The following is a 205,497-nucleotide window of genomic DNA, read 5'->3' as shown; positions in this document are numbered from 1 at the left end:
CTGTGAGCTAGGCTGACACCACAGCACTCTTGCCTGGGTGACAGCGAGACTCTGTCTCAAAACAAAACAAAACAAAACAAACGAACAAAAAAATTATTTCTGTATACTTTCTTTTTTTTTTTTTTTTTGTTGAGACAGAGTCTCACTTTGTTGCCCAGGCTAGAGTGAGTGCTGTGGTGTCAGCTTAGCTCACAGCAACCTCAGACTCCTCGGCTTAAGCGATCCTACTGCCTCAGCCTCCCGAGTAGCTGGGACTACAGGCATGCGCCACCATGCCCGGCTAATTTTTTTTTTTCTATATAGATTTTTAGTTGTCTATATAATGTCTTTCTATTTTTAGTAGAGACGGGGTCTCGCTCAGGCTGGTCTCGAACTCTTGACCTTGAGCGATCCACCCGCCTCGGCCTCCCAAAGTGCTAGGATTACAGGCGTGAGCCACCGCGCCCGGCCTCTGTATACTTTCTTAATCTTTAAGAAGAAATTATAATCAACAAGGCAAAACTTTTGCTGCAAAAATATTGTATACTCTAGTAAAAGATTTTCTGAATCTTTGGACTACAAGGGTGGTGGTGTTGAAATTAGCAGAGATCACTCTGAACAGAACATGTTGTCTGTATGTGGTGAAACTAAACCAAGGCAATCAGTAAATGCTTTCCTTAAAACAAATGAACGAACAAACAAAGGCTAGATCTTAAAAGATTACAAGGATATCTCTACAAAGAGATATTAAATGAATTTTATTAAGAAGATGTCCTCAAAGTTATCGAATAAGGGGTGACCTTATTTGAAGATGAAGGACCCAGGGAAAAGTTAGAAGTTTGAAAGTTTGAAGTTAGTTTCGAGCTAGCTTTTTACCATTCCCCTCGCTCATATAAACTGAGAGAGAGCTTTTCCAGCAGGCAGAATTATTGGCTCTGGATGTCAAGATTGCACCTTTGACACACTTGCTTTCTTCAAGATCGTACTTTTCAAAAATATCAAGTAGTGTTACTCTCATTCTGACCCACCTACTCAGAGCGGGGCTGCCTGCAAGTCTGGCTGCTGCCTGGCCAATGCCCCTCCCCACACTGGGCTTTAAAAGGGGGAGGGAGGGGATTGCCAGGTCACAATAAGTCTCCTCTTCACCAGCCTGAAATCTGCTGACCCTGGAGAGGCTCACAATATTTGGTGGATCCACGGGCTCCGGGGAGTGAGAAACAGGGACAGAGAAGCAGACTTGCTCAGATCAAAAATGCACCTGTGAAAGAGCCGGGACTGCGGAGCAGGTTCACACACATGCACACACACACACACACGCACATGCACGCTCGCTCTCTCTCTCTCTCTCTCTCTCTCAAACACCGTTCAGCTGCCAGCAATAACGAATATGTTTGCACAGGCTGGCAGTTGTACACCTGACTTAAGTTCACAGAGCCGACTGTAGATAATTATCAAGGAAACGGTGCACACCCACTAGCTGGAGCCCTGCCAGGCTGGGTCCGTCACCCCATGGCCATCGGGAAGCCGTCAGAGGACGCAGTGAGCAGAGAGGAGGGTGGAGGGAGGCTGGAAAGTGAAGGGGAGGACAAGAAAGGACGGTTAATCAGAAACTAAAGCCAGCAACTAACAACAAAATACCAGTGCAGACGTAACATGGCGTGAAAGAAGCCAGACACAGAAGAATACATACCGAGTGATTCCATGCACGCCAAGTTCTAGAATAGGCAAAATTAACCTATGGTGACAGAAGTTAAAATTGTGGTTGCCTTTGGTTAGGGGTATTTTCTGGGAAGAGGGACTCTTCATGCATAATGAAAATGTTTCTATATCTTGATTGAGGTGGTGGTTACTCAGATGTATATATGTAAACATTCTTCTGGCTATTCACCTATGACTTTATGCTTTACTGTATATGTTATATTCAATAAAAATTAAAAAAAAAAAACCACTAGGAATCTGCAGTTGGGCGTGGAGGGGCGGAGAGCTATAAGCAAACTGACTGATGGTTTAAACTCCAGAAAAACTCAGGTACTTCTAAAGGTAAAGAAACAGATGAACCTGAAAATATAATTAGTTAGAAGTTGGCAGAAGGATAATAGTCCCACAGATCACCTGCCCAACCCCAGCCTAAGATTAAGGATTAACTCTTTGGAGAGCATGAAGACAGGACAGCTGGAAACAGGCAGATGAAGTGGGAGTCCAGGACTGAAATGTGAGCCACCACTCCAGACCTCTGTCCCCACTGGGCCCTGAGAATGCTGGCCGCCAGCCTTACACCTCTCCTGCCCCCACCACCTCCAGGCGAAAGAACAGGGATTCCCTTCCAGGGAGACTGATCAACATAAGGAGAAAGACAAAAACAAAACACACAACTACCAATACTGATAGATAACTGTTGTACCACAGACTTCCAGGTCCCTGCCTGACCAGCCCACGAGACTGTGCACACAGCTCCCAGGAATCATTTCAGTGCCTCGCGCTTAAAGCGAGCAAACAACTAGGAATCACCACACATTTGAAGAAATCCTCTAACATGACTGAAGACTAAAACTACAATGCAGGAGGCACAAGAAAACTTTTCACAAAACTGTAATTAACATCTTAACTGAGATAAAAAGATAATGTATCTATGCAACAGAAAGGGTGGGGATGCCAAAAAGCGGAACATTCAGAGAACAGAAAGAAGGCTTACACATTAAAAATGGTGGCAGAAATAAATAAAATTAATAGAAAAATTAGATGACACAGTTGAAAAAAAATCTCCCCTGGCCGGGTGCGGTGGCTCACACCTGTAATCCTAGCACTCTGGGAGGCCGAGGTGGGAGGATTGCTTGAGCTCAGGAGTTTGAGACCAGCCTGAGCAAGTGTGAGATCTCTTGTCTACTAAAAATAGAAAAATTAACTGGGCGCCGTGGCGCTCAGTTACTAGTTACCAGTACTAGGGAAGCTGAGGCAAGAGGATTGCTTGAGCCCAGGAGTTTGAGGTTGCAGTGAGCTATGATGATGGTGATGCCACTGAACTCTAGCCAAGGTGACAGAGTGAGACTTTGTCTCAAAACAAAACAAAACAAAACACCTCCCTAAAAAAGCAAACCTAGATTACAAAGAAATGGAAATAGAAGATTTAAGATAAGAAAAATTAGAGGATCATGCAGGAAGTCTAATATCTTCCTTTTGGGAGTTCTAGGAATGGATACGAGAGAAAAAACTAGAGAAAGTCATTAAAGAAATAATACAAGAAAATATTACAGAACCAGAAGAGTCTCCAGATTAAAAGGGTTTACTGAATACACAGAACACTCAGCAAACAAACAAACAAACAAAAAAGACCCTCACCAAGGCACATTTCTCATGAAATTTCAGAAACCTGGAAAGAAAAATACTTGGAAGAAAAAAAGATCACACACAAAAAACTGAAAGTCATAATGGGATTGAACTTATTAACAGGCGCACTGGACATTAGGAAACAGTGGAAAAATGTCTTGAAAATTCTGATAGAAAAGTATTTCCAACTTAGAGAGTTTTTTCCAGTCAAATTGTTAGTTGAAAGTGAGAGTTGAATATAGGCGTATACTGAAATGCAAGATCTCAATTTTTTTTTTTTAACCTTTCTCATGAGCCACTTGGAAGTTCAGTTTCTGAACTTCCAAGCACCCTGGATCGTGGCGGAACGTGTTCCAGCGCAGGCTCTGAGTCGGCAGGTGTGAGTGGGCCCAAGAGCCAGCATTTCCAACAAGCTCCCTGGCGACGCCAATGCTGCTGCTGCGTGGACACACTCGGAGGAGTAGGGTACTAGAGGACGTGTCTCCGCAAAACGAGAAAATAGGCCAACTCGGAGGATGAAACAGAATCCAGGAAATCAAGGATCCAACATAAAAGCAAGTTAATGTCCAGAGTGACGCTGAAGGGAAATCCCAGGACATTACCTAAAGGGAAACCAACCCAAAGTCGGACAGAAAGGAAGTACCAAAAGGAAGAAGAAGTTAAAGAGGAGAAAATAATGAAAGTGATGGTTACCTGATGGATGGAGAGGAGATTTATGCTTCTGGTGCAGAGTTTGAGGTCAAATTAGTGACAGTGACATGGAAAATTAAGCAAATGACAAAGTGAGGCATTTGTTGACTCCGAGGAAAACTAAACGTTAAGAATAAAAGTCATCATATCATACTACATAATCACAATAATATAAACAATAAATACTGACCAAAAATTATAATATAATAGTATTGGAGAGCTGAGGGAGGACAGGGTAAAAATCTTCCTCTTCCATAGTAGAAAGTCAATAAAAATCAAGAAATAATAGTATTAGCATGTTATTTAGAAATATGGAGATACATACCTAAAGAAACAACTAAAACAGTTCAAAGCAGTTGCTGCTGAGAGGGTAGAAGTGGTCCAGGGAACTAATGTTTTCTCATTATAAGCTTTGTAAGACTATTTGATTTTTTCAAAAAATAGCTACATAGATAACCTTAATCAAAAAAATTTTAAATTTAGAGAAAATTACTTGAAAACATGGATGTTTTGTCATTAACAGTAAATCACTTACAACACACATCACAACTACTTGCCACTAATTGCTTCAGGACCCACTGCTGCAAACCACAGCCCAGATGCAGTTCGTTCCTTCAGATGCTCGGTTCTAGGAGAGGCTACGTGGGCAGGAAATATTTGGAGTACGGCAATAGCAATTTCCAGAGGTGGTTACGAAACTCCCTGACATCCAAGAGGGCATTCAACAGGTTCCTGGATGATACCATTGTGTGCTTACTTTTTCCAAATGAGAAAATTTTCCATCTTAGATTTCCTATTTCAGTAAGTAATAGCAACATCCACCCAGTTGTCCAATGGAGTAGTTAGGATTTTGTCAGGTGCAAGTATGAGAAAGCAAACTCAAACTGGCTTAAGCAGAAAAGCAATTCATGGAGTCCCAAGAAGCCCATGGGGAAAGCCTACGTTTGAATCCTACCACTGTGCGACTTGGATGAGATACTTAAATTGCCTATAAAATGGGGCTAATAGTAGTATTGTTGTGAATGTGAAACAAGTTAACATTGTAAAGTACTTAGAATAGTGCCTGGTGCCTGCTAGCTGACACTTAACAAATAATAGCTATTGTTATTATAAGCTATTATTCAGGAATTACAACAAATCTGGAAGACAAATTTAAAAATTAATCCTGGACACATTGTATAATAGTGTAACTGCAGAACACCTAAAAATATCTATATCTATATCTACAGATAGATAGATATATAAAGACCTCAGGAAAAAGAGGTAAGTTACCTACAACGAATTGACGATTAGGCTAGAGCAGGCTTCTCAACAGTGGGAATAGAAATGAGAAGAAAGTAGAATATCTTCAAAACGCTAGGAGAAAAAAACCTGCCAAATGAGAATTTTACACCCAGCCAAACTATTATTTAAGACTGAGCATTAAAAGAAGAACTTATCAGATCAACAACAGACGGTTTACCACCACCAGATCTCACCAAGCACTTCTAGAGATTTACTCCAGGAGGAAGGAAATAGAACTCAGAACAAAGGATGAAATGCAAGAAGTATTGATGGGAAAACAAGTTATTAAACATACAGTAAACTGAAATATTGACTATACAAATAATAATCATAATGATGACTAATAGGGGGATGAAAATGAAAGAAGGAAGTAAAACACCAAGCAATACAGGTGAAATGGGAAGACATGATGGAGCTGAGCATGCAAAGGACCTGTCATTGTTATGAGCAGGGCAGAGAAATTGATTAAACTTTGTTAATTTAAGTAAATTGGTTAAAATTTAGAGGTACTTAAAAAGAGAATAAAATTAGAACATATAAATTCCAAAACAGTAAAGAGGGAGAGAGAAGAAAAGGAATCCAAAAGAATCCAAGAAAAAAAAACTTTGAAAAAAGAGTGAACAGAAAGCACAGAATAAGATAGTAGTGATAAATGCAAATATATCAATAATCACAATAAATGTTAATGGACTAAATCAATTAAAGCTACAAATTTAATTTTCTGTATGCTTGAAGTTTTTCATAATAAAAAATTTTGAAAAGCGGGATTGTCAATCTAGTGTTTTTTAAAACCCACCTATAGTTGTTTATAAGAGCACACTGAAAACATAAGTACACAAAAATATTGAAAATAAGAGGCTGGAAAAAGCTATATCAAACAAACACTGATTGTAAGAAAACTGGTATATCTATAGGTAAAGGAAACTCTAATGCAAAAGTCATTAGGAATAAAGAGAATTGTTATGTAAAGATAAAAGGAATACTTCACCAGGAAGATAGGACAGTTTTCTACTTGCATTTACTTAAATAACATAGCCTTGAAATGTTCTAAGCAAAACTTGACAAAATTACAAGGAGATTGACAAATCCATGATCACATCTCTCTCATCAGTGGATAAACAAAACATATAAAATGTTATCGAGAATACAGAAGATTTGAACAGCACGGTTAATATGCTTAATCTACTGGACATATATAGACCCCTACTGCCACAATATTTAGAGAATACACCTTCTGCTCAAGCACAATAAAACATTACAAACATTGATCACGAACAGGGTTTTATGGTAAGTCTCAAAAATCTGGAAAAGGGTAACAGACAGATAATATTCTTTGACCAAGATGCAAATAAGTTAGAAGTCAATCACACAAACATGCTTTACAAAATCTATGATTTGAGAATTATGAAACACATTTCTAAATGGAAACATAGAATAAACTTATTTTTTAAATGGACTTTATTTTTTAGAACAAAAAAATTATGAAGACGGTACAGAGTTCTTATATACCCTGTGCCCAGTTTTCCCTATTATTAACACCTTACCTTAGTGTGGTATATTTGTTACAATTAATTAACCAATATTGATACATTATAATTAACTAAATTCATCCTTTATTCAGATTTCTTTGGTTTTTACCTGATGTACTTTTTCCTTTCCAAGACTCCATCTAGGCTACAATATTCCATGCAGTAGTCACATCACCTTAGGCTCCTCTTGGCTGTGACAATTTCTCAGACTTCCTTGCTTTTGATGATCTTGACAGTTTTGAGGAGTACTGGTCAGGTGTTTTGTCAAATGTCCTTCGACGAGACTAGGGGTTACAGTTTTGGGGGGAGGAAGACCACAGAAGTGAAGGGCTGTCTTCCTCACGTCACATCAAGGGTACATACTATCAGTGTGCCTTATCCCTGTTGCTGCCGACCTGATCACCCGACTGAGGTAATGTTTGTCCATTTTCTCTGCTGTAAAGTGACTTCCCCCTTTCCCTTCCGTACTCTTTGAAGCAAGTTCCTATGTGGAGCTCACACGGAAGGGGTGGGGAATTACGTTCCACCTCCTTTGGGGGGGTGGTATCTACATAAATTATTTGGAATTATCCTGCATGAAAGATTTGTCTCTCCTCTCCCATTGATTTATTTATTCAATCATTTATTTATATTAGTGTGGACTCATGGATATTTATTTTATACATTGGCTTATAACCCACTGCTACTTCATTTATTTTGTTGCCCAAATTGTTCTAGCTCTGGCCAGTGGGGAGCTCCTGCAGGTGGCTTTCGTGTCCCTTTGGACACACACCTGTTGTTTTGCTTTTTGAGCCCTTCCTTACTTCCAGACACTACAAGATGCTTTAGGCTCATCTTGTATATATTCAGCCATTTCTCCAAGGAGCCCTGGTTTCTTACCGGAGGAGGGTATGAGAAACCAGGGTCTGGACACTGTATGTGCTCGGTGCTGCTGGGGTGTCATGGTTTCTAGGTTCTCTCGGCAGGCAGAGCCAGGCTACTTTATATGTATATATATTTCATGTATATGTAATATATCATATATGTATATATAAACCTGTGTACATGTGATATATGTATATATACACATATCTATAATTATTTTTATGTCTATATAAAAATAATATATACACATATCTATAATTATATACACATATCTATATACACATATCTATAATTATTTTTATATCTATCCATCAATACCTATACTAAACATGAGTTCTTACTGATGTCTCTGACTCTAATCCAGTTCCATATTGTTCATTCTAGCCATGCAAAAGTTTTTTTAAAAACTGAATTAGGGCTAAGGCCACATGGCCCTGAAGGCGCCCGATCTCCTCTGATCTGGGAAGCTAAGCAGGGTCCCGCCCGGTCAGGTCTTAATTTTTTTTTTTTTAAAAAAAAAAAAAAAAACTGAATTAGTAATCCAAAATCTAACAGCAACAAAAATAAACTCAAGACCCAGATTATTTTACAGGCAAGTCTTAACCAAGCATTTAAGGAATAGACATTTTCTCTCTTTCTTTCTTTCTTTTTTAGAGACAGGGTCTCGCTCTGTCACCCAGGCTGGAATGCAGTGGCGTGATCATCATAGCTCACTGCAGGTTGGAACTCCTGGGCTCAAGCAATCCTCCTGCCTCATCCTCCCAAGTAGCTGGGACTACAGGCACATGCTACCATGCATGGCTAAATTTTTTATTTTTTGTAGAGAGAGATCTCACTGTGTTGCAATACTCCCGCCTTGGCCTCCCAAAGTGCTGGGATTACAGGCATGAGCCACTGCACCTGGCCAATAGACACAATTTTAAATGTGTATTTGAAAGACATTAACAAAGACCTAAAAAATGGAAAAAATATGCTATGTTCTTTAGATATAAAAACTCCATATCTAAATATGTCAATTCTAGGCTAGGTGCAGTGGCTCATGCCTGATATTGTGTAGCACTTTGTGAGCCTGACAGACAGAGTGAGACCCGGTCTCTATAAAAAAAAAAATTCTTTTTAAATATATAAAATTCTTTTTTAATAAAATCCACCTTCCAAAGTTAAAAAAATAAGTCACAGACTAAGGGAAGATATTTGCAATATATTTGGCCAAAAACATGTTAGAATAAAAAGATAGATATTTCAATGTTTACAAATCAGTCAGAAACAGACAAAGCACTGAATAGAAAAATGGGCAGGATATATAAACAGGCATATTACAGAAGAGCAAACCAGAATAGACAAAAAACATACAAAAAAAAAAAATGTTCCATCTCAGCAGCATTCAGGGAAATGAAAATTAAATCCACAGTGAGATACTATTTCAAATACATCAGATTTGCAAAAACTAAAAATTCTTACAAGATTTCTAACTTTAAAATGGTGGAGTAAATTTAGCATTTTACCTTCTCTTGAAAATCATCCAAAAGCAACAGAAGAAAATAACAGAAACACAAACTCTACCTTTGATGGAACTCAAAAACATTTAAATCCCAATCCACGACGAATACATCTGGATTGCCAAACGCAATGAAGATCAAACGGGGGTGTGGAGGGAAGAGGGCCAAGGATGCTGCAACTTCTGAGCTCAGAGACAACCGCAGGGTGCATGTAGCAAGGGGAGAAACACACCCTGAATTGCAAAGCCCAAACAATGAATGAGGAGCATGGGCCGTGGCAGGAAGTTCCCTGGAACTGGTCTAGCTATAACAAATATAGGAGGCAGGGCTGATTGACAAATCCCAGAGACAAGTCCCTTGAACAAGGAGCCGAGTATTCCAACTGCTGCCTATCTCCTTTGGCTGAGAAGGAAACTCACACACACTACCCTGAAAGGGCAGCTCCTGCTGGGGCACGGGTAGCCCCGGTGTTTCCCTGAGACTTGCTTTCTCTAAATAGCTGGTGTCTGTATTAGGGCTCTCCAGAGAAGCAAATCCAATAGGACATGTATATCTGCAGAAAGAGATTTATTGTAAGGAATTGGCTTGTGTGGTTATGGAGGCTGGCAAGTCCAGACTCTGCAGTGTGGGCTGGCAGGCTGGAGCCCCGGGGAGCTAATAGTGGAGAGGAAGTCGAAAGGCAGTCAGCTGCAGAATTCCCTCTTGCCTGGGGAGGCTGCTCTTTTCCTTCTATTCAGGCCTTTGACTGATTGGGTGAGGGCCACCTACAGGATGGAGGGCAAACGTCACCAATTTAAATGTTAATCTCATCCCAAAACACCCTCCAAGTTGACACATAAAATCATCCATCACAGCGTCTTAAGTTTGGTTCCTTAGAAGCAGAGCCTGAGACAGGGATTTGGGTGCACTCGTTTTATAGGGGGATGCTCTCAGGAGACAGGGAGTGAGGGAGGCAGAGCAGGAAAAGTAGCTATACAAACACATGGTCTCAGCTTCAGTGCAGCCTCAGCCAGATCCCACGGGGACCTCTGCAGCACAAACTGCACCAGAGTTGGTCCCACTTTGGAGCAAGGGGCCTGGCCTTCTGTGTTCCTCTGTCTGTCGAGTATTGATTGCTGACTGCCTCAGAGTTGGGGGTGTGAGTGAGCACATAACCTCTCAAATGTGATGGCCAATTGCATGTGCTAACTTGGCTAGGCTTTGGTACCCAGTTGTTTGGTCAAACACTAGTCTAGATAGTGCTATGAAGGTATTTTGTAGATGTGACTAATTTACAATCAGTTGACTTTAAGTAGAGGATATACCCTCAGCAATGTGGGTGGGCCTCATTCAATTGGTTGAAGGCCTTAAGAGCAAAGACTGAGGTTTACTGAAGAAGGGATTCTGCCTCAAGACTGCAACTCTTGCTGGAGTTTCCAACCTGCCAGCCTGCACTGCAAACTTTAGACTTGTCAGAGCCCACAATTGCACAAGTCAATTCCTCTCTCTCTCTCTCTCTCCGTCTGTCTCGCTGTCTCACTGATTTTGTTTCTCTAAAGGACCCTGACTGGAACACCAGGTACAGGGGCTCTGGTTCAGCCCAGGGCAAATCTCTGGAGAAGGGGTTAGCTGTGAGCCACTAGCAACCAAGCCCTCAGCAGCCAGAGGCTGGGTGGCTCACTCATACCCGGCCTGGTAAAGGGAACCTGTGCAGGGCACCAAGGGCATGCACTGCGGCCCACCTCCCGAGCCACTCAGACCCGCCTGCCTCCCTCATTAAATTCACTCAGTCCGGGCACAGCTTGTCCAGGATTCTGATTGGTCACAGCGGTGGGAGCATTTACAAGGGAAGAGTTAGTGGAATGGCCACAGCACTCACAGGCACGATTGGTCCTATGTCTGTTGCTGATCCTCATCCTCTTCCCCTCGACGGAAGGGTACAGCGCAAGCAGCTTCCCCCCAGCGGCTAGGGGAGCTCCTGGGTGCCGCACCGCAGACTCATCGTCAGTCTTTGTGTCTGGCGGGTCAGACAGCAGCAGCGGCAGTAGCTGGGTCAGCCTTGGAGAGAGGGAGTCCGAGCTATCGGACTCATACATGACCTCCGTCTCTGTCACCACCGCCGCTCCCGTCAGGAGCCCACTGCACAAGCACGGGGTTGGCTGAGGACAGGGGCCGAGTGACCACTGCTGGACGTCTGGTTGTTTGGTCCTTCCTCTGTAAATGGTCCGCAATGTCATTAGCACAAACGTGCTCGCCCTGTGTGCCCACTCCCCAAAGCCCATCCCTAGACCCCTTGTGCCCATTCTCTCTCCTCCCAGTCTTCCGTCTCGCTCATCTGCCGCTGCCCTGCATCCGGGCACCCCGCTCGGGGTGCGTGACGCTGATATCCAGCGCTTGCTCCAGTCATCGAGCTGGCGCCCTGGCTCGGGGCTGCGCCAGAACTGACGAAGGGGCACCTTTTGTGTTTCATCTGCCCAGAAGGGGTGTCTATGCTTCTCTACCCCAGAGGGAGACTGGCTTTGAAAGTTGTTTTCCAGGGGGGTGCTTTACAAAATTCCTCACAAAGGCTCTGTGTGCTCTCCCATAGGGGACCAGATGAGAGGGTCTCACGGTGTCCGCTAAACTTTTTCTCATTTTAGTCAAAAAAAGCAAAATTCTGACTGACCAGAAACGGAAAGTATAACGGTCTGGGTCCAATCCCAGAGGAAGTCTGATGTACAGGGGAAGTTAAATATGAAGAATTATAAACTATGATTTTAAAAAGTAACTCTAAGATATAACGAAACTCCATATGGTACCCTAGGGCTGAGGCAGAGTACCTGGGGAAGGACAGTCTTGGAAAGGGCTCAGCCCCGGGTGGCCCCCGGACAGCAGAGAGGCCTGCCGCTGCAGCCGGTGCAGGCGCTCAGCAGCCGGTGGTGTGCGGCTCGGCCGGGCCCGGGAGGCCGGGCAGGGCCCTGCAGAGCACAGGGTCCCGTGGAGCTCTCCGGAGGAGTCCAGGCCACGTCGCAGTGTGGGTGGGGAGCAGCCTTCACCAAGGAGCACTGGGTGGGGACGCAGTGGGGGTCCAAAGGCAGGGGCCCTGTAGACTGCTGGGGGTGGGGGTGGGCTCTGGTTTCCCTCTTGAGAGGCTTGTGCCCCTACTGAGCAGCTTGACATCCTGCTCACGTTAAGGGAGAGCTACTCAAAGGGACGCCTGGTTTCTCGCGGCGCATAAATACAGAAGGCACGTTAGGCCCCGAGAGGCATTCAATCCATAACAAACAGGGCATCCGGGCCTTTCCAGGCCCCACAGCTCTCTCCCTGTCACCATCACTCTCTTAGTCTCAGGCCAACCTGCGGAACGGTCTTTTGGTTTTCTCTATCTGATGAGTCACATATTTACATGTTTCTACCCGCTGAAGAGACTCCCGGCCATGCCGTCCTCCCCACGCCCACCCCGCTGCTCTGCAGCCCTAGGACTGCCCTTGTAAAGGTCCTTCCTTGTCTCCATTCTTTTCGACGCCTCCACCCCTCCTTCATCATCCACCTTTGTCACCCACACACACACCCTTGATCACGAGTGCCCCCGAGTTCTGGCTGGCCTGTCTTGTTGAATCCGGACTCTCCTAGGAGACTTGCAAGGCCTCGTTGTTTGGTCCTCCCTGCGCAGCCCAGCGCCTCCTGCTGCCCCCACAGCCAGGGTAACCTCCTCTGCTCATGCCCCCTTGAGGCCCACCGCTTTCCCACCCCTTGTTCCTGCTCTGCCCTCACCCTGAAGGCCTTTTCTCTGTTGTCTGACTCATTTGTGACCAGATTAGACCCCTTCCTTCGTGAATCTTCTTCTTGTGCAGGAGGCTCCTGCCCTTCCTCCTCTGTCTCTTCACACCGCAGCCAGCACCAGGCAGTGCAGCCCCTCAGCAACTCGTTCTGTTCTGAGCACTGAGTGTCCTCCCAGAAAAACTGTTGAACGTCTTGACTATTGCCCAGGCTAAGCCCTGCTGCCCCATCCCAGGACCTCGGCGTGGGGGCAGCCCTGAGGACTGATGTCTTTTTGATGGGAGGGCTGCTCAGCTGTGCTGCAGATTGGGCAGAATGGGCCGAATGACAGGCCAGGCCTGGTGTTGGTGACTAACAACCTGCTAGGCCTCCCTGCCCCAGTCCTGAGCTTGAGCTCTGCCAGCTGGCTCTGGGCCTGGCCCTGGAAGGGTGCGCAGGCAGCAGGAAGTACCTTGTGCAATCCACACCTGACAATTGCAGAGTCACGGTCCTCACCCAGATCAGGGTGGGGCTGGTGGGGCCTCAGGGGGTCAGGAGCCTGGGTGTAACAGCAGCCAATCAGGTCAGGGCGAGACAGACGAACAGACACACACACACATACACACACACACACCAAGTATCGTCCCTAAGGCTCAGCCTGGCCCACTTTGGAAGTTGAAAGGAGGAAGGGGGTCCCGTCAGCCCCATAGCTGGCTTTATTGAAAATTCCCCAAATGCAAAGTCTTTTGTTGTAGTTGCTGTTATTTAACTTGGGCCCCTTCTAACTTTCTCCACACACATACCCAAAACACAGTGCATACATACTAAAAAGAAAGTGCTCAAAGACACGGGATGTCATGGTGGCTAATTGCTTGGGTGTTGGAATAAAAAACAAAAACCCTGTGTTCAAGACAGCTTTGTCACTTTTGACCTTAGTTTTCTTAGGTAAATAACAATTCTGAGCCTCAGTCTCTACATCTATAAAATGTGAATAATAATATTAGCTCCTTTGTGGAATTGTGAGGGTAAAGGAAAATATATATGTAAACGTTTGGCACAAAATAAGCGTTCAGTAGAGGATATACGACGGCTGTCTGGAAAGTATCCAGCCGCACAACTGTTCTCCATATATTAACAATGGCCGGATACTTTCCAGACAGCCCTTTTTATACTAATATTATTACAAAGAAAAGTTTGTGATAAAATAGGGGACACAGACAGAAAACCCAAAACAAATGCAGAAGAGACAGAAAGAAATGGGAAACATTGACGACCCTGTGGCAACCATGGGAATGTCTAGACCTCCTTCAACAGGGCCTGCAGCGGGCCATAGGTTGGTGACTGCCCCTGCGGCTACTCCCTGGAACTGCCACTGAGCTCTCGCTCCTGCTGAGGCCACACCCCCTGGGAACTACTCCCAGCCAAGGACAGAGTACAGTGGGGTCCCAATGCTGACCCATTCCTGTGGGACCTAGGACTCAGAGCTCTAACGGGCAACCTTGGCTCCAGGTCTCCCCATCAGCCAGTCTGGAATTTTCCTAGAACTGAGCTGAGTCGGAGGCCCTTCCTTCCTCCTTCCCTCTCTCCTTTCACAGGTAACCAAATGGCACTCCAAGCTCAAGGCTCTCCTGCTCCTCCTGCTCCTTTCTCTTTCTCATCCACAGTTGTTTCAATAAATCTCTTGCACAAACATCCTATCTCAGCCTCTTTAGAGCACCTGAACTAACACAGGCTCCATCCCTAACACCAGGCTTCCTTAGGGGGAGGGTCCTGAGAGGACCTGTCCCAAATTCCTGCTGGTGCCACCTGGGCAAGGGCAGCCACAGTCTCATGTTGACATGAAATTCTTTGATCATGGGCCTTGAATGGGAAATAGGAAGTGAGTGTCCTCAGGACTTGCTGTGATGACAGATGTCCCACATTCCACTCTGTTCCTGAAGTCCGTCTCAGGCCAAGAAATCCCTGCCTCTTCCTGCCCCCAGTTCTGTCTGACACCTCTGGCCTGCACTTCGAATTTATTCTGCTTGGGCATAAAAATAATTAGTGTGAATGTTTTGTTTGGTTGGACCAGTATTCTCTTCCACACAGGCGTTGGCTCCTCCGAAGCCACAGATGCAGGGAGAGCTTTCGGTGGGTTGTGGCTCCCTCGGCAGTGAGACCAGCTGCAGAGGTGGCCCAGGCCTGGGAGCACTGGGAAACTGCAGCCTAGGGAGGGCTGTGGCTGTGTCCAGCTGCGGATTGGGTTAAATCCACAGCCCTTGGAGGGACAGAGTGTGGCCCTCCTGGTCCTGGGGACTCTGGGGCAGACCTGGGTCTCTGAAGGCTTCCCTCTGCCCCTAACTCCAGGGCCCAGTGCATCAGGGGGTCCTCAAGGTCTGCAGCATGGCGCTGTGGTCACACAGACGTAACAAGTGGTCAAGTCTTTCCCCTTGGACATCATGTAGGACAAAGAACAGGGCAAGGAAAAGTGAAAAAATTTTAATTGGTTGCCCTGGACACCTGCCTTGGGGGAAGAGAAAGTTAGAAACAGGTTGCAGAAGGCTCCCACTCATTGGGTAAGATGAGGTCTCAAGGCTGGGGACAAGCTGGCCTTCATGTGTAGAACTAGAAATACCCGGGGATTGGTGCCCCACTGAGAATCCAAAGGGGCATTGCTGTTTATCTCCTTACCCCAGGAATCATAGGAGCGATCATCAGTTCTGTGCTTCTTCACGGTCAGCCACTGAGCCTCGACCTCTTGCCCATGCTTGCTTCACTGTGCTCACTTGGCGACACACAATCCATGACTTTCGATCCGTGACCATGGGCCTCAGTGGGTCCTTGTGGTGCCCAGCAGGTCTGGTACAGGTCCCTAGTCCAGACCCTCTCCCGTGCTCTGAAATGACTCAGTCATGCTTTCTCTTCTATCCACAAACCTCCAAAACCTCCTCCAAACTGGTGACCACTCTCAGCTGATGACCTGGATTCCTATTCACTGAGAAATAGAAGCAATTAGAAAAGGCCTTTGTCCAGCGCCCAGCCTCAGCCACCTGTACCCGGCTGTGTGCCTGGCCTTCCCTCCTGGAACTGTGGGTGAATCATCCACCTCCTGCCCATTCCCTGGTCCACTAAGTCCCATCCTGTGTCCCCTACTAAAGGACATTGGTTCAGAAATCTCTCTCCTGCTGCGTCAGCTCTTCTTCTGCTGCTGGCTCATAGCCATCAGTGACTAGCATGCAGTAACTCTTTATTCTCAAAGCAAAACTTTCTTGCTCCCCACATATCCCACCCTTTAAGCTAGTTCCCCATTTCTTTACAGCTTAGCTCCTCGAAAGATGTATCTATATCATCACCAATTCCTCTCCTCCCATTCTCTCCTGAGCCAATCTGGTTTCCCCCGTACCACCCCACCAAGCTCTTGCCAAGGTCCCCAGTGAGCCCACATTGCTAAACTCAATGGTCAGTTCTCAGCCCTCACCTTACGCGACTGCTTGGCAGCATGCGATCCAGCTGAGGCCACTCTCCTCCTTGGGATGCTTTCTCCCCTGCTTCCTGCACCCACACTAACCTGGTGTTCCTCCTGCCTCACTGCCACCCCTTCTTAGTCACCTTTGCTGCTTCCTCCTCATCTTCCTGACCTCCCAAGGTTGGAGTGCCCCATGACGCAGTTCTTAGACTTCTTTTCCTCTCTGTCTATACTCACTCCCTTAATGATCTCCCCCAGTCTCCTGGTTTTAAACACTGTGTGTACACTGGTGAGTCCCGTATTTCTATCTCTAGCCCAGACCTGCTCAACTCCGGATTCATAGAGCTGTGTCATGTTGTAGAGCTCTTCCTCCTGGGGACACGACCTCTCTTTCAATCAAGGGACTCTAGGTCCAGGAACTGGAATGTATACATGAAATATCATATTCATATATATAAATTATATACAACAATATGTTAAATATATATATATAACATCTAGGGCAATTATACCTTCTTTTCTCAGTACTGTCTGCTCATCTATTCTTGTTCATTTTTCTATCAGGTCTTTGGTCTTTCTTTCTTGAATTTTAAGAGTTCTTTATTTAGTGGGATGATTAGCCCTTTTCCCATGAAATAGATGGCAAAAACTTCTCCAAGTTTGTTGCTTGTCTTTTGACTTTGCTGATGGCGTTTTTACCATGTTGACAGCATTTAAAATTTTAATTTATCAATTTATTGATATTAATATTGAAATTTTAAATTTATCAATCTTTCCACGTTACATCTGTGTTTTGAATTATAGTTAGAACGCCCATCCCAAACCCCCGTGTTTATTTTCAGTATCTGTATGGCTTCATTTTGTACATCTAGATCTGTGATTCACTTGGAGTTTTGTTGTCTGTTGTGTGTTTGATAGACTTTATTTTTTAGAGCAGTTTTAGGTTCACATCAAAATTCCTGTTGAGTTCCTGGGAGTTCCTGTTGCTCTACTTCTTCACCAGCATAAAGTATGGAGATTTTCCATCACCCCCATCCCCACACATGCACAGCCTCCCCCAGTATCAACATCCCCCACCAGAGTGCTATGTTAGTTACCATCAATGAACTTATATCCACATATCATTCTCACCCAGATCCCACCGTCTACGTTAGGGTTCATTCTTGGTATTGGACATTTTGTGGATTTGGCCAAATATAGAATGACATGTGTCCACCGTTACAGTATCATGTAGAGTAGTTTCACTGCCCCAAAACTCCTCTGTGTTCTGCCTGTTCATCCCTTCCTCCCCCTTCACCCCCAGCAACCAGTGATCTTTTTACTGTCTCCATAGCTTTGCCTTTCCCAGACTGGCGTATCGTTGCAATCATACTGCATATACTCTGTTCAGACTGGCTTCTCTCACTGAGTAGTACACATTTAAATTTCCTCTGTGTATTTTCATGGCTTGATAGCTTATTTGTTTTTAGCTCTGAATAATATTCTGTTTCTGGATGCACCACAGTTTATTTATCCATTCACCTACTGAAGGACATCTTGGTTTCTTCCAAGGTCTGGCAGTTATGAATAAAGCTGCCATGAACATCGATGTGCAGTTTTTATAACTCTTTTGGGTAAATATCCAAAAACTAAACATAAGAGTATGTTTAGTTTTGTAGGAAGCCTCCAGACTTCCATCCAAAGTGTCTGTGCCATCGTGCCTTCCCTCCAGCAATGAACGAGGGTTCCTGTTGCTCCACTTCTTCACCAGCATTTGGTGTTGTCAATGTTCCGCATTCTAATCATTCTGATAGGCGTGTAGTGGTGTCTAGTTGTTCTTTTAATTTGCATTGCCCCAGTGCCATGATGTGGAGCATTTTTTCAAATGCTTACTTGCCATCTGCATTTCTTCTTTTTCGTTTTTTTAGAGACAAGGTCTCACTCTCCCGTCCAGGCTAGAGTGCAGTAGTGTCATCATAACTCACTGCAGCCTCAAACTCCTGGGCTCAAGTGATCTTCCAGCCTCAGTCTCCCAAGTAGCTGGGACTACAGGTGCATACCACCATGCCTGGCTAATTTTCCTATTTTTTGTACAGACAGGATCTCACCATGTTGTCCAGGCTGGTCTCGAACTCCTGGCCTCAAGTGATCCTCCCACCTTAGTCTCCCAAAGTGCTGGGAATACAGGCAAGAGCCACTGTGCCTGGCCTGTATTTCTTCTTGGTGAGGTGTCTGTTAAGGTCTTTGGCCCATATTTTAACTGGGTTGTTTGGTTTTTTTATTGTTGAATTTTAAGAGTACTTTGTATATTTTGCATAACAGTCCTTTATCAGACATGTCTTTTGCAAGTATTTTCTTCCAGTCTGATGTAGAAACAACACAAGTATCCACTGACAGATGAATGGATAAAAAAATGTGGAATGTTCACATAATGGAATATTATTCAGCCTTAAAATGAAAGGAAATTCTGCCATTTGCAACAATATGAATGAACCGGGAGGACATTATGCCAAATAAAATAAGCCAATCACAGAAGGACAAATACTGCATGATTCCACTTATATGAGATATTTATAATAGTCAGACTCATAGAAGCAGAGACTACAATAGTGGTGTCCAAGGTCTGGACGTGGGGGAAATGGAGAATTGGTGTTCAATGGGCATAAAGTTTCGGTTTTGTTAGATTAATAAGTTCTGGAGAGCTGCTGTACAACATAGTATCATAGCTAGCAATACAGTATTGTGCACTTCAGAATTTTTTTAGAGGGCAGATCTCATGTTAAGTGTTGTTACTACAAAAACAAAACAAAACGAAAATAAAATATCAAAGGGACACTGGGACTCTTTGGTAAGTGTTGAATATGTCTATTACCTTGACGGTGGTGATGGCATTACAGGTGTTTGCCCATGTCCAAACTCATCAAACATTGCACATTAAATATCTGCAGTTCTTTGTATATCCATTATACATCAATAAAGCAATTTTTCAACAAAGAAAAGAACCAAGCATAAATGGTCTAAGCTTCTGCCTTAAGAAACTAGACAAAGAGCAAAGTAAACTCAAAGTAGAAGGAAATCATAAATAACAAAATTCATTTAAATAAAAAATGGGCAAATAATACAAAAGATCAAGAGCAAAATGTAGCTCTTTTTGAATATTAATAAAACTGAGAAATCTCTTCACTAAACTGATCAAGCAGAGAGAAAATATTAATACAAGTGAACAATATCAGGAATGAAAGGCAACATCATTCTACATCTTAAAATGAGGGACTTGACCTAGGTAGCCTCTTGAAGTCCCTCCCAGCTCCAACTCAGCCTTCTCCCTGGCTCCCTGCATCTCTGTTCCCACTCACACTGAGCCCACTAGGAAGGACCCCCCAGTGGCCTCTCCACCAGCTCTGCCAGGGCCACTCACTGGGATTGAAATGAAGGAAGCCAGTACTGGAGGCTCCAGTATGACTGCGACTTAGGTCCTCTGCAAGAAGAGCAGCCTGAGCAGATTGCTGACCCTCCCTGGTTGGTAAACTAGGACCAGCTGGTAGTAAGGAGGTCTGGGGTTGAGGGTATCAGAGAAAAGGGGCAGAAGTGCAGACAGAGCCGAAAGCTCTGCACTTCCATGCATCGGATCACCCAGCAAGCAGGTTCCAGAATAGTCCTGGATGCCCAGCCTGCTCCCTAGCTGCTCTCTTGCCCATCCACCTCACTCCTACAGCCTTGGGCTCCTCCAGCCCATAGTAGGGCACTTACACCTGCTAATGGATGAAGTCTTCAATGACAGCTAGAAACATTAGGACTTGAGGCTGACACAGGCTGTGGTGGCAAGTCCCTGGCCATAAGAGCCCTCAATGAAAGGGGATCTCTGGCCCTGGAGCCCCAAACTGCCTCTCCTTCCCAATTCCCTAGGGTCAGCTGGTCCCCACAGGAAGACTTTTCTGAGAGCTCCAGTCTGGAGCTGCTTGTGTAGACCCAACTCAGGGTCAGATTCCTGGGTTCAAGGCTCAGGGAGCCAGATTCAGTCTGGGAATGAGACAAGAAGCCCAGGATAGTGACCCTGGTCACATGTAGACTCCCTCTGTCACCAGAATATGGGACACCAGGGGAGACTTGAGAAGGCAGCCTGCCAGCAGCAGTCCTTGCTCAGAGGAAGGCACAGATCACGAGTGGGTAACAAAGGAGCCTCTAGGCCTGGGTCAACAGGCCTTCTACTGAGTGTGAAACCCTGAAGGTGCATCTGGGGAGCCTCTTGCCAGCGTGGTGAGGGCAGGGAAGGGGGTTTGTGCAAAGGATGTAGCCTCATAGCTGTTGGTCATAGCAGGCAATCCAAGAATGTTATGGCTGAGGATGGCCAGGTGGTTCCTTAGGCCTGTACTTCCCAGCTCTTTTCCTGTTATAGCAGTCCTAGAAAGTGATGACATTGGTGTGGCATGCCAGGGTACACAGACAAGTCTGCAGGTAGCTGGAAGAGAATGGCCAAGAGGGTTCCTGTCTTAGTCTGGGCTGTCATAACAGAATACCACAGGCTGGGCAATTTAGAACAGAAATTTATTTCTCACAATTCTGGAGGCTTGGAAGTTAAAGATCAAGGCACTGGCAGGTTGTGCGATGATGGCTGCTGTCTGCTTCCCAGATGGCACCCTGTGGCTTTATACTCCGGAGGGGAGGAACACTGTGTCCTCACATGGCAGAAGGGAGGGAAGGGGTGAACTAAGCCCTTTTAAAAGATCACTAATCCCGTTCATAAGGGCTTGACCCTCATGACCTAATCACTTCCCAAAGGCCCATCTCTTAATATTGTTGAATTGGGAATTAAGTTTCAACATGAATTTTGGAGGGGATACCACCATTCAAAACCTAGCAGCTCCTAACAGCCCAGGCCCTTCCAGCCACCTTGAGGGCTGGGGAGCTTTGTCTCCCATTCAGGAATATCCTAGTACAGCAGCCAGTGGCTGGGAAGCCCTGCTCTAGGCCACAGGCCCCTTCTGCCCTGGCTCCAGCTGCACTCCAAACCCAGCTCTTGACAAAGATGCCGGCCTGCTCCCTGGGTGGTGGCAGTAACAATCACACTGGGATGGGACCTTGAATCTTCCAACCTCAGCAAGGCAGGGATCTATGGAGACATTTGGGACTCCACCCCCTGGGTGGCTCCTACACTGAGAGCTTTTTCCTCATCTCTTTAGGCCAGTCAGCACCACCCCTGCCACAGCTCACAAAAGAAAAGAAAGCACAGGCGTGTACACATGAGGACACACAGAAGTGGAACACCTCCTCCCAGCTAGAAGGTGACAAAGGGAGAGGAGGCAGATCCATGGGACAGACAAGGAGTGAGTCCTATGAAACATCTCGGAAGGTCAGGTCCTCCCCCGGCCTAGGGGAGTGTTGAGACCACAGGCCTGATTACCCTGGCAGCGTAACCTCCCCTCCCCAAGTGTGGCAGCCACAAGCCCAGTTCTGAGCCGAGCTGCTCGGCAGAATGCACCTGGCAGGGAGGGGGGAGTGATGAGGACTGAGTCATTTAGCACCAGCCAAGAGGCTACTCCTTTTTGGCAGCTTAGAGCAATCAGTGCCCTGTGCCAAATAATAACCATGATGTACTGAAAAGTCCCAGTGTGCCAGCCACTACGCTCAGCACGTTCCACACCTCAGCTCCTTTCACCCTCACAGCAACCTGTGGGCAGGCCTCCGAGAGCCTTCGAGAGGCCTGGCAGCTCTCAGCTTAAGAGGCTCCTTATTCTTGTATGTGTTCACTCTCAGATCAACTGGTGCAGTGGAAGAGTGAACGTCAGTCCAGATTGATGGTGCACTTGGGGATTAAGAAAACACATAAGTAATCAAACAACTCAAATACCGGTAGAATAAAATTTGTAAAACAATACCTAAAATGTCTTCATTATTTTAGATGTATTATATAATAATTTAACCTAAATTATTTCTTTAAAAACTTCAGAAAATTTACTGTGTCATTTAAAATAGTTAATTTAAAAAAAAATGTTGACAGGGGTCTTGCTCTGTCCTCTGTGTTGTTTATCTTGAAACCAGGACTTCTCCTTTGTAATATTCTACTTACTCCCTGTCTTAGTCCATTTGTGTTGCTATAAAGGAATACCTGAGGCTGGGTAGTTTATGAAGAAAGGAGGTTTACTTGGCTCACATTCTGTGGGCTGTCTGCATGAGAAGCGTGGCGCCAGCACCTGCTTCTGTTTCAGGTGAGGGCTCAGGCTGCTTCCGCTCCCAGCAGAAGGCAGAGGGGAGCTGGCATGTGCAGAGATCACATGGTGGGAGAGGAAGGGGGGGACTGGGGGAGGGAGTGCCAGGCTCTTTTTAACTCCAGCTCTGGTGGAAACTAACAGAATGAGAACTCACCCCCACCCAGGAAGGGCATTAGTCCATTCATGGGGGACCCACCCCCGTGACACAAACACCACCCATTAGGCTCCACCTCCAACCTTTGGGATCAGATTTCAACATGAGATTTGGAGGGGAAGAACATCCAAAGGATAGCACCCTCTACACACCATACCCATCATATTAATAATGAAAAAGATATAAACATAGGTTAATAGATTCATAACCCGTGATTCAAAACAAAAAAGGGAAATTTTCATAAGTCAGAAACTCAGAGGCAGCCCTAAACGAAGGAGGTAAACAAGCAGCCTTGGCGGGACGCATGGGCTGCCACTCTGTCAGGTGCCCTCCACACCACAGCTGCCACCTATTCAGTACCCAGAGGCTGCAGGGTCACTTCGAGGCTGTGACAGTCCCACAGTGACACAGCTTCAGCCTCCTCCCTGGGTCCCACACTGCCACCTGCAGGCCATCATTGCCACTGCATGGCCAGTGACTGGTGGCCAGGAGCCATCACAGCCCAGGGCATGCACAGAACTCTTTCACAGCTGAGATTACAACCACCAATCTCGAAATATATAAAGAAGGCAGAGTCCATGAAAGAGAGGCAACAAAGAACCTACCTCAAGGAAATCATTCATAGAACAATAAGAAAAATGACTTAAAATACATATATTAACATCATCAGATTTAAAAGAGTGAAGCCTATTTGTGCAATGAAAACAGGTAGTTTTGGAAAAGATTGTATTAGAGAACTTAAAATGGAAAATGTGATGGTAAAGTTAAACCAAAAAACCCCAGAAGACAAATCGAGGAGCAGACTGGACACAGGTGAAGATTGTATTCATGAACTGGATAATTATGCCAAGAAAAACTTCACCATGCAGCACAATGAAAAGCTGGAATGTGTAAAGAGAAAGTTTAGGTCTACAGAGCATTGATTCAGATATTTCTATATCTGTTTAATACAGATTCCAGAAAGAGAGAATGAAGAGCAGTTTTGATAAAATTGGCAGATAATTTCTTAGAGCTTCAAAAAGACATGAATCTAGAAAGTGAAAAAGCTTGCTGATATTTAAGTTATATTTTAGAAAAATCATAATTAAACTTTTGAAAATCAAAGTCCTAAAAATTAGGGAAAGACAAATTACCTACAATGGAATGAGAATCTACCGACATCAGACTGCCCATCAGCAACACCAGATGCACGAAGGCACTAATACCTGAGTAAATGTAAGTTTGAACCAAGAATTCCATACTCATCCAGACTGTGATTCATAAGTCACAGGGCAAGAAAAGACAACTCCAGACTTATAAGACTCAGACTTTGCCATCCACAGTCCCTCATTAGAGCAAATAAATCAACAAAATGTTGTAAAGTGCAAATAAAAGTTTCTATGTTGAAGTTTTTATTTTTTTATTTTATTTTATTTTTTTTGAGACAGAGTCTCACTCTGTTGCCCGGGCTAGAGTGAGTGCCGTGGCGTCAGCCTAGCTCACAGCAACCTCAAACTCCTGGGCTCAAGCGATCCTCCTGCCTCAGCCTCCCGAGTAGCTGGGACTACAGGCATGCACCACTATGCCTGGCTAATTTTTTCTATATATATTTTTAGCTGTCCATATAATTTCTTTCTATTTTTAGTAGAGATGGGGTCTCGCTCTTGCTCAGGCTGGTCTCGAACTCCTGAGCTCAAACGATCCGCCCACCTCGGCCTCCCAGAGTGCTAGGATTACAGGTGTGAGCCACCGCGCCCGGCCTATGTTGAAGTTTTTAATACGCTGGAAATAAAGTTCCAGGTGGCTGGGGTGGGTGGGGAGCCGTGTGCAGGGCAGGAGTGTAGGGAACTGAGAGTGCACTGAGATGCTTTTCTCATTGGGGAGAGAAAATAGAGACTGACTTTTAAAATGGATTTTTTAAAAATAAATGTTTAAGTATTAAGAGCTTAATGAAAGCTAAAAACTGGAAATAACCCAAATTCCTATCAGTAGGGGAATGAATAAACAAATTGTGGTATAACCACATAATTCCTACCCAGTAATAAGAAGGAATGAACACAACATGGATGAATCCCAAAGGCGTTCTGTTGAATGGGAGAAGCCAGACACACAAGAGTATATTCTACATAATTCAATCATGTGGGACTCTGGAAAAGACAAGTCTAGCCTGTAGTGACAGAAAGCAGACCGGTGGTCACCTGGGACCAGGGGTGGGGAAATGGGCTGGGATGGAACACAAGGTAACTCTCTAGGGTGATGGAAATGTTCCATATCTTGATTGTGGTGGTATTTACAGGTATGTGTAAAGTTGTCACAATTCATTGAACTCTACACTTATACACTTATGTGCATGCTATCACATGTAAATTGCATGTCAATGACATTGTCAAGAGGAACCACCAGAATACTAGAAGCAGAATGCAGAGCCTTTGACGCAGCAGACAGGGAGAGTGGAAGAGCCTTGAATCAGAAAGCAGGAAAGGGGAGAGGGGAGAGAAAAGGCACGGTTCAGCATAAAACAAGTGTGTCTCAAGACTCAGGACTGCCTTTGAAATTTCTCCAGAGGACGATTTGTTTGAAACCAAAGGATGGCAAGGTCGGTGGGGAGGTAGTGGTGGGGAGAAAAGGGACTGGAGGGAGTGCAGCTTTTCCTGGTACTCAAGAGGGAACTGGAAATCTACACGCCTTCAGGGGCCTTGAGGTACCCCCAGAAAATCCAGGCAGTGTTTAGGGAGCCCAGGAGAGTGTGGGAGGAAGAGGAAGGCAGAGGCACTGGAGGGCCAGAGGGAGGTAGGACGAGAGGAGGCTTCAGTGGTACCAACTTGAATCAGCTGAAACGCAGGCGAAGGACCACATGGGCCTCGCTGCAGAAGCCTCAGTTTCCACGGTCCAGAGGGGCCGAGTGGGGGAGGTGGATGAGGAACATGCCCTGCCTTTTGAAAAGGTCCAAATGGGTTAAGAACCACTGGAGTAGCGTGTTGCACACCTTTTCATGGTTGGTGGGTGATAAGCCATCTCTTAGAATGTGGGTTCCCATTCATTTATTGGTCAAATATTTACAGAGCACCTAGGTACTCTAGGCACTGGGGATACAGCAGTGAACAACAAAAAAGAGACAAAAATCCCTGCTCTTGGGGGCTGACAGTTCCCGGGCCAGAGTCAGCCTGATGCCATAGGGACAGTGAAGGCTGAAGATTCTAAGCTGTGAATTCTGTGAAGTTCTAAGAACTCTGTGAACTCTGAGTTTCGAGTTCCAAGAACTCTGTGCAGTTCTAAGTTGTGAACTCTATGAAAGTTCAAGTAAGTTACTGATGATGGCAGGCACAGCAGTGGTGACAACACTGTCCACAGCAGGAGCTCAGGGGCCAGCCTAGGGCTGCTCCCCCCAGTAGACCTCTCACTGCTGAGCCAAGAGGCAAAGGCGGTGGACTGCAAGGGCAGCAGTGACGAAGAGGCAGGAGAGAACCAAGCCGCCCCAGCCCATGCCACCAAAGCACTGGCTGTCCGGCCCTCACAGCTCGCGTCAGCTGGAGGGCCAGGGTCCCAGGCCAGGCTCCAGCCACCCTCCTCACAGCTGGGAGCACGAACTAGGGTCTTCTCAGAATCAGGACTGGTGAGGCCCCCTGGCATGTGTGTCCCCGATTGAAAGAGGAACTGTGACTTTGGTCTCGGCATGTTTGTATGTGAGAGGGAAGAGCAGGCCATGCAGCCAGATAGGGCACTCGGGGCTCAGGGGCAGAAGCAGCCAGAGCTCAGGCGTGTGAGGCCGCCTGGCCACTGCAGGGCCCAGTGGCTGCACACCGGGGTGGTGGGGTGAGGACGCTGCAGAGGCGAAGGCCAGATGGAGAGGGCCTGGTCAGAGCAGATCTCCTCGCACAAATCTTAAATCTGCCCACACAGGGAGGCTCTAGATATCTGGAGGGTCCCAGGCGGGTCAGGGGAAATACAAAAAGGTAGAGGAAAACAGAGACTGGCTCAGACCGTGGGCTGCATCTGTGAAAGAGGCGGGAACCCAGGCAGGCTACCTGCACCCACCCTCAGCCCTGCCCCGTCCCGCCCGGCTGCCCTCCCTGGGAACTGCCACACCCCACCCACAGGCGCACATCCACTCTGTGCCTCTAGGCACACCCATTTAGCTCCTGGGGACAGCGAAGCTATATTTGCATGAGGGGGCAGCTGTGCGTGTGACCAGAGGTTGTGGCCCAGATTTAAAGAGCGAGCACAGGTAACCCGCAGTGGGGAACTCACAGGGAGACGAGCACCCCCACCAGCCGGAGCCCAGCAGGCTCTGGGAGGCTGGGCAGAGAAGGCGGAGCTGAGAGGAGGGGCAAGGGAGGCCAGGAGGCGAGGGAGGGTCAGAGGCAGGACGATGGAGTTAGCGACAGACTGGCAACCCACCCACGGGGCCTCTCGGCCTTCCTGGTAGCAGCCTCCAGGAGCTCGGGTGGGGTCCCCGTGTCAGGAGGGCGGCGGCACCTCAGCCTGCAGCCCCTGCTCTGGAGAGCGTCAAGGAGCTGGGCCCTCTGAGGTCTGTGTTTGGGGTGGGCCCTGCGGCTAGACTGCTGCCCGATTCTGCCCACACCCGCTGCACAATGAGCACTGCTCTCTTCTGCCCTACCTCCCCAGGAGCCCCTGCCGAGAGGTTCTGCCCATTTTCCCCCAGACATGCAGGTGCAATTCTACAAGCACTTTCCAGGGCCTGGGGGCCCTGGAGGCAGGTCCTAGAGACAGGGGAACAGAGCCCCATAAAGCGCCCCCATTCCTCCTCGACCGTCCTGGCCAGAGCCCAGCTCTCTCCTCTCTGTCACAGTCCTCCTCTGCTGGGGTCAGCCCCCAGCCCTCTCCCCAGCCTGCCGCCGGTCCAGAGCCAGCTGGAGGGCGCGCCTCACAGTCTCCACGTTGTTCAGAACGTTGTACCGACTCAGGGCCACCAGCCGATCAAAGTCCCGGGGCTCATAGGTGAAGTTCATCATGCCGTAGGGGGTCTCTGGCCCGTTGACAACAAAGTCCCCAAAGGCCCTCTCCTCAGCTGTTTGCCGCTCCACACCTGTGGGTGGGCAAGCAGAAGAGGGGCCAGGCTGGGGCACTCTGTGGAACTGGCTGGCACAGCCCAGAAGCCTTGTTGCCCCAGGACATCTGGCTGGCTCCGTGTGGGCCTCGTTTGGACCCACATCGCAGCTCTCAGCCCCTCAGGAGGAGAAGGCCCAGTGTGAATGCTGAGGTCCAGGAAGCAGTGGGCAGCGCACCCCCCCGGGTGGCCTGCTTTGGCACACTGTCCTGGACTGCAGGGGATTCACTGCAAGAACAGCATCCCATCACCACCCCAGGGCTTCCCCTTACCTGGGGCCAGGTGTGTTCGAAAGGTACGGTTGACAAGGGGAAAGTGCAGCACAATGGGCGAGCAGGGGTCATCGGCCTTGGCAAACAGATAGCACTCACGGGGCTCCTCCAAGTCCCCAGGACCCACCTCTATCCGAGGGAAGGGGATTCCCCGGTCCTGGCAGTACTTCTCTGTCTTCTGTAAGACCTGGGCAGGGAGGCAAGCGTCTGACCCTGCCTCCCTCCACCTGGCCCTGTCCCCCACCTGGACGCACACAGACCCAGCCTTCAAGGCCAGCGCTGCCTCTGACCAGCTGAGTGACTTCAGGCAGGTGATATCACCTTTCTGAGTCAGATTCTTCCTGTGTCAAATAAAAATGGGGATAACTACCCAGTGGGGCTGTTGTGAAGATTAGCAATAATCAATAATCAATCTAGGCCGGGCGCGGTGGCTCACGCCTGTAATCCTAGCACTCTGGGAGGCCGAGGTGGGCGGATTGTTTGAGCTCAGGAGTTCGAGACCAGCCTGAGCAAGAGCGAGACCCCATCTCTACTAAAAATAGAAAGAAATTATATGGACAGCTAAAAAAAAATATATATATATATAGAAAAAATTAGCCGGGCATGGTGGTGCATGCCTGTAGTCCCAGCTACTCGGGAGGCTGAGACAGGAGGATCGCTTGAGCTCAGGAGTTTGAGGTTGCTGTGAGCTAGGCTGATGCCACGGCACTCACTCTAGCCTGGGCAACAGAGTGAGACTCTGTCTCAAAAAAAAAAAAAAAAAAAAAAATCAATCTAGGGCTCACCGTAACTCCCGTGGCCTTCCCTGCTCCAACCCCTCTCCGCTCGGTCAGGGGCTGATTTCTTTTTCACGAGGTCGACACTCAGTGACTACAGAAGGTCAGTGTCAGATGAGGGAGGCTTCATCAGTCCTCCACTCCCGTGCTCTCACAGGACCCAGGAGGACAGGGAGGGGCCAGGGAGGAAGGGCTGCTCCAGCAAACGACCAGAACCACAGCTGACGGCAGCACCTGTCCACTGGCCTACAGAGCTTGAGGAAGTTGCTGCTAGAGTCTCTCTGAGGGGACCCTCATGGCTCTGTTGTTACCAGAGTAACAGAAGGACAGCAGACCCAGGCCCGGCCTCGAACAGGGAATTCTATCATGGAGGGGCAGGATCTGGAACAAGGGGTCTCTTGCAGACAAGGTTAGAAGACTCCTGAGGACGCTCTGTGGCCTCTTCTTCCTGTCTCACTCTCCCATAATCTCTGCAGTTCTGCCCCTCCAGCCGGGAAGGCGCCCCGGCCACACACACAGTAGAACCCAGGCTGTCCGTGAAGGGTGATCCCTACGTGCCCAGCCAGGCCCCTCCGCAGAGCCCTCTCTTCCTCCTTCCTCCTCCCCCTCCTCCTCCTCCCTCCCTCCCTGCCCCTCTCCAGCCCCCCCACCCGGCCTCCCTACCTCACCTCAAAAGGGGCATCCAGGGAGTAGTCAAAGCACAGAATGAGGTCCACCGCTCTCTGGGGCACCAGAGCCAGCGGGAACGGAGAATTGATGGCGAAGCCTCCGTCCACCAGGCACAGGCAGTCCCGCATGGGGGTGAGCTGGTTGGGGAAGGCGTCCGGGTGTGTGTCTGCGGGGTGCGTGTGCGCGCACAGGGACAGATGCGCTTGCTCTTGCCAGCTGCCCCCTTCTCTTCGTATCTTCATTCGTGTTCTCTCTGAGTTCTCTCTCCCTCCCTCCCTCCCTGACAGCCTCGGGGTCTCCCACCCCAGCCCCTCAGCCCTGCCTTCCACCTTCCAGCACAGTAATCAGAGACCTCCCACGTCAGCCCCCGGGCAGCAGGAGACCACAGCTCCGTGCCCTAGACCAAAGCCAGCGCTGGCCCCAGAAAGCCAAGCCACAGGCAGGAAGGGGGACCTCACCCACCCCCGTCCAGTGCAGAACCCACCTTTCCAGGCCACAAACTCCCTGCCAGCCACATAGTCCTTGTGCAGGCAGAGGCCCTGGGTGAAGTTAAAGCTCTGGGCAGAAGTCAAGCGGGAGGTAAATATGTCCAGCACGGCCTGGGAGAAGGGGCCCTGGGGGCTGAAGAGCCTCGTATGTAGTCGCGTGGGGTCACGCAGCTGGAGCTCCTGGCAGTCATCTAGGCAGGCGTGGGGACAGTAGAACATAGTAAGGAGTGGTGTCCTCCTTTGTCCAGTGACATCCCAGCTCAGGCCCCTCGCCTACACGTGAGCCCTCCCCACATCCCCTTCCTCCCCGACATACCTCCCAGCCTCTGACCACTGCTTCACAGGATCCCTTTCACAGGACTTTTTTTGTATCCCCATATTTTGAAAGTTGCCTATGACATTGCATTTATTAATAATTTATCTCTTACCCTTTTGAAAATAAAGTAATGTATACAGCTTCCAATCAGAATTTCATTTATCAAATGCTAACTAAGCAGCTACTATGTGCCCAGCACTGTGCTAGGATGAGGATGCAAAGGTGAATAGGGCCTGGGCCTGGCCCTCCAGGCTCATGGCTTGCTTGCGGGGAGTGTCACATAAAGAGACAAATCATAACAATGCCCCAAGGGATGGACAACAATGAGGATGTGCACGTGGTCCCAGGGGACGTGGTGGTAAGACCCTCAATCAGCCTGGAGGGATGGAGTCAAAAAGAGAATCCATTAGACAAAAAACACCTGAGCTGACTCATAAAAGCAGAGCACAGGTTACCCTTGGGGGACAGGTGGGAAAGGTGTTCTGTGCAGCAGGGCTCTCGTGGGTCATTTAAGGACCAGGCAGAAGGGGAGCCACTGCAGGGTGTGAACAGAGTGGCAACCACACACCCCGTGCTCCTGGGCTGAGCGGAGCTAACTGGAGCCCAAGCAGAGAACTCAGAGGTGTGTTCTTATCACACTTCTGGGCATCCAGAGACCCAGAGCTGGAAGTCATTTCCTCAGGACTTCCCTGAATCCAGTGGGACAGACAAGTCCTTCGCCGTCCCCTCTCTCATTCTTCATGCCTCTGCCAGGGCCCTACTGCTGGAGAGCAGTGTGGGAGGGGTCGGGGTCGCTACCCTCACCTGTGACGTTTACACTGCGTTTGTACCCCTCCAGGAAGCCGAGGCTGGAGCCCGCAGTCTTCAGGAAGATCTCATCCAGGCTGGCTGCGAAGGCACTGCCCCATACTCCTAAGGAGACAGACAGGACCCCACCCCTGTCAGGGCCTGGCCGGCGTACCTGTCTGTCCCCAGCCCTCCAACTGAGACTCACCCTGCAGGTAGCAAATCCGGGGCTCAGGCCGCAGCTGCAGCAGCCGTCCCATGAAGAACTCCGAGCCGAAGAGCTCAGTGGGAACATAAGCCCCGTACTTGGGAAAGCCGACCTCGTAGGGGGTGAACTCACACCACTCTGGGGGCCCAAATGAAGGGAAAGTCACCAGGGTCTCCCACCAGGACCTTTGTGCCCAAGCTGGAACCAGCCTCGCCAAGAACAGGCGGCAGCAACCCCATTGCTCTCCAGGGCCCCTGTGTGTGGCGCCCCCCACTTGTACTCTGCTAGCCCTGGCCTCTCGCAGCCTCCCACTGCCACCTCCACTAGCTCCTTCCCTCGTCCCCCCACCTAGGCACCTGCAAAGTCTTCCCCACTGATGTTGGTGCGGACGTTGACGGCGGCATAGATGGGGTATGGGTTCTGACCCTGGCTGACCGCCTCCTGCTGGTCAGACAGCTTGGCGGGGTTTTCCTGGGCAGGAGAGAAGGGAGGCAGCTTGGCCTCATCCCCGTGGTCCGAGACCAGCACCTGGCGGGGTGTGGCATGCCCCCAAGAGAGACCTTGTGTCGGCAAGGCCAGCGCTGTGAAGACAAGCTATGCCCCGTTATCACACAACAGATCTTCCTCCCTCTAGGCCCAGGGAGTGTCGCGTAAGAGGGAGGTGCATGAGATTGTAAGGGCAAGTTTGAGGCATACAATGGCCTTAACAAAATACTTATGATTATATAACTAATTGCTATAAGTCTGTAACTAAAACTAAGACTATAGTAGCGTAATACTTATAGATAAAATTAATTTTATAACTTTGTTTTTGGCATTTGGTTTTCAACTATGTTGCTTAAAAGATTTTAAAGAGTTAACGAGTACCTGTCCACTCCCATTCCCACCTGGCCCAAAATGTTCAACTGGCTGCTAGCTTTTACGGCTCTAAACCTCTCCTCAGCCATAGGGGTCCAAGAACTTGTTCTGTAAAATTTGGATTCAGTCAAAAGGCTGTGCTCAAGGATCCAGAAGGCCACATGTGGCCCCAAGGCCGCAGGTTCCCAGCCCCGGTAGATGGACCTGGGGCAAACAGCTCTCCCACCCCATCAGTAACGAGACAGAATGAAGTCTGGCCATTGCTACTAACTCTGGCATATCTCGGCCAAAAGGGGGACACTGTGAACTAAAAATAAGACCCTATGTCCTCTGCTAACTGAATGGACCCCCCTCGGCCAAGGGGAGCCCAGAAACACCTTAAAACTGAGTTCCCAGCCATCATGGGACGGGAGAGACGTACAGCACAATTACAAATGCATTATTTCCCTTCATAAATATTCATACTCCTCCTATAGCTTGTTTAATATGTATATTTGACCGCCCTGCTCCTTACAATCTCCTTTTGTCTGTCTTTGAATCACGTGTGCCTGGCTTCTGGCCAGGGCTCTGCCTTCCAGCATGTAGGAATGGCTGCCAGGCTACCACCCTTTATAAGAAATAAAGCTCTGGTTTTTCCAAAGTATAACCCTTGTTAATCTTTTTAGTTAACAGAAGCCAGAAAGGTGACATGATGTCAGCCCACCCTGGTGTCTCACCCTTTCCCCCCAGGAGAGCCCAGACTTCAGGAAAAGGTGTCAGCACAGACCTTAGCCCGAGGGATAAGGCAGAAACAGCTGGAGTGGGCGAGGACGGGAGCAGTGGAGAGGAGACACGTGTTTACTTCTTGCTCTTCTCTTACCTCCTGATACAGGAAATACTCCACGAGGAGGCCCCAGAAGTCGACGAGGGACACGCTGTGGCCGCTGCGCTCCCGGACCCCCAGTTCCTGAGTGTAGTATTGTAGCTGCTCTGTGGACATTGCCCCCAGCTTACTGCTGCAGACCCGAGCCTGGGCACGCTCAATGGGGCCCTGCAAGGCCACCTGGGACCAGGCCGGGTCCTTGTAGAGTGTGGAGATGCACCTGGGAATGGAGGGTGTGCCTTGAGTTAGGGACAGGGCGCACGGCAGGCGGGGGAGGGATGCAGGAGTCTGTGAGTGACTCCCCCACCCCCTGTTGCCCTGTATCCTCACTCAGAAGGGCCCTGGGGACTCAGCCTCTTCCTGCCCTCCCATTCTCCCTGGAGGCAGGATCCTACCCTCCCTCAGGGACTCCATCAGATCACATGTCACACCATTGCCCCTTCAGGGCTCTCCTTTACTCTGCGCCCTGCCCCATCTCACTTACCAGGTAGACCCAGACACACCGCTCAGGTAGGTCACAGCATCCAGGAGGCCGAGTTCCTGCAGCCCTGCCAGGCTGCCGTACAGGGAAGACATGGCTCGGGTTCCGCCCCCGGAACCCAACACAGCCACCACAGGCACCTGCAGAGTAAAAATGCTAACTACCACCACTGTCGTTTCTACACTATTGCTTATACACGGCAGGCTTTATCCTAAGAGCCTTGCCTGTATTATCTCATTGGATCCTCACAGCAACCCAATGAAATCCCCATTTTCCCAATGAGGAAACTGAGGCACAGAAAGGTTAAATGATGTGCCCAAGATCATACAGTGTAATGAGCTATCAAGCCCAAGCAGTATGGCTCCAGAGATGTCTCTTAACCATTGTAATAGCAGGAAGGTATGTACCTGGAAGATATATTTGATTCACCCAAAATAGCTAAAGCAGGTTTCTCAACCTTGGCACTACTGATATTTTGGACCAGATAATTCTTTGTTGTGGTGCTGTCCTGTGGGTCGTAAGATGTTTACTAGCAACCCTGGCTTTTGCCCAGTGGCTGCCAGTTGCATCCCTCTACATCTTCCCCACCCCATAGTGACAGTAAAACATTTCTAGACATTGCCAAGTGTCCCTGGGGTGGGGGGAATGAAATTGCCCCCAGCTGAGAGCCACTGAGCCAAAGTGACAAAGACCAGCAAGCAGCCTGGGCCTGCCCCCAGACACCAGAGGTGTGCAAACGCCAAGGTCCTCTTCAGGATCAGAGGTGCCCAGGGGGACCACATTCGAAGCTTTTGGGCTACTCAACATTTCCACAAAGATTTGGCTCGTTCTACCCCAGACTTTCGCTTTCTGTCCCTAACCACTTTTCTCTTTCTGTCTTGAGAAAATGCTCCCTGGCCACTGCTCACCAAGGGCACTGTTGCTTCTGAGTGCCGAATGAGACAGAGCAGATCTCTGGCACAGAGTGGGCATGCTACTGGCTGAACGGACCATCTAAGCTTGCTCGGCTTGTCAGCGCTGGGCAGGGGCTCCGTCTCCTGGGCACATCCGCAGCCAGGAGGAAGCCACCAGCCTGATCCACCACAGGTCTCTCTCTCAGCACTCCTCTCCCCTGCCTCCCAGCCACAGGCTGACTTCTCCATGCCCAGATCCCATGGACCTTCCACCTCCAAATCCCTTTGACTACTGTTACGGACTCAGTTGTGCCTCCCCACCCCCCAATTCATATACTGAAGCCCTTTCCCCAAAGTGGCTAGTTGTAAATAGGGCCTATAAGGGGGTAATAAAGGTGAAATGAGGTCATAAGGGTGGGGCCCTAATCCAATAGGACTGGTGTCCTTACAAGAGGAAGAGACACCAGACAGCTGGCTCTCTCTCCACACATGCACAGAGGAAAGGCCATGTGAGGACACAGAAGGCTCCATCAAGAAGAGAAGAGGCGGCCGGGTGCAGTGGCTCACGCCTGTAATCCTAGCACTCTGGGAGGCTGAGGTAGGAGGATTGCTTGACGTTCAAGACCAGCCTGAGCAAGAACGAGACCCCATCTCTACTAAAAATAGAAAAATGAGCCAGGCGTGGTGGTGTGCACCTGTAGTCCCAGCTACTCAGGAGGCTCAGGTAGGAAGATCCCTGGAGCCCAGGCGTTTGAGGTTGCTGTGAGCTAGGCTGATGTCACAGCACTCTAGCCTGGGCAACAGAGCAAGACTCTGTCTCCAAAAAAAAAAAAAAAAAGAAGCGAGGCCCCATCAGAAACCAACCCTGATGGATGGAACCTTGATTTTGGACTTCCAGCCTCTAGAACTATGAGAAAGTAAATGTTTAAGCCACCAAGTCTGTGGTATTCTGTGACGACAGCCTGAGCAGACTAAGACGACTTCCACCCTTGGCCAGGGCTGCTCAGCCCTCGTTCCATACAAAGTCCTGACTCTCCTGATTGCACTCATCAGCTCAGGCCAACAGACCAGCTCCCTGCTTCCTATGCTCCCATGCTTCCACCGGGCTTCCTGTCACCTCTTGGCCACACTAGTCCTTTCAAGGGAAGAGTGACCTTGAAGACAAGATGGAGCTCCTCCTCCATTCCATACCTGGCCAATGTCCGGAGCCTCACTTAATCCGAGCACCTGCTGCAGGGCCTTGGACACGATCTGCTTCCTCTTGTCCAGAAACTCCTGTTCCCCGTCACTGAGGTCAAAGCCAAGGTGCAGGTCCAGGTCCCCAGAGCTGCCTCAAGTGGAGCAGGGGCAGGGTACTGGGTGACTGTCCCGTGGAGGAGAGCCTAGGCCCAGCCCGTGTTTCACAGGAGCAGGCCCACACTCTGAGGAAACCCTCAGAAACACCCCAAGGGACTTCCTACCAGCACCAAACTGGGAAGGGGAAGGTGCCACCCCCACGGCCCGAGCCTCGTGGGCAGGAGAGCAGAGCATGCTGGGGTATTTCCCCACGTTTGCAGCCTGGCCCCAAGAGGCCTTCCGCCTGAAGTTCCACCTCACCTCATTTCCACCTTCACACTCAGAGCCACCTCCTGGCCCTAAAAGAGACGGCAAGCCCATCCCTGAGCACGCTGAGCGGGGTGCAGGGAAATGGCCTCCCCCCTGCAGCCCCATTGCTCGGGTAACTCTGGCCCAGTGTGGATGTCATGGCTGAACTCCACACTGGCCTGATCTGCTCTGTCTCTCAGGCCCTTCCCCTGGGCCCCTCTTGGTGGTCAAGAGCACCCTCCAGCACCCAGGCAAGGCCTTACCTCCCCCAGGGCCACGGAGCACTGCTCCTCCTGGCCTATGGGCAGGGAGGAGAGCGGGATGCCCCCCTTGCCCAGCTTGCTGCTCTGAGTCTCCAGCTCTGCATTCAGGCCACCCTGGGAGGAGAAAACACCCAAGGAGCTCTCTGGCGTGGAAGAGCAATGTGCCTCCAGGGTGGCTCTGGAACGCTCCTCTGGCTGAGCCGATTCTATGACCCCGGCCTTTGCCCGTGGTTCACTCACCTGCAGAGTCGTGAGCTTCTCCCCCAGCTCCACATCTAGCCTGGAGCTCAGCACCGGGTTCACGTGGAAGGTAAAGGTGGGCAGGAGGCCTGGCTCCACGGGAGGCTGCAGGGGCAAGAGCTGTGGCTTCTCATAGGCCCCGGGCACTGCCAGCTGGAGCTGCCTAGAGCCTGAGAACAGAGGGCCCGGGTGAGGGCCCAGGTGAGGGTGAGTGTGGGTTCGTGCATGTGCGGCTCATGATGGCAACACCCAAGCAGCAAAACTCTGCTCTTCTCTGCCCCTGGGAAATGCCAACTCTTATCCCCCTGCTCACTCTCAGCCACTCTGATCATGGGAAACACATCATGAAGGACTCCTGGGGTCATATAACCTGTCCTGGTCAGAACTGGGACCCCGGAGGAGGGTGGGAAATACACAGATGCCTAGGGAAGGGAGAAAGGCAGGGAACAGGGAGGAAGAGGGCCCCTGCCCAGAGCCCACGGGGCTGGTGGTTTTGACATTATTATATTAACTATATAATGTATAATCATATAAATTTATATATCCATTATTATATTAATTACCAGTTTTCAACTGGTGGTTTCCCTCATCTCCTACCTCCATTTAGGCTCTGTGTTCATTGCCTTGGAGGAGGTTTGTGGCCAGAGAGAAAACAGAAATAGGCTGCAAGTCGCTCTGGCCTTTGTTTCCAAAAGCGTTAAGACCTTGGGAGAAGGGAAGGGACTCACAGAGGAGGGCGAAGGAAGAATGGGATTCGTGGGTACAGAGAGGACGTCCATCCTGGGGAAGACAGAGGGCCAGCTGGGCCAGAGGATGAGGCCCAGGCCAGGAGGGTGAAGGCTGGGCCCGTGGGCCAAGGAGCGTCCTGCCCTGCTTCCCAGCAGCTTTCTGGGGAGGAGGCCAGACCCCAGAGAGAAATGGCTATGCATGACAGCCAGGCAGAGGGGACCACAGGCAGCCTCACATGAGTCCCTGCCCCCAAATACGACATGGAAGCAACAGAAACCCTAAGGGTGCGAGGACGGCAGATACCAGAGGAGCAGAGGTCCAGATGGGGTCCCACCCCCCACAGCAGCTCCTTGCTCTAGATGAGACCCAGGGACTTGTCATAACCCTGAGGCAGGAGGGACTTAGGGAAAATCAGGAAAGTGACATTTCATTCACACCAAGGTTTGTGGACTGAGATGGAAACGTGCCGTTTGTAAGAAGAAACGACAGAATCTTTGGTTAAGAGAATGGGCCCCGGAGTGTCACAGACCTGGGTTTGATCCTGGCTCTACTACTTATTGGCTGTGTGACCTTAAGCAAGGTTCTTCTTTGAGCCTTGATCTTGTGAATTGAAAGAGAATAATGATTGCACTACCTTACGGGGTTATGAGGGTTACAAGATAATATGTATGTAAAATGCTTAGCACAGTGCCTGACTCAGAGTAAGTGCTCGATATTACCTGGGCGGGACTCAGACTGTCAGCACTGGGAGGGATCTTAGCTGTCGCACAGCTTCCACTGCAATCCCACATCTGGACCCCTCCTCCCCTCCATGGGGGGCTGCCCTCTGTGGCACTCTGCATTGATGGCCCAGTTCTTCATGTCCCCAGTGTTCTCACTCTTTGCCCTGTGACCCCTCCCACTAACGAGGCTGACTATATTCCCAGCCTTCCAACTTGGAGTTCAACCACGGGACCTGTTTTGGCCAATAACATGTTAGTTAGTGGCCAGGATGTGGCCAAAGGCTTGACAAGCACTTGCTCAATTGGGCTTGCTCTCTGCGCCTCTGCTGGTGCCTTGAGAACATGCCCATGCTAGTCTGCTGGTCCCAGCAGGAGGATGAGAGACACACACAACAGAGCCAGGCCACTCCTGCCAAGCCTGGCCTTGATGGGCCAAGCCCCAGCTGACCACCAGATCTGTGAGCTAAATAAACGTTTCTTAAATGCCATCAAGATTTTGCGGGATTTGTTGCAGAGCAATAGTTGCACCAATACAACCTCTATGCTTGAACACTTCCAGGGACAGGAAATTCACTACCTCTGGGGACAGTCCATGCCATCCTTGGTCAGCTTCGAGCAGTGCAAAATTTAGGAACTTCCTGCCCTAGACTCACCTCCTTGACATCAGCAGCCCCAAGTCTAGGAGTGAAGGCAAGACCCAAGGCCACTGACCAGACTCACCATACTCTCGATGCAGGGTCGTCCCATCTCCCCAGAGGGTACCCTGGACTTTCAGACAGGGGTGAGCCTGCAGAAAACAGAGGCCTGTGGGAGCCAGACAGCCCACAGGGCCCTCCACAGGGCCCCAACCACCACCAAGGGAGGGAGGAGTATCTGGGGCAAGGTCCAGAAAACAGCCATCCCAGGGTCTTGTGGGTAGGAGTCTTCTGTAGCAGGCCCCCAGGTCATACCAGCCCCTAGGACGCAGGGAAGTGGGCCCTGGTAGGGAAAGGGGAGGAGGTGAGGGGTCCTGATAGCATCTCCTCAGGCAGTCCCTGCAGCCAGGACCCCAGGTGAGTAACATGCTGTGCACAGGTAGGAAGGCTGGTCCTGGCTGTCCACCCAAGTGCCAGGCAGCTTCTTGTCCCTCTCTGGAGATGCCTCCCTAGCACATCTCCCCTCTGAGGAGGGGCTGAGGGTCCTTCAGAGGCACATGGGCATGACAGGCTCAGTCACGGACTCCTCGCAGCCCCCCGGCCAGGGACAGCCCCAAGCTGGCCTTCCCTACTCACCACCAGGACCCCATTGGTGATGACTTCAGACGCAGGCACCTGGCTGCAAAGGATGAGGGGCTCATGGGACATCTGGCCCCCTTCGGGTGGCTGTTGCAATAATAATGTGACCAAAGCAGCTGGAAGAGCCTGGGGAGCGTGGCGGGGGTTGGGGCGGGTGGACCTGTTGTCCAACATGCAAACGGAGGTCGAGACCAGGCCATTCCCTCTCAGACCAGGCCTGCAAGGCCACAGTGGGACGTGGTGACTGGCAGCCGGGAGCTCCCATGACTCAAATCTCTGAGTCTCAGAGTAAATAGGGGGGCAGTGGCTCTGCCTGGGCTCACCTCTGCTCCAGAACGAATTCCACCTGCAGCTCTTGTGAATCCTGCATGGAGGGAGCAGGGAGCACTGATTTTTAAAAGGCTCAGAAAGCCTCCAGGACTGTCCCTGCCCCCATCCCTGCTCGGCTCCAGGGACTGGAAGGGGATATTGTCATTGTGGCTTGTCAAGGACACAGGAGGGGCAGTGGCACCTCTGCACAGAGCCTCATTCACTCCAAAATGTGTGCTGGTCGCTGTTCTAGACACCGAGGGTTCGGTGGTGGCTGAGGCAGACAACATGCTGCCCTCAAGGAGCTCACACTTCGGTTTCCTGCGAGGACGAAGTACTGGCGGGAAACCTTGACAGGGTCAGAGCTGCGGGATGGAGGCCTGTCCTGTACTTCCCAGAGCCCCCTCGTGGGGGCCGTGTGCCAGACTCTCTGCCAGCACTGGTGGGCTCACCGGGTGGTCAAGCGGGAAGGTGTGTCTGTGGGGTTGGCCACACTTGAGGCTCCTCAGGTCAAACAGGAGCAGGGAGAGCAGGTCGCTGCGCAAGACATCCTTGTCATAGAGGGTGAGCTCCAGGACGTTCTGGGAACAAGGCAGGCAGGAGGTCGGGGCTGAGGCAGGGCAGGAGGGCAGAACCTGGGAAGCTCCCCTCCCTCCCCGGCCCCTCCCCTGCTGGCTTCACCTTCACAGCGCCATGGACCTGGTAGTGGAAGGTCTCGTTCCACTCAGGGTCACTGCAGTTGGCCACTGTTCTTGTCTGAGCAGGGCTGGGGGACGCCGTGGGCAGCCACAGTTGCACGTAGCAGTCGGCTTTGGACACTGCAGGTATGACAGGGGCGGGCGGTGGGGGGGAGGGCCTCAGTCTCAAGCTCTTATTGCTGGAAAGGTTTCCTGGAGGAGGCTGGGGCGGATGGGAGGGAGCAGAGCGGGGAGAAGAGGCTGCCCACGTGGCGTGGTGGGAGAGTTTTGATGTCCGTGACTCCATTTTAACCAGTTACACCTCCCAGTCAACTGAACAGAAATCCTGCAGCAGCCAGTTGGAAAGATCATGTGGCCACACAGACTAGTGAGTAATTCATGGATATTACCTGCTTTGTGCAATAAAATTCCCCCCCTTCGTGAGCGTTGGCATGGAAAGCTCCCGGAGAGCAGGTATTCACCTGCAGGGACAGCCGGCCACACACTTCACCTGGGGAGGCACTTCCTAGACTCAGGGAGGAGTCCGGGGTCTGCACAGCTCCTGCCTGCCCGCCCCTCACAGTGCTGCCTCCCTCACAGGGCCAGCGCCAGCCCCCACACACGCTCACTCTCACGCACACGCTTATGCTCCCTTCAGGCCAGCCCCGGCTGAGCTCTGAGGAGGCCCCAGGGAAAGGAAGTAGAGGAGGAGTGGAGATGGGGTCACTCACACAGGTCTGTGCGCCGGATATTTCTGGCCCTCAGCACCTTCACCTGGAGGTCATAGTATGGGTGGGTTTCCCGCTGAAACAACAGAACTCCAGGACTCAGTTCCATGGAGCCAGCGTGGGGCCTGGTCCCCTCCCTCCAGTGGCTCCCAGCTCAGAGTTCCCCATCGTGGAGCAGCAGCTTGGCACAGGGTCACTGATGTCGCTGTGTGGGGACCAGGGAGACCTTGCCAGGGCTCAGGTGTTGGGAGTTCAGCACCTTGGTGGTGACCCCGGAATCCATCAGGCCTGGGTTCAAATCTAAGCTCCAGCAGGGACTACCTGAACTGTGGTGATCATGCACCACAAACTTGCAGCGCCCCTCAGGCCACTGGGCCCCCATTGTGGCTTGGGAGCTGCAGTGACAGCTGGAGTAATGTGTTTGAGGAGATTAAATATTAAAAGAGAAAGCTGTGACCCACCCCACCCACTAGCTCCCTGACAAAGCCTAGAAGACCGCCCAGGAGGCAGTGGGCAGGTGAGCAGAAGCCAAGAGTCACCCGGCCTATACTGGTCTGATGAGTCGCTGAGGAGATCGCAGCCGGGCTCAGGAGAGATAACATCAAGGTGCAACTTCCTAGCAGTGAAACTATTCCTCACAATCCCAACAGGCTCCTTATTCCTTCTCCCTACAGTGGCTTCTACAGTCAAACTAGAGCATTCTTGGCAAAAACCACCCAACCAGACAAGTGGCACACGACCTTGCCCTCCATTTCCTAATTGGAGGGGATTATTTTCAAGAGCCAAGGTCTCGGCCAATCTCTCTAAGTTCTTCCCGGTCATCTGCAAGAAATAGGTAGCCCCAAATCAAACCCCAGTGCTCGGGCTGGCTTTGGTCCTCACAGGGGACTGCAGCTCCCAGGACTCCTCCAGCCCACTTTCCCAGGTAAGATCAGGTACGTTACCCGCTGCCACTGAGGACCCCTCTTCTCTCTCTTCCACAACAGCACTGCCCCCAGGAGAGGCAGCCCCTTGCTGGCCACCCACCTTGGCCAGAGTGCCCAGAGCATGGCCAGGCAGCCAGGCCCAGCAAGGAGCCGTGCCTGCTTTCTAGAGCCGCCCTGCTCTCTGGCTGCACGCGCTGCTAGCTCAGGTCTGACAGGTAGCACTGGGGTGGGGAGGGTGGAGCTGCCTGCTCTCCTGACGACTCAGCGCTGAGTGGCCCCGTTGGAGCTGGAGGTGGGGTTTGACATGCTCTAGGAAGTGGCTGGAGCCAAATTTTCTCAGGCAGGAGGCAGTTCAGTCCCTCTCCAAGACTCTTGGAGTCTCTGGTTAGCACCCTGGTTCCCAAACCTACCCCCTGGTTATCACTGGGCTGCTTGTGAAAAATAGAGGCCTGAACCTCATCCTCTCGAGTCTGAGTGCATGTGGGCAAAACCCAAGTGTTCGCACTTCCAATGAGCCCTCTGACACAACCGGCCCAGGGAACGTTAGCTGGGCAGCGCTGTCCGAGGACTAGTCTCCAGCTGTCAAAAAGCCTAAACCAACCACTCACTCTTCAAGTCCCACCCTCCCCACAGCTCTTAAGTAGAAGGCAGCATGGGAATCTTTGGTTTAGTGTTCCATCTGGACTCAAAAATCGTTCGTTAGGTTTATCCAAGGTGGGGACCCGAAAAGTATGTATAGGACATAATGTGGTTAATGCAAAACTTAGGCTTGTAAAACAATAGCCGTACGAGTCTGGGGAGTCCCTGGACTTTGTAGATCTGACAGACAGCCGCAGCCAGCATTCCTTCCCCCTCCCTCCCTGATGGAGAGGAAGTTTACCCCTCCCTAGCGCTCCTGATAAGGACGCCGCCAGAGCAGAAGGATGGATGCGACTGGGGCAAAGGGGTCGTAGGAGTTGTTTGTTTGAAGAATTTACTACAAACAGCCGTTCTGCCCACCATCCTCTGCTGCATGTAGCAGGAAACAATTCTTCACCTGCCAGTTTGGCCCAGAAACAAAGAGCTGAACAGGGCAGGTGGAAGGGGGTCAGCTATCCCCGTTTATAAAAACCCTCACTAAACCCCCTTCTGTGCTGACTCTCTTTTCAGACTCAGCCCACCCGCACCCGGGTGAATACACCAGCCAAGTTGCTCTCACATAGCCTGTGTGTGAAATGTGTCCTTTGGGTCATTCATTCACCCTTTTAGTTCTCATCTCTCTTGGCCTTCCTCGTTTACTCCCCGAACACTGAGAGCCTGCCGCGTGCCAGACCTGTACCAGCCCGAGAATGCAAAGTGAGGAGGGCCCGTCCACCTCCTGAAGAATTCACAGCCTCGTGACTCCCTGCGGCTTCTGCCCACGCCTCTCCCTGGGTCATGTACAGAGCACACCACACAGTGTCCAGGTACAGAGGGGAATTTGGTCAGGTGGCATAAATAAGGACAGACAAAAAACAAGGCCGTCAGGCCTTACCAGAGAAAGGCTTTAGAGACACCTCTTCTGACCATTGTAGATTTCAGACTGCAGATGTTTGTGATGTCCCCTTCTCTGCAGATCACAACCATCTAGATGGCTGAGACAGCACATTCTCCAGTAAGAGGAAGGATCTCTGGGGCAGTGAACTGCGGGAGATAGATTTCTGTCCCTCTACCAACATTCAGTCATCTCCATACTCTTCCCAAAGCCTAGCGTCACAGGCTGAAAAAACATCCAAAAAGAGGTAATTCAACTCCAGAATGAACCAACTGGGCAAGTTCAGACCAGTAAGTCCCAGAACAAAATGGAATGTGACTGCCCGTGGCCAGGCCCCAAGGGAGGGCCTGTTTCTGCTTAATTTGTCTGTGAAGCCAAAACCTGGACTGGGGTCTCAGAAATGGGAGTCCAGCCGCCTTGGTTATCTCTGTGAATGTGTGCAGGGGACCCGTGGATCCACATCAGAGGAGCAGGAGGGCAGAGAGCTGGCTGGTGGCAGAGCCAGGCCTGTGGTCTGGGCTCCTGACTAATGTGAGTGCTTTCTAGGCTGTACCACACTCTCTCTCTGGGAGTCCTCTGCCTCATGCCTCAACAAAGTCATGAGTCTTAGTTCCAGATGTTTTCATTCCCAGAAAACTCAGGATGACCACAGACAGCTCAAGAGGGGACAATACAGAAGGACCTTGCCTTTTTGGAGCTGGCTAAAGTGGACCAACACTTCCCCACTTCTCAGAGACCCCTGGTGTTTCCTCCCAGTCATCACGAGCTGCAGGAGAGGCCCAAGGCCCTACCACTGAAGGGGCAACACTCGTATCCTCTAGAGCCCCAGTGTGTTCAGCAGGCCTTTGTGATGGAAATGCTCTGCATCTGTGCTATCAAAACATCAGCCATTAGCCACACTCGCTGTACTGGGTGGCACACGTCAAGACATGTAACATCCACCCTACAGAGAACAACAACAAAAAAACACAAGACACATGTAACAGAAGTGCTCTACTGACATTTTTTCTTAGTTACTGATTGGCTTATTCTTCTAATTCTTAGTTAAGTTGCTATCCTTTCATTGTTATTTTCCTCAAACTCCATAGAAAGAGGGGAAAAAAGAGACCCAGAAAGGCTTGATTTCTTGCTTTATTGGGCTTATCATGAGGAGTGGTTAAGAGAACTCCATCTGTCCTTATTAGAGGGCTTTCGTCTCCGGCCTTCTCTAGACCTCTGTGGAGGGAGAGTCTAGGGAAGGAAGAATGGAGTGTGGGGAACGGGGTGTGAATGTGTACCCGACGGGAAGAAAACACATATTCCTTACGCTATTGCTTCAACATAGTTCGTGAGAAGACACAGCCGGCCAGGAAGGCGGGGATTGTGTGGCGCGTGAGTTCCTGCCGTGCAGTGGAGCGTGGGCCTGGTGCTTCCCTGATGCTCCCAGGGGAAGTGCAGTCCCAGCTGGCGCAGATGTGGCCACAGGCAGTACTGCTTCTTGTGGGTATGGCCAGTCGGAACGGTGGCTTTTCTGTCTCCACACACTGGTCCATGGAACTCTTGTGAAGTGCTGCCCGGCCCCGCAAACCCGAGCACAGTCCTCCACGTCTGTGAATGGTACTGACGGCACTCACTCTTCAGACCCCCACAGACAGCGCGCCTGGGGGAGCTCAGTCTACTTACCAACAGCAAGTCGGCCTGTAACACAGCACGGCGCCGCAGTTCATAAATGACAAGGCATGTCAAGGACGGGCCACAAAAACTGTCAGTGTTGGTCACCATTACCCACCCTCACTCCCACTGAAGACACTGGGGCCACAAGAGTTGGAGCCTGCAATGAACCCAGGGAGGACGGGATGCAGGACCACGCTCCTCATGTGGCCCCGGCCTGTAGTGCTAGCAACTCTAGCCTGTGCACCTCTGGCAGGGTCCCCTGCAGTGTTTGACAGATGTGGCGTTGAGTTATTTTATAAACCCGTGTGCCGCTGCTCCTGCCCTCCCGCGTTCTCTCTGCTGTCTCTGAGCACCTCGCAAGCACACCTGGCATCACATCTTGCCAGTTCTTGCTCTGCTCTATCTCTGCGTGTAGCAGGGATCCAACTTCCTACGCTATCCCAGCGTAATCCTTCAAACCCTGCAAAACAAAGCTGGGGAACGATGCCTATAAAGCTGTAAGGCAAGTGAATAGAAACTGGCTGCAAAAAGAGAAAGGTGCCCAAAGCACAAAGAACTCCACTCGCAAAGACTGAACCAACTCGCCCAAGCGGCCGGTGAGTGAAGCAGAGCAGGTGCCCTGCGGGGCATGTGCCCAGGGGACCACATCCCCTGTGCAGTGCCGGCCCATCCTCAGGAGCTATGGTCACACTCTGCCCGAGGGCAGGTCCACAGGCCCTTTTCTAGGCAGAGGATGGCACTCCCTGGGCATCCAGACGTGGAGTGTGAGGAGGATCTATTTACAACACACCTGGCAATCAACTAGCAATGGATTCCTGGGAACTGAGACTTCCTCTTGCTTATGACTTTACCTTGTTTACACACTGGCTATTCCTGGAGTCATGGAAGTGGGAGAGAAAGCCCGGATGGGGCAGCGAGGGGAACATAAATGGTGAGAAAGAAAGAAGACTGGAAACTAACGGGGCGAGCAGGGAGGCTACTGAGAGCCATGGGGCATGGCTGCTGTGGAGACACAACTGGCCCCACACAGAAAATGAGCCCTTCCGTCTATGCGGCCAGAGTAGCTCAAGTGCTGTCCTCTCATAGCACTCTCCAGTCAGCCATACCGAGGGGTCCTTGTGAAGTCGTGCACTTATCTTAACAGAAAAACCCTCAATAAACAACCCTGTGGTTACAAACACTTGAGACAAGTTTCCTCATTCTGGTGACTGGTGTGCAAAGACAAGATGGCGCACCTCCTCTTGCCTAAGTAGGTACTGAATTCTCTGGAATTGCCCACAACATAATGGTATAAGGTATTACTAATCTCTTTTTCTATTAAAAAGCTGGTAATGCCAGACCACGAGTCTAATTAATTCAGAGATGTTCCAGGGTGCAAGATAGCCGGTAGTGTCCAAATGAGGAGACATCTGGTGGTGGCAGCCCACAATTCTAAGGCCAGGTGCTCCTTCACCTCTCCAAGAGAGCCACGCTGTCCATCTGCTGAATCCCTGGGATGCTGGGCTCAGGTGTCAGCTGGGTTTACCTCTTTAGAACAGAAGTAGTGCACGACCACTCCATTGGGGTATCTTGCAAATGCACTGCAGAGAAGGAAAATGGCGTGGGAGTGAGGACTAACTCTAAGAGACCACTTCTCTGGTAGTGGCCCCTTTCTTCAGAGGGGAGCTATCCCAGAAGCAGCCCACCCAAACCTCAAAGAACAGCTTGCCCTGTGGTCTCTGGATTTCTGTAGCCACCATCTCTGTGAAATAACCAAACAGAGGATAGGTGCATATAGTCAGAATGCATGAGGATATTTCTTATTAAGAAGACACTGCAAAACACGTGGCAGATGGGCAGTACGCCAGCCCACGGCTCAGCACTGGCTCACTGAGGGCCGACAAGCTCAGCAGATGTCAGCCAGTTCGGTCCTCCAAAGGAAAGGATTCTTCCAGTCATATGAGAAAAAGAACAAACTGTTCTCCCGTGGAGGAAAGGGAACTGACCACAGTATATGTGGTCTTAGCACAGTGTGAGGCTGGCTCAGGATTCTACTCAAGTCATGAGGTAGCAGCTTGAAAGATCTTTTTCTTCTTTGAGAGGCTCATCCTTAAAAAATAAAGACTTTCTGCTCACGTACATCTTTTACACACCCACTAGCTACATCATAATTTCTAGCTGCCAGAGGGGAGGGGAACAGCTTTATGGGCAAGAATGCAACAGCCCCATGCCATACATTTCAGGTCTTTACCTTCTTCTCCAAGCCACCACCACCAGACAGCATGGACTGCTCGCTGAAGGCTCAAGAACTGGAAGTGGTCAGGACAGCCAGCAGCTGTGCTTTCCTCCCGGATAAAGGGCAGAAATCCTTCCTGAGCATTCCCCAACCCAGTGAACCCCCCATCAGAGCCCAGATACAGCTCCGGTGACGAGGAGGCTCACCTGTTCCCAATCTTCTTCTTGCACACCATGCACACTTTCTCCTCTGTGATGATGCACTTCACCTGCTGGTGTAAAATCCGCTCTTCCTGGACCTGAAAGAATAGGGAGATGGGGGCAGAAGTTCCCTCACTTGGTACATAGAAACAGAAGGCAGCAGCCAGCACTGTTTCCTCTCTCAGACTTCACAGATCCCCCCTGAAACACTGGCAACTAAATGGCAAGTTGGCTACTGGACCAGCTTGTGCCACGCTGTACAGGAACAGAAGGCTCCGCCTTGGTTGGAATGGAACATGTGGACACTGTCTCACACTGAAAAATAAAAGCACGCCCCAGAGTTTGGAAGGCCCATACCCTCAGGAACTCTGCATGGAGAAGGTTCTTGAGCACTTGATTAAACCGTTTCTTTTGTGCATTTTCCTCTAAGACCTTTTCCAGAAAGATGCGTATGTCGTTGATCTGAGTGTTTGCTGGCAGAAGGTTGAGGGCCTAGGGACAGAAATAGAGACAGGCTAAGGTGAAAGAGGAGATTGAGGAAATATCTGAAGCCACAGAGCTCTCAGGCCCTAGTCCCTTTCTGCATCCCTGTTCTCATTCGGTGCTCCCCGTAAATGCCCTCCACCTCCCGGGGAAGAAACCCTGACCTTGGTGGTGTCCAGTTTGCTGTGGTGCAGCTCGAGGACCTGCAGGGCGGCCTGGAGGTTGGCCTGTGGCTCCAGCAGTTCCAGCTTGATGGGCCCCAGGCAGTGAATGCTGGGGGGTGACAGGTACATCCGAAGCAGGGACAGATACACCTGTCTCATACAGATAAGAGTCACGCACGTCAGGCTGGTAACAACCCTCCCAGAAGCCCCAGTACTGAGCATGCCTAAAGATTAGAAGGGTAGTCTATAGTATCAGCTGTCAAAGAGCATTAAAACTCATCATTTTCACCTTTTAAAATTGTAGTAAAGTCAAATAGCCAACTGAAGATGTTAATTAAGGATTGTTTTTTCCCTGAGTGAAAAGACCAAATGCGTTGTGTTTGTTTAACATCATATCATGTGTCAAATGCTAACACTGCAAAGTAACTCAAAAAATTCCTCATGTCCTTTGGCTGTGAAAGCTGAAACCCAGTCTACATTTTGGAAGGTGGGGATTAACCCAAGGTGAAATGCTACATTTCCTACTGGGAACAGTACCACAGGGTTTTTAAACCTCAGCAATCAGCACTCTTAACATTTGGGGCTGGGCTGGATAGTTCTTTTTCTTTTCTTTTCTTTTTTTTTTTTTTTTTTCCAGACAGGGTCTTCCTCTGTTGCCCTGGCTGGAGTGCAGTGGTACAATCATAGCTCACTGCAACTTTGAACTCCTGGGCTCAAGCCATGCTCCCACCTCACCCTCTCAAGTAGCTGGACTACAGGTGTGCTACCACACCTGGCTAATTTTCTTGTAGAGACAGGGTCTTGCTATGTTGCCTAGGCTGGTCTCGAACTTCTGGCAGCAAGCAATTCTTTCACTTTCGCCTCCCAAAGTGCTGGGACTGCAAGTGTGAGCCACTGTACCTGGCCTGGGATGGATAATTCTTCCTTGCTGGGGCTGACCTGTGCATTGTTTAGCAGCATCTCTATCCCCTAGATCCTAGCAGCACCCCCTCCCCTCAGTCATGACAACCAAAAATGTCTCCAGACACTGACAAACCAATGTGTATTCTAGATTTAGTATATCACAGCCACCAGATGTTCCTCCTCAATAGGCTGACCATATAGTTTATTATACAAATCAAAACTCTTGAGAGTCACGGGACAGGAGTGCTATTAATCATCACAGGGACAACACATGTAAGCCAGAACTATACCAAGCAAACCAGGCGAATGGTCGCTCTGCCTCTCCCTCAACACACACATGCAAAATCAATCAGCACCATGACCCATGTTCTCTCTTATTTTGCAATTCACACCAGTGCCACCCATGGCCAAATCAGATGGGGTGAGGTATGTGAAGGGGCAGGGAAAGGCACACGTGCTCCCTGGGTTGGAGCCACTACTCACATCTTTGTTGCCATCTTTATTTTGGTCATAGTGTTTGTGGCAGTACCTGCAAGAGAGAAAGTGGTAAGAGCATGGGAAGGGGGGGCCACATCTGATGAGAAGTGACGAGCAGGCCATCCATGAGCAGCCTAAGGACAGCCAAAACCAGGGGCTGGGACAGGAGGCAATTCTTACTCCTGCAGCAGAATGTGGGGAGATGGCCTTCTTAGCCCCTCATCTCTCAGGGGGCCTGCTCTTAGACTCCTTGGGAGGTGGGATGACAGGGCCAACTTACTCCTCAGCCATCCTCGTATCCTTCAGGATGTGGACATAAATGAAGAGAGCTTGTTCATGTTTCCCCATGCGTCCCAACAGGAGAGCTCGTTCTTCTAAGAGGCCTAGGACAAAAAAGGACACAAGTAACCACCACCGCCACTATGCAAGCACAAGGTCGGGGACTAAAGAATGGACACTTGGGCAATATAAAATGGAAGAAAATATTATTTTTATTAACTGGGGGTTTTTCAAAGAGAAAATTATTAAAATTTTAAAAAGGGAGGAGGAAGCTAAGTAATGGGCACTTTATTCCATCTTTTGTTATAATCATTACAAACTGGGTAAGAACACTCATTCAACTGCCAAGTACATAATAAGCTAAGTGCTTCAGGGAAGGTGAACACTTGGTCTCAGCTCTCCTGGAGCTTATACATCAGACAAATTATGCCACAGTACAAAAGCTGCTCAACAGTGAACTTGGCCAAGAACATGTTCTAAAGCAATAAACAGGCTGCAGCCCGGCTATCAATTATCATGCAGTTCATACATAGAAAAGAGATTTCTCTCAGTTACGATACAAAAGTGAGTCTTCAGAGGGGACAAAACAGGAGCACTGACCTGAAACACCCCATTCTTCCCAGGCCCAACTCTGTGGAGGGTCGGGGGACTAGCAAAGGGGAAGATCAGTTTTTGCATTACCCTCAGCTGAAGTGGCTTTGGCCCCAAGACAGACACTCACCATCAAAAGGGAAATCACAGATGAGCCGGCCTGGATCATAGTAGCTGGAAATCTCCAAGAAGGTAAGGAGCTTTTGCCGGTATTCTCCCAGCTCACCCTCTTCCTCTCCAGCAGGGACTGGAGTTTTGCCTTTAAGGGAAACCAAACTCAACATGAGAAGATGCTGTGGGGCAGGAATGTGGGGTCGTCAAGCAAAATGAGGGGGATGGGGTTCAATGATGTCCCCACATGACCATAAAGGGTCACCAAGGTGGCGTCCAGGTGGACTTACTTTTAGTTCGTGGTCTCTACATGGCCCCAAAACATCAGCTTAAGGTTAAAAAAACAAGCTGAATAGAGAAATACTATGGTAGGAAAACCTGTTTCTTATCAGCACAGCTGTCATCTTGTAGACAAATCTCTTCCTTTTGCCCTCCTCCAGGAATGACGCAATCACTCAGAGATGCCTGCACCCAGATAAGAACTCCTGGGTCTCATGCGCCAGGCCTGGGTCACTTAGCTCCCCTGGGTCCTCTAAGGAACTTTCCACCCACCTGGGCAGGGAATAGTGAGGCCTGCTTCCCCCCACCCCACAGGGCACCAGTCTGTGCTTGCCTCTAAGGCCTGGGCCAACCGGCTTCCAGTGAAAACTGGTACCTGCGGGGAAGGACTGGAGATACTCCTTCATCAGGCCTTGCACCTTCTCACAGTACAGCTGGATCAGGCAGTTGTGGAACCGGGAGCCCGTCTCCTCCCACACGTGGATGATGTGTTCCTGAGGCAAGACGTAGGTCTTTGTCATTGGCGCCCTCCACGTATGACCTGGTCTCCGACAGTTTCTCTCACATTTTTTAAGGCCCAACAGGTCCCATCCAGATTATTCCCTAATCAAGCTGCAGAGATTACCAAGGGATAGCTCTTCCAAAACCATGAAGAAATTTCACAATAATGTCAGAAATTGTTTGCTCAATTTTGAGTCTAAACTCCTTTTATTGGCCGGGCGTGGTGGCTCACGCCTGTAATCCTAGCACTCTGGGAGGCCGAGGCGGGTGGATTGCTCAAGGTCAGGAGTTCGAGACCAGCCTGAGCAAGAGTGAGACCCCGTCTCTACTAAAAATAGAAAGAAATTATATGGACAACCAAAAATATATATAGAAAAAATTAGCCGGGCATGGTGGCACATGCCTGTAGTCCCAGCTACTCGGGAGGCTGAGGCAGGAGGATTGCTTAAGCCCAGGAGTTTGAGGTTGCTGTGAGCTAGGCTGACGCCACGGCACTCACTCTAGCCTGGGCAACAGAGCGAGACTCTGTCTCAAAAAAAAAAAAAACTCCTTTTATTAATCTTGTCCCATGATCCTTCAAACTCTCACATCAGCCCATGTAATTAAGGACAAAAGTTTGCATTCTGGTACTTAAAACCTATTGATTATCCTGTGGTCACAGTTGAGTTTGGTTGTACAAATGTGGCTTTGAAATTTGTTTCTAAAATATCATTCTTTTATCGCTCTGTACTTTATCTAGATGTAGAAAGTATCATCAAAAGTAACATTTCCAGCTTGGTCTACCGGGATCCCTTTCTTCAGAGGAAGTTGAAGTATCCTTTTCCTTACATCCTACCAGTACCCAAGTGACACAAACCCCAAATCTGAACAGTCCAATAACTGAACCACAAAGTCCTGGATCCTGGCTTTAAAGCTTTTTAGTGCAGACCAAAGACTATCTTACCAGATAAGGAACAGCCAGACTCTTGAAATTCTCTATTAAGAAGCCGAGCACTCGATCACGTGGCAGAGATTCCACCTCTGGGAGATCTTCAGTAAATATCTGTCAAAACAAACCTGAGTTCCAGAGGCAGAACCATCTGGCTGCAATTCTGCCAAACACACATGCAGGCAAGTGTGGGATCAGACAGACAGATGTTTGGAGGGGGAAGGGCATACAAGAAGGCATCTGGAGGTAGTTAGGGTGTCACAGACTAGGCTGCAGGCCTCCGACGCCTGTGCAAGGCTCTTTCTACCAAGCATGTTGATGTCCCACACTTCCCCGCCCACCCTTTCAAACAGCCAAGCAACTGCATAAACCCATCCTCCTCTCATCCACTGCTGTCCCAGATGCAATCAGGACCAACTATGGTACCAGATAAATCCAAGGGACTCCCGTGACCCACCTTCAGGCCATCTTCTGGGAAGTCTCTCAGCACCCACACTGAGTAGGAAAAAATCAAATGCAGGTTTTCTGTGCCTACAGGGAAAAGTAGGATTTGTCAGCAGTTGAAGCCTGGCACTGGGAAGGCAGTGGCCTGGTGGCCCCAGAATTCATTTTCCAGACAAGGCAGCTCTGCTCAAGCCCTGCCACTCAGGGCTGCTTGGCCCTACTGGGCTGGCTCTAGACCAAGGGGCTGTCATGGTTCGACCACTGAGGGACATTTATGCCAACTGGAGGAATGAAGCTGACTCACCACAAGGGATGGAGGGGAGTGACCAGCTAGAATCAGAACCAGAGAAAGACCAGGTCCACTTGAACAGGAGCCCTTTCAAGGCTGCACTTACCCAGATGTTGTAGGTACTGCACTGTCCTCTCGTGGCCTTTCAGAGGGGAGTTTGCTTTTTTGGACTGGTCCACCAGCACCTGCAGAGCTGGCCACAAAGCCCGAGAACAAGGTCATGAGCCCTTCCCCAGAGAAGATTCATCTCACCTCAGCAAGTTCCCCCTAACAACATACTGGATACCCTCCCAGATCCAAGAACTGTGCCCCCACCTCAGTCACCTTTCTCGTGGAGCCCTTTCTTCTCATATAGGATTATCAGCTCACTGTACTTGTGGGCCTTCTTCAGCACATGCTCGCTCTCCTCGATGTGGCAATGATTGTTCTCCAGGCGCAGCAAGGGGGCCACCAGGGCCACATTTGTCTGCAGGGGGAGCAGGACTTCAGTGGGAACTGCTTCCTGAGGTGCCCCACCCCTCGCCAGCCCAGGCCTGCTCTAGGCTGAAAGGTCAGGGATATAACACAAGCAAGAGAAAGCAACCAGCCCTTTTTCTGGATGGCAGGTAGTTGCTTTTAGAGCATTTATACCATTTTGCATAATGTGTTTTAATGTTCTGGGGGGCAAAGAAGGGGATATCTTCTTAGGGGAAACAATATCCCTGTTAACCTTTTAGCCCTAGCCCCAATCTGACCAGAGAAGAGCCCACTGCACAATTTTGGACCAATATTTTGCCTTATCCTCTTAATTCCAAGAGACTCACAGGTATCAGGCAGACTAGGTGGCTCCCAGCACCATAGATCTCATGCTTACTAGCGGCAGGTCCCCAGGTGTAGAGCTCCCTTTCAATCTCCCACAGTTTCAGGGCAAGGGAGGCCTGTGGGCACTCAAGGGCTCAGGTAACTCACATGGAGGTAGCACTTGAGCAGGGTAGTGTCAATGATTTGCAGCAGCTTCTTCTTGGATTTGATGGTGGGAGTGCCTTCCATGAGCGGGGAGGTGCTAGACTGGTGATCAGAGTCATTCAGCTTCTTTACCAGTTGACTTCGTTTCTGCAAAGGTCCAAAATACGGGGTCAAGGCCAGGACCAAGTTTTCCTTTGTCACTTGAGCTACTGGGTAACTCTGAATACTTCCAAATCAGCTCATCCCTATCAATCCTGGTTTCACATTAGCATTCAATTTTTATCAGAGATCAAAATTGATGACTGCCAGACTGCTACAGACACAACAATAACAACGTTTATTTATTGAGGCACTGTGCCAGGCACTTTCTAAAACCTGTAACAAATGCAGGTATTATTATCCCCATTTTACAGGCGAAGAATACAAAACACAGATATTAGGTAGTTCCTAAGTGGCAGAAGCAGGGTTCAAACTGAGGTCTGATTCCAAAGCCCATGTTTTAATTTTTTAAAAATCAACATTACTAAGGTATAATTTACATACAATAAAATGTACCCTTTTTAAGTGTACTGCTAGATGCATGTTGATAGATCTACACATGCATGTAACCACCACCTCAATGAAGAAACAGAACATTTCTATCACCCCAGAATGTCCTCTCAATTTTCTTCCCAACCCCACCCAGCCCCCACCCACTGATCTGCTTTCCACCATTGGAAATTCATGTCTGTCTAGTCTGGAACTTCACGTAAGTGGAATCATCTAGCGTGTATTCTGGTGTGTCTGGCAAATCCCAGACACCTTGCTCTGCCACCTCTCTGGTACAATACCAGTGTCAGTTAACTTCACACGTTCCCAGAGTCAGGGAAGAAGGCCAGGGAAGAATGCCTGCTCACCTTCCTAAAGCTAAGACACTGGCAATGGAGGGCCTTTCATAATGCCACAGGCTTTGGGACATGTTATACCCAGGAATCTTTTTTCACTTGGCACGGGGCTGAGAAGTATGCAGGCAGACGCAAGTTTGCATCCTTGTAAGATACCTGCCACATCTGGCTACCAATGTCAAGAAGTCCCAAGGCTACCTGTGTCTGATCAGATTTGTGGGTACCCACTGACCCAGAAGCTGGGAGGAGAAAGCAGCATTACACTTTTTCCAGCAACACTTCTCAGTGCCTACCCAGAGACCCCTTACAAATGTCTGCAGAGCACTAAGAGGAAAAAATATTAATGTCTCTGACTCTGAATGGGTACGCAGGAAATAAACAACAGCCTTCTGTGTCTGAAGTTTGGGGTTAAGAGGCTTTAACGCAGATGTTAGTCTTAGTGTTGACTTTAAAATTTTACTTATTTATTCATAATCATTAAACTGGAAAAATTTTAAGTCTAAATACCTCCCAAAAACATGTTATAGAAGAATATTTATTGACAAGGAAGGACTTTCCCAATATACGGCTAAATTTTTAAAAAGTAAGCTATAAAACAGAATAGTTTGATATCCATTGTTTACAATAAATAAACCACTAAATAAACAAAAGCTAATTCATAAGTAGATATAAAAGTGTAGAAGGACGACACTAAAACATTATTTATTCTCTAATGATAGAGTTTTCAGTGATTCATATTTCTGCTTTGTATTTTTCTGTGTTTTCTGCATTTTTCCCCAAATTATGTATGTTACAAAAAGTTTGTTTTAAAAAAACTTATTCTCTTTTATTAACTGCAATTTACCCTTTTTAGTTCTTATAAGTTTACTAGGAATTGAGTGTGTTTCTTAGTATTAGGATTTGGCAAAAAACAGCTCAATGGTTCTGTTAAGTTGGAAGCAGCAGAAAGAAACTGCCCCACGCAGACTTTCCATAGTGCCCAGGCATAGAATGAATGGCTTTGCATTACAGAACGCCCTCTGTTCCTGGCCACAGAGAAACAAGTATTCGAACTCCCAGGTAAATTCTTCCGTATCCCTCTGTTTTTACCTACCTGTGTCAGGTAGTCAATCAGAGCTAAGTGAGCCTTCTCCAGTTCAGGCCCCGAGAGCACAGGCAACGGGTTCGGATACTGCAACTGCTTCCTGTAGTCTGTGGGCAGCAGGTCGGGGTACAGGCCCATCACATGGGTGGGATCTACATGGAAGGTAAACATGATTCCTCTGGAAAGGAGCCCAGTAATTTAAAGATAAAACAAAACAAGACTGTTACTATAGCAAAGTAAGTTCTGGGCTGATTTTTTAAAAGGAATGACTCTAAGGTCACAAAAATTCAATAAGCTATACACTTATGATTTGAGCATTTTTTATATATGTATTTTACTAAAATGTTACAAAAATGCTATGGCTTTATATTCTAAGATATAGACACATACACAAAATTAGAACTGAATATTTATCAAGTTTCTTAAAGTAGAGGATAAAAAATTTCCAAGGAAAAGGTGATGATATTGAAGTGGAAAAGATCAAAAGAATTAAAAATTAAAAACTGATACGTCAAAAAAGGAATATTGCTAAAAAAAACTCAGACAACAGTCTAGACAATATATTTGTAGTACATATGTTAAGAAACTAGTATGTTGATTATATAAAAACAAATTCACACAAATTGGTAATAAAATATAAGATTTCACTTGATAAATGGGCAAAAGACAAGAACAATTGACAATAGAAAAATATAAATAAGTGGGAAAATGTTCTGCTACATTAAGAATCAAAATGGTACGCATTAAAAATGTCGAAGAGGTGACTTTGTTTTAACTTCTTAGAATTTATTATATTCTTACAGATGCAGACGTTTGTAGTAGCAAAATGCTCTAAGTGGCCAACATATTCCCCTACCCCACCACTGGGGATTGGTTAAATAATTTATAGTGCATCTATACTGTGGAACACTGTGTTGTTTATGGTCAACTGGCACTTAGCATCTAGTTCTACCCCTTTCTATGTTCTTTCCTACCTACAGGGCCTATAAAACTGAAAACTACTTTTCTCAAACTCCCTTGCATTCAGGGTTCTGGGTGAAAATCTGGTTCTACCAACGAGAAGCACTGTGTGAGCTGTGGAAACTGGAAGTGAAGTGGAAGCCTCCCTCTTCATACTGAGCGGCCAGCTCATCAGTGTTTGCAGCCAGCCTCAGCATTCCAGTGTCTAGTTATTAATACCAGCTCTGTCATTATCTAAAGGCACTTGCCCCAATGCACAGCCAGTGACCAGTCACCAGCTCGGAGGGAACTGAGGCTGCTGCGGGCTGGGGCAGGTGAAGCAGCAGCAACTTGCTGACCTCAGGGTCATAGCCATGTGCCCACGATCAGTGTCCAGTAGCAGACCCCTGTCTTTTGCTCCTTCAAGGCATCCAACGATTTGTGTGTGTGGTAAAATATACACAATCGTTATCATTTTAACCATTTGTAAGTATACAATTCAGTGACATTAAATACATTCATACTGTCGTGCAGCCATCACTACCTACTATCCATCTCCAGAGCTTTTTCGTCATTCCAAACTGAAATTCTATACCCAATAATAAACAATCACTCCCCATTCTCCCTCCAGCCCAGCCCCTGGGAACCTCTATCCTGCTCGTGCTCTATGAATTTGCTTACTCTAGGGACTTCATATAAGTGGAATCATACAGTATTTTACCTTCTATGTCTGGCTTATTTCACTCAGCACAACGTCTTTAAGTTTCATCCATGTTGTAGCATATATCAAAATTTCATTCCTCGTAATGTCTGAATAATAATCCACTGTAGTACATACCATAAGAGGTAACATTTTTATATCCATTCAATTAAGAAAAAAGTTATTTTTATATGATATTACCCGGTGGTTGCAATATTGTGAAAGCGAATTACTCCTACATTGCTAAGGCAATGAATATTGCTATCTCAGTAAGGAAAAAAGTATTCAGACCCACTATTCATACTTCTAGGAATTTATCCTGAGAAAATAATCCAAAAGATTTGGGAGAAAAAAAACCCACAATGTGTATGAAGAGGTATATAAAGCATTATTTGTAACAATGCAATTTTGGAAATAATGTAGAATTCCTTCAAAGGCAGAATAAAGTATGTTTAATTCAACTGATAAGAGTATTAGGAAATCATCACAAGTTATAATTTTGAAGCACACAGAGCAACATGGAAAAATCTTATAATAATTTTAAGTAACAAAAGCTATAAAAGCATGATCATAATTATATTAAAATATATACATGTAGAAAAAGTTTGGATGAGGAAAAGACAAAATGAGAGGTAAAGTTGGATCTAGGTTTTTAAAGTTTTTTTCTTCACATTTTTACAAACTTTTCATAATAACATTATTTTCATTTTTTTTAAAAAGTCAGAGTGGGGCAAAGGCAGGCCATGTTCCTTCTATAATGCACGTGAGCTCTCCGAAAGCTGACCAGAGGACAGATGCCTTGTCTGAACCTTCTAGGACATACACTATCCCAAAGCCACCCATGCCTGGCCACATATTTCTGCCCAGCCAGGAAGACCCCATTGCTCAGGATCAGAGCGTCATGACAATCTCAAAAACACTCACAAGAAGGGGCAAAGGGACAAGACACCTGGCAGTTCCACATGGGAGCCGCAGAAAGCAGACCGTCTGAGGGAAGACAGCTGCTGGGAATGCTAAGTGAACTCGTGGCCTTCCCTAAGGCCTCATCTGACTTCTGATACAAAGATCCCTGTCTATAAATGTGGATCCAATTCCATTGTTCTGCTTAAAACCTTGTGATGTCACCTGAGGCCTACCAAAGTCTAAGCTCCTCCCTGGCATTCAAGGTCTTTTGAAATCTGGCCCCAACACATCTTTCTAGCGTGATCTATCACACACCATTAAACATCACACTGAGTTCTGGTTCCCAGGTCCTCAGCCATGGGATGTCAGTTCCCTGCCTCCCTCCCAACTCCACTTTTCCTTCTCATCCTTCGGGACCCAGTTCACCTCCTGTCTCCCTTACTCTTGGGCAGACTTGCTCACTCGCTTCACTATGCCCCTGGAGAACTTTTTTACACTGATCCCAGTGTTTCACTGAGTGATTTAACGTGCAAGCTCTCTGTGCACCTATAACATCTGTTATTTATCCCTGAAGCCCAGCAAGAAAAGCAGAGCTGGCATTGACAATGGCTATCTGATTTGCCTTTGGGGCAGTATGTTCTAAGTCCAGATTATGCCAAGCATTGAAACCCTAGTACAATATAGACATGTATTAATAATTAACAAAGAAATGATATCCGTCATGCAGAACAAACGATACAAATCAACTGTACTCTAGCCACACTGATCTGGCTGTTTCCTGAACATACCAGGCACTTCTTCCCACCTCACCGCACTTGCACTAGCTGCTCCCTCTGTCTGGAATGCTCTTTCACAGATGTCTGCACGGCTCATTGATTGTCTCCTTCAGGTTGTAACTGAAATGCCCCCTTCTCAGAGATGCCTTCCCTAACCATTGCATCTTAAATTATAATCCTGGTCCCTGCCTTCACTACTCTTTATCCCCTTCCCCTGCTTTGTTTTTCTTAGCACTTACCACTTCTTTTTTTTATTTATTTATTTATTTATTTTTTTTGAGACAGAGTCTCACTCTGTTGCCCGGGCTACAGTGAGTACCATGGCTTCAGCCTAGCTCACAGCAACCTCAAACTCCTGGGCTCAAGCGATCCTCCTGCCTCAGCCTCCCGAGTAGCTGGGACTACAGGCATGCACCACCATGCCCGGCTAATTTTTTGTATATATATATTTTAGTTGTCCATATAATTTCTTTCTATTTTTAGTAGAGACGGGGGTCTCACTCTTGCTCAGGCTGGTCTCGAACTCCTGACCTCGAGCGATCCACCCGCCTCGGCCTCCCAGAGTGCTAGGATTACAGGCGTGAGCCACCGCGCCCGGCCTACCACTTCTTGACATATTATAATTTTGCTTATTTATTTTGTTGTCTGCCCCACCCCCATCAAAATATAAGTCCCGGGACTTGGTATGTAGAATCACCTTCAGCACATGTAAAAGCTTCATAAATATTTGTTGAGTTAAAGAATAAATAAGTAAATAATGGGTATAGTATTTGAACAAATTCAACAGTCCAGGGGTTGATTTCAAGATCTAAATATGGGTTTCAGGAAATGTAAGGACTATCTCACTCACATTCTCACCATTCTACACCACCCACACTGGACCACCACACCCCAAACTCCCAGCGCCTCGATGCAGTGAGTCTTCTCATCACCCCCTCCTGCAAATACCTGTAGCACTCACCTTGCTGCCTTGCATTAGAACTTTTTATGTCCAAGTTGTAGGTTGCCACAGAGAAGTAACTCTAAGTAATGCTTCTGAAACATTTTTAGGATCTTAGACACCTTAGAGAATTTGATGAAAGGTTTTGATCCTCTCTCCAGAAAAACTCATATATGAACAAGATTTTACAGTGAGTCTAGGGTGGCACACAGACTTACTAAAACCTACTTTCAGGCTCTATGTCCCTCGGGTTCACTTAATAAAATTAACATATATTGAGAGGAGACAGAGCTTCCTGACTCACAAGAAGCAGAAATATAACTGTGGCAGTTACACCCCCAGGAAGGGCCTTTCTGTAGGCCACTGAAAAGGGAGGGGCAGCAAACAAACCCAGAAACCTGGGACCAGTCCCGTCCTGCACTAGGGGGAAAAGGCGGACCGGTCTTGGTAGACAGATACCACATTTCAGCCATTTGACACTATTCTCTACAGCAGGGCCCCCCTTGGGCTCAGATGAAATGTGCCCCTATACGACTTCCTTTTTGCTCTAATTCTGTGCTTACAAAGCAGTCTTCTGACTTGGCATTCCAGATACACCCTGTTCTGCTGAGTTATTTTAATGTGAATTAGCTCATACATAGTTGGTATGTAGATGATGTCAGTATTAGGCAAAAGTTGTGTTGGTTTGTGTGTGTGTTTTTCCCAGCTTGTTAATGTTTTGAAGTGGCCAGGGGCAAGCTTCCTCACAATTAAAGAGAAAGCCTTATCTATACATGAAGGCCTAAAGAAAAGTGCGGAAAATCCTACAGAAATGCCCTCCTTTAATGCAAGCAGTGGCTGTTCAGTAGCTTCAAGAACCACTATACTCGGGCTGGCTGTGGTGGCTCATGCCTATAATGCTAGCACTCTGGGAGGCCAAGGCGGGAGGATCACTTGAGGTCAGGAGTTTGAAACCAACGTGAGCAAGAGTGAGACCTGTCTGTACTAAAAAAAAAAAAAAAAATTAGCCAGGTAACTAAAAATAGAAAAAATTAGCCAGGTGCAGTGGTGTGCACCTGTAATCCCAGCTACTGGGGAGGCTAAGGCAGGAGGATTGCTTGAGCCCAGGAGTTTGAGGTTGCTGTGAGCTAGGCTGATGCCACGGCACTCAGCCTGGGCAACAGAGAGAGACTCAGTTTCAAAAAAGCAACAACAAAAAAGAACCACTATATTTTCTATCAAGTTAAGCCCTCTGAAGAAGCTGAGAGTACAAATGAAGCAAAGATGTTTCCCCCATATTAATTTTTTTTGTCTCATAAAGAAGTCTATACCCAAGATCAGATTTTTTATTTTGATAAAACTGGTTTCTAATAGAAGCAAATGTCCTCAAAGATCTGCATCTCAGAGGAAAAAGCATAGCCCCAGGGTTTATGACTGCAAAGAGCTATCATGCTGGGTACCAACATCAGTGGAAATTTAATTTTAGTAGAATTGCTATTGTTTTTATTAATGCTCTGCTTACACAGTCTCATAGGCTTTAAGTAGTTTGCTCCAATCTTATTCTGTCCTTAAGCCCTGTTACTTTTCATGAGCATTTGTTATAGGACGTAAGGTTTTACAGGACCACATATAAAGCATAATGGCAAAAATTCCTGTACCTCAGAATATAGAAAAAGGGGCGTCCTGGGTGCCATATATGAATATTCTTGTTAATGGAAAGGGATCTAGTATCCCTCCTGTAAATAAGTAAAGGGATACTCATGGAATTTTGGTCAGGGTCAGCCTGTCACCAGTGGTCTGATGATCTCTGGGTGTGCTATAAATATCTACCTCTGGATCTGAGGACCAGACCTTCTGGACCAGAAGTCAGTTAACAGAGGGCCACCTAAAAGTCCAGTCAACAGCCAGCTGCCCCCTAGACAACACTGCCATCAGCACACATCTCTTGCCCCTGGAAAGGATCCCTACTACACTGCTCTTTGAAAGTAGAATTCCTACCTGATTATTATTGCTTGAGGCCCAGCACAGTGTACTGCCTAAGAGCTCAGTACATATTTGGGCAATAGACAAAAGGCAGTAGCTGCATTGGGATTGACTTTAGAGCTTTAAGATTGGGGTTCAAATATTGTTGGTACATGCAAAAAGGGTCAAGTTACTACAGCAGTTCTATCTTACTATTCCAGTGTCTTCCCACAGAACTGGTGGTACACTGAAAACAATGCCCCAGTTACGTTTATTGGGAGTAAAGATGGCAGGCATTTATCCATTTCAGGCTGTCCAGCACTCATCTCCCTTCTTATCAGAACCTAATTCCTTTTGGCAAGCTCCTTCTTCCAGACTACGTGTAGTACTGGTGTAAGGATAGCTCCAGGCACCTACCTTGGCCTTCAGAAGCAAATGGGGCCAAACCTCTTTTCCCACTCCTGTTAGTCAAATCCCCTTGATCTCGAAAAAGTCATGCAAGGATGACAAGTAATGTGGCACACACCAACATGTACCCCATCCTACGTGTTCCTCTTATGTAACATGTCACTTCTCTATCAAGAGGTGAAGTCTGTATTTCTTTGCCTTGAACCTGGTAGGACCCTTGTAAATCAACAGAATACAGCAGAAATGACAGTCACAAAAGGCACTAAAGCTTCCACCTAGGTCTCTTAGATTGTTCCTTCTGAGAAGAGCCAGCTGCTATGCACAAGGACACTTAAGTAGCTCTGTGGAGACACCCACTTGGATAAGAACTGAGAGGCCCCCTGTCCCCCAGCCAGCACCAACTTGTCAGCTATGAGAGTGACCCTGCTTGGAAGTAGATCCTCTAGCCCAGTCAAGACTGCAGCTGATGGCAGCCCAGCTGACATAAAACTGCAACTGCATGAGAGACCTGAAACAAGAACCCAGCTGAACCCTTCCCAAACTCCTGACCAGCATGTACTAAGAGAGATGGATGATCATTTGTTACTTTAAGCTGTTAAGTGTTGAGGTGATTTGTTATACAGCAGTAGATAGCTAATACATTGGTAGGGGGTAATTTTATTAGGGATGTAATAGCAGGGGAGGTGATAGTGGCAATAGCTAAGGAGGTGGCTATGCCAGCGCAGGACTGCCCAGTCTGTCCTGGCTACAAATGGATTACTGTCTGGAATCCTGTTTCCAGGCTGGAGGGCCTTTAGAGCTCCCTTCTTCACACCTATTCCTGAGCCTGGTCTCCCATCAATTTTATGGGTCCCTCCAACTGCCATCACCCTAATATTCCAATAAACCCTGATTAATATATTCAGATTCTGCTTTAATTATCTAGAATTAGTCTCTATTGCTCACAATTAAGAACCTTAACTGAAACAGGCAGTTACCACAGTTGAATATTGGCTAAGGTTGAGTGAGAGCAGAAAAAAGGCAAAGCAATAAAGAGGAAAAAAGAGTAGATGATAATATAATATAGAGTCAAACCAAGTATATATAGGTTGATCCAAATTAAGCAAAAATGGAAGCTACAGAAATGAAAAGTTTAATAATAATAAGAGCAAACCCTTACATGGCACTTGTTAAGTGCCACATGTTCTAAGCACTTCATCTGATATTCTCAGCAACACGATAAGGAAGTAGTATTACTATTATCCCTTTCTGCAGAGGAGAAAGTGGAAGCACACAGAGGCCCAGTAACTCTGCTTGAGCTTGGGTGGTCTGACTTCAGGGTACCTGCTCCTCCCCACTGTGCTCTCACGTCTAGAGAGGTTTCGGGACGCTAAGGAAAGGAAGGGCTTCGCAGTACTGCCTGTATTGGCTCTCAAAAATGACCTGTGGTTGAATCCAGGGACTTTTATCCAGAACAGCATTCAATAAATACTAGCTGATCAAGTGCCCACTTGAATTGAATGACCTGTTACCTTTCTCTGATGGTGAAGGCAAATCACCCTGGAAAACTGGAAGTCTGTATTTATGGGAGAGACCAGATTCCTAAGATTAGGACTATAAATAAATACGTAACCATTGTAGCCACCCACAGGATCTTGCTAGGTGTAAGGATGAATTTGGCTAAGCATAGACTTTCCCCATTCTCAGAAGTCTAGTATCATTTCTCCCTATCCTTTCCAGGCTCCTTCCTCCATTAGCTCCTTACCCCAAGGCCACACCCTTGTTACCTGTGCCGAGCTTAGCAAAGACCTGCATGGACTCATCAAAACGTTTCTGGCAAAAGAGGTTGAAGGCGTACAAGTTCTTGATGTGATGAATTTGTTGCTGCTTTTCACTGTCAGAGTCATCTTTCATTTCCTAATAAGAGAGGAGAATAGGTAAGAGTTTAGTCACTCAACACATATTTATTCAGTATATTCTAAGTGTCAGACAAGATCCTGGGAACCACAGACTCCAAAGTGCACAAGACAGCCACATGGTGTCCGCCCTCGCAGACTGCCCTTACAATCTAACTGTTGGTAAGACTGCTAAGTAACTATGCAATTAAAATACAAGAGGGTCTCTAAGAAATGCCTAACCAGTACTCCCGGAAACTGTCATGGTCATGAAAAACAAGGGAAGACAAAGAAGGCCAGGGGACACTAAGGACACACAACAACTAAATGCGATGTGATTTCTGGATTTGATCCTGGAACAGAAAAAAAGGGCATTAATGGAAAAAAAGGGCCAAATCTGAATAGTATAGAGTTTAGCTTAAAAACAAAAAATCAAAACAAAATAGGGTAAATGTGATGACAGAGCATGTGGGAGGGATCCCCAATTCAGTCGGAGTGGGGGGTCTGGGATGGGTTCTAAAAGGGACCTAAATTGAGAGGTAAAGGATGAGTTGGGCTGGGTGCAGTGGCTCACGCCTGTAATCCTAGCACTCTGGGAGGCCAAGGTGGTAGGATTGCTTGAGGTCAGGAGTTCATCAGCAAGAGCGAGACCCCATCTCTACTAAAAATAGAAAAAAAAAAAATCAGCCAGTCAACTAAAAATAGAAACAAAAAAAATTAGCCAGGCATGGTGGCTTGTGCCTGTAGTCCCAGCTACTCGGGAGGCTGAGGCAGGAGGATTGCTTGAGTCCAGGAGTTTGAGGTTGCTGTGAGCTAGGCTGACGCCACGGCACTCACTCTAGCCCGGGCAACAAACTGAGACTGTCTCAAAAAAAAAAAAAAAAAAAAAAGGATGAGTTGGAGTTAGCCACTCACACAAGGCTGGGCAGGTGACAGAAGGGAAAGGAGAAGGAGTGTGTGCTCTGCAGCAAATGGACAGCACATGAGCAAGGCCCAAAACAACAGAAAGAGAACACAGTGTGCACAAGGAATGAAGGACATTCGGTGTAGCCGGCACAGTTGGGAAAGGTCCTATTCCTAGTAAAGGCTAAATAAGCTATTACTTATTAATTTCTTCCTTCAAAACATCTCTCAATTTCCCCCCTTCCTTTCCTTTCCTATTGCCACCACATTAGTCTGGGCCATCGTAAGCATGTGGTCTCTATACCTGGTCTCAGCTCTTCTGCTTGGTACTTCAAAGGCTTTCAAAACACAGAAAGCCCCAGCCTCCTTACCTAGCTGATTTCCAGACATTTAAGCCACACCTTCTACTCCAGTCAGGCTGGGCTCCAAATGTTCTAGAAACATGCCACACTTGTTTCCACTACTGTAACTTCCTCTCAATCTTCAACACTTCCTGTTTCCTGCTCTTGATTTTAATCTTTACTTACCCTTAAAGGGTCAATGCAAGTGTTTAATCTTAGGATGCCTTTTCCAGCCCACAGTGAACTGTCCCTCTCTGACACTTAGCATCACGTTTTGTCAATGCCAAAGTTTAGTATGTAATTGTCCTTTGAAAGTTCCATGGATGTTCTCTTATCATTTCAGTAAAAGATAGGTTCCTCAAGGACTGAGATGATATCAACCAACCTTCTTGTCATAAAAAAGAGCAAATATTAAGTACGAGCCTAGAAAAGAGAAGGAAAAATGGAAACCCACTTCCATCTCCTCTACCAAAGATTAAACAAACAACCTATAGCAGGTAGGTCACTGAAAAGACCGTGAGACCTTCCTGTTAAGAATAGACACTAAAAACGTATATGCTGCATATCCTTTTATAAAGTTCAAAAACCAAATACGCCAGGTGTAGTGGCTCATGCCTGTTATCCCAGCACTTTCGGAGGCCACAGTGGGAGGATCACTTGAAGCCAGGAATTTGAGACAAGCCTGATCAACAGAGTGAGACCCTGTCTCTACAAAATTTTTTTTTAATTAGCCAGGCATGGTGGCAGGCACCTGTAGTCCCAGCTACTCGGGAGGCTGAGGCAGGAAAATTTCGAGCCCAGGAATTCAAGGTTGCAGTGAGCTATGACTGTGCCACTGCATTCTAGCCTGGGTGACAAAGAGAGAGCCTGTCTCATAAAAACAAACAAAAAAGGAAACACATTATAAATATATTAAATATATATGTAAAAGATGAAACAAATATTTTTAAGGACATGATAAACATAAAACTTAGGATAATGATTATATCTGGAGGGGAGGCAGAAGGATGGGATAGGAAGGAGTATAGAGTTTATAAGTTATTGTTCTTGGGTAGGATGCTTAGTTCATGGATGTTCATTATATTATTTTTAAAAACAGAAATGGAAATAAAGTAAAATAATACAGGATAATGTACAAGTAGAAAAAAATTAGTAAGATATTGAAATTAAATGCCCTGAAAAAGTAATCATCTTTATGAGATATTAACCATGTCTATCAAGACTGGATTTCTGTTTTAAGTCCAGAACTTACACAACCAAAGTAAATGTTCCTCTTCAAAAGTAGCCACCATGGGTGACTAAAAACATATTAATTCCTCAAAAATGTCGCCATTGCCTTCCTTTCAGAAATAGTTTACAGGATAATCTAGAAATTCAGTTTTACTACTATTAGCTTCCTAAAAGTCTCTTCTTCAAAGTAGTACTGTCTGGTTTAATAACTGGGTTAGGCCAGTTTGGCTGTTTTCTAAAATCAAATCCACCCCTACAGATGAAAATAATCATCAGTGAGGATGTTTAAAAGCATAAGAGACAGACTCTGAAATGGTTTTTGGCAATGGGAGCATCACTGGAATAAGAACATGGTCGCTGCTTTACCATGAACTGTGCCCTGTGCAAATATTAAAGTAGAACGACGATCATAAATATGACTGCAGCCTGGTTGAAGGCAACGACTTGAGATGGCTTCGCAATATCTAAAGATGGTCTACTTATCCAGATTGTGGAAAGGAATTTTGAGGAGTCCTCTAGTTGTTGCATTCAACTAGACTGTAAAATCACATTTATGATTGTTACTATAATGTTTGCATTGTCTTTAAATTATCAAGACCATACAGTATCATATTATTTTATTCTCCCATTCATTCTATAAGGTAGTATTATTATAATTGGCATTCATCCTGCATTTGACAGATAAGCAAAGTGAAAAAGCAAAATCACTTAGCATTACATAGATATTTTATAGTAGAGTCAGACCTTGAATCTAAGCCCTCTGACTTTTAGCCCTGTGCTTACTCTACTAGTCCAAACTAAATATGAACATCTAAACCAAATCACCTACTTTTGAAAACAATGAGGAAGGCAGACTATATCCACATCTCAGCAACAAGACTTACTGCCAGCTGCAGAGCCAATTCGAACTGCTTGTCCTGGAGAAGCTGTTGGATTTGGGTTGCCATGGGAACAGGAATGAGTCTCCAAACAAAATGATTGCTGGCCACATAGATAATGTTTGATCTGGAGGCAGAAGAAAGAATATTAGCAAAAGAGCACAGGCTTTATGATGACACAGGTGACTTTAAAGCTTTGGGATAATACAGCAGCCACAGTAGAGAAAGAAATTCCTTACCCTCCTGAGGTAATGAAACGGGGCCTTTGCAGTTCGATGCTCTGGACCAACAGCCTCGGCTCAAACGTTCGGATCTCCACATATCGAGGCAACACTGCGATGATGTAGGGAGGCTGGTGCTCTGTGAGAGAGAGAACATGTTGAGCTGTTGAGTCTGGATTAAGGCTTTGGGCTTATGGAGTGTCTCAGTTGCCCATTCTGAGCTGCACTTCAACGGATCTCCAAAAAGTCCACTAGTCAAATATCAAGCCAGAATCTTACACTGTGATACAGAGAGGAAACAAATTGCTTTTCCTGAATGATGCTAAGAAAAATATCTTGCACAGAAAAGATGCATCAGCTTTGATGAGAGGGATCTGATCCCACTCTTACCATTTCACCCAAAATGGCAGATGAAAGCTTCACTTGCTCTTTTCTTATCAGCCACAAAGCCAGGCCAGCTGCAGCTGTCCCTAACAATGCATCAGTGGGAGAACCAGGTTACAGAACCTCATAGAACCTCTTCTTTCATTCTCTTACAAAGGGCAAAAGGAAGGCAAATTCTTTGCTCCTTAAAATTATTCTAAGGCAAAGTTCCACATTTCTAGCCAATGTTGATCCTGCTTGAGATTTTCACAGGGAAAAGACACAAAGCTCCACTCGATGGCTGTTATAGTTGAGTGTTTTTGTTCCCTCCAAACTCACGCATTGGAAACTTAATCCCTAAAGCAAATGTGTTGAGAAATGGGGCTGATGGGAGGTGTTTAGGTCATGAGGCTTCACCCCCATAAATGGATTAACACTGCTATGAATAGGGCTTGTGGGAGTGGGTTCTCCCTTTTCTGCCATATGAGGACACAGAGTTCATCCCTCTCTTGTCCTTCTGTCTTCCACCACGTGAGGATGCAGCAAGAAGGCCCTTACCAGATACCAGATACTAGTGCCATGATCTGGGACTTTCCAGTCTCCAGAACTGTAAGGAAATAAATTCCTATTCTTTACAAATTATCCAATCTGTGGTATTCTGTTATAGTTATACAAATGGCTTAATGGTACACAGAGAAGATAGCTGGATGGAATTCTCAGCGTAGCTGTTTTCTACTTGATATTTGCTGTAAGTCTTACAACTGTTTTCATCTATTTTACACATCTTAAATCATTTTCCTTCAACTATCCATGATCCAAAATTTACCCTGTTGATCCAGTGTAATTCTTGGGTTGCACTCTTTATCTTTTAAAAATGTTTATCATATCCACTCTTTCCTTCCTGTATTTTTTGATTGGCATGTAACAATCCAAAGCTTACAAAGCTGGATGAAGCACAATAATTCCAGCAAAAGTACTAAAGAAGTCAGTATATAAGCAGAAGAGCTGACAAAACTATAAAATTCTTGCAAGGAAAGGACTGTATGGGAGGTTGTATGGTGAAGGAGATTTAACATAAATGGAGAGAATTTAGAAAATAAGCAACATAAAGCATACCTTTTAAAATACAAAAGCTCAGAATAAGACTGAATAAGATCTACTTCATTTTACAATGAACTTTATTTTTTTAAATAAATTTATTGCTTGTATACAACATTAAGCATAATTTCACCAACTTAAAAATAATAGAAATGTTTTTAATGACTATATTTCATGTTATATCAAGAATTAGTAGGCCAGACATGGTGGCTCACGCCTGTAATCCTAGCACTTTGGGAGGCCGAAGTGGGAGGATCACTTGAGGTCAGGAGTTTGAGACCAGTCTGGGCAAGAGACCCCATCTCTACAAAAAAATAGAAAAATTAGCTATGTGTAGTGGCATGCATCTATAGTCCCAGCTACTTGGGAGGCTGAGGCAGGAGGATCGTTTGAACCCAGGAAGTGTGAGGTTGCAGTGAGCTATGATGACACCACTGCACGCTATCCCAGGCAACAGAACAAGACCTTGTCTCCAAAAATAAGAAAGGAAAAAAAAAAAAGAATTAGTAAAAAATCACAATCAATGAGATATCACCCTATATGCATTACGATGGCTACTATTAAAAAAACAGAAAATAACAAGTGCTGATGAGAATATGAAAAAATCAGAACCCTTGTGCATAGTTGGTGGGAATGTAAAATGGTGTGGCTGCTATGGAAAACAGTACGGTAGTTCCTCAGAAAATTAAAAATAGAATTACTGTATGACCCAGCAATCCCTCCCATTTCTGAGTACATATTCAAGAGAATTGAAAGCAGGATCTCAAAGAGATATCTGCATACCCATGTTCATAGCAGCATTATTCACCGTAGCCAAAAGGTGAAAGCAACTCAAGTGCCCATGGACAGATAAACAGATAAACAAAATATCATGTATACATTCACCAGAATATTATTCAGCCTTAGAAAGGAAGGAAATGCCATCAAATGCTACAACCTGGATGAACCTAGAGGATGATATGCTAAATGAAATAAGGCTGTCACAAAAAGACAAATACTATATGAGTCCATTTATATGCACTATCTAGAAATAGTCAAATTCATAGAAGCAGAAAGTAGAATGGTGGTTGCCAGGAGTTAGAGAGAAGGGGAACTGAGAGACTGTTTAATTGTTACAGAGTTTCAGTTTTGCAAGATGAAAAAGTTCTAAAGATTTTTTGCATAACAATGTAAATATACTTAACACTACTTAACTGTACACTTAAAAATGTTTAAGGTGGCAAATTTTATGTTATGTGGTTTTTGTCATATTTAAAAATAAAATTTTTTAAAATGTAAAAAAAAATTAGTAAAAAGCAAACCACTAGAGGGCATAATTATCATATAGAAATTTAACCTCAAATAATATATTCATAAAAATAGTTTTAGTATGGCTAACCTATGAATTTATATTCCTAACTATCCATTTTCTGATAAAAAGTTTTTTCTATTTTATTTGAAATTTATACTCTAAGTGAATAGTACAGTAATATATCAAAGCAGAAAGGAACTCAGAAATCGGTAACCTGAGGCCTAAGTTATATTTCCATCATTTTGAATGCTAGTAATATTATTATGCTGATATTTTTCATCTTACCAAAAAAAAAAAAAAAAACAAAAAATTAAAAGCATGTTGTCTTATGTTAGATTTTTTTTCTTTTCATTTCATGCTGGCCTAATTTTGAAAAATTAGTATAATTTTCTTTAGTGCTAACTTATATAAATATGTAAAATGTCTTTCTCCTTTTTAAATCTGGCCCACTGAAATGAGTTCTAATTTAATTTTAAAAATATTCTATAACAGAAATATTTCTGTTGTCTTATCTCATCATTTTTTTGTCTCCCCAACTTTTTATAATAGAGATGGTCTGGATCTCTTTATACCTTCAAAACTTGACAAAATGGCTGGTATACAGCAGACATATAATAAGTGGCTGACAAGGATAATGATTCACTTATTCAGCAAGCATTTCCTAAGAGGCTCTGATGTTTCAGGCACTGTAGTATGCAGTAAGGATTCAAAGAGGATCAAGACATGAGTCCAGACCTCATGGAGCTCCTACAGGAGCAGAGGAGACACACTACTCACTGCATCCCATATGACAGGCTGCCATGACAGAGAGCCCTGAAAGAGTTACGGAAGCACCCAGGGGAAGTCACTAATCTGCCTGTGGGCCAGAGGAGACCTCACAGAGGAAGTACCTCAAAATGTGCTTCAGTATATTAAGGCACAGACATGTTAGGTAGACAGTGAAGGATTCTGGGACTCCTAGGGACAAAAGTGGATGCCACTGTGGTTCACCCCCACAAATGGGCTTTCAGAGAGGCTCATGGGAGATCCACATTCATAGTAAGACTCAGGTCATATAACTCCCATCTGTCCAATCAAAGTGGTTCCATGGTGACATCTGAGCCACGATGGAGGTCCCCATCTGGATGCTGTAAAACAGGACCCAGACCATAACCAAGCTGTCTTTTTGCTACGACAATGGGTTCGGTTGTCATCTGTGGCGATGTATCTCACTCTGTAAACCTTTATCTTGCTCATGCTCTATAATCCTGTCTTTCTCTCCTCAATAAACCTCATTTTCATGCTTGCCTTACTTTGGTGTGTCTGGTCATTCTTGGCAATGAGTGCACCAAGAACTGACATTTCAGACTGTGATCCGACAGAAACAGTTTTGGGAAGCACTGCTGAAGGCCCCAGGCACTAACAAAGGTTTTAAAACAAGAACTCTCATGCTGGGGAATAAAAAACACACTTCTAGAATATTTACATGCATCTTCATCTCATCTATCAAGGTCCCTTAGAACATCACGAAGCCTCTCGTAAAGCTCTTAAGTCCCCCAAACTTGTTGATATACATAATTTCAGGCCTTCTAAAATACTGACCTTTTGATTTATCTTCTTTCTGGTCTATTTATCTCTAACCACCACCAGAACAACCACCCTAGAACACAATGCTTTTAGCAAGACATTCTACCATTTAGGAACCTACTGGCCTCTCAGACCTTCTCATGGACCTCTAGTAACTGGCCCTACCTTATTCCTCCATAATTCAGACCACCTGTTTTAGCCAGCTCAGTGTCTGTAATGCCCTCTTACAAATCAGCATGACTTCTGATTTCCACTCATTTCTCAAACTCCTCTCTGCCTCGAATGAGTGGAAACTTTTTATCAAGCCAGATCCCAAACTCCCTGCCTGACCCAGTCGAATCTTATCTATGTAATGAAACTACTTCCTGACTAACTAAACAATGAAATTCCCTTTCTGTGAGCTACTGAATTTTAACTCATTCAGCGTAACACCTTAGGCAGTGCCTTGTTTTGTCTATTTATCCATGATGTAATCTAATCCTCATCTCTAGAGATAGGGGTCCTTAGAGACAGAGAGCATGTCTGTGTGCTCCACTCCGTTTTAATAATGTTCACTCTTCTGACTGAAAAAGAAATGCTATAAGGGTGGTCATACGCTTCCAGGTAATACCACTGCAGAGAGTTGGGAGCAAGAGGCAGACGTAGGATGGAAACACCTAAACTGTAGGACAGAGATTGACACCTACATGTTGTTTGTGTCTCTAAGCTACAAACACAATAGCAACAATAACCACATTGAAAACCTTTCAACATGGAATTACTCGTACTAGAGGAATAAATAAGGAATTTCCATTAATCTCTAAATGTAGTCTATTCAGCAGAAGACAAATAAAACCCTTAAGAAGAAGGTGGAAGAAAAGGAACTAAGAAGTAAAAATAGCAGTAGATAATCACTTACTGAAACGTACATTTCTGTTTACATTTTTCCCCCCTGAAGTAAAACTCAGCTTCTTGTAAAAACTAGACTGTCCCATTTTTAATGACCTTAAACCATCCTCTACTTCTAAGAAGGGGAACTGCGAGTGAATGACACAACATAAGCCAGTCTGCTAAAGCTATGCGTGGGACTCCATTCTGCAGGGATGGCACACAACCTCAGCTCAAAGCGGGAAACAGCAGCTACTGTTGGTCTCACCCATGGCCACTGGTATGTCTGTCCAGTTCAGGGCACATTTCTGTGTGCAGGTCCCCTCCTCGTTGAGCACCACGGTGAGATCATCCTGGCCCACAGCTACTTTTCCATCTGCCAGAGGTGCAACTAAGGGCTCCAGCTGTTTTCCTGTTGGAAAGAGCTCTTTGATGGACCCCTTTCCATCCACCTACAGGAAGACACAAAGTGAGTCACCCAGCATTCCCCAGCCAGAGGCACGAACACAGCCTGGAAAAATCCACATAAAACCCCAAACCTAGAGAAGCCAGTAATATTCCTTGTTTGACATAAGGAAATACAGAGTTCGTTATAACAAACTTTGTTATCACAATATAAAACTAGTTCTCTTTTTTTCTAACACAGAAACAAGCATCTAGCCTGGCAATTGACAATGCCATGTGCTGGCACGAATGCAGAGCAACTGGAACTTCCATCCACTGCTGGTGGGTACACAAAGCGGTGAGAGGCTATTTTGTTTGTTGGTTTCTTATGAAGTTAAATACACACTTACCATATGACCCATAAATCCCGTTTCTAGGCACTTGCCCAAGGGAAATGAAAACTTATGTTTACACAAACACCTGTCTGTAAATGTTTATAGCAGCTTTATTCATAATTGCTAAAAATTGGAAACAACTTTATCCTTCAATTGATGAATGGATAAACAACCTGTGGTACAACCATACCACCGAACACTACTCAGCCACAAAAAAGAGTAAACTATTGTCACACACAAGGACACAGATGACTCTCAAATGCATTATGCTAAGTGAGCATTATGCTTAGGAGCCAGACTCAAAAGGTATATATGATTCCATTTATAAGATATAAGGAAAAGGCAAAATTATAAAAGATGAAGCATAGATCAGTGGTTATCAGAGTTTTAGAAGTAGGACGAGGGGCTGACTTCAAAGGGGCAGTCTGAGGGAATTTTGGGGGTGAATAGAACTGTTGTGAATCTTGATTGTGGTATTAGTTACACAATTCTAGGCATCAGTCAAAACACAGAATTGTATACTGAAAAGAATGGATTTTATTGTATGTAAGTAAATGAATACTTTCTGAATAGCCTGGTCCTAAAGCAACATTTCCCACCCCTGAGGTGATGGCGGCATCCAAGGCAGTGAGAGAATCGAGCACGCACTCCACCTTTCGGCTCAGACGCCCCTCTCCCTGCACACCTCCCTCAGCACCTATATGCCTAGATGCTATGAACATTTACTCAGTTGCACAAAAGTGACTCCTCCAGCAGTTTGTAACTCTGATACTGATAAAAGTAGGATATTCCAACAATAAAAATATGGAACAAATATATTAATAACCATGAAGAGCCCACCCAGTGGGGGCTATGGAGACAGGCTTCTACAATTGCCAAGTCTGAATTAGGAGAGGGGTGTGAAGCTACAAGATTTAGATTATTCTATGAAATGAATGATAGATCAATCTTTTCTACATATTGTATGCATATTGGAGGAAAAAAAATGTCATGGATATTTACCAATTATATTAAGAGAAAAAGCAGGCTACAAAACAACATGTATTATATGATATTTTCGTAAACAGGGTGGAAGCCCATATACCCAAAGGCTAATGGTGATTATTTCTGAATGGGGGGGATTATGGATGATTTGTACTTCCTTTATTTCATTATTTGTATTTTCTTCTTTTCTATAATAAACACATGTGGTCTTTGAAATTTAAAAAAAGTGAAAATAATTTTAAAAACAAATATGCTAAAAGATTGGGGGGTGGGGGCAAGAAACTCAAAGTCTTAAAAATAACTAAGTTAACACTAAAATTATTTATAATTCCTGAGCACTGAAGCCTTAGGATAACAGTCCATGATAATGCCACTGCATAGAGGTATAATTAAATACACACCGTTGATAACTATTATGTAGAGAATTGAGAGTTGACTCTGCCTGCTTTAAGTTACATAGACACCTTACTTATAGACAATGCAGACAGCATGAAAAATAACTAAGCATACAAAGAAACAACAAACCCCATTATGTCAAAAGCTCTACTTAACTTGGTCTCTTGACCTGTGGCTCAGAAGCACACAATCTTCTGCCCAAGATAAACTCATAATCATTTTCCCTAAGGTAAACTGATGGTATTTGCAAAATAATAAAATTTTACCCTTATTAGGTAGTAGTCTCTCTTGAAACCCACACAGATAGAATTTTCACACCATGCCATGGACTTGGGCACATCTGGTACACTAAAATCCCCCTGAAGAAAGAGAGCAAGAGTTCAATTGTAAAGACATTAAACTAAAAATCATGACCTTCCTGTTATTCCACCTCCATTCTGCAAAATAACCCTCACCCTCATCTGAGAACAATTCTCCAAGTACAAGGTCAGGAAAGCACCCTTAATAAAAATATAAGTCACCCACGAACTGAACAAAGTACGTTTGGAAAAGGTGAAAACCCACTTTGAAATAAACCAATCTGTAGAGATGTAGAATTATATTACAGGTAGGCATAAGCAAGCTCTCATGTACTTTATACCAGAGTATTCATCTGGGGACAACTGTAAGACTGAGGTTCTGAATGTCACTAGGACTGAACAGAAAGTCTCTCCAGCTGTGGGCCAACCGTAGCAGCAGCTCCCACCCAACCCATTACCAAGTAACAGTGGACCTTACCTGCAATTCATGAAATTCCCTGTCCTTCCAGAAATAGAGCTGCAGCTTCTTTTTCACTGCCACACACATCCGCAACACCTCCTCACCAGTCTCTGTGTGCTGGGAAAAGACACCCAAAGGAAATGAGGATGCCCATACAATAACTCTCCATTACTGAGTATCAACGAGATTAGAGATTTTCTACCTTGAAATGGCAACTAATCTGAAAATCCCCTATAACACAGTCATGCTGCCAGAAAAGCTAAGCAGAAGAATAGCACTGTCTCCAAGATATACTCATAAACAACTGGCTGAGGAACACTTCCTCCCGAAGTGCTGCCAGCCAAAGACCCCAGCACCAGTGGGACATTCACAATTCAGAGAGGAAGATCCTAGGGCAGACCTGCCCCTACATGACTGCTTCTTCCTTTTTTTCCTTAAATGATTATCACTCATGGCTGCCAACACATGCTGGGTCAGGGATCAGCATGTACCAGTGACAGCAGGCCAACTTTCAATCCTTTAAAGTGGAAGGGAAAAGAAAATTCCTAAGCATAAAACAATACACTGTCAATGTAGAGCATAAATAAAAAGTGATCACAGTCGAGTAGAGGGGAAAGGCAGCTACTGAAGAATGTAAGGATGATGAATCGGCAATAACAAGGAGAGATGTCTTTTCTGAACAATGAAAACTCCCTAATGACAAAGACCACAGTGATCTGTTTAGAACAAGAGTCAATCTGATGTCCTACAATTATGTTCATGATATTGTTACAGTCTGGCTTTCCTACTAATGATTTGTCCATGATAAGTGTTTTTATCCTTTGTTAACTGCCTCCTGCCATCAGCACCAGGCTCTCATTAACTCATATGCAGGGAACGCAAATGCTTCAACTTCATGCCACATACCGACGGGGAAATTTCTCTAACACAATCAAATATGCTCTTTGGAGTCTCAGCTGGGTTTGGATCCCATCCATGCCATTCTTCCCATCTAATGGTCGGAATGATGTAGGAAAGACTGTACTGATTAAAGTATAAAGCCAAATTTCATCTTGCATCCGCTTACCTGGAGGTCACATGTGAACAGTGATGCTCCCTTTGCCTTTGAAACTGTAGTGATTTGTTGAAATGTCAATAGGTCATGGACATAAATGTTATTTTCTGTTTGGGAAGAGGTAAAACGTTATTATAAATGACCACGATTTTAGCATAGCCACCTTCAAGGCAAAAAAGTGACATCTAGAAGAAGCAAATGGCAGATATTGGTGGAAGCTGTACCTTCAGTTTTACTAACAATGATTCATTCTGGGCTATTACCAGTATAAAACATTTAAGAGGTCACCTGGTCTTCTAAACTTGGATATTTTGTTCCTTAAAAATTTGGGTTGGCCGGGCGCGGTGGCTCACGCCTGTAATCCTAGCACTCTGGGAGGCCGAGGTGGGCGGATCGTTTGAGCTCAGGAGTTCGAGACCAGCCTGAGCAAGAGCGAGACCCCACCTCTACTAAAAATAGAAAGAAATTATATGGACAGCTAAAAATATATATAGAAAAAATTAGCCGGGCATGGTGGCGCATGCCTGTAGTCCCAGCTACTTGGGAGGCTGAGACAGGAGGATGGCTTGAGCTCAGGAGTTTGAGGTTGCTGTGAGCTAGGCTGATGCCACGGCACTCACTCTAGCCTGGGCAACAGAGTGAGACTCTGTCTCAAAAAAAAAAAAAAAAATTTGGGTTGATGAGTAAAAGAGATCTTTCACGTTCAAAGCACTCTTATACTCTGTCATTTTCAAGTCTGGAAATTTGTGATGTAGTATTTGTACAAGAAGTGGCTTTCAAAGCTACATACATTAGTAGGCTCCAATTAGGAAAAGGAAATCCTCTGTGGATTTTGTACAAACCCATGGCAAGGATTTCTTTTCTAGCAAAGCAAGCAAAATAATAATTTTACCTGGACCTCATATCTAGTTTTACTCAGTAAGGTCTAGTTATGTTAAATGTTTATCTGTGAATGTAGGAACTAAGTTTAAAATGATTCCACTATTTGCACCTGGAGCTGAACAGCACAGAGTATGAGGCCAGCTTCTAGTCTTCTGCTTGTCAAGAAAAGGCCTCATTGGCTGCCTTCCATGAAATCTTGATTTTTCCAAAAAGGTCCTAAACAGTCTTGCCCTGATCTATCTCTTCCCCGCTATCTTGACACTCTCTACCAAATATCCTTAGTCTGTCCACAATGAACTACTTGCCACATCTCAGGGCTTTTGGTCAAGTTGTTCCCTCTGTCTATAATACTCTGCCTACCTCTCTTCCTGTCGAAATTCTAATCCAGTAGACAATACAGTCCCTCCCATTACTAAGATCTCACAACACTTCTGATAACTTTCTACTGTAACTTACCACACTGTATTATGATTACTTTCTACCATTTTGGTCTTCATAATCAGAAGTATCAAAGATAGCAACCATGTCTCATTGAACTTGGTATCCCCAACATCTAGTCCAGGCTTTGCACAAAATAGGGCTCAATAAATATTTGATTGATTATTGAATGAATGAATGAGGTGAGACTCCTTGGAGAGCAGAGTTCAAGTTTATGGGGGATGCTGTTGCCTTTAGTACCCATGTACCCTGCTGTATCTGGTTTGGAACATGTCAGTTTATTGTTAAGTAACTACTATCAAATTAACCATGAAAGGGTTAAAGTTTGTATTTTCTGACACACGAATCACAAATGCAACCCCTTTTCTTACCTAACAAGCTGACCAGAATCTTAAACTGGGAAACCACATGGATCTGGAAGATAGCAAATCATTAGACCTAATTAAACATTTCTGGCAAGGTTTAATACATGCTCATTTAACAACAGTACTAAAAAGGGACCAAAGAGCCCAGTAACGGGGATCTGACTTATTTTTATGTGCAATCACAATTTCTGCTTGTGAAAGAGGATCTCAGGCACATGATATATGGGCAGAGATCCCTGTGTAAGTGGAAGGACAGACAGAAGAGGATTCAAAGAGTTAATAAATAACATTACCAAAGTTCAAGCTTTGATAGTCTCATGTAAGTTAAATATTGTTGTATGACTGCCATCGCTGCCTACCTGCTGAATCTTTTTGGAGAAGTTCTTATTGGATTTCTCTAGTGTCACTTCAAACCTGTTGCAACCTATGGAAAAGAAATAAACACTGGCAGTTCCAAACACAGGGATACCTATAAAAATAATTACACCAAAAATATACTGCTCCATACTGCTACCCTACATAAATCTTTAAAACTTTCTAGAAGACTAGAAGTCAGAGATCTAAAATAGACAGCTGTCTTTACTGAGCATAGTAAGATGTTTTCAACTCCGATTTTAGAAATGAGGGTTTCATGCACCTTAACTTGGCATCAGCAGAAAAGATCACACAAAGTTCACCAAGTTTACTGAAGCTACAAGGTACTTCTGAGTCTGAGGACCTTATTTTACAAAATAAGTACCTTGCCAAAGTGTTTCACAAGAAAGAGTATAAAAAGGAACAGTCAAATATAAGAGCCCACGCAATGAAACCCAGCCCAAAGCATCCTTAGGTCTAGGCCAACTAATTCCCAGCAGCTACCCTATGTCCTGTATTATGGGGACAGAGCAAACACTCAACCCCATCTCCAGAGCTAAGCAATTTAATGCATCTACACTTACTGCCACTTTCAGGTGATGCTACATCTGCTGGCATTGTTACAGAAAAGGGGAAGAAAGTTACATACCATAAAAACATGAGGATTCAGCCCTGCTGGGTTTGACAAAAATATTCAGTCTCAAACGACACCAAAGAGTCAAAAAGAGAATAATTATCACAATAATAATAGCAACTATCATTAAGCAATAACTAGGTGCCAGGTTCTGGGTTAAAAAAATTTATATGTTTATTTTCTGTAACCCCACAACTACTCCCAAGAAGTAGGTATTACTGTTCCAAGTTCATATTTGAGCAGTCTGATGGGTCAAGCGGTTAGGGAGCAGCCAGTGAGAGACAGAGCCTAGAAGCAAACTCAGGCCTGACTCTAACGCCTGTGCTCCGAGCCTGCACTCTGCCACCTGCCCTCTACTCCATGGAGGCGATGCTCACGCTGCTGACCTGGGATGTTCCCCACAGCTAGCTGTGCCCTTGCCCCCAGAAGTTGGTGGAGACTCTTTGAGGCAGTCACAACCACCCATTCCACTAAACCCGCTCCTACTTCCTCCATGTGTCCCTCAGCAGAGGAGATGAAGATGGGGCCCTAAAATTGCAGGGAGCTTCAGAAACATGCATGGTATTTTGCTGTTACACCAGAAAAAGAAAAAAAATTCACTCATGTCATGCTTGGGAAAGAGTTCTGTATTTGAAAAGGGTCTTAGTATTACGTTCAATAATTCTCTTTATATGCAGAATTCCATGAGGGAGAGATTCTCAAACTTTTTTGTCTCAGGATCCCTTGATAATCTTAAAAATTACTGAGGACCCCAAAGAACTTTCATGTGGGTTATATCTATGAATGTTTACCACATTAGAAATTAAAATTGAGAAATTTTTAAAATATGTATTTATTAACTCATTTAAAACAGTAATAAGGGCCAAGTGCGGTGGCTCACGCCTGTAATCCTAGCACTCTGGGAGGCCAAGGCAGGTGGATCATTTGAGCTCAGGAGTTCGAGACCAGCCTGAGCAAGAGCGAGACCCTTCTCTACTAAAAATAGAAAGAAATTATATGGACAACTAAAAATATATACAGAAAAAAATTAGCTGGGCATGGTGGCGCATGCCTGTAGTCCCAGCTACTCGGGACGGTGAGGCAGAAGGATCACTTGAGCCCAGGAGTTTGAGGTTGCTGTGAGCTAGGCTGACGCCACGGCACTCTAGCCTGGGCAACAGAGTGAGACTCTGCCTCAAAAAAAAAATAAATAAATAAAACAGTAATAAGCCTGTTACCTGTTAGCATAAATAATATTTTAACAAAAGATACTTATTTTTACATAACAAAAAATATGCATTGTATCACATTTTTGCACACCTCTTTAATGTCTAGCTTAATAGAAAATAGCTGGACTCTTACATCCACTTCTGCATTTAATTTGCTTTGATAATTTGTTTTGGTTGAAGTATATGACAAAAATCTGTCCTCACATGGAATACAGTTGAAAAGGGAGAAGTACTTTGATAGCTTTTTCAGGTAATTGTAGATCTCCTTCTTTGACATATACGAAATCTTGACAAAAGCAATCTCTTGTAATGTGAAATCTCCAACCTACCAATGAACTTTTCACATTCTATTCATTAAAATCCATTGGTCTATCTTACACTTAGAATGGATCTTTTTCTCATGCGTGATTTAAAAACTTCATGCACTGGTCATCTGGAAAATATTTTGGTTCACTAAAATCTGAGTTATGCAGATTTTCCAAACATTGGCACATTTCATTACAAAATATTTTAAAAGTCACACTCATTATTATCCCCCTTAATCTCATCTGAAAAAAAAATTTTTGAGTATTGAAAAGCTGTCAAACTCATGGGATGGACACAAGTTTTCCACAATTCTAATTTTCTCTTGAAAGCTCTAACTTTATCATTCACAACAAATACTGCCAATTGTTTTCCTTAAAGTAATAGACTCCCTTTGTCTCTTTTTTTAAAAAATTCTGCCAAATATCCAAATGGTCTGAAAAACTATAGCCCGCCAGTCATTCTTTCAAGCAAAAATGATACTCCATGAAAAAAAAGTGGCCAGTTCAGCTCATAACTCAAACAATTGCACAAGTACAAGTACTTTTCCCCGAGAGTCATCAGACTTCTTACCTTGCCACACAGGAGTACTTTATCTGTAATTCCCATTACATCACAAGAGATTATTAAAATGATCCATTACCAAAAGTCAAAATAAAATAAAAATAATAATTTTTATTGCCTCACCAAGTACTATTCTTAAGTGAAACTAGCTTTGAAAAAAAAAAAAAAACTGTCCAGGCTTGGTGGCTCACACCTATAATCCCAGCAAATCCCAAAGAGGCTGAGGAGGGGAGATCACTTGAGGCCACAAGTTTGAAGTGGCAGTAAGCTATGATTGTATGATCACATCACTGCACTCTAGCCTGGGCAACATAGTAAGATCCCATCTCTACAAAAAAATAAGAAAATATTAGCGGGGCATGGTGGCATGTGCCTATAGTCCCAGCTACTCAGGAGGCTGAGGCAAGAGGATCTCCTGAGCCCAGGAGCTCGAGGCTGCAGTGAGCTATGATCAGGCCACTGCACTTCAGCCTGGGCAACGGAGCAAGATTCCGTCTCTTAAAAACAAAAACAAACAAAAAAACCCACTGTGAGTGCATAGTGAGAATAGTACAATGACTACCAGTACAGTTTGGGATTTCTGTTTTAATTTGATTCATGGTCAGGGGCCAACATTTTTAATTACCATCCCATTGTAAATGTCAATATAGTGAAAAAATCAAATAATGTTTTAGTGTTTCTGTTAACTTATTAATAGTTTTGTCCTTGTTTGTGGGGCCTCTGAAAGGATCTTGGGAACTCCCAGGGGTCTGGAGACCACACTTTGAGAACCACTGTTCTAGCTAGGGTAACAGTACCACTGAAACAAGCCTATAGTTGATAAGGCCTTCAATGTGAACTAATCTAACAGCTCTGTTCAAGGTAAGAGTAGAATGAGATGTTTTTTGAACTCAAGGGAGATGGCTCAGATCAGAACCTAGGACCACAGACCCAGTCTTTCCTTGACATGCTGTTACCCTTTCCCTTTCCTCAGAAAGCCAGTCTACCCACAGCCCTATCTAGGTCTGGAATATTTCAAATCTAGAAACCAAATTGGCCCTTCAGAGCTGATCACAGAGGACCAGGTCTATTTCTGGTCCACATCAAGTTAGAGCTGGGCCAGAACTGTTCACTAAGAGTACAGGGAGAAGTGGCATTTCTTAAAGTGATGTTTCAAATCTGAGTTTGATTTCCTAATTGTCCGAGGTAGGTTAGTACTGCTATTTTTACCTACGGGGAAATTGAGGCCCAAAAAGATGAACTAACCTGTCAAAGGTTACATCGTAAATGATCACAGGGTAAGAAATAGTTACTACCAGGGTTACAAGATTAACACTAATATTACAACTTTGAATGTACATTGTCCTGGGTAGCTGGGACTACAGGCGTGCATCACCATGCCTGGCTAATTTTTTAATTTTTTGTAGAGACGAGGTCTCACTATGATGGTCAGGCTGGTCTTAAAACTCCTGGCCTCAAGCAATCCTCTAAGCTTGGCCTCCCAAAGTGCTAGGATTACAAGTGTGAGCCAATACACCTGGCCCAAAAAGATCTTTTAAATCAATTGTTCCTAACTTTTTTCCCCTACTATCATACCATCTATACAGCAATCTTATACCCATCAGAAATATTTCTTATTACTGATACACAATCCCTCAAAAAAGTGAAGAGGGAAGAATATTCAGCTCTACCTCCCAGATGGGGGTAGAGGAATATAGTTTGAGGGGAAAAAAAAACAAACCCTGGAGATTCTCACATGCTTCTTCCCATTTTCCCACTGTGCTCCCTCCAATCCCCAATCACTCTTTTTGGTCCAGAACTACTGATTTCACGGTTGCATAGTAGTCAACTACCAAAACTTTTTTTTTTTTTCCCACGAGCAATAAACCATCTCTTTCTCAGTTCTGGGAAGTTTGCCACTTACCAACGTCCTTCCGAATCCTATAGAGGAGAAGATGTCCTTGTTTGGTTCCCACCAGAAGCCATTCCTCTGGAAAAGAAAAGAGCTGTGAGAAAGGTCCATCAGCCTTCATAAAACCTTATTTCTTTAGCTGGGGCTTGTAATCAGAAATCACAGTGTCAAGAAAATGAGTTGCTTTTGCTAGGTGTTTTGCAAAGCTAAAGAATATTTATATTCAAGAAATGTTTGAGAATCAACCAATCAAAAAAATATTTACTAAACAATTACTAGGCTAGACATAGCAGAGGATAAAAATGTCCCCAGTTTAATTGTTCCAAAATTAAACTAACCAAAAAGATAGAAGAGCTTTTTATTTTTAAGGTAAAAAGATTATGATTTTTATTTTGTATTATTTATATCTTTTTACTAAGATATACTTTTTTAGGTAAGCTAAAAATGATGGATATTTATAAAATCATAAAATGAATAATGCAAACATGAAACTGAGCATCCAACCTCAGAAATATTAGGTTACTAAGTATGACATGTCCCATTTCCTTAAGTACTAAGTTTGACAGTTGACATCTCTGACGTTTCACTTTGACACTTATTTTGTTTTTATTGTGAAGGTACATCCTCTCAGTCTTTCAAACACATGTTTTGGCTTGTGGTTATCTTTCACATTGTTTTTTACAGTAATTTTTGTGAAACCATGGGAAAGTCAAAAATTCATGTTATAGTAATAGCTAAGAGGCATTCTTTGAAGGTTTAATGATTTTAATTTAGGGAAAATAAACACCATGGTGTAATAAGCTTACAGAATTCCTTATCTCAAGAGATGGTCTAGCAGATAATAACAGTGTTGATAAGAATGTGAAGAAACTAGAACCCCATACATTGCTGGCAAGAATGTAAAATGGTGCAGCCACTTTGGAAAACAGTCTGGCAGTTCCTCAAAAGGCTAAACATGACCTAGCAATTCCACTCCTGGGTATATACTCATGGGAACTGAAAATATATGTCCACACAAAACTTGTACACAAATGTTCATAGCAGCATTATTTGTAATAGGTAAAAGGTGAACACAACCCAAACATCCACCAACTGGTGAGTGGATAAACAAAATATGGCACATCCATACAATGGAATATTAGCCAGTCTTTAAGGGGAATGCTACATGCTACAACATGGATGAACCTGAGAACACTGTATCAACTGAGAGAAGCCAGACACAAAGGCTCCATGATTCCATTTATATGAAATGTCCAGAATAGGCAAATCCACAGAGAAGAAAGATTAGTGGTTGCCTGGGGCTGGTGGGCTCAGAGAAATGGGAAGTGAATACAAATGGGTACTGGGTTTCTTTTGAGGGTGATGAAAATATTCTAAAATTGATTGTGGTAATAGTTGTGTAACTCTGTGAATGTACTAAAACCCACTGAATTGTACACTTTAAATGGGCAAATTGCATGATATATGAATTACATCTCAATAAAACTCTTACCGAGAAAAAAACCCATACAGTCTAGGCCAGTAGTTCTTAAACTTTTATGTGTATCAGAATCATCTGAGGGTTTGTTACAATACTGGGCCCTGCCCCTAAGCACTGATCTAGGCTAAAAATAAAGAGGTTCAGAAAGGGTTTAAATAATTACCCTGACAGATCCATATTACACCATTTAGGGAAGATAAGCATGTACAGATATTTCCTCAGCTTTTTGATAACATAAAGGTCACTCATTCCTTTCATAAACTTTCTTGGTTCGTGATCCTCTCTAAAATAAAATAATGGATGATGGTACAAATAGATAACCTTTATTAAGTAAGCGTTGTGTTTTAGGAAATGCTAAGCATATATCATATGTTATTTCACTAATCCTCACAACTGTCCTTTGAAGTAAGTTCTTTTTTTAAATCCCCATTTTAGAGATGAGGAAGTAGAGGCCTAGGGGATATATAACTTGTCCACAGTCACACATGTGGTAAGTGGCAGAGTAGGAATTCCAACCCCAATCTGTCTGACCCCTAACCACATACTGTGGTGCACTTGACAAGGCGTCCCATGTCAGAAGAATGAGTGTCAGCCAGAGGTTGTCTGAAAGGCAGTAGTTAACATTTATAAAAACAGATCAGGGGCCGGGCGCGGTGGCTCACGCCTGTAATCCTAGCACTCTGGGAGGCCGAGGCGGGTGGATCGCTCAAGGTCAGGAGTTCGAGACCAGCCTGAGCAACAGCGAGACCCCGTCTCTACTAAAAATAGAAAAAAAATTATATGGACAACTAAAAATATATATATAGAAAAATTAGCCGGGCATAGTGGTGCATGCCTGTAGTCCCAGCTACTCGGGAGGCTGAGGCAGGAGGATCGCTTGAGCCCAGGAGTTTGAGGTTGCTGTGAGCTAGGCTGATGCCACGGCACTCACTCTAGCCTGGGCAACAAAGTGAGACTCTGTCTCAAAAAAAAAAAAAAAAAAAAAACAGATCAGGATCCACAGTTCTCCAGGATGATGCTCTCAGTTGTCCAGAAAAAGACAGTGATTCTATTTTCTTTTGTGTCTTAAAGGAAAGGCAAGACACAGAAAGTAAGACATGGTGTGCTCTTAATGACATTAAGTTGAAATCAGAAATAACACTAGCTCTAATGGAATGCTGGAGAAGTATGCAAGAGCAGAATATGGAAAACAATTTCAGTTTGTAATGTCTGCTTTATAAAAGATATTATGTTTAGAACTCTGTTATAGATATCACAATATTGGGCAATTTGGCAATACTAAAGTTGATTTTTAGGATATCCACTGATATTTCAGATATAAATAAAATGAAGTGGAAATTTTTTTTAAATTCAGTCATAACATACATAAAAATCTATAACCAATAGGCCAACATAACATTCACCAGCTTCCCCATCCCTCTCCCTCCACTCTGCCCCTCAAACCCCTGCCAGGTCCTGTTTTTCTTTGTCTCTTTCAATACCCTCAGCTTCCTTCAGAGTCTGCCGAGGTCTATCAATTTTACCTCTAAAAGTACCTCGAGACAGCCCCCTCCCTCAGTCTTTCCAGGGACTCCTGTGACAGCTTCAACTGGTCTCACTGCATGCCTTCTTTCATGTTCACTGTCAGTTATTTTAGAACAGATCCCTGATGCTGTCACACTGGGGCTTAGACAGCCCTATGAAGCTGCACTACCAAAATATGAAGCCTAACTCCTAAACATGACATTTAAGAGTCTATTTTCCATTTTGATTAAATGTTTATTTGCCAGATTTTTAGAAATCAAACGTCTACTGATCATGAAAGGGAATCAGATAAAGTTCACTGAAATTTAATTGAAATTTTATTTGACCCTTCTGAAGTTTTCATTTGGAGGTGCTGAGGAGAAATGCACTTATAGATGCAAAGTATTTGTTAACAACTTTCTTTTAAATATTAAAAGCACCACAGACATATTTATTCCTAATCCTCAAACTTGTAAGGACAAACAGTGCGTGATCCAGATCTGCTAACAGCACAGAGCCTTGAAAAGGCTTGATTTGGTTATGGAAGCCAGTGGGGGCTTAGGTAGCCAGAGGACCTGACCACTCTCTAGGACATGTCGCTGTGTAACATAGCTGTTCACACACAACACAAAGAACAAGCCTGCAGAACAGGCATAGCATGGGGTGGACAGTGCCTTCTGAGACCTAATACAGTACTGCATGACAGAGAGTGGAACACACTACACAAACAGGCAACACACACATAAACAAAGCACAGTCAGCCCTCAAAAACTCCTGATGGTCTAATCCTGAGCCACAAGGTTAGACTTGACCCCTCCTAGGAAGTGAGTAAGGCTGGGTCCTATTGCTCATAATTATCTTAGTGAAGCTCCATCCAAAAGTGCAACACAGTCCAACCTCATGTAATAAACAATTTCATTCCTGGCCCAATGCTGGCCACTGCAGGCAACACAGAGATGAATGAATAAGGTAGTGGTCACCTCCCTTTTTGGGTCAAATGGGAAGGAACAGTGTTTCTCAAAGCATAATCCCTCATTAGCTGCATTAGAATCACCTGGACTTACTAAAAATGGACATTCTTGGGCCCTGCATGCAGAGATTCTGCTTCAATGATTCCAGGGTAGTACCCTGAAATCTGCATTTAAATTTTAATTTTATGAAATATTTACATAATTTCAAAGCTAAAACTATGAGAAGTCTAGCTTCCATCATTGTCCATTCTACCAAGTTCTCTCCTTTCTGCTATAGGTATCATTTTAGTAATTTTTGGTTTATCCTTCCATTGTTCCTTTGGAAAATATACTATGTATATACACACATACCAATATACACATACACATGAAGTCTGCATTTTTTACAGGCTCTGAACATACACTGAAGTTTGGGATTCACGCTCTAGAATGAGATATGACTTACTGAACATACGACCTTGGAAAAATTCCTTAAATTCTCTAAGCCCCAGGTTCTTCCTCTGTAAAATGAAGTTGTTATTATTTCATAAACACCTATAACAGATTAGTACTCAATAAATGGAGCTGTTATTATTCATTTATTATTATTCATTAATTAAATAAATATTTAATGAATAGCCAGGAACTGTTCTGGGCACTGGAGATAAAGCAATCTACAAAACAAAGTTCCTGTCCTGAGGCAACTTATATCCTAATGTGGAGTGAGAGAGATAACAATAATTAAATATATAAAATAATAGTAGGTGGTGATCCACAACTAGAAGAAAGATAAGGCTAAGAAAACAGCACATTGGTGGATGCGGCAATCTCTTTGATATAGGATAGTTAGGAAAAGTCTTGCTGATTTAGGTGACATTTCAACAGAGAACTGAATGAAATGAGAAATGAGCCATATGTAGTAGCGTGAGAAAGTGTCAGGCAGAAGACACACGAAGTGGCAAGGCCCTGAGGTAGGTATGTGCTTTGCACATTCACAAAACAAGGGAGACTGTGTGACCAGTACCAGAAAGGATTAAGGTATAAGCACGTAAAAGATAAAGTCAAGAAAGTAACCAGGGCCTGATCATGTCAGGTGTTGCCAGCCATGGTAAGGACTTTGGAACTTATTCTAGTTGCGGTGTGATACCACTGCATGGTTTTGAACAGAGGAGAGATGTGATCAGATTTAGGTTCTCAAAGGTTCATCCTACCTCTGTGTAGATAAAAAAACTAAAAATGGCACAAAGGCAAACACAGGGTGATCAGTCAGAAGACTATCACAGTAATGCATATGAGAAATGATAGTGCCTTCATCAAGAGCTATAGTAGTAGAGATGGAGAGAAATGACTGGATTTCAGATTTATTCTGCAGGTGGAGCAGACAAGATTCGCTGATGGATTGGATGTAGTGTAAAAGAGAATGAGAGAAGTCAAGAATGATTCCAAGGTTTTACCCTTAGTCAAAGAGGTAAACAGAAATGCCATTTGCTGAGATGTGGGATACAGAGAGGACAGGTATGTTTGAGGGGAATGGAATTAAGAATTGTTTTGGCCATGCTACTAGACATCCAAATGAAGATGCTGAAAGGCAGCAGGATTATACAACTTTGGAGTTTAGGAAGAAATCATCATTATCAGTGTTCTCCTCGTTTCTATTTCCCAGGAGATAGAATATGGTGTCTCTAAGACACCTTCCAGCTCAAATATTATTTGGCTCTGTGGGATCTGGTTCCTGAAGTTACCTGGACAAACTTTCCATCTAAGGACACGATGTAGATAAAGAGGATAATGACTAGAAACAGCAATAATTATTGCTGCTAAAGTCTGGAAATAAAGTACTTTTGAGGCAGGAGGCAGTAAATGGCCTCTTATAGGCCAATATCTACCACAGCATCCTGGGAAGCAAAAAGCATTTCTCCTGTTTGATGGGTGATCAAGGCAAGCCAAAAGCTACCTACCACTTCAAAACTGTGTTTCTGAAAAGCACCGGTACAAGGAAACTTTACTGTGACAAAGTGGAGTTTATGAGAGAGTCTAAGAGAAATACGTACTAACGTTTCCATAGAGGGTGAGAGTCAAGGATTCTGACAAGTCTAGTCCAGTGTGACAACAGCTGCATTCATCCTTTCAGAAGCATATGTCCTTAGCTGACTTAGGTACTCCTCCTCCGTGTTGCAATAATAGGCAGCATATGTCTCTAGTATCATTTTATCTTGTATCATTATCTGTTCATATGTCTTTGTCCCCAAGTGTGTGTTCCAGGAGCACAGGCACTGTCTCTTATTCATCCTTGTATTCCTGGCCCTAGCAGAGAGAATAGCCTGTGTAGGTACCTAATACATATTTGATGAAGCAATAGGAGAATGAATCCCTCTGTGCAGAGTGTCAGGTCTTTTACTGTTTTAATTTCCTTTTTTTTTTTTCCTACTTAATTTTTACTTAGAGCATTTAATGACAGGAAATGGAGGTTTTCTTGAGATGTCTGGAGGAGGTAGGATTCTCTCCTTAACCCAAAGGACTAGGACAGCTTACTGTGGAGGTATGATTTTAAAGAGGCCCAGAGCTGCTAAAGGAGAAGGGGTGCACATGAACATGAAGATTTGTAGTGAAAGAACCCTACTGAAGAGGCCACGAGGAACTCTGCAAGGATGACACTTGCATGTGGCACTGTGAACACATGATGCATAGGATGCCACCCACCACCAAGATTCCATGAGGCCCATCATGGGTACCTAGTTCAGCATACAATCTGATTAAGAGTTCTGAGCTACTTTTTTACGGTCCTTGCTTCTAGGGCCTAAACACTGACAGGAAAGATTCAAATTATTTTCTTGGTTTTTAGGGGCTGCTGTCAGACCAACCACTCATGGGTAAAAGCCCAGTGTTCATAGTTAAGAGTCAAGGATAGCTTCTGAAACTTTCATTTGTATTCCAGACCACACAAGAGATACCTGACCCTGCTTTCTGTGCTAGTCAATCCCAAAAGGATTATGCAAGTTTTCATAGGTTAGGTTTCATGACAGTCTTCTATCTACAGAGTTAGTTAACTTGGTCACTTTGGATATAAGGTATTCACTCACTTGGTTAGATTAAGAGGCTAGTAACTATGTGAGCTACTTTACAGGAATGAGAAGTGAACAATGAGTGATCACGAAGGGGCGAGGGGAGCATATAGTGTTAACTTACTCAGTGCCCAATAACCAGTGTAGTCTTTCATCTAGAAAACAACATAATCATCTGGACAAGTTCAGGCTCCTGGCAGGCGGCTCCTGGTAGGCTGAGAACCTCCCACTGCTTTGCCCCTCTAAACTGAAGACTTACTGGGTATCGAAATGGGCCAAAGCTGAGCACAATTAAAAGGAAAACTCAACCTCCAACTCTGCACAGAGCGCAAGAGCAGATGGAACATCCCTAAAATGACTGGATCTCTGCTGTTCGTCCAAGCAGCCCCGCAGATATCGCTGTCTATAGCCGGTAGTCATCTCTCTGCCCTTCCTCATCCCAGGCCTCTCCCGGGCAGCATCTGACCGAAACCCACACAACCTGACGCCTGTCGACTTCCCCAGCCTCGCGAAAAATCCGAGTTGCTCCGACGCTGACCCCGCATCGGTCCCGTGGCCCCTCGGCTCACCCCAGGCAGCCAGACAGTCGATCTGCAGAGGCAGCTTTTCTAGGATTGGCACTGGCTCGAAAGCGTCGTGCATGGCGGCGAGGAAAAAGTCGCCGCCGCCGTCTCGCCCCAAGTGTGCCGGGCCAGGGTAGGGTCCGGAAAAAGGCTGGAGAAAGAGTAGACCAAGATCCAACCAGGAACCCCAGCTACAGGCCCTTCAGCGATCCAGCCAATCGTCAACACCGGACTTCCTGCTCATTAAGCCCGCCTCTTCCGCAGCCGCAGTCCCGCCCCTTCCGCCCGATGCACTGTCAAGGAATTTACTAGTCCTTGGGTTCTCAGGACCCAGAACTACTCCCTCCGAAGTAGCCACAGGCTTAACAAGAAAGAAAAAAGCTCTTAATGTTAGAACTGTGTTAGGCAGTGAGCGTGGTGGTTAAGAATTCGGGCTTTGGCGTCAGACCTGAGATGGAGAGCTGTCATTTAGGAAATGAACTGTGTTTAGGAAATTTAATCTTTAGAGGACTTACTTTCCTAATCTGCAAAATGATTTTAGAGTAAATACCTATGACCTAGTCTCGTAAGCACTTAGCAACACCTGACACAGTCTAAGCACTCAATAAATACTAGTTTTAGTATTACCATTATATCCCAACTTGTTCAAGTACCTTACCTTTACACTTCAAAGTTGTTCTGGGCAGTGGTTGTAAAAGTGTGGTCCTAGACCGGCATCAGCAGCACCTGTGAACTTGTTAGAAATGTAAAGTTTGAGGCCTCACCCTAACTCTGCTGAACCAGAAATTCTAGAGGGGAACAGTAATCTATGTTTTAATAACCCCCAAAATGAGTCCATGTACTTAGAAGCTTCAGAACCACAATTGGAAGCTAGGGTTTCTCAACTGTAACACTACTGACATTTAGGGCAGGATAATTGTTTGGGGGAAGGGGGTTATTCTGTGCAGTGTAGGATGTTTAAAAGCATCCCTAACCTCCACCTACCAGATGCCATTAGCACCTTCTCTCCAGAGATATAACCAACAATGTCTTACTTTGCCAAATGTTCCCTGGGAAGCAAAATCACCCTGACTGAAAGAACCATTGTTTGAGGCCAATGCTTCTCAAATTTAATGTGCATACGAATCACCTGGAGATATTGTTAAAATGCAGATATTGATTCAGTAGGACCAGAATAAAGGCCCTCAATTGAGCATTTCTAACAAGCTCTCAGGTGTTGCTGATGTTACTGGTCCCTGGACATTTAGGCAGCAAGAGTTGATTCACTAACTCTTGGAAGCCAGTAAAATATATCTTTTTAAATTGATGGTCACATTCCTACCAATTCAACTCTCCGAAGCTGTGTCTTACATCCTAATTAATATTCCTTTTAGGAAGGTATGTGTCATGGCTCCTTCCTCCGATGGGTCCTGTCCTATCTGAGGTTACCTTAGTATTCCCCCTGGAAACTTACGAAACAACAAAATTAAGTTTGAGCTGCAAAAACAATCCCTATCTGGTAACTTCCCCCTAAGAAGGTAAGTCATAAAGTTAAGCAATAGGGATTAAAGCGAAAATGTAAAAGAAAAGGGTGAGTCTATGAAATGAAGTCAAAAAACTGTCCTGGTCACTTTATGTTTATACAATGGCAGTTTCTTCATATGTAAACTGAACTAGGGATACTTGTCCCATCTTTACCAAACACTGTTCTGATAATCAAATGGAAGTATATTTTCAAGGATTTAGAAACACAAAAATCACCAAACAAATCTTGTGTTATGGCTGATTTTCACCATAGAAGCTGATTACCTTCCTAAAAATTTAGAACTACCAACTGCTATGCTGGAAGGCGGCCTTTTAGTTCCAGGCCCAAGACCAAAATAAATAATATAAACTCTAAGGTTAACAGGTCAATGTGAAACTATAAATTCCTTCTGAACCTGTCCTAAGAAATGACACACTATATCCAATCTCAGTAACACAGTAAGCCATTTAAGTAGAATTACTAACCCTCAGGCTATAGAATTTGTACTGTACCTTCCTGCTTAACACAATCGTTTTTTTTCCCCTAGTCTCAAATAAACATCAGACCAGCCTCATAAAGTATTTGACCAACTATGCTTCTGCATTATAACTATTATCCATCTAACTTTTCGTCTTTAGCAGCAGCACAGGACAACATCATCAGCCTTTTTTGCTGACGAATTAGCGTAAGAATAGAGTCAGTTCTTCATATTGTTCCTTAGAGATACTGCCTAGGTGACTTTTTAAAAAATCACTACAATAAAGAGCTATAAAGAAACTACTTAAATGTTAACTCTTTCACTAGCTTATGAGTGAGTGAATATTGTGGCCATGTGGTCATTGATTTCAACAGAAAATATGACAATCTAGAATAAAAGCTGTGGAAAGAAAATTTTTACAAGGGAGTCTGGGAGAAAGAAGGGTCTTTAGAGAAAGTTTGAAAAAATGAGAAAAATATATTAATTTTGTTAAAATTTTTTATATTAAAAAGTGGCATGAACTTTTTACATAGAACAAAAATCTTGGGAAGGCAAAATTGAATAAAACCATTAAAACAGAAATATTGTGTTTCAAATGAATCCCATCACCTTGTGATGTCCCTTATAAACAGTCTCTAAACCAACACCAGATATTAGAACAGTCAATCCTAAAGAAAGAGCAGCAGTCCAGGGCCTCCACACTACTTCATGCAAGAATAACTGTTTAAATTAAGCCAGCAGCACCTGTTTCCTTTATATAAACTCCCTCTTCTGAAGCATTACAGTCCCTCTAGCAGGGTGCTCAATCACAGCACTTCGATGGAGGAGCTCTCTGCATCTAGTGCAACACCCAGTGAATGGCATGAAGGCAAACAAAGCATTGCCTAGGACTCCACAATGCCACCTTTGGAGGCTTACAAAACAGTAGTTAAAAGTTTCGGAGTGTGCACCACATTGCCAGCAATGGGATGTGTCACAATAGCAGATGTCAAAAGAGTTAAGCTAATATTTCTCTTTAAAGTACATCTGAAATAGAAAAATCTTTAATATACACCATTTGTAAACAAAATTGCACTTGATTTTGCTCTTTTAAATGATCTGCATCACACTGTAACAGTTTCTTTTGTTTTCTTTTAATCATTAATAGAACCATGGCTCCTTAACTCAGAAGAGCCCTTTTTTCTCAAAACTACCTCTGCAAGATGTAACCTTGACTTCCCAGGAAAATGAAAGATAACAAACAATTTCCCCCATCACCTATGTAACTCCCTAAATAAATAAAAATTGCAGGCAGTTGCTCCTGGAGATTACATATTATGGTGTTGATGACACGGTCCTTTAGAAGATGTTAAACTTTTTAGTTTGACAGATTAAACAACTGATATTATAGAAATTTCAGGAACAACACACATAAGTTGCATAAACATCCATGTCAGGGTTCGGGAGGGAAAAGGGCATCAATGTTGTAAATAAGAAGCTTGTAGATTTTTCTCATCTTATGAATTTGTTTTCAATAAGATGTTCTCCTCATTCTGACACCTCTTGCCAACTCCAATGCCCAAAGATCAAGGAACAGATCAGGATGTCATTGCCTCCTTTAATCCTACGGAGCAGTGTAGAAGACTGACACAGAAGCTGATCTCTTCCCTGATATTAGCCATCTTCGACTGCAAATCTTCCCATTCTTTACTCCATTTTGGATCTTTCAAAGTGTGTGATCATTCGCTCCTAGGGAGAAAAAAGGTTTATTCTAAGTATATGAGTTTAAAATGGTCTACATTCCAAATATCTTCCACAGAGACTATCCAAACACACATTTTCCACAAGTACTTGTTTATGTTAATTAAATGTTTAGAGCAATGGTTCCTAAACATCTATGAAGATTTTGAAACATACAGTTGCGGAGGATACAACATCAACATACAAATATCAGCTGCATTTCTATACATTAACGATTATCCAAAAAGGGAATTAAGAAAATAAACCTATTTATAATACCATCAAAAAGAATAAAATACTTAGGAATAAACCTACCAAGAAGGTAAAAGACTTATACACTGAAAACTACAAACACTAATGAAAGAAATTAAAGCAGACACAAATAAATAGAAAGATATCCTATGTTCATGGATTGGAAACTTAGTATCATTAAAATGTCTATACTATCCAAAGCAATCTATAGATTCAATGTAATCCCTGTCAAAACCCCAATGGCAGTTTTTACAGAACTAGAAAAAATCAGGCCAGGCACAGTGGCTCATGCCTGTAATCCTAGCACTCTGGGAGGCCGAGGTGAGAGGATCACTCGAGGTCAGGAGTTTGAGACCAGCCTGAGCAAGAGCAAGACCCCTGTCTCTACTAAAAAATAGAAAGAAATTATCTTGCCAACTAAAAAAATGAGCCGGGCATGGTGGTACATGCCTGTGGTGCATGCCTGTAGTCCCAGCTACTCGGGAGGCTGAAGCAGGAGGATCGCTTAAACCCAGGAGTTTGAGGTTGCTGTGGGCTAGGCTGACACCATGGCACTGTAGCCTGGGCAACAGAAACTGTGTCTCAAAAAAATAAATAAATAAATAAAAGAAAGAAAGAAATAGAAAAAATCCTAAAATTCATATGGAAACCAAAAAGGACACCAATAGCCAATACAATCTTGAGTAAAAAAATAAAGCTGGAGCAACTTCCTGACTTCAAAATATATTACATGGCTATGGTAGTTAAAACAGCATAGTACTGGCATAAAAACATAGACCAATGGAACAAAATAGAGTCCAGAAATAAACCTTCATATATATAGTCAACTGGTCTTACAAAATAGGAAAAGGAAACCTTAATAAATGGTGTTGGAAAAACTGGATATACACACAAAAGAATGAAACTGGACTCTAATTTTCCACATACACAAAAACTCAAAATGGATTAAAGACTTAAACATCAGATCTGAAACTGCAAAACTCCTAGAAGAAAACATGAGCTTCTTGATATTGGTGTTGGCAATAATTTCTTGGACATGACACCAAAACCACAAGCAACAATAAAATTGACCAATGGGACTATGTCAAACTAAAAACCTTCTGCACAGCAAAGGAAATAATCAACAGAATGAAAGGTGACTCACAGAATTGGAATATCTGCAAACCATGTACAGTCATGCATTGCTTAATGACAGAGATACATCCTGAGGTATGTGTCATTTCATCACTGTGTGAGTAGTATAGAGTATACTCACACAAACCTAGATAGTATAGCCTACTATACACCTAGATTATATGGTGTAGTGTGTTGCTCCTAGGCTACAAACCTGTATAGCACTTTATTGTACTAAATACTATAGCAAACTATAACACAATGGTAAGTATTTGTGTATCTAAACATAGAAAAGGTAGAGTAAAAATAGAGTATTCTAATCTTATGGAACCACTGTCATACATGTGGTCCGTCATAGACCAAATGTCATTATGTGGCACATGAAATGTGGTGTCACTGTATCTGATGAGGAGTTAGTATCCAAAATATATAAGGAACTCCTACAACTCAATAGCAAAATACAACTAGCCCAATTAGAAAATTGGCAAAGGACTTGAAATTTCCTCAAAAAATTAAAAATAGGCCAGGCGCGGTGGCTCACGCCTGTAATCCTAGCTCTCTGGGAGGCCGAGGTGGGCGGATCGTTTGAGCTCAGGAGTTCGAGACCAGCCTGAGCAAGAGCGAGACCCCATCTCTACTAAAAATAGAAAGAAATTATATGGACAGCTAAAAATATATACAGAAAAAATTAGCCGGGCATGGTGGTGCATGCCTGTAGTCCCAGCTACTCGGGAGGCTGAGACAGGAGGATCACTTGAGCCCAGGAGTTTGAGGTTGCTGTGAGCTAGGCTGACGCCACGGCACTCACTCTAGCCTGGGCAACAGAGTGAGACTCTGTCTCAAAAAAAAAAAAAAAAAAAAAAAAATTAAAAATAGAACTATCACATGATCCAGCAATCCCACTTCTAGGTATATACTCAAAAGAAATGAAGCAAAGTCTCAAGATCCAATTTCCACTGCAGCATTATTCACAATAACCAAGACACAGAAATAACCCAAGTGTCCATGAAGGGATAGATAAAGAAAATGTGGTATATACATACAATGGAATACTATTCAGCTTGAAAAAGGAAAGAACTTCTGACATGTGCCACAACTTGGATGAACGAACCTTGAAGACATTATGTTAAGTGAAATAAGTGAGTCACAAAAGGATCACAGAAGCAAAAAGCAGAATGGTGGATGCCAGGGGTTGGAGGACGGGGTAAGGAGGAGCTGCTATTCAAGGGGTATACAATTTCAGTTAAATAAGATGAAAAGTTCTAGAGATCTGCTGTACGACATTGTACTGATACTTAACAATGCTGTAATGTACACTAAAAGGATTGTTAAGAGGGTAGAGCTCATTGTAATGTTTTCTTACCTGCCCCCACAGCCTTGACATTTATTATGTATACCTGCAAAGTCTTGCATAGTTTTTCAAAGAGGAAAATATAAACAGATGGTTGAACTCCGTACCAACAAAAGTACTATAGTAAACCTGTGTTCCCATGAATGGCACAATCAGGTTTCACTTAATCAGCCCTCTCTGGTAGGAATATAGCATGACTGCAGAACTGAAGGGAAGCCATAAAGGCAAACAATTAGCAGAGAAAGACTCCAAGAGAGAGATCTGGGAACTGCAGAATACACCACAGAGAGCAAAGTCTTATCTGAATGGTAGAGTTCTCAATTACTGCAATGCATAGAACAGCTAAGGAATTTGACACTGTATATCCTGCATCACACAGCAGGTAAATGGGAAATGAACAAAAGCATTTTTAGCAGCCAAATCGACACAGTGAGTCAGAATCAGAGAAGATGCTCCCAAAAGGTTTTCTGAAATGAAGAGACTGAAGAATAATCTAGGGCCGGGTGCAGTGGCTCACACCTATAATCCTAGCACTCTGGGAGGCCGAGGTGGGAGGATCACTCGAGGTCAGGAGTTCGAGACCAGCCTGAGCAAGAGCGAGACCCTGTCTCTACCAAAAATAGAAAGAAATTAGCCAAAACAACTAAAAATGGAAAAACTAGCCAGGCATGGTGGCGCATGCCTGTAGTCCTAGCTACCCCGGAGGCTGAGGCAGGAGGATTGCTTGAGCCCAGGAGTTTGAGGTTGCTGTGAGCTAGGCTGACGCCACGGCACTCTAGCCTGGGCAACAGAGTAAGATTGTCTCAAAAAAAAAAAAAAAAAGAATAATCTAATATTCAATTCAGAACATGTCTACAACTAGTTTCCATGAACCCAGGACACAATTCTAACATAAGACTTCAGGTGAAGCCGTCTAGGTGAACTATATGGAGGCAAATTAAAAAATTAAAAACCAACATAAATATTAGAGGTACTAATTATAATCCTTATCATCTGAAGAAGGTTGTGAGACAGATAATATTAAATAGTAATTTATTTTATATTTTGTTTTGGTCTATTACATTCCTTTCTGAATATTTTTCCCTATTATTTTTGGCAAGATTAGATTAGAGTTAAATTTGCATTTCTTAAAAGACAAAGGAACTAGACAGTAGAGAGTATGGTATTTGCTGCCCAATTTAAACAAAAACATTCTCAAGTCTGATCATATAACTGTGGAAAAGAAAAGGGGGACATATATAGGCACATGTAAAGAAAAGAAACATTCTTAAATGTTTAAGCTATCAGGTCATTAAATATAAAATGTCCGATTTCGAATCAAAAATTTAGTTTATTATATCTCAAACAAGAAGCAATACAATTAATCAAAGTACATGCCTAAACTAGCAAAACAGTTTTGCCATCTTAACAGTAGCTTGTTTATGACAGCAGTGAAGAAGCCTGGAGAGCAAGTGATGATGAAATCATGAAAGGTGTTTTCCACAGCTTGTTGAGAATGGAATATTTTTTCCTTGCAAGAAGTGATCCAAAGCCTGGAAGAAGTGGGAGTCAGTTGGTGCAAGGTCTGGTGAATACAATGGATGACAGAGTTTCCAAGTCCAGCTTCTATTATTTGAGCAGTGTTGTTTTTTGCGACATGTGGTCTTGTAAGAAGATTAACCTGTCTCTACTGACCAATCTCGGCTGCTTAATTGCAAGCATCCTCATCATTTCATCCAATTGGTTGCAGAAGACATCTGTTGTAATCGACTGACCAGGTTTCATGAAGCTATAGTGGACAATACCAGTGCTGGACCACCAAACAGACACCATTAGCTTTTTCTGATGAATATTCGGTCTTAGACTGTATTTCAGTACTTTATCCAACCACTGTGCTGAATGCTTGTGATTGTCAAAAAGAATCCGTTTTTCATCACATGTAACAATACAGTGTAGACACGGTTCCCCTTTATGTTGTGACAGCAAAAAGGGCAAACTTCGAGACGATTTCTCTTCAGATGCTCATTTAATTTATGCAGTATCCATCTACCCAGCTTCTTTACCTTGTTGATTTGTTTCAAATGGTGCAATATTGCTGCTAATTCACACGTAGGTTGAGATGGATTCGCTTCCACTACAGCTTTCAGCTCATTATCCACCTTGGTCTCAGGTTGCCCACATGGCTCATTTTCAAGATTAAAATCACCAGAACGGAACTTCTCAAACCACCGACATACTGTATGTTCATTAGCTACATCTTTCCCAAACACGTCATTGATATTTCAAGCTGTCTGTGCTGCAGTGGATCCATGACAGAACTCATATTTGAAAATAACATGTATTTTTGACTTATCCATGGTTTCACAAAAATTGCTCTAAAAAAAAACTGAAAGATAATCATAAGCCAAAATGTGCCTTTGGAAGAGTGAGGATGTACCTTCACAATAAAAATAAATAAATAAATGCCAAAGTGAAATGTCAGAGATATCAACTGTCAAACTTAGTACTTAAGGGAATCGGACATTCCATACTTAATAACCTAAATATATCACTATTTCCATTCTTGTCCTTTTCAACTATTCCAACCATAGTTGTTTAGGCCATTACTGAGTCAAATAAATTGAATCTCAGTGAACAGAAGACTCATGACTTCTTATGAAGTCATCAGATCCACAGTTTATGCACATGATTTGATTACTAACCTCATCTGAATCCAGGAGGGCTGGTAGTGCTCTGTTGAGAGAGAAATATTAAATTGAAAAATGTAAAACAAAGCAATAAAAAGACAGTAGGACACGGCATAGTGGCTCATGCCTATAATCCCAGCACTTTAGAAGGCTGAGGCAAAGCCTAGGAGAGTTTGAGGCTGCAGTGAGCTATGATCATGCCACTATACTCCAGGCTGGGTGACAGAGTGAGATGCTGTCTCAAAAAAAAAAGACAGTAAGATAATGAATACAATTTAAAGTTTCTTTTTATTATAATTATCTAAGATTTGTATTTATTAATGGCCTTTCAGGACAAAAAAAGGCAAATACAATAAACAACAGAGTATCAGAGTTACAGGAACTGTATAGAAAAAACAAAACATGCTCTACAATGTGATAGGACCAATGTTTTATTAAAATTATGGCCCTGGAAAGGAACTAAAAAATTTGAAAAGGATTATTCCATTGATTTTAGGAAGATCTACTATACAGTTAAATCTTTCTAAGCAGAAATATCATCTGAATGAATCATCCCAATTATTTTTGTTTGTATATTACTCCTAATTTTTAAGTCATTTTTCAACATCTTATATTCTCATTAGTATGCTGTTCAGCACACTCATTTAAAATAATAAACAAAGTACTACTAACTTTAAAATGGAATCCTAGTGGATTCAATAAGAGGTTTCAAAAACTTACACATCTGTCACTGAAGAAGGAACATTCTCTTCTACCCATTTCAAATCATCTTCCTGCTGGGAACATACAAATATCAGTTATTACTAAAATGAACTACATAATGTATCTCAAATAAGAACCATAAGGTCTTAAAATCTTTAGTCTTTTGTAACTCTAAAGTAGTACATTCACATAACAAATGAGACTCTTGAAAGAAAAGTCAAATAATTTTCTAAAAAACTTTAAAAAATACCTTTGACCAACATCTCCCCAATTTCCCCCAGCCCCTTGTAACCACCACTCTACCCTCTGCTTCTATGAGTTCAACTTTTCTGGATCCTACATATAAGTGTGATCACGTAGTATTTGTCTTTATGTGCCTGGCTTATTTCACCTAACATGTCTTCCAGGTTCATTCCTGTTGTCACAAATGACAGGATTTCCTTCTTTTTGAAGACTAAATAGTTAGTATTCCATTGTGTATATGTACCACATTTTCTTTATCCATACATCTGTTGATAAACATTTAGGTTGATTCCTTATCTTGGCTATTGTGAATACTACACAATGAACATGGGAATGTAGATAGCTCTTTGACATACTGATTTCATTTACTTTAGATATTAACATATACCCAGTAGTAGGATTGCTGGACCATATGGTAGTTTTGTTTTTTTTGAGGAATCTCCATAATGTTTTCCGTAACGGCTGTACTAACTTACATTCCCACCAACAGCGTACAATGGTTCCCTTTTCTCTACATCCTTGGCAATACTTGTTATATCTTTTTTCTTTTTGATAATAGCCATTTTAATGTGGGTTAGATATCTCATTATGGTTTCAATTTGCATTTCCTTGATGATTAGTAGTGATGAGCATATTTTCACATGCCTATTGGCCATTTGTAGGTCTTTTTTAAAGAAATATCTATTCAGGTCCTTTGCTCATTTTTTAATGGGGTTATTTGTTTTCTTCCTATTGAGTTGTGATCCTTATATAAATTGGATATTAACCCTTTATCAAATGTATGGTTTCACATGTTATCTCCCATTCTGTAGGCTGTCTTTTCACTCTGCTGTTTCCTTTAATATGCAGAAAGAAGCTTTTTAGTTTGATGTAATCTCATTTCTCTATTTTTGCTTTGTTGCCTATACTTTTGGGGTCATATCCAAAATATCATTGTCCAGCCCAATGTCATAGGGCTTTTTCCCTATTTTCTTCTAGTAGCTTTATAGTTTCAGGTCCTACATCCATTTCGAGCCTTTAATCCATTTTGAGCTGATTTTTATACATGATGTGAGACAGGGGTCTAATTTTATTCTTTTGCATGAGGATATCCAGTGCTCTCAACATTGTTTATTGAAATTATGGTCCTGTCCCCATTGTGTTCTTGGCACCTCTATCAAAACTCAGTTGACCATAAATGTGTGGATTTATCTTTGGGCTTTCTATTCTGTTCCACTGGTCTATGTATCTGTTTTTACATCAGCATTATGCTGTTTGATTACTATGGCTCTGCAGTGTATTTTGAAGTCAAGTAGCATGATGCTTTAAAGCTTTGTTCTTTTTTGCTCATGATTACTTTGGCTATTCAAGGTCTTTTGTAGTTCTGTATAAATTTTAGGATTTTTTTTTTTTCTATTTCTGTGAAAAATATCAGAAGAATTTTGATAGAGATGCCACTGAATCTGTAGATCACTTTAGGTAGTATGGGCACTTTAACAATATTAATTCTTCCAATCTATAAACAAAGGATATCATTTCATTTATTTGTATATTCAATTTCTTTCATCGGTGCTTTATAGTTTTCACTATACAAGTCTTTCAGCTCCTTGGCTAAGTTTACTCCTAAGTATTTTATTTTTGTGTACCTATGACAAATGGGACTATCTTCTTGATTTAACTTTTGAATAGTTCATTGTCAGTGCATAGAAATGCTAATAACTTTTGTATGCTGATTTTATATCCTTTAATTTTACTGAATTTGTTTATTAGTTCTAACAGTTTTTTGGTAGGGTTTTTAGGGTCTCCTGTGTCTAAGATCATGTTGTCTGCAACAGGGACAATTTAACTTCTTCCTTTTCAATGTGGACGGCTTTATTTCTTTCTCTTGCTTAACTGCTCTGGCTATGACCAAATAGTTTAGTTTTTAAAACTATACAGCAGAAATAGAAAATGATGTCCTATAGCCTTAAATGTCCTCACAGTGGTCTAATACCTAGCGTTTGCATCATGCAGGCTTTGTTCCTTAAAGTTGAGATAAATTCTAAAGCCTGTTACTGTCGAGTGAATGCCCAGTTCTAATAAAACAATCTCCTGAATGAAAAAAATCTTGGTCTTTACAAAAAAAAAAAAAGTTATTAATGAGTCCATGAGTTCATTGATGAAAAACATTACATACAATAATCAGACTGGTCTGGTACTTCTTTTACAGTATTGTAGCAAACCACCCAGTTAAAGATTACTAGATCTTAGGCTCACTTGCTATCTGTTTTTAACATGTAAATGTAATATATATTAAAGGATTTATAAAGCAAGCTTAATCATAATACATGTACAAAAATCATTAAGGCCTGTATATAACTGTTGAGTTCCACCAACGACTGGAGGATAAGACAAAGACCAAAAAGGAAAGGAAAAGAAGTCATACTTACTGCTTTGTTTCCTTTACTATTTCCATTGGGTTCTTGTTTGGTACTTCTCATTTTCATTCCTTCTGTATAATAAAAAATTTAGATTGGTTAGCTATGTCAATAGACCAGCAATGCTGAAAAAATTGATTCAAAGCTTTATTTCAAGCTTAATGACACTTGTGAATTATAAAACAGATGTTTCTCCATTTCTACATTTATACTGGGAAGATCAAACCTAAATTTTCAGCTCACTTCTAGCATGTAAATTGGACATTTACTGCATAATTATTTACTGGAATTTAGCATGCCTTCGTCTTAAGATTCACACCCTTATTTTCTCTTAACCCTGACTTTACCCCATAACAAATTAAGGAACAATACAGTTATAAAATAATAAACTGTGTATTTATATTAAAAAATTATTTAAAGCACAAATAAAAGGTGAATTTTGTCACTACCAAAGCTTTCCTTCAGCATAGGTTCCTTTTGTTCATCCTCCTCTTCCTCAGACAATGGTGAAAAGGCAAACCTGATAGAACAATGGTAGAACATAAGGAAAAAATTGGCAAACTACAAAAACCAATAATTCATAAAATCAGTTTAAGGAATAATAAAGTAACTTTTCCTGTTTGGAAAGCTTATCTTAACTGCTTACATTAGCAAGGGAGAAGAAGCAGGACCATATCATATTTATGAGCTACATGCTACCTGTGACCTTGGATAAGTTACTCTCTATACCCTCAGTTTCCTCATCTGCAAACGAGGGGATAATAGAACACTACTCATAGGGGTGGTTTGTGAAAAGTAAATAAATCATTACAAATAAAGTGCTTAGAACAATCCTGATACGTTTAGTAAGCATTCAGTAAATGTTCATTTATAAGGATATATCACACAGAGTTAAGTAAATTCTCATCTAATTTAAGATCTCAGCCTTCAAATTAGGAGGTAAGAGAAAGGAAGCCTAATCTTATGTGTTGCAGGTAATTTAAAATCTCAGTTTTCATTAGCCAGACATGGTAGTCCTAGCTACTCGTGAGGCTGAAGAAGGAGGATCACTTGAGCCCAGGAGTTGGAGGCTGCAGTGAGCTATGATTGCGCCACTGCACTCCAGCCTAGGCAACAGAACGAGACCACGTCCCTAAATGAGATGAAGGCCTGATCTCTGGCTCTGGTATATCTCAGATGCCTTTCCTTCACAACTTCCAAGAGACTCAGCACAGCAGCTGCCAGACAGGTAATTCCTACAATGCTTTTGCTTTGACCTCATACTATACTTTCCATTTTTATTATTACCTACTATTTTCATTCTACCTTGTTTTTAAATTGCCCTTTCATGATAAAAATTCTTAATAAGCTAGAACTAGTAGGGAACATCTGTAACTTGTTAAAGGGTACCTAACAAAATTCCATGGTAAATATCATAGCTAATGGTATTTGAGAAGCATTTAAAGTCAGAATAAAATGAAGAGGCCCACTCTCATTGCCTCTATTTAGTATTATACAGGAGGGCCTGGCCAACATAATAATACAAGAATCAGAAATGAAGCAGAAGATTTGGCAAGAAAGAAACAACATTGTGATTACTTTAGACAAAAATGTATATGATAAGGTATTAGCCTGACTGCCAGGAGGGGTTGGAAACTAAAGGTCAGCCATGCAGATAGTATGTGATTGAGCTCCAATAAAAACTCTGGACCCCTAAGGCTCAGGTGAGTTTCCCTGGTTGACAATACTCTGTGTGCATATTGTCACATATTTGGCTGGGTGGAGGTAACACTCTCCTTTAAAAACCTTGAGTGCTGAGTGTCTAATGGGCCTTCCTGGATAGAAACAATGTACATGTGTCACTGCATTTTTGTTGCTGGGGAAAGCAGTATACTTCATGTACTTACTCAGAAGAGGGAAAGAACATAAGGAAAGAAAATACAGATTTCCCCAGACTCTACCTGTGCTTTTTCCCTTTGCTGATATCATTGTTTTGTTGTAATAAATCTTTTTTTTTTTTTTTTTTTTTTGAGACAGAGTCTCACTCTGTTGTTCTGGCTAGAGTGCCATGGTGCCAGCCTAACTCACAGCAACCTCAAACTCCTGGGCTCAAGCGATCCTTCTGTCTCAGCCTCCCGAGTAGCTAGGACTACAGCCATGCGCCACCATGCCTGGCTAATTTTTTCTACATATTTTTAGTTGTCCAGCTAATTTCTTTCTATTTTTAGTAGAGACAGGGTCTCGCTCTTGCTCAGCCTGGTCTCGAACTCCTGAGCTCAAACGATTCTCTTGCCTCGGCCTCCCAGAGTGCTAGGATTACAGGCATGAGCCACTTCCCCCGGCCCTGTTTTAATAAATCTTAGCTGTAAGTACAACTACATGCTGAGTCCCACGCATCCTACTAGCAAATCACTAAACAGATGAGTGGTCCTGAGGATCCTGGAGGACCTCAAACTAGAAACAGCCCAAATGCCCACTAATAGGGGAGTAAGTTAATTTAACTATACCATGTATGTACCATGTAATATTATGCCATCCACGAAAATGAATGAGTTCAATTTAAACTAGATACCTTGGAAGGCATTTTCACAACGTACTGTTATGAGAGTCAAGGAAGATTTCATATTTGAACAGGGAATAAAATGTGGAAAGATACACCATATTAGGCAGTTAACAAAGAAGTCATGAGGAATGGGCAATGTTTTAAAACAAAAGGGAGAAAAAGGAAGAAGGAAGGTAATGTAAAGATTTTTTAAATGACTGAGGAAGGGAAATTTTTTTAAATACAGTTATCAAGTAACCAGTAATTAACAGACAGTTCCCCAGAATGTCTAGGATCTTTCTGAACAGTATGATTTCAGATCATACTGTTCCTTTATTTTGTCGTGTTTTTCCTCTGTTGAGTTTTTTTTTTTTTTGATGAACATATATTAAGTGCATAATGAAAAGACAACAAGGCTATTTTCATGGAGTAAAAGGATGTCCCTATTTTCTTTCCCAATCCTTCATTGGTATGTCTGATTATAGTTATACCACCTTTCTCTTTTCCTTTTTTGGTAGTGTGGTTAAATATAAGCTCTTAAGTATCTAAATGCAAGGGAGGAGGAAAAAAGGGAAACAAAGCATGGATATTCACAAAAAGATGGGCAGTTCTTAAATAATTAAGATTTGCTTACAGTTGGGCAAATCAAACTCACATGTGAATTTTTAATTTCAAAGTCACATAAGTTTTCATTTTATCCTTTCTATTATTACAAAGTGAGCTGAGCTGCTGACTACAGAAATTTTTCTTTCCTCTGGACACTAGACAGGAGACTCTCATTACAAGTGACACAATATATCTACCTCCTTTATTTACTATATAAATATCTACAGGCATACTTTATTTTATCATGCTTCACTTTACTGAGGTTCGAAGATGCTGCAATTTTTACAAACTGAAGGTCTGTGGCAGCCCTGCACCAAACAGGTGTTATCAGTGCCATGTTTCCAATAGCATGTGGTCGCTTTGTGTCTCTGTGTGAGCAATTTGTAGCAATAAAGTATTGAATTAAGGAATGACATACATTTTTAAAAAAAAATAATACTGCACACTTACCAGACTACAGTACAGTGTAAACATAACTTATATGCACTGAGAAACCAAAAAATTTGTGTGACTCACTTTACTATAATATTCACTCTTATTGTGATGGTCGGGAACTGAACCCACAATATATCTCCAACATATGACTATATATTATTAGAAAATGTCAAAGTTGAAAGGGACTTCACATTACTTGATTTAACTCCTCCTCATTATTTGGAAAGGAAATTAGGAACAGAGAGGTGAAAAGAGGCAGCATGCCAAAAATCACAAAGCAAGTTAAGAGGAGAGCTGAGATAGGAATCCAATTCTTCTGATTCCAGGACCAGTGTTCCTTCCACTATTATGACATAGCCCTGACACTGTCCCCACTGTACCATCCCTAATTACTGACATGCCCTTCAATGGTTAGCAAAGTAAATAAGAAAAGTCCAGGAACCTCTGGTTGTTTGCAGACGGTCGCCAGAGAACCATAATGACAAAGAGGATCATGGAGAACAGCAACCGCCAAATGGCATCATCCACCCACAGCTCCCGCCAGTCCTACAGTAAGGGGAAAGTACAACATTCGTATATATTATCTTAACCCTTTGTTCACAAAGCCCTTGGCACAGAACAAGAATCACGTATTCATTCATTCAAGGTATATCTACTAATAGCCTGCTATGTGCTCGGTACTTTGCTAAGTGCTGGGGAAACAAAGTTAATGAATGTAGTTTCTTCCTTTGTAGGAACAAAGGCACCACTATTGCTAAAGAAAAGGCACCACTGAATAGAGTATTTATCAAAGCTTCATCATAGTTAAGAATCTTTAAGGAAAGGTTTTATACAGGGAAGAGAAAATAACGCCAAGTTGTTGTATTTTATAATTTTCATTTATTCATTTTTACCAAAATAGAGCCTTGGTGGCCTCCAAAGAAATCCTACTGGCCACAGTCTTTGAGCTCAGATCTTAAGGACAAGGCTTCTACTCAGATTATTATTATTACTAATATTATTATTACTATTCACACATATGGTACTTAATGTTTAGTACTGTGGACTTCTTATTCCAGATTTTTAGTTAAAGCAAGACCATGACAGACTATGATTATCACTAACAAAATTCTCTCCCAATATTTGGATATATAGTCATAAAACAAAAAGCAACTACCATACCATACCAGCTATCATACCAAGCACCATGATAGTACAAGAATACTTAGGAGGAGGGAAGTATTACAACCCTAAGAGTGGAGCACTAGCCCTAATTTCTTATCAGGTGCATATATAAGAACCATACCATTGTCATCAACATCATTATCTGTATATAAGACACTATACTATTTATAAATGTATGTGCTATATTATAACTCACCGACTGACACGTCACTATCCTGAACTTCATGGTTGTCCAGATGATAAATACAATAGATGCTAACAGTAAATGAAAAATCTGGTCAGGGTATGAATGCTAGTTTACATCCCCAATTATATTCCCCACTTCTGATTAAGTGGAATTCCACATACCCCAATCCCCCATACATCATCATTTTCTGTCAGATGTTTTAACAAATGTATTACTGAACACCTACTATCAGCAAAGCTCATGATACATACTCTTGTCAATCCTTTCTGTACTTAAAGAATAGTTTTGTAATAATTTTATTTACCATCTGGCTACTTCAGTAACCCTCAGAATTAAAACAGAAGGTATTGGAAATATGGCTTTTTCCAACATTATCAACATAATTTTTTCCTTCTTTTACCTTTAGTATGGTGTTAATTTTTCTTTGGCTGGTCAGATAAAAAATGGTTGATAAAATGACTACAACACAAACAGAAGAGCTGGTTCCAATAATAGATCAGACCTCACTATTCTATGCTTGGTACAAGGACAAAGAGGTAGGCACGTTAGCCTAGTCTGGCTACCATCCACCTAATGTCTCTATTTCCCATATGCTTAGTGACATATGGAAAAAATACTTGCAATGTACCCTCATCTACAATTCTATAGCTGTTTAATATAACAAATAAGCGTGGGGTAATGTCTTCTAAAAGGAATCTAAATGCTATTTGGCACTCAAGCTAGCTTACCTCAAGAAAAAGAATGCCTCAGAAAAAGAATGGAGACAAAAAAGGAATACACTAAGAGCTGAAATTACACGAGGTTGATTTTTCAGCTGTTATACATAAAATAATTGGTTCTTAACTTTTTTAAAACCATAGATCCTTCTGAGAATTTGACAAAAGCTAAGAACCCTTTTCCCAAGTGAAATGCACAAAACTTTCTATGCCCACCCATGCCCTCTCAGGTTAAGAATCTGTTCTAAACGGATCACATTTAAACTGCAGGAAGAAAGTCCTAGACTTACCTGCCACTGCCAAGATAAGCGTGTTGGTGAAATGTCGGTATAACGAGAGTTTTACAATGTTCCTCCGAAGTTTTAACAGCTTCATTGTTTGAGTCAGGCTTATAAATATGTGTTTGCAGGTCAAGGAATTCAACATTCAGAAAAAACAGTAAGCTAGTAAATTAATCCTCAGATTTCTTTTAGGATCTCAGATCATACTAATAAAGTTATATGGATCTCAGAGGCTTTGTAGCTTTCTTATTCTCACTCAATCTCACAAACACCCCAAGATTAATAAGAAAGCCATCATTTTCAAAGAGACATTGAAGAGAAGACAGAACCAGGATAAAATAAGATTGCACAAAATAAAAGAAAAAGAGGAAAAATATAAAAAAGAGAAATAAAGACAGGAAAGGCTTTCTAGAGAAACAAAAAAGATGAAAAAATAGACAAAAGTAGAAGAGGAAATGAAAATGAGTAACAGGCAAGGGACAAAGAGTTAACATCATCTTCTCTCTTCCTTTAAGGTGGGTAGTTATGTTTTCATCTGTCCCAGCTAATCCAGTCTAGGGTCACAATTATACTCATGCTTACAACCTCCCAGAGTTCTACGCTACAGAGTTCCCCTTGTGCTTACAACCTCCCAAAGTTCTACGCTACAGAGTTCCCCTTGTGCCATCTTAAAGAACCTGCCATCAGCTGCCTGCACTACCATGAATTAAGAGGACCCTATGATGGGCTGAGAATCCCAGGCAGTTTGGTTCCAAAAGCAATGACTCTCCATTTTCATTATTCCCAAGTAGAAATTGCCAGAGAAACATAGGAGGGGAAGTGATGACTACTAAATACAACATCTATTCTCATGTCCCACTTTCGGCATAAGGAGCAGATATAAAAATAAGGGGGTTGGTACTTGCTCTGCCCTTTGACAGAGCCTTACTTGTCACCTAGTCACTGGGTTATCTTATTGCATATCCAATCCCACCTCCCTCTCTATTCCTCCCAATACCCACAGAGGTTCACAAAATACACTTGGAAAGATGCTGATACAGAAAATTTTGGGCCATTTGGACCCAGGAAATTTTAACTTCAAACTCTTTTGCTATGTGGCAGTCCACACAAATTCACAAAACTACAATTTTGTTCACATTCAGCTTTTTGCAGTCTATCAAGTCAGTAATACTGCACAATTGCAAATAGGACCAAATAGATAAAAACCAAAACAAATTCAAAATAGCCCCCAAAAGATAAAGTCCAAAAACTTGAATCCTTCACCCAACAGGCCAAGTCCCTAATAGATAAATGTTTAATTTTAAAGAACAGAAGAAACAGATTACTGAAATAGAAACTTGTCTGTTATCTGCTGGTTGATAATCATTCTTCCTTTTGCCTATAATGAATCGATATTTATTCTGAATGGTGGAAGTCTTCAGACAATTTCAAGTCAGCTTTGGAATGAGGGAACAAAACATTCACCCTGTTAAAGGTTAAAACCTACTAAACCTACACAGAGTTTCGGAAGAGTCAAACCACTGTATGTAGTTCCTGAAACCACATTTTAAGGATGAAAATCTTTTCATACGTTTCAAAGCACTTAATAATTGCTAGAGGCTAAAAGAAAGAGCAGGACAAGAGTAGCCAGTGATTCTAATACTGTGATTAGGTACACAAATAACAAGTGCAAGATCAAGGTGAAATGCTCATTTAAAAGAAAAAAGCCAGAAGTGTTTATCTTGTGCTCAGTCCACAGTCACCAATTTATGATGTGATTTAAAAACAAAACAAACAAAAAAAAAAACACAAATAAAACTGCTTACCTGACCTCTCAGGTTGTTAAGACTTAACATACACTATTCCCCAGACTAAGGAGTAATCAACAAAACTAAAAAAAAAAAAAAAAAAAAAAAAAAAACAAAAAACCTCTTTGCAGAAAGATCAGTAGAAACCCATCTCCAAGGGGAAAAAATGGACTGTCATCAAACAAGCCAACGAGAAGGATATCCACCAGCACAGGGCAGTGTCTAGGAAAGCCAAGGGGATAAAGGCCAAGGAAGCGAGATCAGTCTGGGCCTGCAGACAAAGAAAAAGAGGTGGTGAAAAACAGATGTCTAGAGAGGCACAGAGAAGAAACCAGCACACAATTCTGCATTTATGTAATAATCTGGAATGGTTTTGCATTTGAACTGAAAGAAAATAAAAAGAACACTTGACAACACCTAATCATTCTTCCCTTCTTACAAACCATCACATAGATTATACAGCTAAAAGCATTTCACATAAATTATCAATTACAATCTCAATACAATGACACATGCTGCTAACTACCATAAAGGTAACCACCATAGAGTTCTTAGTATTCAAAAATACATGTTATGAAGTGACCACATCAAAAAAAGTTCTAGTGTTTATAAGCCTCCATCTCATCCTACCATTTCCTATTATTGTGATTTTGGCTACAAGCCTAAAAAGGTTCCTCTCATATTTTGAGAAAATTACTGCATCATATACTAAGAATTATTGATATCCAGGATTATAATATAATGAAAGAGTTCAACCAAAACAAAATGTAAGGCAATTATCTGTCTGAAAAACTATGTTCCTTGTTTCCACAATTTTATATATAAGATGCTTTTTATATAGCCCTAATTACCCAATCACCAGTGCATTATTAAAAGGATATCCATAAAATAAAACAGGCATCAATTGCTGAGAGGACCAGGTTTACTGTCAGAGCCAAGGAATAAGAAAAATACTACAGCAGCAGCAGAAGAAAGAAAATGAAATTGACAGAGGGTTAAAGTTGCTAAGTCTATGGAAATTACATACAGAGGATAGTGTGATTTGAAAAACAAACTTGCATCTACAGAGGGTTTATTTAAGGGGCAATTTATTGCAAAACTTACTGAGTCCAGATTTCTTGAGGGCAAGGCAAAATTTATAGCATTTAGCACCTTGAATCTAATAGGTTATTAAAGAGTCTGATTTTTAAATAAATAAGAAAATTAATTGGAATGGCCTAGGGAGGCCTACTTCACATTAATACAGATATAACATAAATTTCTTTATCACTTACATCTCAGTATTTTCAGTTCCCTTCCCTGGCAAAGGGAATAATTATGCAATACTCAAGAATGGTATAAAAATTATTATAGTAAGTTGCATTTTAAGGAAGTCTTTGAAACTCAAGTGTTGGTCAAGCAAAGAGCACTGTTAAGATTAGATTAACCAGTAAGTACATGACTCCAATGTTTGCCACTTATACAAGAATGAGACTCCACTGCTTGGGAGAAGGAATAAATAATTATCAGTCTGGGGATGGATGGAAGAGCATTCATTCTGGGTCACACATTAAATTTATAAAACTCTGATACATTAAAAAGAAAAAAATGAACTATACATTCATTCTGAAAATCAGAACCCAAAGGTGACTTAGAGCAAACAGTAAAGAAGTCCACAGACATTTCTAATTCACACTCTCAAGATAGAAACAATAGAACTAACTGACCACAAAAATTCACATTAAGCAGTACTGACCCCTGTAACTCTGAGGACCCCTTCCATGCCAGAGAACAAAAGATAGAGGGCTCCTGCTACCACAACTTTGTGAAGCGTGACTCCAAGGCGTGGCCTAAAGAGGAAGCAAAAAGATAGTTGAGTATAAATATGACAAACCCCAATTCAAGCTAGGTAACAGGAGTTCATGTTAATTATTACAGGGCAACAATTTAAAGTGATAAACAGTATTGTTTATCACACCTGATTCACCTGAGAGGGAAAAACTCATAAGAACATATGGCCTTAAAATAAGATGAATACTAGAACTTAAGATCTGGCCCCTGGTTACTGCATTTTTAAAAACTTTTTATTGCACAGAATTTTGAAACATATTAAAAAATAGTATAATAAACTCACCCAGTCCCAACAACCATCAACCTATGGCTAATTCTTCCCCATGCATATCCCATCCTCTTCCCATCCTTTCATATTATTTGAAGCAAATCCTAAACAGCATATTTTTACATGTATACGTTTCAGTATGTGTCTTTAATAGATGAGGACTTTTCTTTACATTTCAATGGCTACCAAATGGACTTAAAAAAATAACTACAATATATCATTAAATAATCTAAGAATTTAATATAATCAAATATCCTATTGTAGTTTATTGAATAAACAATATATTTGTAGGCTCAAAACCCAACAAAATATGAAAAGTCTTTTGAGCAACCTCTGTTTGAAAGAAGAAAAGCCTCAGATCCTTGATATTTAAAATCCTGAAGTAGAATCTACATTTTAACAAAATGCCTAGGTGATTCCTTACTGTAGTATACCTTGAGATGCACTGCCTTAAATCATGTCTGCCTAAGCCTTACCAATATTTGTTCTTATATTTTTTGTCATACACCAGGAAAAGCTCCATATAAGCAGGGAATTCTAGAATGCTTCCTGGCATACAGAAGGCACTCAAATATTTATTAAATAAATTTTAAGAATTAAAACCTGTCATTCTTCTAATCCCATTTAAAGCAAAACTCCTTTAAATGAGTAAATAAATTTAAAACATTAGCACCCCCACCACTTAATCCCACTTACAGCAAAACTCCCTGAAATAACTGTCTATACCTGGCTAACTCCATTCCCCTCCTCCTATTCCCTCTTAAACTCTCTCCAATAGGGCTTTTGCCCTTACCACTTCACCAAAACTGTTCTTGTTATGGTACTAAGACCTTCCAAGTAGCCAAACCAATGGTAAATTTTCAATCCTGTTATTTGACCTATCACGATCATTTGACCATTTAATCACTCCCTCCTTGAAACACAGTCTTCAGTTAGCCTCCCGACTCGCTGGTCGTCATTCCTTTATTTCCTCTGCTAACTCTACTCTGTTTCACAGACTTCTAAATAATAATCAAAAGGGTCCAGTCCTTGGACCTCTTCTCTGTATATACTCACTTCCTTGGTGATCACATCCAGTCTCATGACTTAATAACATCTACATCTTGAAGATTCCCAAACTTTTATCTCTGCCCCAAACTCTCCCCCTTTGTTTCCCCCACTTGGATATCCAGCTGACTCCTAATGTTGCCCCCACTCCATCATCATTCTTAAACTCAGTGGAAATATCATTGATATCATGAAATATCAATTCCATCCTGCCACTTGATCTGACCAAAACAATTGGCATCATTCTTGATTCCTCTTCTCTCTCACATTACACATCTGATCCATCAACAAATTCTACTGGTTCTAGTTCTACCTTCAGAACATATACAGAATCTGACCTCATCTCAGCATCTCTTCCCCTAGGGAGACATATAGCTCCTTCACCTCCTTGATGTGTTTGTTTAAATGTCACTAAGTGAACTGAAGCCTTCTTTCATCACCCTATTTTCAACTGCAAGCTCCAGCTCCTACCTAGCACTAGCACTCCCTGTCCCCTTTCCCTGAATTATCTACTCCACCATTGCAATTCTCTGACATATTGGATATTTTACTCACTTGTTTAAATTTTGTCTTTGTCCCTTCCCTCCACAAATGTAAACTCCAAGTCTTTTATAAACTTGCTTTATCCCCAGAGCATAGAACAATGCCTAGAAGAATGCCTATAGAAGACACTCATGCTGTTCCCATAAAAAATCTGATTTGCAAAAATATTTTAGAAGAACAAAGCTGTTATAAATTTACTTGATCCTCAGTTTGGTGTTTCAATATCATTTTTTACATTGCAGGTTTTCCTGCAGATATTCCTTATAAGAAGTGAGATGAAATACTAATATTTTACCAACATTTACAATGCTATAAAACTTCAGATATATTTTCTTATTTCAGAATTATTTCTTTTATCAACTATTTCAGAACTACCACATTAGGAACCTTCAATACTGTTTCATTTTAATTTGCTCTTCCACAAAAGAAGTAAATACTTACTTGACTATGCCATAACCCAGACTGACTATTATGACCAGCGTTCGAGCCAGTGAGCGTTTCACTGCTGAAAGCAGCTCTGCAAGGATCAAGGCACCTTGGACTTGAGAAAGAAGACAGGGAGAAGAAAGGAAGAAATGACATAATTATCTAGGTAAGGCAACAGGCATGATTCCAGTTCCAGAATGTAGATCTCTAATACTCTCCAGAATAAGCATTGATATTAGTCCTACTAAAATAGAATAACTCTTTTGCAATTTTTATAAATATACAAGGTGATGTCACTTGCAATCTTACTCATGGGTATGTATGGCAATAGAGGTGTGCTCAACTCAGTTTCCTCCCCCCTCCACTCCCAACTTCACTAAAACCATGACAGAATACCTCACCCTACCTATATGGACAGTTTGTAGCAGCAAGGAAATTCTACCCACTCCCCCCCCCACCATGTTCAAAAACTATGAAATATAGCTACACAAAAGTACGAAGCACACACATGTAGGAACATATAGTTTTCAATTCATTTTTACATCTATTTTCAAGACTTTTCAAAGACCAGCAAAAGATCTAATTAGCATAGCTTGCAACAATTATTACCAGTCAAATAGTCTGATAAAAGATCACAAAAAAACTTCAGCATAAAACAATTTATTACCAGTTCACCTTACTAAACCATAAACGCCTTCCTATTTTCTTGATATTACTAATATCAATTCTTAGATGCACTTTACCCCACATTTTAACATCTTTGAATTCGAGGTGTGTCTTACAATCAATGCTATCTTACAATTAAATTGGCATTGTTTACCTTCTTTCTTAGATGTATAATGGTGACTTAGAAATCAATGGCAATTGAGATTTGGTGATGGTAATAATCGTTCCCAATATGGTCTATAATTGTAACTTTTGTGAGGATATTTCAGTAAAATTACTCATACCACTGAACCCATAAATTATGAGATTAAAAATAAAAGTCACAATCATACTGATTCTGCTTAAGTTAGTCTAATAATTAAGTAATTGGAAAGTTAGACCAGTTTAATGACTGCTGAACTTAGGAAAATTTCCACACATCTCACCTGCCAATCACTCAAATTGATAAACATTTTTTGGTTACCTACCAGATTCTCCTTTGTACCGAATATTCTGAAATTCTGCATAGAAGACAGCCTTCTCAAGCATTCCCAGGAAGATGACAGCACCAATCCAAAACTGAATTCTCAGGAGATCTCTCCAGTAGCAGGCAGACCATGCCAGCCACAGAACACCAAACAGGACATATACTATACACATCACCATAAAAAACTGTCATCAAATTGAATAAGAGATAAAAAGAAGAATTAGGGCCAAGAGTCAAGTATCTAGATTTAGAATCAATACATAGTTTTAACAAACTATAAAAATATACATATTCTACCTTCTATTTAAAAATATTTATTTCTTTGGAGTTTAATACTAACAGGAAAGAATTATCTCCTCTTGAGCACAGGAAGATGATGTAAGAATTTCTCAAGAGTGACTGTTCTCCTGTATTAAAAGAGCTTTCTCAGTTCATAATCTAAGTTATATAAATGAAGACAACACTGAGCAGGAAAAAAGGCATAACTGGGTGAGGATACATCTAGAGGCAAGAAAACACGACAAAATGAGAAAACTAGTAAAGGGGAAGGAAAAAGAGAATAATGACGAACAAAGGAAGTCTGAAAATAGATTAAGGATATTCTCAGACACAGGTACATGCACACATACTCAGGCGCACACAATGAAGAGGAGGAAGTTTCATCATGTGGTTACTTTAAGTGGGATCAGAAACAACAAGGTTGTAGTAAGAAGTGCCCTGCTATGGACCCTACAGAGAATGAGATGTGAGACAATCTTTGAAGGACTTCCCAAGTCTAAAATTCACAGATTATCGACTCCTTCATTTTACAAATAAGAAAATAAGGCATACAAGGGTACACCGACCCTCCCAAAGTCTCAATCTAGTAAGAAATAAATCCAGAATTATAGGCAACATTTTCTGAACAATGTAGGTACAAATCTTTGAAAAAAGAATATTGCCACAAAACGGGCAATCTTTCAAGCTAAACTCATTCAGAGCTGAGGGTAAAGAATAAAAGGTCACTTACAATCATCAAGGGATAGTCTTCAAGTGTGAGGTATTCATATGGACCCTTCACTTCAACAGTCACTGTAAAACATAGTCCTCAGAATTAATTTAATGTATACAGAAATTAAACTAAAACATTGCCTAATGTTCAATAAAATTAATGAAAAGTTCACTGGATCATTTACTTTTAACCACTTCAATCTGGTGCATATTACATTGGTACAGCACTTTGAAATTCATTAAGTGTTCTCATAGTTCATGCTGTGTCCTGCACAGGCTTCCACCGCTCTGTTCCAGTCTGAAGTGGGAAAGCCCTTTTGTTCCCATTCTTACATTCCTTAAAGACTAGACTGGATGATATTTCCTCCATAAATCCTTTCTGGCTGCCCATTTGGAACTACTCATCATGTACTCTAAATTCCAAACACACTTCATATACACTTGTTCTTACAACACATCACTAATATGTTTTACAGGACTTCCTTTCTTCATTTTACCACCTTCTGTATTTTCTCTCCTTCCTTACCTATAGTTTCTTAATGCTTTATTATTTTTCTACCAACTACAATTTTATGTGATCTTGCCACATTAATGCATCATTTTCAGAAGAAGGTATAAAAAAACAGGAATTCATATTAACTCACACAAATGATGCACAGGGTTGCATTTATTTTTGCCTGATAAAATAAGGTGGGAAACAATACAGTTTCCCAATCATGTACCCTAGATCCTCACTCCAAACTGAAAATACCTCAGAAGTTCAGATGGAAGCAAAGCACCATCCCATAAACATAGAACTGAACTTTCCCAAAACTTGCTAGTAAACATTTTTTCCAAAAACTTTGTTAATAACTACAAAGTGTTTAATGAAGCAGAAAAAGTGATAGTAACAGCATGAATCTGAAAGACATATCTGCCTCACTGAAGCAAACCTACTATTTTAAGATGGTCTGTAACTGAAAAACTATTTTAAGATTGACTATTTTAAGACTAATTGACAATGAGCTGGATAAATTCTAAATATGATTAATAAATAAAACTCTGATTTATTTGAGAAGTAATCATCTCCGTAGACAGATTAATAGTAGGTTTCAAAGCAAAAGATAGGGACCACAGCCAGATTTGATGCAAGAAGAGGATGAAGTGGAGTGGAGAAGGGCTTCCCTTCCATCCTTTTCAAAGAAAGAAGGTTGAAAATAAACACTGGCAACTACTCTTTGAGACTACTACCCATTAGAAAGTCATGGGCCTAAAGAAACAGGCGAATACCCACACATTATGGGGTCCAGAAATCGTGCCAGGCCACCCTCTGGTTGCCTAGATCTGCTACACCTCCATATCAGTATAAGGCATAAGACCCATTTTTAGATTGGGAGTGAAGGATTCAATACAAGAATCATAAAAAACAAAAGTTTAAAATTAAGTCAAATGAAAGAAATAATAAAGATAAAGTAGATGTTAATGAAACAGACAAAGAAATAGTTAGGAAAATTAACCTAACCAAAAGCTGGTTCATTGGGATGAAAATACAATAAAATAAAATTCTAGAAAGATTTAACAAATTAAAAAGAGAAGATGCAAAGGCAATATTAAGGATTTTCAAAGGCCACAGATTCAGTAGATTTTCTAAAGAAACATCATTAATAACTATCAATAAATCTGAAATCTTAAATAAAATGGACAATTTCTCAAAAGGCCAAATAAAAAAAACCATTGATTCATGGGAAAACAGAAAAACTAAAACCAGTTATTACTGTAAAACAAAATAAATCAGTTGATTAAAATCTCCCTGGGGGGAAAAAAGAACATTAGGTTGAAACAGTGTTACAGATGAGTTCTACCAGACACTCAAGAAATGGATAATGCCACCCTTACAAAAACTGTTCCAGAGAATTTAAAAATAGGTGACATTCTCCAATTCATTGTATGAGGAGACTAGCATAACTTGGATGCCAAAACCAGTGAAAGACAGTATGAGAAAAGAAAATTATAGGCCTATCTTACTTTGAACATAGATAACAAACTTAAAAAAATACTAGCAAATAGAATCCAATAATGTGTATGAAAGTGTGTATGTGTTTGTGTGCATTTGTATGTCAAGACCAAGTAGTGGTATCCCAAAAATTCAAGAATGGTTTTAACATTAAAGACCAGTTTTTCCCTTCCTTGAGTATTTGACACACACAAAAAAAGAAAACAAAGAAGACCAGTTAATATAATGTTCCACAATAACATACCAAATGAGAAAGCCCATATGATCATTTTAACCAATATAATTGAACCCTTTAAAAAAACTGAGTATTCCCTTCTAAATACAAAAAAAAAAAAAAAAAAAAAGGAAACTACTCTTAGCAATCTAGAAATAGAGAGGAATATCCTTAACCAAATAAAGCATATTTTGAGGCCAGGTGTGGTGTGTTAGCTCACACCTGTAATCCCAGGACTTTGGGAGGCCAAGGTGGGAGGATTACTTGAGGGCAGGAGTTTGAGACCAGCCTGAGCAAAAGTGAGACCCCGTCTCTACAAAAAATAGAAAAATTATCTGGGCATGGTGGCACGCACCCAAGGTCCCAGCTAGTTGGGAGGCTGAGGCAGGAGGATCGCTTGAACTCAGGAATTTGAGGTTGCAGTGAGCTATGATGATGTCACTGAACTCTAGCCCAGGTGACAGAGACCTTGTCTCAAAAAAAAAAAAAAAAAAAATAGGGAGAGAAAAGAATAAAAAAAAGAAAAAAAGAATATTTGGAAAAATTTATAGTAAACATCATACTTAATGGTGAAATGTACCAATACTGCCAGAGAAGTCAGGAGCAAGATAAAGATGGCTGCCATCATTGTTTCTACTCAATATTCTACTTGAGAAACCAGGGTATGTAAGGAAACTACACAGTAGAAAGAAGAAACAAAAAAGGAAACCACAGGAAATAAGACCAGTTAGGGAGTTATTGCAAAATTCCAGGTAAAAGATGAACTGGGAAGCAACAATAGAAAGGAAAAAACTTAAAAAAAAATTCTTGAGACATTAAAAATTACCAATGTTAATTAATTTAAAATTTTCTGAGATCTGGTTTGGTGCCCAAGTTTTCACAATTCTAGTTCAGAATACTGAAAGCATGATACTAATTAAAAATTTAAAATACATGAGGATAAAATGAAGGAAAATGAAACCTAATAAGAAATCATATGTGAAGTGCCCACGACTGTGCCTAGTAATATTAGGTGCAGAAAAATGTTAATTTCCCCCTATTTCCCCATTTTACAACATTCTTAATGAATTACTCCCTCACTTAAAGCAATTTTATACTACCTAACACCACGTATGACATAACTAGATAAAAACACAAATGTTAAAAAGAAATGAATTGAACTTACTGGTAAAAAGATTACTTAGTGAATTTTCTTTTGATGATTCCTTTGAAGATGAAATGCCAACATGTACAATAAAAATGTATGGTGCATCTTGCCAAGTTTGCAATGGTTCATGCATCGCCTAGAGAGGGGAAAAAGGCATCAGACTTTCAAATCTTAAGAACTGAAAGCACAAGTTAATAATACAATATGAAAATTTTGCTCCAGAATGTGTCCAGAAACATGGTAGAGTCCTTTACTTTCATTCATTAAAACAGTAGACACAACAAGCAAGCCTGGAGTGCATAAAATAAAGTAGGCTAGATTATGAATTACTAAAAGTATCTATACCTTTAACATTTTTTTTTTTTTTTGAGACAGAGTCTCACTTTGTTGCCCAGGCTAGAGTGAGTGCCCTGGCGTCAGCCTAGCTCACAGCAACCTCAAACTCCTGGGCTCAAGCGATCCTCCTGCCTCAGCCTCTCGAGTAGCTGGGACTACAGGCATGCGCCACCAGGCCCGGCTAATTTTTCTATATATATATTTTTAGTTGTCCATATAATTTCTTTCTATTTTTAGTAGAGACGGGGTCTCGCTGTTGCTCAGGCTGGTCTCGAACTCCTGACCTTGACCGATCCACCCGCCTCGGCCTCCCAGAGTGCTAAGATTACAGGCGTGAGCCACCGCGCCCGGCCTAACATTTCTTTATGAGGAAAACCTCAACAAGAATCACTAAGTTAAATCTCTGTTTAAGCCACATTTGGATACTAGGTTATGTTTTACACAGATATCACTACAGGCTAAGGAATTTAAACTGAGGATTATTTAAATCAACTAAAAAAACTATGATGATGTCAATAAACATGAATTATAAACACCAATTCCTGAATCTAATTCCCTTTGTTGAACACCCTTCACAAGACTATGAGAATATCTGCTGACATGGTTTCACATTTATATAAAAAATTTAACCTTGGGCTAGTTTACATGGAAAGCAAGAGTCACTGCCCCCCAAAGTCAAGGAAGACAAGTTAACAGCCTCCAAGCCCTTGACCAGTAACTCTTGCTTTCTACATAGATTAAACTTCACAAACCCAAGACTAAGATACAAAGATAAAGATGTACATAGAAAATGATTGGCTGCTTCTTCCTTATGTGTGAAAGAAGGTACTGCTACCTAGAATTGCAATTTTTACCATCTGGTCTTAGAAGGAGAAACTTGTATCCAGAGATCTCTGAGTAAGCTTCATTGATCTCGGAAACTGCTCAAAGTGGGTAACAGATTTTACACATTTGGGCATTTTCCTGTGTAGCCACAACTTTTCTCAAATGGTTAAAATGTCTTACAAACCCAAGATAAGGTTAATAGTTCAGAAATTATATTCCACAATAAAAATTCAATGTGTCAAACAGATTAAATGATTCTTCAGCTATACATTTACTAGGTTATCTTAGTAACGTAACAGCATAAATGTCATGCTAACTCATAACAGTGATTTATCTCTGCCTAATAGTCTCTCTCTGACAAGACTCAGGGGCAGTCTGTGAGAAAACTTTACAGTTTTGAAGGTATGAGTATCACATCTTATTAACTGTAATTACTGAACCTTTCCTGAACTTGCTTGCTCATTAACCAATAAAACATTGGTGTAATAAACTGCTCTGTTACCAATTTTAAATATCTTAAAACCAACTCTTACAAATTCCAAAAGGGACTGATTTCCACATTCCAGGATTGATAAAGTTTACATTTAACTCTGGAATGTAGCAATTCTGATCCTGTAAAAATAACATTTATATGCCAGGCACGATATTCAGCATTTATATGTTCTTTAATCCTCCTTTTTAAACTGAGGTAAATTTCACATAATATAATATTCACAATTTTAATGTGCATAATTCAGCAGCATGTGGTACACTGCACAATGATGTACAAACACTGCCTCTCTATCTAGTTCCAAACATTTTCATCATTCCAAAAGGAGACCTTGTACTCATTAAGCAGTAACTCCCCATTTGTCCTTCCCGCCACCACTTGCCACTACTCATCTACTTCCTGTTTCCATTTTAAGTCTATTCACGGACATTTCATATAAATGAACCATAAACACATGGCCTTCTGTGTCTTTCACTTAATGTTTTCAAGGTTCATCCATGCTGTTGCATGTATCAGCACCTCATTCATTTTTACAAATGAATGATAATATATTTTATGGACATACAACATTGTTTATTCATTCTTGCTTAGAGTTTGAGCTTTGTGAGCTTCTCAGTCTTTTTGAAATTAATGCTTTTTATCAAATTTGGAGAGTTTTTGGCCACTATTTCCTCAAACATTCTTTGCATCTCTCTCTTCTCCCTCCGGAATTCCTACTATGTGCACATTGATATACTTGGTGGTGTCCCATAGGTCTCTCGGGCTCTGTTCATTTGTCTTCATCCTTTTTATCATTTTTATCTCTATGTTTTCCTGGTTTTCTTTAGTTCTTAACTCTTGCTTTTCTTAGTTTTTTTATCATCTTATAATTTCTTCCTTTTTTTTTTAGAGACTGGGTCTTGCTATGTTGCCCAGGCTGAACTCCAATTCCTGAGCTCAAGTGATCCTCCTGGCTCAGCCTCCCAAGTAGCTGGGACTACAGGTGTGTGCCACAACATCTGGTTTTTTAAGCTCTTTGAGCATATTTAAGACAGTTCATTTAAAGTCTTTGCCTCGTAAGTAATACTCAGGCTTCCTCAGAGGCACTTTCTATTTTTTTTTAATCCTGTAAATGTGCCATACTTTCTTGTTTCTTTGTACATCTCATAATTTTTGTTGAAAACTAGTAAACATTCTGAATAATATAATGTAGCAGTTCTGGAAACCAGAATCTGCCCTCTACCTGTTAGCTGCTGGTATGGGTTGCTGCTGTTTCATTTGTTTAGTGACTTTTCTAAACTATTTTTGTAAAGTCTGCTACTGGAGTCTGTGTTCCTTTAGCTTAGTGGTCAGCTAGTGTTTGGACAAAGATCTTCTTAAACACTAGGAGGCAAAAAAGAAAAAAATTGCCCTCCCAGTCTTTGCAGATGGGGCAATGCATCAACACTTAGCTGGGCCAATTAAAGCCCTTCCTTAGTCTTCACTTTCTGCTTGTGCAGAGCCTGAAGATCAGCCAACGTGAAAGCTTAGGATCATTTAAGGTCTTTTCAGAGCACGTGTCCAGTCCTAAGAATGCACATGGCTTTCTCAATCCTCCAGCACACACAGGAGCTTTTAAAAGCCCTTTTCCTCCCACATTGGTCCTTTCTATACCTTTTCCTTCCCAGGCTTTACAGTCCATCTATTGCTTGTCCCCACTGTTATTCCTTTCCCTATACAGCTAATACTTCTTCCTGTAAATGCTCTGACAAACACAACCCAGGAAGCCACCACAGCCCTAGAACACTCCCAAGTCAGGCAAAACAAAGGCAAGTCCTTGCACAGGTCCTTCGGGGAGCTGCCAGACAGGTCAAAACACACAACCACCAATCCTTAAGAATAAGGTTCATATTAGTCCCTCTGGCATTAGCAATCTGCATGAGGACTGCTGGCTGCCATCTTCCTGCCTCTGAACTAGGAAAGATGGGATGGTAAATAGACAATTTAAAACACCAATGCACTTTCTTAATACAATGCAGCAGGTTCTTCAGTAAAATCTTCCTTGTTATTTTAAGTGTCTGAGAGCTTACTAGTTGCTTTTGTGGAGGCAAAAGAGACCTGGACTTCCCTACTCCACAATTCTTGGTGATGTCACTCCTAATAGCTCCATTTTACCATCCAAGAAACTGACACTCAAGAAAATAACTAATTTTTCTAAGGGAAGTTTTAAGTTGTAGAGTTGGACTTTGAAATCTAGAACATCTAACCCCAGAGCCTGTGTTCTTAACTACCACCTTGACTACTAATTATTTCCTCCTCCTTAACAAAAACAGTCTTGATAATGCCTCAAAATTATAAATCTTCTTCAACACAAATTTCCTAATTCCATCAGTAAGATAAGATAGTTAAAGCTGCATGTGGTAATCTAGTTATTGACACTTTCAACGGTTACAAAACTAAACATATTCTTACCATATAATCCAGCAATCATGCTGCTTGGTGTTCACCCAAAGGAAATGAAAACTTACATCCACATAAAAACCTGCACACAAATGTCTACAGCAGCTATATTCATAATTGCTATAACTTGAAACAACGAAGATGTCCTTCAGTAGGGGAATGTAGACTGATATATCCAGACATTGGAGTATTAGTACTAAAAAGAAATGAGCCATCTAGCCACCAGAAGACACGGAGGAACCTTAAGTGCAAATTACTAAGTAAAAGAAGCCAATCTGAAAAGGCTACATACTTGTCTAATTCCCACTATATGATGCTCTGGAAAGGGCAAAACTATAGAGACAGTAAGATGATCAGTGATTACTAGAAGTTTAGGGGAAAGAGAGAGATGAACAGGCAGAGAACAGAAGAGTTTTTAGCGCACTGAAACTATTCTGTATAGTATAATGGTGGAAATGTCATTAAACATTTGTCAGCTGGGCGCAGTGGCTCACGCCTGTAATCCTAGCACTCCTCGGAGGCCAAGGCGGGAGGATCGTTTGAGCTCAGGAGTTTGAGACCAGCCTGAGCAAGATCCCATCGCTACTAAAAACAGAAAAATTAGCTGGGTGTGGTGACACATGCCTATAGTCCCAGCTTCTTGGGAGGCTGAGGCAGGAGGATCACTTCAGCCCAAGAGTTTGAGGTTGCTGTGAGCTAGGCTAACACCAGGGCGCTCTAGCCTGAGGAACAGAGCAAGACTCTTATCTCAAAAAAAAAAAGGTATACATTTGTCAAAACCCATGAATGAACCCTAATGTAAACTATGTACTTTGGTTGATAATGATGTGCCAATGTGGGTTCACCAATGGTAACAAGTGTACCACGGTGATGCAGTTTGTTAATGATGGGATAGGCTGAGTGTACAGGTGTACAGGGGTATGGGGAAACTCTTTGTACTTAATTTTGTTGTGAACCTAAAACTGCTCTAAAAAATAATTTATAGACTTGGCAAAAACTATAATGGTGAACGTATCACATTACTACTTACATCAAACAAAAAAAGAGCTAATCAAAATATTAAAGTTTTCTTTTACCAATCTTTTCTTAGGGGAAGGAACAGAGAGAGGACCTTTCCTCTACAAACATCTGTGTTTTATCAGAGCTTTAATAAAAAAGAGTGGAGGTACTTAACTACTGAGTGTCCTTAAATAAGATTATAAGGTATTTGCCTTGGGCCCAATTTTCAGGAAGAAAGATCAAAGGACTTCTTTTGACTATACACTGACTAAGTATTTCTTGTTTTGTTGTCTGTTTTCTATTTCAGAATATTATGTGGGTACAAACACTTTGGTTACATATATTGCCCTTGCACTGCCCAAGTCAAAGTTACAAGCAAGCCCAACCCCCAGACATCACGCACTATACCCATTAGGTGTGAATTTACCCATCCGTTCCTCCCTCCTCCCACCTGCCAACGCCCTATGAATGTTACATGTTACTTCCATATGTGCACATAAGTGTTGATCAATTAGTACCAATTTAATGGTGAGTGCATGTGGCACTTATTTTTCCATTCTTATGATACTTCACTTAGAAGAATGGGCTCCAACTCCATCCAGGATAGTACAAGGGGTATTAGTTCATCTTTTTTATGGCCGAGTAGTACTCCATGGTATACGTACACCACATTTTATTAATCCACTCATGTATTGATGGACACTTGGGTTGTTTCCACATCTTTCCAATTGTGAATGGTGCTGCTATGAACACCCAAGTGCAGATGTCTTTTCTCTAGAATGTCTTTTTTTCCTTTGGGTAAATACCCAGTAGTAGAATTGCTAGTGAAAATCTGGAAACAACCCAATGTACACCAATTGGGAGTTAATTATAAAAAATTATGATACATGGAATATTAGGCGACCATGAAAAAAGTAGTGTTCAATGTATGAATTTGTTAGTGAAAAGAAAATATTATACAGTGGTATAAATAACATGATCTCATTTTGGTTAATATGCATGTGCCCTGTGAAAGCACACCAAACTGCTAAAACTACTAGAAATCAAAATTACAAAGAATTTTTACTTTAAGTTATAGAATGAAAAATTTTTACCAATATAGAAATCTTTTGAAATCAGAAATAAGGATTCAAAAACAAATGTACCTACAAGAATATTCATCACAACACGGTTTAAAATCACAAGATAAGGAAACTCATAAATGTTCAAGAACAGAGAATTTAACAAATTGCAAAGCATTCATATAATAAGACACTAAAAAAAAAAAAACAGGTTTGGAGGTCCCTAAAAGACCAATCGCCAGAGCTGTCTGGCAGATTGCTGAAAAGCTCCATTCTCAGAGTTTGTCTTTATCTGACCTGACTCAGAAATCACTCGGTGTCAACAACCCTGTACTCACAGCATTTGTCAAAAACACTCAGCAGATCACAGCTGCCTGAGTCAACATTAACAACTGGAACTAACAAAAGGCTGACCAAAAACTTAAAAGGAAAAACTGGAGAATGAGATATCTATAGGAACTTTGAAAAGCTCCAAATATTACCGGAAATCTAGAAGGCCACAAGTATGTGCAGGGCTATGTACACATGCCCAGAGCTGTGCACAGGCCCAGAAGAGATCTGAGACGGCCCTAATCATTCACCTCTGGCTGATCATAAGGCTCTGTGCAAGACGGAAGTAAAGGTTAAGTCAGAGTGGCAAACTGTGAAAGAGTCCAAACACAAAACCATGTATTGTATGACTCCAGTTACATAAAACGTCCAGATTAGGAAAATCCATAGAGACAGAAAGGTTAGTGATTTCCAGAGGCTATGGGAAGGGAGAAATGGGGAGTTACTGATAATGAGCATTGGGTTACTTTTTGGGGTGATGAAGAGTTTCTGGGATTAGATAGTGGTTGGTGGTTACACAACTTGTGAATATATTAGAAACCACTAATTGGTATGCTTTAAAAAAGTAAATTTTGTGATATGCATATTATATCTTAATAAAGTTGTTATGAGATTAAAAACTTTAACCAGCTTTGTAAAAACCATGACCCAACATGGATAACTTATTTCCTCTATATTTTTAACTACTAAAGTTTTGAAGAATTAGTTTTTATGAATTAGAAAGTGAACTAAGCATCCATATAATGTGTACTTATGAAAATGTAAGGCATATTTATTTAGTAAGGCATATTTATAGATTTGATCTTATTTCAATTTTCCAAACTCTCTTCCAATTGTATTCAATCACAGATAATTTCAAATGGAATTTAAGGTTTTTAATAAGTTTCCACCTATTTACAAGTATTTATGGGAGGGAACAATAGCAATTTAAGTTTATTTAGAAAACAGAGAAAACACAAAGAAAATAAAAATCACTCATGATAACATCCAGAGACAACTATTTTTAACATTTTGATGTATAGCTTCCAGTCCTAACTTTGTTTTAAATGTTAGCATACCGAAAGAACAATTCAAAGATACATGAACATAAGAAAACTAAGATATATGTTCAATGTCCCAAATTCCCAAATATACTTACAGTTTTGTCTCCAATAAAGGTAAGATTTGTTCCATTCTCCTTAGCCTTTAAACATTAAAAAAAAGAAAATTCAGAACTTTTTTTTTAACCTCTAGCACTCCTCCAGCTGCCTCCTCCACTGACTACCCAAGCGCAGTGCTCCCTCCTCAGAGATACAGCTCCCAAGCTGCCAGAATTTTTACTTTACTCTCAGAAATATATAAGAAAAACAATTACCTCCTGTTTTTCTCCTAAAAGAGGCAGTCGATGCACAAAATCCCCAGAAAAGCTCTATAAAAGAAACGTAAAACTAAAATTAAAGATGTATAAATAGTAAAAGAAAAGTGTAGCTCAAAATACACAGATATGGTTAAAGTAAAACATAGCACTGTAACAGTAAATATAATAATATAGCATCAGCAAACAAAAGTTTTCCAGGCTGGGTGCAGTGGCTCACATCTGTAATTCTAGCACTTTGGGAGGCTTGAGGGGAGGACTGCTTGAGGCCAGGAGTTCAAAACCAGCCTGGGCAACATAGCAAGACCCTCCCACCCATCTCTACAAAAAATGAAAAATTAGCCAGCCATGGTGGCACATGCCTATAAGTCCTAGCTACTTGGGAGGCTGAGGCAGGAGGATTGCTTGAGCCTAGGAGTTTGAGCTGCAGTGAGCTATGATGATGCCACTGCACTCTAACCTGGGCAACAGAGACCCTGTCTCAAAAAAAAAAAAAAATTTCTAATCTACCACAAACAAGTGAATAAAACCCTGCTGAGAACTAAAAATAATATCAAACCAAACTGGCCACTCAATTTTTTGTAAGAATGTCAAAGCCTCAGATACAGGATATATGCTTTCCAATAGAAGGATCTTGGATAATTGCCCCTCATTCTACAGATGAGGAAAATGCAGGTCAAAGCTATAAAGCTTTAGATGAAAAAATAGGATTTGAGCCTAAGATTGCTGACTCTTAGGTCCACTGTTCCTTCCACATAACACTTCAAGCCTGTAAAAAAAACCACACTACCTATCTTACCAGGTATCAGTAGATGAGCCATTCTCCTTCCTGAGTGATTGGACTGTATAATTCAACTCTGTTACATTAGATTGGAGGAGAAAAGGAAACTTTACCAACAGAGGTTTATGCCAAGACCCTGGAAAGGCTATAGCAGATCTAAAAGGAGTCAACCTCGGCCAACAGGATACAATGTAGCTTTCCATAATCAAATCTGAGAAAGACCAACCAATCCTACTAGTCTGAGGGAAAATTTGGAGAACCATCAGAAAACATACAAAATACTCAACATCACATTGTTTCTAGCTTTCTCTTTCTACCATTCTTTCACCATTTTTTTTCTTGAGACCAGGTCTCACTATATCACCCAGGCTGATCTCGAACTCCTGGCCTCAAGTGATCCTCCTGCCTCTGAGCAGCTGGGATTACAGGCATGAGCCACTACACCCGCTTTCTTCCACCATTTTAAAGCTATTGTTTTCCCCCTCCAAGACCTGAACCTTTATAATCCTATGATCAATTACTTCATCTGCTTATCAATTACCAATTATTAAAGTCTTCTTATCAATAAACTTTACTTCTAGTAACTGACCAGTGAACTCCTTGCCAGTTCAAGGCAATTTATTAAATATTCCAAAGCAATTTTTAAATGCAAGAAGGACAAAGTAAAGGCTATAGTTACAATACTATTTTCAACATCTATAAAATTTTTCTATCAAAAGTTGGTATTAGATCCTATTTCTTTTTCTTTTTTTTTGAGACAGAGTCTCACTCTGTTGCCTGGGGCAGAGTGCTGTGGCGTCAACCTAGCTCACAGCAACCTTAAACTCCTGGGCTCAAGCAATCCTTCTACCTCAGCCTCCCAAGTAGCTGGGACTACAGGCACATGCCACCATGCCCGGCTAACTTTTTTTCTATATATATATATATATATATTTTTTTTTTTTAGTTGTCCATATAATTTCTTTCTATTTTTAGTAGAGACGGCGTCTCGCTCTTGCTCAGGCTGGTTTTGAACTCCCAAGCTCAAATGATCCGACCGCCTCGGCCTCCCAGAGTGCTAGGATTACACGCGTGAGCCACCGCGCCCAGCCCTATTTCTAAGATAATAGAATTTCACATCAGAATCTCCACTTACATGATTACTATGTGAAAACACTAAAAATGTATTATTCCCATCTTTTTCTTTCCACAAAACAAGTCAGTGATAATAATACTCTTTTTTTTTTTTTTTTTTTTTTTTGAGACAGAGTCTCACTTTGTTGCCCAGGCTAGAGTGAGTGCCGTGGCGTCAGCTTAGCTCACAGCAACCTCAGACTCCTCGGCTTAAGCGATCCTACTGCCTCAGCCTCCCGAGTAGCTGGGACTACAGGCATGCGCCACTATGCCCGGCTAATTTTTTCTATATAGATTTTTAGTTGTCCATATAATGTCTTTCTATTTTTAGTAGAGACGGGGTCTCGCTCAGGCTGGTCTCGAACTCCTGACCTTGAGCGATCCACCCGCCTCGGCCTCCCAGAGTGCTAGGATTACAGGCGTGAGCCACCGCGCCCGGCCAATAATACTCTTTTGATTTCAGATCTATAGCAGTAAAACTTAAAAACCCTGATTTTTCTGGGAACACATCAATTAGATGAGGTGACAAGAGAATTAAAAATTTGAGGTTTCAAATGTCCATCGACAGATGAATGGATAAACAAAATATGGTATATACATACAATGGAATATTATTAAGCCTTAAAAAGGAATAAAATCTTGATACATGCTACAACATGGACAAACCTTAAAAACAGTCTGGTAAGTGAAAGAAGTCAGAAAAAAAAACTGTACGATTCTACTTATATGAGGTATCTAGAGTAGTCAAATTCATAGACAGAAAGTAGAACAGCAGTTACCAGGAACTGGCAGGAGGGTGGGGGGTGATGGGAAGTTATTATTTAATGGGTAAGAAGTTTCAATTTGGGATGATGAAAGTTCTGGAAATGGGTTGATGGCTGCACAACAATGTAAATGTATTTAATGCCATTGAATTCTACACTTAAAAATGGTTAAAATGGTAAGTTTTATGTTATGTACATTTTACCATAATAAAAAAAATTGGAGGTTTGTTTTTTACACACAAAGGAAAGTACAACCTCTCTTTGATGAGATGAACATGTTAAGTGGCTTACTATGCACCTATTAGAACATGCTTCCAACTTATTCCTGCCAGAAGGAATAACTGGGGTGTGGGAAATGGATATGACCAAAAATACAATTACATTTTTTTACCTCTTCAATTTTCCTCCAACCACTTTCAAAGATTACCTGCGTTTTAAAGAGTTCACTGCAGTTCTGGAACAATTTTGATGATGTTTGATATTTCCCAGACAAGCCTCTTTACATTTTTTTACCTCTTCAATTTTCCTCCAACCACTTTCAAAGATTACCTGTGTTTTAAAGAGTTCACTGCAGTTCTGGAACAATTTTGATGATGTTTGATATTTCCCAGACAAGCCTCTTTTTTCCTTAAGTTTTTCCAAATATGAGTCTACGTCTTCTGACTAGAAATATAGAAAAGATACAAAGTATTTCATTCACCTTTCACAAATATTTAGAAGGTAACAAATAGACCACCTGTAATACAAATATAATTTTGAGTTTGCAACTTGCATCAAATAAACACTCTATATAAACAGTATGCAAGACTCTATATACAGTATCCAAGAATCTAACATTATTAGACTCTAAAATAAAATACAGAATTCTAGTCTTTGGCTCATAAAGAGTAGTTCCTCTAACGATTTTGGGAAGGCTGGGAAACTGCCAGAATCCAGAGGGTTTTGTCATGTGAATATATATTTAAAAGAGTTACTTGACCAAATTAGCAACATCAACAAAAAGATTTACTCGTGTTCATAAGCTAAGACACAGCACAAAACTGCTATAGCCATTTGCAGCCCACTGCCAATACTAAAAAAAAAAAAAAAATCATCATTTCTGTGGCTTCACCTATCAGTTCTGTGATTTCTCTCCCATACCCATATCTCTAATCTTGCCCTCTTTTTTTCTAAGCTCCACATCTTCAACCATCTGCTTGTAACCTCCATACTTTTATCCTGTGGCAATCCAAAATAATTTTTACATTCTTAACTTGGACTACCTATGAAGACAACATCTCCTAAGCTCTTGACCAGTTTATGCCAAGTTGCAAATGTATAAACCTTTTACTGCAAATTCAATTAGTGATTGAGAGAAAAAAATCAATGATATTTCAGACCATATTCTGGAGATGTTATTATTTCTCTCTAAATTCTCCAGTCTTTTCAGTTCCCCCACCATGTCAATCCTACACTACCCAATGTTACATAACAAAAGCAAAAACAATTACCAACAGTGCAAAAAAGATAATGTAAAAACTTAATACTAAGCAGAGATTCAAATGCTTAAGTTCTGAAAAACTGACTGGACATGGATGTTTCCTAAAGGTCAGTGAAATTATCTTTGTAAAGAAACTTTAAGGTAGGGCGCGGTGGCTCATGCCTATAATCCCAGCACTTTGGGAGGCTGAGGTGGGAGGATCACTTGAGCCCAGGAATTCAACATCAGCCTGGGTAACAGAGCGAGACTTCACCTCCACAAAAAATTTAAAAATTAGTTGGGCGTGGCGGCATGCACCTGTAGTCACAGCTACTCAGGAGACTTAGGCAGGAGGATTAGTTTTGCCCAGGAATTTGAGGTTACAGTGAGGCATGATCAGGGCCGCTATATTCCATGTCCAGGCAACAGAGCAGGACATTGTATCTTTGAAAAAAAAGAAAGAAAGAAGAAACTTCAAGAACAGTACAATCTTAAGAAAAATGATGCCAACTGAAATGAAGGATGGAAACAGAATGGAAAAGGCCTGAAAAATCTCTCTCAGAGCATATATTTTTAATGCTCAAGTATCGTGTACCATGGCAATTCTCTTAGTAGATGAACTGTTTCACAAGCTCTAAGTGGCCAAAACTATTTTCGTAATAATAGTATATTTGCCCTGCACTGATATTACAAAAGCAATGGTGAGTAAAAGTGCCACCCCTTAACGGGATCCAAGGCAGTGGCACCTAATGGTACTAGTCATCGTACTCTTCAGTCACAATCCCATATTACCAAAAAAAAAAAAAAAAAAAATAGCCAGGCACAATGGCTCACATGCCTAGAGTCCCAGCTACTCAGGAGGCTAAGGTAGGAGGATCACCTAAGCCCAGGACTTTGAGGCTAGCCTGGACAATATAGCAAGACCCCAACTCTTTAAAAAATGTCACTGTTATGTAAGAATATCCTTGATGAAGTAGTAAAAATTATGACTGTTATTAAATCTGGAACTTTCACTACATGACTTTTTCTATAATCTTGGTGACCAAATGGAATGTACGCAAAATACAATAAATGACTGTCTTGAGATAAAGCACTATGCAACTGTTTTGACTTGTGAACTAGTCACTTTTCTTATGGAACATCACATTTACTTAAAAGAAAGACTAACAAACTGCAGTTTTCAAGACTTGGTTATCTGTAAGATATTTCCCTGAAAACGGGCAATGGAAGCTCTCACTTCAAGGAAGACACTGACAGTATTCATTGACAATGATAAAACCTGACCTTTGAAGCGAAAACTGGAATTTTGAAGAACTTGCTGCTACCATGATCTTAATGGCTTCCAAGACTTAAGAAACTACTGATGACACAGAGGGGCCCAAGGGATGGTTATTAACAATATAACTTTCAGTGAAATGTAAAATAAGTTAATATTTAGAAAATGTATGTAATTTAGTCAATGAATATTTTCTAAATGACCAATGAGCAATATTACAAAATTATGCACAAGTAAGAGATCCGTACAAAGTGCAAGACACACCAGTGGATTTTATATTAGAGTACAAAAATGTTAATTAATATGATTTGATTCCACATTGCAACTATCTTTAAGAAACTCCACTTATTAAGCTTTGGTAGAGAATCAAAGAATATCCTCAATTATCTGAAAAGACTATTAAAATACCATTTTCTTTCCTAACTATATATCTGTAAGAGGTCAGATTTTCCACATATACTTCAACCATAATATCGTAACAGAGTGAGTGAAGAAGATATCCAGCTATCTTGTGTTATGCCAGATATTAAAGACATTTGCAAAAATGTAAAATAATGCTACGCTTATATGGTTTTTTTTTTTTTTGGAAAAATAGTTATTTTTCACCAAAAATGTTATTTATATTAACATATAATGAGTTTATTATTGCTACTTTAAATTAATATTTTTATCTTCTCAGTTGTAATTTCCAACATAGTAACCTACATGTGCAAAGGCTTTCTGGAGTCCACAATAAGTTTTAAGAATGTAAGAGTTCTGAGACCAAAAAGTTTAAGAATTGCTGATATAGTAGGTTTGCAAATTGGGAAGCACGCATTCTAGTATCAGCTCTGCTCCTCCGTAGCTATATGATATTCCTTCCTCTATAAAATTAAGAAATTGGAACCAGATGACCACCAAGGTACAAGAAAAGTCTGTAATTTTATGTTCCTTACCTTGAAGCTGTAGATTTCATTGTAACAATCAGCACTTTTCAGATACCAGGTTATATTCAAAGACTGATCACAAGGTTCTCCATCAACTACGAAAGAAGAAATCTTTGTGACTAAAAGATGATTCCCAAACAAAGCATTCTTCTTAAACAGCTAACCTACATCCTATTTATTTCTTGCCCTAAACTGACATGCTCAAAGACCATCCCTTCTCCAAATATAAGGTAATGGAATGATATATGCAAAAAGAACTGAATATTCAGATAAAAGTATTGTTGCTCATAGAAAAAAATAGCAGTTAAGAAGTCTTTAACCTTTTAAAACTGCTGATCTATTTTTATGCCTTCAAGCCTCAACTTCTGGGTCTCTGTTGGGAATAACCTGAGAATGACAAAGCAGTCCTAAGTTAAACCCAGTCTTCCATTGCCATTCAAATATTAATATTTATTGAGCAGAACACAAGTATACAACGGTACAGTGTTAGACCGTTGTAGGGTCTAACACTGTACCTAAGAGGGAAATGGATGGAAACAAATTATTAAAGGCCCTTAAAAAGGCTATGTTCTAACTGGAGAGACAAGGAATAACGTCAGTGATGTCACAAGGTAATATTCATGATTGTTAAATGGTGGTATAAATAATAGTTCCGCTGAGGGAAAAACTCATGGCTTAGACCTTGAAAGATACCAAGGTTGGATAGAAAGAGCAATGAACAAAAAGCAAATATGGCTGGGGAAGACAGAAATAGCAAAAGCAAAGATAAGAGTATTAGCTTTTTTTCAAAGACCACTTTAACAGAGTCCTCAAGGAAACTTATGAAATCATGGAAGCTTCATATAACTTATTAAACATAGTTTGGAACACAGTATTTTAATGGGTCAAGGCATTAGTCTGATGACTTAGGAGTCTGATTAGCTGTCGCACCTGGCAGAAGTCAGTATTCTCTTTCACCTTTGATTCCAACTGTGTAAAGGAACATATACTAAAGACTCTCTATGCAAATGTGACAAAAATAAACATGACTGCATTTAAGAATCTACTTTGGTTCATAACAAAAGAAGCAACCTTTTTATAACCTTCTCTTTTTCTTCGTTTTAAACTATTTTCTCAAACTAATTTTTAAATAATCAACACATTTTTTACAGGGTTCTATTAGAATACTCAAAAAATTGACCTGTTGAATAGAATTTATGGAAATGACAAAAAAGATACTACAATCTGGCTATGAACTATTCAGAAAAATCCATACAGAGACAAGATTAATAAAAGCCAGTAATAACACATCTCCTAAACAGGAGATTTACAAGGAAATCTGGATGCAAAAATATTACTGTTTATGTTAAAAGACAACATTTAAAACTTTATGGAAGTCTTTTAAGAGACAATGAAAATGGTCCCATCTATTCCATGGAAAGGTATATAGCACACTCACAAAATATAAAATCAGAGACAATTGGTAAATATGAGAAAGCACAAAAGTAACAGATAAAAATATAAGGTAAATTTAAAGGAGCCTCAATCCTCCAAAAACAATGGAATGCGGACACTTTAAAAATATGTAGCTTGTTTAACTTGACAAAACACTATTAGATCAAAATACAAGTGAGGAAAAGACTGTACCTAATAAAAGAATAAAAATAGCAAACAGGCTGGCAGGCTATTCCAAAGACAAAATCCTGCTATCCCTAACAGCTACTCTTACCTAGTAAACCAATCTCACAGGAAAGGCCAGTATGTCAAAGTAGATTTGATTTAAATCAAATGTAAGCCATTAGTCAGGAGATTATAATTTCATGGACATAGTGTACTCTTCAAAGAAATTCTACTTGCTGCTTCACCCCCACTAGAATGTAAGGTCAATAAGGGAAGGAAAATTTTCTGTTTCTTCTCTGATGTCTAAAACAGTGCCTGGCAATATAGTAAGTATTAATAACTACTTACTAGGCTGAGTGAGGTGGCTCACGCCTGTAATCCTAGCACTCTGGGAGGGCGAGGCGGGAGGATCGCTCCAGGTCAGGAGTTTAAGACCAGCCTGAGCAAGAGCGAGACCCCCGTTTCTACTAAAAATAGAAAATTAGCCAGACAACTAAAAATATATAGAAAAAATTAGCCCAGCGTGGTGGTGCATGCCTGTACTTCAAGCTACTCGGGAGGTTGAGGCAGAAGGATTACTTGAGCCCAGGAGTTTGAGGTTGTTGTGAGCTAGGCTGATGCCACCACACTCTACCCAGGCAACAGAGTGAGCCTCTGTCTCAAAAAAAAAACAAGCAAAAAAACCTCTACTTACTAAACAATAGAAACAATAAAATCATCCAACTGTGACTTAATAAATTTTGCACTTTCATGGAGAAAATATGCACAGAATCATGCACTGATGTTCCGGATTTTTATCCCTGATCTTGAAATAATGCTGCCCATGATCATTCTCTAAATTAAAGCCAGTTTCAGAACTAAAAGGAAACTTTTCTTTAATACAGTGGCTTTCCCCCTAGACAAACTGGTTTTATTCTACGTAATGCCTATTTCCTGACAATATTTCTGAGCTTCCTCTTTCTGGGGTGGTAAAATACTCCTTATGTAAACAAAAGATCTACTGAATGTATTTATTCAGAGCCAATGGTCTAACAAACCTAGGTCATGTTTTCAGTAAACATTGAAAAAGCACACAAAAGTAAAAGTAGTGGTATCTCTATGACTCAGAACAGATTAAAACACCATGCAGGCAATTAACCAACATAATTACAATCGTGACGAATAATGTTTCCGTCAATGACAGGCTGCATATACAATGGTGGTCCCATAGATTTTTAATACTGTGTTTTTACTGTACCTTTTCTATGTTTACATGTGTTTAGATACACAAATACCACTGTGATACAAATGCCATAGTATTCAGTATAGTAATATGCTGTACAGGTTTGTAGCCTGGGAACAGCCCACAACACCATATAGCCTAGATGTGTAGTAGGCTATACCATCTAGATTTGTGTAAGTACATTCTATGATGTTTGCACAATGATGAAATGACCTAAGGACATTCTCAGAATGTATCCCTGTCATTAAGCAACACGAGACTGTAAATGTAAGTCAGTTGAGATGTGACTGAATATATGCTCAATATAGTATATGTACAATATATCTTAATATGTAATACACATTAGTATATATGTATATGTATTATATATAGTGTGTATATATATATGCAAGGTGAACACTAGAAAAACAAGGGAAGAAAATAAAATTCACAGGGGGGTGGGGGTAGGTGGGTGCCACCTTCTCCCCCCTTGCCCTATCCCCATCCAAAAAATAAAAAATTAAAAAAACACAGAAAAACAAAGTTCACACAAGTATTCTGAAAATTATTCAGTGAAAGGACCTTAGTTACACTAAATATATTTATACCTAGATAGTACATGACTATTAAATTTCAGAACTTAAAAATAGGTTGCAAGTAGCCCATCAGAGGTAGAAAATAGGTAATTTAAAAGTTTACCTATAACTTTTAAAAACCCAAAAACTTCATGAAATTCAAAAACTCACATTTCAGGAATATAGTGGTATTTCTGAAGAGGATCTTTCCAAAACTAAAATAATTTTTCCCCTGCAAAGATAAAGGAAAGATAATTAGCATTAGATCATTTGAACTCCCAAGGCAGAATATAACTACCTAATTTGGTAAAATGTTCAAATTAGTTTTCCTAACCAAGAAAAGACATCAACAACCTTCCTTTTAGTAAAGTTTAACGATATTCAAACACAGGCTTGTGCTCCTAAGCATGGAGACACGATTTTTCCCCCACAGGCTATGAAGCACAGACTCTAGAAGGGAGGTGCTGGGATACCCCAACTTAACTTAAATCTTCATAAGATATACCCCTTAATCAGTTCATTTCTATTACTGATCACTGCCCAGAATAACCAATTGTTTTTTTAAATGAACTATTCTATCAGCAGACAACCACAGTTTTATTTTTAAATCTAAAAAGACTTAACTATTAACCATTTTAGTAACAAGTAAAAACCTAAAATTGAGAACATAAAGATCTTCACCAAATTAATAAAAGCTATAATGCTTGCCATATGAAAGCCCAAATATGATTTGGGCATTACAATCAGGGACCAGAGCAAAATGAAACAAAAAGGCCAATGTATTAGTAGTTTTAAAAGGGCTAACTAACGCTTTTCAGCATTTCCTTCCTCCACCTGGTCTTTGTCCACTCACGGAACTATACCTCTTACTCAAATGAGGTTTAAGGCGGGGGGTGGGGGGGTAGAAAGGGTCAACCTATCTAGATTATTGTGGAATGAAAGACTAGCCTCGCCACACTAGATTTTAGAATACTACTTCTTCCACTTTAACCACTACCATGTTAGTAGAATTACCAAGAAACAACAAAAAAAAAGTGCAGAGGAAAAAAAAAAAAAGAAATGAAAACGCCTATTTACATATCCCTCTCATTCAACCCAGGGGCATTGGATTCTGAAATTTAATCTGAAAGATAAACTACTCTCCGTATATATATCAAGTTTACATTTCTCTCAAATCAGTCACTGAAAGTTCTGTTACTTTTCTGATGAGAAACCGCTCCACCACTCCTTTCCGTGGCTGAAGTGACCCTGACAGTGCCGCTAGCCTACCTACACTGCGCGGCTTTCTGCTCCAGGGAGGTGGGTCCCTGTTGGCCAGTGACACAGACCATCCCAGCAACCCCACCCCTTTGGAAGAGACTTTTGCGGAACCTTCTTGGACCCCTTGGGCCGCCGTAGCCCCACCCCTTACCCCTCCGGGCTTAGTCGCTACTGAAGTGAGCACTCACCGACGGTATCGGAATGTGCCACTTGGACCGGTCGGCAGCAGACACGGGTGCCGGTCCTGCACCGAAAAGCGACAATGGGGACGGATGAGCCCCCAGAAGCAGAAGAATGACAGGCAACACCTGAAGCCACGCAGCCGCCGCCATCTTCACAGCCATGGAGTGCCTACTGAAAGCATTTCACCTTCTTCCGGCTCGCCCCGCCCTCTTCCGGCTCTGTTCTGGGGGCGGGATTATCCGGGTCCTCGAAACTTCGCGGGGTTTGTTAGCTGTGCGAGTCGGAGGCCCCTCCCTCAGACGGTCGTCCGTGTTCAGTGAGGCTCCGGACCTACTGCGCAGGCGTCTTCTTGTCGTAACCTGCTCAACTGGGTTAGGGTGATTGCCAGATGCCACCCTGGTCTCAGTCTTCTCTCTCCCAGCCATTAACGGGTTTGGGGACCAAGCAAGCACCTGGTGCGACGTTTGGTTCTCTCCTTCCATTCGCCCCGGCCCTTCGTCCCTTCCAACGCAAAGTCAGACGTTGGGACCAGAAGTCTGGGAAAGCCATAAATCTGGCTGCCCGAATGGAGTCTGGTAGTGAGTTCTCCGGTTTGTGAGGTATTTAAGCAAAGGCTGAAATTTGGCGGTGGTGGAGTACAATCGATTCCTAGACTGGATGGTATAATATATAGACTTCAAAGTTCCTTTCTAGCCTTGAAAAGTACGATGCTGCAGTAGAATCTGGCCAGAGACATCAGCCTCCAGCAAAGACCTGGCCGGCACTTCCCACTCAAAACTAAAAATAGGGAGAGAATGGGTCAGTTTTCAAAATCTGTGGCGTGACCGCCACTGAGATGAACCTGCAGATGCTTTGCCCCAATCAGGGAGGCTGTCTCGGTACTTCCTGGTTCTCACGCTTTTGAGTTTTATGCTCTAGAGTTCATTGCATACACGCCCTCACCGCGGCTCATACAGTTCCTAATAAAAGCACGTTCCTCATCAGCCACCCATAAGCAAGAAAAATTTGCCAAATAAGTCATCGTAGAAACGCTAGTTTGGGCCTGAAAAATTCGAGGAGCGGGAGTCAAGATCTGTCACTCCATAAGGATCTGGAGAAGACTCCTTTTCCCAGAAACTTGAGAGTGGTGACGTGCTGGCCAAACGGCTTTTTGAAGAAAGAGATCGCTGTGGGCGTTGGCGTGAGACCTGGGGAGTCAGTCGGAGTGACTGGGAAGCCATGGAAGCAGCTGAGAAAGAGAAAATCAGGTAAAGGCCCAGTGCTTCTGCAGCGACTGACCCCAGGCCCACAGAGGCAAGGGATAGTACCTGAAAGTACCTAAAAGCAACATTTCTGACTTTGAAGTTTTCACTGATTTTTTTTTAATTGCACTTTTTATTTTAATGTTTGGTATTTGTGCACTTTTACTTTTTTCTCAATTCTGCAGGGAGTTAGTTGATATTAATAGCCCATCAAAAATACTTTCAGGGTGGTTAAATAACATTAGCAGTGGAAAAGTTGTGATCAGAACTCTAACGTCAATTTCAAGCATGTTGCTTTCCAAGTTCAGCTATACTCATCTCTTCCTATATTATTTCCAGAGCTCATTGTTAAAAGCTGGAAAGAGGAGACTGCAAATTTCTCCACTCTTTGCACACTCAATTAAAGGAAACAGTGACAAAGACTGAGTTCAACAAAGGACAATTTTTTATTATGGCCAAGTGTATCTGTCTCGGCTTTCATAATATTTTCAAATTTGCGTTCAATCATATTTTCCCACATAACCACGGACATGCTGATTACAGACGTATTCAGCCATACCTCTGCATGAAATCCAATGTGGTTTTTTCTCCTTATGGCCTATAATTGTTTTAATCAGATGGAGGCTACTTTAAATACATACAGTACTCAAGCAGCAATATATATTTTGTTCATGTTTTAAAACTTGGCTTTAAAAAACATTGGCCCCTAGATTGCCAGCCTCACCTTAAAAAGCAAGGTATTTTTCTTTTACATCTGTTTCTGTTTTTTTTCTTTACACCCAAAATTAGAAGCACTTTTGTTTGTGTTCTTATACTAATACCTTGCACCTCTGTTATATATTTGTCAGCTTGCCTTGTGATTGCTGGTTAAGCTCTTACAAAAAGCTTAGACACAGTTCGTATCTTCCTCAGAGCCCAGCACCCAATAAGAATATTCTGAAAACATTTTGTTGAATAAATAAGTGGCTAGGTTGTTGTTGGTTGGTTGGTTTGGGTTTGTTTATTTGCTTGTTTGTTTTGGGAGTGTTGTTTGGTTTGGTTTGGTTTTGCTCCTTCAGATTCTACTGTTGCAGTCATAGCCTTCAGTCATTATTTTAAAAGAACCCTTCCTCATAAGTGACAGTGCTCTTTTTCCATTGCTTTCAGAGTAATCCCAGAACTTGATGTTCTGTTATTTACCCTGGATGATTTACAAAAGGATATTGTTCTGTAGCACATGTGCTATTGTGCTATGTTATGGCTGTGACAAATTTTGCATTGCAGAATAGACTCCAAATATTTATTTTGTCTGTTCACGCTAAGATTGAGGGTGCAAAAATTGCACTCACAAACCCTGTGTAAAATAAGTTTCTTAAAATATCTTATTTAGTGTTGAAGATGAAGCTGTGGATAAAAACATTTTCAGAGACTGCAGCAAGATTGCTTTCTACAGGTAAGGAAAGTGAATATATTATCTAGATCAAAATTTTTCAGACTATTTCAAAAGTGATGTGTATGAAATTTTTGAGAAATGTTAGACTTTCTAAGGAAAGGGTCAGTTAGGAAATTTAATGATTAAGAAATTCATCAGACAGGAGACTTTCACCTTTATATGTTTACTGCTATACTATTTTAAAGTTTTCAGTAAACAGACATTTTATTTTTGAAGCCAAAATTTTTTCAAACTAACTTTTAAATTTTATGTCTTTGAATAGATAATATTTTTACATGGCTCAAAAATAATATAAAGCAGCTGATAGGTGATTTTAAATACAATAATAGTAATAATAATTTAAAGAGGTATACACTGAAGCTAGGCTCAGTGGCTCACACCTGTAATCCCAGCACTTTGGGAGGCCAAGGCAGGAAGATCACTTGAGCCCAGGAGTTTGAGGTTACAGTGAGCTATGATTGTGCCACTGCACTCTGACCTGGGTGACAGAGGGAGACCCTGTCTGTTAAAAAAAGGTATATACATTGAAAAGTGTTACCCTTAGCTTTTCTCCTTCTACTTCATTCCTCATCTTGTCTCTGTAAATGGAGCTTGTCCTCCCTTTTTATAGTTGTATAGTATTCCATTTGGGTAGATGTACTACATAGTTTATTCATTCTGTCTCCTACTGCTAGACCTGTGGGTTGTTTTTAATCTTGCTAAAATGGCACTAGAGGTTAACATATGTCATTTCCTACACATGTGGGTATATTTATAGGATAGATTTCTAGGAGTGGGATTACTGGGTCAAAGAGTTAATGCATTTGAAATATGTTAAATATTGCCAGATTTCCTTCCATAGGAATTATACTATTTTGTACTCCCATCACATATGAGATTGCCTGTTTCCCCAGATCCTCAAAAATGATGTCTTTAAAATCTTCATTTTTGAATGTCTTTATGTGATCCTGAAACTGAAATCATTAAAAATTATGACTTTCTAATTTATTCACTCTTTTTTCTAGAAGAAGAAAAGAATATCATTTTAATTCTAAACAGGTATCTAGAGGAAAGTCTACAATGAATGCCTGGTCACCTTGTTAAACCACTAGATTATATTGTATTTCCACTAGAATTTATTGAGTTGCTACTAAGTGTCCATTTCATGAAAGAGGGAGGGAAATTAACAAGCTTATAAATGTCATCTATGAAAATTGCCCCGCCTTCTCAATAAAGGAGACAAAATGCCATCCTTTGAGCAGTGTTATGTTGAACAATTTCATTAGTATTCTTGTTAGTACTCATCTTATTAGCACTGTAATAATAAGAGTACTATTATTAGTACTTTATTAGAGTACTAATACTGTCTATGCCCAATTATTTAATATTATAGTGAATTTTAATGACTTCCACATGATATATAACCTATTGGATACTGACAGTCACAAATAATTCTCATGCATCTTTACACTTCATACCTGTAGGCGTCAGAAACAGTATCTCTCCAAGAAGTCCACCCATCAGGCATTACTAGACTCAATCACAACAAGCGAAGACAGCACCAGGTTCAAAATCATCAATGAAGCATCTAAGGTGAGATAGAAGTATTTTCTACAGAGGATAATTTGTTTCTGCATTTATTTTAGTTGAATGAAGTAAATTTCCACAAAAGCTCATTAAAGCTATGTATTTTTCAAAAATAAACTTTGTTAGAGAAAGAATGTCATCTTTTTCACATCTCTACTGATACACTTTAATATTAATATGAATATCAACATATAGATTGCCTGTGTATCAGATGTTTTTCTAGATGTTTTACAAATGTTATTTCCTTTTAATTAATCTTCATTATGCACTAAGGTACATTATATTATCCCCAATTTTCAGATAAGGAAAATGAAGTCTAGAAAATCACTTGCCCAAAGTCACACAGTAACCAGAATTTTCTCCTGTCAGACTCCATCAGACACTCCTGTGCTTTCTAGCCTTTCTAGCGCTATTACACAACGCACAGTTGAGCTAGGTACAGATTCAGTGAATGTCCAAACTTCAGAATGCAGGTGGAACAGGGGAGAGGCAAAGGGACTATGCAGTTGAAAATTTAAGTCACAAGTGTTCCATCACCTGAACTGCTTCACTGGCAAATCACCGTAGTTCTTCCCTACTGAAAGGCTTAGAGCCATATATCTAAAGTGCTTTTTCTCACCTGTCAAGTTGCCATGCTACTTCAGATGGGCCAGTCATAAAAAGAAGCATTATGGGCTGTGCTAGGAAGTGTGACTATACACAACTGCCTTGGGCTTCCAACCTGAACCTCACTTCCAGATCCTCCCCCATCTTCTATCTAAAGGCATCTGAAGTTGCTAAGGCCTCTAAAACCAATCTGACATAATTGAAAGACATAGTTAAGGCCATGCAGTCTGGATCCCCTAACAGCTTGGATAATAACTCTACCAACTCACTAACAAATCCCAGTTCTGGGAAGCTGATTTTCACTCCAAAGCTGTGAGAGATCTCCTGTGTCCACCATAGCTGCTGCCCTGTAGCATTGTACTGAGGAAACTCATCAGAGCAGACAGAACATCAGTGAGTTCTCTATAATATTTTTAAGGCCTTTAATTTAGAAAGGGGTCCCAACATTATTCCCAGACAGAAGGAGCAATTGTACAGTGAGGAAAGCTCCCTTTGTTATGAAATTTTAGAGATTTTAGCCATTTCATATATGTGGAATCCTCTGCCATATAACTTTCTTGCCCAAATTCAAAATATGGGCTAGAATCATCAACAGTTCTGTGTTCTCTATCCCTGTCCCCTGTCCTCAACCTCTATAACTTCTATGATAGTTCTGGTGGCAGTACACTTAGTTCATCTCTCTTAGCTGCACAGATGAGACAGTTAGCCTTTCTCTAAAACCTAGTGCTGATTCTTATACCAGCCATTTTTTCTGGAGGAATTTGCCCCCTTGCTTAGCATCTTTGATATCTTTGAGTTCTCAGCTCATGGTACCCCCAAAGTCATAGGTCCTCTACTGCTGATCCAGGTCTCCCATATTATATATCCTTTTGTAGACTAGTTTGATAGCTGTTCATGGGAAAAAATGAGGTAGCACTAATTTCTTTCCTGGAGAGCCACCCACTTTTTGCATGTGGTCTAACAGCCTGACACCCAACTCCTCTATTCAGGATCAGCAGAAACAATTGGCTCCAGGAAATGCAGTGCGTCCACCCGAGGCCTTCCAGGAGTCTTTAGGCCTTCCACCAAATGTCAGGAGTCTTCCTGTCTCATTTTTCCTGTCATCTTCTCATTTTCCTTCCTGTTTCCATTATATTTAACCCCAGAGGGTTGTAGTTGTTCATGGTCAAGGCAAGAATCCCTATCCATTCTTGAGGAGGCTGAGTATATTGAGCACCTAAACAATCCACTGGTATGAAAACACGTGTTGAGGCAAAGTAAATGAAACAAAATTACCCTGAATATCAGTGGTGGGCAAAATGAAATTTCTCAACACAGCCTGATACCAGTTAATGGTGGATGCCCACACATACCCTTTTACACTACTATGGATCAGTTTCCTTTTTTGGATCCTGAAAATGTGAGGGACAATGCTGTTCAGGTCAGGTGCCAGGAGCCCAGCAGATCTGAATGCCTTCAAAGGACAAGAAGCCACAGTCCGAGAAGAGCTACAAGATCTCAGCACAAGGCAGCACCTGGCCCAGAAGGAAGCTGAGGAGCCCAATAAGTGAGGACAAATTATCTGGGATGTCAGCAACATAGCTCCCAAGACTGAGAACCTTGAGGACCCCTTGGAACAGACTCCATGTTCAGGTATTGGAAATATTGGAGCCGCACAGGGAAACTGCATGCTCTGATCTCAGGCAAATGCATGCAAATATATATTTTGGGAGATCACCCTGAAATTCTGAGCTGAACTCTATCTTAATGTCTTCCTTGTCATGAGGAGTTGAGAGGACTAATAGGGACTTAAGGTTTCATGCCCTCTGTCAATCTTGTAAGGACGGTAATTTCTAAAGTTGTCTGTACCTTATATCCAGTTCATTGCATAATCAAAGAGCCTTGATTAAAGGTTATTCCTGGGATGAGATGGGTGTTTCAAGGGGATTGCACATTAGGATATGGCACAAGTGTGGTCCAAAAATTTAAAACAAGCTGCATACATCCACTTATTCAGACTGATAGTTTTTTATTTCAGGTTCAGAGAGCCCAGAGTCTAAGAGGATCGTATTTAGCTCACAGCTGCAGTTCTCAAATTGCACTGATGAGGCAGATTCTGACAAACCCAGCACTCTTAGTGCCTGCCTGCCTGCCTCCACCCCTTTAAAAATCCTTAAAGTGGTAACTTTGGAGTTGTCAAGATTTGTTGTTAACTTTTGAAATCCTTCCTCTCAATTCCCTTCCCCCAATCTGCCCCTTAATAAACAACCAGGAAGTAGAACTAAGCTTCATTCAGGGTTGTCTTAGTCTGCTCAGGCTGCCATAACCAAATAATGTAGACTGGGTGGCTTAAACAACAGACGTTTATTTTTCACAGTTCTGACGGTTGGAAATTCCAAGATCAAGGTCCCAGCAGATTCAGTGTCTGGTGAGGGGCCTCTTCCTGGTTTGTGGATGGCCACCTTCTTGCTGTGCCCTCACATAATGGAAAGAGAGAGAGAGAGAACAGTCTCTCTGGTTTTTTCTTATGAGGGCACTAATCCCACCTGAAGACTCTACTCTCGTGACCTCATCTAAACCTAATTACCTCCCAAAGGCCCCATCTCCAAGTACCATTACATTGACCTTCAAGATGCAAATTTTGGCGAGACACAATTCAGTCAGTAGCAAACATGATATTTCTAGGACGTGGATATATTATAGAACAAGCTGAAGTGTTGACCTACGTGCTGTCAGAAGGTCAGGACATCCAGGCTTTGAAGAAAGGCTGGTTACAGGTTCAGATGCATAAGTTTTCTCACATAGGGTCCCAATGCTTATTTATGATGACAGAATAATCAGGTAGATATTTGGTAAAGTAGCTCCCAAAAGAAAATCTAAAAAGTAAGGGATAAGGAAATTGTCGACTGCTTTTTTCGAACTCATTTTTTTCCCCCTACTATTATCAATTTTCTATCTTTAGTGAAAATTTGACCTGGATTGAGAAACAGAGAAGATCTGGGCATGTGACCTCACCACAGGGAACTGTATGCTGTCTTTTGAGTCTACCTAAAAAGCACTGCTAGACCTTGAAGCAGGTCTTTGTCTTTAAGCTACTTTATATTGCTAATTTTGATGCTTTCTCATGGTACAGATGGCCATTTAGCAACATATTTATTTTTGTTTGCAGCCTGTTTGCCAAGTTTCACCAAAGACAACACTGCCAGCAGCTTCTACAAGGAAACAGGGATATCTCTGAGCCCTCCATGAACTTGCCACTGGCTTCTTCATCAAAGCCTGATAAAAATGAGGCTTTGCCCAACCAGCCACCTCCTCAGCAGATGAGACACAACTACCACTTGTTAGCCAGTACTGTTTCTGCAGAAATGGCCAGGAACAGGCAGCTAATTTGGGAACTGGCTAAACAGTCAGAAGCATACCTGGACAGGCTAGTTGTCCTTGGGGAACAGGCCAATGCCCCGTGTGAGGTTGCCAGTGTTCTGTAGAGAATAAGTGCTTGTAATAAACCAATTGGCTGCAACTGTGGAAGGGGCCATTAGTGCCCTCCAGCAATTTAATGAACTCTTAGACTATTGTCTAGATCCTGGGAGGTCTTGATGAACAGCTGGGAGAGATGGTTGCTCACTTGTCTAGGGTTTTTATGTTAACTCTTCTTTACATTCTAGTAGAGAGACCTGATATCAGAGGAAAAGCAAGATCAACCCATCAAGGAGGAATTGATGGAGTCATAATTTCCCTTAACACCCACTACCACTTAAATATGTGTTCTAGGGCTGTTCTGTTAACTCTATTACAGTCTGTGCTAGTTGTGATCCCCAGTTTGGGGTGAATAAAAAGTTTCTATATAAATCAACCCTCTGCTTGAATATGCAGACAAAGCTATTTCTACCACCATGATCTTTACAAAGTGTCTGATATTTTTGCCCATGTGACCATAAAAAAACTAGACTTATGGATAAAATACTACCAGGTTTTAATTGTTATTACTGAGTATGGGAGAAATAAGATAGGAAAGGGAATTAATACTGTTTCCTAAACCGTGAGAGGTGTGGGCTTCTGAGTAAAGGTATATGAAAAATCAAGTGGAGACTTGTAGTTCTCAAAGGAACTTCCAAAATATATTCCTTTCTCTGAGGATTTATCTCAGCTCTGTGTAAGTGAACATTTACACATCTTAAAAAAAATTTTTTTCTAAGGGACAGAGTCTCACTTGTTGCCCAGGCTTGAATCCAGTGGCTGTTCAGAGACACAGTCATCATACACTATGGCTTCAAACTCCTGGGCTCAAGCTCTCTTCCCACCCCACCTCCCTATCCCCACCAGTAGCTAGGATTGCCATGTGTGTTACCATGCCCTAGCTCATCTTAAATATTGCTAAGGGAGCAAAACACATGCTGCCTCACCTTATTTTAAATGTCCATTTAAAATGTTTAGGTGTATGTTTGTTCACTTATTTTACATAAATTGATCTGGCAGCAATTTGAGTGTAACTACTCATATTATCTGAGAATTAATACCAAATTCTCAATTTAAGCAATCCAACTTCTATAATTTATCTTCTTAATGTATTAATATTTTTTTCATTGTCACTTCCAATCACCACTAATAGAAGGAAGAGATTTGGTAGTCTATTTGTATATTATTTGTTTATAAATATCCAAACAGGTCCCTACCAAATAATAACAGGAATATCTAAAAATCCTTAATATTTTAGAGAGAAGAATATAACATTTATGTCCAGACTTTTTGAAAGAGCAAGGTTTTGGTGGAAGAATTAGGCAAGAACTGGCAGTTAAACCTCAAGGAAGTGGCTTTTAAACTGTCATCCACAGATCCCGGAGGTTTCCATGGAGGGACCTCGGGGCTCAATATAGGGAGGGGAGGAGACTCTCAGGTGGGGACAGTGAGCCACTCCCCACTGTCTTCAACCCAAGTGGCTTTACTTATTGTGCTTCTAGGAGTCTGCGGACCTTTAAAAGAAAAGTTAAGCTGATATAGAAAAACTACATGAGCCAGATCATAGGAGCAAATGCATGCTAAGGTCTAAGGAAAGTATGTGTCTGGACCATGAAAGCTATATTGCTGATAATAAGAGATAAGAATGAATCTGGATGTTGGCCCCGAAACAGGCCATCTTATTGGAAATATTTGCTAGTTAAGTTAAGTTAAAATTTAAATGGAGCTTTAACTTTGATTTATACATAAAGTCATTATGGTGAAAGCAACGTTATTGTTACCTCCTCACACACAATTAAGATTTTTTTTCCTGGGCTGTGCAGCCTTAAGGACAGAACATCAGAGCAGTCTTTGGTTTAAAACAATTTTTTTAAGAAAAAGGTATTTTACTAAAAATAGGAAGATCTCTGAGTGCATAACTAGATGCAATTTGTTAATCATATGTAGGCAGACAACCTATGTGGTCTCTGCTTACGATGTTCTTGCCCATTTTTGCCTACCCAAAAATCCTACTAATCCCTGAAGGCCCTGCTTAAGTCCTTTCTCCTCCAAGGAGATGTCCCAGAACTCCTCACCTTACAGTCATTAATATTCCCCTTCTTTATTCTCCCACAGTGCTGTTCTTGCCCTTCTGTCTTAGCACTTATCTTGGAATGCTTTATGTTAACTTTGTATCTCTTTCATCTACTCTAAATTGCAGTCTGCCCAAGAGTTCAGTCATCACAATATTGGATGCCAAATAAATGTTAATTGAATTGAATTTGAGAGAGCAATGGAAATATATGTCTAACTAGGAAGAGAATATATAATCTAACAGGATTTCAGCTTTAGTATGTACTTGGACACATTTTCAGATGTTAAAATTCAGATAGGACACTCGAGCAAAAGAACATTAAACATGTAAGAATTACAGTATGATCATTACTACATCATACCCCTGTCTTAGAGTATCTATAAAAGCATCTATAGCCAAAGCACTATTTACCTGGTCACTCTTCAGTATCATGTCACTGTTTAACTGCCCTGACTGCTCTCTACATTCCCAAGAGGCTAAATCACAGTAACATCTTTTTTTGGGGTTTTGTGCTGGCTTATCATTCTCCATACTTCCTATGTCTTACTTGTACCACATGGTACCTTTTCTATACTATGTCACAAAACCTACCCAGCTTACCTCCATTTAACAGACATAATAGTAACAATATAGGTGCCCAGCTGTAACCACAATTTGTCATCACACTTCATGAAGAATTGGAAATAGACCAGTGTGGCATAGCACACCAGTTGAAAATCACTGTTTTAAAATATTTTTCTGACCTAGATGCCTCATTTTGTAGCCTGAATCCAGCCATTTCTATTCTCCTGGAGTTTTGTTGTTTTGTGTTTTATTTTTCAAATTCTATATTCTCTTCATAGTTCTATGTTATTTCCATCTCCCATTGTGGGCAGAATTTTACATAAATTCCCCAGCCTCTTGAAAAAGTTCCCCTAGGCCTTGTTACCAGCTGTAGAAAAATCAATCACAGCTTGATTTTAGTGCAGCAAGTCTCATTTCATCCACCACGGGAGAACTCCAGTGATCATCATTTTACTCTATTCTTTTCTCTTCTGTAGCCTGCTGCCCTTCATCTTTCATTCAGCTGGAATGTAGTTACTCTGGTTTTAACACCCAAACTCTTATTTTTAACATATCTCTAGTTTATCATAGATACAGTAGCCATATGCCCCAATTTTCCAAGGCCAGTTTCAGTTTATGCCTGTCATCCAGACTCCTTTCACTCTAAAGATCCTGGTTTAGACAATTATATATTTACCTAACCATAGAACACATAAAGGGTATTTCTTGTTGCTAGCACAGGTATAGCTGAGCAAGTACATATTAATACATAGATCGGGGAGCTTTTTATTATTGACATTGTTCTCCAATTTGTTTTGCCTATCATAATTTACACAAATACTTTTCTCATTATTATAATTTATGTAGAATTGACCATCACTGGAGTAACCTGTTGAAGCTAATGTCATGAATGTATTTCTAGGTTCCTCTCCTGGCTGAAGTTTATGGTATAGAGGGAAACATTTTCAGGCTTAAAATTAATGAAGAGACTCCCCTGAAACCCAGGTATGAAGTTCCCGATGTCCTCACAAGCAAGCCAGGCACTGTAAGGTAAGCCAAGGAGTAAGGTATCTTAGATACAGCCTCAATACGTTCTTTTATTATACCTTGAATAGTAGATTTTGTATGTTCGTCTTATTTTGTCTTTTCAAAGCTACAATGATTTGCAGAGTTAGTATTCAGTTATTTGGGGATAAGTTTATCTATTTTCTATGGATATTCTGTTTTTTCTTCATCCACCCTTTGACTCATCAGCACTTGTTAATGGAGAGAAACAGAACTTTGATTCCTGCTCTCCTTCTCGTAAAGAAATTGGTTTATTTAGCCAGACTTCGGGAGCAAGTAGAAGGAAAGCTGCTTATTAACTCAGATTAGCAACAAGTCTCCAGAGAAATCTAATATACTAGCCAAACTCCCATGCTTATAGTAATTTATACAATTAGACTGACTCATTTTTAATTAAGTTTATTCTCAGAAGTCTAACATGTCATTTTACTCGGAGTCAGAAATAAATTAATAATCAGTGTCTAGGTGAAAAAAAATCTTTGGGGACTAAAGCATTTTTCAAGTGCCTGCAAAAATCTTTTCCAGCTATCATACTTTCCAGTGATATTTCAACTCAGTTTTGCCTGTTGGTTTCTGTTATTTTTTCATATTACTTCGCTAAGGGAATATAAGATTATACCAGATGCTTTACTTTTTAATTTTTTATTCATTTATTTATTTTTGATTTTTAGAGAGAGGGTCTCACTTTGTCACCCAGGCTGGAGTACAGTAGCATTATAATAGCTCACTGCAGTCTTGAATTCCTAGGCTCAAGCAATAGGACTATAGGTGCATGCTACCACTCCCAGCTAATTTTTTTTATTTGTATTTTTTATAAAGACATGGGTCTTGCTGTGTTGCCCAGGTTGGTCTCAAACTCTTGGCCTCAAATAATCCTCCCATCTTGGCCTCCCAAAGCACTGGAATTATAGGCGTCAGCCACCACACAGGTCCAGATGCTTTAATTTTCACTATATTGAGCTGGACACAGTGGCTTATCCTGTAATCCCAGTGACTCAGGAGGCTGCAGCAGGAGGATCAGTTGAGCCTAGGAGTTCAAAACTAGCCTGGACAGCATAGCAAGACCCCATCTCTAAAAAAGAAAGAAAAAAAGAGAAACAGAAGAAAGGAAAGGGAAGAAAGAAAGAAAGGAAAGAAGAACATTAGCTGGGTGTAGTGGCACGCCTGTGCTCTCAGCACCTTGGGAGGCAGATCACTTAAACCCAGGAGTTCCAGGATGCAGTCAGCTATGATGATGCCACTATACTCCAGCCTGGGCAACAGAGTGAGACCCCGTCTCTAAAAAAAAAAAAATTAAGAACTTAGGAAACAGGAATTAAAGAGACTGTTCTCAAGGCTTTTGCAGTTTGACAATTGTATCAATGCATATGTATAGCCATTTAGTCACAATGTATTATTTTTTACTATCCTGGAAGACTTTGCTAGTAGATCCTTCAACATTTTTACATCTGTGTTTGTATGTAAAATTAGTCTATAATTTTCTTTTTCTGTGCTTTCTTTGCCATGTTTTAGGGTCATGGTGATGTGAGCTTTGTATTGTAAATTTGGGATGTTAGTTCTCCTTCTGTACCAACTTCTTTCTAGAGGGCCTTTGGCTACTGCAGTAACTAGAAAGCAAAAAACTATATTTCTCCATTTCCCTGACTCCCTTGTAGCTAGAATTTCTGATGTAATTCAGTTTGCACAAATCAGATGCACTTACAGAAATCTTGATTTCAGAATTGAGATCCCCATTTTGCTTCTGTGGATTTGGCAGCTATAGAGTGGCTCTAAGGCCATTAATTAGGGCCATAGTTTCCTGGTCTCTGGATTACAGCTAAGGTGGCATGATCCTAAAGCCCAGCAGTTGCCACTGTGACTTCTGATTACCCAACTTCCTGATCCTGGCTGAGCTAGAAGGTCCACTGGCCATACAATTATGCAGTATTGTTCTAGGGGACACAATTGGACACCCAGCCTAGCACCTACTACCTCAACCCTTCCCATGATGTTTAAGCAACTAATTCTCCATATTAGGGAATTTGCTTTCTGCTTAAAATAGGCAGATGTTTCTGTTATCTACAGTTGAGCTCTGGTTGATACAGTAGTTGGTGTCAGAAATGGGTGTAAGCAACACCCCCTCAAAGATGGGAATATGAGATTGGCTGGCTGACCTAGTTGGATTTAAAGGCAATGAGGGCCTAGTTATCAAAAGTGAATGGGATACTAGTGTTATGGGCTGAATTGTATTGTGTCCTCCCAAAATTCACATGTTGAAGCCCTAACCCCCAATACCTTAGAATGTGACTATATTTAGAGATAGAGAAATAGGGCCTTTGAAGAAATAATTAAGCCAAAATAGGATCATTAGAGTAGGCTCTAATCCATCATGACTGGTGTCCTTATAAGAAGAGGAGATTAGGGTACACACACACACAAATAGACAGAGAGACAACTACGTTGAGAACACAGTGAGAAGGCAGCCATCTGCAAGCCAAGGAGATAGGACTCACAGGAAACCAATCCTGCCAACACACCTTCATCTCAGACTTCTAACCTCCAGAATTGTGGAGAAATAAACTTCTGATGTTTAAGTCACCCAGTCTGTGGTATTTTGTTATGACAGCTTTACCATACTAATACGCCATGGCAAAATTACTTAAATTAGTACCAGTGGTCAACTAAAATAAAGTGCTTCTTGAAAGCAGACCAAGCAGTAGAACCATACCACATAATGATTGTCATGCAGAATTCAAAACTCTGAGGTAGGCTAGCTGCTATTAGCTTCACTGAAGAGCTGAAAGAAAACAACAGTCTCAGGGCTTTAATTTCTTAGCTCAAAGTACTGTCAGAAAACCAATAAGGGCCAGCCGTGGTGGCTCACACCTATAATCCTAGCACTCTGGGAGGCCGAGGCAGGAGGATTGCTTGAGCTCAGGAGTTCGAGACCAGTCTGAGCAAGAGCGAGACCCCATCTCTACTAAAAATAGAAAAAATTAGCCAGGCATGGTGGTGTGTGCCTATAGTCCCAGCTACTCAGGAGGCTGAGGCAGGAGGATCGATCGCTTAAGCCCAGGAGTTTGAGGTTGCTGTGAGCTAGGCTGACACCACGGCACTCTAGCCCAGAAAACAGAGCGAGACTCTGTCTCAAAAAAAAAAGAAAAAGAAAACCAGTAAGTTTCTATGACAATCCTAAGAGAGTTTCATATCTCTTGTAGCTTCAGGGTACTTGTCGCTGAAAATAAGATAAAGAGTTTGATACTGCAGCATGCTGAATTATATAATAAATTGAATTCACAGCCTCATCAAGTCTGTGACTCCTCAAAATTGAATAGCAACATTTGGAAATATCTGGATAATTGTAAATGCCCAAATCTCGAAACTCCACTGAGCCTCTCATTCCAGCAGAAGCAGCTCCTCCCATAAAAACAAGTTAAAGCTGATCTTGCCTTGCCTGGATACCTTGTATTGACCTCACCTAAGAGATACCTACAAAGGGATTCCAATGCTCCTTGTGCCTCATCCCTACCATCCTTTGCTGCCTCCAGGCCCACTCTCAGAGTCAGATCCCAGCATGCCCAGAGAGCCAATTATAGTCAAAACCAAGAGGAAAAGGTGTGCATGCCTAAAGAATTATAAGATTTTATAATGGCAAAAACCTGGGAAATATGCATGGAAATGGTTTCTGGGGAATTCCTAGACCAGAAGAAAGGAACTTAATTTTAGATCAGGCTAAATTTATTGACACAGATACCAGTACCACAGAATATAGATTTCATATGCTAACTTGGGTAGCTAAGAGTGGTTCTAATTGTTTGCTTAGTTGGTTAGCTATAATCTGAACTCAGCGATGGATTCTTCTGGGTGAACCTGAGATACCAAAAATTCTTTGACACAATGTAGAAGAAACAATAGACTTAGGGAGATAAAGATGTTGAAGTGGATTTGTCATATGCAATCAGCTCATCTAGCCCTGACTCTGTTTCCTCAAGAGGATCTAGAAGATACCCCCTTCACTGAGAAATACATTGGGGAGGGAACACTGGGAAAGCATGTAGTAAATGCCTTCCTATTGTGGGCCGGAGGTAATGGTTGAAAATGATGCCATTAAAAGGGGCTCTCAGATTTCAGAGGAGATAATAAGACTGCAGGTAGCAGAGACAAAGTAGCAACGTTTAGTTGTCAGAGACAGGCGAACGTAATTCCATTACTTGCAGTAGGGCCCATGTAGTACTCAAACTGGTTTTAACCCTCAGGGCAGTGAACAAGTTACTGTTGGGTCCATTAGACTGAAATAGATGGACTAAAGTACTATTTGATAGAATAATTAAAAGAACTCTATCTAGGTTTGAGGAACAATGAGACACAGCCTCTCAGCCACCTCTGTAGTTAGTTTTCAGATCCCAAGCATCTTGTTTGAAGGAGAGGCCTAGAATCCATGGGGAAGAACTGAAAAGACATAGTAAGAACATAAACTATCTCTTCTTACCTTCCTTAAAGAGTCCTGTGACCATTTATGAGAGTTACTACGCACTGGAGAAAAAGAAGTATCTAGACCTTTCAGGGATTTTAAGTGCTGGCTCTGAGCTTGCGTAATTTCTGAGGATCCAAAATATCCTATCAGTGTACATGTCAAATTGGAGGCTGATAAGAGTTAGGAGATAAATAGATTAATAAAAATTTGACCTGGTTCCATCTCACCGTGGACCCAGCCTGTGTTATTTCCACAGTTTCTGAGGATATTGCTGGAATGAGAAAGAAAAACAATGTTTAGATTTAATGCACCAAAGTATTACTAGACTTTCCAGATTGAAGTAATGATGATGATTATAGCTAACATTTATTGAGTGGGTTTTCTATGGGTCAGGCATTGTGCAAAGTGCACAATGATCTCATTGTGCATGCAGTGCATGCATGATCTCATTTAATTCTCTCCAAAAATTCTATTTGTTGTTGCTTTTATTATTTCCACTTCACAGATAAGGGCACTGAGACCAATAAAGGTTGGATAACTTTGTTATCCAAAATTAGACTGTATAATGGTAGAGTTATGCTCAATCCGAGCTGTCTGACACCAAAGGCTACAGTCTCATTAATGGTTCTCTACTGCCTTATTTATGCTATGTCACATGAATATTGATTTGTTAGTTGATTACGTCAAATTGCAGGTCACATAGAGCCATGTAAACCTACAGCAATTTATTTTTCTCGTCCTGCTTTGCTTTCTAGGTTGATTTCATGCTCAGGGGATGCAGGCAATCTAGTATTGGCAGATGGAAAAGGAAACCTGAAGTGTCATATCACAGCAAACCCATTCAAGGTAGACCTGGTGTCTGAAGAAGAGGTTGTGATAAGCATCAATTCCCTGGGCCAATTATACTTTGAGCACCTACAGATTCCTCACAAACAAAGGTATTTCTGCACATTACTTGGTATATAACGACCTTAAGAAAACCTGAATACCAATTGCCTAAATAGATAACATATGATCATAGAACATTGGTTTGCCTTATTTACTGTAAATTATTCTGAGAAATTTCATCTTTTCACTTGTGAAGGTGAATATAGGGTTTATGACAAAAATGATTCCCAAACTTTTGCAAATGTTACACTCTTAACACATCCTATGTGTGGCGATGGCATTCTCTATCCTCCACACCCTTCTGAAAAAGCATTCTGTTGACTTGACAAATGTTAATGTGGGCTAGCGTGCTTTCGTAGTTTCACTTACTCCCTTACAATAACATGAATTACCCTAGACTTTAATAGTTGTCCAGGAATTTTCTGGGATCATCCATTTGATCAAAGCTGTTTGTGTGTGTGGCGGGGGGGGGGGGGGGGGGGGGTAGGGGGTGTCACATGAGTTGGGAGGTGGTGCTAAGGAGGAGATTCTTCTTGCATTTTTATCAATATTGTTTTTACATCTTCCAATATATAGTTCTTTCTATTTTTATCATAATAGTGAACATATTATATGATATATATGTAGAAAGCATTCAACATCATTATTCTAACATAGTGATTTTTTTCTAAGTTTTAACTTGTTTCTATTTTAAAATTTTGGTATTAAAAATATCTGATTTTCTTATCTCAGAAGTAATATTTGTTCATTGTAGGCAAGTTAGAAAATATTAAAAAGAAGAAAATTTACAATACTTGTAATCCCTCCACCTACTACTTTGTTAGTGCCTTATGAATATTCTTCAAGTACTTTCTTTTTACCGAAAAATACTAATAATAGCATAATAAATACCTGTGTACCCAGGTCTTTATATTTAAAACCTTTTTATTTTATAAATCCCATTATTTTGTTTTGTTTTCTTTAAGAGATGATGTCCAAGTTGGTCCTTTTTAATTTATTTATTTATTTAGAATAGGTATATGGTACAAAGGAGTATGTAGTAAAAAGTCTCCCTCACCCTTTGTCCTTTAGCTACCTAGTTCCCATCCTTGAAAGTAATCAATGTTTCCAGTTTTTTGTGGATTGGATTCTTTCAGAGACAATTTATGCCTATGCATTATATATATATTCTATCTTTTCCTTTCCTGACACAGTGGTGCCACATTTACACATTATTTTGCACCTTACTTTTTTTTTTTTTTAACAATGTGATAGTTCCTAATTTCTTTAAAGCAGCTACCTCATTTCTAATATACTAGTATGATTGCAACATGATTCATATTGATGGACTTTAAAGTTGTTTCTGATCTTGTTTTACAACTAATTATGAATAACCTTGAATATGTGTCATTTGCATATATGCAAGTATATCCATAGAATAGCATCATAAAGGTATAATTGCTGATCACATGGTTTGTGCATTTGTAATTTTAATAGATGTTGCCAAATTGCCTTCCACAGAGATTGTTCTAATTTATATTTCTACCACTTATATTTATATTTGTGTTAGGAAAAACGGATTATCCAACTGAAAAAAAAAAATTTAAGTTACATCCTAACCTCACAATATTAAGAAAAATAAATTCCAGATGAATAAAAATTAAACATAACAAAACATAAAAATAGAAGAAAATACTGAATAATATTTCTGTAATCATATTAGTATGACAAAAACTGAAGGGCCATACAGAAAAGATTGATGCATTTGATTACTTAAAAATTTTAAACTTTATTATATACACACGCGCACACACACACACACACACACACACCCCTGAACTAAATTAAAAGTCAAGGACTTCCAGTTTTCCATCTGGCATGTAAGGAGTTTGGAAGTCACCACTTTGTCCTCACAGCAGGTAAGAGGGTAAACAAACTGAAAAATCAACAACTCTTCTTAGAGTCAGAGAAGCAAGAACAAAGAAGTGAGGTCACAGGGCTAACTGCTGCCCTTAAAATTAGAGAGATAGACAAGCACATACAGAGAATTACAACTTACCAAGGCAGAAATCCCAGAACAGAACCCTCTCAGGGAACCGGTACCAGTATAGGAAAACCTAAACTTAAATGACAAATTGCTGGAGGCTCAATGTACACAACTCTGAGAGTTAAAAACTTGAGGGAGACCCAGTTATGGAGGCCCTCATACTTTTGTGAATTTTACATCCAGGAACTCTTCCAGGTCCTCACAGTGAAAATTGAAAAAAAAAATAAAACACCTCATTCTTTAAGCAGGGGGAGGGGAAAAGGAACCATTTTTAAATACACGGGAGCATTCTGTTCTTCTTAACAAGGCCTGCCCTCAGGACAGACTATTATACCAGAGCCTAACCATCCTGGGGAAAGTGAAATGTCCAACTGCAGTTCCCCATAGCCTTCCAGGTGGAGGAAAAGAAATATCCAATTCCACCTCCATCTAGACATCCTGTTCCACCTATGGGGGTTGAGGGGGAATCCTGAGAAACATTAGCGAAGTTCTTAGTCCAGAGGCCCAGGCTCACCATAGGACTAAGATCTAATCATGGAACTGTAGAATGCTTCCCCTCTCTATATATCTTACCACACATTACCGAAAGCCTATTTACGATAGCTCCTTTTATTAAATACCTAGTATGTCATGTCCACTTTTCAACAAAAATTACAAGGCACACTAAAAGATGAACGACACAGTTTGAAGAGGCTGAGCAAGCATCAGAACCAGAATCAGATATGGAGGGAATGTTGGAATTATCAGACCATGAATTTTAAAAAACTATGATTAATATACTAAGGGCTTGTCTGCTTCATTTAAGATACTATGTAAGAACAAATGGATACTGTTAGCATAGAGGTAGAAACACTAAGAAAATATCAAAAAGAGATGCTAGAGAGCAAGAACATTATAACAGAAATGAAAAATGCATTCCATGGGCTCATTAGTAGAGTGGACATAATTGAGGAAAGGATCTTTTAGTTGATGATGTGACAGTAGAAACTTCCAAAACTAAAAAAAACAAAGAGAAAAAAGAAGGGAAAAAACTCATAATATCCAAGAATAGGGGACAACTACAAAAGGTGTAACATACGCATAGTGGGAATACCAGAAAGAGAAGAAAGAAAGGAAGGAACAGAGCAGCATTTGAAGAAATAATGCTGAGAATTTCTCCCAAATTAATGTCAGACACCAAATTACAGATCCAGGAAGTTCAGAAAACACCAAATAGGATAAATGCCAAAAAACAAAAACAAAAAAGTCCCACAGAAACAAAAAACAAAAACAACCTATACCTAGGCATATTATATTCAAACTTAAGAAAATCAAATATGAAAAAGTCTTGTCTATTAGTAAGTGAATGAACAAACTGTGGTTCATCCAGACAATGGAATAGTATTCAGTGCTGAAAAGAAATGAGCTGTCAAGTCAAGCCATGAAAAAACATGGAAGAAACTTAAATGCATATTACTAAGTGACAGAAGCCAATCTGAGAAGTGTACATATTGTATGATTCCAACTATATGGCATTCTAGAAAAAGCAAAACTATGGAGACAGTAAAAAGATAGTGGTGGCCAGGGGTTGAGGGGAGAGAGGGATGCATAGGCAGAGCACAGAGGAATTTTAGAGTAGTGAAACTACTCTGTATGATACTACAATGGTGGATATATATCATTATATATTTGTCCAAACCTGTAGAATGTATAACACCAAGAGTGAACCCTAATGGAAACTATGGACTTTGGTTGATAATGAGTGTCAATGTAGGTTCATCAAATGTAACAAACATCATGCAGGATGTCAATAGTGGGGCGGGTTTGCATGTGTGGGGGTAGGGGATATATGAGAACTCTCTACTTTCCACTCAGTTATGCTATAAACCTAAAATTGCTGTAAAAAATAAAGTTTAAATTTTTTAAAAAATAGAAGGCAACAAACCAGGAAAATTTTTCTTTCCCCCCCTCCTCAAAATTTTTCAACATATATAAGAATCAAAAATTAATATAGAAAGAGCTCATACAAGTCAATAAGAAAAAGAACAACAAGCAAAAAATGGGTGATACAAACTGCAGCAATACATATTAACATAATAAATGTCAAAAAAATTAAAATTGAGTAAAAAAAATGTTATAAAAATATATACAATATACTTTTATTTACATAAAAGATTTTTATAAAGGAACAGCATATCCAAGTAATATATTATTTAGGATTCATACATATGTGGGAATGCTATAAAAACACTAAAGGAATGATTAACACAAAATTTAGTAAAGTGGTTACCTCTGAAGGGTGGGAGGAGGCAGATGTATTTCAATACAAGGGCATAGAGACTTAAAGAAACAGGTCATTTCTGTTGCTTAAGCTCAGTGGTGGGTTAAGAGTTGTTCACTTTAGTATTATTGTTTAAACTCTGCATATATATTATATACTCTTTCATATGCATGCTGTATTTTACACTGAAGACAAAAATAAATGTATGAGTGAAAATAAACAATTCACAGAGGAAGAAGTAAAAGTATTAAATGTATAAAAAGTTAGTCTCCATCAATTGTAGAAATATGAATGGAAATACATTATTTTTTCTAAAATTTTATATTGGCAAAGACTGATAAAGTCCAGTGTTAAGAATATGGAGAAATGAGCACTCACATATAACTGTGAGTAGAAGAATTGTCATAATCACTCTGGAAGACTGTACATTATGTTGCTGTGTACTAGGATAACACTGAGTGAGGGGAGCTATGTTCTACCTTGTTTACTTATGTTTTGTTGAAATATTATGAGCATGTATTACATTTATAATAAAAAGTTGATGAAGGTAATTTAAAAGCGTTAACAATTCAAATACATCTTTATTTTTATAAAAGAAATCAAGCTATTGGATTAATGTTCATCATTAAGTTTCATTTTTTTATTTTTTATTTTTTTGAGACAGAGTCTTACTCTGTTGCCTGGGCTAGAGTGCCATGGCGTCAGCCTAGCTCACAGCAACCTCAAACTCCTGGGCTCCCAAGTAGCTGGGACTACAGGCCTGTGCCACTATACCCGGCTAATTTTTAGTAGAGATGGGGTCTCGCTCTTGCTTAGGCTGGTCTCCAACTCTTCAGCTCAAGTGATCCTCCTGCCTTAAGCCTCCCAGAGTGCTCGGATTACAGGCATGAACCACCACACCCAGCCAAGTTTCATTTTTATTTTATACTGATGTTATATTTAATAAGTTAAAGGATATAATTGATGGAGTCTCAAAAGTTGGAAATGAAAATCTTTATGATTGAGCAAAATTGTATCAGTCTTGCCATTGAGTGAAATAACTTTATTTATATTATAACAGAGCTGCTAAAGAAAATGAGGAGGATGCATCGATTGATACCTCTCAGGTAATCTAGATTCAGCAATTTATTTTTGTCTTCCTTACCATTATCATAATTATGGTACATATAAGGAATTCTGTTCCTTCCCTCTACAGAGAGTACTTGTTAAATGATCTATTACATATAAATGGGACCACCTGTTTCTTTTGCTCACCTTACCTCATTGATTCTTTCTTTCATTTTTTCATTCATGTATTCATTCATTCTTACATAAAAACAGGTACTTCCCAGGCCACTGCTTTTTGCCAGGCATTATGCTAGGCAAGAAGAATCAGCCTTGAATAAAACAAATCCCAAATCTGTTCTCATGGAACTTAGAACCTATTAAGAAAGACAGACACTGAGAAGAGTGTGAAAAAGGGTACCATAGAAGAATATAACAAAGAACCTGACCAAAATGAGGATCAGGACAGACCTTCTGAAGGAAATAATATTAAGGCTAAAACTGATGCATTACTGTGCATTAGCTAGTCAAAAAGCTGGGAAAAGACTATTCCAGATAAAGGGGACTGCATATTCAAAGTTCTTCAGGTAGAAAAGAACACATCTGCATAAATGAAATACATATACAGTATGTATTTCTTTTAGCTAGAGAAAGGAAAGCAAAGGAAAGGGTGATTGGTATGTAACAAGGCTAGGGAGACAGGTAGGGGCAGTTCTGTGGAGAGACAATAATTCTCTTATCAACAAATACTTGTTGAGTACTTCCTATATGCCAGGCACTGTTCAAGATTTGGTGAACTTTCATCTTCATTGAGCAAATCATCATTGAACAAATCTGAGTCTCCCATTTATCATGGGGCTTACCTTCTGCTAAGGCATGTTAACCCTTCTGAGTCTATCCTAAGAGCAAAGGAAAACTATGGGAAAGGTTCTAAGCAGCAGAGATATGTGGTACTATTTGTTTTTAAAAGATTACTTTGCTGAATTATGAAGTATGGACACTCCAGAAGTCTTCTCTTCATCCAGAGCCACATGTATCTTCAAAGGAGCCATGACAGTAGCTATGGCCACTTGAAATCATGAAAAATATTTTCAGTGCAATAAAGACAAATGCTTCTTCCTCTAGAGAACTGACTCATATTGATAAGCATAAGAGAGAATAATTTTTCCATTTCTGAATAGAGATGATAAGGGCAACTAAGGCCTAACTTTACAAAGTTTGGTGACAATATGTCAAATCAGCTTTTGGGAGATGGCTAATTATATAACTTAGGTAGTGGTTTTAAGTCACAGACCCCTTTGCAAGAATCTGATGAAACCTATGACTACTCTGTGAAAAAATTAAAAATTTTCAAACTGTTTGAGGGAGTTAACAGACTCTTAAGCTCATCCATGGACCCCAGGATAATAACCCCTGCATTAAGCATTCAGCTGTGAAAAAAAATGTGCAGGCTCACTTTACAAAAGCTTTAGTTATAAAAAAAAAAAAAAAGAAAAGAAAAACACCTAGAAATGGGCAAAGAGCTCATTTTAAAGAAATACGCATTTCACACACACATAAATTTTTTTTTAATTTTCATTCTACTGGGGAAAGAGGACTTTGGTAGAGCTGAGAAAGTTTATAGCTCTAGATTAAAAGATTATGGATCTGACCAGCTATTGCCATCCCAGTTGACTTGACTTCTCAAACTAGCACAAGAATATAGCCAGTCGTTGGCTAATTGAAACAGGAGGGAAAGTGCTTGTCTTAGCAAAAACAAATCTCTGCTTAGGGTCTCTCAAAGTAGACCTAAGTTATTTGATTCTAACGTTTTGCCTCACATGTTTACAAGAAAAAAAATTTTTTAAATTCTTACATTTCTAAAGACTGCATTTTTTCAAAGTGCTTTCACATCATTTTGGTTCATGTAAAAGGTATTCATGCCAAATAATATAGCAGTTCCTCAAAAAACTAAACATAGGATAGAATATGATCCAGCAATTCCACTTCTGGGTATATCCAAAAGTGAAGGCAGGGACTCAGATATTTGTATGCCCGTGTTCATAGCAGCATCGTTCACAGTAGCCAAAAGGTGGAAGCAACCCACGTGTCCATTGACAGATGAATGAATAAACAAAATGTGGTGGTGTGTGTGTATATACACCTTTAGAACCCTACATACACACACACACACCCACACACACACAATGGAATATTATTGAGCCTTAAAAGGGAAGGAAATTCTGATACATGCTACAAAATGGATGAAACTTGAGACATTATCCTAAGTTAAATAAGGCAGTCACAAAAGGACAAATACTACATGATTCCACTTATATGTAAAATTCATAGTCAAATTCATAGAGGGTGTTGTCATGGGTGGGGAAAGGGGAAAATGAAGACCTATTGTTTAATGTGTAGGGAGGTTCAGTTTGGGAAGGTGATAAACTTCTAGAGATGGGTGATGATGGTTGCACAACAGTGCGAATGTACTTAATGCGACTGAACTGTATACTTGAAAATGGTTAAAATGATCAATTTTATGTTGTGTATATATAAGCATAATAACATAACCACAATAAAAATGTATATTCATGTCAGCTGTGGTTCATAAGGATGGATGATTATTGACATTTATGTAGAACACAGATTTGATTTGTTAAATGTGCTAACATCACAAACTGGTCTTCTAAAAGATGAACTTATTTTCTGTTTTGTTTTTTAATAATCCAAATAAAATGTGCTATTATGGTAACCACATTTGTTGCAATTTATAAACTCAGTTTGTTCCCTTTTTTGTACCAACAGGAAAATCAAGAGGATCTAGGCCTGTGGGAGGAGAAATGCGGAAATTTTGTTGATGTCAAAACTAATGGTAAAATTGAAACTAGTATTAGTATTAAAACAGATTATTCCAAAATGGCTAAATATCTCTATCTAAAAGTCCCTTGCTCTTTGGCACCTAAAGCAAGTGACTTCAGTAAGGTGAATAGAAATCTCAGGTTTGGGTCCCCTCTTCTTCAATAATGCATTACCACAGAGAAATATCGGTTACATGTCTTTTGTGGGAAGTGTAAGAGAGGTGTAGGCCACGTGGAACCTGTGGTCTCATGGAGGGGCCTAGGTCAGCACACTGCTTGCACCATCCAGTAGATCAGGTGCTACAAATTCCACATTCTATATTTGTAAGAGTCAAGTGATGAGAAACCAAATTCTAGAGCTCATCAGCTCCAACATTCCAAGCCATTGGTTCTCAACCATTTCCAGGCCTCCCCATCATTCACATGGCTATCACATGCCCATCTGTGACGTTTCTCACAGGGCTTAGTGATTGTGGGTTTGGGGGGACAAGTTTGTCTCTTTAGAAGATGCCTTTCAGATACTTGGGGCTTATGTTGTTAGAGAAGCATTCACTTTCCTCCTTCCTTCTCCCTACCCTGTAGAATCACAAACTCTCTTTAACTCCTTTAGAACCCTATTGTATATATACAGCATAGTACATTGATCAGGGGTGACAGAATGCCCAAAATTCATAAGTAGAAAAGATTCTCAGGCTTTCCTTTCTATAACATCACAATCTTCTTTAACTTCTCTGTAGCACCCCTTTTCCACAAACTCCTACAAACAAGGACATTTGTTGTCAAATGCACTAACCTAAGCATAAGTTTAAGTCCATGTTACGTCTCCTAGTTATTTGTATCTTACCCATATCTCTAAAATAATTGTTAATAAAGGACTTTGTCTTTGGTTAAAGGAAATTTATATACCTACAATCAATCACAGGAAGGAGTATTTTGAGGAGCCAAGTAAGGCCCTACTGGTGCCCTTGCCATTATGTTCCCTGTAGACAGTCACAGACAAGGCTGGCAGTAAGAAGTGATCAGGTGGGAGACACCTAATCACTCATTTAGCACAGATTAAAAGTGCTCAATGTCTTTTGCTTCCTAAATCAAGATGTATGCAATACATTTTAGCAATGTTTTGATTAGAGAAAATTCTAACATTTGTAATCATATTTTACAGTTAGAAAAGAGATTTACTATAAATGAGGACACAGAGAGCTTCAGCATACAACTAAGACAACATAATTAATAAGTGAACAGAACTTTGCCTTATACATTTTTGTATCCCCACAACACCTGAGTATACCATCTTACAGAGTCAGTACACAGTATTTGCTGATCAGAGCAAGCTCAGGTCTCCCAACTCCTAGTTTAGGCATCTTGCTACACTCATGGTTTACCTATCTCCTTAATTAATTATCCCATTGAGAAGCAAAATTCAATCAGTATCCTGATCTCTGCAGGTCCAGCCTCCATTGGTTTGGATTTCTCCTTGCATGGATTTGAGCATCTATATGGGATCCCACAGCATGCAGAATCACACCAACTGAAAAATACCGGGTAAGTAAAAACAAGAATTTTTACAGGAGGCTCTAGTTTCTGGATTGAAAAGATTTGAAAGGAACTTTTGTGAGATGTCTGAGCCAGTGCTAATGTGTGCCAAGCCTTTTCCTCCTTGATATTGCTTGTGGATCTTTAAGAACCTTCCTTGAAGATCACCCAGAGCAGTAGCTTTCAATTTTTATTTTTATTTTTTGTTTAAAATTAGACAATTATACAAACTGTAATATTGAACCTAAAAATATAGATGAAGTAAAAATACAGAGCTGCTGTGATCAAAGTAGGGGAGAGATTTTTATCACTGGGTTTTGCTTTCACCTTTTTTGCAGAACCCTGGGAGAATATACTGTGGAAAATCACTGACCTAGAAAAAGGCTTTTACTGAAAGGAGACAGTGAGCCAGAGAACAGAAAAGTGTGGCATCTTATATCACTTTTGATTCCCTCTGGAAGATCATTTCAGGCTAATACTATTGACAAGTAGTTGCCAGAGGTATCAGACTAAACGGAAACAAAACCAAAGAAAAATAGAGTCTAATGAAGGTTACCGGGTTCAGGTGCTGTTTACTTGACAGGTAGGCATAGTGACAAGTCTGTCAGAAACTGTGCTGCTCTCACACCAACCTGAACTCTGTGCTTGCCACCCCCAGTTCAGTTCCTTGGTCTTTCCCTATTAAGCACGGTGGAAGTTTATTAGGACACTATCCTTTCATTTTAGCTGCAGAGAAGTGCTTGAAAAATTTGTCAATGGATATTTACTGTGTGCTGGCTATTGTAGAGAATTCATAGGAGATAGTCCTTCCCACACAAGAGATATTTAGAAAAGACATCTAAGATGAGATCACGTGTGCCGATTGTCTCAGGAAGGGGTGCCACAGGAATCAAAGGAGGAGAATCACATTCACCCAGGATGGGTCAGGAAATCTTTATGGAAGTGGCAAGAGTTAAGCCTTGAAAGATGCATGGGACCTAAGTGTTTTCAGGGGAGAGTGGAGCTATTCTATTTATTAATAATATATTTGTGATAATAATTAATGATAACCCTTATTTGTGTTTCAGTGATGGAGATGCTTACCGTCTTTATAACCTGGATGTCTATGGATATAAAATACATGACAAAATGGGCATTTATGGTTCAATACCTTATCTCCTAGCCCACAAACTGGGCAGGACTATAGGCATTTTCTGGCTGAATGCCTCAGAAACTCTAGTGGAGATCAATACAGAGCCTGCAGTAGAGGTGAGCTATGGATCATGGCTGCATGTCACACTTACAGAAGAAACAAAACCACTGCAGTGTGATCATAGCTCTTGTCTTTGTAGGGGCAGTTCTCTACCACAGAGGCTTTGCAGTGTAAGCAGTAAATGTCAGTAGTAGCTACTAAAGGAACTCACATATGAATAGATAAATGTTGTAGGTTAGAGGGAAATTTCTCATATTTTCATCCCGTTCCTTTTCCAGTACACACAGACCCAGATGGGTCCAGTTGCTGCTAAGCAAAAGGTCAGATCTCGGACTCATGTGCACTGGATGTCAGAGAGTGGAATCATTGATGTTTTTCTGCTGACAGGACCTACACCTTCTGACATCTTCAAGCAGTACTCACACCTTACAGGTATTTGCATGTAGCAGTGCCAGTTTCTAGTTCCATTATATATTCTTTATCCCATGTGTCATCACTATAAATTAATATATTTTTGTACATTACATAGAGTTTATAAACAACTTACCCAAGCATTTTAAGTAGCAAGCACTAAACTGTTCCTGCTTTTGCAGTAGAAAGACTTCAACCTCTGACTATTTAGGTAATCACCTTGGGTGATCAGTTTTCTGTCAAAGGCAGCTGCTCATCTTTTACTCTTCATCACTCTGGATCGCTCAATTTAATCTAATCCTTTGTACTCGACTTTGGTGTGCTCTTAAAACCAGCTTTATCCTAAGCAAATCTGTGTCTACTTTGTAAGACTGGAAATGGGAAAAAATCTTTGCCAAATATTTCAAAAATAAAACAACAAAAAGACACAGTCCAATTCTAAAATGGGCAAGCATTTGAATAGACATTTCTCCAAAGAAGATATATAAATGGACAACAAGCTCATGAAAAGATTCTCAACATCATTAGTCATTAAGAAAATGCAAATCAAAACCACAGTCAGATGCTACTTCACACCCACTAGGATAGCTAAATCATAAAAAATGGAAATAAGTGTTGAGATGTGGAGAAATTGGAACCTCATACATTACTGATAGAAATATAAAATTGTTCAGCCACTGTAGACACAGTTTGGCATTCCTAAAAAAGTTAAACATGGAATTGCCATGTGACCCAGCGTGATATTAATTGTGTGTGTTAACTTGGCTAGACCATGGAGCCCAGATATTTAATTAAACACCAGTCTAGATGTCACTGTGAAGTTATTTTCAGATGCGATTAACATTTAAATCAGTTGACTTTGAGTAAAGCAGATCACTCTCCATAATGTAAGTGGGCCTCATCTAATCAGCTGAAAGCCTTAAGAAAAAAAGACTGAGGTTCAACCAGTTAGTATAATACAAATATTCCAAAATCCAAAAAAAATCTGAAATCCCTGGCTTTGCTCAGTAGTTACCACTCCCTCTCCCACCTGCCACCTTCCATATTTTTTGTTGAAATTACTTCTCTCCCATTCTCTTCATTTTTGTGTTTTTTTTTCCTTTTTTCTTTTCTTAACTCTGATTTTGGTGGTACTTTAGGAGGGGAAAGAGATAAATGCAAGCGGTTGACCAGAAGTCCTTCAGGTTTCCAGTAAACATTTTGATAATAACTTCCTGACAATTCTTCTTGACTTCAGTCTCTTCCCTTCAAGTCAGTGCACCCTGACTTAATTTTTCGAAAACATAGGTCTGCCACAGTTACATCTTGCCAGAGTTTTGATGGCTTCTCATAAGACAAGATTCAGAATTCCTAGCTTGATCCACAGGGTGCTTTACAAACTGACTCTCTACACTTTCATCTTCTGCTGGTCTCTCTCACACTGTAACACCCTGGATATTTCTTTTTCTCTAAGCCTGTTATGTAATCTCTGCCTCTGTGTCTTTTCTATTCCCTGTGCCTGGAGCACTCTATCTATTCTTCCCGTCTGGTGTACTCCTGCTTATTCTCCAAGGTCCAAACCAAGAGTTACCTCTTCTGTGAAGCCTTCAAGATTCCACCCTTCATGCAGTCAGAATTTATTAACCTCTGATAACACTAAGTCGATACCTTTAACATAGCAGTTATACCTCAGGGCAGAGCAGTTTATTTACACGCTGGCCTCTTTGGCCAAATTTTCACTTCCTTGAAGGCCTATACTTTCTTCTTGACATTCTAAGTACCAAGCTCAGTGCTTAGTACCCTGTATACATTTGGGAAATGTTTATTAAACAAATAATGATCATCGTGGTGACAGTTGACTCAGTTGTCATCTTCCTCTTTTAGGCACACAAGCCATGCCCCCTCTCTTCTCCTTGGGGTACCACCAGTGCCGCTGGAACTATGAAGATGAGCAGGATGTGAAAGCAGTGGATGCAGGATTTGATGAACATGACATTCCTTATGATGTCATGTGGTTGGACATAGAGCACACTGAGGGCAAGAGGTACTTCACCTGGGACAAAAAAAGGTTTCCAAACCCCAAAAGGATGCAAGAGTTGCTCAGGAGCAAAAAACGTAAGGTAAAATAAGCCAACACTCCTAAACCATTTAATTACAAAGCTTTATAAAATTTTTAAAACTTGCCTTGGCACATTAGTGGAAGAGAATCATCCAGTCACAAATGGCCATGAAAATAGTACCTTCAAATGTAATTGTACCTGGGATAACAGAGAAAATGAATGGTGAAAAGGTGGTGATTTTGCTGGGTGGTGGCTCATACCTGTAATCCTAGCTACTCAGGAGGCTGAGGTGGGAGGATTACTTGACCCGAGGAGTTCGAGACAAGCCTGGGCAATGAGACTACATCTCTAAAAAAATACATTTTTAAGTAAAAAATAAAAAATAATTAGCTGGGTGCAGAGGGTCACACCTATAATCCCAGCTACTCAGGAGGCTGAAGCGGGAGGATCATTTGAGGCTGCAGTGAACTATGATTGTGCCACTGCACCCCAGCCTGGGTGAGAAAGGTGGTGATTCCATCCATCCCTGCCTCAGTTGTCTAGGTCCCCGTAATGATGAAGGGGCCTATTGTTTTCAGTTCCATTTGTTGTGGCCACCCTCCAATAATGTATGGATTCCCCCCACTCAAAATTTGGTTCTAATGTCAAAATTGATGACACCCCACATGCACCAAGATTGTACAAATAAGTTTATTACTCACATAATGAGGCTTTTTGGGAAGAGCAGGGCTGGCTCCCAAGCTGGTATGAAAATGTCTGAGAGCTGGAAAAGGAGAGTGACTCAGCTTCTATGGTGGTTAGAGGGTAGGGATGGGGTAAAGGTTTTTGCACATGGGCTGAGGTTTGCATGGTTTGAACCTCCTATTGGCACCAAAGGAGAGAGCACCAGAGCTTTCTTTGTCAGCTTGTCCAAATGTGGGCAGAAGGTAAGGGAAAATGGTGGAGCTTAAAACCCCTTAAAAGTCAAACATCAAATATGGTGTCAGATTGTTCTTATTTATTTATTTATTCTTAGAGACAGGATCCTGTCACCCAGGCTGGAGTGAAGTGGCATGATCATAGCTCACTGCAACCTTGAACTCCTGGGCTTAAGTGATCCTCCTGCCTCAGCCTTCCAAGTAGCTGAGACCACGCCCAGCCAATTTTTTTAAAAAAAAATTTTATTTTGTAGAGATGAGGTCTCACTCTGTTGCCCAGGCTGATCTTGAACTCCTAGTTTCAACCTAGATTCTTCATTACACTATTGTTCTTGCATGTTTCCCTGATGGACTCCACCTGTCAATCTGGCCAAGGAAAGAACTTAAATAGAAAATGGAGAAGAGGCTGGGTGCAGTAGTTCATGCCTGTAATCCTAGCACTTTGAGAGGCTGAGGCAGGAGGATTGCTTGAGCTCAGGAGTTCAAGACCAGCCTGAGCAAGAGCGAGACCCCATCTCTACTAAAAATAGAAAAAATTAGCCGGGCATGGTTGCGTGTGCCTGTAGTCCCAGCTACTCAGGAGGCTGGGGTAGGAGGATCGCTTGAACCCAGGAGTTTGAGGTTACTGTGAGCTAGGCTGACGCCACTGTACTCTAGCCAGGGTAGCAGAGTGAGACTCTGCCTCAAAAAAAAAAAAAAGAAGAAGAAGGAAAATGGGGAGGAGGAGAAGCCACTGGAAAGTATATAATGCTGCTTTCCAGATCAGGAGTGGTGGTGATGGTAATAGCAATAATGAAAAGATCAAAGGAGAGAAGAAAATGGAGAGAGGTAAAGGGGGGGGGGAACCCCATATGTATCCTGTAAATACAGTCTCGCTCCCTGAAATTAAAGTTACCTTTTCAACCCATTCCTTTGATTCCCCAGCCTTTTCACAGATGGCCAGAGCCAATTCTGTTAACTACCATTCACCAAGCATTATTATGGACTAGACAGTAGGATAAAACGCATTATTCCATCCAGTCATCACAAAACTATGAGCTAGGTCTTGATACCCTATTTTCACGTGAAGAATGTGAGGCTTAGAGTGGTTTGGAAATTTGCACAAAGGCACACAGTGAATAAGTAGCAGGGCAAGAATCTGAACTCTGGCCTACCTGACTCTAGAAATTCTGTCCTTATAAACAGTTATTTACTGAGGACTTTCAATGTCCAAGATGCTGTGCTAGTGCTGAAGGGAATGCAGAGATGAGCTCCTCAAGCCCTTACACTGAGTAGGGGAAAGGCAAGTATACAACCACCATACAGGGCAGGAATATAAGGGCCAAAGGAAGGTTGAGGTGTGGGACAGGGTAGGAGAGGGAAGATTGTATTCTGCTGAAGGACTCAAGCAGGGCTTTGTACCAGAGGTGTATTTTATTTTATTTATTTTTATTTTTTTATATTTCATTTTATTTTATTTTAATTTTTTGAGACACTGTGTTGCCCAGGCTGGTCTTGAACTCATGGCCTCAAGCGATCCTCCTGCCCTCAAGTGATCCTCCTGCCTTAGCCTCTGTATTAGCTAGGATTACAGACATGCACCACTTCACCCAGCCTAGAGGTACATTTTATTTTATTTTATTCATTCATTCATTCATTCATTCATTTTGAATCAGAATCTCACTCTGTTGCCCAGGCTAGAGTGCTGTGGTATCAACCTAGCTCACAGCAACCTCAAATTCCTGGGCTCACATCCTTCTGCCTCAGCCTCCCAAGTAGCTGGGACTACAGGTGCATGCTACCACATTCAGCTAATTTTTTCTATTTCTAGTAGAGATGGGGTCTCACTCTCACTCAGGCTGGTCTCAAACTCCTGAGCTCAAACTATCCTCCCACCTCGGCCAGAGTGCTAGGATTACAGGCGTGAGCCACCACACCTAGCCTAGAGGTGCATTTTAGATGAGCCCTGAAGGATGAGTCTCTAATTAGTAGAGAAGCCGGGAGAGGGAAGAGGGCAATTCAGCTAGAGGATAGAGCGTGCAGGGGTGTTTGGAAAATAGCGTACATGCTAGTTTGACAGAAAAACAAGGAATGTGAAGGTTTGAATAGCAGCAGATCTGACCAGAAAGGTTGAGAGCTTTTCGTAGGCTGCTTTGTATGCATTTGGAGACATTAAAAGTTTTTGAATAAGGGGTTAATATCCAGAATACATAACAAACTCCTACAACTCAACAACAAAAAGCCAAACAATTAAAAAGTGATCTTCTACATGTGGCTATCCAGTTTTCCCAGCACCATTTATTAAATAAGGAATCTTTTCCCCAGAGTATGTTTTTGTCTGCTTTGTCAAAGATTAGATGGCTATATGAGGATGGTTTTATATTTGGATTTTCTGTTCTGTTCCACTGGTCTGTGTCCCTGCACTTTTGCCAATACCAGGCAGTTTTAAGAACCACAGCCTTGTAGTATAGTTTAAAGTCTGGCAAATTAATACCTCCCATTTTGTTTTTGTTGCTTAAAATTGCTTTTGCTAAACGGGGTCTTCTCTGGTTCTTACAAAGCGTAAAATTATTTTTTCCATATCTGTGAAAAATGATGTTGGTAATTTAATAGGGATTGCATTGAATCTGTAGATAACTTTGGGCAGTATAGACATTTTAACAATGTTGATTCTACCGATCCATGAGCATGGTATGGTTTTCCACCTATTTACATGTTCTGCGATTTCTTCCTCAGTGTCTCATAGTTCTCCCTATAGAGGTCCTTTACCTCCTTAGTTAAATATATTCCTAGGTATTTTATTTTCTTTGTTGCTATTTTGAAGGGTATTGAGTCCTTAATTTGGTTCTCCGTTTGACAGTTATTGGCATATATGAATGCCTCTGATTTGTGTGTATTGATTTTGTATCCTGAGACTTTACTGAATTCGGACAAAGTACTTGAATAGACATTTCTCCAAAGAAGATATGAATTCAACAAGCACATGAAAAGATAACTCAACATTACTATCATTAGGGAAATGCAAATCAAAACTACAATGAAATACCACTTTATACCATTAGGGTGGCTACTATTTTAAAAAGCAGAAAATAACAAATGTTGCAAGGATGTGGAGAAATTGGAACATCTGTGCACTGTTGGTGGGAATGTAAAATGGTGCAGCTGCTATAGAAAGAAGTATGGCAGTTCCTCAAAAAATTAAAAATAGAATTACTGTATGATCCAGCAATTCCACTTCTGGGTATATACTCACAGAAATTGAAAGCAGGAACTTGAACAGATATTTGCATACCCATGTTTATAGCAGCGTTAGTCACAGTAGCCAAAAGGTAGGTCCATGAACAGATGAATGAGTAAACAAAATGTATACATACATACAACAGGATATTATTCAGCCTTAAAAAGGAAGGAAATTCTAATACATGCTACAACATGGATGAATCTTGAGGACATATGTTAAATGAAATAAACCATTTACAAAAAGACAAATATTGTATGATTCCACTAATCTGAAGTAAATGAAGTAGTCAAATTCTTAAGAGACAGAAAGTAGAATGGTGGTTGCCAGGGGCTGGAAAGAGGGAATGGGGAATTATTGTTTAATGGGTATAGAGTTTTAGTTTTGCAAGATGAAAAGAGTTCTGGAGATTAGTTGCAAAACAATATGAATGTACATACTTAACACTACTGAACTGTACACTTAAAAATGGCTAACATGGTAAATTTTGTGTTATGTATATTTCACCACAATTTAAAACTTAAGAAAATTTATGAACAATGAAGAATTAAACTTCACTACGTAGGATGGATTAGAATAGAGATAAGGACCAGGCACAGTGGCACACACCTGTAGTCCCAGCTATTCAGGAGGCCAAGGCAGAAAGATTGGTTCAGGCCAGGAGTGTGAGAACAGCCTGGGCAATATAGCAAGACTTTGTTTTATTCATTCATTCATTAATAAATAAATAAATTTTATTTTTAAAAAAAGAATCAAGATGAGGAAGAAGGATCAGAAGGTTGTTCTAGCCAAATAAAGTGGTACTGAGACCCTAAAATGAATGGAAATGATGATATTAGAAAGGCTGGGAGAGATGCTAGAGACATGGAGCTATAGCTCATAACTTTTCTCAAACCTTTCTAATATGCCTGTACCATTGGGTATACAGGGGTTTTGTTTGTTTGTTAACATGTTATTCTCTTTGTTTCATTAATGTTTGCTTATATCAGTCTTATCATAACCTCTAAATGTCTAGGGAGCAGGCACCCTGCCTACTTAGTCCTTTGTGTACGGTATCCAACATCCAGCATTATGGACAGAAGCTTAGTAAATGCCATCTTAAGAACATGTGTTGGTTAGGCAGCAATAATTGTAAAAGCATTGGCCTGGTTTTGATATCAATTGAAATTTTCATAAACACATGAAAGGTTATAGGGTTTTACTGGTATCTGAAATATTTTAATACTAGTTGTAGCTGTTTCTGAGTAAAATTTGAACCCCAAAACTGTGGTAAAAACTTACAAATGAACATGGAAGTGAACATATGTCTCCTATAAAACTGATGAGATTTTCACACCTTTGTATTCCGACAGCTTGTGGTCATCAGTGACCCCCACATCAAGATTGATCCTGACTATTCAGTGTACACTACGGCCAAAGAACAGGGATTCTTTGTGAGGAATCGTGAAGGGGGAGACTTTGAAGGGGTTTGTTGGCCTGGTATGAAATTGCTTTATACACCATTATTTCCACCTATTCAGTCCCAATCAATGAAGGCTTCGTGGCCGTCATTCTCATTCCATGTAGATATCTCTTGTTCCTATAGCTATGTTTTTAAAGGAAGAGATGGTATTGCTGCCTTTTGTATCTTTCGTAACACCTGGTATAGTCTGCTTTGTATGTATTTATCAATCAATTGAATGAAGCCAGGCATGGTAGCTCATGCCCGTAAATCTTAGCACTCTGGGAGGCCAAGGTGGGAGGATTGCTTGAGCTCAGGAGTTCGAGACCAGCCTGAACAAAAGCGAGACCTCTGTCCCAATAAAAAAAAAAAAAAAAAAAAAAAAGTTAAAAAATTTAAAAAAAGAAAAAAAATAATTGAGTGAATGAATGAAAAATAAACAAGCAAACCTCAGTGGCATGCTATTTCTCTAAGTAGTAGAGATAAAAAGTGAGAGAATGAGAAAAGGGGAGTGGGAGAAAGAAAGAAAAAGGAGTCCTGCAGGCTCTCTCCTTGTGATTGCTCTTTGCCCTTTTAGCCCTTAGTTTTGACTTCCCAGCCTTTCATGAATGACCTCAGTGCCTCTGGCAGCTACGGATTTTTCATTTCAAAAGTTATTAGTTTAAAGGCTTGGTAGAAACTCCCCAAGGGCAAAAGGAAATCACCATTCTACCATAGCACTCTACCATAAATGCATGCACTGTACAGAAACCTCATGCCTTTCTTTTTTTCCCGTTACGCCACTGAACACACTTCTCTATTCTCTTTAATTGCTGAGGATCCACTGCAAGGTATTTGCCATTCTTACTTGGGCTGTCTTGGGCCATTAGTGAGGAACAGGCTTCATCCTGATGCTTGGTCATTGCATTCCCCTGGGCATCTGGCGTTGAAAGGTCTAGTGATTGTCACTGTGGCCTTCATTCACTTCTCACCAGACTGTGCCCGTCAGCTAACTTTTATTTGTGATGTAAGGTGCCCATTGATTTCCCAGCTCTCACATCTGATGTCTTCTTTATAACATCTTGCTGTGAGGACCACTGTTCCTAACAGGCTATCTACTGTTCTGCCTCTACAGGTCTCTCCTCTTACCTGGATTTCACCAATCCCAAGGTCAGAGAGTGGTATTCAAGTCTTTTTGCTTTCCCTGTTTATCAGGTTGGTTTTTATTCTTTTGCTCTTTTCTAGTTACTTGAAAGGGTGAAAGAAGGAAAAAAAGTGATTGAATAGAACTATTCTGCTTCATTGAATAGTTCTTGATATATAATGCTTGTATGAAAGTGCATGGATGGCCACCATGTTACAGACTTTGGTGGTGCTGGGGGAGGTGCTGTGCATTACCAACTGCACAAAAGCTGTGATTTTGACCTCTAGTGTAATAGACTCTGTGATATATCAGAGTACTTTATAACAGAGATTTATTATATTTTCAAATGACTATATATTTTTACATAAAATAGAATTCTATAACTATTACTTAAAGGTGATGATGCATGTGAAAACATCTTACAAATATGTCATTAAAAGTGAAGCATAATGATAAATCAATTATTAAAAAGTCTTATAAGAACCGCAGAGAGAACTGGAGAACTGTTTTCAACCAATTATGATGATGATGATGATGGTGATACGTAATACAAACCGAGCGTTTGCTATGTGCCAAGCACTTCATGTGCATTATACTATTCATCTTCGCAATAACCCTGTGAAGTTGGAATATAATTAAATCTTATCCCACAGGTGACTTGTTTTCTTTTGACTCTTTACCCTCAACTGTTTCTAAACCTGATTACCTCTATGAAGAAGGCTATATGGTTTCCAAATATTTAACTGCCTTAACTGTCCTTAAGGGATTGGCAAACTTTTTTGGTAAAGAGCCAGATAATAAATATTCCCAACTTTGCAGGCAGTGAGTTCTCCTTTTCAATTATGCAACTCTGCCATGGTGGCAGTCAAAAGAAAACAAATAAGCCACCTCTAGACATTTGAAAGACTCTCTCTCCTGTGGGCCAGGCAGCAGATGTATTCCATGTGTCCCAGAAGGCAAGCTAGGTAGGCCCTGTGAGGAGAATGTTACAAGGAGCAGAAAATAATGGAATGAGCTGGCTGAGGGGCTCCCTGTGATTGTAGCTATTCAGTCAAATGCTGAGAGACCAAGGATTCTTTAAAAGAAATTTCAACACCATGTTAACTAGATGATTCATATACCTTCCCACTCTAAATTGAACAATTATGTATAGAACACAAACTATAGATCATGCTAACTTTTAAAGTATTATTAATAGAAGATAGAATCTTGTCATGTATGGGTATAATTGCCCTTAGTTAAGAGTTGTAGCAGATGATGGATGATAAAGAGCCTAATATGAACATTTACAAGCTTCCCTGTAGGGGTTCTCCAGGGAGATCTTACAGTGAAATTGCTGAGGAATATATATTTCATAGACTATACAGTGCAGCATTCTTTCATTCATCAACAAATATTTATTAAGAACTTTCTGTGGGCCAGGTACCATTCTAGGTGTTTGGGATTTATTAATGAACAAAACAGACAAAATTCCCTGCTCTGTGGAGCTTATAATCTAGCAGTGGAGCAAAGGTCTGAGCAATAATAAACATAATAAAGAAATTAATTAAATGGGGTAGGAAAGGGGCATGAGGCAGCTATTATGAAAACATCATCAATGTGAAAATATTATTATGACCAAGATTTACTTCGTAGGGTTCTACAGACATCCTCTTCATATGGAATGACATGAATGAGCCCTCTGTCTTTAGAGGGCCAGAGCAAACCATGCAGAAGAATGCCATTCATCATGGCAATTGGGAGCACAGAGAACTTCATAACATCTATGGTTTTTATCAGGTAAGACATTCAAAAAGAAGTCAGCTGGACTCATGTGACCTACCTTTTGGACTGTAAGTCATTTGCTTTATAATAGCTATACTCTACTTACTGTTCATTTATCTTTGTGTGTCTTTTCTGACAATTTTCTGCAATGAGTCTTAGGGAGTGGTCTATACAAGACTTTCTGTGTGTGTAGAGATGGGATCTCACTATGTTGCCCATGCTGGTCTCAAATTCCTGGCTTCAAACAATCCTCCCACCTTGGCCTCCCAAAATGCTGGGATTACAGGCATGAGCCACCACGCTCAACCAAGACTTTTTATTACTTCTCTCTGCTGCTTTTCCTTCCATAATGAACTTGATGAATTTTAAAATATTATGAGAGTAATGATACCATAGAAACATCTACCTTGATAGGAGCCATGAGTAAATGACATTCACTGAATATGACTTCAAACTTTTATTGATGTAGGCAGTGTATAAATATGTAAACAAAAGTAATTAAAACAAACGTTTTAAAATTTCACAAATATCTAAATACAGCAAGTCTTACATTCATACCAGGGGAGCAAGATTTAGAACACAGATATATTTTTTAAATGTAGAAAGCCTTCCCTAAGTACTTAGCCTTCTCAATAAAGGTGGTAGAATTGTCTTTCATTTGCCGATTACATCCAAAAGATTTGGCAGTCACTTGCCATAATTTATACCTATGGTTCTTTATTATTTTCAAAATGTGACTATATTCCTATGGCCCTCACATCAATTTGTATTTTCCAGTGGGAGCTGCTGGCTAGATATAGCACAGTTTTCAGATAGTATGTGTTTGCTTCCCTAACAACCTTTTACTGTAACTGCAAGCTGCTTTGGTCAGAGAATTTTCTTATGTGGGCCAAGGCCAGTCACTTAACCTCTATGAATCTCATTTTTTTTTTAACCAGTGAATACTATGTGTCTCAGAGGTGGTTGTGTATATTATATGAAACAATGTTACAAAATGCTTACTATTGTAAGCACCAAATAAATGCCACCTTATTGTTTACTATTATTTCATTACCATTGTTAAAGAAATTTTTTCATTCTTTTAACATTGTAATTTAGAGGAGTGTCATTAAATCGTGAAAATTATTTGATAGATTTTTTTTTTTTTTTTGAGACAGAGTCTCACTCTGTTCCCCGGGCTAGAGTGCCAGCTCAGCTCACAGCAACCTCAAACTCCTGGGCTCAAGTGATCCTCCTGTCTCAGCCTCCCAAGTAGCTGGGACTACAGGTGTGTGCTACCATACCCAGCTAATTTTTTCTATTTTTAGTTGCCCAGCTAATTTCTTTCTATTTTTAGTGGAGATGGGGTCTTGCTTTTGCTGAGGTCTTGAACTTCTGACCTCAAGCCATCCTCCCACCTCAGCCTCCCAGAGTGCTAGGATTACACGCGTGAGCCACCCCACATGGCCTGATGGATTTAATATTTTTCATTTCACATTCCTACCTACTATTTACTTTTTGCATGTTAGATAGCTTTGGGGATGTCTGCATAATGCCCTAATCCAATCATTCTTTGAAATTCTTCTCCTTTAACTTTATAGCAAATGGCTACTGCAGAAGGACTGATAAAACGATCTAAAGGGAAGGAGAGACCCTTTGTTCTTACACGTTCTTTCTTTGCTGGATCACAAAAGTATGGTAAGGAATGACTCATCTCAAGACTGAAAAACACAAAGTAGCAACCTCTCTTTTGTTAAATCATTTATGGTATATGCTGCTATTGTTTTGATGCCTTCCTTTTCAATAGCCATTGATCAAGCGTTTGATTTTAGACAGTGATATGCCCTGAAGTACGCATTTTGTCCTACAAGACTGAGTAAAACAATTTTAATCAAGTTTGATACTTGTTTCCCACAGAAAAAATGGCCACTTAGTTGTAGGGAGAGTGACTTCAAAGTATTCAGTCTGCTAGGATGGTCATCTCTGATCCTGTCTCTTTGATTTATCAAAACCAGGGAAATATACCTCTGACACATTCCATTAACCACCTGTTCCACTTAGCAATGTGGCTTAAAATAGACCTGGCTGTTGCTTGTGGTCAGGGTCATCTATAACTGGATCCAGTTTACTAGCTAATGCAGATCTAGTTCAATTTAACCATCCTGTGGCAGAAAGGCTATTTTAAGTCCCTTGGCCTTGCATAAACAACTGAGAGCTTAGGACCCTACTTTGAAGAATCTAGCTCTTACTATACCGTGGACATTATTAGGCCTCTCATTCTACCTCTGAAAACCAGCCCCTATGGTACTTTGGAAAAGGCCAAAATATTATCATCTCAGGCAAAGATTCATGTACAGAGAGCTCATCACAGCACTAGTGCTTGAAACAAAAGAAAGAAAGAGAGAGAGAGACAGAAAGACAAGGAAAAAAAGAAAGAGGAAGGAAGGAGGGAGGGAAAGAAAGAAAGAAAGAAAAGCTAAAAATGTGACAATAAGGGAATAGTTACAAAAGTATGGTGTAGCTATATGATATGAGGCTACTTAAATGGTAGCTTTAATTTCACGAGAAAATGTTCATGAGATCATGATAAAGGGGAAAAAAACCTAAGTATTTATATATTATCCCAATTTTTCTATTGATACATATTAGATGTACATATTTTCAGATTAAATGTGATAATTTGACACATTTGTATAATCAAATCAGGGTAATTGGGATATCTATTACTTTAAATATTTATCTTTTCTTTACACTAGGAATATTCAAATTATTCTCTTCTAGCTATTTTGAAATGTACAATTGCTTAATATTAACTATGGTCACCCTACTGATCTATCAAATACCAGCTCATATTTCTTATCCCAATTTTATAAAAATATAAGATAGTAATTTAAATTAATAAGTAGGTAGGTAGACGGGCAGACAGATAAATGTAAGAAAATTTAGTACCTTGGTGATTAAGAGTGATTGTATTGTTTATTTTTTTGAGACAGAATCTCTCTCTCTCTGTTGCTTGGGCTAGAATGCAGTGGCATCATCATGGCTCGCTGCAACCTTAAACTCCTGGGTTCCAGCAATCCTCCTGCCTCAGCCTCCCGAGTAGCTGGGACTACAGGCATGTGCCACCATGCCTGGCTAATTTTTCTATTTTTAAGTAGAGCTGAGGTCTTACTCTTGCTCAGGCTGGTCTTCGAATTCCTGAGCTCAAGCAATCCTCTGGCCTTGGCCTCCCAGAGTGTTAGGATTATAGGTGTGAGCCACTGTGCCTGGCTGATTATGAGTGATTTTAGTTTTCTTCTTTTACCTGTCTTTATTTTCCAGATTCTCTACAAGTACCATTTTATTCACTAAAAAAAGTATTTTAATGAAAATATTTACCAGCAGCAGTTAAAAAAGATAACAGAAGATGTGAATATTAAGTTATCTTTGATCTCCTAAATTTTGGCCCACTGATAGTCTTCTGTGTGACACCAGCAGCTTTGCCTCATTGTGTAGCAAAGGCATTAATTACGAGGAACACTATTTTGTTAAATCATATGTTGAGGCTAATGGCCAGAGAGAGCTTCTGACTAAAGAGCCAGATGAGACATAAAAACATCTGCATGTTTACATGAGCTTTTACATGTTTATGTGAGTTACATGGAAAATGAAAATGTTACCATGTGGATTTCAAAATCATTATGTAGATATATACGTATCTCATTTGAAGTCTAGAGAAATTATTAGAGTCTTTTTTAAAAAGAGCAATCCCTTGAAAGTATTTTTCTTTTCAAAATATGACATACGACAGCCTAAAATTTCTATGAAAGATTAAAGCAAAAATAGCTACAAAAACTATTTTGGTAGAAAATAAACAAAAATGTTTCAGGAGTAATCTTAGTTTAGTAAAATCAGATTTTTCCTTTTATGGATCTCTTTAGTGGTATATAATGTATCGTCAAAAATTCTTATCACCTATACAGTGAACAAGAACACTGGCTTTGGCATCAGACTTCCTGGGCTCAAATCCTAACCTCTACCACTTAATACCTGTATAATTCTGGGTAGATTATCTCCTGTTTGCCATATTTCCCTCATCTATAAAATGGAGTTAATAATGGTGTTTAGCTGATAAGGGTTGTTGTGATGGCTAAATTGGATAATCCAAGCAAAGTATTTAGCATAATACCTGGCTCAGGAAGGGCTCAATAGATGTTATCTATTGTTATTATGTCTGCCCTATATGAACTACACTACTTCTCTCAAATTTTAGAGGATTTTTTTTTGGTGGAGGATGGAAGCGGGAGGAAATAGGTGTATAGATCAATGGAACAGAATAGAGAATCAAGAGAGTCCAACATGTAAGTGATCGATTGATTTGCAATGGAGTTTCCAAGGCAATTCAATGGAAAAATGATAGTTTTTTTCATTAGATGGTTCTGAAACAACTGGATATCTATATCGGAAAAAAAATGAACCTACACCCTTACCACACACCATATTCAAAAATTAACTCAAAATGGAATTAGACCTAAGTTATAAAAGCTAAAAATAAAAATAATAAAACTTCTAGAAGAAAACATAGGAGAATATTTGTGGATTTGAGATAAACAAAGATTTCTTGGATAGAACACAACAAGCATGAACCATAAAAGGAAAAAATAGATAAATTAGATTTCATCAAAATTTAAAATCTCTGCCCTTTCAAAGACATTGATAAGAAAATGAAAAAGCAATCCCCAGACTGGGAAAAAATATTTGCAATATACTTATATATATGTCAAAGGATTTGTATCCAGATTATATAAAGAACTTCTACAATGCATAATAAGAAGACAAACTACTTTAAAAAATGAGAAGATTTTAATACATACTTTACAGAAGAAGACATATTATCCATAAATACATGAAGAAATACTCCACATTTCTAGTCATTAGGGAAATATAAATTAAAACCACACAGAGATACCACTATGTACCCATTAGAGTGGCTAGAATTAAAAAGACTGGTACTGTCATACTTTGCTATTGAAAATGTAAAATGGTAAACAGTTTGAAAGTTTCTTAAAGTGTTTGACATACACTGAATGTAAGACCTACTTCTAGATGTATACCCAAAGAGAAATGAAAATATGTCACACAAAAATCTGTACACAAATGTTCATAGCACCTTTATTTATAATAGCCAAAAACCAAGAACACAAAAGAATATATATTATATTTCCATTTATCTGAAATTCTAGAAGGAACTAATCTATACTCATAGAAATCAAATCAATAGTTGGCTTAAGTTGGCGGGGGCGGGAGGGGGGGGGCGGGGGGGGGGAAGTTACTGATTGCAAAGAAGTCCCAGCAAACTTTTATAGTTATTGAAATGTTCTATGCCTTGCTTGTGGTGGTGGTTACATGGATGTATGCATTTTTCAAAACTCATCAAGTTCTTCACTTAAAATAGGTATGTAAATTATGTCTCAAAGTTGATTTTTTTTAATGTTCCCCCATAATCAGATTAATTATACTTAAAAATAAGTGCAAGTGCAATTTCAGAATATTTTCATAGAATCCATGTTTTGTGAATTCTAATAACTTTTTCACATTAGAAAATTAATACATTTTCAGTATAGAAAATCAGGATTTATTTTAAGCTGAAAACTCTGTTTTCCTTTTATTAACTTGTCTTTTACAAATAAGAAATCTAAATATGAAATTGAATGCATGGGCTGATTTGTGATTTTTTTTTTTTAAATACCTTGTTATTGGTGACCAAAGGCGCTGTATGGACAGGTGACAACACAGCAGAATGGAGTTACCTGAAAATTTCCATCCCAATGTTACTCACTCTCAGCATTACTGGGATCTCTTTTTGTGGAGGTAAGATGAATCCTATTCTGACTCCTGAAGTGCAAAAAAAAAGCGAGGGTGTTTTCGTCAAAGCTGGTCACAAACACCTTCTTATTACTGTTTTGGGGAGGGATAAATGTGGGAAAAAGAAAATGCAAGAAAGTAAAGGGGAACAGATTAGAGAGGAGAGTTAATGGGATACCTCATGGCTTTTCGTGTCTTGTCTGTATGGAGGATATGAAATCAAGTTGTCAAAAAGGGAGCCAGAGTGCTTCTCTTTCAAGACACTCGTCCTCTTATTGCTTCCTCCTTAGGCCCTCTTGAAAACTGAGTTTCTCTTCTTGACGCATATCTTTTCTTCTTGACAGTGAGAAAAATAGAACTACAAAGAATTTAGCAAATCGGAAGTCAGCCTTACAGAAACTCTTCTCAGCAGATTTAAAATTCTATGACATATTTTAACTGTGTTTAAATAAAAACACATGCTCTTGGAAAAGATAAATTTTGTTAAAATAAGATTTTCTGATGGACTGCCTTCCCTGCAGATAAGAAATCTCAATATGGAAGGTGCCCGGTCTGCTTGTTTTCTGCAGGAGTAGAAGCAAATTAAATATCACTTTTTTGATATATGTGTTTTTATGGCATTGGTCCACCTATAATACAAGGAATACATATATCCATTTCATGAGCTCAAGGGCTCAGCATGAAATCCTATCTAAACCTCTAATTCTGATTTTCTGCTTCTCTTTATTTCTATTTTTATCTTAGTTCAGCTGTTGCTTTCAAAGGAAATCAACTGCCAGCCTCCCTCCCCCAACACACACACACACACACACACACACACACACTTATTTAATAAGGCAGACATTTTGTGGTTTCTGGGTTGTTTGGGTTCAGGAACATAAAGGAATGTTGATCTTGCAATAAAGCCTCTGACCTTTTGACAAGAAAGAATATTCAAAGAGCATATTGTCAGATCTGTGTAGTATGTGCTCACATATTTGAGGCCACAGTTTTATCCTGTCATGTGGAATGCATACGCAGTGCTTTTTCCCTTGTTTGTCTTCAAGGCCTTATTTTACCTGTGTGCATCATTGATTCAAAGCCCAGCTGCCTCACTCAGACTTTCTTTGCCTAACCAGCTGATGTAGGTGGGTTCATTGGGAATCCAGAAACAGAGCTACTAGTGCGTTGGTACCAGGCTGGAGCCTACCAGCCTTTCTTCCGTGGCCATGCCACCATGAACACCAAGCGGCGGGAACCCTGGCTGTTTGGGGAAGAACACACTCAGCTCATCCGCGAAGCCATCAGAGAGCGCTATGCCCTCCTGCCCTACTGGTATTCTCTGTTCTACTATGCACATGTGGCTTCCCAACCTGTCATGAGGTAAAAAAGCTTCATCCATTCAGGGGCCCCAGCAACCAATGTGTAACAGAAGATCCTCTCAGTGATTAGAGAAGGCTGTTACACAGTGATTCTAAGAGAAAACAAGAAGAGCTAATCAAGTTTCAATCAGCTTACTGAGCACACCTGTGAGCAGGGTGCTAGCTGTTGTGAACACCGAAGACAAAAACTAGATGGATCTCCTGCTACTTTGTGCCTAAAGTGTTAATATTTGACAGGAAACAGAACAGAGATATTTCAAAGAAAAAGGAAGCGACTTCATAACTGAATTCATTCAGTATTTAACATCCTCTCATGAAGAATAACTTATTCTGCCAGTCTTAGGCTTTATCTTACTCTTAGGGTTAAATCCTTCCAAGTTTGAGGTGAGCATTTTTCTAGTGTGTAAATTATTAATATATGCCAATTCTATTTTGAAGGCAAAATATGAAAAACCAACTTCTCTAGGTTAGAGAACAATACACACAGACATACATAAAACACCAAGACTTCTGGATCAGCAGTTCCTAAACCTGGCTCAGATCAGAATCATGTGGCACACCTCCAGACCTGCTAGGAATCTTTTTCAGTAGGTCCCAGCGATCTATATTTATTAGAAGTTTCCCTAGTGATCCTAGACATCAACCAGGTTTCAAGATCACTGCTTTGTTACCATTCAGTAGGAAAGGAATATATTATTACAAAGGCTAGTGAACAAACTAAAAATGTCTTTTTAAAAAATACCTTTCCTCATGAAATTGAGAAATAATTAGAACCATTAAGCTGATATCCAAATACATGGATATTGAAAGTTTTGTTATTTTTATGAGCCCAAATGCCTCCTAGATAGTGTATGCAACAATAACAATTAAAAAAAAAAGAACACATCGAAAATTTTCAACCCCCCAAAAATGTTGAAGTTGTTGAAAAAAAAAAAAAAAACAGTTCTTTTCATTTAAATCAGTGATGAGTAAGTGATGTGTGAAAGGCAGTGACAGAGTGAAGAAAAGACAGAATTATAACATCATTGTAAAAGATGGTTTTACAAACATTTAATTTGTTTTACACCAAAAGTGTTAGACACTTGGATTTGCACCAAAGCTCTGGTTCTGCCTGTAAGAGTAGTATTTAGTACTCAACAACCAGAAGGAAAAATTACATGTGCTAGAATTCTCAATATTTCATTGGAACATTTGAGTTAATAGATAGCTCTTTGACATAAGAAAAATTTAAAGTAATCATAGTAATTGCTCATAAAATCTTGAATCATATGAAAAAGAGTCCTGGCTCTTTGGCATTCTCTAATTTGCTTTGAATAGTTATAAAACTAAAATATAAGTGATTGAATTGCAATAAAACATTGAATGATGTTGAAGTGAGAATTTTTTTTCTTTTTCCAGGCCTCTGTGGATAGAATTCCCTGATGAATTAGAGACTTTTGGTATAGAAGATGAATATATGCTGGGTGAGAATTTCTTGATTAATTATAGTTATGATAAACACTGTAATTATGTTTTTATTATGTTTTCTAGTATGAGAGCACTTTAAAAATCCCTAATCCCAAGAAAGCCAAAAAATAAAAGTAAAAGAAATTTCTTCACCAATATTTATAATGCGTTGGTGGGCTCATAGCTCTATTCTGTTGTGGTGTAGCATTTCTCATAGTATTGTTCCTGTTAACCTCAAATAAATCTATTCGTGGATGTCATTTGGAGTTCTTGTTCTAAGTCCACTCCTCTAAGCCTTGTGACACCACTATGGGGAAGGGAAGTAGAAAAAAAGTAGACCACATGGTTAGGGTGAAGAACCAGAAGAGGTTATTTCATATGCAATAATAGATTTATTCTTTGGTTGACCTCTTCTTTAACAAGGATTAGACTATCAAATGCAAAACATGAAAGTTTATCATCATCTTAGGAACAGGGCTCAAGAAGCCAGGCTAAACTTAAGAGTTTCCCAAAAGGTGAATCCCATTTCTAAACTTAGAAACCCAAAATGGAGGGAAAAAACCAAAAAAACCTGAGCTCTTTAAGTCTCACTCATCATTAGGTTTCAGTTGAATAGTATAGCCTTGGAGAAACTTCCCTGACTACTACTTGTTCTCTTATAACTAATTCTACTGCCCCCAGTCAAAGCTAGGCCCTCCTGTTATGTAACTTTCATTCCATTTTGTGCTTTTGCCTCTTTTGGCATGTGTCTTGACTCTAATTTGTAATTATTTTTTAATATTTGTCATCACTGCTATTAAACTCCATGAGGGCAGGGACTATGCTTGTTTTATTGGCCACTGTATCCCTGGAGCCTAGCATAGTGCCTGGCATTCAGTAGGCACTCAATAAATAAATATTTACTGAATAAAAGAGCAAATTTATAAATGGATGGATTTTACATATGTGTGGTGCCAAGGTCAAAGCAAAAGTAATAATCCAGATTGCTTTTAAGAAAACCGCAGCCTTCCCGTTGAAAACTTCCCAAACAAGAGGATCTGAGTATCCACACTGACCAAACTTCTGGATAACAGTTGTGGGCTCCCCATCATCAATGTCACTCACAGCAAACAATGAAGTACTTGGAGAGGTGCAATGGTGCTTTTGGGCTACTGGCGTACTAGCAGTTATGCACAAAATGAGACTAATGGACTGTGTCAGGGGTCCCTTCCTATAATAATCTCAATATGCCATAAATAGATTAATGACAGATGATAATATAGTCACCTCTTTGAGCACCTGTCCTCTTTCTAACAATACAGTTCTCTGATGAATCATTGTTCAGGTTACCACAGCCTCTGCTTTTCCAAAGATCATAATCAAGTGGTTTTTTAAAACCACAATAACTAGCACTCAATTAAAGGGAAAGGAGGTTTTCAGACCTCCTGTGATGATATTCAACTTTATTTCTTCTCCAATTTTAGGAAGCGCTTTATTGGTTCATCCAGTAACAGAACCAAAAGTCACCATGGTTGATGTGTTTCTGCCAGGATCAAATGAGGTAAGAGTAATGACAACCATGTATCTTATATGTCCCATATCCCTAATCCCTTCATTTCTTGTAGGAAAGAGATTTCGTCATCATGCAGTTGTGAACACAGCCTAAATGACTGTAGCAACTGATGATTCTTATAAGTCGTGACCACTGTCCTCAGAGGTTAAGAAACTTAATGGAGGAGGCAGGGAAAATGATGAATAGGTGACAACTCCACGACTCCACGGAAGATCGGAATGGTTTTTTATCTTCACATTTTGAATTGTAAAAGTAACTCTTTACAAACACTAAGGCTTGGATAGGAAGAAATACTCAGTCTACTATTAGGTATCAAACTCAGTGGGGAAACATAAGTATAAAAAGACTTTACTCTTTGGTTCTGGCTCTATCTGCATCCTGAGCTTTTGGTATCAAAAGTTGGTCTCAAGACGCTCACTAAAGTAGTTAAAAAGTAACAATGACTTCCCTCTATGCCCTGGTGGCTTTGTCTGGTATTTTATTAGTTATGTCATTAATTACTGTAACTATATAAAGTATCATCCTGGACCTGCTGGAGCTCAGGGCACTAAACCCAGGCAGGGCACAGGGGAGAGCTATGGGTACTAAGAGCAACAGCCTCTAGAAACAGACCCAGACGTATCCAAAGGAGCCAGGATAAGAGCCAGAGCAGAAACTTGGGGCACCAGCCTAGGGAAGGAGGGTATGAGATGGAGAGCAGGAAGGAGACAGACCCTAGAGAGAGTCCTTGAGCACTAGAGCTCCAGCAGGCAGGGGGAAGAGCCATGGACAGTACTGAGCTGGTGTTAGACTGCCATGTCAGATAGTCCTGGCCTGTCAAGGCAAATGGTGAGGTAGCTGAGCCAGGCCACTCCCGCTGCTCAGAGTGCCTGTCAAGCGTTGACATGGCCACATCCAGGTCCAGTGCTCTCCCTCAACCTAGCTTCACATGTTTGGTGGTCCTATTAGTTTCCTGAGACTGCTTTAATAAATTCCCATAAACCTGGTGGCTTGAAACAACCAAAATTTATTCTCTAACAGTTCTGGAGGTTTGAAGTCCAAAATCAAAGTGTTGGCAGGGTTGGTTCCTTCTGGAGGCTATAGGAGAGAATGTGTTCCATGCTCTCTCCCAGCTTCTGGTGGCTGCTGGCAGTCCTTGGCATTCCTTGGTTTGCAGCCACATCACTGCAGTCTCGCCTTCATCTTTACATTGCCTTCTCCTCTGTGTGTATCTGTCTTTTCTGTCTCTCTTTCATAGGGACACTCATGGTGGCATTTAAGGCCCAACTAGATAATTGGGGATAATCCCCTTAATGTAATGAAATCTGTGACCGTAGGAGGTACTCTTCACTCCTCCAGGCATTAGGAAGTGAATATATCTTTTTTTAAACACTTCATTATTTATTTATTTATGTATTTATTTATTTATTTTGAGACAGAGTCTTGCTCTGTCGCACAGGCTAGAGTGCCGTAGCATCGGCCTAGCTCACAGCAAACTCCTGGGTTCAAGTGATCCTCCCACCTCGGGCTCCCAGAGGCTAAGATTACAGGCATGAGCCACTGTGCCCGGCCCCTGAATATATCTTTTTGAGGGGCTACCATTCCATGCACTATACTTGTCATTAGTGATATGACAATAACCAGGCTTTTCTACAGAATGTTCATGAATGATGGTCTTTCCTCTTGGTTTCTCCAGTAATTTGGAGTTCTGAAGTTGTGGGCTCTTTACTAAGGTTCCCCTGCCAAGTAAAAACCAGAGAAAAATGTTAAATTCAACAACAGCTAAATAAGTGGTCCTGTCGAACATTTCTGTTGAGAGTTTCTCAAGTTGATTCCAACAAAACAGTAGGCTCACATTAAGAGGAACTGGCTCCCTTTCCAACTTAGCCACGGATTTTTACCCATGATCTATTTTCATTGTAAGCATATTGTTGTGACTATGTATCACATTCCTTCAACACTATTTCCCAGAGTGATCTATGATTGGTTCTCTTGCAACAACTTCGCAAACCTGCTATATAAAGCATGTGGTAACCCTAGGAGGTGAACTTGCGAAATTGACTGTGTGACTGCCAGAAAATATACTAGGCTAGAAGAGAGAAAAAGAGGTTTTTGTTTTCATGCTGCTTCTGATATCTTAAGGGTTTATCCCATCAAATTAGTTTGTGGGACCTTTTTGGTACTTTGACAACTAAACTCGCTCAATAGAGATCCCAGATGAGAACCTTATTCCTGAATTGTACTTTGTAAAAAAAAAAAAAAAAGATACTATAATAGTAATCCCAGTTTCCATTTGTTTTCCTCCCAGATCTGTTTCCTTCTCTGATGCTTTCCTTTTCTCCTGCCTCTTTTGTAATTTATTTGCCTATGTTGTACTTCTCTTCTTTGTTGTTTTTTTCTCACTTCCATCATCTTTTACTACTAGAAGCATTAAGTTTTTATAAGCCAAGTAGACTGTAAGATCCATGAGGGCAGAAACTGTGTCTTTTCTGTTCTCTCATGTATAACCAGCACCTAGCACAGTGCTGGGCACGTGGTAAATTGTTTGATAAATAACTTTTGGATGGATAGATGGATAAATGAATGGCATTTTACTTAAATTAACCAGCCATAGTCTTTTGAGATCTTCTTAAAAGCATATTTCTTCCTAACTTCTACCCAATTTTTTTAAAGTTATATTTATTTTAGCTTTCTGGTTATTTGAAATTCAAATAAGGAGATGTTTTACTGAATAATGAAACTGTGAACAGAGTTGCTCATATATACTCTTTTTCACTGGGGTCTGTTACTTTTTAGGTCTGGTATGACTCTAAGACATTTGCTCATTGGGAGGGAGGATGTACTGTGAAGATCCCAGTAGCTTTGGACACTGTAAGTTATTTTCAGATTTTTATTTTTACCTATTGTGCTGTATTAGTCTGCTCAGGCTGCCATAACAAAATACCATGGACTGGGTAGCTTAAACCAGCAATCCCTAACCTTTTTGGCACCAGGGAACGGTTTCATGGAAGACAATTTTTCCAAGGACTTGGGGTGGGGGTGCAGTGGAGGAAGGCGGGGGAAGGGGAAGAGGCAGGAAAGGGAAGGCAGGGCAGGGGCTGGGCGGCAGTACCGGGCCGTGGCACAGGAGTTGGGGGACCACAGGCTTAAACAACAGAAATTTATTTTCTCACAATCTGGAGGCTAGAAGTCCCAGACCAAAGTGTCAGCTGATTCAATTCCTGGTGAGGGACCTCTTCCTGGGTTATAGACTGCCCCTTCTTGCTATGCCCTCATATGGCAGAGAGAGAGAGAAAGAAAGAGAGGCAGAGAGAGCAGATAAGCTGTCTCATGTCTCTTCTTAGAACACTATTCCTATCACATCAGGACCCCACGCTTACGGCCTCATTTTTCACCTTAATTTACCTCTATAAAGGCGCTATCTCCAAATATAGTCACATTGGAGATTAGGGATTCAACTTATGAATTTGGGGGGACACAAACATTCAGTTCATAATATGTTCCTATACAGAAAGAACCAAGGCCAGGCACAGTGGCTCATGCGTATAGTCCCAGCTACTCGGGAGGCTGAAGTAGGGGGATCACTTGAGGCCAGGAGTTCAAGACCAGTCTGGGTGATACAGTGAGACCCCATCCCTAAAAAAGATTTTTAAAAAGAAAAGAACGAACCGAGGATGTTAGTGTTCTGCATGATAACACGCAGAGACAGAAAGTAGATTAGTGGTTGCCTAGGACTGGGGCATGGGGAGAGTTTGGAAAGTAATGGAAGTGACTGCTAATGGTACAGGATTTCTTTTGGGGGTGAAAATGAAAATGTTTAAAATTGATTGTGGTGATAGCTGCATGACTCTGAACATACTGAAAACTGTTTAATCGTGTTCTTTAAATTGGTGAATTGTATAACATGTGAATTATATCAATAGAGCTATTAAAATGTGAGGAAAAAAAAGTTAAAAAATAACATATACTCTGATTTCATGGTATGAAACATCAAGGACAAACACAACTCTTCCCTATAGTTTATATTTGTATGTCTAAGAAGAACAATAACACTGATAACAGAGAAAACATATTGGTCATCACTTGTGTCATATAGAATGTCCTTCTACAGGACCAAGTCAAGAAACAAGAATTTTCAGTTGTAACCCTGGGTCTCTAGGTCCAAGGGAATGTATCAGTTATGATATTGGAATCAAGGTGGCCCATCCGGGCCGGGCGTGGTGGCCCATGCCTGTAATCCTAGCACTCTGGGAGGTCAAGGCGGGTGGATCATTTGAGCTCAGGAGTTCGAGACCAGTTCGAGACCAGCCTGAGCAAGAGTAAGACCCCGTCTCTACTAAAAAATAGAAAGAAATTAGCTGGACAACTAAAATATATACATATATATATACATAAAATTAGCCAGGCATGGTGGCGCATGCCTGTAGTCTCAGCTACTCAGGAGGCTGAGGCAGGAGAATTGCTTGAGCCCAGGAGTTTGAGGTTGCTATGAGCTAGGCTGACGCCACGGCACTCTAGCCTGGGCAACAGAGCGAGACTCTGTCTCAAAAAAAAAAAAAAGGTGGCCCATCTGGACTGTCTTGAGTTTCTAAGGGGAAGTTTCTTCCTGCAGTTGAATCACAACCTCTACCACCAGGCCCTAAATAGTGTGAAGGTTAATAAACAGGTACTGATGTTATTTTTTTTAATCATCAGTGAGAATATGAACCCCATTATTAAAAATGATTTCAGATACCAACTTTCAGATCTGGAAGAGACCTTAACAATCATCTACTCTATCCCTCACACAGGTGAAGAAACTGAGGTTCAGAGAAGTTAAATTACTTGTCCAGGATCACAGCTAGATTGTGGCAGAACTGAGGCAAGCCCCCAGGTGCATTCCCTTGGGCTGGGCTCCCATTCTAGAGCCCACTGCACTCGAACTTACCACCTTGGCTGGAGAGCAGTGACTCGCTCATAGCTCACTGCAGCCTCAAACTCCTGGGCTGAAGCAATCCTCCCACCTCAGCTTCCTGAGTAGCTGCGAGGACTAGTGGCACTTGCCACCACGCCTGACTAATTTAAAAAAAAAAATTTTTTTAGAGATAGGGTCTCACTATGTTACCCAGGCTGGTCTCAAACTCCTGGCCTCAAGCAGTCCACCTTGTTCTTTGAAGAAAAAGAAAAAGAAGAAGAGAGAGATTGGCCAATGAGGGGGAGGGGATGTGGTGGGAAAATGGATGTGCTTTACTTCTTGCTGCCAACTGCAAGTTAAGCAGAGGGGCATCTTAACTACTTCACCATCACTCTCAACTTCATATATGTTCTTGTCCTCTTCTGCTTGCTCATACTTGACTCACAGCAAAGTACAAGCTGTCATGTGACCCAGGCAGCTTCCTTACAGGATGCAGGAAACCTAGTGGGCTTTCCCTCCCTGGAGTGCCATTTCAGAAGTCCCATAGGCATGGGACATGCCTACAACCCTGTTGTTAGGGTCACTTAAAGTATCCTTGGTGGTTTCCATAACAGAAGCAGTTTCACGGATTGACCCTCAGAATTGAGTCAGTCATCCTGGTGGTCCAGAGAAGCAGGGAGCAAGAGAGGATAGGCTGCAGTGAGTAAGGACAAGTCACCTCCCCACATCGAGAAACCACCATCCATTATATACATACACATGCACTCACAGACATCTGGGCCCACTTACACAGAAAGATTCACTCTTCAGTAAGGCTCTAGAAATAAACATGTTTATTATATTGACAGGAAAACTAAAAATATAAAATAGGAAGGCCATTTATAGGATAGGCAGAATAGAATTTATCATTTAGAAGCAAAGACAGGTATAGACAATAAATCAACGAAGGTGAGAAGTTTCCCTAATAATTAAAAAAATGGACCCTGTTTTAGTGTTTGAGCTCTTTTCCTTTTCATGCCAGGGCCCCACATTTGCCTTCTCTGTGCCCACAATTTATTTTCCTCTTGATCCTGTACTTGTAAAGAGTGTGAATCTTAAACAATGAAATATTATAAAATTCTACCTTGACATTTTCTTATATGAATACTCCTTCCCTGAGCATGCTACTCTGTTATAGATACCAGTGTTTCAACGAGGTGGAAGTGTAGTACCAATGAAGACAACTGTAGGAAAATCCACAGGCTGGATGGCTAATTCCTCATATGGACTCCGGGTTGCTCTAAGCACTAAGGTATTTAGGAAATCTGTTACCCTTTTGTTTCTACTCTGTCTCTTTACAGTGGTAGGTAGCCTTTTGAGTGTGTGATAGCGTGTAAGAGTGGTGAACCCCATCTATGAGTTAGATGTTTCTGGTGTTTACCTAGAAATCATGGCTTAAACTATTTCTGAATCATTGTCCAGCTTGTCTGATCTTCCTGGAATTGTTCTTAAGGGAACTCTGAGATCTGGGAATGATAGAAATGTCCTTCTTGGGCACTGTGACTATTGGTGCTCTTCAGCTCAATATTGATTACTACTGGCATGAAAGCTCATCAAGCCATAGACAGCCTGCCCACGTGGATTACCCTGAAATCCTGTCTCCCGTAAAAGGGTACCTGTGTGTATGTACCATTTCAGGGACCCCAACCCCACCTAATAACTTCTGTTCTCATCAGGTGGCTCAAACACCTAAAATCGTGGGTAAATCCTGGGAGGATCCAGAACTGATTTGTCCTTTTGAGAAGATCTTTTGAGCCTGATGAGGCCTATAGCAGACTCCTCTCCTGTCCGTTTGCCCAAATATAGCACAGGGCCAAACAAACACAAATTCTTACTCTTACACTATTACTCTTACAATATTAATGCTCTTATTTATGTTAATATTATAAGATAATTAAGTAAATTACAGCTTTCTTTTCCATCTATTTCACTTACGCATGTCTTCTTGGTCCAAACTATGAGCCAAGACCATGTGAGGCCCCAGAGTAAATGCAAGAGAGTAGAGACCCATAGCACAAGCACTGTCAATAGCAGCAAGCTGCCATATGGAGTGCTGTGACATTGTTTGACATGTAAAAGGGGCCCTCCTACTAAAAAAATAGGAACCAGACACCATTCTCTAAATGGAAGGTTTTCTAAAGACGGTTGATCTTGTCCATCATATACTGATTTTTTTTAACTCCATTTTCATTCTGTGAACTTTCTTGGCTTTGTCACATTCTGGTATAGTATTTTCAGGGAAGCCACTTACACTACTGACCATAGTTTAAATTTCTTTCAACAAAGCCTCTTTGTGTTCCTCTTATGTGACTTACCCATTCATATTATTTCACTTATCTATTCAGGAGTGATTGGCTATTTGAACACATTAGGTATTTATATGACTACTTTGTGCAGCTTGAATATTAAGGGTTGTTAAACATAATTTTTCACAAACTTTTTATCCTGTTTTTACGCTTTAGGGGCTGACATTCTTTTCCTATAAAGCTATTATATAAGCACATTCTCTATGTGTGATTCACTCTCCAGGGTTCTGCAGTGGGTGAGTTATATCTTGACGATGGCCATTCATTCCAGTACCTCCACCAGAAGCAATTCTTGCACAGGAAGTTTTCATTCTGTTCCAGTGTTTTGATCAACAGGTAATGGCAGCTGTGTGGTTTCTTAAATAAATCATGCTACCCTTTTGGCATCCTTAAATGCACAGCTGATATTTGAAGATACTATTTAAATAAAATGAATGGTGAAAGCCATTTGTGGAGTATTTTCAATCACTCCACCATGAACATCCCTTCCTTATTTGTACTTTCTTCCCGCCGCCCCCCTCCCCACCGCCAAAAAGTAAAAAAACAAGGATTCAGTTTAAGCTCCCATTAATTCAAATCATTCATCCATTCACCAATTTATTAATTATCTGATTTCTTACAATTTGATTTCAATATCAAATTCACATTTGTGACTTTTGTGTCCCTTAGTGATTTCTCTCCAGTGGCTTGTTAAAGGGAGAATGGTTTGGCTGCTAGTTAGCTATTCCTTGGCATAGAGTCATCTTTTATTATCACTTCATCCTAGTAAATATGACTCCTATATGGATCATGCCTCCATAAGGAAAGATGGGAGAGGAACTCAGAAGGCTGAAGGTGTTGACCAGGTGACCAGTTCAAACCCCCGTCCCTCTCTTTTTCCTAAGACCATTTGTATCTATTCCAGTTCTGCTGACCAGAGGGGTCATTATCCCAGCAAGTGTGTGGTGGAGGAGATCTTGGTCTTAGGCCTCAGGAAGGAGCCATCTTCTGTGACCACCCACTCATCTGGTAAGCAAACAGTCCATTCTTACCTCACCATTTGTTTTTGTAAGCATAGAAGTATCTGCAATGAGGAGATGATTAGTCCCAAAACTGACATAATATGCTTAGCTTGGGTGAACTCTGTGCTTTCTGGTAGAGGTCAAATATCTTAGTCTCTAGAATGAGTGAGGACATCCTGCTTCACTGCATGAATTGGTCTTTCTGCTCACTGTGAATATTTTTATAAGGCAAATTATTTGAGACTCGAAATAATATTTAGCTTCTCTGAATATTTTTTTGAGCTACAGATATCTGAAGTCCTGAAGAATCCTACCCATGTTTATGGTATTTATGAAAGGGCATAGGATGGCATTTATATCCTTTCTTGCCTACTGATGTTCTGGACAAATCACTTTGTTCCTTACAATTTCTTTTCAACCAGTCTTGCACTCAAAACAGTGAAGTGTTTCATGTTTTAAAAAATTCATGCAAGTTCATAGGTAAAAATGCCTTTGGTAAAGGTAAATGGCAAACGTAAAAAAAAAAAAAATTTGGATTCTCGTAAGTAGAGTATAAGGTTTTATGATAGAGTCAGAAAACATTTCAGATTTGAAGAAAAGATTTTTCCCTCCTAGACATTCATCAGACTCTCTCTTTTATTGTCTTGCTATTTAGATGGTAAAGATCAGCCTGTGGCTTTTACATATTGTGTGAAAACATCCACCCTGAGCCTGAAGAAGCTCTCACTGAACATTGGCACTGACTGGGAGGTCCACATCAAATAACAAAGAAGTGCCCTGGTGACATGAGCAGGGAGCTGCCTGCACCTTTCTACCCTCCCCTTAGCCTTTTTTGAGATTTGTACTGCAATCTAATTGACTTCCCTAGCTCAATATCTTTCATTAGTCACCAGTGTACTAATGAACAATAGATTTCGGATTTTAAGATTTCAGCTTTTATATTTTAAGATATACTAGCAATACTCTTTGTGTCAAATACCACCTCTTCTCCCAGACCCACATGGCTCTGAGACATTTCTAGGGTTCATGAGTCTCCATTGCCTCTTGGGCCATGGCCCTGTGGTAAGTACTGTGGCCCATACAGTGGCCTCTCCTTGAGCAGGGCTGCATGGGTTTGCTTTAATGTGGACTAAGCCTACTTGTGTGGCCTATTTTGTGGAGGGCGGGGACGGGGAGGAGGGGGCTTTGCCTCAGGCCATGAAGCAGAGTCTCTCTGGCTGCTCCAGCAGCTGAGCTGCTCAAGGCCGATCTCCAAGTGGACAGCAGCCTCTGGAACTCCCACCGTTATATGGAAAAATGCTCAGCATCTCTAATCATCAGGGAAATGCAAATCAAAACCACAATGAGATGTCACTTATCTCCTGTGAGAATGGTCTTTATCACAAAGTCCCACAACAATAAATGTTGGCTTGGATGCGGAGAGATAGGAACACTTGTACACTGCTGGTGGGACTGCAAACTAGTACAGCCTCTGTGGAAAATAATATGGAGATACCTCAAAGAGCTACAAGTAGAACTACCATTTGATCCAGCAATCCCATGACTGGGCATCTACCCAAAAGAGCAAAAGACAATCTCTAAAAAAGATATCTGCACTAGAAGGTTTATAGCAGCATAATTCACAATTGCAAAGATGTGGAAATAACCCAAGGGCCCATCAGTACGTCAGTGGATTAATAAAATGTCAGGGGTGTGTGTGTGTATGTGTGTACCGTGGAGTTCTACTCAGCCACAAAAAATAACGGTAATCTAATACCTCTTGTATTATCCTGGATAGAGCTGGAGCCCATTCTACTAAGTGAAGTAACATAAGAATGGAAAAATAAGCTCCACATGTACTCACCATCAAGTTGGTATTAACTGATCAACACTTAAGAGCACATATAGTAATAATATTCATCAGGTGTCAGGCAGATGGGAGAGGGGAGGAGGGGATGGGTATATACACAGCTAACGGGTGTGGTGCGCACCATCTGGGGGATGGGCACGCTTGAATTCTGACTCGGGCAGGGCAAAGGCAATATACATAACCTAAACATTTGTAGCCCCATGATATACTGAAATAAACAAAAAATTAAAAAAACAAAACAAAGAATTGTGAATTAATTAATAAATAATTAATAAATACTCAATAAATACTCAATTAATAAATACTCAATTAATTACTTGAATTCATTAGGATTGTGTGTTTGTGATTCTGTGTTTTCACCTGTCCAGTAGCGAGATTAAATGAAATTTATCCATAGGTAAAAAGTTGTTCAAACATTGATGTGCTTCTATTAGATAAAAGTTTATGCTGCTTTGCCCAATAAAATCTTTTTACTTGTCAAAAAAAAAAAAAATATGCTGCTGGTATGCGAGCCACTGGACAGGTGAAAATACAGAATCCCAGAGGCTGGCCTTTGTTTCTCCTGACTGAAGTGGCTTCCCCAGCCTGTGTTCGTCAGAAGCATTTCAAAGCAAATATACTAGCTGCAGCCACGTGTGGCAAGGGATAAAAGTCAGGGCAAGCAAAGATAGGAAATCCTGGGAAGGAAGAGGCTGGAGAAGGAGATACATGGGGGAGGAAAGGCCAGGAGAAAAGGCGCACAGCAGGGAATTAGAAGGACTTGATGTTCCCAGGCTGGACACACGCTCAGAGAAGACCTGAGAAGACCCTAACCTTTCACTTCTGGCTGACCTTAGGTTCCCTGCAAGCAGGAAGTGAAGGCTAAGGCAGAATTGCCAGTGGCCTGGCTAAGTGTTAAAGGAGTGCCCCAACACAGAGCCAATAAGCAAAGACTCGGAGAATAGTTTCATTTTTCTTTCCTTTTTTTTCTTGGCTCCAGGTGTTTAGGGATGTCTCTGTTAAATCTTACAAGCAATCAGAAACTGGAGCCCCATTCTCACTCTTCTCAAGCAGAATAATGTCCAGCTTAGAATCTTGTACCCTGCAAAACTAAGTTTTGTATACAAAGAAGAAATATTATCTTTTACCCCCATGGACTGGGCAAAACAACCCTCTTCTGGGTGTACCCTCTTCTGAGTTATTCTCTTGGGATTGACTTGGGAACACACAGGATCCTTTTCCCTTTCATGCTTCTCAAGCTCAAAAGTTCCAAATTAATCTTCTTAAAATTCAAATTTCTTTGTTTTAATTATTTTTTTATGTACTGTCTACTAACCAAAGATTATTCATAGCATGAGTAGGCTATAATTAATAATAATGAAATAAGGCTGGGAGCTCACGCCTGTAATCCTAGCACAGCACTCTGGGAGGCTGAGGCAGGATTGCTTGAGGCCAGGAGTTAAGAGACCAGCCTGAAGCAAGAGTGAGACCCCGTCTCTAGAAAAAACAGAAAAGTGAGCTGGACATGGTGGCACATGCCTGTAGTCCCAGCTTCTCGGTAGGCTGAGGCAAGAGGATTACTTGAGCCTAAGAGTTTGAGGTTGCAGTGAGCTATGATGATGCCATTTCACTCTAGCCCAGGTGACAGAGGGAGACCCTGTCTCAAAAAAAAAAAAAAAAAGAGATAAAACCCCACATCCCCACCACCACTGAACTTCAGAAATAGGGTGGGACTAGAATGAAGCAAGTGAAGCACTTGCCTCAGCCACAAAATTTAAGGGGGTGCCAAAAATGCAATAATCAAAATAAATATTTTGATGTACTATTTTTAAAAATCAAAATTTATGCAAAAAATCCCATGATGAACAAAATATCAAAATTTTAAATGAAAACAGGATCAGTATTACTGAGTTTTCTTTTGCCTCAGGCTCCAGTATGGCTTGGCATGGGACAGAACATAACACACTAGTTGCATCATGATGTTCCCTGCTCTGGAGACTCCAGGGACTCCCTGCTGCCTGCCACAGCATCTGGTGGGCAGCCCTAACTCTTCAGCGCTCCTCAGCACACACAATTTCTTGCCAGGCTTCCTCCACTCCGCAACTTGCCAACTGCCACCCCTGTGCCTTCTGTTCCCTGGGCGGCAGCATCTTCTCCTCCCTCCCCCTATGCAAATCTTATCATCCAACTCAAATCCCACTTTTCCATGAAGCCTTTCTAACTACCCTCTCACCTCTACTCTCCCATGACCATTAGGCAGTGATTGTGCCAGTCTCTGAAATGCTACCCCACTTATAATTGTGTTCTACTTAGTATCATCAGGGATTGCACCTTAATGTTGCAAGTAGGTCTCTGTTCCCCTATTAGACTGTATGTTCTTTAAGAGTATGTTCTATTTCTCTTATATCTGACAGAGCAATATTACACTTGACTTTCGGGAACTGTTGGCTGTGTTTGCTTAACTGGTGGATTTAATTGATTAAAAAGTGAGGATTGAACATATTTGTTTCTGATTTACTTTTCTGACACAGGAGTCTTCCCAAGTGTAGTAAACATTCTGCATTTCCTCATGGATGCATTTCATTGTATCAGTTGAGATTTGAACTTGGCACCATTTGTAAGGTCATATAGACCCGGGCAAATTCTTTGCCCCTATTTCTATAAGTTTGGCAATTGAGGAGAAAGGAAGAACCCTACAATAGCTGAAGTCATAGTTCCCAGCTTCAAATTTCTCTTGGCTACCTAAAATAAGAGCCGGAAAACTGGGTGCTCTTCCCTGCTATAAATGATGGCTTTTATTAGCACTTAAAGCTGAATAATTAAGAACTATCTTTATATCAACATTTATTGCATATCTGTTTTTCCATTTGAAATATTTTTGGTGGAACAAAACCAGAACTAGTAGAGTAAGTGTGGAACTTCTTTGTCTTGGCCCAAATCTGTACGGAAACCCATTTGATGAGACGAGTGGTAAGAAATATAGTCTGGTTGTTTTTAATGGTTCTCCAGTGTTACTGTTTCTCACACTTTACCCACCTCCTGTTTCTGAAGCAGTGTCCCAGAGAGCTATGTGGGGCTGTGTTGGCCTACAGGTATTTAGTTACCTTGTTGTGGCTAATTCTTGATATGTTTTTATAGGCATCTGGATTTTATGTAAGAAATTAGAATCATTTCAAAACGGATTCTAACAGAGCTCTAAAATGAACGCATAGTGTATCTTTCCTTCAAGACTTAAATGCCAAGGAATAAGTTGACAAATTGGTTTAAAAACAGAAACTGCTCAACAGAAAAATGGACAAGGTAATTCACAGAAGAAGCTGAAACAGATAAAATAAGCATATGAAAGATGCTCGGCCTCATTAATAATCAAATAAATGATTATTTTTTCCTGATTGGCCAAGATTACAAAGAGTGAAAATGTCCAGTCCTGATATTGGTGTGGGGAATGAGCCCTCTTATGCTTCATTGGTAGAATTATAAATAAGTATAATCTCTCAGGAAGGCACTCTGGCAATAGTATCAAAATTTTAAATTTGCATACTCTAACCCAGAAATTCCACTTCAGATAAATCAGATAAATGCTCAGAGCTACTAATTGTAATGTGGTTCATACTGTGGAAAACTGGAAATAAGCTAACTGTCCTTTAACAGGGGATTGGTTAAATATAGCACTTCCATACAGTGGCATATTATGCAGCCATTTAAAATAATAATCTACATGTATCAACAGAGAAATGTTTTTGGCAAAATGTTTACTGAATGACTTCATCTAAGTAAAAGTTACATTAGAACAAACTCAAATTGAAGGACAATCCTATATTCTTCAAAACATGAAGGCCAGAAAAACAGGTCTGAGGAACTGTTCCAGATGGAAGAAGACTAAAGAGACGTGACGAGGTACGTGTGATTCTGGGCTGGCTTCTGGACCTGTAAAGGGCATTATTGTGACCGTTGGCAACATTGTATGGGATCTTTTGATTACTTGGTAATTTTCCTACTTTTGAGGATTGGACTATGACTATATAGAAGAATTTCCTTTGTTTTGGGAAAAATGCAATTCTGGAGTTTGGCCTGTATGCAGAATCCCTTCAGTTTTTCACATGCCTTTTACTATCAGGGTATCATAATGATAGGCAACAGAAAGTAAAAACACATAACTATCTGGAGCTGAATGGTTTTTAGCTCATCATTAACCACCCTACTGAAAAGTCTTCTGGGCCATGGGAATCCTGTAACAATACTAAGCACTCCACTCTGCTTTTAAGATTTCCACCCACCAAACTCTCTGAATGCCTAGCATTATTCCAGAGGGCACTCTAGACTAAAATAACTTATCAGGCCAGTGGGTTAGAAGCCATCAGTAGCTCCGCTGGGAACAGACTAACATAGTAGCCACAGACAGTAGAGACAATATAGCTAGCATGCTAGGAGAAATAAAGGAGACATTGGCATCTGATATCAGATCTGCTTGTCTTATGGCCAGCCTTGCTAACGGCTGCAGGGGCACAGCAAGGCCTGCCAGAATTAGACAGCTGCTTCTCGACAGTTGTTTCCAGCCAGGCTGATGGTGTTAGATTCCTCTATCCAATCAGAGCTAGGGGAAGGAGAGCCGATTTATTAAATTTATGTGACAATCCAGAGATCTCATGACTAACTCACCTTAATGGAGTCTTAGTTATGCATTTGCTTCTTCACTGGAAATCAGCAGACCTGAGATCTAGTTTGGTTCTACAGTAAACTGGCTGAGTGATCTTGGCCATGTCATTTAATCTCTCTGGGCCTTGGTTTCCTCATTTGTAAAAGAAAAGAGATAATCTCTAAAATTCTATGAGTTTTCTCATAATTATAAAAACACAGCAGATATCTCAAGTTTCGTTAGTATTAAAATAAAATTGATCAAACCTGCAGAGTTGTTCTACAAATTAAAAAATATGTGTATGGAAAGGGAAAAATAGTAACATTACCATAGGCAAACCTGATAGATACCACCTTAGCTCAGTGATCAAAGTTGACATCACCAGTAATAAAATATCAATATCATGTACCCGCAAATGTGATTTGAAGAGAAGGGCATGTCACATTTGTGATATTCTGCCCGCAAATCCATAACCCCAGTCTAATCCTGTGAAAAAAATCAGACAAACCCAATGTGAAAGATATTCCACAAAATACTTGATAAATACTCTTCAAAAGTGTCAAGATCATGAGAGACAAAGACTGTGGAGTTGTCAGAGATTGGCGGACACTAAGCAGTTCTATCTTTGCAACTCTTTTGTAAGTCTAAAATTATTTTAAAATAAGTTCTTTTAAATCACACTGTGCGAAGTGGCTAGCTCATAGTTGGCACCTAATGAATGGTAGGTGCTATAATTATAAGCAACTACATTTCTTCTAATAGTAGTTGAATCAAAGAAATATTTTTTGATGGAAAAGACAGTGATACAGAGCCGTTAGTTGGCATTGTGCAGCAGAAGCCATTCCAGCCACAGATATTGCATGACCTTGGCTGAAATATGTTATAAAAACTAGTTCTTCATCCTTGAAGAGGCTTCTGGGAATTGAAATGTGCAGCTGTTTATATGCTCATTATCTGTCGTCCTTGGTTCATGAGCTCAGATTGGATTTCTCCCTGATAGCATTGGTTTCAACAGCTGTGCTTTGAATAAACCTGAGTTTGGACCTGCAAATCTGAGAGGACATGTTATCCACAACAATTGGTAGAGCAAATGAATAGCACCTTGCTCTCTGTGTGTTTGCTATTCCCACCCTGCTCTGCTCTGACAAGAGGCTCACCCCTGTCACGCTCCCCCCCCCACCCCACCCCCCGCTTAGTTACTAACAGACGGAGCTGGCTTAGACAGCTGAGGGAAGAAAGCTCAGCAGGCGTGTGGCCCAGAGACACCTCCTCCCCCAGAAGTTAACCAGCCAGGAAACTTTGATTGCATTGGCAAAGCGGTTAAGTGTAAGAAATTTCTCTTCACATGAGAAAATTTCATTCAACAAATATATAACACATATTTATTAAGTGCATTCTATGTGCTTAACCCTGAGGGTAGAATGGGAATCCAGTCCCACTTTCACAGTCTTGTGGGCAAACAGGAAATTAAATACACAGAAACAATAAAATGGGGGCCAGTGCCATGAATTTCAGGATGGTATAGAGCACTGGGCTGGGACCCAAACTTTGCTGTCTGTGACATGGGTGAGTTTGAGAGTGGAATTCAATCTTTTTAGAAGCTCTTTTAGTGCAGGCAGATAGGCAAGCCTCTGATTGGAAACACTGGACCACATGAGCCTGGGCAGGTCCTACCTATCCCTGTGCACATGGAAGATATTCAGTAAATGCTCACAGAGTGAATGCTTAC

The 205,497-nt window shown here is 41.4% G+C and overlaps 4 protein-coding genes across 8 annotated transcripts; 1 reads left to right on the top strand and 3 right to left on the bottom strand.

Annotated features, from left to right (window-relative positions):
- Positions 1-27,478: 27,478 nt before the first annotated feature.
- PLA2G4F (phospholipase A2 group IVF) lies at positions 27,479-41,904 on the bottom strand. Its single transcript, XM_069492212.1, has 20 exons — positions 41,800-41,904; positions 40,859-40,931; positions 40,132-40,268; positions 39,903-40,031; positions 39,465-39,505; positions 39,139-39,181; positions 38,588-38,654; positions 36,417-36,586; positions 36,177-36,290; positions 35,926-35,963; positions 35,521-35,656; positions 33,440-33,576; positions 32,953-33,175; positions 31,592-31,706; positions 31,236-31,373; positions 31,046-31,153; positions 29,922-30,116; positions 29,437-29,603; positions 27,993-28,179; positions 27,479-27,699 (listed from the first exon to the last, which is right to left on the bottom strand). Exons 1-20 carry the CDS (start codon positions 41,902-41,904, stop codon positions 27,479-27,481), a joined length of 2,544 nt encoding a protein of 847 aa, XP_069348313.1.
- Positions 41,905-44,408: 2,504 nt separating this feature from the next.
- Positions 44,409-91,361, bottom strand: VPS39 (VPS39 subunit of HOPS complex). Of its 2 annotated transcripts, XM_069484469.1 has the most exons (26): positions 91,139-91,270; positions 83,587-83,652; positions 79,559-79,591; positions 78,980-79,044; positions 78,627-78,669; positions 76,948-77,042; positions 75,900-75,998; positions 75,389-75,481; positions 73,232-73,415; positions 67,797-67,917; positions 67,564-67,684; positions 64,098-64,227; positions 55,734-55,876; positions 53,760-53,903; positions 53,136-53,277; positions 52,918-53,004; positions 52,536-52,609; positions 52,094-52,192; positions 51,026-51,143; positions 50,390-50,518; positions 49,670-49,772; positions 49,396-49,441; positions 48,010-48,159; positions 47,720-47,854; positions 47,369-47,460; positions 44,430-46,527 (listed from the first exon to the last, which is right to left on the bottom strand). In XM_069484469.1, exons 1-26 carry the CDS (start codon positions 91,209-91,211, stop codon positions 46,452-46,454), a joined length of 2,661 nt encoding a protein of 886 aa, XP_069340570.1. In that variant the 5' UTR covers positions 91,212-91,270; the 3' UTR covers positions 44,430-46,451. The 2 variants fall into 2 exon arrangements, with proteins under 2 accessions (XP_069340563.1, XP_069340570.1); XM_069484462.1 differs by lacking the exon at positions 79,559-79,591 and having other exon boundaries at positions 44,409-46,527; positions 91,139-91,361.
- A 2,289-nt stretch (positions 91,362-93,650) lies between these two features.
- TMEM87A (transmembrane protein 87A) lies at positions 93,651-139,957 on the bottom strand. 3 transcript variants are annotated; one of them, XM_069484453.1, is made up of 20 exons: positions 139,799-139,957; positions 138,522-138,582; positions 134,985-135,070; positions 131,864-131,977; positions 128,657-128,710; positions 128,441-128,485; positions 120,862-120,979; positions 117,509-117,570; positions 116,501-116,684; positions 115,383-115,482; positions 112,989-113,082; positions 111,456-111,524; positions 109,476-109,584; positions 108,479-108,537; positions 107,561-107,664; positions 104,006-104,076; positions 103,569-103,630; positions 100,936-100,991; positions 100,231-100,261; positions 93,651-94,842 (listed from the first exon to the last, which is right to left on the bottom strand). In XM_069484453.1, the coding sequence occupies exons 1-20, from the start codon at positions 139,952-139,954 to the stop codon at positions 94,801-94,803; spliced, it is 1,677 nt and encodes a 558-aa protein (XP_069340554.1). In that variant the 5' UTR covers positions 139,955-139,957; the 3' UTR covers positions 93,651-94,800. The 3 variants fall into 3 exon arrangements, with proteins under 3 accessions (XP_069340554.1, XP_069340549.1, XP_069340542.1); XM_069484448.1 differs by having other exon boundaries at positions 100,936-100,988; positions 139,799-139,954; XM_069484441.1 differs by having other exon boundaries at positions 100,936-100,988; positions 109,476-109,573; positions 111,445-111,524; positions 139,799-139,942.
- Positions 139,958-140,449: 492 nt separating this feature from the next.
- Positions 140,450-198,457, top strand: GANC (glucosidase alpha, neutral C). Of its 2 annotated transcripts, XM_069461154.1 has the most exons (24): positions 140,450-141,040; positions 142,404-142,466; positions 143,930-144,038; positions 151,613-151,740; positions 156,964-157,146; positions 162,443-162,488; positions 165,214-165,280; positions 166,712-166,808; positions 167,867-168,047; positions 168,270-168,423; positions 170,266-170,501; positions 175,928-176,054; positions 177,131-177,210; positions 178,775-178,918; positions 180,484-180,580; positions 184,631-184,732; positions 185,845-186,088; positions 187,486-187,550; positions 188,997-189,073; positions 191,861-191,935; positions 195,136-195,249; positions 196,527-196,639; positions 197,208-197,311; positions 197,960-198,457. In XM_069461154.1, exons 1-24 carry the CDS (start codon positions 141,012-141,014, stop codon positions 198,067-198,069), a joined length of 2,745 nt encoding a protein of 914 aa, XP_069317255.1. In that variant the 5' UTR covers positions 140,450-141,011; the 3' UTR covers positions 198,070-198,457. The 2 variants fall into 2 exon arrangements, with proteins under 2 accessions (XP_069317255.1, XP_069317265.1); XM_069461164.1 differs by lacking the exons at positions 151,613-151,740; positions 156,964-157,146; positions 162,443-162,488; ... (16 more) ...; positions 197,208-197,311; positions 197,960-198,457 and adding an exon at positions 147,787-147,855.
- Positions 198,458-205,497: the final 7,040 nt, after the last annotated feature.

The sequence above is a fragment of the Eulemur rufifrons genome, chromosome 2 (genome assembly GCF_041146395.1).
Source record: "Eulemur rufifrons isolate Redbay chromosome 2, OSU_ERuf_1, whole genome shotgun sequence".
NCBI lineage: Eukaryota > Metazoa > Chordata > Mammalia > Primates > Lemuridae > Eulemur > Eulemur rufifrons.
Note: the sequence above shows the minus strand (reverse complement) of the source record. Positions and strands in the feature narration are given on the sequence as shown.

Coding starts and splice junctions, on each gene's coding strand:
- PLA2G4F (XM_069492212.1), bottom strand. CDS start 41,904: ATGCTCTGGGCACTCTGGCCAAGGTGGGTGGCCAGCAAGGGGCTGCCT. Junction 39,182..39,464: donor GAATTCGTTCTGGAGCAGAG/GTGAGCCCAGGC, acceptor CATCCTTTGCAG/CCAGGTGCCTGCGTCTGAAG. Junction 27,700..27,992: donor TCGAACACACCTGGCCCCAG/GTAAGGGGAAGC, acceptor GCCCACCCACAG/GTGTGGAGCGGCAAACAGCT.
- VPS39 (XM_069484469.1), bottom strand. CDS start 91,211: ATGCACGACGCTTTCGAGCCAGTGCCAATCCTAGAAAAGCTGCCTCTG. Junction 83,653..91,138: donor CGACTGTCTGGCTGCCTGGG/GTGAGCCGAGGG, acceptor TTTCTTTTCCAG/AGGAATGGCTTCTGGTGGGA. Junction 47,461..47,719: donor TCCATGCAGAGTTCCTGAGG/GTATGGGCCTTC, acceptor CTATTCTTTCAG/GTCCAGGAAGAGCGGATTTT.
- TMEM87A (XM_069484453.1), bottom strand. CDS start 139,954: ATGGCTGTGAAGATGGCGGCGGCTGCGTGGCTTCAGGTGTTGCCTGTC. Junction 131,978..134,984: donor ATGAAATCTACAGCTTCAAG/GTAAGGAACATA, acceptor CTATATTTCTAG/TCAGAAGACGTAGACTCATA. Junction 117,571..120,861: donor ACTAAGTAATCTTTTTACCA/GTAAGTTCAATT, acceptor TATGTTTTACAG/TGACTGTTGAAGTGAAGGGT.
- GANC (XM_069461154.1), top strand. CDS start 141,012: ATGGAAGCAGCTGAGAAAGAGAAAATCAG. Junction 165,281..166,711: donor TGTTGATGTCAAAACTAATG/GTAAAATTGAAA, acceptor TGATCTCTGCAG/GTCCAGCCTCCATTGGTTTG. Junction 191,936..195,135: donor TCCCAGTAGCTTTGGACACT/GTAAGTTATTTT, acceptor ACTCTGTTATAG/ATACCAGTGTTTCAACGAGG.